This window comes from Monodelphis domestica, chromosome 2 (genome assembly GCF_027887165.1).
Source record: "Monodelphis domestica isolate mMonDom1 chromosome 2, mMonDom1.pri, whole genome shotgun sequence".
Classification (NCBI taxonomy): domain Eukaryota; kingdom Metazoa; phylum Chordata; class Mammalia; order Didelphimorphia; family Didelphidae; genus Monodelphis; species Monodelphis domestica.
Window position 1 is genome coordinate 326,592,316 of NC_077228.1, and position 284,828 is coordinate 326,877,143.

At 36.1% G+C, this 284,828-nt stretch overlaps 2 protein-coding genes and 1 pseudogene across 6 annotated transcripts; all 3 read right to left on the bottom strand.

Annotated features, from left to right (window-relative positions):
* Positions 1-79,415: 79,415 nt before the first annotated feature.
* COL12A1 (collagen type XII alpha 1 chain) lies at positions 79,416-220,510 on the bottom strand. Of its 5 annotated transcripts, none has more exons than XM_007484206.3 (66): positions 219,751-220,175; positions 216,468-216,576; positions 206,269-206,385; positions 203,686-203,829; positions 202,174-202,233; positions 199,337-199,600; positions 198,519-198,683; positions 197,602-197,775; positions 193,188-193,478; positions 192,081-192,683; positions 189,482-189,754; positions 186,640-186,912; positions 184,766-185,038; positions 164,938-165,210; positions 158,686-158,952; positions 156,885-157,077; positions 155,503-155,624; positions 152,785-152,934; positions 152,585-152,704; positions 152,320-152,484; positions 150,501-150,647; positions 146,615-146,754; positions 145,450-145,579; positions 144,543-144,685; positions 143,882-144,011; positions 141,464-141,603; positions 140,654-140,783; positions 138,085-138,224; positions 137,739-137,871; positions 137,612-137,638; positions 137,105-137,247; positions 134,797-134,926; positions 134,019-134,158; positions 132,831-132,960; positions 131,546-131,688; positions 130,235-130,364; positions 128,124-128,266; positions 127,835-127,964; positions 124,941-125,060; positions 123,669-123,815; positions 122,103-122,219; positions 121,787-121,933; positions 121,010-121,084; positions 119,218-119,357; positions 115,244-115,367; positions 114,901-115,044; positions 112,984-113,148; positions 111,489-111,527; positions 111,073-111,211; positions 109,151-109,293; positions 108,738-108,847; positions 104,436-104,585; positions 102,702-102,779; positions 101,621-101,707; positions 99,444-99,497; positions 97,021-97,116; positions 95,471-95,524; positions 95,086-95,139; positions 91,342-91,395; positions 89,649-89,720; positions 86,714-86,749; positions 86,532-86,598; positions 85,473-85,661; positions 84,426-84,494; positions 82,845-83,015; positions 79,416-81,787 (listed from the first exon to the last, which is right to left on the bottom strand). In XM_007484206.3, exons 2-66 carry the CDS (start codon positions 216,538-216,540, stop codon positions 81,777-81,779), a joined length of 9,201 nt encoding a protein of 3,066 aa, XP_007484268.2. In that variant the 5' UTR covers positions 216,541-216,576; positions 219,751-220,175; the 3' UTR covers positions 79,416-81,776. The 5 variants fall into 5 exon arrangements, with proteins under 5 accessions (XP_007484268.2, XP_007484265.2, XP_056674484.1 ...); XM_007484203.3 differs by having other exon boundaries at positions 79,416-80,533; positions 219,751-220,174; XM_056818506.1 differs by lacking the exons at positions 155,503-155,624; positions 156,885-157,077; positions 158,686-158,952; ... (10 more) ...; positions 203,686-203,829; positions 206,269-206,385 and having other exon boundaries at positions 219,751-220,510.
* Positions 220,511-266,018: 45,508 nt separating this feature from the next.
* On the bottom strand, positions 266,019-273,335 carry LOC100016643 (cytochrome c oxidase subunit 7A2, mitochondrial). The gene is made up of 4 exons (XM_001365747.3): positions 272,803-273,335; positions 270,424-270,513; positions 267,573-267,657; positions 266,019-266,210 (listed from the first exon to the last, which is right to left on the bottom strand). Exons 1-4 carry the CDS (start codon positions 272,818-272,820, stop codon positions 266,152-266,154), a joined length of 252 nt encoding a protein of 83 aa, XP_001365784.1. The 5' UTR covers positions 272,821-273,335; the 3' UTR covers positions 266,019-266,151.
* A 111-nt stretch (positions 273,336-273,446) lies between these two features.
* On the bottom strand, positions 273,447-276,769 carry LOC107651450 (heat shock cognate 71 kDa protein-like; annotated as a pseudogene).
* Between the last annotated feature and the right edge of the window lie 8,059 nt (positions 276,770-284,828).

The following is a 284,828-nucleotide window of genomic DNA, read 5'->3' on the forward strand; positions in this document are numbered from 1 at the left end:
TTCTACTCAGGGAACATGAGATGGGTCAACTGGGCTAAGCCACAAAATCAGCAAATAGAAAGAATTGTCAGCTTTAACCACAAAGGAAATTTCTAAAAATATTCAGTCTCTAAAGAGACATTCAGTTCAACAAATTAATTCAGCAGCTGCTATATGTCGAACACTGTGCTACCTAGTGAAGGAAGAAAATGAGAAGTAAGTTCTGTCTTCAAGAAACTTAAATCTACAAGGCAGATATAATGTGTATATAGATAACTTACCAGGAACTTGATTGTGAAAGAACAATGATAATTATATTTCTTCCACTTTTAGCTGTCAGCAATATATTGGAGTGTGAACAGAGAAAGTAAGGGGAGATTGAAGATTGGTAAAATGGAAATGATGGGAGATAAATTCAAAAGAGAGTTGGATAAAAGCACTATTGAAATCCATTGTTTCTCTACTTCTAAACAAAACAGGTAAAGTAAGGCTGAGGAGCCCATGTATAGAATCTAAAATTAATAGTCTTAAAGTTTACAGATAATCTAATCTAACTGAAAAATGTTTCTTTGAGATGTTGAAGGAGGAGGAAGAAGAGGAAGAGGAAAAGGATAAATAGGAGAAAGAAGAAAGAAGAAGAAGAAGAAGAAGAAGAAGAAGAAGAAGAAGAAGAAGAAGAAGAAGAAGAAGAAGAAGAAGAAGAAGAAGAAGAAGAAGAAGAAGAAGAAGAAGAAGAAGAAGAAGAAGAAGAAGAAGAAGAAGAAGAAGAAGAAGAAGAAGAAGAAGAAGAAGAAGAAGAAGAAGAAGAAGAAGAAGAAGAAGAAGAAGAAGAAGAAGAAGAAGAAGAAGAAGAAGAAGAAGAAGAAGAAGAAGAAGAAGAAGAAGAAGAAGAAGAAGAAGAAGAAAGTAGTAGTAGTAGTAGTAGTAGTAGTAGTAGTAGTAGTAGTAGTAGTAGTAGTAGTAGTAGTAGTAGTAGTAGTGGTGGTGGTGGTGGTAGTAGTACTATTGGTCAGTGAGAGATTAAAGAATTGCTTTAAGGCAGAGATTCTAAAACTGGGATCCATGATTTTTTTCCCAATAAGTATACTTCAATATAATTGGGTATTGACAAGTTAATTAATCATATTTCCAGGAATACACTGGCTGTGAATAAGAACCACATATACATATACATTCAGATACATCTATCATTGCTACCCTTAGCTTCTGGTCATATCATGAATGAGTATTCTGCTAGATTCCTTCTCTTCAAGAAGTTGTGGGAAGCTGAAGGTAGGATGGGACTAGAGGCAGGGAGGGAATGGACCCTGTTAGAGGAAGGGAAAAGAGGGGAATCAAGGAGTTATAGATAGATCTCTGGAGTTAGCATCATGTATGGAAGTGAAATTATGTGATTTCTATTTGCCAAACCCTGTGCTAAGTGCCATGGATCCAATACTCTGGAATCACCAGTGCATGGAGCATTCCCAAATACAAGTTACACTTATAATCTCCTTAAGGATATGTTCTTTGCCATTTGAATTTTTTTAGCCCTCATGCTTAGCATCACACACTGAATGTAAATAATTAATGTTTGTAGAATTAAATTGGTTAATTTTCCCCAAAACTTTATTTTTGGCCTCAATAATTGTTTATAATCAATAATGGACAGTATGGAGTAGGGTAGAGAATTGATCTTAGATTCAGGAGAACCTGGATTCAAGTTCTATCTCTAAATGTGTGACCTTGGGAAAGTCGCTTAAACCTATGAGTGACCCAAGATGACTCTTTAAAATTCCAAGAGAGAAAGTAAGAATTTTCATTAGTAGGGAATTTCTTTACCAGGTACTCCCTACCTGAAATCACCAGTTTAATTACACACACACACACACACACACACACACACACACACACACACACACACAAACACAAACACAACCCGGGCAGAAATCAAGTCTATATATATAACTTCTACCAAAGAGTACTAAGCAAAATACTGTGATACCTGGCACTTTATCAATTGGCAAATCCCAAAAGCTAACAATTCTGATCATAATCAAGGAAAATGTTCAACCTAATAACTAACACATAATATATAATTGGAGCAAAACACAATAGTGCTTAATAAAAAATGAAATCTATCAACTAATAAGACATAGGAGTTGGACTATAGTGGGGTTCCACTGTTGTTGCTACATTATTTGATTTATGGTTTGGGTGAAGGTAGATGGGAAAAATACTAAATCTCTGCCCAGAAAGCTTTTGAAAATGATTATGTCTTACTAAAAGGCAATGTTGTGGTTTAGTATGAGGCTATATATGATTTGTGGAAAGAAGATATGTGGACTCATTCTATTTCTGACACTTTCTGGTTGGTGTGACCCTGAGCAAATCACTTAATATCTTTGAGCCTCAGTTTCCTCATCTGTAAAATGGGGGTAATAATAGCATCTACCTCGCCATGTTATTGTGAAGATCCAAAAAGGGAATGCAGGTAATATGCTTTACAAACTTTTGCTTTTCAATGGATCCCAAGGGGAAAAATTAATTTACAAAGGATAGGGCATGAATTAACTTTTGGTAGCCTTAATTTTAAATTAAGTTAGATTAATGCTGTATATTTTGTATTTAGCAGTATACATTTCCTAACCACTTCCTGGATAACTCAAATTTTACTCCAGAATATTTAGATGTCCTTCAGACAGCCAGCAGAGGTAATGACTATAGAGTTAGAGATATGGCAAGCATGTTACAGCAACATCCATGCCACTAATATGTGCAAAGGGTTGTACTAGGGTTTGGGGGAAGATAAATAATAAAAAAGACATAGAAAATCCCCTAGTAAAGTTTCTAGGTAGATATGATGCCTAGGCAAGTAATCATAAAGACATAAAGAAAAAATATGCATTCTAAAACTATTTACAAAGTACTAGGGGAAAGGTCATTATTAATTGACAGGACAAGAACATCATAGAAGTGAGAACATTTGAGGAGGTTCAGGATTTCAATAATGGGTCACAAGGATTGGATGGAGTTTCAAATATGAGGAATGGAGTGAGCAAAGGAATGAAGCAGAGGAGTTGAAAGGCAGAAAATGAGGCTCTTAATTTGGAATAAAGCTTGTTCATATGGAGTGAAGAATTATGAAAAAAGACTTAAAGGATAGGGTGGTATAAGATTTTGGAGGACCTTGAAGTCGAGGCTAAAACATTTAGACTTTTGTGGGCAATAGGAGAGAACCGGAAAGTATGGAGCAGGCAAGTGGCATGATTGATTAGGCTTTCCATGAGTGGAAAAGTTAGAATGGAGGAAGAAAAGGGTAGGACAGGAACAGGTAGCAAAGGTGGTACTAGGATGGGATGATCAAGGGTATAGAAACATCTTTTATGGCATATATTCGTACTACTCCTGAAGCAAACAAGGATTCTTTATCATCTGGACTTTATACCAAAGTAACTTCCTCATATTAGTCACTTAACAAATGTTAGGAGGATTGGGTTAGAAAAAAGAAGATTTTCCATGAAAATTACTATTTATACTGCTCTGATAGCACTATAATGGTTTGCATAGCACCTTCCCAATTGTTCGAAGTCCCAGATTATGTGTGAGTTGGTGGGGTATAAAACTCATTCCATAAGATTCCAAAAAATTGGAACACATTCATAGCTGTTCAATATTTAAAAAGAAACTTACCAAAAATGGTTTTTAAAAAATCTTAATTAATAAATATTCTTGAATGAGGTGGGCTCAGGGCCCATCTATGGCCATGAAATACCTACCTGTGAGTCATCAATGTTTACATGTTATTTAAGTAGGGCTACTTTGGTTATTTCCTCCCATCTACATTATCTGTTCAATGAAACAAAGATATGAATGTAGGTATCCTGCTATTTTATTGAAAATTCCCAACCCAAATAAGCAGTTAATACTATTCAGTTATCAAGTCCTATCAATTCTCCCTTTGCATCATCCCTTGTATATGCTTCTTATTTCCAATTCCTATTCACTATGCCAAAATGTAGGCCTTCATCTCTCACACCAGGACTATCTGAAATTCTGAACCAGTCTAGTTTCCACTTCTCCACCAACAATCCACATTACAAAAGATCACTAACACTAGATTGCTCAAAATTACAAATGACCATTCTTCTCTATAGGTTGTTCTCAACCTTACCTATTTTCCTTTTCAACTTCCACTCAAAAATTATCTCATTTTCTAATACACAGATTGAACTTCTGCCATAAAGAGTTTTTGACAAAATATAAAACCAATAAATAGAAGCAATAAAATTTTGAGAAAGCTTTAATTATGTCAAGAATACTATAAAAGAAACAATTTGCTTATGAAAATGTGATATAATAATTACAAACATTTTAAATCTCCTCATTAAAACAGGTTTCCAAAATATTTATAGGAACTTCTTGATAGCTTAGTTCATGTTATTATATATAATTGATAATAATCAAACTGATTTTTAAAATTTCTATAGCTCATATTTTAGTTTGTCCTAAGTAGTAACAATCTACTACATGTAGATCTTGATCCCTGCTTTTCTGTTCTTTGGTTATAAAACTAAGGGTTTTTCATTGTGGAGAATGTTATTTGTCAGTAATAATAATGATTTATAATTACCTAATGCTTCAGTTTTTAAAGTGTTGTCCTCACAACAAACATGAAAAACAGAGCAAGTATTCTCTCCCTATTATAGATGAAGAAACTAAGGCTGAGGGGTCACATACTAAATTTTACACAAGACTAGAACTCCAACTAAAGTCTTCAAATTCTAGGGCTCTTTATCAGTACCATCATAAGAATGGTACAATTCAATCTGATATCTCAGATCCAAGAATCCACTGGTTGGTTGTTGTCCTTTGTTCTGGAATACTACTAAAATTACATCACTTTTAACTCACATTATAAATTGAATTTCAGTAAGTCAGATTTGCACAAAGTTGTCAGACTCACTCACTCTTCCAGAGTTATCAAAGTCCAGTGGCAAGAAAAAAGTCAAGATGACTGGTAAGACTTCAGGATGCAGTGGATGGCCATGACTTCAATGATGTCTAGACAAGCTTTAAGTGCTCCATAGCACCTGCTTCAGCCATCTTCCTGAGCATTGGAATAAAATGTTCTTATCTCCCCCTCTTGCTGAGTGAAATCTTAACATACCTGGAATAGACGCCCTGCTAATTCACTAACAAACCTGATATCTATAAATTACCCTCAACTTGGGATAACCCTCCTGCTAAGATGTTTTTTACCTGTCTGTTGCCATTGAACATGCTATAGCTTCTTGGAACTACAGTAGGTGAGAGCTGGGTAGACTAAAAAGGAGAAAAGAAGCCTTTAAAAAGGGCTCAGCAGCCCTCACCAAAGGTACGAGTCTTCCCTGAAAAGTCCATGCACTGCAAGGAAATAGAAAAAAATAATTGAATTTAATTTGTGGATTATGCTCTCTATTCATTCTTCAATGGCACTTTGATTTCCCAAAATAACAGTTCCAGTTCTGTTAGCTGCCAGAATGCTAATAAAATATTTCTAATCAAACTTGGACCTATTCCTCAGTCATCACACAACCACAGATTTTGAATGTCTTAAAAAAAAGTTCCAACACAAGTGGAAAGGTCAGTGCAGGTGTCTTTCAGTTAAAATCTACCTGGTATTAGGTCCTACTTACAAAGCATCTTTTTGTGCAGTTCACTATGGAGCTTAAATACAAACTGGTTAAGTCAAAGGCAATTGGGCACAGATTTTTTTTACCTTCCCTCCACATATCCAGACTTGCTCAGAATGCAAGGCAAAATAGCTTATCTTCATTTTGGGAAAAATGCAAATCATGACAAAATACTTTCTAGAGGTATGGAGAACAAAAGAAGCAACATTTAATGTGACAGAACCCTAATTTCAGTTGGTCAAGTAACAATGAAGCACGAGATAAAGAAAAGAAAGAGGATAATTTCAGTATGTCTCACAGCATATCAAATATATATCCAAGCAAATCTCAAGCCTTTCAAGACTCCAACTATCCGTGATTATATTCAGTTTGGGTTAATAGAACCCTTCCTTGCCATTGGTTTACTGCTGATACATCTACCCAGAAAAGAGCAAAAATTACTGGGCTTCCCCTGTCAAGCTAGGACTCTGCCTCCCAATGCCTTTCAGTCCCTCCTTCCAGCTGGGAAAAACTCCATTTGTTATCACACCTCTTGCCAAATGAAAAGTGTTGGAGAAATGGGCACCTGAAGAGGAATACCAGGTGGAAAGCTGAAAGCAGGATACTGCATACCCCAGATATCACATCCCCTCTAACAATGGTGCTAAAGAAACCCACACATTAGTAAGGGCCTTCTGCTTCCCTGAAGCAATATGTTCCAGATGCAAACAAGTAATGAATTCTGGAGAAGTGCCTTGCCTAGAAGAACTGGAAAGACACCAGGTAAGCCTGTTGTGTCAAGTTCCTTCATTCGCGTAGTTACAAAGCTAAAAATCGTCATTGTGGTAATTATATGCTAATTGGTTTAATTTGAGGTACAGTGTGTTTCAAACTTCATGTTAAAATGAATATATAAACAAACTTTGATAATGCTGGCTCAATTTATCATAACTTCTGCGGTTTGGAGCTCACAGAGAGCTTTTGTAAGGAAATTTCCCTGCCCTCATCCCCAATGAAAATTCTCTCCTACACATTTCCAACTATCCAATTGGTGGGCAGCTTTAATAAGAAGAATGAAAATAATGAAAGATCCTAGATTTCATTTCTCATTTTAAGTGAGTCCTAAAGAAGAATGATTTAACATGGGATTAAGTGAGTGAAAAGATGGCCTCCTGATTATTATCATGGAAGACCTCCAATAAAAGCTAACTGTATTCTCTCACTAACTAGATAATTACAGAGTCACAGAGTAGAGAGGGGGATCCATCTCCATTTAGTCCAACATATTGCTAATTAAGAATCCCTCCTGGAGGGGGCAGCTGGGTGGCTCAGTGGATTGAGAGTCAGACCCAGAGACAGGAGGTTCTGGGTTCAAGTTTGGTCTCAGACACTTCCTAGCTGTGTGGCCCTGGGCAAGTCATTTAATCCCCATTGCCTAACCTTTACTACTCTTTTGCTTTAGAACCAATACATTTAGATTAGCCAATACTTAGAATTGATTCTAAGACAGAAGGTAAGGGTTTTTTTTTAAAAAAAAAAGAATCTCTCTTGCAACATATTTCGTGTGTGGCAATGAAGGCAAACCTACTCTATTTCAAGGAATTTCATTAGATTTTTTTTAAAAATTAAAATTATAAGAACGTTTTCCTGATATAAACTCAAATTTTTATCTTTACAACTTCCATCCACTCCTCCTACTTTTGCCTTCTGTGACCAAATAAAGCAAGTTTCATCTTCCTCCCCTATAAAGCACTCCATACATAAAGATAGCTATTATTTCCAACCACCTATCCCCAAGTTTTGTCTTCTTTAGACTAAAGCATCCCTAATGTCTGGTTCCTTCAACCAGTCTTCAAGTTATGTATTGTAGAGGGCCCTCACCATCCTTGTTGCCCTCCTTTAGATAGTTTCCAATTGATCAATGCTCTTCCTAAAAATGTTATTTCTATAAATGAACACAGTCCTTTTAGATATGTTCTAATAGGAAAGAAGAAAAAATATTCAATGAGCTGCTACTATTTAGTTTCATCATCTGTAAAATGTAGGAATTGAATTAGGTTGCCTCTAAGGTCCTCTCTAACCCTCACACTTTATGGTCCTGTGGGATGAGTTGTCTCATAATGTTTAGTTTCTGTCAGTCATGGTTATAATACCAAGAGAATCCATTTTTAGAAGCAGGAGTGAGATACTGGCGAGCAGATATTATTTTCTTTTTGTTTTTCCTTGCTTTAAATCCCCTGAATTTTCCATATAATGGACCATATCACTAACCAAACTAACAGAACTCACATGATTATCTCAGTAGATGCAGAAAAAGCATTTGACAAAATATAACATACATTCCTATTAAAAACACTAGAAAATATAGGAATAGAAGGGCCCTTCCTCAATATAATAAACAATATATAATAAAACCATCAGCAAGTATCATCTGCAATGGGGATAAGTTAGGAGACTTCCTAATAAGATCAGAAGTTTAGCAAGGATGCCCATTATCACCACTATTATTTAATATTGTACTAGAAACACTAGCTGTAGCAATTAGAGAAGAAAAAGAAATCAAAGGGATTAAAGCAGGCAATGGGGAAACTAAACTATCACTCTTTGCAGATGATATGATGATATACTTGGAGAACTCAAGAAAATAAACTAAAAAGCTAGTGAAAATAATAAATAATTTTAGCAAAGTTGCAGGATACAAGATAAATTCATGTAAATCATCAGCATTTCTATTTATTTCCAATAAATCCCCAGCATTTAGCATATAGTAGGGGCATAATAAGTACTAGATGACTAATTGACTAGTTAATGAACCAATCAATGAGTACTTATTAAGCATCTATTATGTGCCAGGCACTGTGCTAGATTTTGAAGAGAGGAAGACAAAATTGAAACAGTCCTTATCCTTAAGGAGCTCATACTCTATCAGAAGAGACAACATCTGCATATACAAAAAATATAGATCATAAACAAAATAAATAAAAGGTAATTTTGGAAGGAGTACACTAGAAGACAGGGAGATTTGAAACAATTTCCCTGTAGAAAATGGTACTGAGCTGATTGTGTTAGCAGTGAAAAGATGTCAAAAAAGCAAAAAAATGTTGTGGATATAAACACCATGAAATCCGGATATGTAGGATCACTGAAAGTGAGGAGTAGAAGCTAACAAAAAGGTTGCAAAGCTGGACTACTGAAAGAATGGAAACAACATAGACAGGAACAAGGAAGCTCAGAAGCAGGAAGAGTTAAGAAATAAAGATAATGAGTTCTACTTTGGACATACTGAGTTTGAAATAGTTATCAGACACCCAAGCAGCTAGGTAACACAGTGGATAGACTGTTAGGCCTGGAGTCAGGAAGACTCATCTTCCTGAGTTCAAATATGATCTCAGACACATACTAGCAATGTGACCCCAGGGCAAGTCATTTAACCCTATTTGACTCAGTTTCTTTATCTGTAAAATGAACTAGAAACAGAGATGGCAAACCACTCCAGTATCTGCCAAGGAAACTCCAAAAGAGGTCATAAAAGAGACAGACATGACTGAAACAAGTGAACAACAACAAAATCAGATATTCACTTAGACACTCCAAGTGGCAGTTTGCTTCTGAGATGAGATTGGAGCCTAGGGGAGAGACAGAGACAGAGTGAGTTAGAGAGATGGAGAGATGGAGACAAGGAGAGACAAAGAAGAAAGGAGAAGGGGGCAGAGGGGGGAAAGGGGGGGAGAGAGAGAGAGACAGAGAGAGAGAGAGAGAGAGAGAAAGAGAGAGAGAGAGAGAGAGAGAGAAAGTTGGTTATATAGATCACTAACAGAGATGATAATAAAAATCTATAAGAGGTAATGAGGTCATCAAGGAAAGAAGTCATACTCATATGGTACACCTGAGAATTGAATCCAGATCCCCTGACTTCAAATCTGGTATACTTTTCACTGCACCACACTGTCAGGCCCAAAAGATCTTTCAAGTTGATCTCTCTCTGATCTTTTATTTTCTGCCACAGATACTTTTTTGTGGAAAAAGAAACTGAGTTTTAGAAAAGTAAAATGATTTGCCTAGAGCCATTCCACCAGGAAATGTTGGAGTAAGTACTGAAACCCAGGTCTTCTACTTATGAGCAAAGTGATCATTTAGAACACTTCTTTTGAATGGCTGTACTCTACTGTTTCCTGCTTGCTTTTTTTCTAAAAATGAAAGAGAATTGTATCAAAGGGAGCCTTCCATTTCGATTTGGCAATCCGCAAAAGAATGATCCTCCAAACCAAATCAAATATTTGATTCACAACTCAATCACTGAAGCATAGAACTCAGGCCATAAGACAAAAAATAAACTGTATCTCTAAACAGCTATTATTATTGGCCAAATAACATGAAAAACACTTAAATAAGGTTTATGTTTTGTTGATTATAGGCTTAGGAAAGCTCAGTTAAAAAGCTGAATAAAAATAATCAAGACTTGGAGGGCAAGTAAAAAATTTAAACAAAATTTCCTAAGGTGAAATAAAGTAAATACAACCTTTTCAGAAACAGTACAAAGCTCTATAAATAAAAGGAACAATCACTTCAGTGTCAGGCCTGGAATATAGTCATAATCATGGAAGGAAGGAAGGAAGGAAGGAAGGAAGGAAGGAAGGAAGGAAGGAAGGAAGGAAGGAAGGAAGGAAGGAAGGAAGGAAGGAAGGAGGGAGGGAAGGAAGGGACTTATTTTTTCCTGTATAGATGGATATAAGAGCCTTCTAAAGATCCAATTTTTGTTTTAATCACATCAATTTTGCCTCTGAACACCCAAGCAAAGGATTTGATTTTGTACTTCTACCCACATCTAAAGCTTCTTTCAAATTCCACCTACTCTAAAAACCACCCAAAAAAGTTGAACCAAGGGTTATATACTGACTTTGCCCAACCATTAAATTCAGATATCCCTACCTCACAAGAAACCTATGTCAAATTTTAAATCACTAACATACAGAACAGAACTATTATATTTGGCGACTCTTAAAATGCCAGGTTGTCTTTTACTTATTAAATACTACTATCCTCTCAACAGAACCCTATATTTCAGAGACAGAGTGAATGAACAAAGTTAAGGAATCGATGTCTAAGCACTGGAAGTGATCCTACAAAACATCTACAGCAATTTCCTCATATTATAGATGGGAAGAACTGAAATTTGAAACTGAGTGACCTGCCAGAAAATATACCACAGCTCTTCTGTTTTCAAATCTATTCTTCTTTCCATGACATCATGGAACTAACTCTACCAGAGGCTTTCATTTTCTGATATAGTTGATCTCTCATGGGGGAAAAATCCATTTAATAAGAGTAAACAGATTTGTGCTGAAGAAAAGATAATGGTCTCAAGTGCTCTGGTTAGAATCTAGTAGAGGCAAGTGGGAGTCAAATCTACCTTGATCAAGTCACTTACAACAGAGTGTCAAACTCAAACAGAATTGGGAGCCACTAAACAATCAATAAGAATCCTTTTGCAGCATATTGGTTTAGGAAAACATATATTAGCACTATTTATACTCCTCTGTATTTTTTAGTTATTTTTGTTAAATATTCCCCAATTATATTTTAATCTAGATCATCTGCACTCTGTAACATCTTTGATTAAGAGAATCTTAGAGTTGATTTGTTTCTGCCATATTGATTGCCAAAGTTTATTGTTGTTGTTGATGATGATAGTGATGTTGTTTTCATAAGGAGGAAGAGTAAAGTGGGAGATAAAAAAAACAAATAGCTTGATCATTGAAAACAAGCAAATAATAATTAAATACTGCTATGCTATAATAAATTATAAATATTATTAAAACAAAGAAGAATTATTATAAATAAAATAATAATAAATATAAATATTATTAATACAAAGAAAGACTTGTATGGTGTGTTGTACAGTGCAGGAAGCAGAACCAATAAAGCACAATGAATAATATGATCACAAAATATAAAAAAAAACAGAAGTTAGAAAATTACAAATAATAAACATGGCCTCAAGAGAGATTTGAAGATATTTTGACCTCACTCCTTTGCAGATTGGAGATGTTTACAAATATTAAATGTTGCAGATATTTTTAGATGTTTTTCAATGTTTTGATTGGTTTTGCTATCTTTTTTTCTGTTCCTCCTTTTACTTTTAAATTTTTGTTATATTGGATGGTTCTCTGGGACAGAGCAGGAAGAGGAATACTGGAAGAAATTCTAGTGATGTAAAAAACAAGTTATCAATAAAAATTTGAATAAAAGTTGCATTAAAAATTATATCAGATTGAAAGACACTTGAGATATCAATTCAATTTCAAATCAATAGCATTTTAGATATTCCTATTATACTTAAAGAATTGTAATAGGCACTAGGATACCAAAAAGAAATCCTTCCTATGTAGACCATTTTATACAATGGGAAACTGAGAGAGGCCATGATGATCACACCAGATCTCAGTTTCTTGATTTATAAAGAGAGGTTCTAGTCTATGTAATTTCTAAGGTCCTTTCTGACTGTAATGCTATATTTCTAAGGATAAACCATTAATCAGTGAACTGAGTACCAGAAAAAGATCTCTGATCTGTATTTAGCATCCTGGAACAATAATAATCCAAATAACCTTACTTCTTCTTAATCCTCCTTTTCCTAGCACATCATATTCATTTGTTTTCAATCTCCATAAAGACACATTTCCCTTTTAGAGCAAAATATAAATCCTTTATGTTTAATTACAATCGGGTATCCTTACTTTGAGGAGAGAAATTATTGCCAGTCTTGTAGTGAGCTTTCTTCAGGGATTAGTTTTTGCAAAGCCCCTAAGGCTAAACTCCCTACAAAATAGGTCTGCACCCAAGTAGCATTACTAGATGCTAGAAAGGGATAAAAGAATCAGCGGGGCCAATCTTGGGACAGCTTCCTGAACAGGGCTGGGCCTGAAACTCTTTGCTTCTCCCCACACATGGAATTGACTAGACTGAATCTAAGTTTCCACCTAATGGGTAGACCCAGAAATAAATAATGCCTTGCACAGTGCCTAGTCCATACATAGGAGGTGCTTAGTAAATGCTTCTGGTTTTATCAAATTGAGACAACCCTTTTTTTTTTTTTCAAAATTCTCAGCCAAAAAAAAAAAGATAATTAGAAGTTTTAGAAAAAGGGAAACAGGACAAAACAAAAAAAAATCTCTCCATCATTAGGCCCAAATTCCCTTGGGCTGCTCTTTTCCTTCCATAGAACAAACTATAAAGTATTCACTAAGTACTCCAGACACCAGCCTAACTTCAAATTCTCATCTTATAAAGCAACTATTTTAATGAAATGCAGAATCTTCCCCCACCAACTTGAGTTCTCAGAGTTATTTAAAACAACAACAAAAAAGACATTAAAATGGTATTAATAAAGATGCTGACAAACCCATAAGCGCAAAGCCCAGAAAATGAATTTGCAATGAAAGTGAGGGTGGCTGGTGCCCATTGTAATAAACGAGGCACTGTAACTAGGAAGGTCTGTGCTTTTCTCCCATGCTGTTTAAATTAATCTCTAAAATCCTGTGCATGTGCAGTTTGTTCCACATACACACCCCAAAATGAAATGCTAATGCAAACAACAACTTAATTCCATATGTCTGCTAATAGTTAGGAGCCCCGAATCACTGAGGCAAGCAGGCTTCCTACTCCAGACAGAAAAAGGGCTACAAGGTTAAGACAGGGTGTTAAGCAACCATAAAACCATGCAACGAGAAAGGCTTTGTAACATTCAATGCCTTAAGTCTTTGAGCTCAAAAAGTTTCCGTTTCCAATTGCTCAGAAGCTGAAGAAGACAAGAGGCATTCTTTGGAAGGGATGTTATAGCATCAGACAGAAAGATCTTCACAGTGGTACATTTAGTTCTGCCTTTTTTTTCCCTGTCACTTCCCCAAAGCCTACATCCCACAGCAAAAGGTTTCCTAGGGCTTCTGAGGGACACATGAAAGAAGGAATGCAAAGTACAAGAACTACAAAGAAACGAGAAGTTCCAGTTTCTGACAATCAATCAACAAGCATCCACTAAATACCTAAGCATTTATTTATATCCCAATGGGTAGCCAAAGACCCAGAAGTAACAGGGAGATCCAAGGGGGCCCCAGCCCCCATTGGCCATTGCTCATCTAACTATGAAGGGCTGTTCCTGGCCGAATACTAAGCCATCTCACCATCCCTACCCCTACCAGAGATAGCCTAAAGCCCAGCTCCACTCTGACTTTTGAGTCCACTACTTCTTTCCCAACAGTCACAGTACTTGAAGAGAAGGCTACTGCCATCATTTGGATGAGAAGGAAGAAATTACTTACAACTTTCTGATGTGATGGTGAACCACTTGGACTTAACATCTATTCTGCCATAGCTCCTTAATATCCATAAGGTCTTTTCTTCTTTCCAGTCAGTAAACTTCCATGATCCCCATCTGACTTTCAGGCCCACTGAGCTTTGTTATCCTTTCTTCTGACACATCCTAAGGACTTCAGGGTCTTCCCATCTACTCTTTCATTCAATCTTCCTATAATTCTTGCCTTCCCTAATTAGAATATGAGCTTCTTAAGAGCAGATTTTGCATTGGAGAAAAAAGGAACAAGTATTTATTAAGTACCCACTATGTGCCAAGCACTATGTTAAGTATTTTACAAATATTATCTCAGCTAAATAATTCTGAATGCAAATTGAAGAATACTTTTTCACTTTATTGGGATTTTTGCAACATGGCTAACATAGAAATATGTTTTGCATGATTTCATATGTATAATTGATTGTCATATTTTTAAACCCTTACCTTCCGTCTTGGAGTCAATACTGTGTATTGGCTCCAAGGCAGAAGAGTGGTAAGGGCTAGACAATGGGGGTTAAGTGACTTGCCCAGGGTCATACAGCTGGGAAGTGTCTGAGGTTAGCTTTGAACCTAGGACCTCCCATCTCTAGGCCTGGCTCTCAGTCCACTGAGCCACCCAGCTGCCCCCAATTGATTGTCATATTGCATGACTTCTCAATAGGTTGTGGAGGATCTGGAAGGAGAGAGAGAATTTTGGACTCAAAAAAAAAACATAATTAATGTTAAAAATACATAAATAATTAATTTTAGAAAATAATTAAAATATTTAAAAGGAAATATCTCATTTGATCTTTTCTATTTATGTTCATTGGCAAAAAGTAATTCCTTAATAAGTGCTCCACCAATTCAATTCCATTTCACCAAATTATTTGCCACCATTGTGAAGATACAAATACAAAAGTGAGAAAACCCCTACCTTTAAGGAGCTTACATTCTACTGGATGGTGCTTTTTCACAAATAAAAAAAATACAAAATATGTGCAAAATAAATGCAAAATTATGGAGAATGGGGGTGAAATTAAGAACTGGGGAGCCAAGAAAGGTCTGTTAAAGGAAGTGGCACTTAAACTGAGCCTTGAGGAAAACTAGGAGTCTCAAGAGGTCAAGGTCCAAAAGAATAGCATTCTGGGCTTAGGAAAAAACACAGAGGTCGAATATTATATACACAGAGGAGAAAGTAGTTCAGTTTAGTCAAAGAATGTGTTAAAGGTAAATAATATGTAATCAGCATGGAAATATAGGCTAAAGTCAGACTGTGAAAAAGTTTTAAATAACAATTTGAGGAGTTTGTATTTTGTTATAAGCTAACAGGAGCCACTGAAGCTTCTTAAGCAAATGATGACATGGGCCTATCCTGAATTTTGCTTTACATTAATGGCCTAGTAGATATAGAACTAGCCTAAGACACTTGCATTCAGGTACTGCTTCTGTGACTGGACAATTCATTTCTTTTTTCTTTGCTCTAAGCTACTACCTAAAATTATGAATTGCAGATTAAGTGACAACTTGTATTAATAGAGGGAGCTTCCTCTTCAACAAGGACTAGCAGCTCGGGTATGAGGGCTTGCCAAACCCTTTTCAGGGCTGTTTTTTCTTTGTTGTCCATTTGTACCCAGCTCTCACCTGTGACTTCAGGAATGAAGTTAACTGACAGGTCTCAAATCCACCAGCAAGTTAGAGGGTATCTAACCTAGGCATGTGAAGACTTACGCTGGAAGAAGGGGACGGAACAATTTGTTCCAAAGGCTATGGAGGTAATGGAAAGTGATGGACATTGTGGAGCACTTTAGAGCTTGGATAGTCATTGAAGAAGCCAGTCATCTACTGATTCCTGAGCCATGAATCACCAGTCGTCTTGACTTTTTTCTTGTCACTGGACTTGGATGGCTGGAAGAGAAAGAGAATCTGGTGACTTTGTATAGCTCTGTCTCACTTAAGTCAAAAGATATCACCAGTGATGTCATTTTGATCTTCTTCCAGTATGAAGGACAACAGTCAACCATACCAATGAATTCACAAGTCCAGTCCTGACCCTTCTTATTACGCCTATTCCAAATGCTAACATCAACATGACCCGCCATTAAATAGAATCTCTTTGTATCCAGAGAAGTATGAACTAGTCAATAAATGAGAAATATTCCTTTTTTTTACAAATACCAAGCCCTGATTCTCAATATGTAACAATCAAAAAGGAGAAAATCCCGATTTAAAGGATAAGCTTGAAAGAAATGTCTTTACATCCAACTAATATATATCAGAAGTAGGCATTCTACAAGTTGAAGGCAATATACAGATTTCTATGAGAATTGAATGTATCAGTATTTTCCCCCTATAAATACAATTCTTTTCCTGAATGGCTGTTTAATGTGAATGGCTGCAAGATCAGTGGCTCCAATCCTGGCCAATCTCATGAGCTCCAAACCTGTCTTTTCAACAGTCATTGTCAGGAGCCTTCTTATCCTTCTGCAGAAATATCATAGTTACATCTCACATCAAATTATTTTCTAGCTGTTTGGAATTGTGACCATAATAATTTACACTCCCCTCCTTCAACTTCAGCTAGAATCTCTGGTCCTGGACTTCCGGTCAAGATGGCGGCTTAGACAGAGCTAAAGTTCAGATCTCTGAAAACTCTTCCTTACCTATCTCAAACTGTATGCTCCTAGGGCACCGAAATTCAAAACGAACAACAGGATAGACCCCGGGAACCCTCCTTCTGGACCTGGATCAAAAGGTACAACCCCCCAAAAGCCAGAACCCTAGATCACTCAGATCTAAGGGGTAGGCAGAAGGAAGGTCCCAGGACTCATCCCCCCCCCCAACCCAGAGCGCTGAGTCCGAGGCAGCAGCGGGAACCTCAGAGCCGGAAAAAGGACCTCAGGGCTGGCTATTCTGAAGGCCGCATCCTGAAAACAACCGAACCCAATCGCGGGGCACCCAAAACAGACAGCAGGGAAACAGAGAGACAGGGGGGGAGCCTGTAGCCCCCTGGCTGGATCCGTCCCTGCATCATGGCAGACTCAGTCCAACCCAGCTGAAATTAATCCTATCGGGATCCCTCAGAGCTCCGGGAAGCCATGACCCCCCCCCCTCAGAGTGCAGGGTCTTCTGGCTGGCAAAGGCACTGAAATACCTTGTGGACAGTGCCAAGCCAGGCTCAGAGCGTGGAAGTAAGGCAACTGGAGAAGCATCAGGAGGGAACTGAGGAGAGCAGTAACACCCCAAACACCAGCAAATTCCTGGCTTCCCCGGGAAGACAGAACAGCTGCAGAGAATGGACAATTTGCCTGGGGCTAAAGCCTCTGAACACCAGACAGATATAAGAAGAACTAGTCCTTCCCCACTCAGATAGAGATGGCAAACTCCACAGAAGCACAAAAGCCCCAAAATTCCAAGAAAAACAAGAAGAAGGGGTGACTCTGGACACATTTTATGGAGCAAAAATACAAAATACAGAGGAGATAGAAGAGGAAACAAAGCAAATGCTCTGAAACCTTCCAAAGGAAATGGAAACTCTCCACAAACCCATGAAGAATTTGAATCGGAAAGGATCAAAAAGATGGAAGCCCTCTGGGAGAAAAAGTGGGAAATAATGCAAAAGAAATTCACGCATCTACAAAACCAGTTTGACCAAAGTGAAAAGGAAAACCAGGCTTTAAAAGTCAGAATTAGGCAACTCGAAGACAACAAACAAGAATTAATAAAGCAAAGCCAAAAGACCAAGAAATTAGAAGAGAACATAAAATATCTCACTGACAAGGTGACAGACTTGGAAAATAGAGGAAGAAGAGATAATTTAAGAATAATTGGACTTCCAGAAAAGCCAGAAATAAACAGCAAACTCGACATCATAATACAAGATATAATCAAAGAAAATTTCCCAGAGATTCTAGAACAAGAGGGGAAATACAGGCATTGAAAGAGCTCACAGAACACCCTCTACACTAAATCCCCAAAAGACAACTCCCAGGAATGTAATTGCCAAATTCCAAAGCTTTAAGCAAAAGAAAAAAATCTTACAATAAGCCAGAAAAAGACAATTTAGATATAAAGGAATGCCAATCAGGGTCACACAAGACCTTGCAAGTTCCACTCTGAATGACCGTAAGGCATGGAACATGATTTTCAGAAAGGCAAGAGAGCTGGGTCTTCAACCAAGAATCAGCTATTCAGCAAAACTGACTATATACTTCCAAGGGAAAGTATGGACATTCAACAAAATAGAAGATTTCCAAGTTTTTGCAAAGAAAAGACCAGAGCTCTGTGGAAAGTTCGATATTGAAAAACAAAGAGCATGGAATACCTGAAAAGGTAAATATGAAGGAAAGGGAAAAGGAGAAAATTGTTATCTTTTCTTTTATTCAAACTCTCTTCTATAAGGACTACATTTTATGTCTATATATATATATATATATATATATACATATATATATATTAATATGTGGAAAATGTAATGTGTAAATAGGGGGAAAAGAAAGACCAAATAGAATAATATTTCTCACACAAAGATTCACACAGGAAGGGGAGGGGAAGAAAACTCCCATAAGAAGGAGAGGAAGAGAGTTTTTACTTAAACCTTACTCTCAGAGAAATCAACTCTGAGAGGGAAGAACATCCAGATCCATTGGGATCTTGAATTCTATATTACCCAACAAGGGTAGGGAGAAGGGAAAACCAAGGGGGGAAGGGGTGGAGGGAACACAAAAAGGGAGGGAAGGAGAGGGGGGGCGGGGACAAAAAAGGAGGGGCTAGAAAGGTAAACATAGCAAGGGAGGGGACAAGGGGGACTGATTTAAAGTAAATCACTGGATTAAAAGGTTAGAGCTAAAGAAGAAAGGTTAGAATTAGGGAAGGATATCAAAATGCCAGGGAGTCCACAAGTGACAATCATAACTTTGAATGTGAATGGGATGAACTCACCCATAAAACGTAGACGAATAGCAGAATGGATTAGAATCCAAAACCCTACCATATGTTGTCTTCAAGGAACACACATGAGGCGGGTTGACACCCACAAGGTCAGAATTAAAGGATGGAGTAAGACCTTCTGGGCCTCAACTGATAGAAAGAAGGCAGGAGTTGCAATCATCTGATAAAGCCAAAGCAAAAATAGACCTGATTAAAAGGGATAGGGAAGGTAATTATATTTTGTTAAAAGAGACTTTAGATAATGAGGAAACATCACGAATCAACATGTATGCACCAAATAATATAGCACCCAAATTTCTAATGGAGAAACTAGGAGAATTGAAGAAAGAAATAGACAGTAAAACCATATTAGTGGGAGATTTGAACCAACCATTATCAAATTTAGATAAATCAAATCCAAAAATAAATAAGAAAGAGGTAAAAGAAGTGAATGAAATCTCAGAAAAATTAGAGTTAATAGACATATGAAGAAAAATAAATAGGGACAAAAAGGAATACACCTTCTTCTCAGCACCACATGGCACATTCACAAAGATTGACCATACACTAGGTCACAGAAACATGGCATACAAATGCAGAAAAGCAGAAATAACAAATGCAGCCTTTTCAGATCACAAGGCAATAAAAATGGAATCTCTGGTCCCAGAAAGTATCCCCTTTTCCAGTTCTTTCTCCAGGTATCTCAAAAGACATCACAGTCTCAGGCAACTGACACAATACAGCCACTGTATCATCTTCTTCCCAGATTCCCTTTCAGTTAACATACATTCCTTCCCCCTCCCCCTCCTCCACAAGCAGCCTGGAGTATGGTATAAAACTCTTTCAGGGTTTTCCTAATCATAGTCAGTAGGTACCCACAACATGAATAATTCTCAATAAAGATCTTTTCCTAGCAGTAAGCTGTAGTTCCCTAATACCTAGGTAGCCTTAGGGGCTACTTGCCTCATCAATTATATAAGGATTCTGGAATTGAGTGTTCCTGGTTTGTTCTCTAATTTTCCTCTGTAATGAATAATCTGATGGCTGTACCCTAAACCTTAAAAATAACCTAAAACCATACACATATACACATGCACCAATAGATTCTTACTACACTAGTAAAGACATCTGTGACCCAAAATGTAGATCTAGATATGTGTACATACACACTGAAGATTAAATTAACTCCCCCCTGCCCATTTTTTATTTAATCACACCCCACTTACACTTGAGTGGGGGAGGTCTGTGACCCATGTGTGTGATAGTTGGTGACAAATCAGAATTGACTGACTGCCCCCTGGGCAGTCCTAAGCAAAGCTTTAGCTGTAATTTGTACATGTAAAATAGAAGAAAGTCACAGGAAGTGACAAAAAGAAAGGGTCTTCAAAAATGCCAAGGTCTTCCTGTGAGTCTCTCTTCAGTCTTCAACTTGACTTTGTAGGAGCTCAGGATTGAGATCTCAGACTGTATTCTTTTGTACTGGCATGTGGTGGGTGAAAGGGGATGACTCCCTTTCCTTGGATTTTCTGAAAAGACTAGCCTCAGGAGAGATCTACCCTCATGAGAGAGGCTCCCTGCAGACCCAGATCCTCAGCTCAAAGCTGAGGTCCCTCTGGCTAAAGGCTAATCAGCCCTGCCTGGAGTGAGCCAGGGCCAGAGGAAAATACTTAGTGTGTAGGCTAGATATCTTACCCCTTTCCTCTCTCTGATTTTTCTTACTTTGTCTTTCTATATTTTATAAATAAATTGTTAAAATAAATCTCTTTGGAGTTAATTAAATTCCTGGTGACCCTGTTTTTAAATAATCCAGTCCAACCTTTTATAAAAACCCCTCACATTTCTACCCTTACAACACATACACACACATATACATACATACATACATACATATATACATAATGGACTTATCTGGAATTAAGGTAGATGTTTTGGGTTGCAGATGTCATAGATTTAGAGAGAGATGGATGGATGGATGGATAGATAGATAGATAGATAGATAGATAGATAGATAGATAGATAGATAGATAGATAGATAAGACTACAGACTTAATTTGGAAATAAGGCAGAAGTAGAGAGAAGGTGGTCCTACTTTGTGAATTCTTTTTGGATTTGCTTTAAATTGCAGGGACTTTTTGTGGTAATTTATCTATCCTACTTCACTCAAAACTACTCTGAAAATGTCAACCTTCTGATGTTAATTCAGGTTTAGATATTCATTCACTTCCCATTCCAATAGACCTAGGTGGGTTTGGGGTTTTTTAAGTGCTGAAACATGAAATATCTAATTGAGAATGAAATGATGATTAAAGTAACAAAAACCAGTACCAATCACTTTGCTGAATTAGTAATACATTATTCTCTTTCACTCTCAATGTAACTTAGGAAAAGCTATAAAATCTGTGGCTCTGTGAGTAGATGGCATAAGCTTATAGTTGCAGAGAACCCCTGAATGGTCCCAGGCTGAAAGCACTCAGTAAAGAGCTGAGTCCATGACTAGAATCACCTGCTTCCCCTCCTCATCTTCTCCCATGCACATTCTCAAAATATATGTCCCAATTTTGTTTCACTTTATCACCATTAATCTTTTGTTCCCTTCCAACTACTGATCTAGAAATGCTTTGACCTACATAAGTGGCCTAGGGAAATATTACCAATGTAGTTCAGTGTTTGTTATCTTTTCTACATATCCTCCACTGAAATATCATGGCAATTCAATAATTTGATGCCCCACCTTTAGTTTTCAAATGTAGATATTATGAATCTAAGTCCAGTGTTACAAAGTGGAGATTACAGACATAGGCTGGAACCAATGAAAAAAATAGATGCTTTCAATATTACATATGTGCACATGTAAAAACCTTACACATGCATGTTTCCAATTGTTCCAGTATGTTCCTGATTGTTCCAGTATGTTCCTGAAATAAAGAATACAGGACTACAATCAAGAAAGGTGACAGACAAAAAAAGTGGCATGCAGCACAGACAACAAGAGATCAAGACACAGAGTTTCTACAATCAACATCAAAAGAAAGAAGAGCTATGAAAATTTTGGATTTGTGATCATGAGGTTATGTAAGAATGTGACATACATGTTAACATCCCACAAATGCATACACATGCTACACAAAAATATAATGTAGGAAGAAATCTCATGGAATGGGTAAGTATGCAACATGCATAGTGGCAAAACACAAAATTCACACTGATATATGAATTTCTGTGGAAAATTCAAGCAGACAAGAAATTTCTTATCTGCATGAGTTTGCACAAAAATCAAGAACAATGTATTATATTTGTACATATGCAAATCTGTATAGGTACAACTTATGTACATATGTGAATACTAATGTACTAACAAACTAACTATATTAGAATAATTTATTAATGTTCTAATAACTAAGCTGTAGGAACAGTTTAGAAAATTTGTTCAAAGTCTTAGGGAAGTAGGGACAGACATAAAAACTACTTAAGTAAAGAAGTTAGATTACATTATGATTTTAGGTTAGCAATGGTTAATAATAGAAAATGTTACTTAGTTGAATTTATAGACATTAGGAGATAAGACAGTTACATATTCAAAATGCTGTTGAAATTGTTGGAATTGCTTAAAATTGTTTCATGAGTTATTATATTCAAAACTATATTTATGTAAAATCCCTATTATCTAAATAATTTTCCTATACACAAACTTAGCATAGAATTAGATAGAATAGCTAAAATAAGATTAGGATTTGTTATTCTGGGAGGGTAAAGGAATATTTCATATAGTACAGGGTTAAGATTTAGATAGTTAAAAAGTAAGTATCATTAAAAAATGCAGCTTGCATTTTTTTTAAGGCTAAAAGGGAGGACTGTGGAAGAGAGGAATTGGGAAGCATGCAAGAGGCAAAAGAAGTGGCTGAGTAGTGACCTGTTAGTCAAATGAGAGGTTCCATTTTTTGTAATTTTACCAGGAAAACAGTTGGAGGTGAAGGCAACTGCTGGCTGAACTCTGGTTATTCCTGATTGCCTTATATCAGGGAAGGAGGAAGTAGTTTTTTGTCTTTTAACATTGGAGACAGAAAAGAATGGTGGTCTGGTGACTTTGAAGGCAGAAGAAAGGAGGACAATAGTCCAGATATCTCTCTGACTTGCTTTGTTGATGAAAAACATTTCTCTAAATTTGAAATCTATCCCAATATCCTCCAAAGACTCATTGTAGTATACGGGAAATCCCCAACCCTCTTACCTCCATTCTCTATCTTTCCTGTTTTCCCCAAATAAAGCCCTTACTTAAGATAAAAGAAGATAAAGAGTATTTCATTTGAAACATCATTAACTCACCATGAGTGACTTAAAAGAAGAAGAAAGGGGGAGGGAAGCTGAAAAGGCTGAAGAGAGGGAGGAAACGGGAGGAAGGGAGGGATAGAGGGAGGAGGAAAAGACAGAAGAAATAAGATAACTGCCTGATCTGTTAGTTATCAATCACCAATCAAATATAATCCCTCATTATTTACTAAACCTACAACCATTTTTACTTTTAAATCACTGAGTCATGTTTTATGCCCCTCTTCTGAGGAGGGGAAGATCAAAGTTGTCTTTCTAGAGTTTAGCTCTGATGATTTAAAAAATTCATATACAGTAAAGGAAATCCCTCCCTCTCTTCTCCCTCGACTCAATAAAGATCAGGTCCTGGCACCATTGGAAGGCATCTTCCATTGAATCATTATCTTTCTCTACCATTGAAAATAGAACTGAACAATGCATACAGTGGTGACCTCAACATGAAGGCCATCCTCCAGCTGTCACAGATCAGACAACTTCACAAAGAGACAAGAAAAGGAGCCCCTAGAAAAGCAAGGTTGACTTCCAAGCTTGTCTGTCACCACAGGAGGGGGTTCTGGAAAATTGATGCAGAACAGAGATAATCAAGCCAAGAAGTAGTTTGGCATAACATCAGAGAGATCAGTCAGATAAAGAAAAATCCCAAAACAGTTCTTCTCCACATTGCAGATGGCATCCACACAAGTTCCTTACAACAAAATGCCTGTAGTATACTTGCTAGGTCAATGGTTAAAATTTCAGGGAAGTCAGTGCAATGTCTATTCACACAAAGTAAGAAACAGAAATTTCTCCTCTGAATCACAAACTGCAAATACACAGATGCCTTCAATGTTAATGTCAGGGATCAAGGATTCATTCTCTGCTGGGGAATGCAGCCTCTCCTCCTTAAGAACCAAAACCTCATTAATTTTCAACTTGGCCTTCATTCAACTGTTTGGAAGGATCAAATAATCTACAAGCAAAAACATCCACATACTCATTATAAACCTGTAACCACACTTCCTCAACTACTTCCATTTGCGTAGTTGGCCCCTACAACAAACTCCCTTATGAAGGGACAGGGAGTAAAAGAAGAATGTCCTTTAAGATTATGCTAATCTGTTTATACATACTTTAAGCATTACTCTTTCTTCAAGAGGTTGTGGACTAGTTGCCAACAGCAATGCTCTGTAGGTAAAAAGGATTTGTGGTCATCCCCATGTGGCCAAAAAGCTCTTCTCTAGTCTTTTACTTTTACTTTGCTCTCTTTGTCATTGGCAAACTATCAGCAGAAGATCTGGAATCCATTTCCACTTATTGAATCATTTCAGGAGTAACCTGATCTGGTGGTCAAATCCTAAAACTGAATGATAAGGTCATTACAAGATTCGCACATACAGAAAGGTCATTCATTGATGCTGTCTCACGAGTATTCTGTATACCAATATCTCATGTCTTTATAGTAAAAAAATGCCAAAAGCTCTATTATGAATGTCTATTGTATAAGATTTGCCAAACTTTCATTTTTCCATATCTATTTTAATTCCATTCCTTCACTTCTTACCAGTTCACAAAGTGAAAGAATCACTTGACTTTGTGTAAGAAAGGGCCAAGGATACACATTGGAATCCCAGGGATTGTGAGCTAGCCCATATCTGACCCCATCCTCCAAAAAATAAATCTCTATTTGGATATTCAGTTCCTTGGACACAGACAAAGAAAACAATGAAGAAAAAAACTGACTTTATTTTCTATTTCTATCTTTTTCAGGAAATCAGTTTTTGACAGTCATGTAAATCTTGAGGGGGGAAAACAGCCAGGAATAAGTCATTAATTGAATATGCACTGGGAAGAAATTCCTCCTCCTCAATCTAACCTTTATAAATGATTAATATCTTTTTGAATGATGAAGTGTCCATTTCCTTTAATATTTTTATTCCTTCTACATCTAAGGAAAGAAGAATGTCTTAACATCATATACTTTCTCTTTTGTATATGGACATTTAAGTTGATGAAAGTATGAGAAAAAGGACATTGGTGTTGGGGAAATTGGCAAAAGGCAATTTGCAAAGAAAAACAGCCTCTCAGAGAAAATGCTAAAAGAGACACAGACTATTCTGAGGACCAGATAGATAACCATTCCCTCAGATGATAGTACTGATAGGACCTGTTTGAAGCCAGAAAAGTGACTGAGCAAAAAAGGCTACAGAAGGGTATTATGATCCATTATCTCATTTGTATGTGACTGATTTTACAGTTTTAAAATTTATAACATATAAAGTTATAAATCAACTGTTTGGATACAGTGGGAAACATAAGGACTAATGAGTTCAAACTTGGTATTAAGTTGATTTTCTTGATTTTGTCTCATGAGATAAAAATTAGAAACCAATCACTAGGAGCCTCTGGATCTGATTAATTAGACAGAAAAGAAGCAATAGGAAGAAGAAAAAGCAGAACAGAAGAGCAGGAAATAGAAGGCACAAGAATCAGTAAGAAAAACTGCTTAGGGAAAATGGAATATAACAAGTTGGCAGTGTTTGAAGAAGATGAGAGGACTGAATAAAATCTGATAGACTCTTCAGTCTACTAGGGTGCTCAATAGAAGACCAGATAACACCTGTTACTATGTGAATAACTATGTAGACATAAGGCTTCTAGCACCATGTACACAGTTTGAGAGAAAAGACCACTCAGCATTGCCTTTTGTCTCCCTACAGCCCTCTCTGGTTTGAGAGGGGAAAGAAAACAAAGAGGAAAAGAGGTTTTGCATTTACTTCACTGTGACAGGCTGTTTTATTGAAAGCACATGATACAAAACAGAAGTTTTGTTATTAGAAGAGTTGACTAGGGAATGGATATATGGTCCAAATGCTATTTCCAATCTGAGGGGAAGATAGGACTAGCAGATCTAAGGAATTTCACATTATTCTTGCATAAGGGAAGTATTTATTACTGAAAGAGTGTAACACTTTGTCAACATCCTGCCAAGGATAGCTATGTGCTAAAAGAATTATGAGTAGTAAATAAACCATTTTGTCCAGCAGGAGAACTATGAGGAACAGAAATCAGATAGTTTGCCCAGGAGGTGATATGTAATTAAGATTAATTTTTAGACTCCTTTATCCACTGTGCCATACTATTTCTCTCTCCCCACCCCATTTTTTTTAAATCTGGGGAGAAAATCAGATTAAAACAATCATCAAGGACAGCCTCAGAATTAAAAAATAAATAATAAAACATGAAAGTTGAGGGTAAAGGTCTGTAAGGAAAAGGGGATACCCACTTTCCTGGTCTAAAGACATTTTTATCATCATCTTTAATAGCATCAGTATTATAAGATCATTTAAGGTTGTTTATTTTTCGCCATTTACAAAACAAGAAGTTTGGACTTAATGACCTCTAGAATCCTTCCTAATTCTAAGCCTTTTGTCTTATTATATATACATATATGTATATGTATATGTCCCAGATTCTTCCTAGCACTAACCAATGGTTGATTGTTGTTTTTTTTTAATTTGATTGACCTCTGTCAATAGAGCATCTTCATTGGGAAGTTAGCTGGCTTTCAAGTGCTCACTTTGTCAAAGAGAGAAAAATAAAGGACCACTTAATTTCTTATTGTTACCTTTTTTCTTGATTAAGAAACTGAAGGGACAAATTGGATATGGTAGGTAGGGTTGTCCCCTAAAGACCTGAACTCTGGATAATCACAGGGTAACACCTCCCTACCATAGCACAACCCCAACTAAGAATCTACTATCAGACAATATGGCAAATAACAAGTATCTATTAAGCACCAAATAATTATGTTACAAATCTTGCACTAGGTACTGGGGATATAAAGACAAAGAATGAAACATCCTTAAAATGTGCTTGCATTCTTCTATGTGAAAAAAGGTAATACAATTTCCTATCAGAAATGCAAAGCAACATAAGACTGTTCCTGAAAGAATTCAAAATCTGGGCAGACCTAATTATTTCAGTAGAAAGTAAACTCATTGCTGGTTATATACTTATAATCCCTGCTCCTGTGCAGTCTAAGGTTGGTGAATCACCAGAGCAAACTTCAGAAGGGCTAATGCTAATAAGGTGTCCACAGTAACTCCAGTACCAATATGGTGTGAGCTCCCAGGAGTGGAGGGCCAGCAGTTGCCTAAGGGTAAACTGAATCAGTTCCAAAATGGAATGAATCAAATTGTCTTTGATGATCAGAATAGGATCAGACTCTAATATGAGGGGTTGCTGCGCTTCTAGCCTAGAAGGAAGGAAGGAAGGAAGGAAGGAAGGAAGGAAGGAAGGAAGGAAGGAAGGAAGGAAGGAAGGAAGGAGAAGAAGGGAGGGGAGAGGAAGAACTTCTAGATAACAAAACATATTTTTGTGTTTGTATTCCTATGCCCAGGATTTCTTTTTTTTATCTCTTTGGTCAGATCTTTGATTTTATTGATATAGGAAGCCAATGAAGAATTTTCCTTTACTAATGCAAATAAGCATTTGCTCTACAATTTATCATCCTAGAGAGCTGCCTTGAGCACTGAGACTGATCCAGCTCATGCAGCCAATATGGGTCAGTGGCAGGACTAAATTAAGGTCTTCTTGGCTTCAAGACCAGTTCTCTCCTTCCTAACCCTCCTTGTGTTACATACTGTAGACACTTAATAAAGGCTTATTGAATTGAATTGTCAGTTAATCAACAAGCATTTATTAAGATCCTACTATATGCCACATGCTATGCTAAGCATTGGGGTTGAAAAGAAAGGTTAAAAAACAAAAACCCTGCTCTCAAGAAGCTCACAGTATAATGAGAGATGGGGGGGGGGTTGCAAATTATGCAAATGTGTATAAACAAAATAGGCATAAGATAAACTGTAGGTAATCAATAGAGGAAAGGCATTAATATTAAGGGAGATTAACAAAGACTTCTTGTAGAAGGCCAAATTTTATATAGAACTTGAAGCCAAATAAGCCAGTAGATGAAGATAAAGTCTTCAGAACCCATTTTCCCCCAGCAATAACTTGAATTGAAGAGGCAAGGTTTATAGACAGGAGAAAACAAATGAAAACGTCTAACAATATGAGTGTTCTTTCAATAAAATCTTACTCCAATACTTCATAGTGACTTAAAGATGATGTTGGTTTCTCAAAGCCTATGCCAACAGATTAAAAGCTCTGACAGGTCCTACTTAGCTGGAAAGTCTTTGAGTAAGAGGCCAGACTATCTGTCATGACAGGATTAGCCTAGCTGAGTTCTAAGATGTTCATTATCACAAAAAGTTTGGTCACCAGATGAACAATTGCTTTGGCTGTAGAAATTCTTGAAACTGTCAAAACTATGGGTAAGGTGAAGTATGAATGGATGGAGGCAGTACTCACATTGATGAAATCCTAAATCTTTAAAAGTATTAAAATGTGATGTGTCAAATGATTGATACTTGCAAAAAGTGGAATATAAAGTTGGAATATAAAGTTGAGATTACCTTAATATGGAACAGTCAAGAAATCAGAAAGAAGGGGGCAGCTGGGTGGCTCAGTGGATTGAGAGTCAGGCCTAGAGATGGAAGGACCTGGGTTCAAATCTGACCTCAGACACTTCCCAGCTGTGTGAACCTGGGAAAGACACTTGACCCCCATTGCCTAGCCCTTACCACTCTTCTGCCTTGGAGCCAATACACAGTATTGACTCCAAGACGGAAGGTAAGGGTTTAAAAAAAAAGAAATCAGAAAGAATAGAATTGATCTTGATCTTGAAGGATGGATAGAGATTATCTAAATATAAAGGGGGAAAGAGGGTATTCCATGAATGAGGGAATTACATAAGTAAAGGTGCAGAGATAGAATGTAAAAATGTGTTCTTGAATGCACTGAATATACTACTCTGGATGGAGTGAAGGGTTCATTTAGGATAAGGGGGCAATAATATTAGAAAGAGGTTGAAGGCAGATTGCTCTGAAGGTTAATCAACAAACATTTTTAAACCTAAACTATGTGTCAGTTAAATAAAGTATCTCAAATCTCATCCTACAGGCTAAAAATAAACTCTTACAGATTTTTTAAAGAGGTCAATAACATGATCAAGATATCAATCATTAAGAATTTATTAAATGTTTATTGGGTCCTAAGCACTATGTTAAGTCCTGGGGTTACAAAAACAAAGCCAACAGAAATCTTCCTTCCCTGGGGGCAAGCTATCATGAACACATATAAATATACTGTAAATGTATATGAAATGAATGAAAAAAAAACAATAAGGACCTGATATGTGCCAGGCACTACTAAGCATTAGGGACACAAATACAAAAATGAGACAGTCACTCCCCTCAAGAAACTTGCATTCTGATAAAAGGAAACAACATAAAGGGGAATGGTGGCCAGAGAAGAGAGTTTTGCCTAAGAAATCACAAAAATAGTCAGTAGAGAAATAAAAAATGGTTATCGTACCCTTTCCAAAATCAAGATACCTTTTGTGAATGAATGAATGGATGATGAGGTGTGAAGTATACTCTGATATCCACTAGAGATTTTGAAATAGATGGCCTTTCAGGACTGTTTAGTGGAAAAATAAGAAAAATGCTGTTGTAAGTGGAAAAGTGGATACAATGGCAAGGGAGAAAGCAAGATGAACAGATGAATAGATGGGATGTAACAAAATAATACAAAGTTATTTATAGAGAGGAAGCTTTAGTAGCAAGCCTGGAGGGGCAGAGGAGGTGGAGATCAGGAAAGAATTCCCCGACTTCCAGTTAAGATGGCGGCTTAGAGAAAGCTGAAGTTCAGATCTCCGGAAAACCCTTCCCGACCGATCTCAAACTAGAAGCTCCTAAGGCGCCGAAATTCAAAACGATCAACAGCACAGACCCTGGGAACCCTCCTCCTGGACCTGGACCCGGTTCAAAAGGTGCGGCTCCCCTTAAAAGCCAGAACCCGAGATCCCTCGGACCTCAGGGGTAGGAGCGCAGAGTCCAAGGCTCCCCCGCGCCGGGCTCAGAGAGCAGGGTCTGAGGAACAACAACCCTCAGGGTCTTCTACCCAAGTCCCAGTCCGGGTGAAAGTTACTGCCTGGGGCTTCCGCTGCAAAGAGCCGGTCAGTCAAAGAGCCGGTTGGTCCGGGTGAAAGTTACTGCCTGGGGCCTCCGCTGCAGAGAGCTGGTCAAAACAACAGCAACCCTCAGGGCGGGCAAGACAGCCTCAAGGGCTGGATCTTGCTATCCAAGTCTCAGTGAAAGTCTGTGCTCTCGGAGCTTGGGGAAGCGGCAGCCCATCCCCCCGCAGGCCGACGAAACAGCCTCACGGCCAGGGATTCTGAAGGCAACTTCGGGAAATCGAGCCAGGGGGAGAGTGTGGCCTCGTGGTCCGACCCTTCCATTCCAGTTCCAGTGAGGCATATTCAGTTTAACCCAGGGAACGCTCATAGAACCAACATCTGCCCAGGACTAAAGCCTCTGATCACCAGACAAAGACAAGAAAAGCCAATCCTCCACGTTCAGAGATGACAAACTCCACAGAAGCACAGAAGCCCCAAAATACCAAGAAAAATAAGAAGAAAGGGGCGACTCTGGACACATTCTATGGAGCCAAAATACAAAATACAGAGCAGATAGAAGAAGATATACAAGAAAATTCTCCAAAATCTTCCAAAGGAAATAGAAACTCTCCACAAACCCATGAAGAATTTGAATCAGAAAGGACCAAAAAGATGGAAGCCCTCTGGGAGGAAAAGTGGGAAATGATGCAAAAGAAATTCACGCATCTACAAAACCAGTTTGACCAAACTGTAAAAGAAAACCAGGCTTTAAAGCAAGAACTAATAAAGCAAAGCCAAAACACCAAGAAATTAGAAGAGAACATAAAATATCTCACCGACAAGGTGATAGATCTGGAAAACAGGGGGAGAAGAGAAAATTTAAGAATAATTGGACTCCCAGAAAAGCCAGAAATAAACACCAAACTGGACATGGTGATACAAGATATAATCAAAGAAAATTGCCCAGAGATTCTAGAACAAGGGGGCAACACAGCCACTGACAGAGCTCACAGAACACCTTCTACACTAAACCCCCAAAAGACAACTCCCAGGAATGTAATTGCCAAATTCCAAAGCTATCAAACAAAAGAAAAAATCCTACAGGAAGCCAGAAAAAGACAATTTAGATATAAAGGAATGCCAATCAGGGTCACACAAGACCTTGCAAGTTCTACGCTGAATGATTGTAAGGCATGGAACATGATCTTCAGAAAGGCAAGAGAGCTGGGTCTCCAACCAAGAATCAGCTACCCAGCAAAACTGACTATATACTTCCAAGGGAAAGTATGGGCATTCAACAAAATAGAAGACTTCCAACTTTTTGCAAAGAAAAGACCAGAGCTCTGTGGAAAGTTTGATACCGAAAATCAAAGAGCAAGGAATACCTGAAAAGGTAAATATTAAGGAAAGGGGAAAAATGTTATCTTCTTTTACTCAAATTCTCTTCTATAAGGACTACATTTATATCAACCTATGTATACTAATATGTGGGGAAAATGTAATGTATAAATAGGGGGTAAAGAAAGACCAAATAGAATAATGGTTCTCACACAAAGATTCACAGGGGAAGGGGAGGGGAAGAAAACTCCTATAAGAAGGAGAGGAAGAGGGGGGGGGGGGTTTACTTAAACCTCAATCTCAGGGAAATCAACTCTGAGAGGGAAAAACATCCAGATCCATTGGGATCTTGAATTCTATCTTACCCAACAAGGGTAAGGAGAAGGGAAAACCAAGAGGGGGAGGGGGAGAGGGAGAACAAAAAGGGAGGGAAAGAGAGGGGGGAGGGGGAGGGAACAAAAAGGGAGGGACTAAAAAGGGAAACATCAAGGGAGGGGACAAGGGGGACTGATTCAAAGTAAATCACTGGACTAAAAGGTAGAGCCGAAGAAGAAAAGGTTAGAATTAGGGAAGGCAATCAAAATGCCAGGGAGTCCACAAATGACAATCATAACTTTGAACGTGAATGGGATGAACTCACCCATAAAACGTAGACGAATAGCTGAATGGATTAGAATCCAAAACCCTACCATATGTTGTCTTCAAGAAACACACATGAGGCGGGTTGACACCCACAAGGTCAGAATTAAAGGATGGAGTAAGACCTTCTGGGCCTCAACTGATAGAAAGAAGGCAGGAGTGGTAATCATGATATCTGATAAAGCCAATGCAAAAATAGACCTGATCAAAAGGGATAGGGAAGGTAATTATATTTTGTTAAAAGGGACTCTAGACAATGAGGAAATATCATTAATCAACATGTATGCACCAAATAATATAGCACCCAAATTTCTAATGGAGAAACTAGGAGAATTGAAGGAAGAAATAGACAATAAAACCATACTAGTGGGAGACTTAAACCAACCATTATCAAATTTAGATAAATCAAATCAAAAAATAAATAAGAAAGAGGTAAAAGAAGTGAATGAAATCTTAGAAAAATTAGAATTAATAGACATATGGAGAAAAATAAATAGGGATAAAAAGGAATACACCTTCTTCTCAGCACCACATGGCACATTCACAAAAATTGACCATACATTAGGTCACAGAAACATAGCACACAAATGCAAAAAAGCAGAAATAATGAATGCAGCCTTCTCAGATCACAAGGCAATAAAAATAATGATTAGTAATGGTACATGGAAAACCAAATCTAAAACCAATTGGAAATTAAACAATATGATACTCCAAAACCGTTTAGCTAAAGAAGAAATCATAGAAACAATTAATAATTTCATCAAGGAAAATGACAATGGCGAAACATCCTTTCAAACCTTTTGGGATGCAGCCAAAGCGGTAATCAGAGGCAAATTCATATCCCTGAAAGCTCATATTAACAAACAAGGGAGAGCAGAGATCAATCAATTGGAAATGCAATTGAAAAAACTCGAAAGCGATCAAATTAAAAACCCCCAGCAGAAAACCAAATTAGAAATCCTAAAAATTAAGGGAGAAATTAATAAAATCGAAAGTGATAGAACTATTGATTTAATAAATAAGACAAGAAGCTGGTACTTTGAAAAAACAAACAAAATAGACAAAGTACTGGTCAATCTAATTAAAAAAAGGAAGGAAGAAAAGCAAATTCACAGCATTAAAGATGAAAAGGGGGACAGCACCTCCAATGAGGAGGAAATTAAGGCAATCATTAGAAATTACTTTGCCCAATTATATGGCAATAAATACACCAATTTAGGAGAAATGGATGAATATATACAAAAATACAAACTGCCTAGACTAACAGAAGAGGAAATAGAATTCTTAAATAATCCCATATCAGAAATTGAAATCCATCAAGCCATCAAAGAACTTCCTAAGAAAAAATCCCCAGGGCCTGATGGATTCACCTGTGAATTCTATCAAACATTCAGAGAACAGTTAACCCCAATACTATACAAACTATTTGACATAATAAGCAAAGAGGGAGTTCTACCAAACTCCTTTTACGACACAAACATGGTACTGATTCCAAAACCAGGCAGGTCAAAAACAGAGAAAGAAAACTATAGACCAATCTCCCTAATGAATATAGATGCAAAAATTTTAAATAGGATACTAGCAAAAAGACTCCAGCAAGTGATCAGAAGGATCATTCACCATGATCAAGTAGGATTCATACCAGGGATGCAGGGCTGGTTCAACATTAGGAAAACCATCCACATAATTGACCACATCAACAAGCAAACTAGCAAGAACCACATGATTATTTCAATAGATGCAGAAAAAGCCTTTGATAAAATACAACACCCATTCCTATTAAAAACACTAGAAAGCATAGGAATAGAAGGGTCATTCCTAAAAATAATAAACAGTATATATCTAAAACCAACAGCTAATATCATCTGCAATGGGGATAAACTAGATGCATTCCCAATAAGATCAGGAGTGAAACAAGGATGCCCATTATCACCTCTACTATTTGACATTGTACTAGAAACACTAGCAGTAGCAATTAGAGAAGATAAAGAAATTGAAGGCATCAGAATAGGCAAGGAGGAGACCAAGTTATCACTCTTTGCGGATGACATGATGGTCTACTTAAAGAATCCTAGAGATTCAACCAAAAAGCTAATTGAAATAATCAACAACTTTAGCAAAGTTGCAGGATACAAAATAAACCCACATAAATCATCAGCTTTTCTATATATCTCCAACACAGCTCAGCAGCAAGAACTAGAAAGAGAAATCCCATTCAAAATCACCTTAGACAAAATAAAATACCTAGGAATCTATCTCCCAAGACAAACACAGGAACTATATGAACACAACTACAAAACACTCGCCACACAACTAAAACTAGACTTGAACAATTGGAAAAACATTAACTGCTCATGGATAGGATGAGCCAATATAATAAAAATGACCATCCTACCCAAACTTATTTATCTATTTAGTGCCATACCCATTGAACTACCAAAATACTTCTTCACTGATTTAGAAAAAACCATAACAAAGTTCATTTGGAAGAACAAAAGATCAAGGATATCCAGGGAAATAATGGAAAAAAACACATATGATGGGGGCCTTGCAGTCCCAGACCTCAAACTATATTACAAAGCAGCAGTCATCAAAACAATTTGGTACTGGCTAAGAAACAGAAAGGAAGATCAGTGGAATAGACTGGGGGAAAACGACCTCAGCAAGACAGTATACGATAAACCCAAAGATCCCAGCTTTTGGGACAAAAATCCACTATTCGATAAAAACTGCTGGGAAAATTGGAAGACAGTGTGGGAGAGACTAGGAATAGATCAACACCTCACACCCTACACCAAGATAAATTCAAAATGGGTGAGTGACTTAAACATAAAGAAGGAAACCATAAGTAAATTGGGTAAACACAGAATAGTATACATGTCAGACCTTTGGGAGGGGAAAGGCTTTAAAACCAAGCAAGATATAGAAAGAATCACAAAATGTAAAATAAATAATTTTGACTACATCAAACTAAAAAGCTTTTGTACAAACAAAACCAATATAACTAAAATCAGAAGGGAAACAACAAATTGGGAAAAAATCTTCATAGAAACCTCTGACAAAGGTTTAATTACTCATATTTATAATGAGCTAAATCAATTGTACAAAAAATCAAGCCATTCTCCAATTGATAAATGGGCAAGGGAAATGGATAGGCAGTTCTCAGATAAAGAAATCAAAACTATTAACAAGCACATGAAGAAGTGTTCTACATCTCTTATAATCAGAGAGATGCAAATCAAAACAACTCTGAGGTATCACCTCACACCTAGCAGATTGGCTAACATAACAGCAAAGGAAAGTAATGAATGCTGGAGGGGATGTGGCAAAGTAGGGACATTAATTCATTGCTGGTGGAGTTGTGAACTGATCCAACCATTCTGGAGGGCAATTTGGAACTATGCCCAAAGGGCGACAAAAGAATATCTACCCTTTGACCCAGCCATAGCACTGCTGGGTCTGTACCCCAAAGAGATAATGGACACAAAGACTTGTACAAAAATATTCATAGCTGCGCTCTTTGTGGTGGCCCAAAACTGGAAAACGAGGGGATGCCCATCAATTGGGGAATGGCTGAACAAACTGTGGTATATGTTGGTGATGGAATACTATTGTGCTCAAAGGAATAATAAAGTGGAGAAGTTCCATGGAGACTGGAACAACCTCCAGGAAGTGATGCAGAGCGAGAGGAGCAGAACCAGGAGAACATTGTACACAGAGACTAATACACTGTGGTATAATCGAACGTAATGGACTTCTACATTAGGGGCGGTGTAATGTCCCTGAACAACTTTCAGGGATCCAGGAGAAAAAAAACACCATTCATAAGCAAAGGATAAACTATGGGAGTGGAAACACCGAGAAAAAGCAACTGCCTGAATACAGAGGTTGAGGGGACATGACAGAGGATAGACTTTAAATGAACACTCTAATGCAAATACTATCAACAAAGCAATGGGTTCAAATCAAGAAAACATCTAATGCCCAGTGGACTTACGCGTCGGCTATGGGGGGTGGGGGGGAGGAAAAGAAAATGATCTATGTCTTTAACGAATAATGCTTGGAAATGATCAAATAAAATATATTTAAAAAAAAAAAAGAATTCCCATAGGATATAGTGCTTGACTAAACTTTGAAAGAAACTGGGAATCCTTTGAAGAAGAAATGAGGATGGAGTACCTTCTAGGTATGAGTGATACCCTGTACAGACACAGGAGATTGATTTTCATATGAGATTAAAAATTGAGAAAGTTGTTTTTGCTGTACTGAAGAGTATATGAAATGGAGTGATATATATTGAGGCTAGAAAAGGTAAATTAGAGCAAAGTTGTGAAGATAGTTTAATCCCAATCAGAGAATTTTTATCTTAGAGGTAATGGAAGGAATTTATTAAGCAATGTAATCACAATCATACCAAAGCTTTAGGAATGTCATTTTGGCAGCTGGGTGGAGGATGGATTATGGAGCAAAGAGAGGCAGAAAGAATAGATTAGAAGGCTATTAACCATAATCCAGTTACCAGATAATGATGCTCTTTATAGGATAATGGGTCATGTGAGCTAGTGACAAGAGAAGCATAGATGGATTAGATGTTGTGAAGATAAAACTGACAAGAATTGACTACCAGTTATATGTGTGTGGTAAGGGCAGAAACTGTCTTTTGCATTTTTTGGCTCCCAACACTTAGCATAATACTTGACAATTAATAAATGTTAATTTATTGATTTTATGTATTAAAGGAAAGTGAAAATTTAAAGATGATAATAATAGTTAACACTACTTTTAAGTTTAAAAAGCAATATAAGTATGTTATCTTACTGTATGCTCACAATATTGCTGTTAGGAAGATTCCTTTTCCTCTTCTTAAATTCAGATCTGGTCTCAGACATTTATTTGCTGTATGATTTGGGGCAAATCATTTAGCAATGTTTGCCTCAGTTCCTCAGCTTGTAAAATGGTCTAGAGAAGGAAATGGCAAACCAATCCAGTATCTTTGCCATGAAAACCTTAAATGGGGTCTAAAAGAGTCAGACACAACTGAAAAATGACTAAACAACATTAAGATATTATTGCCCCCATCTTGCCTATGAAAAAATTAAGACTAAGAGAGGTCAAATCATTTGCTATCATCTAGCTAGTAAATACCCAAAAAGGGGATTTGAACTGGTCTTCCAGACTCTACATGCACTGCTTTTAACTACTTTGCCACTTACCTGACCCTATAGATGAATTCTTTAATATTGCACCAAATGTAATATTCACTTATTCATTCTTCTAGGATCTTTAAATAAATTATGTAACAGTGCTTATATAGTGCCTTGAGGTTTTCAAGGCACATTACTTAGGTCATCTTATTTTTATACATGAAAATATATTATGCTAAACCCTAAGAAAAATACAAAGATATTGAAGACATGCTCCCTGCTTTCATAGAAATTTCAGTTGAACATATGCATTAATTTAAAATCATCCTAGAAGAATTCCCACACTAGTACCCAAATAAAACCATTACTGTTAAATGTCACTAATATACTTTAAAATTTTATAAAACTTTATATTTTGTCTAATGAACACCTAGAAATAATTTTATTATTAGATTCAAAAAAACTACTGTGGTTTAAAACAAATAGAACTTGAGAGAATGGTCAAGATGGTGGATGAGGTATATAAAACCACCTGATCTCTACCAAATTACCCTCCAAAAACTTATGACCTCACAATGAATTCTGCAGCAGTATGACCCAGAAAAAGATGAGGTAAAATAATTTTTCAGCCCAAAACAACTTAGAAAGCCAGCAAGGAAGATCTATTACACCAGCATGGAAGTGGAGGGCAAAGCAACTCACTAGGGCAGGTGCAACCACAGCAACAGGCCTGGGGGGCTAGCTGAATCAGCAGCAAAGGCTTCCTGAGCAATCAGTTACAGACCATAAGAGGGAGATAACAATTGCTCAGAAGAATAATATAGAGTTCCCTTTGCTGGCTCTGAGGGCAAGTCTTTTCCCATTGCCCATATACAGATATATGTTAGGGTCCTGAGTTTCACACCATCAGTTGCCACTATAGGGAAACAGGGAATTCTGGTCACAATTTCAGAGTGGGAAATAATGCTTGTGATTACTCACAGACCAGGGCACAGGCCAGGAAAGTATTCAATACACCTCTCCTTACATCAAAGCACCTTGGAAGAACTTAAAACTTATGGAGTCCTAGCACCAGCTCTGAAGGCAGCTGCACAAAGAACTTGAAGCCTAGAAGAGTGCTCCCTTCACCCAGTCACAGAGCCCAACTTTAGGATTTTTTAAGTTAAAAGAAATGAAGGGGGTAGCTGGTTAGCTCAGTGGATTGAGGGTCAGGCCTAGAGATGGGAGGTCATAGGCTCAAATCTGGCTTCAGACATTTCCCAACTGTGTGACCCTGGGCAAGTCACCTAACCCCCATTTCCTAGCCCTTGTAAATGTTAAAAACTGTAAAATCCCAAACTGTAAAGGTTTTGGCCAAAACTGTAAGAATAATTTTTAATGTTTTGACTTAAAAATCTAAAATAAGTGGTCGCCATGGGAAATTCCCAAATATGAAAATACCCAAGTCAGCTTGGATTTATGGAGATTTTAATTAATATAAATGAAGAAATTAAGGGAAGGAGAGAGAGGGGGGAGGAAGGAGAGAGAGAGAGAGAGAGAGAGAGAGAGAGAGAGAGAGAGAGAGGAAAGAGAGGAAGGAGAGAGAGAGAGAGAGAGAGAGAGAGAGAGAGAGAGAGAGAGAGAGAGAGAGAGAGAGAGAGAGAGAGAGAGAGGCCATAATGGCCTAGGCCTGAACCTAAGGGAGAGCGAATCAGTCTTTATCACTCATCACAAGATCGTCTCCAAGCACGCTCCAGTCCTCCACTGAATCTCCTGAACTGAGTTCAGAGTCTAACTCCACACTGAATTCAATTGCGAACTCCATTCAAAATGTCCTCACTTCAACTCCAAACTCGAACTCCGAACTTCAACTAACTAAATTACCTTTTTACCCCTTCCTTTTAAAGAAATTTTATCTTATGTCACCTCCCCTAAAATTTAACGTCTACCAATCACAGTAGACACTTTTTTCCAGGACTGTCCATTCTTAGTTCTCATCTTCTTTTGTTCTCAACTTCTCTGGTTAGATAAAATCTACTGAGTATTTCATACCTCTTTTATTAAGCTTGCCTTTTGTAAGTTGCTTGACCTTTTAATCATTAATTTAACCTTTATAGGTATTTAGCACCTTTTTGTATTAGATCTAAAAATAGACCACCTAGATTAAGGTTTTGGCTTTTACTATAAGATATTAGTTAGGGACTTTTCAGTGTTCAATCAGGAGTTTGCAACTTTATCTTCCCCTAAGGCACTGTCTGAGTAGGGTGGAGTAATTTTAAAAGTTCCCAATACATTCCTGATCAAGTACCTCCATTGTTAAAAATGGGGAATAGCTTAATCAAACCTTCTAAAGTAGAGTCTGAGTAGTTTTAAGATTCACACCCTTACCACTTGTCTGTCTTAGAACCAATGCACAGTCTTGATTCCAAGACAAAAGGGAAAGGTTTAAAAAAAAGAAATGAAAAATTGGGAAATTCCCAAACAACAACAAAAAAGGCAACCTCAACATAGAAAGTTATTTTGGTGACAGAGGAGATCAAAACCCAAACACAGAAGAATTTTTTTAAAGTCAGCCAAAGCCTCCAAAAAAATTAATTTCAAGATAAAAAACAAGTATTAGAGAAACTCAAAAAGGATTTTAAAAATCAAGAAAGTTAGAAAAGAAATTGAAAAAAGGAATGAGGGCAATACAGGAAATCATAAAAAAAAGTCTACAGTTTAGTAAAGACAAAAAATACTAAAGAAATTAATTCTTTAAAAAACAGAATAAACAAATTTATAAAAGAAGCACAAAAAATTCACTGAAGAAGAGAACTTCTTAGAAAGCAGAATTGGCCACATGGAAAAAGAAGAGTAAAATTCACTGAGGAAAAGAACTTTTTAAAAAGCATAGTTAGCCAAATGGAATATGAGGTACAAAAACTCATTCAAGGATGTTATGTCTTAAAAATGAGAATTGGGTGAGCAGAAGCTTCTGACTTCATCAGACATCAAGTACAGTCAAGTAAAGTTAAAATAATTTTTAAAAATAGATAAAAAAGTGCAATAGCTCATTGGAATTACAACTCACCTGGAAAGTAAATCCAGAATACATAATCTAAGAATTATTGGACTACCTAAAATCTATGATCAAGAGAGAGAGAGAGAGAGAGAGAGAGAGAGAGAGAGAGAACTTAGACATTATCTTTCAAGAAATTATCAAGCAAAACTGCCTTGATATTATAGAATCAGACAGTAAAACATGAATTGCAAAAATTCACTTATCACCTCCTAAAAGAGATCCCAAAAGGATAACTCCCAGAAATATTAAAGCTAAATTCCAGAAATCTCAAATCAAGGGGAAAATATCACAACAACCAAAAAATAAAGCCAAAGTCAACATAACACAAGATTTAGTAGCTCCTACATTAAAGGATTGGAAGGACTGAAATATGATATTCCAGAAGACAAAGGAGCTAGGACTTCAAGCAAAAATCACCTACCCAGCAAAACTGAGCATAATTCCTCAGAGGAAAAGAATAGGTATTTGGTGAAATAAAGGACATTCCAATACATCTAGAAAAAAGACCAGAGTTGAATGGAAAATTTGCCTCTCAAGTATGTGATATGGAAATCACTTTAAAAGACTGATATATATTAATTTAAGGTTGCCAAGGAATTCAATGTAATTCCTAAATGAAAACTCAAGTCAGCAGTCAACCTTTTTATGGTGTTTTAATTACAAACAGGAGGAAGAAAAGTATTAGAGGGAGGGGGGGAAAGGGAGAGGAGGAAATAGGGCTTAAATACCCACTCTGCTTAGGCCGAGCCAAAGGCCCAAGGCCCTGGATAGCCGAGGCAAAGAAAAGAGATCAGTCCCTATCACTCACGTGACCAAAATGGAGAAACAGTCTGTAGGCTCCTCCACTCCAAGCACCAGGCTCCAACAACCTTTTTCCCTCCACACAGGAAGTCCCCAGAACTCCTGAGCTGTCCTCTACCTCACTTCCTGTCTCTCACATGTGCCAATGGTGGCTCTAGCTTGACCTAGGACTGTCCAGAGGTCTGTCCTTTTTGCACATATCTATTGGAGGCCATATTCTCAAATAATTAAATCTTGAGTTTTGCTGCAGCCCTTCCTGATCTTGTTACCCTGAGTCGGGTGGAGATTATAGTTTCCAAGACCTGATTCTGTTATTCCAAGTATCTCTATTGTTATTGATCAGGAAATAGCTAAATCCCATCTTCTAAAGAATGGTCTGAATAGGGTTGAGTAGTTTTGAAATTCACAAGTATAATACTCAAGAGAAACATAAAAAAGTAAATAAGAAAGAGAAATCAAAAGACATTCCATAAAGCTAAACTATTTACATACCTACATGGGAAGATGATTCTTATAACTCCTAAGAATTTTATAATTATTAGGGCAGTTAAAATAGCATACAAAGACAGAGGGCAAGGGTATATGAATTGAATATGATGGCATGATATCTAAAAATAAAATAAAATTAAGATTGAGAAAGAGGGATGTATTGGAAGGAGGAGAGGAAAAATAGAATGGGGTAAATTCTCTCACATAAAAGAGATATGACAGAGCTTTTAAAATGGAGAGGAAGATGGAATAGGTAAAGAGAAAAGGAAATAAACCTTTTTCTCATCAGAATTGGCTCAGTGAGGGAAGAACATACACAATCAATTGAGTATAGAAATCTATCATACCCTACAGTAAAGTAGGAAGGAAGGGGGTAAGGGAAAAGAGGAGAGAATAATAAAAAAGGCAGAAAATTAGGAGAAGATATAGTAGTTAAAAACTGGGGCAGAAATAACATGGAGAGTAATACACAGAAATGATAATGATGCTAAAATTTTATAATTCTCTCTAATAAAGGCCTCTTTTCTCAAATACATAGAGAAATTAGTCAAATGTATGAAAATGTCATTTACCAATTGATAAATGATCAAACAATACATGCAAAATGATGTTCTAAATCATTATCAATTATAGAAATGCAAATTAAAGCAACTCTGAGGTACCATCCCACACCTATCTGATTGGCTATTATGACTTAAAAGGGAAATAACAAAACTAGGAGGGAAGTGCAAAAAAATAAGATACTAACTCACTGTTGAGGAAGTTGTGAACTGACTGATTCAACCATTCTTGAGAGTAATTTGGACCTATGTCCTAAGGGCTATAAAAGAGTAAATACTCATTGATTCAGCGATACTATACTAGATTTGGATCCCAAAGAGATTTTTAAAAGTGAGACAGGGAGGACGACCTGTATGTACAAAAATATCGAAAGCAATTCTTTTTGTAGGGGCAAAGAATTGGAAAGTGAGGGGATCCATCAATTAAGGAATGGCTGAGTGAGTTATATTATATGATCCTAATTGAATATTGTTGTACTATAAAAAATGATGAGCAAAAAAAGGTAAAAAAAACTTTAAGTGCCTACACAAACTGAAACAGAGTGAAGTAAGCAGAATTAAAACAATGTACAGAGTTATAGCAATACTGTGAATCTGATGAACTGTGAATAATGTATCTATTCTCAGAAATACAACAATCTAAAATAATCCCAAAGAACTTGATAAAAAATTCAATATGCTTCTAGAGAAAAGACTGATGGAGTCTGAATCCAGACCAAAGAAAATTTTTTTCACTTTCATTCTTAATTTCTTTTATTTGAGTCTCCTACAAAAAGATTAATATGGAAAAATGCTTTATATGATTGCACATATAAAATCTGTCTCAGATTCCTTTCCCTTTCAGGGATGGGGGAAAGAAAGGATAGAGGGAGAGAATTCTAAACTCAAAATTCTTTACAAAATGTTAGAAACTTTTTATATGTAATTGGGGAAAAATTAAATTAAATTAAATTTTAAAAATCAAACAAAGCTGTTCATTCTGTCTGACCGTGGTCTGAAAAGATCACAATATGACCTTTATCTATAGAATTATAGTAGGAGAAACTGACTTGATCAAAGTGGCCACCAGACTGATCCAGGCCAATTAGCTTTCTTGCTCTTCTTCAAACATGGTATTCCTTCTCTCATCTCAGTGCCTTTATTAAAAAAAAAAAGTGCTTCTTTATCTCTTAGAATGCCTATGTGCTTCAAAGTTGGTTCATGTACCACTTCCAATGAGAAGCCTTTCCTCATCTCTGAAGCTACTAGTATCTTCCCACTCAAATTACCTGGTACATATACCACATATTTTTATGTATATATGTGGCAAGTCACTCCATATCTCTCCAGTTTATTCATAAAAAGAGGGGAAGTCAAGAAGAGAAAGGTCCAAGACACATCAAAATAGTAGTACTAATGTGTTTTGCAGAAGGAGAGAACTAAAAACAGTGAGTATTTGCCAGATGAGGGATGACTAAACAAATGCTATACATAAATGAAATGGAACATTATTGTGAAAAAAGAAATAATGAATATGATGAATTTAGAGAAAAAATTTTAAATGATGTATGAGATCAGAACTAGATGACTCAGGCACTTCCTAGCTGGGTCACTTAAACTCCAATTGCCTAGCCCTTACTGCTCTTCTGCCTTGGAACTAATACTTAATATTGATTCTAAGATAGCAGACAAGGATTTTTTTAAATGTATGAACTGATACAGAATATAACATGATGAAAACCAGACTAAGATACACTGTTACTACAATGTTGAGGAAAAGATCATGAGAAGGAAGACTAATTTTGAAATTTAAAATTATTGAGCAAATAAATAATAAAATTATAATAAATAATAAAAGAATAATACTTACATACCTGGGGGGAAACAATTAAAGACCCAGAGAAAAGACAAAAAGATGCCCCTACCTTGAAGGAGTTAGAAAACTATAAAAGGGAATAAGACATCAATTACCTCTGAGAATAAAAATTCCAAACATTTCACTTTTCTATTAGTTTACCAAATGTAGCCCAAAACTATAATGGCTTTCCCAATCTGAATTCCATGTAAACAAAGAATTTATCCTTTCCTCTTCACAGACCTAACCAACAACAACAACCAACCACAGTGTGGTGTGTAAAAGAAGATTGTGTGAGAAACCTCCAAAGAGGACTCATTCATATTTGTGCAATAACACTTCCTTTCTTTCTTCATCATTCCCAAGGTCAAAGGATCAAGCACTTTCACTAGACTTCAAATTCTTCTTTAGACTTCAGTAAGAAAGGGATATTGTCCACAGTGAGGAAAGTGGTGGTTCCACTAAGCTATGCCCCAATCAGTCCATATATGAAATATATTTATGTCTGGTCATAAGAAAGTCATTGACAACACAAAGAAGGCCAGGATAGTGTGAGAATTAGAGATGATGCCATATGGATATTGGCTCAAGGAAATGGGGATAAAAGAAAACTTACAAGAGAGTATAATACCTTTCTTCAAGTATTTGAAAAATTATTGTACAGACAAAAATTCTGTACAAACATTATTGTACAGACAAACATTTTGTTCGTCCCCAGAGGCCAGAACTGGGAACAAAGGGTGGACATTCAAAAAAGAATTATCCAAAGATAAATAGATTATATCAAAATATTATGGCTTTCCTCTTCCCAGAACCCTTCAAACCGCGACTCAGTGACTACTTGTCAAAATAGTAAAGATTCTTCTTCAGATATGTGTTGGACTAGATAACTTCTGAAGTTCTTTCAAAAGGAGCAAAAATTAAGTTTATGCTTTTTTATATTTACTCCTCTACTCCTATCCTTGTGCCTTCACCTAACAAGATTTCAATAACTATTTAACAGAACCACTGGCTTTAGACCCCTGAGTTGCCTTTAGAGATCATATAGTTTAATTCCAACATTTTACAGATGAAGAAACTGAGTAGAAACAGGTAAAATAACAATACAAAGCAGATTAATAGACCTAGGATTCAAACCCAGGTCTTATGACTCCAAATCTAATTTTTTCCCACTATATTCCCTATTTAGTGAATGAATGGATATTATGTCAAAAGCAAAACATAATTTTACTTCCATAATTTAAAAGATTTCTGATGTCACTAGTAGAGGAACTCTCTACAACAGTGGAAATCACAATCTATCCACACCTTCTTGTCCTCATTCAATTTTTGACCATATTCTCCCATGAATCAAGGCAGTCAAGGAAGCTGGACTTGAATTCAGAAAAGCTAGATTCCAATATTGACTCTGCTACGTATATCTACATATTTTTCAGTAAGTTATTTAACTCAGTTTCCTCATCTATAAAATGAAGAAGTCAGACATAGTGGCTTAAAGATGATGTTGATTTTTCAAGGTCTATACCAACAGATCACAGTCTCTTACAGGCCCTACTTAGTTGGAAGTAAGTAGGTGCTCAGACTATCTGTCATGACAGAATCAGTCTAGTTGAGTTCTGAGGTGTACATTATCAGAAGGAAGGTTAACCACCAGATGAAGACTTGTATTGGAGGTAGAAATTCTTGAAACTGTCAAAGATATGGTTCAAGAGATATATGAATGGATGGAGACAATACTCACATTGATGAAATCTTGAACCCTTAAAATTATCAAAATGTGATAAGTGTTAAATGATTGATGCAGGCAAAAAGTGGTACAGGAATATGAAGAAAGTTGAGACTACCTTAATATGGTACAATCAGGAAGTCAGAAAGAATAGAATTGATCTTGATCTTGAAGAATGGATAGAGATTAAATAGATATAAAGTAGAGGGCATTGATGAAGGAATTTCATAGTTAAAGGTTCAGAGGCAGAAATGTAAAAGTGTTTTCTTGAATGCATTAGATATACTTCTCTGGCTGGAGAGAAGGGTTTATTAGAGGAGCAAGGAGAGATAATGTTGGAAAGAGATTAGAGGCAGATTACTGAGGTCTTTAAATGTCAGTCAGTCAGTCAACAAACTTTATTCAGCATTTATTATGTTCCCTTCCAATTCTAAGTCCATAGTATTCCACAAGGGTGCACTCCAAATTCTAAGAGACTTCCCCTAGAACTTTTGACATTATATTAGTATTAATAGAGCATGTTGACCATCCATTGGTGGTTATTCCTTGCCCTCTCTTCAGGAACAACCCTCCTCCCTTCCTGGTTATTCATCTTTCAACTTACATATCCTTTTCATATCTTCTACTGATCAGTCCTTCACTGATAATATGACCAAAGACTTTAATTCTTTGAAAATGCTTATTAAATATTCTCAAGTCATACAATATAATTGGAAGAATAATGATACTTTTTAATAGTCTTTTGTTTCAAGATCATGAAAATCACTATTTCCCAAAAACTGTTCAAAGTCTACTCCTCTTTTTTAAATGTTGGGATGAGTTCATTGTGTCTGTCCAACATATATGTACTAATATGCTAGTTTTATGAATTGTCCATACAACCAACGACATATTGTAACCTTGGCATCCTCCAGTCACTTTGGAAAAACCATGTGTTTGGTTGGTCTAAATTATTTTGAATGTTTTTGGGGGGATCTCATTAATAAGATTATGATGAAATTATCACTTCATCTGCAAAAAGCAGAATCTGGAGGACTTCACCATTTATGTAAAACACTTCATCAATCTGAACTCTGTTCAGTATTTCTCACAAATAGTGACAGATACCTTTAGCATAATGATTCTTGATTTATGATAAATGTTAATAGAGGATCAACAAAAATGTTATGTGTGTTATATGATTTGAGGAATTTTATCATTTTTGAAAGAAATACGTGGGACAACCTTGTTGTAGGAAAGTCTTTCAGGAATTATTTTCATTTGATTGAAATGAATACTTTTTTTAAAAATCAGCAAACAAATAAATAAATAAAAAAGCAAAAAAAGTAAGATCTTATTTTCTCCATACCATTTAGGCAACAGATATAGCTTATAATGTTGTTTGTGGAAACCTGCCTGCTTCATTGGTTAAGGAGCTGGGGAGTCATGTTTGGGGAGAAATGGAAGATATAAAGGCAGCAATTTGGAGGAATTAGCATATGGAGAGTCTTGACTATGAGAATAAAGAATTTGGACATTAAAGTATAGCTTTTGAGAGGCACTCAAATAATATTGGTCAGAGAAAAGATAATCAAGTAACATTTTTTGAATTCATTTATTTAGTCAATTTAGAACATTATTCCTTGGTTGCAAAAAATCACATTATTTCCTTCCCTCCCCTGTCCCACCCTTCCCGCAGCCATCACACAATTTCATTAGGTATCACATGTATCCTTAATCAGAATCCATTTCCATGTTGTTGGTGTTAGCATTAAGATGTTCATTTAGAGTCTACATCTCCAGCCATATCCCCTTCACCCATGTATTCAAGCAGTTGTTTTTCTTCTATGTTTCTACTCCCACAGTTTTTCCTCTGAATGTGGATAATGTTTTTCTCCTAGATTCCTCCAAGTTGTCCAGGATCACTGCATTGCCACTAATGGAGAAGTCCATTACATTCAATTGTATCAGAGTATCAGTCTCTCTGTAAAATGTTCTCCTGGTTCTGCTCCTTTCGCTATGCATGAATTCCTGGAGGTGATTCCAGTTCCCATGGAATTCCTCCACTTCATTATTCCTTTGAGCACAATAGTATTCCATTATCAACATATACCACAATGTGTTCATCCATTCCCCAATTGAAGGGCATCCCCTCATTTTCCAATTTTTTGCCACTACAAAGAGCGCAGCTATGAATATTTTGTTACAGGTCTTTTTCCTTATTATCTCTTTGGGGTACAAACACAGCAGTGTTATGGCTGGGTCAAAGGGCAGACAGTCTTTTAGCACCCTTTGGACATAGTTCCAAATTGCCCTCCAGAATGGTTGGATCAATTCACAACTCCACCAGCAATGCATTAATGTCCCAACTTTGCCACATCCCCTCCAACATTCATTACTTTCCTTGGCTGTCATGTTAGCCAATCTGCTAGGTGTGAGGTGATCCCTCAGAGTTGTTTTCATTTGCATTTCTCTGATTATAAGAGATTTAGAGCACTTTTTCATGTGCTTATTAATACTTTTGATTTCTTTGACTGAAAATTGCCTATTCATGTCCCTTGCCCATCTATCAATTGGAGAATGGTTTGATTTTTTTGTACAATTGGTTTAGCTCTTTATAAATTTGAGGAATTAGACCTTTGTCAGAGGTTTTTGTTTTGAAGATTGTTTCCCAATTTGTTGCTTCCCTTCTAATTTTGTTTGCATTATTTTTGTTTGTACAAAACTTTTTTAATTTAATGTATTCAAAATTATTAATTTTACATTTTGTGATTTTTTTCTAGCTCTTGCTTGGTTTTAAAGTCTTTCCTTTCCCAAAGATATGACATGTATACTATTCTGTGTTCATCTAATTTACTTATAGTTTCCTTCTTTATATTCAGGTCATTCACCCATTCTGAGTTTATCTTGGTGTAGGGTGTGAGATGTTTATCCAAACCTAATCTCTCCCATACTGTCTTCCAATTTTACCAGAAGTTTTTATCAAAAAGTGGGTTTTGGTCCCAAGAGCTGGGATCTTTGGGCTTGTCATAGACTGTCTTGTTGAGGTCTCTTACACAAAGTCTGTTCCACTGATCCTCCTTTATGTCTCTTAGCCAGTACCAAATTGTTTTGATGACCATTGCTTTATAGTATCATTTGGGATATTGGACTACAAGGCCTCCTTCCTTCACATTTTTTTCATGATTTCCCTGGATATTCTTGATCTTTTCTTCTTCCAAATGAACTTTGTTATGTATTTTTCTAATTCAGTAAAAAAGTTTTTTGGTAGTTCAATGGGTATGGCACTAAATAAGTAAATTAATTTAGGTAGGATTGTTATTTTTATTATGTTAACTCATCCTACTCATGAGCAATCGCTGTTTTTTGAATTGTTTAGATAAAGTTTTAATTGTGTGAAGGGTGTTTTGTAGTTGTGTTCATATAGTTCCTGTGTTTGTCTCAGCAGATAGATTCCTTAGTATTTTATATTGTCTAGGGTGATTTTAAATGGAATTTCTCTTTCTAATTCTTGCTGCTGAAATGGGTTGGAGATATATAGAAATGTTGATGACTCATATGGGTTTATTTTTTATACTGCAACTTTGCTAAAGTTGTTGGTTATTTTTACTAGCTTTTTGTTTGATTCTCTGGGGTTCTTTAAGGAGACCATCATATAATCTCCAAAGAGTGATAGCTTGGTCTCCTCATTGCCTATTTTAATACCTTCATTTTCTTTTTCTTCTCTAATTGCTATTGTTAGTGTTTCTAGTACAATGTTAAATAAAGAGGTGATAATGGACATCCTTGTTTCACTCCTGACCTTATTGAGGATGCATCTAGTTTATCCCCATTGCAGATGATGTTGGCTAATGGTTTTAGATAAATACTGTTTATTATTTTTAGGAAAGACCCTTCTGTTCCTATACTTTGTAGTGTTTTCAATAGGAATGAGTGTTGTATTTCATCAAAGACTTTTTCTGCATCTATTGAGAAAATCATGTGATTTTTGTTGATTTGCTTGTTAATATGGTCAATTATGTGGATGATTTTCCTAATATTGAACCATCCTTGCATTCCTGTTATAAATCCCACCCACCTGATCATAGTGAATAACCCTCATGATGCCTTGCTAGAATATTTTTGCTAGTATCCTATTTAAGATTTTTGCATCTCTGTTCATTAAGATCAGTCTGTAGTTTTCAGTCTCTGTTTTTGACCTGCCTGGCTTTGGAATAAGTACCATATTTGTGTCATAAAAGGAATTTGATAGAACTCCCTCTTTGCTTATTATGTCAAATAGTTTGTATAGTATTTGAATTAGCTGTTCTTTGAATGTTTGATAGAATTCACTTGTGAATCCATCAGGCCCTGGGGATTTTTTCTTAGGAAGTTCTTTGATGGCTTGTTCAATTTCTTTTTCTGATATGGCATTATTTGAGAATTCTAATTCTTCTTCTATTAATCTAAGCAATTTGTATTTTTGTAAATATTCATCCATATCACCTAGATTGGCATATTTATTGCCATATGATTGGGCAAAATAGTTATTAATGATTGCCTTAATTTCATCTTCATTGGGGATGAGGTCTCCCTTTTCATCTATGACACTATTAATTTGGTTTTCTTCTTTCCTTTTTTATTAGATTGAGCAGTACTTTGTCTATTTTGTTTATTTGTTTTTCAAAATACCAGCTTCTAGTCTTATTCATTAGTTCAATGGTTCATTCATGTTTGATTTTATTAATTTCTCCCCTAATTTTTAGGATCTCTAAGTTTTCATCTGGGGATTTTTAATTTGTTTGCTTTCAAGTTTTTTAATTTGCATATCCAATTCATTGAACTCTGCCCTCTCTAATTTGTTAATATATGAACTCAAGGATATAAATTTCCCCCTGAGTACTGCTTTGGCTGCACCCCTTAGACATTGAAAGGATGTCTCATCATTGTCATTTTCTTCAATGAAATTATTAATTGTTTCTATGATTTGTTCTCTAACCAATTTTGGAGAATCGTATTATTTAATTTCCAATTAATATTTGATTTGGCTCTCCATGTACCCTTACTATTAATTTTATTGCATTATGATCTGAAAAGGTTGATAGTTTTTTATAGTATCCTATTTAAGATTTTTGCATCTATGTTCATTAAGGAGATCAGTCTATAGTTTTCTCTCTCTCTTTTTGACCTGCCTAGCTTTGGAATCAGTACCATATTTGTGTCATAAAATGAATTTGGTAGAACTCCTTCTTTGCTTATTCTGTCAAATAGTTTGTATAATATTGGCATTAGTTGTTCTTTGAATGTTTGATAGAATGCATTTGTTAATCCATCTGGACCTGGGGATTTTTTCTTAGGGAGTTCTTTGATGGTTTGTTCAATTTCTTTTTCTGATATAGGGTTGTTTAGGTAGTCTATTTCTTCTTCTGTTCATCTAGGCAATTTATATTTTTGTAAATATTCACCCATATCACCTAGATTACCATATTTGTTGCCATATAATTGGGCATAATAATTTTTAATGATTGCCTTAAATTCCTCTTCATTAGAGGTAATCAAGTAACATTTTAAGAGTTTTGCAATGGTTTTCAAGCACTGTATACCTAGGCAGGAACACTAATCTTGAAACTATCAATAGTTCAGGTGTGAGGTGATTTCCTCATTTAACATTAGGAATATGAAAGAATAAAGAAATATGAGACATTAAAAAATAATGGACTGAGTGTGTTGGAATAGAGAGAATTTGTATATAATATCTCACAGACAATAGCTGAGGGCAACTACTATTTGTGTTAGGGCAGTATCCATAACATGCCAATTGGAAAACAACAAAGCCTACACAAATGGCAAAGTCTAACACAAGAGGTTGAAACTTGTGTGATTCTAACACACAGCAAGCAAGGAGTTTTCTGGGTTAATTAACTATAAGGCTTTCACAAGAGAAAGAAGGACCTAAATTTCAATAAGCACAGAGAGCAAGGAGAATGTTCCAAAGATCTGAAGAAAATGTTGCAATGACCTGCAGAGATTACACTGTTTGTGTTTCTGCCAACCCGACATGATAAATATATGTGCACAAAAGACAAGTTTTTATCCCTACTATAGAGAAGGTAAAATGACTAGAGGAATCTTTCTCTACTTTCTGGCTTATCACAGAGAACAAAGTGTTACTTGAACAAATTCAAGAACTTCATGGGAAAATAAAGAGGAAAAAGAATTTGAGAGATTGCTGGAAATCCTATCATATCAATATAATAAATAGTGAGAAAGCACAATACATAGTAGAAGAGACCATGAAACTTTGACATTATAATAGGCTTAAGATGATGAAGCAGAAAAACAAAGAGGAAGAACAAAACCAGGAAATGATAATAAGAGTCCACAAGTACAGCCAGGATCCTCTAGTGCTATTGAGTACAGGTCAGACCAAGAACAAATGAGTCATGATGATTAATACTTCTTGCTGTGAAAGACACAGCTGTATGTTAATCTAACATGAATAGAGAGGTGTACTGTTTTCTTGGGTTGTGTGTCTGGAACACTGTGAATAGTCTCCTGAGATTTGTCAAACCCCACAACCACTACACAGTTATGGTGACTCACATGAGGATGAATACCTTCAGAAGGAACCTGGAGACAGTGGCAGAAATTATGAAATCTTAGTAGACAGTGAACTTTCTACTATTAAATAATGAAACCTCAAGAAAGACAGATTTGGAAAGTGATCAGAGGTGTTCAGAACACTATAGGCATATACTCTAAGAAAATAAAAAAATAGAAAGGTGCCATATACACCAAATATTCATGGAAGCACTTTTTGTAATACCAAAAAATTGAAAGAAAGGCAGATGCCCATTGATTAGTGAATTAACTAACTGACTAATGGTATAAGAATAAAAAGGGATATTAATCTATGGTAAGTAATGATGAATATGTAGAGTTCAAGAAGAATAGAAAGACATGTGAACTGACACAAAAGTGAAAAAAAGAGAACCATGAAAAAATAAACATAATGATACAATGTCATAAAGGAGGGGAAAGAAATCAAAACAACATAGGGTAATTTTGTGGGATCTGACTGGAATGCTTTCCCTCCTCATCTCCTCTGGTTTTCTTCAATTTTATCTCATTATAAAAAAAAATATTCCCCAATTTTATTTTCTTTCTAATCTTGATTGCATTGGATTTTTTGTGTGAAAGTTTTTAACTTAATTTAAACCAAGTCATATATTTGGCATCTTCTAATGTTCTCTATGTTTTGTAACAAATTCTTCCTTTATCCATAGCTCTGACACAAAATAGTTTGTGTTTCCCTAATTTGTTCACACTATCACCCTTTATTTCTAAATCATATATGTATTTTGACTTTATCTCAGAATATGGCATGAGATATTGGTCTATGCCTAGTTTCTGCCTACTTTTTCCAGGAGTTTTGTTGAATAGCAAGCTCTCCCAAAAGGCTGAATTTTGAGTTCGTCAAACAATAGATTACTATGGTGATTTACTACTAAATGGTGAGTGTAGATATTCATCTCAAAGTCTTCATTCTTCAGAATAACCTCAGTGCTTTCCCCACTCTACCCCATTCTAAACACTACTGTCTGCTTCCTGAGATTTATCTCTATAAAGATATTTATCTTTATATATATGTATATATATATATATATATATACAGCACATAGCTTTTGCATAGTCACTCCCATTAGACTGTGAGCTCCTTAAGAAAAGAAACTATTTTTTTCATTTCTTTGTATCTCTAGTACTTAGCACAGAACTTGGCACATAATGTGTAATATGTACTACTTGACTCTCTGACACAAATTCCAATGAACACTGAAGAAATGATTACAAAAATGGAAATAATATATCTAGGGAGGAAACAATCATTACAATTTAGAGCCTGTACCAATACAAATGGGAACATAAAGCATAATCTGGTGTCAATTGTAGATTTGAAGAATTTATATTTCTGAGTTTAGAAGAAAAAAATTTAAGATTCCATGGCCTCCATACACATCAAACTACCAAAAAACTTCTTTATATAATTAGAAAAAAATTATGAAAAAGTTCATCTGGAAGAACAAAAAATAAAAAATATCAAAGGAAATAATTTTTAAAAATATGAATAATGGAGGCCTAGCAGTACCAGATCTCAAGTTGTACTATAAAGCAGTGGTTATCAAAACAGTATGGTACCAGCTAAGATACAGAAGGGGAGATGAATGGAATAGATCAGGGTAAATGACTTCAGCAAGTTAGTGTTGGATAAACCCAAAGACCCCAGCTTTCAGGACAAAAACTCACTATCTGACAAAAATTGCTGGGAAAATTGGAAAACAGTATGGGAAAAAATTAAGTTTAGATCAACAATCTTACACTCTATACTGTAAGGATGATATTAGAAAATAAGTATTGTTTTATTAGTTTAGAGATAAGAGTGGCTGGCTTGAGAAAAGAACTGGAGTTTGAAGCAGAGCTGAGAGAGCATGTAAATTTCAGATGTGATAGATATAACCATTTTTCTATGTCAAGTACTCTCTCTGGCAGTTGGCAGAGACACACTCTCAGAGACTCTCTCTCAGAGCTGGACGAGGTAACATTTTTGTCTCTCTCTCTGTCTGAGGGAACGATCTGAAGGAGCTCAGTGTTTTCCTTTCCCAACTTGGGAAACACTATCTGTTGTGGTTTTTATAGATTGTTTAACTCTGAGAAGACCAAAGAAAAACCTGATCTTTGGTTTGGACTCTGAGTCTATTAAGAGTCTTAATAGACTCAGGACTCAGAGTCCTAACTGGATTCTTGTTGAGACTCAACCAGCTAGCTTTTGCTATTTTATAATTTGAAGGTGAGAAGATTTATAAGAATAATAATGATAGTTTTTATTTAGATAGTATAAATTTGGGTTAGACAGATCAGGGAGGAGTAGTGTAGCCTGTGGAACACAAGAGAAGCAGTTGCTTGCAGAAGCAGGGAGTTTATTTGGGTGGATTTAAAATCCCTTAAAATTAGAAATCCTTCTTTATCATTATGCATTTCAATAAATATTTAATTTTTATAAGAAGAGTCTCTTTAGCATTCTTGTGCCTGGCCCTGAAGGGAAGTTCACATTTGAACTTCACTTCCTCACTAAGGACAATTTTGTTTACCTCTGTCAAAAGTATCTGAACAGTTTTGAACTTATATTGAACAGTTTTTCTATCTATATTTTGTGTTGCGCACCATTAATATGTTTTTATTTTTATGATACCAAGATAAATTCAATATGGGCATATGACTTAAATATAAAACGTGAAATTATAAATAAAGTAGATGAACATAGAATAGTATACCTGTCAGATCTGTGTGGAAGGAAGGAATTTAAGACCAAGAAAGAGATAGAGAACATTACAAAATGTAAAATAAATGACTTTGATTACATCAAATTAAAAGATTTTGTACAGACAATACCAATGCTACCAAAATTAGAAGGAAAGCAACAAACCAGGGGAATATTTTTATAACAAAACTTTCTGCCAAAAGGTTTAATTTCCCAAAAATATAAGGAACTAAGTCAAATTTACAAAAATATTAAGCAATTCCCCAATTGACAAATGGGCAAGGGATATGAATAGGTAGTTTTCAGAAAAAGAAATGAAAATTATCAAAAATCACATGAAAAAGTGTTCTAAATCCCTCCTGATTAGAGAAATGCAAATGAAAACAACTCTGAGGTGCCACCTTACATCCAGCAGACTGATCAATATGGCAGCAAAGTAAAATGATAAATGTTGGAGGGAATGTGGAAAAATTGGGATGGTAATGCATTGCTGGTAGAGTTATGAATTGATTCAACCATTCTGGAAGGCAATTTTGGATTTAGCAGAATGCCTGCCTTTTGGTACAGCCATATCACTGCTCGGTTTGTATCCCAAAGAGATAATAAGGAAAAATACTTGTACAAAAATATTAATTTTATATTTCCTACAGTTCTGACAGGCATACTATTCTATGTTCACCTAATTTATTTATGATTTCACTCTTTATATTTAAGTCATATGCCCATTTTGAATTTATCTTGGTAGAGAGTGTAAGATGTTGATCTAAACCTAATTTTTCCCAAACTGTTTTCCAATTTTCCCAGCAGTTTCTGTCAAATAGTGAGTTCCTGTCCCAAAAGCTGGGGTCTTTGGGTATATCGAACACTACCTTGCTGAGGTCATTTACCCCTTGTCTTTTCTATTGATCTACCCTTCTGTCTCTTAGCCAGTATCATACTGTTTTGATAACCACTGCTTTATAATACAGTTTAAGACCTGGTACTGCTAGACCTCCATCCTTCATATTTTTTAATTATTTCCCTTGATCTTTTGTTCCTCCAGATGAACTTTGTTATATTTTCTTTCCAATTCTATTTTTTAAAGTTTCTTGGTAGTTTGATAGGTATGACACTGAATAAGTAAATTAATTCAGGTAGGATTGTCATTTTTATTATATTAGCTCATCTTACCCAAGAGCAATTAATGTTTTTCCAATTATTTAGATCTAGTTTTAATTGTGTGAAAAGTATTTTATAGTTGTGTTCATATAGCTCCTATCTATATTTATTATAAATCTATAAATCCAGATAGATTCCTAAATATTTTATATTGTCTAGAGTGACTTTAAATGGCGTTTCTCTTTCTAACTCTTGTTGCTGAGTGTTGCTGGAAATATATAGAAAGGCTGATGATTTATATGGGTTTGTTTTGTACCCTGCAACTTTGCTAAAGTTGTTAAGTATTTCCACTAGCCTTTTAGTTGATTTTCTAGGATTCTTTAAGTAAACCATCATATCATTTGCATAGAATGATAGTTTAGTTTCCTCATTGCCTACTTTAATCCCTTAAATTTCTTTTTCTTCTCTAATTACTACCACTAGCATTTCTAGTACAATATTAAATAATAGAGGTGATAATAGGCATCCTTGCTTCACTCCTGATCTTATAGGGAAGGCTTCTAACTTGTCCCCATTGCAAATGACACTTGCTGATGGTTTCAAATATATATTGCTTGTTATTTTGAGGAAAGGTTCCTCTATTCCTACACTTTCTGGCTTTTTCTGCATCTATTGAGATAATCATGTGATTTCTGTTGCTTTGGTTATTGATAAGGTCAATTATGTGAATGATTTTCCTAATATTAAACCATCTTTGCATTACTCATATGAATCCCACCTGGACATAGTGGATAATCTTTATAACTTGTTGTAGTCTTTTTGATAGCATTTTATTTAAGATTTTTGCATCTATGTTCATTAAGGAGATTGGTCTATTGTTTTCTTTCTCTGTTTCTGGTTTGCCTGGCTTTGTAATCAGTACCATATCTGTGTCATAAAAAAGAATTTGATAAGACTCTTTCTTTGCTTATCTTGTCAAATAGTTTGGGTAGTATTGGGATTAGTCATTCTTTAAATGTTTGATAGAATTCACTTATGAATCCATCTAGCCCTGGGGATTTTTTTTTTTATTATAAAGTTCCTTGATAGCTTGTTCAATTTGTTTTTCTGAGAGTTCTGATTTTTTAAGTATTCTATGTCCCCTTTTCTTAATCTAGGCAATTTATATTTTTTGTGAATATTCACCCATTTCACCTAAATTGTCATATTTATTGCCATATGTTTGGGCAAAATAGTTCTTAATAATTACTTTAATTTCCTCTTCATTAGAGGTAAAATCACCCTTTTCATCTTTGAAATTGTTCATTTGATTCTCTTCTTTCTTTTTTTGATTAGATTAACCAGAATTTTATTTTATTTGTTTTTTTAAAGTACCAGCCTTTAGTCTTATTTATTAGTTAAAAAGGTCTTTTACTTTCAATTTTACTCATTTCACCTTTGATTTTTATGATTTCCAATTTAGTTTTTATTTGGTGATTTTTAATTTGTTCTCTTCCTATTTTTTTTAAGTTGCATGCCCAATTCATTGATCTCCTACCTCTCTATTTTGCTGATATAGTCACTTAGGGATATAAATTTTCCCTTGAGAACTGCTTTGGCTATATCCCATAGATTTTGATATATTTATTGTTTCTCATTGTCATTCTCTTCAATGAAATCAGTAATTGTTTCTATGATTTGTTCCTTGACCCACCAGTTTTGAAGAATTCAATTATTAGATTTCCAAACAATTTTAATTTACCTCTCCATAAGCCCTTATTAATTATGATTTTTATAGCATTGTGATCTGAAAAAATTACATTTATTATTTCTGCTTTTCTACATTTGTTTGCAATGTTTTTAGTCAATCTTTGTATATGTACTCTGTGCTGCCAAAAAGAAGGTATATTCCTTCTTATCCCTATTCAATTTTTCCAGATATCTACTAGCTCTAATTTTTCTAATATTTCATTCACTTCCCTTACTTTTTTCTTGTTTATTTTTTGGTCAGATTTAGCTAGCTCTGATAGAAGAAGGTTGAGGTGCCCCACTAAAATGGTCTCACTATTTTCTCCATAAGCTTCTTTTGTTTCTCCTTTAAAAATCTGGATGCTATACAAGTTGGTGAATATATATTAAGTAGTGCTATTTCTTCATTATTCGTATTACCTTTCATCAAGACGTAATTACCTTCCTTATCTTTTTTAAACAGTTCTACTTTTGCTTTGTCTGAGATCATTATTCCTACTCCTGCCTTCTGTGTTTCAGTTGCAGCTCAGTAAATTCTACTCCATCTTCTTACCTTTACCTCGTGTATGTCTACCTGCCTCACGTGTGTTTCTTGTAGACAACAGATTCTGGTTTTTAATCCATTCTGTTATTCACTTCCATTTTATGGGTGAGTTCATCCCATTCACATTCACAGTTATAACCACCATCCATGTATTCCCCTTCTTTTTTACTACCTCCTTTAATCCTAACCTTTCTCCTTTCCCTCTTACCCTCCCCTCCAGTGTTTCACTTTTAGTCAGTCTCCCCCCTTTCCCCTCCCTTATATTACTCCCCTTCCCACCACCTCCCTTCTTATTCTCCTTTTTCTAGAGGACCTTTTGAACACCCCCTAATCTCTCCCTCACTTATATTACTCCCCTACCACTACCCTGTTTCTTATTACCTTTATCCTTCTCTTTAGGGCAAGAGACAATTCTGTACCCCCAAAAGACTGACTATTCTTCCCTCTTTGAGCCAATTCCAATGAGAGTAACGTAAGGTTTATGTATTACCTGTTACCAACCTCTTCCTCCCTTCTATTGTATTGGTCTTCTCCCTTCACCCTCACCCCCTGCTTCTTTATGTGATATATTTTATCCCCATTTTACCTCATTTCCCATTTCTATTAATATTGTCCTCTTTTTTCACCCCTTGGTTTTGTTTTTGGGGGTTTTTTTGTATTTTTGAGAAACACTGTGCCTACCTTTCAAGTTTTTTTCAGTAGGAGAGCATCATGACTCCTTCTTGTTGGATTTGGATTTCTTTTTTTTTGGAATTGCTATATAAATATTGGTTTGAAATGACTGTTGGAAAAGTTTGAGCTTTAGGTGCTCCTAAGGCACCATCTTGACTCCACCTCCTATAAAGAATTTCTTGACCAACCTAGATCTTAAGAAGATTTTTAAAAGTTTAAGCTGACTGTGGGTAAGTCACTTACTCTCATTCTGCCTTCATTTCCTAATCTATAAATTGGGAATAATAATGGTACCTACCAGCCAGCATTGTGAGGATAAAAAGATAATATTTGAAAAGTGTTTTCTTGACCTTAAAGTGATATATAAATGCTACCTATTATCATTATTATTATTTCTCCTGTACTATCCTGGCTCTCCAAAAGAGGCTATGAATGGAACAAGATGACTATCTTCAGATAAATATTGGAAGGAATGTGGAAAATTTGGGACACTAATGAACTTTTGGAGTTGTGAACTGGCCCAACCAGTCTGGAGAGTAATTTGAAATTATGCCCAAAGAACTTTAAAAACCATACATACCCCTTTATCCACCAATATCACTACTAGGTGTATATCCCAAAGAAAGTTTTAAAAAAGAGAAAAGCACATATTTGTACAATCATATTAGTAGCAGCTTTTTTTGTTCAAAAAATTGGAAAGTGAGAGGATACCCATCAGTTGAGGAATGACTGAACAAGTTGTGGCATATGATTATAATGGAATACTATTGTGTTATAAAATGGTGAACAGGATTATTTTAGAGAAATTTAGAAAAACCCAAGTTAACTGATGCAAAGTGAAGTGAGCAGAACCAGGAGAACATTACACATAGCAACAGCAACACTATACAATGATCAACTGTGAATGACTTATATGTTCTCAATAAATCAATGATCTAAGAGAATCCCAAAGGACTCATGTTGAAAAATTCCTTTTCTTTCCAGGAAAAGAACTGATAGATTCTGAATAGACTGAAGCATGCTATATTTCACTTTCTTTCTTCACTTTTGGGGGGTATTTTGGTTTGATTTTTTTCACAAAAAGACTAATATGGAATTACTTAATTTTACATGTAAAATCTACATCACATTGTTTACCATTTTGTGGGGGTGAAGGGAGAGAATTTGGAACTCAACATTTTTCAAAAGAATGTTAAAATTTGTTTTTATATATAATTGGGAAAAGATAAATTATTTTTTGAAGATAACTATATTCAAATATTTGGAGGAGTATTGTGAAAAAGAGATTAGATTTGTCTTGGCCATGGATAGAAGAAGAAGAAACAATGGTAGAAGGTGTTAAAATGCATATTTTAGGTTTACTATAAAGGGAAATTTTCTAATAATTTCAGTTGTTCAAAATGAAGTGAGTTGTCTTGAAAGGAAATGAGTTCCCCATTACTGGAAGTCTTCATTATTGGAAGTCAGTAACTGGCCACTTCTTAGTAATACTTTAGGGAGGATATATATCCAGCCACAGGTTGGATTAGATGTACTCTAAGTTCCCTTTCAGCTCTTAAATTCCATAATCCTGTGATTCTGAGAGAATACAAGAATAATGATGTCATTGATAGAGATAAGGAAGTTCAGAGTGTAAACTGGTTTTGATGAAAGCATGATGAGTATTGTTTTAAACATGTTCAATTTGACATGAAAAAAAATATGCATAAAGTTATAAGAAACAGAAATGAAACCCATGGATGAAGTCAGGGATAAAGACATATTTATGTTAATTTATGTTATTTTTTAATTTTAGATATTAATTGTATATTGGCAAAAGCAGAAACAATGTAAGGATGTGAACTCTCTGAAAGAAAAAAATAGAGATTGAGATGGCCAAAGGGCCAAAAATTAAGCTTTGAATCATAACCACATTAAAAACTCAGAGATGGATCTGGATATAGCAAATGACACATAGAGAGAGATGTCAGTGTGACAGAAGAATTCAGATAATGTGTTATCACAGAGAAAAAAGCTCTAGAAAGAAAAAAACTGGTTAGCAGTATTGAATGCTGCGTATTGGTTTTAAAGAAAAAAAGATTGAGAAAATGATACTTTATTTGGCTGTTCATTAATGACTTTGGAGAGAATAGTTTCCACAAAGTGGTGAGGCAGAAGTCAGATTCCAAAGGATTAAGGAGTCGTGAGAAAATGGAAGCATTAAGAATAGACTACTTTTCCAAGTAATTTGGTGAGGAAAAAAATAGTCCACTGGAATAGTTGAGAGGACTGATTTTTTTTGTTTCTTTTTCAAAGGAACTAGAGTATGTGTTTGAAAGCAGAAGGTCAGGAGACAATAACTTGTACCATAAATTTGAGTGAAAAAATCTAGTTAATTGTTCAGTTAAAGAATTAAGATAATGAATTAAATGCTATTTGAGTCATATTTGTTTAGATCTTGCTACATATAGCTCTGTAATCCATATGTTCATATTTGGTTACAAACAATATTTTTACCAAAGGAAAATCTAAAAGCCTTTTTTGTGTCAAACTTTAAACTGATCTCTACCCTTTAATTTCTTACCCCTTTGTCCCTTTGCCATTCATTCATTTTAAATCTCATGTTTATATCTGTCATCTTACTTCTCTGCTCTTTCTTGCTTACTATTAAATGTCACCAGAAGTCACACAATCATACAGATTCAATTCACTATAAATACATGTTACCTAATCTTAGGTAGTTCTTCACTGCTGTTTGGGAATCTTTTCATTCTTCTCTAGTTGATTACCTAGTATTCCCCACATTGTCTAGCCCGATCCTTTTCTCCTCAAACAACTTTCCTTACTCACTGCCTCATCTCTCTTTGGCATAGGATTCATTTTATAATTTAACAAGAAAATTGAGGCCATCTGTCAGGAACACCCTCTTTTCCCCAATCCTTTATCTCAAATTCCTTCACATGCATTATCTCTCCATCTAGTTCTACTTTCATTTATTCCAATTTTTTTTAAATGAAGTGTGTTTTTACCTTGTCAGAGTATCTATCTAGGATCTTAGACCTAGACTGGGAAGGGGCCATAGAGACCTTCTATTCCAACCTTGTTATTTTATAAATAAGATAACTGAAGTTGACAGGCAAAATGAATTCCCAAGATCACACAAGCAGTCACTATCAGAGATATTGGACTTTTTGCTCTGTTATGCCACACTTATTCACTTGGTTCTATCCTCTCCCTTCTAGCTGCTCTGCCATATAGTAGATATTTAATGGATTTTAGCAGAGTTCTTTCACTAGTGTCTGAATTCTCTTTGATTTCAGATTTCACCAATAAAGCTAAGAGTGCTAATTAGAGACTAAATCTTTGAACAACCAACAAAGCTAATGAATGATAAAAAAAATTTTAAACTCCCTGGAAATGGAAATAAGTATATACCACCTACATGAAAGGACATATAGTAGGTAAAGAGCTGGTCTTGAAGCCTGAAAGACTTGACTTAAACAGTCAAAACCTGCCCCTGACATACTAGCTGTGTGATCATAAGCTAAGCACTAAGTTTCTCAGAGTAATTCTCTGACACTGTAAGTCACAGAGAAAATGTCAACCTGTATTAGTAGAAGGAGATTCCTCATGTGGCAATATATGCTACCAATGAAATTAGAGATCTAATCCTTGTCTCTACTCTTGATGTCAAACTCACATAGAAATAGGGGACACTAGGCCCCATACATAAGGATCTCCACATGATGACTTGGAAAGCCACATTTCAACATTAACTGTGTTCCATGATATTTTCATTCATTTTGTTCAATTTCCCAATTACATTTTATTCTGATTTGGACTCTACTAAGGAAGCTGCAGCACATCTGACACCTCTGCCCTATACAATGTACATATGACCTTAGACTATTAAAATTGGAATTTTAGAGTTTTAAAGGATCTTAAAAATCTCAAATATCAAAGGACAATGACATTATTCTACAAATCAAGAAATAGGGGCCTAACCAAAAGATATAATTAAATTTCCATCAAAAAATCCTTACATCTTAAATCAGTAGCAATGTATTTATGTCAGAAAGCATAACTTGAACTTCCAGAAAACATGTTTATGATCAGAGAGAATGAAGATCTTCCAACAACTAGATCCCAAACTTTACCCCCTCCCTTCAGACAAAATATCATGCTTTCATAGCATGGTCTGCCAGGACAAACCACTGGGAAAATATTAAACTCTTCTGAAGGGATGGTACATTCTTAAGTAATAACAAGTTGTGCCTGGGACTGGGACAATATCATATTCTATTGTCTCTTGAGTGATTCCCATTTGGGTATGACTTGTTGAACACCTTCTGAATAACAAGCATATGTAAATGATCAAATGTGCACTGCTGATTATCTATCAACAAAATTCTGAGAGGGGAAAGTGAAGAAGTACTACTACTAATAATAATAATAAGCTAGTGAACACCTCCATTGGGATTTGTCCAGTCTATTAGTTTCCATTTAGTCAGAGTTGGCTTGAAAAACTGAATACGGCTCAAATCCTGCAAAGGGCAAGGAAACAGATGCAAACTCCGGAAAGGAAAAAAAAAAGTGATTCTTACTACTTGTCTGCTAACTCCATAAACCCCAAAAATGTTGACAAGTCAGCAAATTGAAATTTCCTAAGTAGGCCTCATCTTGCCTTTGTATGCTCATGCATGAAATACTGTGTGAATGGCTAGAATGGGGAAGGTCCATGTCACATAACCAGTCTAGGTTTGGTACTTCAGTGGAGCCATCCTTTGCTTATTTACCAATGGAAGAACATCACATGGATTTTATGCAGGCTCCATCTTCCTCTTCCCTTCCACACATTTAGGTCCTAGAAATACTTCAGCCATTGATACCACCCCTTATCATTCTTGATCATCCTATTCTGAATGGAAAGTGTCCCCAAATACATTTTAGTGGCTTTATGATAGATAGCCTTCCATCATCACTTAAAAAACAGATGTATATGTTCTATTTATTCATGACCATTTTTATAGTAATTAATTTTTGATGCAATTCAATTTTACACATACACATGGACATATACAGAGAGATACACACACACACACACATATATATATACACATATACATGTATATTGCTATATATTCATGTAAGGAGAGTGAATTGCTTATTAGAACTAGAAAAGAATACATGAATCATTTAGTCCAACCCCACTCAATTTTTAGGCAAGAAAATTAAGGCCCTGTAAAATGGAGGAACTTCCAAAATAACACAGCTAATAGTGGCAGACCTGGGACTCAAATCTAGATCCTCTAATTGCTAACCTAGTCCTCTTTCCCTATACTATGCTGCCATTGGAGTTTTTCTTCTGAAATAATGCCTAATTAAGATTATTCTGAAAATTCTAACATTGCTTTTACCCAGTTCCTTTCCATGGAAAAGTACCCATTGAAAGTTTTCTTTAAAATAATTTTGATGATATCTTTCTTTTTACACAGCCTCAATTTTCTCCTGTGTCCTTTCTTCCTACCCCTCCTAGAGAGTCATTTTTTGTTCTTGTTGTTCTGTTGTTATAAATAACTTACCCAAGGTCACATAGTAAGTATCACATCCTAAAGTCACATTTTAAGCCAAGGTATTCCTGGTTCCAAATCCAATATTTTATCCATTATACCACGGTGCCCTTTTGATCTATGATGTAATTTGGGCCATTGGTGGAACAAAGTTAACTGAATTCACCGGATTCATTCACATTTGACATATATCAGTGTCTCATTTTGGTTCACTTAAAGCTATTCAGAGGAATAGCACTATGTCTCAAAGATAACCCAGCTTTCAGAAGGGAAGAAATATTCAAAATAATCCTACAATAACATTTTGCCTCCAAGAAAATAATGCATTTCCAGCTTATGATGTCCTGCCTCCAAATGAACGACAATTGGATTCACATTGGCTATGTAAGGGTGAAAAAAGCTTTGACTAAATGTGTACATTATAAAAGGTTGTTGTGGTCACCATTTATAAAAATTAAAGTTAAACTATGAGTCAGTAGGCTGTTTAGTAACTTTATTTACAGCAAGGTAGAGATATTAAAATGGGAAATATAGGAAGGAAATAGAAAATATCACCTAGCTAAAAATACCCTAAGTCCTAATCCTAGTGCCTCCAGACCATGAATGTGAATCTCACTGGTCCACAAGAGTGTCTCCAGTTGGGTTTTCCAACAATGAAAAACTGACACCAACACCGAAGAGGCTGAGCTGCAAAGGGCATTCTCTCATGCCAAGGAGGCAAGAGTCTCACCTCAGTAAGCATCCCTCTTCAGTCCAAGTCTCCAATTCAGGAAGCCAAATCTTCACCAGAATCCAAAGTCCAGATCAGGAAGTTGAAATCCAAAGAGCTAAAAGTTCCTGAAAATTGCCTAGAACCTTCAGCACACACGAGGCCAAGACTACCAAGAATCCTACCAGATCTCATGCTCCCAAGGCTAAGAACCACCAAGAATGAAGCAGAGAAATCTCTCTCAGGCTTCTGCTTATATACAATTTTCACCCCCCATCAGCTCTCCTCCTCACATCTCAGGAATCAATCACAGCCTTTCAATATGCCTAGCACTGCCCATGGGGGATATATTGTGCTTGTGGCCTTTTAGGGTGTGAACTTTCTTCATTAGTGACTTACTAAGTGTTGAATAGGGATGCTTTAAGTTTTTGATTGATTAACCTAAAATAGACAAAGGGAATAAAAATTCCTTTTCACAGTTATCATCAGAATAGCAGAAATGGTTATATCTCTCAAGATCAACTGATGTGTCTAACTCTATGAACTTTATAGCCTTTGGTTTAATTTGACTATTTATTCCTAACATATTGTCCCTAGCCTGATATACAGGAATATAAACTCTGGCCATTATAAAATGGTGACAAATCACACCAGGATTGAATTAATATCTTGGTGCTATTCTTGAATAATTCAGTCAGCCACTTAGCAGCAGACTCTACTACTAAAAATTATGACCATTCTTTCTTTTCCTCCCCCAAATTTCTATGAACTCATTGAAAAAAGGATGTGAAATATGGATAAGGCAACATGGAAAATAGAAATGACCACAGAGCAAAGTACTGTGGATAGCAATGGTACCCATGCCAAGGGACTGCATACTAATGGGATGAGACACTCAGGCTCTCGGTTCATTGTGCCAAAGCCAAATTGATTCAAGCTGCCTTGGAAATGTGGATCTTTTGGAGCCTTATTATACAAACGGTGCTTCCTGGAAAAAAATGCCTCAAAGAAAATCACTCATAAATGATAAAAGCTGATAGAACTTTAGATTGAGGGAAAAGAAGCCACTGAGTTTTAGTGCTAATGTTTGCAGCCAGTGGATTGTTGCATCTAAGATGACTCCTACTTTGTGTAAGTGTTCATCTTCACACAAATAAATGACATCTTGACAGCTACACAAAACTGAGAGAAAATATAAGTACACTCTTGTATTACTGCTATGGTTATGGTTTATTCCTAGTAAGAGACTCTGACTACAAAGGGCAAAAAACAGCCTTTGTAGAAGTTCTTACCCTGGTGTTAGTGAATTTGTTCTTGTTTTAAAACCCTTTTTAATCTGGAATTTTACTATCTGCATTTAAAAACATTATTCTGAGAAGGGGTCAATAGGTTTTGCCAGACTACCAAATGAATCCATTACATCCATCTTATTAACCTCTAATGTAGGACTAAGACGATATGTTGTCCATGGCTTCTGTTTGACCTCAGAGAACAAAATAGAGAACAACGGGTGCACTCTGAAATGAAGTAGATTTAGACTTGTTGTCTTAAAAAAAAACTTTCTCTCAATTAGAATTAGCCAAATGTAAAATGGCCTGACTTAAGAGGTAGCAAATTCCCCTATTTGGGAGGTTTTTCAAGAGGATGGATGACCTCTTTTTAAATATGGGATACAAGAGTTTCTCATAAAGTATGGGTTTGTAATTGATAACCTCTGACATACCATCCTACTTAGAGTTTGTGGTTCTGGGGTGGCTGCATTCAAATGACTAAAGTTCCTCTGACAAGTATAACTACAGACACAATTTGCAGGCTTTTTGGCATCCAACAAACTATTAAACTGGGAGAGTTGGGTTGCCTTCTCTCATTAGATTGTAAACGCCTTGAGGGACTGCCTTTCTTTTTTCCTATTTGTATCCCCACACTTAGTATAGTGCCTGACACATAATAGGTTCTTAATAAATGCTTACTCAATTGTATCAAATTAAACATGTTCATCTAAACTGTTCAGGGTTGTCACAGAAGCCATCCTGTTGAGCAGGACTTTAAGAGTCCATAAAATAATAATTCTTTTTTGGTAGGAAAGTCCTCCAAGAATTTGTTTTAATAGAACTGTACTAATTTCATGGAAACTTTGAACCATTCCAGGTTTCCTCAATTAAATACAAGGCACTGCAAAAGAGATCAATCCAGCCATTCACACTGAATTTAATTCACACTGAAAAAGGATTCAAAAATCATATTGATGAGATGATGAAGATGGATGATAATCCATGAACATATATCTTTATGTTTTAGATCTAATCATTAAAAATACTGTATCTTTATGTGTGTGTGTGTGTGTGTGTGTGTGTGTATATATATATATATATAAATATATATATATATATACGCACATATTGTTGTTCAGTCATGTCCAACTTCTTTAAGGACCAGTAGAACATTGTACATAGTAACAGCAATGTTGTAACTATGATCAACTGTGAAAGATTTAGCTACTCTGGTCCAAGGCAATTCCAAAGGACCCATAATGGAAAATGCTATCAACCTCCAGAGAGAAAAGTGGTTAACTCTGCAGATTGAAAGCATACTATTTTACTTCCTTAAAAAAATGAAGTGGGGGCAGCTAGGCAGCTGGGCAGCTCAGTAGATTGAGAGCCAGGCCTAGAGATGGGAGGTCCTAGGTTCAAATCTGACCTCAGACACTTCCTAGCTATGTGACCCTGGGCAAGTGACTTAACCCCCATTGCCCAGCCCTTACCACTCTTCTGCCTTGGAACCAATACATGGTATTAATTCTAAGACAGAAGATGAGGGTTTAAAAAAATGAAGTGATTATGGGAGAAAATCAAGAGGTCAAAATTGGGCCTAACTCCCTTCCATTAGGATTTTCCTCTAGAATTTAACCTTCTTCTGGTGACTCATCTAGACTAAAAACCTATCCTTGGCAGAAGTAATTTTTTGAGTGTGGGGTGGCTCTGGTCTGGCACCATTTTCCTTCAACTCAGGGGTGATCTAAACATCTCTTAGAGAGCTGAGATATTGATTGAACCTTTCTACTATGCAGAGGTACTAACACATTCATATTACATAATGACTTTCAGTAAAACATTAGTCTTATGTTTGTTGAGGAGGAATTTTGGGCTATACCTTCCCTGAGCAACATTTCTTTCTGATTGACATAACATTTTTAATCACTATATTGTATGGCTTCATGAGTCATTTATCTTTACTTTTCCATGGAGTCCCTGCCAACATGACCCAGGAAGTCCCTTTCATGGACCACACAGATTCTCCTAGTAATATCCAGGTCCCATATCTGACTTTGGAAAATGTGAAACTGTACTCATGGACCTCCCTAAAGGGAAAGACTTGGTTGGTTACAATAAAATAGGTCTTTTGAGTTCTGTCAGTTTTTAAGTATCTGAGGTTTCATTTGCCCTTTAGAAATTGGGTTAAAAATGTATCCACTTTCAAGTTATGTTTTAAACAGACTCTTATTTTTTCTTAGTTTGGAATGACTCCCTAACCATGGAGAAACATACTAGTGGAAATTATACAATTATAAATATGTTCCTTTTCTCAGAGAAGTAGCCAAATTAGTTGACAAAATTGGGCCAAAAGAGGTTTTTTTGTAGATCTGGATTCTAGTTCCACCTTTGCTATATGACTTAAGTTCTTTGAGCCTTAGTTCATTAATAGAAATAAAATGTGTTGGGCTAGATGTTATACAAGTTCTTCTCTAGTTCTAATTCTATATTACAATTAAATATGGAATTTGTCATTGAGTCATTTTTAAGTCATGTCTAACTCTTCATGACCTCATTTGGGGTTTTCTTATCAAAGATACTGGAGTGAGGCAAACAGGTTTAAGTCATTTGCCCAGAGACAGGTAGATTAAGGCTGGATTTAAATGCAGGTCTACCTGACCCCATACCCATTCACTGAGTCACCTAACATAACACTGAGTCCCCAAACATAGACTATGACTTAAATTTGTTTTAAAGCATTGCCATTGAAAGATAGAGGTAACAAATAAGGTTTCCTTTTTTTATTGTACGTACAATTTGAAATGGAAATCTTTTTGACCCATGATAAAATTTAAGTTTTTTACTAAAAAAATACATACCAAAGTGAAACTAGGTGTCATAGCATTTGAATTCTGAATTATAGACAAAACTCAAGAAATTAAGTAAGGGATATGGAGAAAAGTCAAAAAGTAGACAGGCTTATGGAGGTAGAGGAATTAATATCTTAGATATCGGGTTGTACTTGAAGGGAATCATGTATGATGCCATGTTGTCAATCTAGAATCTTTAACTCATCTCTATAAATGATCATTCCAACATTTTGTGTCTGTGTGTGCACATGTGAATGCAAGAAAATTATAAATTATAAAAACTCAATTAATGTGTTGGTAAAAGGAGCACCAAAATATCAAAGAAAATAACTCCATAAAAATAAGTACAGACCAAACAGTAAAAGGGATACAAAAACCTCCCTACAAAAATAGCTTCATTAAAATTAGAATTGGACAAATGGAAGCTAATGAATCCATGAGTCATCAAGAAATAATAAAATAAAGTAAAAAGCACAAATAAATAGAAGTAAATCTATCCACTATGTTATGCTAACTCTATTTTATGACAAAATGAAAAATTATTATAAACCCAATGACTAACAATAAAAACAAATAATCAAAAACATATCAAATAAAGCATGCAAACACAAAACTCTTAAGCTACTCTACTGAATATTTTAACTAAATAGAGCCAAACTAAAAAAGACAAGAACAAAAAAAAAACTATTAATTTAGACTTTCTAAGTCTGGCTAAAGTTCCATCATATTTTACCTTCTTTTCCTTTTGGAGTATTGTTAGATACAATATTTATACCATTCTTCTGATATGAATTTCCACTTATCTCATTTTTAATCACTCCATTCATAGAAAAATAGAATAGAAAGTAACATACACATTTCCAAGCAGTGCATACTACCTATACAAAAATGGATTGTATTGTATCAGCTCAAAGCAAATACAGACAACCTTTACTGACCAAATGCAAGAAACTGTACTTAATAAAGGGTTTTTTGCAAAAAGTTAAAGACTATATAACTTAACCCTAAAGAATTTCTGTGACTGAGAAAAAATAGAAAAAATAAAATATTTTGCCAAAGAAAATGGTAATAATGATATAAAAAAATGAAAACTTTTGAGATACAATCAGATGAGTTCTGAAGGGAAAAATTATATCTCTAAAAACTTCTACCAACAACAAGAAAAAGAAAGAATAGATCAATGAACTAAGCATGAAAGTAAAGAAACTAGAAAAAAGAACTAGTCACTACAATACACTCTGAAAATTAAAAATGATACTAATAATGATGAAAATGTGACATATCAACCAAAATAGCCATAGGAAAAAGGATAAATAAAACTAGAAGTTACTTTTAAATTAGATAATCTTTTGCTGCTCTGATTTTAAAAAGAATAAAACCTAGTTGCCTGTATCAAATGTGAAAAGTCAAAAAAATGAAGAAACCACAGAAATTATTAGAAACTATTTTGTCAAATTATGTACCAATGAGTCTGAAAATTTTAGTGAAATATATTAATATATTTTAAATACCCATATTAATAGAATAAGAGATAAAGACTCAGGAAAAGAAATATAACCAGAGATGAATTTTGAAAGGAAAAAAAGATTCAAGAATAAGATAGATTTGTGACCATGGAAGCTACTCTTATTATTAGTTTACAAATGAAGAAACTTAGGTAGATAGGGTTTAAGTGCCTTAATTATAGTCAAAAAGCTTGTAAATGTCTGAGGAGTTTTTTGAATTCAGATCTTCTTGAGTCCAAGCCCTACCATCTATCCACACTTCCACTTGGCTTTTTGGCATCATGGATAAAGGATTAGTCCTAGAATTAGGAAGATGTAGGTTTGAGTCTTCCCTCTACTACATACTGGCTATATAATCTTATCAATACCACAGGTAACTCTAGGACTCTAAGTTATAAGAATAGCTGTAAAACTTCATTGATGAAAGAAGTTTCCTCACTGGAAGTTCCCTGGACAATCAAATCATTAGTCTTGTCCATTTTGATCTTTTCTAAAATACCATCATTCTGAACAAATATGGGGGAGAGGTTGTCTAAATAACTTTATAAAGAAACTTTGGAAAGGTCATGATTATATTTCACAAAGAAGATTCAAGTTCATTTTGCCTCTTTTGGGGGCATCCAGGTGTTGTAGAATATAGAGCTCTGGTCCTGAAGTCAGAAAGACCCAAGGTCAAATCCAGTTTTGGAAATTTACTTGTAGTGTGATCCTGGACAAATCATTTAATGTTTTCCTTTTCTTCCTCAAATATAAAAGGGAATTATTGACCTCCCGGTATTATTGTGAGGCTCAAAAGAAGTAACATTTTTATAATGCCTGGCACATAGTAGGTGATGAACAAATGCTTGTATACTTCCTCTTCCACTATAAAAGGGAAAACAATTTGATTTCTTTTTGAGTTGATTGATCTGGCTTCTGTGCTAGATGGCAAGACTCGACTGAAGAGCTAATATGTAAATATCAGTGACCACAGATTCAGTGGAGACATGACCCTGGTTTCAAAAGCATTTCCTCCCTTTCCACAAGTTCCAGGAAGAGACTTCTGATTTCACATGGAAAGTACATGAAACTCAGTGGTTATGGTTGGCTACCCATATGAACCAAAACCCCAAACAAGGCTCATTTGAAACTCCTATATCTTAGGACAGCTGAGTCCCCAGTAGCCATACTCCACAATATTTCAAAGGGTGTTTTGACTCCTAGTTGATGTTTGTTATTATTTCTCATTCATTCAAATCTTTTAGTCAAGAATGGAATGTTTTCAGTGGTCAGAGTGATTGCCAGATTGCATTCGTTTTGGTCATAAGTTGCTTCTTGAGTCCTAAATGAACTGAAGTGATTTTTTTAGACCATAGTTTTACTTGTTTATTAGAAGATCTGGAATACTTACACATTATATGAGCAGAAAGTTCAAGTCTAATTTAATCAATAGAATCTATAGAAACTTAATGGTCCAATATGGGAAATCCATCAAGTTGTATTATGTCTTTGAAAAATAAGTATTTTGTAGGAGGAAAGATAATTATCAGAAAAATATTATCTATATATAATGAATAATTATCATTAAAGTACTCTCTATGGAAGACATATGCCATAGTTAGAAAGTATAGCCATAGCCAGTAAATAAGATGACCTGAGGGATAAATTGAAATGAATAAGAAGAAGAACTAGCATTTATATAGCACTTTATGGTTTAGGAAACACTTACATTTTATCATGACAAGAAGCCTGGAAGTTTATTGCAATTACTACACCCATTTTATAGATAAGGAAAAAATAGAGGTATACGAAAAGTTAAATAACTTGCCTAGGGTCACACAGGTAAGTGTCTGAAATATAATTTGAACTCAGGTCTTCCTAACTCCAGAATTAGCAGTCTAGTTGCTACACCACATAGCTACCTACCAATTAAGATGTACATAATAGTATTTTTTTAGGAAAAGGAAGCTTTCTTATATTATTATCATCATCATCATGCAATTTGTTTGCACAATACCTCTTACTGTAATATTATCATGGAGCTAGAGCTGGAGAGCACCTTAGAAACTATCAATCCAAACCTTTGGATGAGGAAACTATAATACAGGGAGGTAAAGTCTTTTGACCAGGGTTACAAAGCCACTATCTGATGTAGGATTAGAATTTAAGCAATCTTGATTCTAAATCCAATTCCCTTCTACTATGCCATCTAATTGTCTCAGTTACTCCCTGAGACAATGTGGTATAGTGGGGAACCATATTAATTGAATTACCTAGTTGTCACCCAGCTGCATTCTTTTGGACATCTCTATCATGTCCACAAGATCTGCTTCATCCTGCAAGATTACATCAGCAGGACTATTATCCTCTGCCCTGGGAACCCATTTAATAGCAGAGTAAAAAGAAAGTTTCTTCAAGAACTTCCATTTAAGTAGGTCACTCAGGCCAGCCATCTCTTCATTTCTCCTTTGGATTTCTCCATAATGTCCCAGTACCAGTACCCTGTCTTCTCCCATTCCCTTTTTCAACTCATGAAATTAAATTGTAGGCTCCTTGAGGGTAGAGATTATTGTTTCCTTATTTGTATCTGTAGCATTTAGCACAGGGCCTGGAACATAATAGCTGAAAGGACTTTGAAGATCTTAAAGCACTATATAAATGTGCTTCTGATGAATACTAATTATGTGACCCTGAACAAGTCATTACTCAGGGTTCTTCTAGGCAATTCTTCTAAGACAAAAAATAACTGAAGAAAAGATGCAACGTTGCATTAATAAATGAAGTTTGCTTGTCTAGGTGTTCTTTGAACCAATGAAATCACAGATCCAGTTCCTATCCTTATCCTGATTGATTTTATGAATATTCACTATCCACTGTAAAAAAGAAACTCCCCAAATCAATTGAATAATAAGCATTAACTAATATTTATTAGGCAGCATGGTGGGTCAGTGGATAAAACACTAGACTTAGAGTCAGATGCAACCCAAGTTCAAATCTAGCCTCAGACACTTACTAGTTGTGTGACCCTGGGCAAGTCACTTAATCTTTATCTGTCTCAATTTCCTTATCTGTAAAATGAAGGCAATAATAGCACTTACCTGCAAGATTGTTATGAGGACAAAATGTGATATGTGTGAAATGTTTTGTAAGCCCTAAAGCCCTATTTAAATACTAGTTATGATAGTGTTTGTGATATTAATATCATCATTAATAGATGTCTCTGGGCATGGTACTAGGCACTGGAATTAAAAGATGAAAATGAAACTCAGGGGAAACAACATCTACAGAATGGAGAATAAACATAAAAAAAAAATCCAAGGAAATTTGGAGAGCAATGGCACCAGTAACTGGAGGAAAAACAGATCAGAAAAGGCTCCACGTAAAAGACAGAGCTTGAGCTAAGTCTAAAACTTGTAGAAGTAGGTATAGCAATCTTGGAGCTTCTGAAACTCAGTAAAGAGCATAACATTCAATAGACACTTTGAGGATGTGATTTTTTCTTTTTAATGGAGTCCTTTAACATGACCTCAAGAAAGAGAGTAATTGAAAACAACCTGAGAATTCACAAGATGGAAAGATCTGCAACCCCTTTAAAAAAAACCATTTAGTTTCTGTCTTAGTAACAACTCTAAGACACAAGGGCAAGGGCTAAGCAAACAAGGTTAAGTGACTTGTCCAGGGTCACCCAGCTAGGAAGTATCTGAGGCTACATTTGAAACCAAGTCCTCCCTATCCACTTAGCTACCTCACTGCCCCAATAACTCATTCTGCTAACAGACTATGCCCAAATTCTAAGCTCTAGTCTCTTCTTTAGATTTAGTTGGGGTCCCATTGACAACAAATCTTTTTCCCTCAGCTCCACATTTCTCTCATGCAAAGCAAAGAAACAATTTATGACTGATCTTTCTAAGGCAGAAAGCAAGTGCTTTCTTCTTTCCCTCCAGAGAACTATAGACTTAGAGCTAGATTTGGTGGGGATCTTAAAAGTCACCAAGTTCAACCCTTCTGTTTTACAGAGGAGGGAATCAAGTCATAGGGAAGTTAAGTGACTTATCCAAAGTCACATAGATATTGTCCAAAGCAGAATTTGGACTCAGCGACCTCTGTCTCCAGAGCCATAATTCTTCCCATTGTCCCACAACTCCTCTTGGGACTGGAGAATGAGCTAATTCCTACCCCTAAACCCAGTCAATTAGAATACAGTTGTATTAATCCTTGTGCATTGGCAGCTAGATGGCTCAGTGGACAGAGATCCAACCCAGGCTCAGAGATGGGAAGTCTTGGATTTAAATCTGGCCTCAGACTTTCCTAACTGTGTGTCCTTGGGCAAGTCACTGAATGCCAAAGACTTAGCCCTTATCACTCTTCTGCCTTAGAATAATACTTAATATCAATTCTAAGACAGAAGGTAAGGGTTAAAAAAAGAATTGTGCATTAATGTTTTCAGGTTCTTATTTCATCAATTCAAGGAACACTTTAATGGAACATAGCTGGCAGCATAAAAGGAAAATAAGAGGTTGGGTTGTAGGATCTAAGATAGTTAAGCCAGAAATATAAGCTAAGACTATAACAGGGAGCACTGGGGGATAGGGTCAAACAAGGGGCTCATGCCAGTGTGGCTGCTACCTTCCTTGTCTCTTTTTTATGGTGTAGGAAAGGCATTAGAATTGAAGGTACAGGATTCTAACCTACCTTTCTAGGCTCGTTACACATTACTATGCTTCATGAACTCTATGGTCCAGTCAAATTGATTTTCTTGCTGTTTGTCACACAGAACATTTCATCTTTGCCCAAGTTGTGTCCCACCTCTCCCCCACCCCCATGCCTAGAATCCATTCCTTCCTTACATCTCCTCTTGGAATTCCTACTTTCCTTCAAAACTCAGAAACAAGTACCATATTCCTACATAGGAATTTTTTAATCCTCTCCCCTAACTGTTAATACCTACCCACATACCAGAATTACCTTACATTTATTTTCTATATTTCCTACCCACTTACAAACATACTTGTTTCTCCTAATAGAACTGTAAAGTCCTTGAGGGTAGAGACTGTCTTAATGTTGTCTTTGTATGTATTCCCAGGGCCAAGCTTAGTACCTGACACAAAGTGGGTGTTTAATCAATTCTGGTTGAGTAATTGATTGGCTTGAAATCTCCTGTCAGATACTTAGTAGTTCAATTCACTGAACCTTTAATCTATCATAATAACTCTTACCTTGCAGGATTTCTAGATTGTTCAAATAAGAGTATGTATAGAGAAGAGTTTTATAAACCTTCAAATGCTCCATAGATGGTAGTTTTTGCTCTTGTATTATTATTATTATAAGGTTTCATTTTCAGTGAATTTTAGAAATGGTACCTATCAATTATACAGGATGGAGAACAATATTAAAATTGGCGCAAGAAACTTGAATCTTCTGCATAGGATTGATGTCATCACAATGCCATTCAAGATTTGGTCATCTTCTACAAAAATAGTTTCCCAAATATCCAAATCTATTATTTACAGTTCATCAAGTTAGAGAGATAGAAAGGACCTAATGAGACTTATCTAGTATTCCCCTAATTTCCAAGCAGAATTGCATTGAAATAATGACAAATAGAAAGAGGTATTACCCTAGTCTCTCAGTATTTACCATGAGACTTAAAGTCTCCAGAAATTGTTTCTAATATCTACCTTATATTGTTTTACCCCAACTGATGGTTTCCTACTTTTTGCATAGTGGAAAAGATTTGAGAAATATTGAAACTAGAGTAAAGAAGAATGGCTAGAGAAATTAGAAGGAAGCAAGTGATGATCATGGTGAAAAATAAATTAAAATGTATAAATGCAAAAAAAATAAATAAATGTAAAAAAATAATGTGTGAAAAAAATGACAAATTACATTTATAGTCAGAATTTAAAGGTTCCACTCCTACATGGAGTTACTTCATAACTGGCCATTTGAGGAATGAAGAAACTGTCCAGGGATAGTTATAATATGGGGAATATATGTGTATATGTGTGCATGCATGTATAAATACATTATGTGACAATAGAGAGAGATTCAGAGCCAAAGACAGAGGCTGAGAGAGGAACATAGAGTGACAGAGAGAGAAAGAGAGGAAAAGGCAGAGAGAAAGACAGAAATATGACTAATGTAGTCTGAGCTTGTGATTTCATTGGTGTCAGAAATTTTCAATGAACAAACTTCCTTTATTAATAAAGATCAATACCTACTATGCAACTTATAAGTTACAAAAGTTTCCTGGGATTCCTAGAGGGACAATGACTTGTCCTGGTTCATATAGCCAATATGAGAGGGACTTGAACCCAAGATACTCCATGCTGCCTCTACAGGGATGTGACCATGTACGTGTTTTAGAAAGCTAACTTTTAAAAACATCTTACATCTGGTTTGCTTTATAGCTGTGGGTAGCATTCTGATGGCAGCTATTTACCAGTTGACATATTTTGTTTATTCTAGTTGAGAAAACTTTTGGTACGTTCAATGAAAGAGTTTTGCTCTGATGACAGGCAACAATTTCCATCACCACCTCTCTCAGCAAAACATTAGTCTTGCAAAGAAGTCAATGGTGTCAACTTGAAATCTGGAGATCCCAAGGTTGGCCCTGCCTCTTGAGAGTTCTCCTGTTTGGGACTGTACTATAGGTCTTAAAGTGTTTGGGCACCCCAGTTTGGGTGGGATTAGTAGACATTGTCAAATGTCCAGTACCTTTATTTGTTTTAGAAGCTTCTCCCATTGTATTAAAGTCCTCTCTCTGGAAGCCCAGCTCTTGGTTTGACCCTTTCCTTTTGTATTTATTATGGTTGATCACTCCCTGATATACCAGCTGTTGGCTGCAACCTCTTCTGCAGCCTGCTTGCAGCTTGTCTATGCATGTTTGCTGTACCAAGTTCCTCAGAGGGTATAAAAGACCCCCAAGTTCTGTTGCTCTTCAGAGAAAGCATCTAGCACAGTGTCTTCTCCCAGGGATACATCCCCAGAGTCCCCTGTGTAGTTCTTGGCACTGGGCTCTATGTAGCGGCTGATTACTGGACCCATCCCTTTCCTGATTAAAGACTTGGTTTTTCTAACTTCTTTGGTAGTTCTGTGTTATTACCAAGTTAATAATGGTTACCCCTGACAATCATAGACCAAGTCATTCTGCCAGATCTTTGCTCTCCTGGGACTCTGACCAAGAACTTGATTTAATGTTAATAAACAGTATTAATAATAATAATAATAATAAAGTTTCTTTTAGGGCATTTCCTAAACAACTGAAGCTTCTATCTACTTTTATTAGTCATCATGGCTTAATGAATAATGAGGATCAGGAAGACCTAGGTTCAAATCTCCCCTTGAACATTTACTAGCTATGGGGCCATCTGACATTTGCTACTTAACCTCCTCGAGCTTTGGTTTCCCCTTCTGTAAAATGGAGATAAGAATAGCATTTATCTCACAAGGTTGTTAAGGATCAGAGCTAAATATGTACATATAGAGAGGTAGTAGCAAGGTGCAGCAGAAGATATGCTGGATTTGGAGACAAGAGTACCTGAGTTCAACTCCCACTTCTATTATAGCATAAGAAACATCTGTATTATGTTGTCACTGAGGTGTACAAAGTCCTAAAGCAAGAGGAAAAATGGAGTACTCTTTTAGGCTAACAAGAGAAACCATTTATTGGTAATGTACATCTTGAAACTAGATATACATTATTTTTTTATTTAGTCACTGATTTAGATTTTTCATGCTGTTATCCTCCTTTTCCATTAGAACAGACAGTTCATGACTGACTATAGCAAAGTTAGAGAATCAATCCACTGATGATGTAAAGGTGGATATCTAGTCAATGACTAGTTAATGAAAATATTTTTTTGTACCATGACCCCACCCTGCCCTGGGATCCTTCTGGGCCAATCTAAGAGAGCCCTGACCATCTTTCTCAGCCTTCCTGATGAAGGAACCAAACATCAGGGTGCCCTGATAATCAGAAACTAATTTAAAACCATTCTGGGTTCTGGAATGCAAAGAAGGTAGGTCAATCCAAAAAACCAAGATTGACCACCATTAAGTTCAAAGGATAGGTCTAAAATCTGCACCAAGAATATGAAATGTTTTATTCACCACATGTCATAAGGCAGTAATTACATAATTACAATTAGGGGAGTTGTTTGAGAATACCTACTTGTTTAGGTGTAACCTAGGCTACCTAGTTGTTTTTTTGAACCAGCCCACACTTTATTTACATTCCTAATAAAGCCTTTGGAATCTGGGGTGGGGGTTGTTTGATTTTGTATTATTTGACTTTCAAATCACTCCTTTTCTTGGGCTGAGCTATAGGACAAAGACTCAAAAATATTTAACATAATTTAAAATATAAGAGGAGAAAGAGGATTTTGTAGCTGTATTCAAGGACTGTAATCTATTTGTGGTAGTAATATTATGAAGAGTCAAGAAGATCTCATCCAAGAATTAACAGACCATGTCAGATTTTCAGTAGTTTTATTGAAAAATGCCTCTTTTGTTTCAGAAATAAATAATATAAGGCAATGAAATTCACAATTTGCAGTTAAAATATAAAAGCAGCAATTCTATTTCCATAGTCTTGCAAACATTTTCCAACTGCTTTTGATAACTAGGAAACATTATATTCTGAAAAAAAATCCATACTAAATATACAACACAAACATGCAATTCCATCTCTGCAGGATTGTCTGCAATTTGGCATAAATGTTAATGTGTCTAAATCAAGGAGATTGAAGGCATTATAAAACTGCACCCAGTTGATACAATGGTTTCAGCTACATTACTTAAGGTTTGTGGTTGGTAAAGGAGATGTATAAGAGCAGTATATGCCCTAAAATATAACTGAAGATAGAAAAATAAGATAAATAATGGCAATGGAGTTGCTTTTTGTTTTTGTTTTTTATTAGGGCAGTAACATGAATTGTGAAATGACTAAATTGTAAATAAGCATTTGATAGGGGAAATAGTCCTAGGAAAATGACTACTTCTAAAAATCAAGGCTGCCACCCCCCGAAAACCAAAACTACATAGCAGCTACAAGCTTGGAGACTTAATTTTTTTCTTCATTTTCATGCTGCACTGGGCTAGCTGGACATCAAATTCAAACCAGTATCTGCAAAGCAAAGTATTTTACAAGCTTTTCGAAAGTAAACCTATTTCTATAGATCCCATCCCGCCTGTGACACAACCTGCCGAAGCATGGTGCCAGACAGTCAGGGGGTGTTTCATCATCTGGAAATGCTGAGAAGGAAATATCACAGAACAAAAAGGGGGACATATTCTGTCAGCCCTGCAAATGTGAACACAATCCAAATGAAAACTCCACTTTCTCTCCCCACCCATTTCCAGGCCACCCCACCCCATCCTTGCATCAAGAAAAGAAAGATGGATTTCATGATCTTATTTTCCTCGGTTTCCTCGATAACGATCTTTTCTGGCGCATCTGGGGAGGGTATCCTTCTGATGGCATATCAGCTCCATAGTCCTCATACTCATCTGCTGTCGTTTCTGGCTCCATTGGTACTATGAAGGGCTCACGCTCAGGGAGATAGGGTCCACTTTCAGGCACATAAGGCTCTGGTTGAAAATAGTTGTCCGATTCAACATTATCGTTAAGTCACGAATTGGAAGTCACATGCACAGCAACAGGTCTATAGCCTCCCCACGCCATGTTAATCCAGTCTTAATTTCAAAACCATAAATATATAAGTTAACAGTTTTCTGATTACTTCCATTTTCACACAGAATTTGGGGGAGATAAAAAAATGAAAAGGCTTTAACAAGAAACCTTTTTTGTTGATGTTGTTTTTATGATCCAGCAGATTATAATACAATCATTGCACAAAACACCTGGAGAGGGCCATGGCCCGGGGCCCAATGCATTGTAAACGTAATATAATACCTGGATAGGTATTTCAGTAAGTACTAAAATAGCTATTCATGGTATTTGAAACCATCAGTTCAAAGAACAACTTGGTCATGTTAGGGGAAGTTTGATTGGCATCTAAACACTGAACTCTTGAGGTCAAAAACAACTGTACAAGTTAGCTATCACCAGGGATTAATATACAGTACACATCATTTTCAGGTGCTGTTCCTCATATCAGATTGAGTTACAGCTGGTGATCAAGGTACACCAATGACTACAGCAAAACAGAAAAGAAGTAGTTATTTTAAAAAGAAAAAAAAAGCCTTTGGTATGGAAGATGGCAATTAAAAGACCCAAACAAGATTACATATACAAAAGAAGGCACATGCCCTGACTCAGATACGTTGCTAACAAGCAAGAGACTAAAAGTTTTCCTACAGTGTTATTCTGGCAGACAGCAAGCAGCAGGCTTTGGTTGCAGAAGCTTTTTTGTAGAAATGGTAAGTGATTTTAGTGACAGGATCCCATACAAATCATTTACAAGCCACAATTAGTTTATTATTTACAGAACACTCTTCTCTTTGACCAGGTTAAATAGGTATTTTTTTTTCCCCTTGAAATGGCATTATGTCCACTGGTTAGTAGTTTTACGTGCCTCCTTGAGAAACGAGGCTTGGGTTGATTGTGTTTGTCTGAACTACCATCTGTGGTTGTTGTCTACGTTATGACTGAAATGCAACAGTAATAAGTGGACACCACTGTCCTTTGTTCTCATTCAAGAGTTAGTATATAGAGTCTCCCCTTTTTATGATGCCAACGCGGTTCATTAACCATATCTGTGATGACATTTCCATACAGACTCATTTCCTAATAAGCACGTGCGCAAACATCTCAGAAACAGGATTTTCATGTATTCAAACTGTAAGCAGCACTGGCGACTTAGAAAATTTGTTAGCCGGAACCTGAAACAGGTCAGAGATGATAGTTTTTAAAAGTTGAATTGCTGTGCAAAAAAAAATTAACATATCTACTTTCATTCATCTAAATACACAATGGTTAAGGTATATCTATATATCTATATATATTTTTAGAATTGCTCTTTGGCAAGAATAATGATGCATGTAGAATATTAATTTTTCTCATTTGTATAAACTAGAACTTTGTGCTGTGTAAAAAATGCATTTTCAAGCTATATCACTATTGGGAGTTGGATGCATATACATATTACATAGATATATAGATATTCATCTACTCATGCACTATTTGGTAGTGGCAAACCATATCCAACAGCTGTATCCCTTTTACGACTTGTGAGATGCTTTCAGGGCAAACAAGTGAAAAGGCTCACGATCCCACACTTGGCCTTTAATGTCTTTTGAGTCAAGTTCTCCTGCTCAACCCAGCATGATTATCTTCTCTGGTTAGTAATCAATGGTAATTCTCCTATCCTCAAACCCCTCCCCTCACACATGTAGCTTTTTAAAAAATAATAGCTTCAAGCCGTAGAATATAATTGGTTTCCACTCCAAGGATAATGTGGGATGGTGAATTACTTTCAGTTGTCTGCTTCAGGTTATAAGATACTTTTACTAACAATTCTGAATTCACGAACTAATTTTGTATAAATAATCCTGATATTTCTATAAATGGAGCTGACAAGCATGCCCCCTCCTCCTACCAACAGAAAAGGAAGAATAAGGAAAAGGAAAAGAAAACTTCTCAGCTGTGATGTTTTCACCCTTGAGCTGTGAAAGGCTACAGCATCATTGGTGATCAGGGGATGATGGGTGGGGGGCTATGGGGAGAATTAGAAAATGGTCTCAAATCCTCACAGTAAAATAAATCCCTACACCTTCAGGAACTTAAAGAAAATATTTTGCTTTCTCATGAAAAAAGTTACATGGCTAATAGAATCAGTCCTCGTGTTATCTTCAAATTAAGCTATCTTGCCCTTCTAGTATTTCTATGACAGCTACCTCATTAAATTGACTGCAAACTCCTAAAATAGCAACAACATACCTGGGTATCCTTGACCATTGTAAGGGATGCTGGCACACTGGGATGAATCACAGTATCCAGGTGGACCGATTGGACCCCGAATACCTGAATTTCCAGGACGACCAGGTGGACCAGGAGGACCTCTTGAGCCTGTAGATCCTGGTGGACCCATTCTGGATTCTCCTTGGGGCCCTAGTTTGAGATTTAAATGAATATACATATGTCTGTGTGCATATGTGTTTGTGTGTGTGTCTGTCTTTCTGTCTGGCTGTCTCTCTATTTCTCTGTCTGTCTGTCTGTCTGTCTGTCTGTCTGTCTGTCTCTCTCTCTCTCTCTCTCTCTCTCTCTCTCTCTCTCTCTCTTTCTCAACACTGAGGTAGCCTAATGATAATGTAGCTGGCACTTTTACTGTCTAGACGATACACTAGTATATGGCAAGAAAATATTTCCATAAGAAACCACTAGAGTGAACCAAAAATGTGATGGAGTCTCCTTGCCAGTGACTCATCCACAGTTGCTTCCCAGAACATGGTCATTTTAAGGGCTTTATTCACAGAAAACTGATTTGGCCAGATTAGGGCCAAACTACAGACATCAATGAATGTTCTAGTTTGTTCCTTTTCTCTTGATGATATGAGTATCTCAAGGGAAACAACTCTATCAGACAACCACATTGGATTGTAATTAAAACTACTCAGGAGTACACTATTCTCCTTTTCAACAGCTCCAAGATGGATGAGGTAATGTTGTTTTTAAACCACATTGTACTACGGTGAACAGGAACGTAAATGAGCCTCCAATTTGTTTCAAGCTTCTCATGGATATTATAATTTTAAAACCATGTTTAACTCAGCCAATTGAAGGCAGGAACATTGGGACAACTAATCGGTCCAGCCAAGATGTTGGTGAAGAATCAGTGAATGAAATGATGTGGCAGGTAGGGCATGCATTTGAGAGAGAATAACTTCTCCAGTAATACTGGATTATATAAATATGTATCCAAGTCTGGAGACAGAGAATCTGAATTCAAATCGCAGCTTGACCTCCTAAGTAATCTTGATCAAATTTCTTTACCTCTCTTGGCATTAATTTCCTCATGTATAAAATAAGGGGTATAACATCTGGTATAACATACCAGATGATCACTGAAGTCCCTTCTACCTATAAAGTTTTGAGTCCTATTGACATAATTCTGGCCACGATGCTAAAAAATGAATATGATTTGCCTAAAAATGGAAAAGGCAATCCTTCATATCACAAAGTATCATCACTTCACTACTAAAATTAAATAGTGATTCATCACAGTGACTTGTACATATTAGCTTCTTAATAGACCTTTGTTCCTTTGATTTCATAAAATCTAATTAAATTTCCCTTAAGATTGCTCTTTGTCTCTGTACACACACACACACACACACACACACACACATACACACACTAAAGCACTGACTTTAGCCACATAAATTGTTCTTCAAGCAAAATGTGATAAAATGTGTATTGTCCAAAGCTAAAGGTACTGAATGACTTGTATGACTTCTGAGAAAGAACAATGTGACAACTTCTACTGTTAATTTCTACATGACTGAGAAGAAGCAAACCTACCTGGTGGTCCAGGTAAACCTCGGGGTCCTTGTGATCCAATGCCTCTTTCTCCTTTTTCCCCTGGTAATCCTAAAAGATGAAAGAGATTAAAAATGGGATGGAGGAGGGGGAAATAAGGAAAATGATATTTTCCACCTTAACTGATAATATTTGGTCCAAATATCCATTTCCTTTGTGAAAAAAAACTTTAATCTTTCACAGAAGTTCAATGCTCAGGCCAAATTCTTTCTGGGCCATTTGCATGTTATCCCAGACCCACATCCAAAGACCAAATCTGGCTGTAAGTCAGGGAAAATGTTTTGAATGAAGCAAATATGTCAAATGTATGAAACAGGAATTGAAATTTGTATACAGTGTTCCTTTCATGAAAAGATTAAAATTTACTACCAAATCACCACTGCAACCCCCTTTTAAAAGATTGAGAATGTTCATGTATCAATACAATGCCAAAATAACTAGCTACACAAAAACCTAACTTTTACGTAGGAAGATAACTGTCATCTTAACAAAATGAAAATAGGTACCCAGTATCCATGTAATCACTCTGAGATCTCTGGATGTTTCCTTTTTTTAAATTATATTAATCTACCATTAAATCCAATTTAAACAACAATGCAAGTACACCACCAGGTCCTAAGTTGGAAGAACTTGGACTTGAAACTAAAATGCTGCCTGAGGTCACTTGAGCTACTCATGGTCACACATCAATTAAGAAGGTCATGGTTCTTAGACAAATTTGCCAAGAAAGAGTTGCCCTGTAAAAAAAGAATTCTTTTCAGAAAAGAGCTTGCCTTCCACTGAGCTAACCTGAAAATGGTTTCCTGTTGTCTAAGATATATAACTGTGTGACCTGAGGACTTGCCTTAAGACACAGGATTATCAGCAAAAGCTGCTTTGCTAGGAATTCCAGAACATCCTGTTTTAAAGAAAGTCATGTAGTTTATAACTTTCCAATCTTCTGCAAGCTATTCTTAACTGGCTCTTTGCATTCTTCCTTTACCCTGGTTAATCCACAGAAATGCATTAGTCTATTATAGCATCACTCACCTCGATCTCCAGGTGGTCCCTGCAACCCTGGAGTGCCTGGGAACCCTGGTCTTCCCCCAGGTCCAGGTTCTCCTCTTGCTCCTGCACTTCCTGGTGGACCTGGTGGACCAGGGGGTCCAGGCTGGTTGCGATTTGAATGATAATCATTTGGAATCTGGTTCAGCATTTGATTGAATCTGTTCATTTGACCTTTAATATAAAGGAGATAGTACCATTTTTTTTAATCATGAGAGTTTGTTCCTCCAAGGGAGAAAAGACAAGGAAGATTGTTTTTTATTCTTTTCTGTCCTTCCCACCCACCAAACCCTCCCACTTAGATTGTTCTAAGAAAAAGATGACTTGAAAGTGTTCTAAGTAAGAAGCCTGGAAATAAAAGGACTCCAGTCATTCAGTATAAAATTATCCCTAAAAAACAACTGTTCCCATAAAAGAGTCTCAATAATTAAAAATTACAGGGACCAGGACTAGGCATATTAAGAGAGTTCCAGACATCAAAAATGACTCAAGAAGAAAATACTGTGTTAACTCACTTGCCAACTAAACAAAGAGATACAGACAAAATCGCATGTCATTAAATGGAAACCAGTTCCTTTACTGAAGCAATTAATACGTTTTCTCTTAGAATGCACCCAAATTCCACTAAAGCAGTAAGAGTCTTCAAGCATCAAGTCACTTGGTGGATGTCATGAGTGTTAGAGGACATTTTGTCTAAAAGTCATGAGAAAGGAAATGCTTAGTACCAAGCTTCTGCTCGGTCTCCAGTTAAAGGGGTTATCACTCAATCTAGAACCTTAAGAAGGTATTATAAAATGCCATTTTGGATTCATTTCAATATAAGGATCCTGGAATATGATTTCCCATTGCTTGGTCTCTTCATGATCAGTTGCAGAAACAGTAAGACATCACTGAATCAAACATGTACATAGATAAAAATAGCAACTGTATGAAGCAATTGATTTTTAAAAAGGGTTTCATGATTCATAACAAATTCATTCAATTTTGTTCATTCATTCAATTTCTTTGAGCAAAAAAGCAGAGGGAAGAGAAATGAAGATTTACCACTGATCAGTTGTTCACAGACTTGTCTTGCAACTGCTCGCATCATGTTCTGGGAAGCAATGTCTCCCTTAATAAGGAAATCAGTGAGATCATTAGTATGGGGGGTATTTTATTTTATGCTTTCAGACCACTAAGGTTTAACATATTAATTAAATGTAAATAAAACTTTGAATTGTACTTACTCTATCACCTTTCTCTCCTTTTAGTCCTGATGGTCCCTAAAGAAAATAATTTTTATTTTAATTTTATTTTAATAAAAATCACTCACATTTTTATATCACTTTTATTTTTATATAAGACTTGTGGCAGTCAGTTGGCACAGTGGTAAGAGAGCAGTCTTTGAATGGAATCAGGAAGACTTGAACTCATAATTCTGCCTCAAAAATTCAAATGTGACCTTTGGCAAGTCCCTTAACTTCTCCCAGCCTCAATTTCCTCACCTTTAAGATGGAGGTGATAATATCACCTCCCTCATCTAGTAGCTGACAGAGGATTGTGTAACCGCCTAAGTAGCTCTGGCTCTGTCCTTGAGGAGTTTTTCTCCAGGGCGCCAACAACTATTACTAGAAGTTTGGGTATCAGAAAATGAGAGTTGGGGATGGCACAGAGCTGGTGCCTAGGCTCTCTACCTGAAGGCAGGGGCTACTCAAAATTAAGCATGGAATTACAGAGAGAAATCCTACTAATTGATTGTTACAAGGCTGCTAGGGCTTAGAGACCCCATGGTTCCTTTTTCTGGGAATGTAGTGCTAAGGAAGCACACTCCAGTTGTCCAATTGGGTTTAATGAAAACATAGATCATTATGTCAAAGTCCTTCCTTCAGAAGAAAATATCCTGACCAGCCAGGAAGAGGGAAAAGTATTCCTGCTCAGCCATGCTATGCTATGATGACTCTAAATTGAATATCATCATTTTTAGAAAGAAGAAACTCTTTGTTAAATGCTCACATATACCTCTGGTCCAATCCTGATTCTATTTCTGAGTCACTTGACCATGCTCATTACCTCCTTCACTTCAATGTGTGGAACCAAGAATTTTTTCTTCTTGGTAATTATCAATGAAAAATGGGTACCTAGGGCTGATCCCAGGAATGATGCCAAGAAAGGAAAGGTAAACAATCCTTTAAGTTAAATAAATGTACATAAATTCTATTTAGGACATCCTTCCTTTGCCATAGCCAAATGTCTTGCACTTTCAGAAATCTCCAATGATTTGGCACTAAGCTGGGATTTGGTTCATTGAGAATGGCAGGGACCACTGGAAATGCTGGATGGGAGTGGTAAAGGAGAGATGAAAGAAACAAGAATCAATTCCTCCTAACTCCCTCTCTTCTATGATGCTTTAAAACTTGTAAAGATGGGAAAGAAAAAAATGAGAAATAGTATATGATCTCTGTAAAGGAAAGGTTCTGCTCCATAGACCTAGAAAGCTGCTCTTCCTTGCCCACCACTACCACCCTGCCTCCTCTAAGACATTAAACTTTTATGAAACCATTAACCTTTACATAGCACAAAGCTGCATGCAGAGTAGAAAGAACACTGGCTTGTGTTCAAATCCTACCTTGACCTATGGGAAGTCATTTTGCCTAAATTTCTTTTTTTGCAAAGTGAGGGAGTTGGACTAGATTAGCACCAAGAAATTCTCTAATTCTTGATTTATTGTTCTATGAAGAATCTGTGATTGGGGTCACTGCCAAACATTTTAAATTTAAATTTTTAAAAAAATCTGTTTTATGCTCACAAGACTCATTTGGTCTAAGAGAAGCAACAAATGTTCCTCTTAATGTTCTAGCTTTAGTCACAGAATTGCATAAAAATATTCTTTCTAGCTCATAGTAAAAGTGAACAAAATTGTTCATTAAGTAGAAAGAACTAATGAGCTTTTGGTTATAATGATTAATGTCTTGCTAAGATCTGTTGTCAAAAACTGTTGACAAGTTTAAATATTGACTGCAAAGTTACTCAGAAATATTTCCATTATTACTAGGCTTGCTTAATCCTATATAAACATGGGGAAATGTCAAACATAACCTCATCATGATTATAAAGTCACATACTTTAAAGTTAGTCTAATGCTGAGAACTGATGTCCAATCCGGACAGTAAGTAACCTTAGAAAATGTGGAGGGAAGCATCATTTTCTCTTTCTGAAACTGGTGTAATCCCATATATATTTTTGGACTTTATCTATGAATTCATAATGAGTATCTGGTTTAATCAATTAATAAATTGGCAGAATGAGTAATAAGATCCCTGATTCTTTGGTGTAGATATTGTAACTTTTGGCTCTATGACTTTGTATCCTTTAAAGACACCATATTTACTGAGTTGCTGATGATGTTGATCAATCTGGTGGGGAGAAGAATTGGACCTATTACATACATTACTAAACTTGGCAGTTCCCATGTGAACCTTAGGATCAAGCCTTAGAGAACTTTATTCTAAAACATAGAGGGAAATGTCCAGCTGGTCAGTTAAAGTAAATCTCTAGCCAGGAAGAAGAAATTAGGTAGAGGCTAGGAAAATGCAATTTATCCCATGGAAGACACTGTATAAAAATGAATTAATAGATGAAAGTAAGTAAATTCTTTTACTCTTGGCAGTAGACTTCCAAAGTATTTCTGAAATAGGGAAACAAATTCCAACCTAATCATAAACAGCACTGACTATATATTTAGACTTTGGAGTGACTTAAACTTATAACTTTAAAATGCCACTGTCAGTGACTTCAAATTTGCAAACAAAGATTGGTGCGTCCTTTCTCACCATTCAGGCTTTTAGTGTCTTCAGCAGCATACTATCTTAAATAGAAAGAGCTGACCTAGCTCTTGGTGTTTATACAGTGGAGAAATATGTGTCTTGGCACCCGCACACACACACACAAAAACCTACTCTACTTTTAATGAAAACCAATGACCACAATTTCCATCTGAGAATATTTTCAACCACTCACAGAGATACTTTAGAAATGAAACTGGTGCAAATTAAGTCTGTGGGTTTAAACATGTGTTTCGTACAATGAAGCAGAGATAGAATAACTATTTCAAAGCATGGCCAATAATCCTTATTATCTGAATTCATAATGGATTGATTCTGGAAATGTGAGCCATTATCTTACTGGTCTCCCATGGTCTCCGGGTTTTCCTGGTTTTCCACTTGGACCTGTGACTCCTGGAGATCCTGGGCTGCCCTAAAATAGAAGAAAAAATGTAATGTTATGATGAACAAATACCAATCCCACTTAAAGTAAACTAATAGAGTATGAGTCACTTTAAAAACTTTCAAAATACACATATAGAGTAGGAATAAAACAATTCGGTAAGAAAAAAGCAAAAGCACAAAGCTTTCTGTTCTGGATCATCCTATTTTGAAATGAAATTGCTTTAGATAGCTACATTTTCCCCTCAGTTTATAGAATAGGGTGTTTCTAGCCAATTTGGCCACAAAATAAATTTCTCTAAATTAAGTTCTTTTTTGCCCACTGATTTCCATTGAAAAATATCTGTTCTGAGTTTTAAAAAAGGAACTCCTAATGCATAGAGTTGAAAATTTTAGTAAGAAAAGGACTGAAAAAAAGGTCAGCCTCAAAATACATTGAGTACCATGATGGGCTTCAGTGCTAAGCCACTTAAGAGTTAGGGACAATACCTACCTCAAAAGCTCATGCTTTTCCCTTTGCCTTGCTTTCCTAATTCCAAAGCTTACAATACACATAAATCATTCTTCACCCTATCTAGATCCTGGGGATTTTTCCTATGCCTGATAATACACAGACTTAATACTCACACAAACTAGAAATTTCCTTTCCTTTTGAATTTGGGTCAACTAGGTCTATTAGAAATGGTTTGCAATTTTGCTCAGTACTAATAAGTATAGTTTTGTAAAACAGATACTTCAGCCTTCTGTTTCTCTATATTATGGGTTTTAAGTTACACAAAGCAAATAAATGTCTTTCTTCATTATTTGCAAATTAGAGTTTATGAAGAATGGAGGATCACTATATATTTTAAATCTCTTCAATAGATGATATTACAGATGGCCTCTTAGGTACCTTCAAGCTCTAAATTTATGACACTAGGATCCTAGAAATTAAAATTCATATGACACAACTTTTAACATTTTCATATTTTCTAGAACCAGCACATGAATATGTTTTCCATCTTTCCTTCTCTGGAAAGGTTCTTCTCAGGCCAGGTTGACTTAATTGTGGTTTACCCTACATAGAAAAAAATAAACTATAGAATTTCTTAAGCAAAAGTTTGATGTATTTTTTCTAAAATTTATAGTTGATTTTTACTGAATTAAATTGCTGAAAATATTTGTAGGAAGTAAAACACCTCAAAATATATATCATTTGCATAGAAGAACATACTTTACAAAGTCAAATAAGGACATTTAAAAGTCATTATTCTAGTAAAATGTTAGATACATCTAATTTGCTCAAGGTCATTTCATATGAATTGTGTACATTAAAAGAACATTAATCAAAGTTTTGGGTTCTGTTTCATTCCCAAATCCCAAACCTGGAGATTAGATATTATACAACCACAACAACAAAAATCCAAATATCTATTTTCCTTAAAGTTAAAAGTTTCTATGGATATTTTAAAAGTATTAATCATCTATTGAATCTGAAATTAATGTTATTTTAATAGACCATTTTGAAAGGCATTTTTTTTAAAAACTAAGTTTTACTTTTTTTTTTTAAGTAACCTAGTTTTGGTTGTGCATACTATATGGGAGAAACAGATTTTACTGGATGAGATTCTCAAAGCATTGCACAGTCACTTTAGGTCTGATTTCCCACTTACCGGTGGTCCAGGGGGGCCCCTGGGTCCCATTGCACCATCTTTTCCAGTAAATCCCTATTTGAGAAATTAACATAAATACAGGTTAATGCCATCTGGAAAATGAGGAAAAAAGAAAGTTGATGCCAACAGCAGACATAGAAATGGTTTTAGAATCAGGTGCTGGCTGCATTTGCCCTTTAATAATGATGAAGAGACACAAAGACATGTTTCCCAAAGTCATTTGTATCTGTTATAAAAAAGTAAATGTATTATCTGTTTGTGCTCACTCAGAAATATTTTTTAATAATAAACATGCCTTAAAAGTTCTAATCGCATTACAACAAACAATGAGGGTATTTCTTTCTGAAGATAATTCATTTATTTCCTTCCTATAGTGGTCTGACACAGCCAGGAATACCCTTTTCAACAAAGGAATATCAATATTGGCTGGTACTGTAGACTGGGCCTGACTAAAATCAGTCCTCTGGTAGTTTAACTTTGATATTGGAACCATACGAGGTACTCTTGGTCATTCAACAGTTAAAAATAAATTTAATTAGCCATGGATGAAGGATATTCAACAGAGACATAGAGAATACCTGGAATAGATTCAGCTATGCAAAGCCTCTTTACCTTCATTACCTGCTGTGACCCACCAGCCAAAAGAAATTTGGGGGCCCTCCAAAAGAGATGTATCTATGCAGAGACACAGCCTGGCTCTTTGAGAGAAAACCTTTCCTGTTCCGCCTCCCCTAGGTTCTCTCACTTCTTTTGTACTCAGGTGATGAGAAAGTTAATATCAATGGTCTGAGTCCTCTGGCCCATCCATGTTTTAAGGAATATCTCAGTGCACTTTAAGGAAAACATGGACCAACTCACAAATGGGGATGGAATTAAGATCTGACAACTCTTATGTCAACTAGTAATATAAGGGAGATGGGGTCAAAGGGATTTGGGGAGGAATAAGCATCAAGAAATTATAACAAAAGAATAGAGAAAGACATCATCATCATCATCAGAGCTGATAACTTGAGGGGAAAGTATTTTCCCTATTTTGCCCTAACTACAGGACAATGTAGGAACAAGAACTGTTTTCTTCACTCATGTTGATTTTTATCTACAAAGGCAGTGGGGTGGGAAAACTAGTGAATTGCCCTTCCCCCACCAAGAGAGGAGATCCCCATAATAAGTAGTTCCTTTTTTATTGGTCTATCTCTCCTAATCTGACTTTCATGTCATAAACTATCATATCAATGGGTTGACTCAAAAAATAAAGAATCAAGTATGAGTGCCAGGTCATGTCTCTGCACAGTCTCTTCTATTCTTGAGTGGCCCCAGATTCCTTTTTTCTCTTTATAGTGCCAGATGACCTTGGCCTGGAATGAGTCATCCTGCTGCACAGTTACCAACTACTCCCAACTATGGTCCCCTGAAATCTGGCTGAGTAGTTCTGAGTCAGATCATTTTTATTCTAAGGGTTTACATATTTTACCAAAGGAGATTTCCTTCTCAATTTCTGTAGAGAATTAGGGATAACTTTAACCATACTTTTAGAATTTAGCAATGATCTGGATTCTTTGGACCCACCAACCCAAGGATCCAGGTTTCTTATCAGCCTGTGGATTTTATAATTGGATATTAATTAATTTAAAATAACATCCTGTCTTTTTTTAAATAGACTTAAAAACTAATCCTCAAGTAATCATCTACTTTGGGGAAACATTTAATCTATTTACAAAGCACTGATTTTGCTGAAAGGTTGTCTTATAACACACACAAAACCATACTGCATTCTAGAAGCATTGGATATAATATAAATACTGTTTCTGGGATTCCTCTGAGAAAGCTAAATGTGATCATGGAGTTTGGAGCTTGAACAGATCTGGTCATAGTATCTTTTATTTTATTCTCTTCTGCTACCAGCTAGAACATTATATTGTAAGATTACTGCCATTATTTTTTCCTCCTGACATATTATCTTCAGTTTGATATCTGTGAACTGCTTTGTGGAACCATTTTCCATCACAAGAAGAGTGGAACTGGTTGTGAAGGGTATGTTTTTTTTTATGTCTATGGAAGGGCTACAGATTGCATCATAACCATCTTTTGTTTCCAAAATGCTCTTACGAACGGCACTGGGTGTGTGTGTGTGTGTGTAGTACTGGTGTATGGATGTGAATGTATAGAATGAATATGGCATGACCATCAATCATCTCTACATACTGTGGACACAGAAGAAGAGTTTGTGGCTCTACTTCTGATTTACAGAGCCCCTCAGAACATTGGATTTTCTTTAATTAACCATGTAAAGTATTTAGATTTCTAGTCAGAAAGAACTAGATTTAAATCCCACTTTTCACATGTACTATTTGTGTTACTTAGTCAAGTTGTTTAACCTCTCCAAGTCTCAGTCTGCTCATCTATAAAATGAGGACGTTGAACTAGATGGCTTATGGGATTCCTTCCAGTTAATTCTAAATCTGTGATTCTACAATCCTGCAATCAATCTATCTTCTCCAATCAATTTTGCCTCTAGTTAAAAGCATAGTCACTTTCTTTAGGAACATGTGCATTGCACATTTTTTTCATTGTCCAGTCTTCATTTCTCTACTATAAGAAACTCAAAAGATGCCGTGAACATAAGCAAAGACCATGGACATAATTTTGACCACTTTGAATTATCTGTCCTAATGATGTGCTTCATTGGGAAGAAGCTGAGTATTCTGTCCAATAGAATCATGAAAATGATTGGTTTAAATGCATTTATGCATACTTTCTGACACATTTAGTAACATGCTTCACAATTTTGAAACATTTTTGCCTCAATATTGTTACCATTACACAGTACTCTCCTTCTTCTACCAGATGGTAAAGTCAAAGCTTTTCTTATTCACAATTCTGTAATTCTTTTGTTTTCAATCATGTCTGACTCTTCATAACCCCATTTGAGGTTTTCTTGGCAAAGATATTGGAGTGGTTTGGGCATTTTTCTTCTCCAGCTCACTTTATAAGTGAGGAAACTGAGGCAAACAGGTTTAAGTAGCTTGCCCAGGGTCACACAGAGAGAAAATGTCTGAGGACAGATTTGAACTCAGGAAGATGAGTCTCCTTGATTCCAGGTCAGTCACTATCCACTAAGCCACCTGTTAGCTGCCCTACAACACTCAATTTCTCATTTCTTTGCCTTTGCACTGGCCATTCTCTATTCTAGGAATACATTCTCTTCTTACTACTGCTGCATAAAATCCTCTCTTTAAAGACAAAGCAAATACTGCCTTCTACAGGAAACCTTTGCCAATCCCTTCCCCACAACTGCCACTGCCCTCCCTCACTAGCTACTTTGTTTGAATACACTAATATTCAAACAAGTTGTCTTCCCACAAAACTGTAACCTGCGTAGAAACCAGTTCATGTTTTGTCTTTAAAAGCCCAGCACCTAGCAGAATATTTAATGCATCGTATTATTCTTAACAAAAAAGATTCTTCTACTGGTCAGTTTAAAACAACTTACCCAGATCCCCTTTATTCCTCCATAATACACAGATCAAATCAAGCTAAAAATCGTAATGGCTCCCATCCAATCTTAACCAACCAGAGACCTTGGGATGCTCCAAAACTGGATATTCCCCAATTATGCTGGGCATTAAATTTACTAAATAATGAAGCAGTTCTTCTTTTACTTTTTGAGAAAGTAAAATTACAGTATATTGATTGATTAATAAATTCCTCTTTTAGAGTAGTATAATAGCACAAAAGGAAACTTACTCTATCTCCTGGGGGTCCCATGGGGCCTGGTGGGCCAGGTAAACCTGGTGAGCCCTAAAAAATGAACAATATAAGTTAAATATGGAAAGTTTCCCCAACTTGGAGGAAAGCATTCTTGCATTTTTCATTGCTGATGGAGTCTTGTTAAAATTTAAAATATTTCTTAGAAAGTAGGAAGGGAGACCTCTGGTAAGAAATGAGAAACCAGAATCTAGCACAGTGCTGAATATACATCAGTTAATCCACAAATTCTTGTTGACTAAACAGAGCAGGGGAAAGAAATGATGAGAGGCAGAGAGCCAAACTTTAGTCTTTTAATGACCCAGTTAAATGTTGAAATATTTCTTGACAGGAAAAGGAAAGGAAATTATAACAATGAACTTACTGATCTGCCAGGAAGTCCGGGTTCTCCTGTATCACCTTTGACCCCTTGTCGACCCTATAACAATCAATGAGATAGCAGTTCTTAGCCAATCTTAAGAGATCAAGTGAAATAAGAAAACAGGATGAAATCCCTGCTCCTTCACAAATCAGCTCTAGTCATAATGAGATATCTGTGGACAATTTTGAGAATAATGAATTAAAAGTATAAACCATTTTTAGTGGATGATATTTTTCCACTGATGTTGACATTACTAAAGTAGATAAATACAACCTTTTCATATTGCAATAATATTGTAGCAAGTCTTTTCATGGAGTAAGAACTGTAAAAAAAATAATTCAACATAAATCATTTTTATAGAAATGAAATTTGTAGGAAAAATCCATTTTTATTTGTTTTATTATCTCTCATTTGATGCTATGGTAGAGTAATATATCTAGAAGAATAATGGATTTAAAATATTTGATTTGATAATGAAGACTGTAAGTTCCATATTTTTCTGGGCCTATATAGTTGAAGATAGCTGTATCAGCTAACCAATCTTATTAATATGAAGTAATTGAATTTCCTTCAATGACAAAGAAAAAATAGAAGCCTCTCAGAAACAGCTATGGCTTCAAATTTGATTTTTATTTTATAAATCTTATATATGCTTTTTATGTGTTATATTTTATATCTCTATATTCCAACCTAATAGGCCTAGGGATGATGCATAATGACTTCACAACTAAACTCCCAAATATTTTGGGGGGGGGGGTTGTTTTTATTTTTTCATTTGTTTATTTATTTTTGAGTGGAGGAAGGGGAGAATCTCCAAGGGAAAAATCTTTTGAAACAATTCTACAATTCTGTAACTTCTAGTCTTAGGGAATTGACTGAAGCACTACTAAGAGTTTGTTGTTACAATGTCATTATATATTGGAGACAGGATTTGGCCCTACTTCTTTGTGATTCCAAAGTTGGCCTTTTATTCTCTGTGTCTACACTGCCTGAGTCTCAGCCATGATATGAACTTTATGCTTAGATATTTCCAATGAGAACCAAAAATCTAAAGTTTACAGTATTTTTAGACTGGATCCTTTTTTTGTCAGTTAAGGAGAATAAAAATTATCTATGGAATAAAAATGAGTCATAGAATATAGAAGCTCTTTCTAATTCTAGTTTTGCCTTTTATAGAAGTATATTTTATAATTGTACATTCATCCAAGAAACAAAGATTATAGATAAATTGATTTGAGCCCCTCACAGAGTTGAAAGAGATTCCATATCTAAGGCAGGTTGTAAAATTCATGTCATTGAGGGATGTGTGCATCACATAGATTGATATCAAATATGTGGCAATAATTGTACTTAAGTGGAATTCTTTTAAAATATAACCACATTCTATTTATAAGTCTATTTATAACTGTTAGCCGTATTGTAAAGTCAATTCACAAACTAAATTTGTTATGCTCTTAGGGGGAAAATTGAGTATTAGAAGTATCATGGAAAATGTTTTAGCTAAATTCAATGTTAAATGCACCAGACTCACAAAATACAATAAATTTACTCACTTGTTCCCCTGGAATTGAGAGTCCATTAGGTCCCTGAGGACCTGGAGGACCCTGAGGGCCTGGGGGACCTGAATCACCACGAGGACCTGGGGGTCCCTTAAATAAACAAGGCAAAAAAAAAGTTAGTGGCTTTGTTATCTAGCTCACTCTCTTCAAAGCTTGCATTTGTCAGAAACTTTTTTTTATTAAAAAGACATTGATCAAATCTAAATTGAAAGAAGACCTCAGAAGTTCACATTGACTCATTCCTCTCCTCATCATTTATGCTTCCTTTTCCTGTTCCCTTGATCACAAAAAAATATAGAGAGTTGAAACTACAGTAAATGCATTGTTTCCATAATGAATTTAATAGAAGAAAAATGAGTAAGAGAAATAAGGCATGTCAAATATCAGGTATAAATATGGAATTATAAAATATAATCTCAGACTGGGAAGGGTTTATTTCCTTGAGGTTGATTCTGATTTCTCCTTGGAAGTACTGAACAAACAATAAACCATTAAATATTCATTGAATACTTATTCTCCATAGGACAATAGTATGCAGAAAAGTTAATTTCAAGGATACAGGTCTTCTCACCCATGCATTGATTGGCCTGACCTACTAATTAGTTCGGAAGAATTGATGACCTGACAAATATAGTCTAAGGCTACTATGGATTGGTCGAAAGATTTTAGAATCATAGATTTAGAACTGTAAAAGACCTCTGGGTTAATCTATGACAACTCTTCATAGAAGGTAAAGGAGAAAATTAAGTGACTTGATAGCCATACAAGAAATACAGAAGCAGAGATGGGATTGGAACTTAGACCCACTAAAACCAAATTCAGCATTATCTTGTTATTCATGATTTTTTGAAATAATCATTTTATTATTATAGAACTTTCTCTGGCATTTGCAGAAAACATTTCTTGAAGGAATTTAAATTCCCTTATTAAAATTCATCTTTAGGAAGGAAAAAAAAAAGGAAGATGATTCTATGGTTGGATCAGACTCTATAAGTTCTTTTGATAGAAATCTGATGTTGTTTGGTCAAAATAAAAATAATTCATCTTTGTGTGTATGTTGATTCTTCTAATAAAACCTATTAGACATTATGAACAATGACTCCTTAGCATTGTGGATCAATATTTAATGTCCAAGATTGTCATATTTCCTTCTTCTTGAACCTCCACCATAAAAATGATGAGAACCAATCATTACTTGGGCTTCCTTATTTACTATTGTTATTGTTGAGTCAGTTCAGGTATGTCCAACTCTTTAGGAACCCATTTGAGGTTTTCCTGGCAAAGATATTGGAGTGTTTTTCCATTTCCTTCTCCAAATCATTTTATAGATGAAAATACTGAGGCAAACAGGATTAAGTGACTTGCCCAGGGTCACATATCTAGTTAAGTGTCTGAGGCCAGATTTGAACTCAGGATATTGAATCTTCCTGACTCTAGGCTGGACTCTTTATCCCCTGTACCACTTAGCTGTCCTGCCTTCTTAGTTAAATTATTGAAACTATTTGGCATTACTTCTTCCCCATTCCAGTCCCAGTTTTGCTGCTGCCATACTTCCATTCTCATCCTATCACCTTAAATGCATTCATTCCATACCCTTTTCTTATCGGGGTCAAGTCTCTGCCTTCCAAGATGACATATGCTCAACTCTGAGGACTAGCTGACTAGCTAATGGGTAAAGATTAAACTAAGAGCTGCTTATGCTTCTCTCCAATTTCTATATTGTACTTGTATCTATAAACCTTCTGAAGACAATAATTAGTTCTGGCCTTTTCTGTATTTTGATTGGCATGAATTAAATTAAATTATTTTTAATTTGTAAAAAGCATTCAAGATGAGGCCCCTGAGAACCTCTCCCATCAAACATGTATGCCACATAAGCCATATTTTCAAAAATATTCCAAACATATTTCTTAGTCACTCTTTCCCATTAAAATGTTAACAATTCTTGTCCTAATCGAATGCTTCAGGTTGAACTTTAACTCCCTTCTGTCTCTAATTCCATCCAATAATTTCTACACTTAGTGGACAAAATTAACAACAGGTTGGTTGGAAAGTGGCTTTTACTGAAGTAAAGTCCACATCATGTTTGTGAGCTCTTTCCAACCAATCTCCATCCCTCAGCATTCATTCCCAACAATGTGGGTTCCCCTCCCTCCCCCTCATCATCATTTCTGGTGGAATAAATAGCAACTAAGATGAACTTCTAAGGGCCTAGTGTTGAGTTTTGTACTTTTAAAAACATTTTCAAGAATCGTCTAAGTCACCATTACACCATACTGATAAGAAAAATAATAAATGGCAATTTTGCTGTGGCAACTTTTCCAAAGTCGTACATCACAGGAATAGCATTTTAAACCCTGAACTCAAGTTTAAAAGATAGATTAAAAATTTTAAATAGAATTTAGAGAGATACTTACAATTGCTCCATTAATTCCTCTCTCTCCTCTGGGGCCTTTAGCACCAGGGCCACCCTAAATATACATATTATGAATTAAGTGTTATTCTTTTCTATGTCTACATAAATGAAAACATAATACTTAAATGAAAAAAACAAAGAAATTGTCACTTCAGGAGAGTCTGCAACTTTGCCACCCTGGCCAAAAGGTCCCAAAGTAAACATTTCAAACACAGAAATCAAGCACATAAATATGTCCCTAAGGTGTACATCTTAGTTTTACTTTTGCCATTCATATACTATCTACAGTTTCAAAACTAATTTTTAAAAAAAATTTTTAAGTGAATATTACCCAGAGGCAGGAAAACAGAATGCACTGTTTTGAAACCCAATAATAATTAGTCAATTAATCTTTTCAGAAAGATTAACCTGATCTTAATCTCTAAGTAACACAAAATAGGGGCAGCTGCAGCAGTTAGTATCTGTAGATCTCCAAAAAGTAGAAAGAATGAAAACAAAGGCCCATCATACCCAGTTATCTCCTTATAGACTAAAGAACTAAAAAACAATCAATGATAATCTCCAATACTTTAACAGACATGGTTATCTCAATGATTTGGGTATTTCTTCCAATAATGTAGATCATGACACATACATATCTACTCATTCTAGGGTAATTCTGGGCCATATCTGTTTTTTTTTTTACCCTCAATGAGCAAATATTCTATTGGGGGAGAGTGTAACATGGGAGGGTACAATGTGGGAGGGTGCAACATAAACAGATAAGAATATATAAAATATAGTCCAACTCTAACCTTCCCAACACTGTTCCTAAATCTGTTCTCTGGGACCAAGCTAATAATCCTTCAAATACTTGAAGCTGTCTATTATTCCCCAACCTCAGACTTTTCTCTAGATGAAATGTTCCCAATTTCTTCCACTAGTTTCCATGGGTCAAGGTCTCTAATGTTCTCATCACCCTGATTGCCTTCCTCTGCATGTTCTACTGTTTGTCAATGTCCTCTCTAAGAGATGGCACACAGAGCTCAACATCATATTTCAGATGTGGTCTGTCCAGAGGAGGAGACAATGAGACCTTCACATCCCACATTCTGGAGATCACACCTCTCAATGCTGCCTAAGTCCACAAAACTTGTGGCTTCCTTGCATTATTTTTGATTCAATATTGAGATTGCTAAACCAAACCACCACATGAACTGTTATCTTGCCCTAACTCCCCCACATTTTACTTGTGAAAGTGATTCCTAGGCCATATCTTCTCATGAGACTAAAGAACAAAATCCATATTACCCAGAAAGATCTATTGCACTGATCATATGAGTGTAGGATTAAAAAAGGGAAATAAATAACCCTTTCTAAAAAGAAGGGGAAAAAGAAATTTCTAAGATTTAAGATATCAGACTTCCAAAGGGAGACGTGGGAACCTCCTAGTCTATAGAGGGATTTGATCCATAAATAGCAAATGTTCTAGGTTTAAAGTGATCTGGACATGACTCAGCCTCCTACTGTGGCCTTAGAGGACCTGTCCAGAAAGTTTCTAGGAACATCCTAAAGCATCTTTTAAGACATTGTAATGACCAGAGGAAAAGCAACTTTACATTTTTTAAAGTCTAAGCATTTAAATATGTTCTAAACTGAGTGAAAAGTGACTAAGGAGAGGAATTCATACTCCAGAACCAAAGTTGTTTTGATATGGATGTCCTCTGATGCACATGTCTGAATCTAGCACTGAAGGACATATGCTATTGAGCTGGCCCTCTTGAAAGACTTAACTCTAATCACCACAAGGACCAACCCTGGCTCCAGAAGATCAGGGATGAAGAATACGACCCACCTCCTGGCAGAAAGGTAAAGGATTAAACATATGGATTTAGACCCACATTTTTGGACTTGGTCAACCTGGGAATCTGATTTGCTTCACCATATATTTTTTGTAAAACATTTGTTTATTTTTTCGCTTGGGGGACAGGGAAGACAGGGAGAAGAGAGATAGAAAGTAGTAGAAAGAAAAAACTAATATTTGGGGAAATGCTAATTATAAAAAAGAAAGCAGGAGGATAGCCTGTGTTTTAGTGACCCCAGTTTTTAAAAAAGTCTAAAGAATGTCCCCCAAAAAAATCACATCTACAATTTTTAAAAAAGAAAACATTATGTAAATGCATATTTATATATCCTTACCGCTGGTCCAGGTGGTCCAGGAGGTCCAACACTGTCCTGGGAACATGTGCAAGCATTTGGAAAAGCTGGACATTTTGCTTCATCTCTCTGGATTTTTGAGAATAATAATCAGCCATTATGAAAAAATAAACTGCATTTCCCCTTCCTTGACTTATACAAACAAGGGAGTTTGTTTCCCAACTTTAAATAACAAAGATCCAATTATCATAATAAATGTTAATGAGAACTCATGTCTGACTCTCAAATGAAATTTATTTCCATAGTTATATTATTTTCTTTAAGAACCCTTAAAAGATAAAATGGAACTTATAAAAGGGTATTTGGAGCCACTAGTAATTTAGTTCAATTTTCTCTGACCCAGTGTTCTGTGCCTAATTCAGACAAAAAACATCCTGTGATTTTATACTCTACTTTGCATTCCCAGAGATCAAAATACATCATAGAGTGATATATTTTAAGTTGAAAGGGGCCTTAGAAGCCACCTACTTCAACACCACCCCATTCTGCAGATGAGGAAACTGAGGCCAGAGAAGTTAATTAACTTGCCACGTCAAGAGGTAGTAAACATCAAAGGCAGAATTTGAAACCAGGTCCTCTGGCTCCAGAGTCAGTGCTCTTTTCTGCTTGACTATGCCAAGACTATAACCATTATAACAATCACAAAACATTAATTCTTTCTTCAGATTCTTCAAATGTGGTCATTTTTGTTCTTTAGAACTAGCAGAAATCTAGTGAGAAGGTAATTTATTCAACAAATGTGTGCCAGCATTTTACAAGCAGAAGGAATGCTTAGTATGAGTGGAAATCTGTGGGCTTGGGTGAGGTTTTTTAAGTTAATCCTCTGAGATGCTTCTTGAGAATTTCCAAATATGGGCTTATGCATTCTCAGTTGGAAAGGGAGGGGTCACATCAAACACTGGCATGAACTATGATAACTGATAAAAGGCACAAGCCTTTGCATATTCCTGGTTTCCTATTTGCTGATAACAGCTGCTGAGTGTTACTTTCCCAATTCAACTTCTCCCTGTCAGCAGGATTTACTGAGAAGATTTTTGACAGCATCCAGTTCAGGTCTACTTACCCTAGAAGGGATGTCACAGCATCTATCTCTACTGGTCCACACTGGACTGCATACTATGTCAAAATTCTGGATTTGGAACTGCAAAACAACCATATCCACTAAGTATTTATTTTTAAAATTCACTAGGGACTGCAAACATTTCAGATTTCAATGTCTCCTCAGAGCCAAAATTGAGACTTTGCCAGCTTCCTGCACAAATGCTTACAAGTGTTCTACTTCATAAGTAATGTGCTCCTATTTTCTCAGGGGTGGGAAGAAGAGGAAATTCCCTCCAGTTTCTTAAAATAAATAAACACCCATACTTCAGAAGAAGGAAAAAGTCAAGCCAAATGCTCCTGATGAACTCCGGCTCCTGATTATGGTTTGTGGCCAAAGAGAAATGTTTCTCAAGAAGTGAAAAAAGAGCTTTAGTAGCTAGTGGATTCCAATTTCTCTAACTGTGCAAACAGAATTACAAGGTTCTTTCTTAGGGAAGATTGTGATCTCTCCATTGATATTGATTCTAGCTACTAAAAAGATCATGTATTCTTTTAAGAGTTTTTCCCAAAATTCTCTTTAAATAAAAATATAGGTTTGATGTGACATGTTCTCATTTTTAAAAGGTTCATGTTTTATTTTTAACACTAGGATTTAGAATTTAAACAATTCCAAGATAAGGCAAAACTTGAGCTATGATTTAATTTTATAAGGAACTTCCAGATGAGATAATTCCCTTTACAAACAAAGATCAGAACCTTCTAGGCAATTTAGAATGTTAAAGTGTTGCACAGAACACACTGGGAGCTTCAATGACTTGTCCAGGGACATACAGCCAATCTGTGTCAAAGGCAGGATTTAAACCCAGTCCAATTTTGACTTTGAGACAGCTCTCTTATCCACCGCAACATGCTGCCTTGCAGGTCAAGGCATAATTACAAAATTCTACACTACTCAATTCTTAAAACAGAGAGCATATTCTCTGTGTCATTGTAATTCAGAGAAACCAATTGCATCCAAGGTAAATTTATTTTTCAAGCAATATACATGTTCTTTTAAATTTATTATAAATTTAATATAGTATGCTTCAAGAACCTGAGGTCATTTTATCATTTTAATGATAAAAATATAATATTAAAACAGACTTAAAAGAAAAAGCCACAATCCACATGAAAAATAATAATTCTTGTCTTGGGAACTCAACAAAGCCTCCTCCTTTTCCCTGGTAGTAATGTCAGTAAAAAATTACCAATTGCCCACCCCTTACAACTCTTCTGCCTTGAAACTAAAATTTAGTATCAGTTCTAAGACAGAAGGTAAGGGGTTTTTTTTAATGATCACTCTTCAAAGATAGCTTCTTGTGAAGCTACATTAGAGCTTAATAAAAATCTAAAAATGATTCTCCATAATATTAAAGACACACTTACATAAAATGAAAAAATAGCCATGTAGCTTTTATTAGCTAGGATTATCTTTTGGAGTCAAGGCAATGGTAAAGCTTAATTTCAATTAATTGGGGAATTTTTGCAATAAGTCATGGCACAACCTAACTTGGGAATGTTTGGAGATTTTGCCTTGCTGTGCTACCTAATGATCTGAGGTAGTATGCTACAATTAAAGAGAGTTCACTGCTTTATCCACAGCACATTTTCCCCACTGAAAATTCTTCCAAATGTGTATTCACTGAGTGACAATGAAAAGCAATTTCCACATTAAAATGTACCAAGGCACCACATGAAATGGAGACATGCTACTTACCGCAGCTGATTTCCTTTCACCTTTAATAAGCTTTCCAAGAATTTCATAACCATCAGTTGTGATGTTCCCAGCTTCCTTGATGTCTTTCTCTATTATTTCATAGCAGTCTATATAAAGCTTAACACTTTTTGAAGTAACCACAATATGAACCTAAAGAGAAAGATGCATTTAATGATTACATGACTGTTTTGTCATATTATCTGTTTTACTGAAAAACTATGTGCTCTACTAAGATTCAGAAAATGTTAGAGGGTAAGAGTTCTGAAGCATCATTGGTTTGATTGCTTGCTCTTTCTTTACAAATGAGATAACCAAAGCCCAGAGAAGGGTAGTGACTTTCTTAGTGGCATAACTAGTGGAAGAACTAGGTGTTGGTTATGGTTATTGTTCAATTGTTTATAGGCATATCCAACTCATCATGACCCCATTTGGGGTTTTCTGGGCAAAGAATCGGGAGTGGTTTGATTTCATCCATTTCATTTACACATAAGGAAACTGAGGCAAAGAGGTTTAAATGACTTGCCAGAAGTCACATAGCTAATAAGTGTATGAGGTTAGATTTGAACTCATGAAGAGGAATCATTTTAACTCTAGATCTGGCACTCTATTCATTGTGCCATCTACTTGCCCCTGGAAGAACTAGAACTAGAACACAAATCTCCAAAGGTCTTTCTTCCATGAATCTGACTAGCTCTCAAATAGATCAAAAGGACACGAGTGATATTTAAACTCTGTAATATCCCACATCAAATCTATTCTATGGCACACTGGAAAGAACACTGAGCTGTCAAAAGTTCAGAATTCAAATACTACCACTGTGTGAACTTGAGCAACTCAGTGAACCCCTGTGGGTTTTGGTTTCCTCATCATAAAATAAGGAGAGAGAACCAAATGGCCTGAGATGTGACTGTAGTCAAAACAGATCATGAAGAACAAAGCCAAGTCTAGCACTACATCCATAATTTTATTCATTAAAAATGCAATTCAAAGAATATCCAATGAATTATACCCTCAATGTCTAAGCATAAAAGTGGAGGACTACGGGGATAAATCATTGCCTACATTGTCAGGTCACTATATAAGTTGTTTTTGGTTAACTGCTTTTCTTTGATAAAAGAAATAAAATCCATTCTCGTGGCTGAGTAAGAAGGGAGTCTATATCCAAGAATAACTGCAGTGTAAAGATGAAAATCAACAAAAACAACATTAAAAATAAAAGAAGCTCAAAACAAAGTAATTTCATTTGATTTCTCATTGATTTCCCTTTACTCTGCTTTGTTCCTTACTTTCTCATTCCTAAGCATTGCTTTTAGCCCCCGCCCCCATTCAATGAAGAAATAATACCCAACCTCTCATAGTTCTTTAGCTGAAGAATCAATCTTAGTACTCAATCTTTTTTAAAAATCAAGTATGCTAATACTGCTGGTCAACTTTAGTGAGGCAAACTATTAAACGACATTAGAAAGGTATGAGTGTGGTTATAATTCTTGGAGCCTATAGTTATGTTCAATATTTCCACCTGTTATAACACAAATAAGCACTTGATGACTACTTTTAAATTCTAGCACTAAATTGAAAGATACAAAAATTCTTTTAAATGTTCTGAGTCAGTAAGTAGAAGGGTAATCTCCAGAAAATTTTAAATTCTTATTTAAACAGTAAATACTTTTTTCATATGAATTTGTCATCAGGGCATTAATTTAGCCTGATAAAGATTATAAATGTATGCTTTTCCTATGGCTAGTACTTATTTCAATAATAAGATTAATTAATTTAAGATATTTCAAAAAAGGAAATTATTTGAAATTCAAGTATTTTGAAGTTTTTATAAATTCTCATGATCTAAAGGACTTTGATTAGAACCATTTATCTACCAGATCTGTTATTTGGGCAAGTCTTCTTCAACTTCTCTAGGCCTCAGTTTCCTCATCTATAAAATGAGATTGTTGAATGAAATTACCTCTTTGGTCCCTTCTAGGTATAAAGTCATGGTGCAAAAGCAAAAGTAGTAACAAATACTTGCAATATGTTTAGATACTCATATTATGTATACTCACTTCTTATCAGAAAATAAATTACATTTTAATATGATCTATTAGTAAGCCTTCCATAAAAAACAAGTTTTGTTAAGTTCAATGGTAATATTTTAAAACCGATATTTAATTATCAGCAAGAAATTTGCCTTTCTAGGGCCTACCATCAACAAAACTATCTTACTACCTGTTCACTCAAGCACTAACATATTTGAAAAATCTGAACTTGCTTATTATATTATCTCTAAAAAAACTTGGATAATTCATGATTTATTCCTTACATTTATTCCTTTCACTGGACTGAATGATTTTGTCAAATAGTAATTTCTTATATACTTATGTGATATAAATTCTCTTTTACATACACAAAATTAAGTTAAACTATGAGAAAAGTGACTAATAGAAGCATTGAGTGTCAAGTTCAAAGTGGTGCTATCTGGTCAATTATCCTAATGATTTTTGTATTTCATATGCCTCTGATAATAATAATTCACATTTTAAAAGCCTTTCATGGTTTACAAAGAACTTTTCACACAAAAACCCTATGAAATAGGTAGCATCCAGGTTGTCACAGGTATACAAAGTTTTCTTAAACAAATGTTCAGAAGAAATGTTTCTATCTTTCTAATAAACAATTGATAGCACTATAATTGTATATTCAGTCATATTTCTATACTTTTGTTTATCATTTACAACTCATTTTATGACCTTTTTATAATTTTGGAACAAAAATTATGCCAAAAAAATGCCAACTAAGTTTTATGCCCTGCCAATACAGAAAATAGTAAAAAATAACTTTTGTTTCTGTCACCTTAGAGCTCTCTGAATTAATATTAATATTGTCTTTGTGATCTAGAATAAATAAAACATGGGTATGTAACATAAAAAGAGCTATTCCATAAAAACCACAAAGTTAAGCAATAACCCCACTTCTAAATACTCAGTAGTCAATTATGAGAAGATTGCAATCTCATCAAATGTCTAGAATAAGTGTGGTTAGAAAAACATTCTTTTTAAAAGTCCATCTCAGCAAGATACACAAATATAAGTTTAATGGACAAATCCAAATACCAAATGGCTTCTTATGAAATTTGCCAGGTTCAACATCATTCACCAAGGAGTGCTGTGCTAACGCCAATAGCAAAAGCCAAATAAAATGTACTTCCCTGGTGAGGCATTAGCAGGAACAGGCTTTATTATAAGTGCCAGGAAATTGCTGAATACATAGAAAAGCAGAAAGACCCAGTATAGATATTTATATTCATAGATTTCTCCCTTTATTTTACTCTGGGACCCTTGTTAATGAGGGGTCCTAATTGTACACAGAAGATTATTCAAATATCACTAAAGAAAATTTGAGAATCTCATTCATGAGTGTTCAAGAAAGATATATAGACAGACAGACAGACAGATAGATAGAGACATGGTTATAGATATATTCACTCTGATAAAACAAGATATCTTCTTGGCAATAGAGGAGTAAGAAGTATCCAAAGCACTAGAGGAAGGTGCTTCAATTTTCACTTTGGAATCACATTTGACTAGAAATAGCAAATATTTTATGGTTGGGATCATTCTGTACACCATACTTAAGGAATTTTACACAGCTAGTGAAACAGGAGGTATTCTCATTTATTTTAGAGTGTGGATAGGGATCATAAAAATGACAGATTCCTTATTCATTTTTATTTTCATTTTAAAATATTTCCAAATTCCATTTCTTTCACTTTTGACTAATCTTTTGTCTATACCACACAAACCTAACAAATCTTTCTCTCTTTGCTCTGTGCTTACATACTGAAAGACTTTAGATTGTTAATTCTGACAACCAGACAGACAAGAAATATGCATCCTCAGAACTTTAGACAAAATATTTCTGTGTGGTTATCAGCTCTGCTGCCATATAAACTGAGCATTGACGCAGCTGGAAGAATAATTGTGTTTGTGGGGGGAAATCACAATTCTTTTTTAAAACTTTTAAAGTTCCTTTTGTATTTATTAATATTTCCTTGAATTAACCAGAAAATGTCTGAACTACTCTTCAGACATTCACCACCCTTCCGTAAATGGGAAAGAAGCAGACTAATATGCTTTTTAAAAAAGATTAAAAGTCAATAGTCCCAGAAAAAGAAATGCCAGTTCTAGATTTAGACATAGCTACAACTGCCAACCCATTATGAGCATCCATGAAATTCCAAAGAGAAATGAGGTACATTTTAAGTCACATTCTCTTCTGAAAAATAACACTTATGTAACTGTATATGTTTACCTTGTGAAAACTTCCATAAAACAGTGACTTCACTTCATCTGTGTCAAAAGTTACTGTCTGAACCTCGCCCCTCATATCTTTGTTAAAGAATGACAATGTCTTGCTGGAAGCTGTAGTCAACACAAAATTAGTCGGATTATTAAAAAAGTCTGTTATCCATCATGAAATCAATTAAGCACATGAATAAGAATTTTTGTTATTGAGATTTAGCAAAATCATAATTGTTGGCAACAGTTCAAAACACTGCAATGGTTGGAAATGATGTTTAAATGCTGCTGATATACTCTAGATTTTCAAAACTTTAGATTTGAAATCATGCACCAAATGAAATTGGTTAGAGAAAAAAGAAAATTATCATAAACAACTTAAAATCTCTATTCATGAGTTTTATCATTAAGTAAAATCCTCCTTACGATCAGCAACCACTCCAACTTGAGGCTTGTAGTCTCTATCTGTTATTTGCCAAATTGCAAATGGATCACTGGGGCTTTCTGGAAGAAGTCGGAATAACAGGATAATCGTGTAAGATGGTGGTAAGCCGTCAGGATGTAGGTCTCTGTTAAATGAACCACAAAGCACCTCTTATCAAGCATAATTTTTAAGACTTGGAATTAGGATTTCATGAAGGGAAGGGAAGGGAAAGCAAGGCAAGGGAAGGCAAGGCAAAGGAAGGCAAGGGAAGGGAAGGCAAGGCAAGGCAAGGGAAGGCAAGGGAAGGGAAGGCAAGGCAAGGCAAGGGAAGGGAAGGCAAGGCAAGGCAAAGGAAGGCAAGGGAAGGGAAAGAAAGGCAAGGCAAGGCAAGGCAAGGCAAGGCAAGGGAAGGGAAGGCAAGGGAAGGGAAAGGAAGGCAAGGCAAGGGAAAGCAAGGCAAGGGAAAGGAAGGCAAGGCAAGGGAAGGCAAGGCAAGGCAAGGCAAGGCAAGGGAAAGCAAGGCAAGGGAAAGGAAGGCAAGGCAAGGGAAGGCAAGGCAAGGCAAGGGAAGGGAAGGCAAGGGAAGGGAAGAATGAAATAGTAAGAGGAGGAAGAGTTCCTTTAATAACTGAACTAATTTGGCTGATACTCAGGACAAACAACCTTACACAAATGCTTTTCTACAAAAAATAGCATTAAATAAAGTATCAGCATAATTGTTGTTTTTGAGGTCATTTTGTAGAGTATTCAATGTAGTATAGTGGATAGAAGTGTGCACTTGGAATCTTGACTGAGACATTCAATAACTATGTGACCCTGGACAAATGACCTTGGACTTCAAAAACTATTAAACCAATCCTTTCATTTTAAAGATGAATAAATTAAGGTCTGAATAAGAAAAGTGACTTTCCTTTGACTTTGGACACAGTCTAGAAAGTTAAGCCAGACAGTTCTATGATAAAAGAGGAATGTGGAGGTGCTAAAGCATAATAATGCTGTTACCACTTTCTTTAAGAAAATTAGCTCATTTTAATGTGTTTGTCATCAGCATTCCTAGTGCATTTTAAATTTCATCTTTCATTTTCCACCTAGGTCCCAAAATTCAAAAAGTTATGTTTCTACTTGTTCTGCCTTCTCTTGGAGATACCAAGCAAGCAATTTTCCAACATGAAAACTTTTCATTTTAATAAACAGGAAACCTATTTCTGGTGGCCATGTTAGCCAGGTGCAAACTTTCACCAAGTGAAATAACAAAATCTAGGGCTAACCAACAAATTGTTTCAATTGTGTCCAATAGAAATTAACCACAGACTGTCAGCCCATGGAAGACCTAGATTATCACAGCCCCTATTCCTTTAGCAAGCTAAAATACTAAAAAGAAAGAATAGCCTCATGTTAGACTGGAAAAAATTAATCAAGTCTAGTATGCCATGGCAATGATAAAAACTACTTTTTCCTGGTATAACTGTTGCTCTTCATCTAAACTATTCAGCCTGAATAAAGAAAGGATGACCCTCATGCTAGTCTTGAATTTTACAGTAACCAACCAAGTGGCACCAAAGAGGGCTTTAATTTTGGGGTGAGCTAAAACTTCAGGGTAGAGATGCTCATTCTTGATGCCAAAACCACAAGCACAGTAATCAAAATGGAAAAGACCCTCCAGCAAATTCTCAGTGGTGACATAAGGTCACCATGTCTACACAGGAAGAGGATAAACCATAACAAACTTGTACAAGTTGTCTGCAACAACCAAAGTTTGTCAGACTCAAGTAAGCCACAGGTCAGGGTTCTGTAGGCTTCAGGAAGGAGTGAAGGCTTTTCATTTTGAACTGTAGCTTCCAAGAAACATGAAGAAACCCTTCCTTCATTTGACCCTCCCACCCTTCATCCTGCAGGGGAAAAAATCCCTCGCTGGTAAACTTACACTGTAGGCTGATTCACGAAGGCATTCTTTTGGAGCCTATAAGCTGTATAGCTGGGAAAAGATCCTGACTCCAGGGACACTCCTGGTACAGTAGCAAAGTTCTTCTCTGTTAAATTATAGGCTTCCAGCATCTTGAAACCTTTGCAATAGACCAAAAGACAATTACTAAAATAAATAGAAATGTACTTTCCATTCTTATGGCTAAATCCCTAAACACTGAAACGACAAAGGAAGGTCACTAGATATTTGGGTAGAATTTTTATAAACTATGGACAAAAATCCCACCAGGAATCGAAACCATGGAGGTATATAGCATCAATGGAAGGAATTTACCTACTTTCCCAGATCTTCAATTTCATCTATATAAATTCCTAAATAATTAGCCCAAGCCAGAAAATGTCAATATAAGTTTTTACCTGGTGAAGTATATCCATCCAAATAAATGAGAGGGCAGCCTGAAATGAATTAGAATATCTCTAATTATTATTAGACATGCATTTTGTCTATAGCAAAATATGTACATGTTCACATGTAACATCAATGTCTAGTAAGGTTATACGTGAGACACGACATATACTTGTCAAAATGGTAATTAGATGTCAGCAATTTGACCTATTCATATCTTATGAATCTTGTTACCCTTGCAGAGGAATTCTAATTGAAAATGTTTTCATAAAGTCTTATTTTATAGTCATCTTAATGTATTCTTAAGTATCACAGAGCAGAAAAGACTAGTTAGCAGAAACTTCTCAGGCCATCTAGTCAGGACTTCTCATCTTGCAGATTAGGAAATTGAGACCCAGAAAAAAATGTGACTTGTCAAGGTCAAATATATAGCATTGAAGAGTTCTGGTATATGACCCAGGGCTCAAAAAAGACTACATCATGTTTAGATCTTGCCTCCAGAAGGTTTTTTTTTTAACTGAAGTAAATAACAACTCTTCCAGGAAAGTTGTTTTAGGTCCATGGAATGTAGATGAGAAGTGAGATTTTCCTTCCTTCATTCCTTTCCTGAAAATAATCTCCTTTCAGCAGTTTTAAAGGGATTCTAGAGAGCTGTGCGTGAGAATGTGGATTCTAGAGTACTTTGGATACTGTGACCTCCACAGTTCTCTTCAAGTTCATTTCCTACTGCCAAGGCTGTGACGGCCCCATCCACAGTCAGTTTTTTCTGGATTGTAAAAGAAATGTTTTTCTACTGTATCTGATGGAGAAACAAATCTAAAAACCAGGAGAGATTGATGAGCTCTGTTTCTTCAGGCTCTAAAAACAAAAGATCCAATGATGATAGGTAAGGGCTTAATCTTAGAACCAAATACTATGGAAATAATTTTGAAACAAGTAGGTCTTTGGTTCTTGAGGATGTCATAAACTTCCAGAGGTTTTCATATCTCAATTCATAAAAAGCAAGTATCAATTTCATTGTTCTTGGATTCATGAGTGAGGTTGTATATCAATCACTCCCTCTTGAAACAAAAGTAAAACTATATGTTGGCATAGACAAGAACCAATATATATTTACCTTTAATGGGAAAACCATTCTTTCTTCTCACAGAAGTATTTTTTGTATATAGACTGTACTAGGCCACAGATAAAATATTCAAAGATCATAGGATGTCAGAATGGTGGGAAAAGAATATAGAAAAGAGCTCTTTTTTCCATAAAAGAATGAATCATCTCCAAAGCTAAAAAACTACTTTTTGACAAACATATTTAGAATGATCTCAATTTAAAAACAAATGATTCATTAGAAGTAGGGAAAACATATTTATCTAAAATCTACTTATTCACTTGGGGATTGCATATATTACCAGGACTTCTTTGTAAAATTGTCCTGTATTCTGAATTGCACTGTACTACTGAAAAATATTATTGGCCTTGAAATACATTAGCCATATCATTATTACTTACTTGAAGTGGCAGTTTCACAAACAAAAGTTATTAGGTTATCTTCAATCTTCTCAAAAGACTCAAAGTCATCCACAATGAAAACATGGCGTTCACTTGGTTTGCTGGCAATATTTGCAAGTTCATTATAATCCACATCAGCTACACCAACTACAAAGACACTGAAACCTGCAGAAGGAATAAGGTCTTTCCATTAGGACTTAGATGATTTAACAATTATAATTAGAAAATTTACTGAGGAAAAATATCATATTTACTGTATATGAGTCATTAAATTTGAAGTTAACTTTTTTAAAATTCATGTGCCTTTTTTCAAATATTCCTCTCATCTGTTTCTCAATATTACATTCATTAGATTTCCTAATCCTAAAAACTAACAATTAACTTGAGTTTTTATTAGTAAAAATGTTTCATATAACATGGGTTTTTCATCTGTAAATATAATTGCTGGATACATGCAGGGTTTCGCAACCACCTTAAAAGTAATGTGTTTTTTATATAAAATCTAGAGCATACTATGACTCAGAAACTAAGAATCAGTTCTTTCTAAGCCTTAGATTATATGAAATGAATTTTCCCAATTCTTGCTTTTCCTCAGGCTCAAGAATAGGACTTGGCTACCTTTGGAATGGAATGGAATGGAATGGGATGGGATGGAATGGAATGATTCCACTTGTTGTAAATTTTCATTTACTTAGGCTAATGTGAAAAAAAAAAACTAGAGATGACTGACTTCCATTCCAAAAACAGAAAAGAAAAGAATGAATTTCCCATCAGGAAACAGTCTCATGTGAAAGAGCCAACCAAATAAGTTGTGGAATAATTTATGACCAACAATAAAATGACATTCATCTGAAAGAAATAAAAATGTTTTTGAGGGGTAGTCACTAGCTTCAGTAAATATTAAAAGATGATCAGATGAGGAATCTCACTAATGAAAAAAGTTCATATTTGCATTCTTTGGATAAGCTAGGTAATACCTGATCCTAAAGCAAATTTGGCAGAAGTTGTTAATGTGTATAGATGTTAAATTTTAGATGATAAGTCACTTTTCAGATTTGCCACATTAGTGCTATGCTACACAAAAAGTCCATTTCACCACAGTATTCAGTGCAAAGTAGATCTATTAAAGGTCTTCCCTATTTTTTTAGTGAAAGTTCTTGAACATTTACAATAAATCATGCAGCACGGAGCTTGAAAGTATCATGATAGGAATGCTCAAGAGTATACCTCTGGTTGAACAGTCTGTCCCAGTGTTATCTTCCTTGAAACCCCACTATTATTTCTTGATTCTTGATACTTGATTCATGAACTTGTTTGTTTTAACATTTTGAAAACCGCATTTTAATATCATTTTCCTTTGTGATCCAATGTATTTAATGTATTTTAAAATATTCTGAGATGAATCCAAAGGCTTCATCTCAATACCCAAAGGATTGTGGGAATAAAAAGGGTTATGAACTCCTGTTCTAAAGCTCGAATATACAGCCTGGAGGGTCAAGTGGGAGGTTAATCGCACTCTTTATGAAGAGTACCCCAAAGGAAATTGTTTTATCTTTTCTTTCAATTATTTAAAATTATTATTCCAAGTAAGGGTAGAAAGGCTTCACTAGATTGTCAGAAGGATCCATGAAACAAGCAAAAAAAGGTAAGAACTCCAATCTTAGGGAGTTTCCTAGGACAGTTAAGTGAATGTTCTGTGGTTTTATATATGTAGCCAATCTATATACAATCTGATTTCTTTTAATTCCAGAGTAGGTCTTCTACTCAATATGCCACATTGCCTCTCAACATAAAAAATTCAATGAAATATAGACATTTTAAGTCTTTTTCTATAATTATATGCACTTAAGTGACTCAAATGTTTAAGAAAAGCATAAAAAGAGAGAAAATGTACCAGAGATGATCGCATTTGCTTACCAGATTGTTGAATGACTAAAGCAGCTTTCTTGACCTCATCCTGTGACCGACCATCTGTGACCACCACAAGTACCTTAGGAACAGCTTTTCTCATGCCACTTTCCCAAGTCAAAACCTTCTCCTTGATAAATGTCAAGGCCTTCCCTGCAATTTTTAATATAAAATAAATTTCAGTAATCAGAACTTCTCTCCACTCCTCCTCTCAATACAAAAATTTACTATGTAATTATTAAAAGTGACTATACAATGAGACAACTATTGAAGTAAATGCAAAAAAAAAAAAGAATGAATTTGCCAGTTTGAGTGCATCATCATTAAAAAACAATGTGGATCAGCTAGTTACCTGTTCTTGTATTTCCACCTCTGTACCGAATATTTTGAAGAGCCCCAAGTGCCTGAGCCTTGTCAGCATAGGTATTCAATTTGAATTCTGATTTTACTTCATCACTGTACTGAACAAATGAAACCTGGAAGAAAGTATGATTTCACCACAAGTCCCTTTAATTTTTGTATCTTTAAACAATCCTAGTAATAACTTTAAAAGAGTCAGCATATTCTACCTGACATTACACGATAAACAAAATGTCATTTTGTTATTCATGCTTTCTAGATGATATTACTTCTTAAGTCAGGATTGCACAGAGGGAAAGAGCACTGGATTTAGAGTCAAAAGATCTGGGTTCAAATCTCAGCTCTACCACTATATGACCTTACGCAAATCACTCAACTCTCTGGGCCTCATTTTCTTCTTTTGTAAAAGATTCAAAGCAATGAATCCTAGACCACCCCACTTCCATCTCATAGATCCTGCAAATTCTAAGATTCCATCCAACTTTAAACCTATGATCCTATTCTATTCTTTATTAAGTTCTTCTTTTCTGTCCAGGCTATACTGCTAACTCTCCACAGAGCTTTCCCTTCCATGCAATAGATATTTCTTCACCCTGAAAGTTCATTTTATCCCTGCAACACTTCTCACATTGGAGGTTCCCTCCAACCCTACAATCTCTCCTTCTAATTATCTCGGTCCTCCCAGTACCTCTATTTTAAGAAGGAAGTCCAGGGGCAGTGAGGTGGCTCAGTGGACAGAAAGCCACATCTGGAAATGGGAAGTCCTGGGTTCAAATATGGCCTCAGACACTTCTTAGCTGTGTGACCCTGGGTGAGTCACTTAATACCCATTGCATGATTCTTACTTGCTCTTCTGCCTTGGAATCAATGCTTAGTATCAATTCTAAAAAAAAGTCATGGGGAAAAAGAAAGAAGAAAGAAGGAAGAAGAAGAAGAAGAAAGAAGAAGAAGAAGAAGAAGAAGAAGAAGAAGAAGAAGAAGAAGAAGAAGAAGAAGAAGAAGAAGAAGAAGAAGAAGAAGAAGAAGAAGAAGAAGAAGAAGAAGAAGAAGAAGAAGAAGAAGAAGAAGAAGAAGAAGAAGAAGAAGAAGAAGAAGAAGAAGAAGAAGAAGAAGAAGAAGAAGAAGAAGAAGAAGAAGAAGAAGAAGAAGAAGAAGAAGAAGAAGAAGAAGAAGAAGAAGAAGAAGAAGGAGGAGGAGGAGGAGGAGGAGGAGGAGGAGGAGGAGGAGGAGGAGGAGGAGGAGGAGGAGGAGGAGGAGGAGGAGGAGGAGGAGGAGGAGGAGGAGGAGGGGGAGGAGGAGGAGGAGGGGGATGGGGGAAAATTGTCTTTTGTCTTTACCCATTCAAAATATAAAATACTTGAGTACAGGAACTATATTTCTGCTTGCATTTGTATTCCTAGAACTTAGTATAATATCTGGCACATAGTAAGCATTTAATAAAGTCTTTTGGACTTGTTGGATAGTAATAATAATGTTACTAATTCTTATGATGATATTTTGTTTCCTCACAATACCTTTCAGTGACCATTCATAAGTAGATATGTATAAATACACACTATGTATGTTCCCTCTTGTTAAGTCCATGATACATGTAAATACTTTATCAATTATCATCCACTTTCTTTTGCATATGCACATCTTTATATACACAATGCACATATGTGTGTAAAACACAAATACATATATAAATATATTCCCTATTTTAAGTCCATGTACATAAAAAGATTTTAAGTATTGTCCCATTCTCTATGAAGATGAGAAACACTAAGTTCCTTTGATATCAAAGGATTTTCTCAAAGTCATAACTTAGAAATGAGAAAGCTGATTGGAATTCAAACAGCCTGACTCCCAATTCCAGTGTCCTGTTTGTTCAAGTATGTTCCTCCATCACAACGATATAAAATTGTAATTCTGAGTGTGATCATACTGACCATTCATTGATTTTTTTTTACTTACAAGCAAGTATTTTATGCCACCTTTATGAAGTTTTATTGTGAAAAAGTTGAACAAATCTAGCCTACAATTAGCTCCCAAGCTATTATTACAACTATTAGCTTTTCCACTTAAATATATTTGGTAACAGTTGAAGATGAGACTAAGACATGTGTATGTTGGATCAAATTATCCCAATATTCTTAGACAGGAGAGCTACTAGCATATTTATTTCTTTATTAATTCTTGATCAGGTGGGAAAAAAGTTACCTATGGGATTAAGTAATAACAAGGGCAGAATGCCCAAAACCCACTATGCTATCCTGAGGCTTTCTGGTTGTCTAAGAGTAAGTATGGGACTGGAAGACTTCTAATGAGCCCAATACAGATATTCCAAGAGGGTAAATTCCAAAATCTGTCATTTCTCATGGAAATGTTCTGAAGGTAAGGCCAACATTTTTGTCTGGGGCCACTATGGAGATGAATAATGTTAATGTATCACTTCCAGTTTGGAGATATCATAGGTCATACTAGGACAAGGATACATTAGTTAAATATGAGGTTAGAAATCTTTGGTATTGGTCTAAGAATAAACAGATGTTTTTATACATACTTTTAAATATCTTGACCTGTTCTAATATTTTTGATTTGTGAAAATCTTTTTTCACTTATAAATCTAAGAAAACACATTCACATGGTTTCAAATATGTGAAGTTAGGAGGCAAGAATCAAAGAAGAAGCAGACAGGATATTGGGCAATTACAGAGGCAGCAACAAGTGAAGAAGGATAGCTAATTAGGGACCAGGTATCATGTATTACTGAACTAAAGGAACTAAGCTAGCTCAGGAACCAAAAGGGCTCAGAAGCCTCATAAGGTAGAATGAAAGTTCAAAGGTCAGGAAAGTTTAGAAGAATATCCAAAGTAAATAGCCTTGGTTCCAATGACAAAGTCCCCTGGATCTAACATTGGAGGAGGAGCCAATGCCCTAGAAAGTTGATTCAAGAAAGACTCTTGGCCAAGGGCTAGACCCTTAACATTTTGTCCTCTAAAAAATAAACTTGGTCACAAATTTGTTTATGAAAATATTTGTGGCTTGTGTCAGATGTCTCCATTTTTATAATGACCCTTAGTAACCAAAAGTAAGAAAAACAGATTGCCAAAATATGAAAGGCAATGAATAGGGGGTGGGGAGGTAGGGAGGAAGGAATGGAGAAAAACAATGAATTCTTTAAAATCTTTCTTGTTATATAGAAAAGGAGCTCCTTCTTTCAATTCCAAAGGATATAAGAAATGTATACATTTTTATACAATTACCCTAATATAACTATGAAATAATTTAATTCATGCCTAGCATAGTAAGTGATTGAATTAAAGACTTATCAAAGCAATGAGAAATTTTCAATTCAACAAACAAAAAAAATCCTTCAAGAAAACATTAACTGAAATGAACTCTTGAATCAATTATGACCAAGGATATTAATAGGGTTCCAGAAACTCAATCCTTAAAGTAAATGGTAGAGTACTAATACTTATGGAAAACCTATTTCATTATCTCAAAAATGGTATGACATGTTACAGTTAGGCATTTTAAATAGGAAATTGAAACTAGGAATCTCACTAGTTCTCCAATACATCACTAGCAAAGTAGAATCATTCAAATTCCATGTGTGAAAGTGGGCCATTGCAGACAATAAAATCAAAGCATAATATATCTTGGAAAGTTATTTACTTAAAAGTAGAATATACATTTTTAAACCCTTACCTTCTATCTTAGAAATAATACTATGTATTGGTTCTAAGGCAGAAGAGTGGTAAGGGCTAGGCAATGGGGGTCAAGTGACTTGCCCAGGGTCACACAGCTAGGAAGTGTCTGAGGCCAGATTTGAACCTAGAACTTCCCATCTCTAGGCCTGGCTCCCAATCCACTGAGTCACCTACCTGCCTGTTACACATTTTTTAAAAGATGGTTATGGCATATTAAGGAATCAGAGCTCATTAAAATGAAATCACAAAATTCTGTAGAATTACTTACCTGAATTCCAGCAGGACTAATCAGATCAAAGGCTCCCACAGTATTGAAAATAAATTTCACAACTTTGTTGAAATTATCATCACCAATACTCCAAGAGGCATCAGTCAAGAATACAATATCTGCCTTGGCACCTTTACATACTAAAAAAGAAAAGCAACCTCAGATCTAGTGTTTTTCATGCAAATAGGATAATATAATGAAAAAACAAATAGTTCATCTTGATTATCTACCTGCTATCATTCACATGCTCTCAGGCATTTTCCTGAAATTAATAAATGCATTTGTGTACATGTGTACATATATACTCACATATGTATGTGCATGTTATAATAATATTAATAATATAAAAATATAAAAATAAGCTCTCCTTCCTCATAAAAGTTCTAAGGCACAAGCTAGGATTAAGATAAGAGAGAGAAATCAAACAAAGTGAGGTTAGTGCCTTAAAGCTCAGGCCAATTACACCCAAAGCATCTATAAAATCAAGAGTTTTTCAAATACTGATTTGAAATTGTTTCTCTCTTGATTATGCAATTGGATCTAAAGGTGGAAAAATGTGTTTATTTTTGAATCTCTAGATTTAGGTAATATACAAATTCTTATAAAACACATAACCAAAAGATTTGAAAATACATAAAATTAAATAATATCTTAAAACAAGTGTATATAGTGAAAGAATCTGGTTCATCTTAAAAAAGAAAATCTAAAAATTCCACTGATTCTTAGACAACATAATCCAAAGCTTTGACCAAACCTTTAACCCTATACTATTTTTTTAAACAATACTCCTATAGCTATTCTTCTCCCAGTAAAATCTTACAACAATGTTTCATTGTGAAGGTGAGTTCAGAGTGTCAAAGACTGTGCCAGAGAAATATGAGTCCTGGTCAGTCTTGCCAAATTGGATAAGTTTCAAGAAGAGGCCCAGTGATAGACTTGTCTTGTCAAGTTTAGAAAGGTGCGATACCAAATTGTGGCCCACCAAGTATTGGAATGTTTCAGACCCCAAAATTCACATAGCCATCTACTAAAGCAGGGAGAGAGCCTCTCCTCCAATGGAAGGAATCCCCACATGGAGGAAAGCATATATCTCTGAAGTATGGCTGTCTTCCATTGCTATAATGCTGCAGGTCCATCTAAGCTGAATTTACAGACCAATCTCCATGAAATGTTTCCTTTCTACAAAATAAAGCATCATGGAAAATGGGTCTATCAGAATGTAGTTTAGTGGCCAATTCATTTAAACCTAACTTGATCAAGAACTTGAGCAGCTATCTAAGCAGAAAACTGCTTGGAATATTCAATGATTTATTTTCCAATTTCAATGAAAGTGACAATTGTGCTTCAGTGTCTGATGAATGGAAATGATTTTAAGCTTCGTGAAAGTGGACTGAATCCAGAATATTTCTCAGATCTAAAGCCAGGGAATTCCAGTTGCCAAAGGTTTGGGGATTCAGGTTGCAGTTTCAGCCAAATAAGTTTATGATGCCCATTCATTCCAACACGGTATTGGAACAATATACATCAATGTATCTAAATGAAGGGGAGGGTTGAGATATTTGAAAATCACCAGTACAGGGTTAGCTATTGTATCTAAAGCTTAATAAAATAGTCTATGGTTTTTGGCATTTATTCCCTGAATTCAGAGGACCATAAACATGAAATTAATAAAATCTTATCCTTTGACACAGAAATTATCACAGCTTAAGAAAGAAAGTGAATTACTGATCATATTTTTTAAATTAAAGTTATTTGGCAGATGGAGGGAATTAAGGAAATGCATTCTACTTACCATCCCGGGCTGGTGGGATTGTAGGAGGAGGAGGAGGTGTTGGAGGCTCTGTTGGGGCTTCTGTTGGCTTAACCGCTATGATAATAATAATAATAATAATTAGGGTATTATTACCTATGTGATCTGTTTCATTTCATTAACAAGAAACTCTTGGAGACATGTTAAGATTGCTAACTGACAAATTAGTTAATAGAAGACAAATGTCCAGTATCAATGAAAAACTTTAGGAATTTGTTTGATTTGTCCCAGTCTCTAGGGACATTATTTCACAGATGTATGTGGGATTTCTTGCAAACCAAATTCAGTACTTGTGTTCTTCTCTTTTTCCCCTTAGCAGTCCCTCCCCAATTCCCTTAAATACACTGACCATCACTCAGAATGAGTAGAGATAGAAATGCACATTGCTTCATCACTCCAAACAAGAGATGCAGTGCAGTGATAAAGGATCATATATTCTCTATATTAATAACATTGTATTAGGTAACCCTGGAACCAGTGAGTAAATATCCAAAGAATGAATATAGGGCCATCTTAAGTTGGATTTACACAATCTCATGTTTTTCTATTTTCAGCAGCTTTTCCCAAGCCTCCTCCTCAGTTTCAATTCATCATCCATAAAATTATGGCATTGACCCAGATGATTTCCAAAATCCCTTCTTCATCTAGGTTCAATGATGTTTTAAATTGTAAGAGGTTTTTGGTCAGGAAAATATCCAACATGGTCTGACATCCTCATATATTCTTTGCAGCCACTTTCTTAAGGGTTAATATGCTTACCTGTGTGTTCTTTAACAGAAACTCCAGGTCCCTCAAGATTTGGTGTTTGAACAAAGACAGTGACTCCATAATCAGTGTCTGGTGAAAGGTCCTTGAAACAGTGGCTTGTTTCTGATCCACGGACTGTGATTTCTTGCCCTCTTGTTCCTATGTAGGACAACAATGGAAAACCACTAATGTCTTCAGTAGCTAAATTTCAATGAAAGTGCTTTTTGTATACTTCATGTCACAAAATATCACACTTAACAGAGATTGAGGCTGCAGCTACTATATGAACTTGTCCACCATCAAGCTAAAAAACAAAATCCACTCTTACCATCTGATGGATTTAACTTCAGTCTGTAAGAGGTGGCAGCCCTGTGAGCAGTCCATTTAACACAGAAGGTATTCCATCCCACTTGGTAAGTTGTCAGATCGGTCACATTCAAGTATACTAAGAAAATTGGGAAGAAATAGACTTATTTATGAAAAAGAAAACAAAAGCCACAAATTTGATTGTGGCAGAATAAAATTTTTCTCATGATCAATTAACTGTGAAAGTTTCTTCAAGTTGACTGGCATTAATTAAAAACTTTACTTGGTGTCAAGGAATAAAAGACAAAAGAAAAGTACTCTTTGCCTTCAAAAAGTTTACATTCTGTTGGAAAGGTGATCAATTATACTTCCTTATCATGCATACATGAACGAACCAAATTCCCTCTTCTATTCTACTTCCTAGTATGATCAGCTCTATGGTCCTCTTCCACTACTGATTATCTCAACAAAAGCACCTGAGAAACTATTTGTTCAATTCTGTCCATCATGTACAACTTTCTATATCCCCATTTTAGAATCTTCTTAGCAAAGATACTGAAATGTTTTGCCATTTCCTTCTCCAACTCATTTTACAGATGAGGAACTGGGGCCAACAGAGTTAGGTGACTTGCCCAGGGTCACACAGCTAGTGACTGAGATTGAATTTGAACTCATGAAGATGAGTCTTCCTGATTCCAAGCCAAGATCTATCCACTAAGCCACCTAGCTGCCCCCTAATAAATGAAGACACCAATAATTTTTCAGAATGCTAATGTTTTCATAATGACTAGCTATTAGTATCATACAGCAAATACTTGAGTCTGTTACACCAACATCTACCATCACAAAGGAATTCTATGAAAAATTATTAAAATCAGTAATGTGAGCCCAATCTGAATAAGAATGATAAGAAATTGATCCAATAATCTGACTGAACTACAGATGTCCATTCTTGAAATAACCATTTTTAACACTTCACTATAAAAATTCAAATAATAGCATTAATTGGAAGATAAAAAAGAGCAAAATATTTCTTAGTCTTCCATAATTCTTACATTTAAATATCTATAGTTAGCTTGATCACATGGTTTGATGGGGATATGATTGGGAATATAGATTCTAAATGATCACTCTACTGCAAATACTAATAATATAGAAATAGGTCTGGATCAATGACACATGTAAAACCCAGTAGGATTGCTCATTGGCTATGGGAGGGGGTTGGGAAGAGGAGGGGAAAGAACATAATTCATGTAACCATGAAAAAATATTCTAAATTAATTAAATAACTATAAATTTAATTTATAGTTCTTTAATTTGTTAAATAGCTATAGTTACACATAGACATAAAGGGTGTCCCAAAAGTCTTAGTGCTTTTTAAACTTCAAATGGCACTAAAACTTTTGGGACATCCTGTATCTGCTTAACTCCATTCAAAACATCTGTGGACACAGAATGGTTGCCTAGGAAAACAAATGGGGGAGGGTAAGAGAGAATGAATAAAAGAGAACAAGAAATTAGAACAGGTTGGCTCCATATGGTTTAAATATATTTTTCCCTTACCACCATAAAAATATCTTTGACTCACATGTGGTGCCTTGATCAGTCAGTGGTACGCTGAGCCCAGAATCATACTGAGCATAAACATTCACATCATACGTGGTACTAGGGTTCAGATTGTGCAGTGTGTATGATGTCACTTCCCCAACAAATACTTCCATGGGCTCATTAGAACCTTGAAGGAGGATCACAAAAGATCATCAGCAGCATCCAAGTTTTTCTTGGCTTTAATAAAGTCTTTCATCTATAACTGAATACTTTATAAGACTATCTTCAAACAATCATTTACACTACTTATTAATGATACATAATGATTCTTATACATAATGATATTTGATGGAGAACAGAATTTAATATAAAGCAATCCTATTGTCTATAAAGCAAGCCAAATTGTCTAGTTATTTTTTAAAAAACTCTCTCTCTTATCCCCCTTAACTCTCTGCTCTATTTCTGGGACCCATCATCACTAGGGCAGTGGTACTAAGCAATTTGATGGAAAGTGCTCCCCTTTTAACTTTGCCCAGCTACAACATACATGCATCCTCAAAAGATCTGCAATTTTTGTGATTCAATGTAAGTCCTAGAAAGTATCCATAGGCATCTAGCAGTTGTAACTTGACCAAGTTCCCACAGCTAATAAACGTCAGAGGAAGTTTAGCATAATGCCTGGCATGTAGTAAGTGCTTAGCAAAGGTCTGTCAATGAAATCCTAGCTCCATGAGCAAATATACTCTCCACTATACCACATTAAGTCAATACATTTTACATTCTCATAAAAATATATAAAAGCATAATAATAAGTTTCTATAATATATAATAAACTTCCATAAATCACTTAAAGTGGTAATATAAGCAGAATGATGTAACCCTGCCTCTGATACTTACTACCTGTGTGACCATAGATCAGTCACATAACCTTCCTTCTTTGCAAAATGAAGAGTTTGGATTAGATGGACTCTGAGTTCTCTTCTAACTCTAGACTTTTGATCTTATGAATGTGTTATGTCAGTCGAATAGTAGATATGATTTTAATGAAATTTCTATCATCACAATTCTGTATTTATACAAACCGAATTTAATACTTGTGCAAAACGAGCCATATTTTCCTCTTAATATATTTAGATGAAAAGAATATCATCTGTACTTGATTACAAAAGATAAGGCCTTGGTCTGAAAAAGCTCTCTCTAACAGCCTGAACTTGTAAGTTACTGAAGAAAAGGGTCTGCCTGACTCCCTCTGCATAACTCTTATGTAAACAGACATGATGTATTCTTTTTTATTATTCTAATATTTCCTTACCTACTGGTTTATAGATAATTTTGTAACCAAGAACAGGAGAGGGTGAAGGATCCCAGGAAACCCTGAACCTTGTATACCATTCATCAGTGATATGTATGTTCTGAGGAGGGAGTAGTCCAACTGAAAAAAAAATAACATATTTTATAATTTATTACAGTATTATTGGCATTTCATTAGCAAAAGGTAGTAAAAAGCATTGTCCATCTTTCACACACATTAGAAGAAGTTAGTATCATCCCCTTTTTCACATTTAGCACATTAGGGGGAAAGTACAGAATAGAGGAACAATTAATTATTCAAAGTCACAAAAAAGTCAGGTGGATACTGATTTTCAGAGATTGCTCTCACAATTAGGCAAAATTCTCAACTGGAGTCTCATAGTCATGATCAAATCCTTTTATCCTTCCCTAATTGACTATTGCATTCATGGCAGAGGAAGCCCCAAATAGTCTCTTTTCTCCTCAGGCCTCCCAAACTATAATCTCTCTACCTTCCTCTCAGAAAAGAATATCTTTACACTTTACTATGAAAACAGAAGCCATTCTCCTTCAGCTGCCTTTTATAATCCTTCACATGATTCTCTATTCTTTTCTCTTCCTTTAGTCTGGTATGAAGAGGTACCTTTCTCACCAAATGCAGGCCCTCTTATTGTACCCTTGATAAAATTGCCTTCTTATCTTCTATCTCTCCTCCTATTTACTAGCTCCTTCCCTGTTGCCTACAACCATTCTCAGGTCTTCCCCAGACTTAAAAAAAAAAAAGATAATTTTTAAAGCCTTTACTTTATTCTATTATCTCCCCAAGTAATCATCTTATATGTCTCTCTCTCTTCCACTGAGACTACTCTGAAACCCTTTGATATCTGGCTTCTAATTTCAGATAGTTCCAGCTTGAAGGCACATCCAAGTATGCCATCAAAGAACACCATCTCTCTGAACCTCAACTCCAAACAAAAATGATAACTAAGTTCTCTTCAGCCTCCACATTTAATGGAAAATGGTACTTGCATTAAGGTTTTTTCTTAAGACAACATTTAGCCTTCATTAACTGGCTACTCTGCTCCTATTTTGGTAATCAAAACCTAGCCATCCTTCAAGTATTGCCTCCTAAATGAAGATTTCTCCGGTAATCTCAATCAACAGTGACCTCTCTTTCCTCTAAAATTGTTTCACACTTACCATCTTTATAATTTACTAGAGATTTATCACACCCTCATTTATATTGTTAGAGTTACCTTTAATGTCCATTTGCCTTATCTCTTCAATTATATTAGAATCTTCTTTAGAGCTTAAACTATATCTTAGTCATATGTATATCCTCCTTGGGACTATGCATGGTTTATGACACATAATAGACAAAGATTTGATAAAAAGTACTGATTTTAAAACTAGCCCATCCTTTCCTCACCACCACAGTCTATACTCCAGAGAGAGGCAAAAAAATATTCACAAAGTTAAATGATATATATTCATATATATCACATGTTATTTTCTAAAGATCAGATTTATAATTTTGATAGTGATGTGTATTTTTCCCTTGTGACAAGCCACTAATCCCCCTCATGTTACACATGACAAACCTGAAGCACAGAGGCATTATGACCCAACCAAGGTCACAATGTTAAAAAGTTTCCTTATTCTGTGTTCATTTCACTACATACACTATTATATCACTAATCTGCCCATATGTCTAAAGAAGATCTACCTCGAAATTAATGTACCATTTTGGCATTTCATCTTATAACATTGGGTTACTATTCCTGTTTAAGATATTGAAAAAAATAAAGGGTTGAATTATAGGCATAATTTTTCCCAAGAAAAGTGAATCAAATGAATTAGCTTCTTAGTTTAAAGAACCTAATTCATTGATGGTTTTGTTTGTATTGGGGGAAAGTCAAAGCTCTGAAGCCCATTTTCCCTAAGGAGTAATGTGCAAACACTAAAACATCCTAAAAACCAAAGATGCCAAAAGAAATGTAAAAATTTTTTTAAATTTTCCCCTATATAGAATAATGTGTAATTCTCACTTTTATTTTCACTATACCTTGTAGATATACTTACACATTTACCTATTTCTGTAATTACTGGAATGGATGGCATTTTTTATTTAGCCCTTTCTCTTCAAAACAGACAAGTTTTACTCTTCCAAGAACAAGAACTTATTAAGTCCCTTTTTTTTTTGTGCCAAGCACAGTGCAAACAAAAGGAATACAATGACAAAAACAGAAATAGTACCTATCCTCAATGTGCTTATATTCTATTAGAGTCTGCATTCTGCTTCACTTCAATCAAGGGAAATCCGACTCTTTGCCATTATCATTTAGAAAAATAAATGGGTTTGAGATAAGTACAAAGAGCAGGTCATTGAAGCCATACCACTTTACCTGTTCTGACAGAATAAAACAGAATCCAAAACATATAAACTTCTAGCTAAGTTGAATCCCAACCCTTTAAGGTTTTGGACTTGATGGTAGTTGTACTGAAGAAAGATAGAATTATGAGCCAAAGGACAATTATTATTCATTTCTATATGTCTGAATATTTGATATTAAATTGATAAGTGGCTAACTAAATTAACTGAACTAATCAATGAATTAGATAATGGAACAATGATGTCACAAAAACAAAATTCAGAGCAAGTTAATTTCTCTTCTATGCAAGAAATGAAACCAACAAAAGCAAGGTAAAACAATGCAAATTTCTATAGCTTTTCATGAAGATTATTGAGAAATACTTTTATCTCTCAGGAGATGAACAATCGGACTTTTTTAAATCAAATAAGGCCAACACCTTCTTTCTAATCAGAGGGCCTCATTTTGTATCAATAAAAAGCAATTTGTGTTATTAATCAAAGCATATCATAACTCAAAAAATGAAAAGTTCAAGTAAATTTACCAGTTCTTCCATTTCCCACTAAATGTCCACCATCCCCATCTTCATAAACAGCAACAATAGTAATTTTATATGGAGTATCTGTCTGCAGGGGCTGTAATATTGCATTATTTCTTCTTCCAGGTACTGTGGTCTACAAGACAAATGCAATAGATTTTTTTAATATATACTGTATTTTGCCCTGGGAAAAGAAATGTTTTCCCTGAACTATTAAATGTTTGTTGAAAAATAACTGAATTGAAATGAAATAGGGGATTTTTTACATAATTGACAAAATAGCAAGAAAACTTACATATTCATCAATCGGGTCACCAACAGTAGGAGAATAAATGATCCTGTAGTGTTGAACAGGTCCATCAGCATGATCCCAGGAAATAGAAAGGCTATTGGTTGTCTCTCCAAAGACTTTCATGTTTCTTGGCCCACCTCGTGGTACTAAATAATCAAAATTTAAGAAAATTAGCTCCAGTTCATCATTTAAAATATTTTAAGCTTGGAAATCCCTCAAGAATGAGTGATTGGCTACACCAAGATATTTATCTCATGTTTAGTTTTATTAGCATATTTAACATAATAAGCTTGGAAATCCCTCAAGAATGAGTGATTGGCTACACCAAGATATTTATCTCGTGTTTAGTTTTATTAGCATATTTAACATAATAAGACTTTTAAAGTATAGAAAATGCTATTTTTGTCTCCACTTCCTCTTGCTTCCTCTTATCTCACTCATTTCTCAGGCTTTTGCTAGATGACTGCTCACCTCATTATTCAACTATAATTACTCTCTCCAAAGTATGAATACTTTTATTTGCCGTCTCTTAGACTTCATCCTTAAGCCCTCTAATGTATTGGACACTGTTAATTATCATATCCTATTAGTCAATCAATAGATGAGTATTTTTAAGCACCTACTATGTACCTTGAGTTCTTCTAGTCCTAAATTTTCATTTTAGAGATGAAAAACCTGAGGCTCAGAAGAGTTAAGTGACTTGTCCAAAGTGGGCTCAGTAAGGAGTAAATCCAGGGATGAAACTTGGGTCTTTTGACTCATCATTTCTTCCACTGCATAATGCTAATGTAATATCTATGCTTCAGAGGGATGTATATATATCATCAATAATCAGGAAGACCAATGAGAGTTAATGCAATAGTATAAATGAGAGGTGATGAAGCCCTAAACTGGGATAGTAGCCATATGACTCAAGATGTGAGAGATATTACAAAGACAGAAATGAACAGATTTGATAGCTGATTGGGTAAGGTGGAGAATGAGTGAGAGTGAGGAGATGAGGGTGACAATGAGGCTGTGAATCTGATGGACTAGTAGTATCTCTAAGGTAAATAGGGACATTCAGAATATAGAACATTTTTTTTGAGAAATGATTTAATGAATTCTATTTTGGACATGTTGAATTTTAGATGCTTATTAGAAATCCAGTTGAAATACCTACTAGGCAGTTAGTGATCCAAGACTGGAGCTCAGGAAGAGCTTATAAACTCTTATAACTTATAAGAAGGGTCTTTTCTATGAAAACTTCTCCAGTCTTATTATAAATTGATAAAAGTTATAAACCATTACATAGCTAAGACTGGGGTTAATATTAATGTAGAGAATATTTTATCACCATGGACTCACTAAAATTTATGCCCTAGGAAAGAAAGAGATCTTACATTTTTATAGAGCTTTGGGACTTACCATACACTTTCCTCATCAACAAAGCTATGAGGGTGACAGTGTAAGTATAATATTACCCCAGGACAATATAATTATAATTAACAATGTTAATATTTAATAATATACACACCCAATAATAATGACATTTTATACAATATCACATTATACATAATAATATAATTAATATATTATGCTTTATCCTATAATTATTATATTACTATGTCGTATGTGTATATGTGTAGTAATAATGAATCCCTGAAGCCCATGAAAGCTAACAAAGTTTGTAAATATTAGAGCTGTAACCTGAACCAAGTTTTCTGACTCCAAGGCTGGTGACCATCACCACCTGTTCCGGAGATCAATAAAACTCAAAATGTTTAGACTTTTTTAAAAGGCTCTTATTTACAAAGAAGAATCACAGTTGTGTATAGGAGGAAAAGAGAGGAAGGACTGGGAAATGGACAATCAGAAAGTGAAAAGGGGAAACTTCCTCAAAGAGAGGAACTTCTAGTTTTATGACCCAAGTGGTAGTAAAGACCAGGAGAAAATATATCAGGGAGATGTATATTCAGCACAGAGATCCGCCACTGAAAACAATTTCAGACTGAAATACAAATAAAAGCATAACTAGTGTACACTATAGATGCCTGGAAAAACTATCACTTCCTCCCTCTAAGAAATTCTACATTTAGGGACATGGAAATTGAAATAAAAAAACTTTTTCTCACATGTTTGGCCCTGAGAAGGGCTGGGGTTTCCCTCTCCATCTGAGTACACAGCCACGATGTTCACAGAATAGGGCGTATCTGGAGTCAAGCGCTCCAAGTGCACTGTGCGGGTATTTCCTGGTACTGTGATCTGTAGGAGAAACAATGCCAGCAGTTAATCTGATGACAACCCAAGTGCTTACCAAGTCATGTTTCTCAACTCACCATAATACCTATAACAAAGAACTTTAGTCCAGAGCGGTCAAGTGCTAACTGCACTTTCTGTTATTGGCCTGCCTATTTCATACTATTACTTTCAATTTGTTCTTGGAAACACCCCCTTCCAAAAAATATTAAGTACACACTTGCCACTGCCTAAGTAGCTTCAATTGCATCTCATCATATATTAGTCATCAAGACTTTTAAATTATCTTGTGATTAGAGAGTTAATTTTGTTGTTTGTTTTTTGGGGTTTTACCCCAAGTTTAACAAATATATGAGAATGTGCACATTCTGGGAAGAAATTCTTGTATATTTTGGCATAGAGCCAAATCAGGACTCTGCCTCTGGTAAGGGCAGGAGCTGTCCATAGGATGTCTACAACACAGAATGACTTATAAAAAGCAGGGAATCTCTTTTACTCTTCCTACATTGCATAAATGCCATTCATGATGGCCTGATTTGTCATAACTCATCAACTAAGTTATATTTTTCCAACTTGACTTTCAGTTAAGTGTCTGAGTCCCATATGAACACGAAGTTGTAATTTATATGCCTTCTAAATGAACATATTCATCAAAGGAAAACTGAAAAGTTCATTGACTATAAAAACTAAATTGAAACCATTTTTCAATCAAGAGAAAGGTTGTCAGCTTCTGACTGTATATTTTTAGTTATATAAATAATAAAGGACACCTAAAGAATGAATAGTTGATTCACATGTCATGCCCATATTGACCTGCTTCATCAATGTTTCAAATGGTCCAATTAAGCTCCTTAAATCACATCAGATTTGCATTTGATAACTAACTCACATTTTCCAATGAGTGCCTTTTCCTTAGAATTCCATACATTGATTACACCTGACCAATTCATTAAAAATGCAACAAAAGCTCCCTCCATGTACAAGTTAGCATGCTTGTGGTCTGCTCGCTCTGAGTCTAGTAAACATTCTACTGCCACATGACTACACTCATCTGGAAATGATGTTTCCACTGCAGGCAGTGCCATGCACACAATTGGTTTATTGTTACTGGCCAGTCTTCATGGCAGGAGGTGCAACGTGGTCCACAGAAATCTCTTGCTGAGTTTTCAGAAGACAAAATTACTTACAGATTCCGAAGGCCTGGTGCCAGTCTGAGGAGAATACACAATACGGTACTGCTGGACAGGTCCGGGTGCAGGTTCCCAGCGAACATCAAGGGTATTTGGCGTGGGATTGTATACTTGGACATTTCTTGCCAGGCCTCTTACCACTAAGCAAAGGAAAATGGAAGCATATTTCTTAATTCTGTTTACACACGACAAGTCTGCATTAGTAGACTGCCAGAGTTCACAAACCACAATAGGATAAAATATTGCTCTCCTTCAGTTTCAGAGTTCCTAAGTCCTGAATCAAGTCTAAAACTCCTTAGATCCAAGTTTTCCCTCAAGTGAGCCAACCTAACTCATTTGTTTGAGAGTACTGTGTCAAAGTGGAACAAGGCAACGACTATGGGCAAGAGGTGATTTTTTTTTCTTAACAGTAAAATTAGAATTCTCTAGCAAATTACCCTGGTTGTTTGTTAAGAAGAAAGTAGGAGGGAGAAGCAGTAGAATTCAAATGCATCATTTGTACCTGTGAGTATATCCCCATACTTAATAAAAAGACTACAAGAAGAATTCTATTAACTTTTAATTTCTTAGCAACATTTACTATTAACTACCAGACATACCTATTTCAGACAGCTAGTTCCCATCATTCACAAATTCACTCAGCAAAAATAAATTGATAACCTACTATGTGTGACACACTGTGGAGAGGAAGACTCAGAGAGAGGAAGTCAAGAGAGAATCAAGAAATGGTTGATTTTTAATTAACTCCACTAACTGCAGCTACTAAAAAATAGAGACAGTTCCTATTGAAAGAGGATCCCCAAAGTGAAGTTATTACTTGTTAACTTCAAAGTTCTCTCCATGAATCTTTTTTATCAAAGAATACTAACCATTTCTAAGTATGTGTTTCATTTTTACTGACAAAAGAGGAGAAATATAGGCATACAAAGATATACAACAGTCAATTTAAAATACTACTGGCAGTAAAAATATAATAAACTGGTTTCCTTTGATGAAAAAGAGAAGCAAATGGTAGTTTGATGCCAAGAAAAGTTTATCAGCAAACCAGAGCCCTGTGAGATCAAATGACAGAATAGACAGATTTGAACCATTCACATATTGCATGGGTGTCAATTACAAAACACTCTTTAGCACATATTTATAAGACAAAAAGCAAAACACCAATGGGCCAAATTGCCAGGGAACTTTCTGAAAGTACCTATCAGTGCTCAAATTTTTATTCCAAGAGGGTGAATACTGCCTTTTAAAAGGGGCTATTTCAGTACATTTTTTAAAAACTTACATGTTTTTCCAGTGTCTGCAGTGCGTCCCCCATCCCCTTCAGTATAAACTGGAACTACTGTTACTGTATAAAGTGTGTCAGGTTGCAGATTCCTCAGAATAACATAATTGGTGTTCCCTGGAGTTGTTACCTAATAATTTCAAAAAAAACAAGGCATTTGATTCATGAATAGGGAAATCTATATATTCCTGTCTATGAAGAATTTAACTTGAAAATCTTATTGGATGAATTAAGCTTCAACTCAACCTGGACACAAATCTTGCCTATTCTATTTATTGTCTATGGAACCACTTAACTCTCTGGGTATCCGTCTGTTCATTTTTTTTAAATGAAAGGATTGGATTAAATATTGGATTAAATTAAAAAAAACTCTAAGGTCACTTTTAGCTCTAAATCAATGATTCTATGTAAAATACACATATGTGCACACACACACATACATACACAAGAAGGAACTAAACTAAATTAAACCAAAACAGACAATGTACCTGACACTTCGTGCACAGGTTAATCTAATATCAGAGAAGAGCTGAAAAATATCCTTAACATCATAAAGAAGAGGAAAGGTGGAACTAGAGATAATAATAATTATAATAATAATGATGGTGAACATTTATATAGCACTTACCATATGCCATACATTATGCTTAATGTTTTTAAATTATCTCATTTGATCCATTTGACAACAAAGTCTAAGAACCTGAACTCAAATCTTGGCCTGCTACTTAGTATCCATGGAACAGGGGAAATAATTTCATCTCTCTGGTACTTGGTTTCCTCCTCAGTAAAATGATATGATTAGACTCACTAGAAATTTGCCTCTAGTTCTAAATTCTATGACCTAGATAATAATGTTGAAAGGGTGGAATATATCCTTTTCTCTGATTACTAAGAACCAAGAAATCTACCACCACTACACCATATGAGAGTGTCAGGACACTTTGAGAGGCACATATCTGAGAGTCTTGCTTTTTCCTGGAGACCAGAAGCAGGAGACCATAACTGCCTTCAACCTAAATCCGTGCTTTTCTCCTCTCTCCTACCAACTTATTTCCTTGACAAAACTGATTAAGTGAGCTAGGATCCATCCATTCTTTATAACTTAACAAATTGAGTAACTTTTTAGCTTAGTTTTCAGTAATTCCTATGAGGTTCCAATGAACTAATAAGATTTAATAGAATCATTACCATCTCCTCCGGACCACCAGCAGTTGGTGCATAGAAAACTTTATATTGGCGGGGATTGCCCTCAGCATGATCCCATCGAACATTCAGAGTACTGGTGGAAGGATCATACACCCTCAGGTTCTTCACAGTATTGAGAGGTTCTGAAAAGTTCATAAGTCACAATGATTACATTTCCTTTTTGTTCCACAGCATTACAATTACAAGCCTTTAGCAACTTAGATTCAGTAATTCTTTCCCATACTGCCATGAGATGCCATTTCCCTCAACAAAGTACTTTTAACTCCAGAGTTTGGGGAAGGAGAAGGAATTGTTTTCATTTCTTTTTTATTAATAAGAGAGGCAGCATGGTGAAGTGGATAGAGGGCCAGACTCTAAGTTAGGAGGAACTGATTTCAAATACTGCCTCTGATACACAACAGTGGTATGACCCTGGGCAGCCTGTTCACCATCCCAGTTCCCCGAGTTCTCTAAAACTATAAGTGAAAGAAGTTTGCTGATCTGCATTGGTGGACAGAATTTCCACAGTAGGAGTTCCTCACACTAATAAAACCACAGGTCCAGATCAGACCAATCAATGAAAGAAAATCTTATTCAATTCTGTAATATTTCTTTTTAATAAGTATGAGCTTGCATTAAAATTTTAAAATAGAGAGATCATCCCTCATTGAGCATGTAGTCAGTGCAAAAGGGTTTAAGTCAGATAAGCATTATCTTTGATATATAGATGTGACTACAAAGAAAAATCAGAAGAAACTACAAGAAAGGTAAGCTCACTTACTGGTCTTGCCCCGGCCAGTCATCCTTCCTCCTTCACCATCAGAATACAGAGATGAAACAGTAATTGAGTATGGTGTGTCTGGTTTCAGTTTCTGTAGAACCACACTGTTCTGCCTTCCTCCTATGGTGGTCTTGGATCAAACAAGGGCAGGAAGTTAGAGTCTTGTTCTTTTTTGTTCTTACTAATCTGTCCGAATCACTACTAAAAAGGTATATTGTGTGAATTCTTGCCTTGTTTTGGTAGCAAATCTAACAGGAATCATTTAAATTATATTTTTACTCTAAAATTTAAATACACAATCTATATGTCAAAATACCTTGAAACTATGACCTGAAAAAGGAGTCTCAACTTCTCAAATGCAAAACAAAACTTATTTCAGAACTGACTTAACAGAAAGTTACTTGTAATTCAGCTGCCATCAAATTACCTTAATTGTTTTCATTTTTAAATAACAAATTTTTCATATTAATTTATCCCACCCCAAATTTTCCAGTGTGAAATTTAAGTCCCTCAATACATATATTCATAATTTGAACTTCCACCAAATTTTAAGATTCCTGTGAATGGCAAGATCTTAGAGACTTCACACCATTGAATACTGGACTCATTCTTACATATGTTTTGTCTTTTTTAATGTGATTCAGAACCACACCAAAATGATTCAGCAAAAAAAGCTAAAATTCCTTAGTGCTTGAAAAAAAAAATACCAGCAGCCTTTACCAAGTAAACTAAGTTACTAACACTTGCCAGGCCACATCTAGGAAAAGGTTCACAGTAAATTTCATGATACTAGTCTTGTGGTATGAAGTCTTTCAATTTCCTCAAATTATGGAGGTTAGTTTTTTATTCATTGCTCAGGGCCATCTAGTTATCTTGCTGTTGAAAGAAAATTTGTCCATTTTGTTAACAGTCTACTGAATTCATGTTTATGCCATGCTAATTAAAATCTCATGAAAATGGAGAGCTGCCCAAAATGAGTAAGCATTTGGACATCTGGATTCTTTATTTCCAGTCCAGATGTTTTTAACTTAGTATTCATCCACTGAAGTAGTCTAAATTTCAGATTCATCTCTTAATGAAACATTATAACCATCTTTAATAGGAAAGGAATTAAAATGAGCCACATGTTTTAATCAATAGCATTTTTGAGATTATTAGAGAAATTTGTCATTGTAATTGCATGACACATTTACAAATGCATAATTCCTATGCCCAAGGGGCTATAAAACTATGCATACCCTGTGATCCAATAATGCCACTAATAGGTCTGTATACCAAAGAGATCCAAAAATGGGGAAAGTACCTGATTGTATAAAAATATCTATAGCTGCTCTTTTTGTGATAAAGATTTGGAAATTGAGGGGATATCCACAAATTGGGAAATGGCTGAATAAATTCTGGTATATGATGGTTACAAAATACTACTGTGCTATAAGGAATGATAAAGAAGATTATTTCAGAAAAAAAACTGGAAAAACTTACATGAACTGATTCAGAGAGAGATGAGCAGAACCAAGAGAACATCATACACAGTAACAGCAATATTATACAATAATCAACTGTGAAAGCCTTAACTACTCTCAGCAATACAGTGATCCAAGACAATTCTGAGGGACTTATGACAAGGAATTCTATCCACCTCCAGAGGAAAAAAACTGTTGAAGTCAGGATGCAGATTAAAGAAAATTATTTTTAACTCAGAGGAATGAAATTATGAATCTTAAAATACTGTATTGATTCATAAGGTGATCCCAGGCTTGTTTACCATATTTTAGAATACAATGATGAAAATACAACTTTTGAAATGTCAGATAAAAAAATTGGGATAAATAAAATGAACTATACTTCACATAGGGATCAATAAGCTTGTAGACCTTGATAATTTATGGAGAGTACAGACTAAAAACATAAAAACAAACTGGATTGTATCTCTTGAGCTAGAAAAAAACCTCAGAAACCATAGGGCTAACTCCTTTGTTTTACTAACAAAACAGTTTCAAAAGGATTAAATACATTCAGAATTATTTAAATAAAATCATAGGTAATGCCTCTAAAATAGATTACCAGGGAGAATTTGGATATATTGACATTTGCCCCCTAAATTCTAGCTGACAACATGTAAAGAAGCTATAATCCATCATGAAAACATTCAGTGATTACATTAAACAAGACAGTTTACTAGCTGCATAGTTCATACATCTGGCCCAGGATTGTGATTCTTATATTTTTTAATGCAAAGAATGGTTTACTAAACATGGGATGTGGAAGGAAATAGAAGAGCCCTAATGTTAGTCCTCAAGTTAATTACCGTTTGTTCAGGGCCATCCCCGGTGGAAGGCTGATAAGTGATCCTGTATTTCTGTACACGCCCACTTGCAGGATCCCACTTAACAGTCAAGCTTTTGGATGTTGCATTATATACCTGTAGATTTCGTGGACCACTTTTTGGAGCTGAAAACAAGGCAATTGATACCTAGATTAAGTAGATTTTTCAAAAACACAAGCCATTCTTCCCATAAAAATACATGCATACCTTTACCCCACCCTCTGCATGCACAGAGAAAAAGAGATAGACAAATCAGTGGGAGATTCTGCACTCGATTTAAATTTGGCCTGGTTTCCTATCAACAAGTAATCATAATTAGTGAGTTCCAAGTAATTTACCAGTAAACTTCACCAAAGAAAATCTTTCCAAGAAGAATCTCCATTCAAAGCCAAACTATATTAAAATGAGGAAGGATTGATCTAAATAAATGATTTTGTTGTCATTTTGATTTTTGAAAATAATGGAAGTTAGAGAAATTCTGATTCTTACCTAGAGTAGTTACAGGTATTTCAGGCACTAGAAAGAAAACAAGTATTTGGAAAATATTACTTATGCATCTTGAATTCCAACAATGAAGAACATGAAACCAAATCCCACTTGAGAAACTTAAACTTACATGTTCGCTCACTACTAGTGAGGTCATCACTTTCTGATTCATCAGGATAAATGGCAGTAACCGAAACTTCATAGAGTGTGTTTGGGTTCAGATTTTCAAAAACCAAAGTATTTTCATCACCATTTAAGATAGTCTTAGGAGAAAAGAAAAACCAGGAACAAAAATTCAGCCATAATTTTAAAACTAGTAAACAGTGACCATTTCTGAAAAATAACTAGCCACATTCATCTCTCTCATGAAATGGGCTTCAATCTCATGGTTTGGAAAGACATTAATATGGAAACAGTTATTATATTACCTTTCAGACATGGCAAAATGTGATCATAAAAATGCCAGTCAGTCCTACCTCCATTTTTTCCATGGCTCCATAAGGTGACCATGTCACTCTGTAGAGAGATACATCTGAAGCTCCATGGTCCCATGTTCCTCTGAAACTATCTGGTGTGACTTCAGTAAGTCTCAGATTAATTGGTGCAGGCACAGGACCTGTTGGGAGAAAAGACCAAAGTATTTTTAATATGGCCCTCAGATTAAGAGACAATTTTGTCTAGTAACTAGAGAGCTGACCTCAAAGTCAGAAAAGGCTAAGTACAAGTTTTACCTCTTCATATATTTGGTTTTGTGACCCTGGGCAAGTCACTTCAACTATTAGGGCAACTATTAGGCAACTCTCAAAATTATAAATTTCAAAGAGGTGCCAACATGCAGTGGTAGAGGGAGTTTCCTCATCTAGGAATCCCCTGTCAATGAAAACACAGTCCCAATTCCTATTCCTCAGACTAAACACAATATAATTGGATTTTTTATTTTTATTTACAAAGGACAACACCAAATGATCTTTAAGTTGAAAACTGAGCAAAATCTATATCCATCAAAGAAACCCAAACACAAATAATTTATACATATACTTATGCGTGTATCTGTCCATATCTATGTCATGAATTATGACAATTTTAATGTAACTATTTAATGAAGTTTTTCTAAACCAAATCTTGATTTAGAATGATCAAATCTGATCATGTATTTTAATATCCTATGGTATGTTCTTATTTTACTGAATGAATACACATGAACACATTCAGGTTTTTAAGATTATTAGCATAAAGGAGTCCATTTGCTTTCAACCTTCAGAAATCGCAATTCCAATTCCAAAATGTAAACAAGTATTATTCCATTACTTTAAAAAGAAGACAACATAGCAGTGAGGCCTAATTGCATAGTGAATAGAGGGCTGGATTTGGAGTCATAAAGGACCTAAGCTAGAACTCTGCCTGTGACATTTATTAGCATGTGTCACTGGCAAATTATTTCAATTCTCTGAGACTAAATTTTTCCATCTGAAAAACATGTACCTACCTAAGAAAACTACTGTGAAACTCAATAGTATGTAATGTTTTTTTCAAACAAATTATAGAAATGGCAACTATTATAATGAATGCCAATTAATAACCACAGAATGTTGCTTTTAGAAAAAGGCTGAACTCATTCAATTTTATCTACCAATCAGTAGATTGTTATACCATTCCCACCACCACAAAGTTAATACATTTAAATACAGAACTTGCATAGGGGAAAGATACTATAGAAAAAAAAACAGTTCCATGGAAAAGCCCAATTAATTTTTTTCAAATTGATGCATAACTTTAAGCAAAAAGGTAAAAAAGGAATATACTGCATTTAAACAAGGCTACAGGTAACAAAGCTAGGAAGTATGATAGCTGAGATCTCAACCAACAGCAGCTAGGGAATGGTTTACTCAGGGAAAGAGAAAATGAATAAGTATGAAAATAAATATTTCAAAATAGAAAATACCAGGTGAAGTCATGAGAAAATGGATGGGCAAGTGTAACTGAGGAAATATTTAAATAAAATTGGATGGAAAGGTAAGAAAACCCATTGATGAGAGATTGCTACAAACTGAGAAGGAAAAGACGCTAAATAATTGACTGGGTTATGAATGTGTACCATCAACTAATTTCAAGCTCGGTCTGTATCTTTCCTACAAGACTGACCACTGCAGTAGCCATAGATGGCCTCTAAAATATATCTGTAAATCAGATCAATAGAAATTCATTAGATACTTCATAATAAACACAAAGATGATACATGTGATCCATTATTAAGAGAATTTGAACTCATGAGTCATTTTTCCATCAATGGCAATTAATTATTGCAGACTCATGGATATACTCTTTTGCCATATATACAACAGAACAAATCTACAAGGTACCAGGTTGAGATGAGATATATAGTCTATGGACATGGAACAAAAGAACTAGTCAGACCAATGGCGACCACATCAATGACCAATGTTATTTCTCACCAGTGTTCTGTTCTAACCAACTGAGCCATTGATCATATTAGTTAATTATGAATTGTTTTGTCAGTCATTTCAGTCATGTCTAACTTTTCATGATCCTATTTGGGGTTTTCTTGGGGAAGATATTGGAGTAGTTTGCCATTTCCTTCTCCATTTCATTTGACAGATGAGGAAACAGAGACAAACAGGGTTAAGTGACTTGCCCAGCCAGGGTCATACAGCCAGTAAGTGTCCCAGGCCAGATTTGAATTCAAGAAAATGAATTTTCCTGATTCAAGGTACAGAACTCTATCTGCTGCACCACCTAGTTGTCCTTAGTTACTAAGTACTAAACTAATAATTAATGAACTCTGGATTAGTAATATTTAATTATTAAACACAAATTATCCAATCAATATTCACTGTCTTATATCGAAGTTTCCAGGTTTAAAAAAAAGTTTCAAATAACTAAGGTAAAAGTTGTTACATGTAGTACTTGTATCTCATATATTGTTTTCCAATGTATATAATCTATTTTCATATACATGTATTTATGGGAATTATTGATATACTCCTTTCCCAATTGTCTATAAGGAAATGAAATATCTCATCTTACGTGTAGTTTCTTGAGCAGTCACTGGAGGAGATTCCCCTTCGTCATACACTGCTACAACATTGACAGTATAGAGAGTTTGTGAAATCAAATCACCAAGAGAGGTCTTTGTCCTTGATCTATCTACTTCCACCTATAATAGAAACAGGAGTGGATTTTATTTAAAGAATTTTGGTTCTAGCAATATTATTATTGTTAATTGTCCCAGAACAACAAAAATGTCAGAATTGTGATATTAGAAAAGATCAACCCTTCAAATGCTTAAACCTTAATTCTCCACCACTTTCTCTGGGATCTAGTGACTGGCCTCCTTGCGATTTCTCATGCAATATAGTCCATCTCCCCCACCCTAAGCATTACTATTGACTATCTCCCATACTTAAAATCGCTTCCTCTTTGCCTCTGCCTCCAGTCTTTCCTTCAAATATCAGCTAAAATCCCACTTTTTATAAGAATTTCATAGTCCTTTAAACTTAGTGTCTTCCCTCTGAAGTTATCTCCTATATATCTGGTGAATATCATGTTTGCATATCCTGGAATCCCTTCCACATCATGGCAGTTAGGGGCACAGTGCTCCCACAATCTGGATAATCCACATGAAATTGTTGACCATCCCTTCATAACAAAGAAGTCTGAATTTTTTTTCTTTTTCTTTTATGGAGTGTTTATAGTACCTTATATGCATTCATGAGTTACTAATGATGGATGGCAAGTGTCCAAAAGCTGCTTTAACAACATTATCTATCCGAAATGTTTAATCACTGCTAGAAAAAAAAGTAATAGTTTCCAAAACCTTATAAATTTCTAACCTACCTGTTTTACATCATCATCTTCTTCTGTTTTATAGCTAACAATATATTTTCGTACTTTGCCAGGCGCAGGATCCCAGATGACATTCATACTGCTATGGGTAACATCTGTGAGTTTCAAACCTCTAGGGCGAGGTAAGGGTACTGTAGAAATACAAAAGCATTAAGTTCAGATATAATCATGGTGGTTTTTTTTGGAATGCTGATATATAATGCGAATAGAGACAGTGATGTGACAACTGGATTTAGAGCCAAAGCCTCTGATGCTTAACAGATCTTTCACTCTGGAGAAGTCCCTTAACTTGTCTAAGTCTAAGTTTCCCCATCTATTAAATGAGGATAATAACACGTGTGGTGGCTATCTCACTTTGTGTGTGTGAGAGTCAAAAGAAGTGATCTTTGTATAGTGCTTTCCACACTTTAAAACAGTAAAAAGACCAGTTATTGCTAAATCTTCTTTCATCAAATATTTTAAAGAAATCTTGAAAAGAATATACATAGACACATATACATATCCATATATATTGCCAAGTAGCTCTGATTATGAGCCAAATGAGCATATGATTCTCCCATCTGAGAGGACTGAATTTACCAAAATAAATCAGTTCCTTCTCTGAAATTTATAGGAAGGATAAGAGTAAGTGTATTCAGGTTCAGGGGTAGCTAGGTTGCCCAGTGGATAGTATGCCAGGCTGAAAGTCAGGAAGACACATTTTTCTGAGTTCAAAACTGGTTTTAGCTACTTACTAGCTATCTGACCCTGGGCAAGGCACTTAAACTTATTTGCTTCAAACAGTCCAGTATCTTTGCCAAAAACAAAAAAGGGCCCTAAAGAGTTGGACATATCTAAAAATGACTCAACAACTACAGCCCAGAATTATCACAATATCTAGAGAAAAAATAGCTTTGAAATCAAACAGAATTACCAGACTATACTGCCTGTGGATCCTCTTGCTTATGTCACCTTAAAGTATTGTCTAAATTATTGCAATTGTTGCTGCCTCCACTTTTCATTTATTTTCAGCTTTTCTCCATTCACTTTGGCTATGTTATTTAAATAGGAAACTTTTTATCAACATTTAACCATCTCTCTTCTTTTTATAGTTAGAGTTCATATTCCTTTATCAGATACTGAAAACTATTCCAGTAGAAATGAAAACACTCCTGATCCCTTAAGAATGATGTTTTTCTACTGGCTGTTAAGAGAATGTAGAGTGAGAATGGGTCAAAATCTTAAGCACCCAGTAAGCATCTGAAGAAAGCCACAGCAACCAGCATGGAAAAACAAATCATAAAATTAGTCTTAGGATAGTATAGGCAAAGTATACTGAACCTATACTTTGAGAATGCCAAGGGAGTTAAGAAAAATCATTATCCAAAAAGGCATATTTTATCCTCTACAATACAAAACATATCCTTCCCCTCTTATTTCCAAATACCTCTGCCTCCCTTGTTTATCTTTTTGTCTCCTTGTCCTTCTTCCAGAGTTTCTCCCTCTGCCTCTCTGCCCCTTCCCCCTACACTTCTCTGTGGTTATTTTTCCAGAACCTCCCAGTTTTGTATCTGCCTGCTTCCTCCATTCTAGCAGTCTTCAACCTCAACCAATTCTATTATATAGTTCATGCCACATTTGTCTTCAAGGACATTCTTCTCTACTGTTCCTTTGTTTTAATGTCATGTGTATACAACCCTGACTTTCTTAAAATAGCTCACTTAATAACCTTTCTATAGACCACATCTCTATCCACACATATCCCAGGATCATCTCTGTCGAGATTTATAAGCCAGTCCTACTCATTCTCCTGCATGTCCCAATCCTGTTTATGAGTCTTCCTCCTCGGGCTCATTTTCCCCTTGTTTAGGCTGTGTACACAGAGAATTTCCCATTCATCTCGAGTTCACTTTTGCTTAACTGACAAGTTAAATGCTAAAGAGAAGAGTTTATATTTGATTCTAGAAGCAATAGGAAGTCACTGAAGTTTTATTGAGGAAAGAGGTCACATGGCCAGTTCCATGGCTAAGGAAAATAACTCTGGCAGTAGAATGAAAGATGGACTAAAGCAGAGAGAACTGAAGCAGGGTGACAAACAAAGGAGACTGCTACAATAATCTAAGCAAGAGGTAATGAGGGCCTGAGCTAAGGTGATAGCTTTGTGAGTAAAGAGAACAGATGTTATGGAGATTTTAAAAAGAAAACATTCATATTTAGCAACCAGTGGATTAAGTGGGGCAACAGAGATTGAGGAGTTGAGTATAATACCAAGGTTAAGGAGCTGTGAGCTAGAAAGAATAATGGTGACAATTTGCTTTGATAGAATGAGGTTATAACAGAATCATCAAGCAAAGCCTGAAATTTTTGACACTTCATTTAAAATTGATATTTTAAATAGGGATTATTAAGAAGGGGGAGAGTAACACCTACAAGTTACTTCCCGGGCAGTGGCTGGATCACTGGTGAGGTCGTACAATGCTGCCTGGACAGTTACAGTGTATTCAGTATTGGGAATGAGGTCAACCAGCTGCATATCTGTCACTGATGATCCAACACGCATCTATATTGATAGAGACATAAATATAAATACATATATAGATCAGGGGCAGATGTAGATATAGAAACGGATACAGACATAGATATAATATGCACATGGATATAGCTATAGAATGTATATCTGGAGTCTAAACACAAAGTTAAAAGAAGAATGCATCCAAAGTTTAAAAAAGAATGTATCCAAACAAAAACTGGTTAATTTATTTCTGAAATTCATATCACCTTCATTCATAACCACCTGATGGATGTCATTGAGTTTGTTCATTTAATTTCACAATGTATTTCACAATGCACGCTAGTATTTTAAAACATACTATGGACAGGCTGAAAGGATGATATATATGTTTTAAATTGTAATCTTTCTGATTAAAAAAAATGTATATATCTTTCTTATTTCTATTTATCAGTTCTTTCTCTCCCAAGGAAGGGAGGAAGTTAACTGCATATTTTAATGTAACAAAAAAACAAATGAATACATTTAATTTTTTTAATTGTAATCATTTTGTGAATTTAACAAGGAAACCATGTCTCCTACCTCTTTGGGAGTTGTAGGTACTGTAGCATTGACTGCCTTATAGGACAACAAGTAACCAGTAGCTCCACCAATTGACTGCCATTGCACTCGCATATTAGTCGGTCCAACATCAAAAATATTCAGGGAAACAACAGGGACTGGCACTACCAAAACATAAAATCATTTATCAAGTAAGTTACTTTCTTTATGTTTTACTTACTTTCATATTTTAACTTTTGTTTCTTAATATATTTCTTATCTCCATATATCTACTTCAGCTATATTTTGTAAACTTCTTGGAACCTGTATTGAGCATGAAACTGGGGGTACAGCTAGGTGGTTCAGTAGATAGAGAACCAGGCCTAAAGACAGGAGGTTCTGGGTTCAAATGCGACCTCAGACATGTCCTAGCTATGTGATTCCAGGCAAGTCACTTCACCCCCATTGGCTAGTCCTTACAGTTCTTTTGCCTTAGAACCAATACACAATATTTATTCTAAGAAGGAGGGTAAGGTATTTTTTAAAAGTATGAACCCATATGAGAAATCACATCAATTACATTATATCAACAGCATAATATTGCAAAAAGAAATATGAACTGAAAGTCAAGAGATCTGGATTTTACTCCCGGCTCTGTGTCACCTGCACCGTATAATCTGTGTAGCCTCGCCTAAAAGTTTCCAGGAACTGATGAAATAACTCTCTGGGGTGAGGGAGTTGGTGATAGAATTGGAGATTATAAAATCTTGCTATTGGGTGAAGTTTGGAGTCACCAAGTTTGGGGTATTGGGGTGTATAGCAGGGTGTGGAGGGAGAAATGAGAACAAAGATTATTTTAGGGAGATCAAAAGAGATCAGATATCCACCACAAGCAGATAAAGTACAATGAGCACAGTGCAAGCAAAAGATACAAGTACATCTCACTTACAGGTTGTTTCAGTGCCTTTCAAAGGTTCACTATTTTCGTCTTCAACTACAGAATACACATTAACAACATACTCTGTTTCAGGTTTTAGATCCTTGAGCACTGTACTAGTTTCCAGGCGGCTCACATAAAACTAGGAGGAAAGGGCAAAATGAGGTAAAAGTCAAATAGTATATTCCCAGATTTTCTTTCTGCTACACTTAAAATAGATTGGTTGCAACAGATTTCAGTTTAACAAGATTTTGTTAAGTGCCTGCTAAGCAAAATGCAATATGTCAGGTGCTGGAGATAATGTAGACAAAAATAAAATCATACCTGCCCTCAAGGAGTTTATATTCCATTGATAAGCTTGGAATTGTAATAAATGTAGATGGGATTATCGGAAGACCCAACCCCTGCTTAATTTGATGAGTCTCCCCTATCCCCTGAGCAAGCCACTTGATGATGATATACACCTTTGTCAGAGAAACAGTGTTCCCCTTGTCAGAGAAGCAGTGTTCCCCTTGGAGCCAGATATACTATTATTCTTCAGGGACTGGCATCTGTCTGTTTATTGAGTAAATGGACTGGGAGGAGGAAGGGGAGAATGAGAGACAGACTCTTGTTTAAGGAATTTCCTTCCTGTGTGGTCTATAAAAGCAAGCAAAGAACCTTGGGATTCCTTTGGGCTTCCTTTCTCCTAGAATTTCAGACTGGAAAACAGCAAGGGGAGTAGAGAGGAGACATTCATCAAATTTAGCACGAGTTCACCTAATCACCCTGCTATATAGGCTTGGAATTTATTTTAAATTTTTGAAGGTTTTTTGTTGTTTCAGAAAACATTAGGTCAGCAAGGAAGCAGAGAATAATGGCAAGAATAAACATGCCAGCTATTGAGAAAGTAGCAATGTTATTCCACTGCCAACCCACAGATTTTAAAGACCATAGGAGTCTAATAAATCTTTTTCACCTTTAATGACAACCACGAGCAAGAGTATAATTAGGCAGATGCAAGCAGAGCAGGCACACTATATGCAGTAACAGAAGGACCATGGAACTGCTCTTGACTTGGTCTCAGCTTCTCATTATGAATGCTGACAACTCATTTGACATTCTACCAAAAGCCTCTATTGGGAGACTTATGAAAGAAGGAAAAAGTAGGAGGGGGAAAGGGACATTATTTACTCACTTCTTGGCGTTTCCCTCCTGAAACTGGATAATATTCCACCTTGTATCTGTCCACGCTGTCCGATGGGGGTGTCCAGCTCACTCTGAAGGAACGATGGGTTACCTCGGATATAACAAGATTAGAAGGTGCTTCCAAGTCACCTATGAAAGGAAAACAAATTTGGAATGAAAAATCCTAATGTCCATTTGGGAATGTGTCAGAATGACAAAAGCACTAGGTTCAAATTCAGAAAGCTCAAGTTCAAGTTCTTTAACTATGCCTTATTAATTGAAAAACCTTAGTTAAGTCCCTTAATGGAGCATGTAGGTGGCCCAGCAGTGTTTAGAATCAGGAAGACCTCTGTTCAAATCTGGCCTCAGACACTTACTAGGTGTGTGACTGTAGGCAAGTCACTCAATCCTGCTTGCCTCAGCTTCCTCATCTGTAAAATGAGCTGGAGAAGGAAATACCAAACTACTCCATTATCTTTGCCAAGAAAACCTCACAAGATGCCATAAAGAATCATACACAACTGAAAACAACTAGACAATATGGTTACTTAAGTTCTCTGGGACTGATTTTCATCACCCACATAATAGCTATAATAATACCATACTACAGACATATCAAATTTGACAATGAAATCTAAAGCATCTCAACCCTAAATATTATGTAAACATAACCTTTTATTAATAAAAGCATTCTAAGCTACTCCCTTTGTATACTAAGTAGTCTTCACTATGAAAATAAATTAGAATGATTCACTTAGTGATACTTTTTTCCAAAAGCATTCAATGAAATCAGGAATTTTTTGAATGTTTCTGAATTTGATTTGAACTTTTGTAACTAAAATCCTTTGCATATATCTCTATAGATATAGTTAATATTTTAAAGTTATACTATTGAGAGTAACTGTCACCCACATGGAAGCAAGCAGTCACCTGTATAGAATAATTTGAACCAGTCCTTTTCTATAACATGAAATCCATTTTTAAATGGCAATAATAAGATGGTGAAGATGACAAAAATGCCACAAGTTAAAGCTTGAAAACTAATTAATTAATCTAGTAAAACCAAAGTATAACACAACCATTCTCCTTTGAGTTCCTCACAAGTCAAAAATGTATAAAAAAAATTTTTCCCATTTTTAGTCCTCTAACCTTTATTATACTTGGGTTATAATCAAGTCTACAAAATTATCAAGCAGTTTTATAGTCTGGGAAACTGGCATGGGTACAATGATCACATGGATGATAAAACAGAAAGGAAAATAGATAAAAAATGCTTTCATCTATTCTAAGTTCTCTCCAGTGAAATAAAACCACAACTTTCTAAACTAATAGTGAGACTTATAAACCTACAAATGCTGGCTACACAGGTGGCCTATTTCTCCAGAGAAAAGTACAATCTGTTGGCCAAATCCCAAAAGAAAATTGACAAAGGTTTGGTCAGAAACTCAACGAATAAAAATTCACATAAATATATTGCTGAAACCCAGAATACCTGAATCATGTCCACTGGTGTCCTTGTTGACCTCTCATTCCAATGGTCACATGACTAGTGTAAATGCACAAAGGATAATCCCTAGCATTGCCTATAATAACTCAAAAATGAATTATTCCAAGCTACAGAATAATCATTATATTTGGTCTTTTATTAATTGATTCCACTAAAGTCTTATTCTTATGTCCTAGCATGAAACAAATGTAACCCTGCGTTCTCAAAGGCTTGGCCAGCAAGGCACATCCTCTGTTAGGTTCTTCCAAGCTAGAAAGACTACAAGTTTGGTCCTAGCAATGAAATGCATTATATTGTCCAAAGGCCAGCCTAGAAACTTATCACCTAGTTGACTACAGGGTGATATTTTTTGTCCATAGAAATTCTCCAGGTAGAAATTTCTAATTGGCTAAATTATAGAATTGACTAAATAAAACATATAAATTACAGAATTCAGTAAATTATAGAAGGGTAGCAATCTGAGGCAGTTGAAAGTGTCAGTTTCAAGTGACGTTACATATTTCTGAAGTGCTGAAACCATTACTGACAGTATTCAGTTGCAGAGAATGGTTTATTTTATTGGCTGCAGGGATGAGGGTGATGAGAAGGAAGTGAAAGATATTTGGCTATTCATGTATGTCTATGACTTTTTTGATTGCAAGAATGTCACAGCTTTAGACTCTAACCCAGGAAAGAGGCTCAAATCTTGGGAGCAGGAGTAATAAAAGGCAATATACCCTGAGCCAGAGAAAAGAATCAGGGTAAAGTATACTAAGGATATCCAAACAGAAAGAATGAAAGAGAAAAATAGCAGCCAGAGTCATCAGCTCCAAGACTCTAGCAGACAAATAGAACATGTTTTAGAAAACTGATATGCCAAATCCTGAACAGGTCAAGACCATATCAAAAGGAATGAGTTATATCTATATACCAAGACATAGTAGGAGGTTAGGTCATATATAATTGGTGTTATGGTTGAAAATTAAACTATGATTTTTCACTAATTTAAGAATTATACTGATAGATTGATAATATTATAACTAATAGATTACAACTAATATAACATTATAATCATGGCATATTATTATATTCCATAACAAGATAATAAAAGAGATAAAAAGAAGGCAGATATTATTAAAAGAGCATGCTAAAAATTGAATGCTTCTAAAAACAAAAAATAACATATTTCTGGACAGTGAAAATGTCATGATTGACAAAACTGTGATTTTTTTAAAAGACCTTACCTTCTGTCTTAGAATCAATATTGTGCATTGGTTCTAAGGCAGACAACAATAAGGGCTAGGTAATGGGGGATAAATGACTTGCCTAGGATCACACAACTAGGAAGTATCTGAGGCCAGATTTGAACTCAGAATCTTTTGTTTGTAGCCTTGGCTCACAATACACTGAGCCACCTACATTTCCCCTAAACTATTAATATTTTATATATTTTATTACCACTCAACTCCACAGTGAGTTTCCCCTGTAGAACTTTTCATTAAATCTCCTCTCCAAGCAATGAATATTTTGATGTGTGATCATTACAGACTGAAATTTTAGCCAGCTCCCTTTGAAAGGCCTTTGAAGTAATTGACCCTGAAAAGGTATGGAAAGAGCTATGGAAAGATGTTTTCATCATTACAAACTCTGAGTAGAGTGTCAGCAGCTAGCTACATCCTAGGCTGGTGGGAAAATTTTTAAAAAAGAGTATCCTAAGAGGGAACTGGCCCAAGATTCTTTTCCAGTCTCAGGTTATCTGGCATTATGCCATGTTTCATATTATAATAGAGAGGGGAAATAAGCATCTTTGATCTCTATCAATACAATTCTTAAATCATCCCTATGCCAATCCAATTTAGGACAACTTCTTTATATCATCTTCTGTCCAAATGTTACTTCACCAATGGTGCCCAACATTTAGTCTCAGTTTCCTTATTTTTAAAAAGGGGAGGACAAGAGAAAGGAGCTGGGACAAGTCATCTCTTCAGCCTTATCTAGATTTTTAATTCTAGTATTTCTTTCTATTAAAGAATAATCTAGAAAATTAACTTCAAAAATAATCTATGGTTGATTATGATCATTAGGATCTGAGAGAGCCCTAATCCAAACCTCTCACTTTCATATTCACAACCACTGCTTTCCAAAGGATAACAAAGGTATGGACTTTCTCCCTCTAATGGATTTTCTCCCTCTAATTTCCTCAACATAGCAAATAGTCATGAATTGGCAATAGCCAAGTGTTCTGAAGGGGGACCCATGTTCAACAGGAAATAAATCCTTCATTAGGTATTAAAGGAACCCACAGAAATTTTGAGGAAGGATAACACTGAGGAAAATTGTAATTAAAATTGTCCTCAATTAAGCTAGAGAAAGGAATACTGACAAAATGGTAAATAAGGTGGTAGCATACCTGGACCTTTGACACTATTGCACAAGTTAACAGTTAGGTCATCCACAATCCTTGAAAGTGAGTCAAAGTCAGCCACATTGTATGCATGAGTGTCATCTGGATCTGTTGCAATCATCTTTAACTCAGACTCATCTGCATTTTTAATACCTTTTAAAAAAAGATTTATAAATTAGCAACGCTGATCAGGAAAAACTTTTAACAAAATTTAACAAGTAATTTAACAAAAATACTATAATCAATATTCTGATTTTCCAATATATTTCAACAGTTATATATGTGAGTTTTCATAAATAAGAAAGATTAATAACCACATCATATACCATAAAGAGGCATCAAAAGAGATTTAAAAAAGGAAATTATTCTAAAAATTGAGTGATTCTAAGAACAAAAAAAAATAATGTCTTGTTAATCTTTCTGGAGTGTACATTAATAGCTAGGTAAAGCTATAACTAACCAAAGTAATAAATGAATGAATAAACAATGAATGATGAATTAATTAAGCAGCATTTAGTAAATGCTTTGCATGCACCAGGAACTGTGCTAAGTATTGCAGATACAAATACAAAAAGCAAAAGAGTTCCAGCCCTCAGAGCTTACATTTTAATGGAAAAGACCACATATGTCATGGATAAGAGTTGATAACCAGGGACAGGTATTTTGGTCTGGAAAGTCACAGGAATTTTTTAAACTGAGCCATAAGATAACTAGTTGATTTGGGGTTTTCCCCTCTCCATAAATCATAGTGGTGGTAGAATTATTGGGATTGGGGAAGAATGGGGAAAGAAATGAGAAAATAAATCTAAACAGGAAATTTCCTAAATCTTAAAAATAGTAAATGTCTAATGTCTATCCTACTGTTTTCCTCTTTAATAACCTATTAATGGTTTTATTTCAATAGGAGGTAAATAAGACAAACTAAAAATTCTAAATTGGTCAGTAAAAGGGCTGATTGTATACATTCAAAGATCTAAAATCATTTTCTCCCTCATGGAAACCAATCAATCACTCAATATTTATGAAATGCATATGTCAGGCATTCAATAAGATAAATCCTGGAGATACAAAGACAAAAGTAAAATGGAATAGAATGTCAGTCAAAGAGGTTCCATTCTAAGAGGGGAGATTAATACATTAGATTATGCTAAATGCTATCAACCCTTTTTTTTAAAAGCCAGAAAATCCTTATGTTTCCATTTATATCATTTCTTTCAAAAAAAGGTCTACTCCAATGAGTAAAGGCAGCTATGAGATGCAACGCAGTGTGCCTGGAGTCAGGAAGATATGACTGAAACTGGCCTCAGATACTTATTAACTGTGTGTCTCAGGGCAATACATGTAACCTCTATTTGCCTCAGTTTCTTCAATTGAAAATAGGGAAAATATCTCTACCTCACAAGATTGTTTTGAATATCAAATAAAAATAATATTTGCAAAGCATTTAGGATAGACACATTGTAAGCACCACATAAAAATGATTTTTCCTTTCCCTTTTCTACTTCTCCCAATATTTCAATGGGGCATGAAGGCTATGCCAATAGAGAAGAGTCTCTCCAAATTATAAGGGTCTTTCCAAATTATAAGGATGTCAAATACAAGTTCAAGATGGACCAGCCTAGCTAAGCTCAGAGGAGTTCCTCACCAGAAAATTATCCCCAGGTCATCAATCTTTTGGACCACAATGACCTGCAAAGACTATCTAGTCAGACATAAAGGGGCTCCCCAATGTCATGGGATGGACTATTCATGCTCACAAAATCACAAACCCTTGAGATCTAAAAAGCACTACCATTGGGTTGCTGCCATTATTTGTGGTACTCACCAATAGCAAACAGTTCCACTCCATCATCCTTTAGTTTCTTTGAAGGAGCTTCTACATCATCCTGTGATTTTCCATCAGTGATGAGAACACCAATTTTGCGAGCTCGGGGTCTCATGCCAGCCTGTGGCCTAAAGTTGTTTTGGCGAATAAAATTCAAAGCCATTCCTGGTGTGATTTTTAAAAGACAGATATGATCATTGCTCCATAAATAAATCATTTTTTAAAAAAAATAGGACTTAAAGACCAACAAGAAGTTAGCATTTACCTGTCAGTGTATTGCCTCCCTTGTATGGTAGATTAGCCACTGAATCCAACAGGCTTCTTCTGTCCTTATGAGCATTCAGCTGCCACTCTGTTCTGGGATCCCCACTGTACTGAGCAAGGGCTTAAATAAAGCAACTGTCATTAGTTTATGAGGAGCATCAAAAGAAGTATACAAAAGTTTTCAATATTAGCAAGGCCTACCGATTTGCACTCTTTTGGGGCCAATTTCAAAGACTTCAACAATACGTGAAATGAAACTCCTGATGGTTTTAAAATTAGCCCGACCAATACTCCAAGAGCCATCGACCAGTAGTACAATGTCAGCTTCAGCTCTGGTGAAACACTCCATTCCTGATGTAGCAATAATCACAAGGCACACATGAGCATGAAAGACATTAAATGATGTCTAGATTTCCTTTATTCCTGAATCTCCTCCCTCAGCTAATACTTGGATGCTCACATGGCCTCCATGCCTCAACCATGATTCTATTACCAAATCACAGCCATCACAGGAAATATATCCAGAAAACATAAATCACCATCCCATTCATGAACTTCAAGTTGTATCAGTAAGAAAAGGTCTTTCCAGCAATTAATATTTCAAAGGATATCCCTCCATTGGGCATTTTTGTATTTATTGAACTTACTCATGTTAGTCTCAATTATAGAAATTAAGTCTTCTGGTGTTTGATTTATCAAATTAACAAGGAAAATGAGCACACGTTCAATTTTTTTTAAATAGACTTATTTTCAAGATACCTCACTATGGGGAGTTAGAAATTTTAATAGAATTTTCAAATATGACCTAAAACATTAGGATTGTATTTTTTTTGGAATAACATCTGGTTACTGGCAGCAGTCATATTACCACAAAAATGTTAAAAAGTGGGGGAAGTTAGGTGTCTCCGTGGTTTGAGAGGCAGAGCCAGAAACAGGAGGTCCTAGGCTCAGATCTGGTCTCAGACATTTTCTAGATGTGTGACTCTGGGCAAGTCACTTAACCCCATTGCCTACCTCTTAATGCTCTTTTGCCTTGGAACCAATACACAGTATTGATTCTAAGACAGACAGGGTTTTTTTTTTTTAATGTCAAAGTATGGATGGGGTGGACTGATGAAAATGTATGGGCTAGAAATTGCTTCACCTATTTTTAAAATTTTGCTATACCAAATATGAGAGGTAACTATTAACAAGATTGCTTAAATTCAAACCCATTCAGCAAGAAATAACCCACTTTTAATGTCCTATGCCAATGTTTCATCTTATTTATCATGCAAACGTTTTCATAATTACCAGTTTTGTAAATACTGTTCTTTACTTTATAATGCAATTGGACAAATACAGATGGCAGAGGAGTGTGCACATTTAAAAATGAGAAAAAAGGAACATAATTTAGGACGAGGTATGCAAACAAACACACAAGTGAGGAGATGTAGAAACACAAGTACAAACATTTATACAAGGCTGGGATGCTATGAAAAAGAATCATTTCAGATCTCCTCAGTTCACAAGCTAGGGAACAAAAATATGAGTCAGTTAATATCATCATAAGTTAAATAATAGAACATTTCTATAAAACAGACTTAATTCTTTAAAGTTATTATTACTCATCTAAAAACTATCCTCTATTTTCCTAGAAGTTGTTACCAGTTGTTTATTTTCTGGCTTCTTGCTATGACAACTTCTAATCTTTATAAGGAAGAAATTCCATTGAGAAAAACTATCACATTCATCATACTTAAAAGCTATTATGATTCCATTAATGTTCCATATAACCAATCTAGTACTTTAATTATTCTAAGTATCTGGTGGTTAAAAATCATGATGGTTTAAATATAATCCTGTCCCCCTAAAGAAATTAAAATTGGTTTCAAATATGCTCTGGGTATTAGAGGAAGAGGATAAGGAAGTCAATGATATGGGGAGTTCTCAGTGTAAAAATTCCTTTCAGCAACTCATCTTTAACTTTAAGTTAGAGGGTTGCCAGGAGCACTTGAGAAGTTAAAAGTCAGAAAGCTAGAATGGATCAAGAAGCAAAATTTTAATCCAGAGCTTCCATTCTTCAAGGTCTATCCTATATTCATTGAGCTATGTTTTATCATTTAACATATAATACTGGATGGCATGAGGCTAATAATTACAAATATATATATATTTTTTTTAATATTTCTATGCAACAACTTGGCTGACAAAATTCTCACTTTCCATCTTCTTAACTGGCCCAATATTGCTGATTACTCTTATTCAGGGTGACAAACACATTAAGTAAATCTCTACAGATCCTGAGACCTGAAATCCTGAGAGTCTTCATTTAAATTGCATTTTTTTTCCTGTAGCATCTGCTATGTTGGCATTTTCCATGCATTTTCTTTAACAAAAGCATATTTCAGATATTGGGGGAGGGGTTAAGTTGCATTAACTGCATCAATTTAATAAAAAGTATCAAGACTAGATAATGATGTACTAAGAGTCATCTATTATATACTAATATATCATCACATATGATAAAAATAATAATAATAAGCAAAATAATATATAATGAAATGTCTCAATAGCAAAAAAGTAATCCTAGGTTTCAACGGTGTGAATGCCAGTTAGACCTTGGACAATATAGTAATATCTGACATTTATATGATGCACTAGAGTTTGAGAAACACTACCTACATGATAATAGATGATATTTATGTAACACTTAAAAACTTTCAAAGCACTTAATATTAGTTCTTTTTTAACAGATGACTAATTATGTGGACTAGTAGAAATGTTATAAATTAACATAGTACACCTATAATTCTTTCAGCTTTTAGTTTAAAATGTCAACATTTATTTTTAAAACTATTTTGGAAGTTTTTTATATAACAATTAAACTATCTAAATTTAAAGCATCCACATTAATTGAAATTCTCAAAAGCTGCTTACCTTTGGATAAAAATGGCATAACAGTTGTATCTGAAAGAGTTGTCATTTCTTGTCCAATCAGTGGTGAACTTTCTCCTCCATCAAACATTCCAAAAACATTTACTTTATAGGTTGTGCCTGCCCTGAAATATTTTTAAATGGTCATGTATATATATATATGAATATATATCTATATATAGGCTAGTTAAGGAGTTGGTTTAACTAATCAAATAAAGAATTTTATTCTTTCTTTTTTTCACATTATTAGAAGGCAGTCAAGGTAGATGGCACAGTGGATAGAGAACCTGGCCCAGGGACAGGTGCCCTGTGTTCAAATCTTGCTTCAGCTGGTCCTAGATGTGTAACTCTGGGCAAATCATTTAACCCCATTTATCTAGCCTTTACTGCTCTTCTGCTTTGGAACCAATACACAGTAACAATTCTAAAACGGAAAGCATGAGGTTGTTTTTTTTTATTAAATATAAGTATTTATTCTAATTTCCATATTATTGTATAAGTGAATAAACTTCTAATTGACTTTTTAATAAATAAAACAAATGAGTCCCAAGTATGGAGTTTCTTTTTCTATCAATGCTGATCTCTAACAATTCCATAACTTATCTCAGGGCACCAAGAGATGAAGTGATTTGTCTCTGGTCACATAACTAGTAGGTGTCAGAGGCAAAAACTGAACCTAGGTCTTCCTGTCATAAAGGCCAGCTTCTCTCCCCTGTACCAGGAGAGGCAGTGTGGGCTTGTAGCAGATCAAGAATATAGTTATCAAGAGCACAGTAGCTCATTATTCTTATTATAATGAATGGTCACCCTCCATTCATTCTTAAACTTCCTTGTTTTCCATTGCAGAGCCTGGAGCAAGGACTTTAATAACCCACCCTTCCCCTCTTCAGCCCCACTGGCACAAAACACAAAGTCTTGATTGGAAGAAGACACACTCAGGATTTCAGAATGAGTCATCTGAGCATTTGCAGAGGGAACAGTAACCTCCACATTTGGAGAGGGTTTTCTACTACATAATGGCAACACCCTGAGTGTGGACTACTCTTGGCAAAATGTAAGAGACTGGAAACTTTTTTTTCTTTAAAGCAGGGTATTGCTGCTGAAAGAAGCCATCCTACTAAGTTGTCAAAATGTGACAAAGTATTATGGAAAGTCACTTATGCTTGATAATTTCCAAAACCACAGTTTGGGTTGTTCACAGCAACAGAAACTAAAGGCACAGCAAGCCTCAGAAAAGTAGCTTTCATATCAATCAGCTAGCAGTTTTATAAATCCTTTCCCTGGAGAGTAAGGTGAAAATCAAACATTTTTTCCAATTTAGGCTTTGCTAATTTCAATAAATTGTGTAAATTAGAAATGAAAAAAAAAATAAACTTATCTCATACCTAAGTTCCTCCAAAACAACAGTATTGTCATAGGGACCAACAACTAATTCCCCAAGCCTCTGATCATCTCCTGTAGGATGGAAAGTGACTTTGTAGCCTTTTACTTCCCCAGGGGCTGGTTCCCAAGTGACTCTAAAGCTTGACATGGTTGAGTCAGATGTTTTGAGGTTCCTGGGCATTTTGAATTTGGATACTGAAAAGAAAAAAAAATGATTGTTATTATTTTTGTTATATATGAAATATGACATCTTTTCATGGATATATTAGACTTTCATCAACAGTTCTAGCACTAAACTTAACTCATTTGAATTCAGTAAATATGCATTATGTACCTGTTAAGGAAAAGTGAACTATGTTAAGCAGTAGGACCAGGGACTGGACCTGGGATTTCATTGCCATAGGGAAATCCCAAGAGAAGAAATTCTCTCTACCAGTGCATATAAGCTCCTCCTCTATAACTTGGAGTCTTAGAGAGTAGTCTATAGCACTCAAAGATTAAGTGACTTGACCAGAGTCATACTGCCAATAGGTGGGATTTGAACACAAATCTTCCTGGGATAGAAGTCAGTTCTTTATCCACCATGCCATAATGACTTACTGCATGGGGAAAAATCAATTGATAAGCATTTATTAAGCACCCTCTATGGGCCTGCTACTGTGCTCAGTGCTATGAACCCAAAAATATAAACGAAATAGTCCTTTCCTTCAAAGGACTCAATCTGTATCTCTTCAATTCCATTCAATTTAATATGCATTTACTATGTTCTAGGCACTTTACAAGGCACTAATGATACACAGATGAAAGCATCCCTGCTTTCAAGCATATAGGGATAGATATCTAATAAGTAAGAAATTTGGAAATGGAATTCCGTGAAACAACTGAAGTTGGAGATGTAAATTTGAATGATATGAATAGAAGCAATAACCGAATCCAGGCAATAATGTAAGATCACAGTGGGAAAGCGTGTAGACATAGAAAGAAAAAGATGCCTACTCTGAGGAGAAAGAAGGAGAAAAGAAGACAGTAGAGCAAAGAATTAGGATAAGAGATAAGAGAATCATAGTCAGCTTTTCTTAAATGCTCATATACCAAGTTAAATTCCATTCTCTTTCCTTGCCATTTTCAATAAACTGTAAGTTCAACATGAATCAACAGTGGGATGTAGCAGCCAAAAACAAATAATGAAATCTTAGGCTACTTCATGACAGGCAGCGTGCCCAGGACTAGTAAGGCAAGAGTCCCATTATATGATGTGCTGGCTGGATGGAGTATGGCCATTTGGGAACGAGAACAGAATGATGTGCAGTATCCAGAGAAGGGCAGCCAGCATGATAAAGGACTTTGGATTATTCCATGTGAACATTGTTGGAAGAAATTGTCAGTATGTAGTCGGGAGGAAGGAAATCTTTTTGGAAAGGAAACAGGATGGAGGAGGAAGGTACCTTAATAGCCTTCAAGTATTTGAAAGGTTGTCATGTGGAGGAAAGAAATTTTTTCTTCCTGACCTCAAAAGGCAGAACCCAGAGCAAGGAGTAGGAATTACAGAGAAGCAGACTTAGAATTGATGTTTAAGGGAAAACTTCCTAATGATTGGTTATCCAAAAATGAAAGAACTCTGGGACAGAGTTGATTCTGCAACACTGTAGGTTCTTAAGCAAAGGCTAGATGACCATGAACTATATGTAATGTAGATGACATTTTAATTCAATTTTGGGTTAAACTAGTAAGTCTCTTAGGAGCTCAAACTCTGAGGTTCTAGGATTTTGAGAGCTTTAAAAGCATCTTTAAAAATATACATACGTGTGGTTCCTGATCCTTGCCTGTGCTTTCCTTCCCCTGTCTTGTAAATTGGAAGCACTGTGATGTCATATGTAGTTTGAGGCTGAAGTCGTTTCAACACAGTTGATGTGACTGTGGGTGGCACTTTGGCCACCATCTGTCTTCCTCCTCCTCGAGGCCTGTACACAACACGATAGTTCACAACTTTACCAGGTGCTGGTTGCCACGTGACCCTCATTGTTGTTTCAGTCTCATCATCAACTCTCAGAGTCCTTGCTTTTTGAGATACTGTGGGATGCAAAGTCAAATTAAAATATGTGTTAATAAAAACAAAATACGTTGTACAGTAATAAAGCATTATTTAAGCAAAGAAGAATGATCTGTTCTTTGATATTCAAGTACTAATATAGGGAAGGCAGAATAGCCTAGTGGATAGAATTATAGAACAGAATTTATAAAACTTGAATTTGAATTCTGCCCCCTAATATTTGCTAACTGACTACTGACAAGTCACAAATTTTCTGAACCTTAACTTTCCCATGCATAAAATAGAAATAACAACAATAATACCATTACTATCCACCTCACACAGTTCTTGTGAGGCTCCAATAAGACAATGTTTATAAAATGTTCTCCAAATTTTAAAGCTCTATATGAATGTCAGGGATCATAGTATTTCATAGTTCAGCATTGTAATCTGTCAAAAACTGAGAATAATAGGATATCCTAAGAGATCTTTCTTGCCTACTCCACAAAACTATGGGTCTGAATTTTATGGATTTCCTAGTTGAGTGCTAGGGAATTTAGAAAAGAAAACATCCTTTTCCTGGGACAAGCTTTTAGAAATTTTATCCTACTTCCATCTGTAAAGAATTTCTCCTAAAACCAAATGCCTTGCAGAATTTTACAGCTGTTAGTTCTACAAAGGAATTTTGCAGGGGCAGTTGCATGGAGTACAAGAGTGACCCACAAAATGACTTTAGCCAGAATAAAAGTTTTTAATGAAATATCTTGTGTTTTCTACAAGAAAATGTAAAGAAGAAGAATATGAAGTGTCATAATATAATATCTCCACAGTTTTAATATCAGGTTTGTAAAAACTAAATCTGATAGGAATCTTTCATGTGGAAAGTGTTTGCTCGAGGCATAATAAACATCATGAGCAAAAATAGCCTGTCTCTCATATTTAGGGGAACTTTTATTTAGTGGAAGAGTAATTAATTTCTGGGAGAGATCAAATAACTTCTGTTCTTTACTTTATAGACAGTCAATACTGTTAACATTTGTATTTTACTTTGTTCAGGGATTAGATACTTAAAAAGGTTAGAATAATTTTTATAGGAATAGGTTGTAAGCTCTTAAGAAAAGTGATTGAGAATTTCCCTTCACTATTTGAGAGAGAGAAGGCAGGGAGAAGGAAGGGAGAAAGAGGTGGAGAAGGAGGAGGAAGGGGGTAAGGAACGAGGAGGTAAGGAAAGAAGACAAGGGAAAGCAAAAGAAGGCAAAGGAAGGCAAAGGGAAGAGAGAAGAAGGGAGGGAAAAGAGGAGAAAAGCAAAGAGGAAAAGGGTGAGGAGAAAGGAGGGAGAGAGAGTGAGAGGGAAAGGAAGAGAAGGAAAGAGAAAGAAGGCAAAGGAAGATGAGGAGAAAAGGAAAGAGGAAAGTTAAAAGAGAAAAGCATAATGAGAACAGAGAGGCAGCAAGATGTAGGTTTTAGATAAGCCTCTGCCTTAGGAAAATGAAAGTCAAGACCCCCTCCCTGACACTTAACCTTATGTCAGAGACCAAGGCAACTCTCAAAGACTCTAAGTTGCAGATATATATTGATGAGGAAAATTTCCTGAGAGCTCCCAATGGCAGATAGATAGATACATAGGTACACAGATACATAGATAGATCTTGAAAAAATAACAATAGATAGTAATAAACTTTTAAGATACATTAGTTATTCATTTTTATCCAAGTGGAAAATTCTTAAGTAAAATATCAACCAAAGGTGAATTTGTATAGAAAGATTCTGCCAGAGATATTCCCTTCTTTCCTAATTTGAATTGGTAACATCTGACTTGGCCTGATGCCAAGTATAAACTGCTATACTAATAAAAATAGCCGTTTCCTGCTCTTGATCCCTTATGGGCAGTGGTAAGGAAAGGTAAAATTGCCAATAATGAGCTAGATGAATACACCAAGAAACTACAAGAAAAGAAAAACTAAGCAGTTTTCCACTACAATAACCAAGAACACAGCCTTTTTTGTGTCATGGACAACTTTGATAATCTAGTGAAACTGATGGACTCCTCAAAATAATATTTCTAAATGTGTGAGATAAAATATGTAGAATTTTAAAATAAGCTAATTATTATGATATACTATGATCAAAATTGTTTTTAAGCAAGTTCACAGATAAAAGTCAGGAACTTTTGCAGCACAGGATTATGAAGGGTCAAAAAACTGAATACTTTGCCACAAAACATTAATTTTTAAAAAAAGCAAATACAAAATCTTGAGTGCTCAGTGGAGCTGTACTCCCATTATGTCTAGTGATAGTAGATGTGAGTAGAAGAGCAGAAGTGAATAAATTGAAACTACACATAAAGAATTGAAGATACATTTATCTACAATGTATTTAGAATAGCTTAGTGCACAATTTTCTATTATTATAAACTATTAGATGATGATGAGCCAGTTTGATTGAAAAGAAACTTAAAACTTTTTCCATTAGAAAGAAAAAACTATAATGTTTTTCTTGCTTGGGGCCTTGAGAAAAGATGATGTCAAAATTCATTAAGGTGACCACTGGGTCAAGATTCTGATTCTAATCAACTACTACAAATGTGGGTTAAGATGTGTTCCTAGGCCAGTTCTAGGAAAGGCTTAAAGTCATATACATAGAGCAAGAATTCCTCAAAGAGCCCCTTTGGTAGTCTGGTGAAATCTAAAGACCCCTCAGAAGAATTCTGATGGGTTTTTTGTTTTGTTTTTTAATTCATAATGGCAGGAAATGCCAAATTTCAAGTAGAGTTAGTGAAAATAAAGATGTCTTTCTTTCTTATGCGAGTTCAAAGATCCCCTGAAGTCTATATATTGATACCTTGTAGGTCTATGGACACATGATTAAAAACCCCTGATTTAGACCCTCAAAGAACTTCCAAAGCTATCTAGTACAACCCCTTCATTTTACAAAAGAAAAAAGAAGTCCCAGAATGGTTAAATGATTTGTCCAAGTTCACATACGTAGTAATTAGTAGAAATGGATTTGAACCCAGGTCTCCTAACTCCAAATTGAGCATATTATTTACCATTCCATCATGACTGACTCTCATGTGAAATGAGCTCTTGGCCATTATATTCATAGAACTAGTTTATACTTTAATACTAAAAAAAAAAAAAAAATCAAACCTTTTCAGAATAAGTATCAAATCTCTTCTTCTTCTTACACAATATGCCCAGTCTAATTTCACTGATCTTCAAAGTTCAGAAGAATGTAATATGATCATACAAAAAAATCCATGGGTGCTGTTATGAATAGCAACTTGTGCTCCAAAAATCTGTTACCACTCCCCTGACACTAGTGCTAAGATTCCCAGACTGTGCAAATGCTTAAAAACCTAAATATGTTTAAACCAGACTTTTGAATTTCATGCTTTGGATTGTGATATCTTGCAGGCTTCTTGGTTATGCTCTTTCTTTGTAATAAACTACAGTAAATAACAGAAGGAAACCAGCAAATTTCTGCACATCTCATGCTGAATATTAACTGATCCTCAGACTTTTGGAAAAGCCATTAGATTGGCTTATGAGAAATAGGTGGCATTGACAAGTTGTGGTCTGAAATTCTATGGGCCCCTCTCCTTCTTCTCCCATCCACCTCATGTTGCTGAGTTCTCCTCTACTCTACAGGATGCCTCCAAGTAGAGGTAGCAAAACCACTGAACTCACTCTCCCAAACGAAGAAAACATAATACACACATACATATATATAGCATGCATGTATACATAAATTAGCTCCTAATTTACTGGCATCTCAGCCACAGCTCCAATTCAAAATTCTAAAAGAATCCCACCATATTCCTAGGCTTTTCAGTATTTCCAGAGCTATTTAGCTGAAAGTTAAATCCCTCAACAAAATGTTCCCTACTAAAAGCAAAGAAGAAAGCATGAAATTTTCTATACTTTTAAAGTCAAATGGTCTTGTAAGTTCCAGCTAGGCTCCAAATCTATTTATGTAATGGCCTAGACACATTGGCCCTTTAACTATCACAACTTGTCAATATTTTCTTAATCGTTTTATCTTCCACAGCAGAAGTTCAAAAAGGAAAAAGTTCAAAGATGGCTGGTGGAACAAAATAATTTCTTTCCCCCTTTAACTAGTACCCTAACCTCAACTTTTGAAGCAGTTGACTCTCAATCAACAATGGAATTCAACATTACTCAACAAGGTCCAGACGGAGCCTTTAAATTCACAAACAAAATCAATCAGTCAACAAATGATTATTGAGAAAGCACCATGACTCACCTATAGAGAGGCAAAAGGCAATTTCATATTTCTGCTATCCCACAAATTTTTTGTTACTAGCACATTTATATTCAAGAACTTATTAGTTTATACCTTCAAGAAGACATAGGATTTTTAAAGTAAGATTTTTAGGAAATGCTAATATTTGTCAATCTTTAAACACCTACTTTTTTAAACTTCCAAAACAAAGTGATGAGCTGCTTTTAAAGATCAAAGAAATTAAATGTAAGTTTCACTCAAATTATTTTAATTTGCTACACATTACTTATCTTTACATCAACTGAACTTCTGCCAAAATCCAATCAGAATACACATCCTTAAACAACAGCCAATACATTCCAGATATAATATTAAAGTTACTGTAGAAACCAACTATATCAATATTCTACAAAATTTAATTTTCTGCTAAATTATGTAGAACTATAGAAAATCTGGTTATTTTTGACACAAGCCAAAACCAGATTTCTTTCTCTGAGAATGTTCATTTACACTAACTCAATTGTTAAGCAAACAAATTGGAGGGAAGAAAAATCAGTGATGTCAATCTCTGCATACCTCCACCCTTTCTGGAAGAATGGCCTGACCAATTCATCCTCTTCTTTTTAATAAAGCACCATAAAGATGCATGCCCTCTTATCAACACTTTGTTCATTCTGCTTCACTAAAGCCTTACAGAGGGTAAACTCGGAAATCCCAGGCTAAAAACAATGACAGTAGCTTAAGGCACATGACCAATCTATTACTAGGAATATACCTAATTAATTATCCTTGATAATTCCTAAATAATCATTCAACATCTTGTTATTTCATTTGATTCTCTCTGACTCAGCTCTAGAGAGAATATGAAGTCTCAGAAAAATAGGCAATAGTGAGTCTTGCAATTGGGTTGAAGAAGCAGCTTTCTAATGTTAAAAGGTTAGACCTTCTTATTTCAAAACATTTCCCTTCTGTCCCCAACACTTCCACTGGCCCTTAGATGTGGCATTACACTTGCAAGAAAAAATGTATAATCTTTACTTCCAACATTTAAGGGATCTTTAAGGGCAAGCTATGAAAGCTAACTTGAAGAAAATTACACATCACCTAACTAGACTGAAGTAAGTAATGGGGAGAGGTTTTCTGAGTTTTTTTCCCTTTCTGGGAAAGTGATGGAGCATTGCTCCTTGGTTCTTTGATCCTTTCTCACATTTTTTTCCTTTTTCTCAATACTTGTAGGTACTAAACTTACTTAAACTAAACATTGTAGTTTAGCATATAGAGGCCTGGACTTGGAGTCAGTTGAACTTGCTTTAAAAATCCTGCCTTAGACATTTATTAGTTGTTTGACTGTGAACAAGTCATTTGACATCTTCAGGCCTTATTTTTCTTATGCAAAATCAAAGAGAAGGTTAGATACAGTGGCCTCTAAAGTATCTTATAGCTCCAATTATGTGATCCTTTTTATGTTTCCTGTTACTGAGTCATGTTTTAATAAGTGTAGACTGGAGAACCAACTATACAAATTCACACTGTGAACATCTATTAATACATGTTGGTCAATGGCAATGGGTTCGAATCAAGAACACATGTGATACCCAGTGGAATCACGTGTCGGCTACGGGGGGTGGGAGGGAGGAAAAGAAAATGATCTTTGTCTTTAATGAATAATGCATGGAAATGATCAAATAAAATACTATAAAATTTTTAAAAAAGGATAAAAAAATACATGTTGGTCAAAATCCAAAGGATAATAAATGCTGGCAATGTAAATTCTACTTACAATCGGTCGTAGCTTCTCCAATCAGAGGATTCCCTTCTCCACTGCTGTAGGTGGCAAATATTGAAATCTTATATTTCGTCTCCGGCTGTAGATTTTCTATCACAGTGTGAATTGCATCTCCAGGAACATTCTTTTCTCCAGTTTCAACATCATCATAAAGGGATCTCCATGTGACTCTGTAACCACGAACCATCCCTGGAGCTGATGTCCAATATGCTCCAATGGAAGTATCAGTAATGTCTTTAGTAATCAAGTCCCGAGCAGAACCTCGTTCTACAAAAGAGAAATAGAAAAGGAATCAGTGCAGGAATATGCATTTATTTTATATTATATATAAATATCTAACCCAAATATGCTCCCTTTTTCTCTAAAATTTGTAGTCAGTTTATACAGGAGAGATTGTTGGACTTGACCTTAGAAAGACCTGAGTTCAAATTCAAATTCCCTCACACACTAATGTGTGACTCCTAAATAACTCTCTATATGCCTCAAGCAACTCCCTAGGAATTAATCTATTAAGTCATAGACACGTTCATCTGAATTGATAGAGTGAGTTCCCATACTGAGAGTTCCCAATCCTAATGATCACCATTTACCATATTTATGCTTATCATCCAAAGAATTCCTTTTGGTAGCTCAAAATCTACCTAAAATTGAAAGCATCTTCTACCAACAATGAACTCCCCCTGCTAACTTTTTTCTATTTTTCTATTTTTACCAAAAGCACACTTATTCTCAGTCTGCCAGATTTGAAACTTTGACATCATCTTTTTTTATTCGTTCCTCTTTCTTGTTCCCCAGAACTGAGAAACAATGTTTCTCACCTACATCCCTTCTTAGTAATCCCCATTGCAATCACTCCAATTAAAGTTCTTCTTACATTATGCCTATCTTATTGCAAAGAAATCTCTGTTCCTCCAAAAATTTTCCCCTTCCTTTCTATCCTGCAAACGACATAATTAATCTTCAGCTAATGAGCCTCTTTGCTATTCCTCACATAAAACACACCATCTCCCAACTCCATGAATTTTCACTGACTTCCTCATTTCTAGAATTCTCTCCTTCTTCATTTCTGACTTCTAGATTCCCTGGGTTCCTTCAGGTCCCATCTCAAATTCCAACTTCAGATCAAGATGGCAACTTAGAGACAGCAGCACTTCAAACCTCTGTAAACCCTTCCTTACCCAATCAAAAACACAATGCTTCGAGGGAACAGAAAACCAAATCTAACAATAGGACGGAGCTAGGGAACCCTCCTCCTGGACACAACTTAAAAGGTATATCCCAAAAAATCCTGAATTCTAGAACACACAGTTTTAAAGGGAAGGAAGAAGTAAGGTCCCAGGACCCCTTCCCCACCTACAGCACTGAGCCTCCAACAGTGGCTGAAATCTCTGGGAGGGCAAGAGTGCTAGTCCAGAGGGAATAACTTGCTGGCAAAGCTGGGCCAGGCTCAAGGCATAGAACACAAGTGGCATAGAGGTAGCTGGAGGATAAGTACAAAACAGGCAGCATAAGGTTAATACTAAGAGAAATGAGAAAAGAAACAAAATGGGGTAAATTTATATGTCATAAAGAAGCACATGACAGGAGTGGGGGAGAACATCAATACACTGGAAGGGTAAAGAGGTTGGAGACAGGAAATACTTAATTCTCATGTGCATTGAAATTGACTCAAAGAGGGAAGAACAATCCAATCCATCGGAGCAGAGAATTGATTCATGCCCTATAGAGAAGTAGAAGGGTAAGAAACATACTGTTGGGGAGGGAAGCACTACAAGGGAGTGAGAGGGTCTGGGGGTAGTTTAAAAAGATCATAAAGATAATGAGAGGGGAATAAGAAGGGGGGTGTAATAGGAAGTAAAATAAGGGTGGGAATTAGGCAGACTGATTAAAAACAAAATACTGGTGTAGAAGGAAATAGTGAAAGAAGAAAGGGCAGGACTAGGAGTGGAAACCAAAATGCTGGGAAATACACAGCTGGTAATCATAACTCTGAATATGAATGGAATGAATTCACCCATCAAATGCAAGCAAATAGCAGAATGTATTAGAAACCAAAATCCTACCATATGTTGTCTACAAGAAACACACATCAGGAAGGTAAGACAGGATAGGGTAAAGGTAAGTGGATGGAGCAAAATCTATTGGGCATCAACTGAGAAAAAGAAGGCAGGAGTTGTAATCATGATATCTGACGAAGCCAAAGTAAAAATAGATCTAGTTAAAAGAGATAGGGGAGGTAATTACATCTTGATAAAAAGCAGCAGAGACAATGAGGAAATATCAGTACTCAACATGAATGCACCAAATGGCATATGATCCAAATTTCTAAAGGAGAAATTAGTGGAGCTCAAGGATGAAATAGAAAAACTATACTAATGGGAGACCTGTACCTTCCTCTATCAGAACTAGATAAATCAAACAAAAAAATAAATAAGATAGAGGCAAGAGGAGTGAATGAAATCTTAGAAAAATTAGAGTTGGTAGATATATGAAGAAAAATAAATAGGGAAAAAAGGAATACACCTTCTTTTCAGCAGCACATGGTACATTCACAAAGATTGACCATGTACTACTAGGGCATAAAAACATTGCAAACAAGTACAAAAGAGCAGAAATAATAAATGCAACCTTTTCAGATCACAATGCAATCAAAATAATAATTAGCAAGGGTACATTGAGAGGCAAATCAAAAATTAATTGGAAATAAAATAATACAACTCTCCAAAATTGGTTAGTTAAAAAACAACTCTTAGAGGCAATTAATAATTTCATTGAATAAAATTAAAATTATGGGACATCTGTTCAAAATCTATGTGATGCAGCGAAAGCAGTACTCAGGGGAAATTTTATATCCTTGAGTTCATATATTAACAAATGAAGGAAGGGAGAGGTCAATGATTTGGGCATGCAAATTAAAAAACCAGAAAGTGAACAAATTAAAAATCCTCAGATGAAAACTAAATTAGAGATCCTAAAAATTAAATTGATTTAACTATTGATTTAATAAATAAGATTAGAAGCTGGTATTTTTCAAAAAGAAATAAAATAGACAAAGTACTAGTCAATTTAATTTAAAAAAAGGAAAGAAGAAAACCAAATTAACAGTATCAGAAATGAAAAGGGAGATCTCACCTCTAATGAAAAGGAAATTAAGGAAATCATTAAAAACTATCATGCCCAGTTATATGGCAATAAATATGGCAATCTAGGTGATTTGGATAAATATTTACAAAAATATAAATTGCCTAGATTAACAGAGGAAGAAATAGAATACCTAAATAAACTCATATCAGAAAAAGAAATGGAACAAGCCATCAAAGAACTCCCTAAGAAAAAAGCCCCATGACCAGATGGATTCACAAATGAATTCTATCAAAAATTCAAAGAACAACTAATCCCAATATTATACAAACTATTTGACAGAATAAGCAAAGAAGGAATTCTACCAAATTCCTTTTATGACACAAATATGGTACTGATTCCAAAGCCAGGCAGGTCAAAAACAGAGAAAGAAAACTAAAGACCAATCTCCTTAATGAACACAGATGCAAAAATCTTACATAGAATTCTAGCAAAAAGATACCAGCGAGTGATTATGAGGGTAATCCACTATGACCAGGTAGGATTCATACCAGGAATGCAAGGATGCTTCAATATTAGGAAAACCATCCACATAACTGACCATATCAACAAGCAAACCAATAAAAGTCACATGATTATCTCAATAGATGCACAAAAAACCTTTGACAAAATACACTACTCATTCCTATTGAAAACACTAGAAAGTATAGGAATAGAAGGGCCTTTCCTAAAAATAATAAACAGTGTATATCTAAAACCATCAGCAAACATCATCTGCAATAGGGATAAAGTAGAAGCCTTCCCAATAAGATCAGAAGTGAAACAAGGATGCCCAATATCACCTCTATTATTTAACATACTAGCAACACTAGCAGTAGCAATTAGAGAAGAAAAAGAAATTGAAGGTATTAAAATCTGCAATGAGGAGACCAAGCTATCACTCTTTGCAGATGATATGATGGTCTACTTAAAGAATCCTAGAGAATCATCTAAAAACTAGTAGAAATAATCAACAACTTTAGCAAAGTTGCAGGATACAAAATAAACCCACATAAGTCATCAGCATTCCTATATATCTCCAACCCATTTCAGCAGCAAGAATTAGAAAGAGAAATTCCATTTAAAATCACCCTAGACAATATAAAATACTTGGGAATCTATCTGCCAAAACAAACACAGGAACTATATGAACACAACTACAAAACACTTTCCACACAATTCAAACTAGATCTAAATAATTGGAAAAACATTAATTGCTCATGGATAGGATGAGCTAACATAATAAATAAAAATGACAATCCTACCCAAACTTATTTACTTATTTAGTGCCATACCCATTGAACTACAAAAAGAACTTTTTTACTGAATTAGAAAAAACATAACAAAGTTCATTTGGAAGAACAAAAGATCAAGGATATCCAGGGAAATCATGAAAAAATGCAAAGGATAGTGGACTAGCAGTACCAGATCTCAAACTAAAAGCAGTGGTCATCAAAACAATATGGTACTGGCTAAGAGACAGAAAGGAGGATCAGTGGAATAGACTTAGGGTAATTGACCTCAGCAAGACAGTTTATGATAAACCCAAAGATCCCAGCTTTGGGGACAAAAATCCACTATTTGATAAAAAAATATTGGGAATATTGGAATCCAATATGGGAGAGATTGGGTCTGGATCAACATCTCACACCATACACCAGATAAACTCAGAATGGATGAATGACTTTAATATAAAGAAGGAAAGTATAAGTAAATTAGTTGAACACAGAATAGTATACATGTCAGATCTTTGGGAAAGGAAAGATTTTAAGACCAAGCAAGAGTTAGAAAAAATCACAAAATGTAAAATAAATAATTTTGATTACATTAAATTAAAAAGGGTTTGTACAAACAAAACCAATGCAACCAAAATTAGAAAGGGAAGCAAGAAATTGGGGAAAATCTTCATAACAAAAACTTCTGACAAAGGTCTAATTACTCCAATTTATAAAGAGTTAAATCAATTGTACAAAAAAAAATCAAGCCATTCCCCAATTGATAAATGGGCAAGAGATATGAATAGACAATTTTCAGTTAAAAGAAATCAAAACTACTAATAAGCACATGAAAAAGTGTTCTAAATCTCTTATAATCAGAGAGATGCAAATCAAATTCCACCTTCATCAAAAAGCCTTTCCCAATCTCCAATTAATGCTAATTTTTTCCTCTGAGGTTATTTTCAAATTATTTTTATCATAGTTTTCTTTCCCTTATTAAATGATGACATCCTTAAGAGTAGTGACTGTTTTTCCCCTTTCCTTGTATGCCCAGCTCTTAGCATCAAATTTGGCTCAGAGGAGTCACTTAATGAATACTTGTTGACATGATTTGACTTCAGATAAAGTATCATTTTGGCTAGGTACACAGGGACCTCCACAATCTGTCCTCAATCTGTCTTTCTAATTTTTTCCTCCCATGTAGCTCACCTATACTCAATTTCCTCATCTATAAAGTGAGGGAAGTAGCCTAGATTAACTTTTTCTTTCAACTCTAAATATTTGCAACTTACTACTTCATATGATCTCAGATTAGTCACTTAGACTATCTAGTCCTAAATTTCCTTATTTGTAAAATAAGGGAGCTGAACCAGATGACCTCAAAGATCTCTTCCAAACCTAAACTGATGATTCTTTGTCTTTATTTCTAGTTCCATTGCCTAGCACTGTGTAAGGTATTTCATAAATGTTCATTGAATGACCTGAATGGAATTGTGTGGCTCAATTTCTTTTTTATTTACTCAAATGCCATTATGATCTCTTTCTTCTAATACTTCTCTAACCTACATTCTTAACATATATCTTTAGAATTTTCCCAGAGATCTCATGCCTTTTTGTGCCTCAGTTACCTTGGGGTATGGATCACTGTCCACAAAGGCTCTTTTTCTGCAATCCTATATTTTTTTAAATGTAGATGTTTAAATTGACAAACAACCATCTAGATCACCTAATCCACCCTTCCTCTTTTGAGACGCTAGGGAAGTTCACAGTAAATTTGTTGAACATCTCATGAGTGGCAGGAAGTTCTGGGAATGGATTCCAGGTGTCTCCTCATTCATACAAAGCCCAGAACTTTTTCCACTGCTTTGTGCATTTCTCCCAGTCTAATTTAAACAAATCCCCAGCTCTAACGTGTGGTTCACTAAAATTCTAAAACATGACCTCATTCCAATGGCAAAACTAGTTCCAAAGATCCATTCCTTGTTGTTAGTTTTTATGGAGTTATAAATGTGAAAGGGTAACCTTTCAATGAAACTAAAAAAACACTCATTCTTCTAGAAAACTAAAAAATTATTAGTTACTAAAATAAAGGGGGTAATACCCTAGAGTTGTGCAGGGGGGCTGACCGAAATTTTCTACTCCCAAGCCTTTTCATTCAATAAAAAAACATGAATATAATCCAAATGGAAAAATAAGAAAACCCAAACTTAATAGGAGACACAGCTTTCTCCCAATAAAACAGCTACTCTTTCCATATTTTAATGTAATATAAATATACAAGTCACTTTATATTGGCTACTTCAAATAGGACGTCTGCCACAATATGACATCAATAGAAAACTATCTGCTTTCCCAGCATAATTTTTAGCAAGTAATTGCCGGGTGTTCAAGCAAGTGATACAAAAAGCCACTGTAAGAATTCTGAAGATCATTATTGTTTCAACTCTCATTGCCATACATAGGAGAAAGTACATGTGCCTTGCAATTGTGTGCAATAAACCTCTAGAGCCGGAACTGAAAAGGTAACATTAGAGAAGTTGCATTGAACAAAAAACATATGCAGTTCAATGAGAAGGGGGGGAAAAAGACTGGGATTTTTTCTTAAACCTCAAGACCAAGTGGAAAGTTCTAACATTACAAATTATTTCAGTGGCTAATAGAACATCTTATCTCTGGAGAAAAATTCGACATGCATTCACTGCAATCATAAAAGCATTTCAAAATCACCGTAATTTATTTTCTTCCAAAGTTTGTGACTGTTTCGTGTAAAATGAGGAGGGGGTAGCTATTTGTGTTTTAAACTCTGAAAATGACCACAAGTCATGTATTTTCCCTACATGTAACAAAATGTGAGTACAGTTTTATAAGGACACCTTTGCACTAAATGTTATTCAGGCAATATGACTAAATCTGACATGTGCAGTAGATGGATACAGAATCAAAGAAGTGCAGAATCTGAGGGTCAACAGGGCACTCCATAATCATGTAGTTCAACTTGTATCTGTACAAGGAATCTCCTCAACATCATCTGCCATAAGTGGTGATCCCTTCTCTACCTAAAGACTAGAAGTGAGGGTCAGGCCATTGCCTCCTGAAGCAATCCATTCTACTCTGATGCCCCCATCTTTCCACTCTTCCTCTCCCAACCCCTGTTCCCATTCAGCTGGTAAATTGCTGTTTTCCCTAAAGTGATTCAACATTTTAAGATTCCAAACCACCCATAAAGTCAAGAATTTCAATTTGTGTTAAATGTAGACTTTGGACAAATTTCATCCCAGAGAACTGGTAGATGGAATTACTAAACCACTGTCTGAGATCTGAGATTTTTGAGGAATGGAGAATGGGAGGGGTGTCAGGATTTGTGCTAAAGTTGTTAAAATTCAGTGTGACTCAATTCAGTTCAATTCAATTCAACAAACACCATGCTAGATGTTCAATATCCTTAGACAAAAATAAAATGGTCCTTACTTAGGAAAAACAATGTTAAACACATATAGGTAAATAATGCCTATGTATCTCACTTTTTCACACTTTCATAATCCCTTTTACCTAAGAGTTACTTCTGCTCCAGAAAATTCTCCTTCCATTTTTGCCTAATTAATGTCTTCTGGCCATAAGTTTCAGTAAAGGATTATTCCCAAAGATGTTAGTTTTTTGGCCTCACTCTTTTTGTTCCCCCCTTTCCTCTACTAAAAATCAACCCAGTGAAGCACTAGTGAAAAACAATAACCATGACTGAAACTAAAGTTGGCTCCAATGTTGGGTTGTTTGGGGTTTTTTTCCACATTTAATGGTATAGTTGGGAGGGATAGGAACAAAAGACATCAACATTTCCAACTTTTACTTGTTTTCTTTCAAGGATTTGCCGCTTAGCCTGTTTTTATTCCTACTTGCTATAACACTGAGTTTGTGGCATTATACTCATTCCCATGACAACAGACTTGAGTGTCACTAACACAGCCTAATTATTTCATTTCAAGAATGAGTAGGTGGAGGGTGGGGAAATTATAAGGAAAATATAAACTTAAACCTACTTCCGAACTCACTGAAAAATGGGCTTAGAAGTTTACTTGCCAAATTAGAGAATTTCTCTAGGGAATTTTCCATCTACTATTCTCATTCCTCAGGTCTTTGAGTTAAAAAGACCTGGGTTTAAATCTAACATCTACCACATTCTAGCTATGTAATCCTGGACAAGTAACTTAACTCCTCACTTCTCAAAGGCAATTCCTAAGACTAAGTCACAGAGAATGTGCTATCCTCAGTTGATGAAGAAAATTCTACCCCAGTAATTCCCTACACAGATAAAAGAGGTTGTATCCAAAAAAACTAATAGTTATTTATAAAAGGGGAAAATACATTTGTGATAATCGCTAGTTTTAAGAAGAAAAGATTTTTAAGTTCTTTTTGAAATATAAAACCTTCAACTTTTCTTTTAAGAAGGAATAGATTAGAACATGAAAAAATGTATTACAACTTCTAGTTTATTATTTATTATTTTTATTTAATAAGCCAGTACTTATGGATATGAATAGGATAAAATATAGATAATTCAGTTTAAGGATTTTTCTCAATATTTCTCCATATTTTAAAAAAAGTGGACTAAAGGAAAAGTTGGCTAAATTACCAGGAACCTCATCCAGGGCCTGTGGTTGAAAAAAGCAAACAAGCAGCAGAATTTAATGACTTCTAAACTCTTAGGAGTAAGTCATTTAATCAAATACATTTATAGGTACTGAGCACCTACTGTTTGCAAAGCAATTCTCACTTGCTGATTCTTTGCCACCTTTCCAGATGCTATTTCAATTTAATCTTTCCAATCATTGCATGCTGGTATATGATCCTACCAGTATACTCATTACAAGAAAATCTAGCACCAGCTAAAGCACTAAAATTCCCCATGCAGGTCAATGTTTCCTACTTTTACAACCAAAATTAAGCATTATCTGAAAAAAATAAATATGAAGAAATGGAAAGTCATGCTATTTAAAGGCCAATGACCATGCTCTTACTAACTAGCTATATGAATGCAGGAAGTCACCACCAATCTAGATACCCACTGTCATGTGGAGAATGAAATGTCTCTTCTCAATCTTCATTATTCTTGACCACTCTTGCAACATTTGACACTATTAACTATTTCTTCTCCTCCTACCTGCCTGATCACTCCTTTTCAGTGTCCTTTGCCAGACCTTGAATTGAGGCACTTGCTATTTGTGGAATGTACCTCAAGGTTGTGTCTTGTGCTTTCATCTCTTTTCTCTCTGTACCCTCTAACTTGATAATCTAATCAGCTTCCATCTTTATGCTTTGATTCCCAAATATACATGTCCAGCCTTAGGTCCAGAGTGCCAGTTCTTCTTCACCACATGCATTTAAATATATATCCCAAATGCATGTCAAATGCAATATGTCCAAAACAAAACTCATCTTCCCCTCAAATCCACTTCTTTTACTATTCCTGTCAAGGGTACCATGATCTTTCCAAGATTCCTTCTCACCTCCTCACTTTTACCCTCCCTGAATATTCAGTCACCTATGAAATCTTATTTCTTTCTCCATAACTTTCATGTAAAAAAATCTACCCATTTACAAAGTTAACTTTTTAATACAAGCCTTCATCATCTGCAGAGTCTGTATCTACTCAATGACATCACTGGTCCTCTTTAAAAACAAAGGACAAACAACAACATCTACTTAATGTTGGCGAAAACTATGAAGAACACCCTCCATTAACATGAAGGAACAAAACTCTTCTAAAATCTAACCTGTATAACCAAGTCACCATATTAAAATCTTCAATAATTAAAAACTTCAATGGATCAGTTACTGCACTGTACTCATTCCGACAGTACATTTTGTTGTTGGGTCAATAGGTTTTCTTGACAAAGATACTGAAATAGTTTGTCATTTTCTTCCTCAGTTCATTTTCACAGATGAGGAAACTGAGGCAAATAGGATTAAGTGACTTGCTCAGAGTGACACAGCTAGGTAATGTCTGAGGCTATATTTGGACTCAGAAAGAGGAATCTTCCATATTACAGAGCTGGTACTCTATCCATTGTGCCACTGAGCTGCCCCAACATTGCATATCACAACCTATTTATGCCTTCTTGCCCTTTGCAACTATTTTTACTAGCCACCTATAAATTTTCTGCAGAGGGCCTACTTGATGTGTCCATTTTGGTTTTTTCATATTATCTGAAGACTTGATTACCTGAGACGCCTTCCAACTCAGAGAATCTGTGAATTACAACAGAATGCCTATTTACACTGCTGCAGGATAGAGATGAGAAATAAAGAATAATGACCTAGCTCTCTCATTATTTCATACTTGCCAAAGTCTGATATATCTTTAGAAATGTTGATGCTGGAAAATTTTACCTGATTTTCCAATGTGGATAAAATATCATCAAAAACTATTTATTAAGTACATATATCACTGTGCTGGGTACTCCACAGGGTAATTTAGACAGGTGGTTTTTTTATTACTCTCAACATCTTCAAGTGTTTAATTTCTTCATCATTTTTTTCCACATACCAAGCCAAACAATTAATATCTCATTTATGTAATTTTCCTATATATCATAACCCTTTCCGTTACACTGTCTAAAAACCAAATTATTGTAGAGTGCACAGCTATAACCAGAAGTCCAGGCAGGCAGAGCAAAGTTGGCAGGTTAAATGCAGAAGAGAAGAGTAAGTGGCCATGAATCTACCAAAGTAAAAAGAAATAAAATTGTGCTAAGCAACCCCTGAAAGGAGGTGAAGAAGAGAAAGGCACAGAGGAAAGCCCCTCTGATTGGTTCTAGTCACACTAAACAAACCTCCAGGACGAAGAAATAGGTGGAAAGGGTTATGACCAGTATAGGGAACTGGGGAAGGTTCTTTATTATGCAGCCATGCCAGACAACCCTTAGGAAGAATTAACAGGCAGGAAGCAATAAACATGGTGCTCCAAGAGAGGGGTCGGACCCTTGTGGTGCCCTGCCATGCAGGATCCACAGCTGTCAAACATATCCCCAAACAACAAGTGTGACCATATCACCCCCTCTTCTATTTTATAAGTTCCAGTGGATCTCTATTACCTCTAAGACCAAGTATAAAAGCCTCCATTTGGCTTTTAAAAGCCCTTTATAACCTGGCCCCATCCTACCTTTCCAGTCTTCTTACTACATTTTACCCCCCTTTGCATATTCTATGATCCAGTGACATTGGCCTCTTTGCCATTCCTCACACACAAAAATTCCATCTCCTGCCTGAGGATTTTCATTGGCTTTCCTCCATGCCTGGAACTCTTTCCTCCTCATCTCCATCTCCTGGCTTCCATCAAGTCTCAGCTAAAGGCCCACCTTCTGTATAAGCTTTTCCAAATCCTGCTTAATATTAATGCCTTCCCTCTGAAACTACTCCCAATCCATCAGCTGGATATATAAATATATTCGCTATATATCTTATTTGTACATAGCTGTGAATATTGTCTTCCCCATTAGACAGTGAACCCCTTAAGAGCAGAGATTGGTTTTTGCCTTTCTCTGTATGGCCAGAGCTTAGCATGGTATCTAGCAAATAGTAGGTGCTTAATAAATGCTAATTAACTACAAGAGGAAATTGCTAAGAAAAGTTAAGCACTCAGAGGATGGTACCTTGGGCCCAAGGCTCCTTTGTCCTTAATAGTGCAATTCTCAATACATTCGGGTTTAACTCATGATGGCAACTTAAATATTAATCAGTTAATTGAATAAATGTTTTATTTTCTCCCCTTCCACTAAAGTCCTACTGTGATACTTCATCATGACATGGAAGTGCTTCTAGGTTCTAAAAGGTAGAGCATAATCTGTGCCAAATTCTACCAAGCTAGAAAGATCTGAGTCTGTCCTCCAAGGACTAGCTTAGCTAGGAGTATTCAAATCCTGACTTGGCCAGATACTACCTGTGTGACATTATGACCCTTCTTTTTCCTCATCATTAATTGGGGGGAAGGGTCATTTATAGCTCTTAAATTTTATGATCTCATGATCCAAGGTTGGCTGGAATATTTTGGCCACAGAAATTGGTCTAAGGCTATTCTCATCTGTTCCATAGTAGGGAATATCCACACCAACAAAATCACAGGTAGCTAAAGCTTATGATATCTTAATATATAATTCCAACTAGCTTTCATTGCATTTCAAGTACCACTTTCACCAAGAGATGTTAAAGCAAGCCCTCTCCAAAACTAATTTGTTCTTTCTGCTAGAATGCAGCTCTCAAAGCCTCCAACTTTCCACTTCAGAAGTAACTGAAGACCTATTCCTGGAGAAAGCTTATGTTGGAGTGGAATTGATTTATAACTGCTGAATTGAAATCTGTTTCAAAGATTAAACTCTGGTGTTACTCATATTAAACATACAGGCAAATAAATATACTACAGATAAGACAGAGGGTATGGGGGGGGGGGGGAGAGAATGTCCATGGCCATTAAACAAATTGGTAACTAGGAATTTGGAAGCCTGAAGGAAAAGAGAGCAAAATGTGGAGGCTACACAGGAGGAGCATAGTTTGGGTGCAGCAGCTGTGGGGAAGAAATGCAACCTAAGACAATCTGACTGGCACCCTCTAAATGTTGGCACCCAGGAGCACCTAATCCTAATCCTAATCACCCTGCCCTGGTTAAAATTCTGATGTTAAATTTATCATTTATTGCTCAAGAGAGGAGAATTTGGTTTAAAGTTTCTCCCGTGGAAATTATCTTTTCTCACTTGATTCTTATTCCTGTATGAGGTTAGCCCATAGAAAGGGAATCATTTGATGATTATCAGAAGTTCCTTAGAAATGTCAGAGTTGTAATATTAGAAATATATAACTTTGAAAATGTATGAGACAGCACTAACTCTCTTAAAAGAGTCCTTGTTGTAGTCCATCTGGGAGAAGCACTATGTCATTCAACATGATGCAGAGTTCCTGTGATATGCTAAAAACTTCATTGTAACAAAATGTCAATTGAATTAGCTCAATTTGGTCTGTAGGAGGCCATTCATTTCTAGAACATTTTTATGTTGCTCTGGCAACCAAAGGGTGGGGAAGAAATTATGCAAAGGCTACTTCTTTCCCTGGTGAAAATCAGCACTCCTTAAAATATACATATGTCTATGTTAGCCCAAATTTGAAGTTTCGTGAAATTGGATTAATTTCTTGGAACAAAAAAGTGGTTATTGTTTATTTAAATGTAAAAGTAGGTTCCCCTCAGCTTAAGCATCAACAATAGTGACAGCTCTAGGATTTGGGAAGATTTATAATGCATTTCAATGTGCAACAGTGTTTTGTTCATTAGAATAGGCTGTTCCACTTTTTAAAATCTATGTCTGCAAAACCAATACTAATGTGCTTTGTGGTTAAATTCCTCTAGAGTTAGTATCTGAAATGGTAATGAACTCTGCTTTTGTCATTCTAATACACTGGAGCCAGCAATGTGAGGGCTAATAAATCCTTGGTTAGAGCTACAAGGCAATTACCTGATATATGTTCACATTTCAGAAAATAAAAAGCCCTAGAAAAAAGATTATACCCTCTATAGCAAAGAATGGAAGCTTCATTTTTCTCTGGAATTAAAAACGTTTCTGAAGTTAAGCTAATCTATAAAACTCCCAATGCCTATTATATTCTTGCCATCTGATTTTATGCCTCTGAGTCAAAGCAAGATTCTTGCCAGCTCTGTTCTTACCACCTCCTCTCCCAAGAGAAAACAGATTAGAAAAACAGTAGCTCTCAGAAATAGCTCACTTTCTCTTTCTGCAGGCTTTCCACTTGCTGTGTTTACCATCATATCCTATTCCTCGTATATGGTATGCGAATTTGGCTAAATGAACATAATAAAATTAAATGGAATAAACAGAAGTTTAGAAAAATTTCACTTTTTAATTTAATTATAAGTAGGTTTTCACATATTTGTCAAGTTTCACCATACATAACGCAAGGGGATAAGTATGTTAATAAAAAGATGTTGGCAAGAGTGTATCTGCTATTCCTTATAGCAGATAGGGATCTTTAAATGAGTGAAATTATTTTTTCCCAAGTCTTGAGAGTTCAAAATTTAATTTGGCTAAATTTAGTTATTAATTCAATTCAGCAGACATTTACTAATGTGTTCCCTCTCCTGTACAAAAGACATTGTGAACTGAACATATTCCTCACAGTTTCAAGTGCAAATATTTATTATTCCTTAGTCACTCTGCAAATGGTTCCTTCTGCCCAGGGCATGATGAACATAAAAAGTTAAATTCTCCTTTCATTTGTTTTGTTGTCTAAGTCCTTCGCTAAAGTATTTTTATAATGGACATGTGTAAATATACATTCACATACATACATATACATACTCTGACTACTGACTTCTCTACCTTGCTTTAAGAATCAAATATGAAAATAAAGAAGACTCAAGTACAATCCCACCTTCTGCAGAGAGCCTTCCCCAGTGTTTTCCCTCTGTTAATTATTTCCTATTTATCCTGCATGTAGCTTCCTTTGCATATAGCTATTTGCATGTCGTCTCCTCCATTAGATTGTAAGTTCTCTCAGGGCAGGAACTAATTTTTGCTTCTTTTTGTATTCCTAGAACTTCACACAGTGCCTGGCACATAGTAGACCCTTAATAAATGTTTATTGATTGACTGATAACCTGAAAAGATAACTTGTCTTGGAGTCGGAGGATCTGAATTCAATCCCAGTTCTACTAATTACTATTTTTGTGATTTTAGGAAAATCCCTAGGTCTTGGTTCCTCCTATTAAGATGTGAGGAAGAGGTTTGGTTCAGTGAGAAAATGCTGGATTTGGTTTCAGAGGACTTGGGGTTGAATTTGACTTGTAACATTTTACTATTACAGGGGCAAGTGACTGAGTCACCCTGAGCCTCCATCTCTCTTCCTAAAAATGGAGTTGGACTGGATTTTCTTTAAGGTGCCTACCTACAAGATCTAGATCTATGCTCCCATGTGGGATGGAGGAGGTGATGTCCAACTATATGTCCTCTATGTTCCCTTTCCTTCCTATGGTGTAAGGAATTGTATTTATGCCAAAAATGTATGGATAGAGTTGTTATAATTTCATGATTGGAGAGAATAGCCACATTCATGTGATTGGGAATCTTCTGAAATAAGGAAAGAAGAAGCCATTTATTTAGGTATCTAAGACTAGATTCAATGAGTCAGAGCTGTTGTAAAAAGTGTTCACTCATGGGTAGCTAGGTGGGTACAGTGCATAGAGCACCATGTCTAGAGACAGAAGGACCTGGGTTTGAATTTGAGCTCAATCACTTCCTGGATATATGACCCTGGGAAAATCACTTAACCCCAATTGTTAGAGTTGCTACTAAGACAGAAAGTAAAGAGGGTTTTTATGTGTTTGCTCTTAAACTAGAACACAGTTGAACTATGCAAAAAGTGTGCTCTGACATCATGCACCATTTTTTGAAAGACATCTGATGAAGAAAAAAGCCATTTTTTTCAGCTAAGGGGAAAGGGGGTGTTTTAAAAGTACAAGTTTTTGTTTTTAAGACATTGTGGAGGTTATATGTTTGCAACTCTAAATGAAGTTCATAATCATTCTAAAAGGAATAAAGGTTAAAAGTGTATGTATGCCCTGCACACTGTAGCCAGTGAGTAAATACACAGGAAGTCAGTGGGAAGTATGGGAACAAAGGAAAATGCAATAAAAAAGGAAAAAGGCAAGTCTCCATAAAATACCATATGTTATTACAGGTGTAGAGTCTGTATGCTTTTGCTGTTCTGACTAGATCACATTGGCCTGGGGCAATTTTAATTCATACACCTTAAAGATTTTTCAACCTTTTAAAATATGCATTCTAAAATCAAAAAGACACTCTTAAGCCTTCTTAGGCATGTGGCTATAACCTTCGGAAGACAGTTTTAGGGTCTATAATTCATTTCTCCTCTAAGTATGACTTCTTGTTAAGAGTCAGCATTTTAACCATTATTTTTGAAATGCTAAATATTATAGTCCAATACTTTATATGCTCCTTGAGGGCAGGGATTGTTTCATTTCTGCCTTTGCACCTCCAGTACAGGGCCTGGCACATATAAAAAGGAAGTTTCATTGAATTGAATGTAATAAGAAAACATCTCCACAATCATGAAAATCGAATTTTAAATTGGCTTAAGCTATTCCCATCCACCCAAAATGGGATTCTGTATTAACACACTTTGCTTCAGATCTGGATTACTTTGGGAATGGGGATAAACAACTTCATCCCTTGTCTTTCATTAGAATTTTCCAACTACTGTTGGATATTTAATTTTAACTGATTCCATTCCATCTGTGATAATATCTTCAAGTTCATGAAGCTATTTGTTTTTCAAGATATTTTCTCTGCTATTACTTCCCACCACAAAAGTAAAATCTTAGTTTCAATTTAGACCATTTCTCCTTTTAGAATAAAAAAGGAAGGAAGTCTAGACCTGTGATTTCATCAGGGTGGGGAACTCCTAGTGCAAAAATTCCTCCACTGACAGATCCTGGGCAGTCTTGGATGTACTGAGAGATAACTGACTTGCCCATGGTCATATCACTAATGTACATCAGAGACAGGCCTTGAACCCACAGTAACCCTCACTACCTCTACAAAATGCCATCAAACATAGGAAGATAAAAGAAGTGATCTTCTAAGTCTCTATTTTATGCCCAGTATTGGGAGTGTGTGAATGGGTTTAGTGTCAACAAAATGTCGTTAAAATGTTCAATTCAGTCTTTGCTAACCACTCTCTTATAGATGAATTGAACATGTATTGAATTCCAACATATCTTGTACTGGGTATTTAGTTTGTAGGCCCATGAAGCTAGATGTAGAAGGTGATTCAGAGGTCATCTATTCCAACTCCCTCATTTTACAAATAAGGAAACCAAGACCTCAAGAGGTAAGGCAATTTATACAGATTATTAAGGCAAGACTATTTGTGAGATGTTATGCACTAAACAATCTTTGCTTGCCAAAATATAAAATAATTTGTATAAATATCCTTGACAATTCTCTAGGGCAGTGGTGCCCAAACTTTCTTGACCACATATCCCTATTAGTAAAAAAAAAAAATTTGAGCCTGCAGTCCCAATATCTGTTGATAGATAGATAGATTATATATATATATACTAATATGTGCATTTCAAAATTTAAACATAAATAAAAAGTAAAAAAAGAATAAGATAAAGATGAAATATTTTGATCCTAGGATCAATAGGAAGCCATTGGAGTTTACTGAGAGAGGTAACATAGTTAGACCTTTGCTTAGGGAAAATCCCTTCCATGTCTGTGGAGAAGATGGATTGGAGTAGGGATACTTGAGCCTGGGAGACAAATTGGAAGGCCATGTCATGGCAGGTAGGTGACTCAATGGATAAAAGGCCAGGTCTAGAGATGGGAGGTTCTGGCTTCAAATCTGGTATCAGATACTCCTAGTTATATGACCTTGTGCAAATCATTTAACCCCCATTGCCTGATCTTTGCCACTCTTCTGCCTTGGAACTGATACTTAGTAGCAATTCCAAGACAGAAGATAAGAAGTTTTGAGTTTTTTATAAGATATTTCATAGTCTAGGTGAGAGATAATGAAAGAGTTGTTTTTGTGAATGGGTAAACAGATATGGCTATAAGACACAGTGTCAGACAAGATTTGGCAACCAGTTAGATACTGGAGATAAGTAAAAGTGCAGAATCAAGAACACTGAGGTTGGAAACGTGATCAAAAGGATCATAGTGCCCTCATCAGAAACAGAGAAGATTGGGAAAGGGTTTTGTTTGGGGAGAAAAATAATGCAATCACAACCCATTCATAATAACTCATCCGATTCTTCTCCTCATTTTTCTTACTGACTAAAAAATGTGTAGGAGCTTAAATACAAGCTGTTATCCCAGAGCACAGACCTGCCATTGAGGGATGCCTGCTGTAGCAATAAGAAGATGATAATGAGAAGTAAGAGGATGCTAGGAGTGGGGAGAATGCCTAGGGGAATTGTGTATTTTCTTGTTATTCTGGGGGTCAAGGTTGATTTATATTATAAAACCAGTCCTACACAGCCCTAAGAAGATAGGCACAGGCAGGGCACAGAAGTATTCAAAGGGGTGGTGTGGTTGTATTGGAGAAAAGCCTACCTAACCGGCTATATTGGAGAAAAGGTAAATTAAACTCTATCTTCTGACCTTCCTACTAAAGTTGATCACACATTATTTGGAAGTAAAACCACAGCCTTCACTGTGGAAACCAAGTCTAGACTACTGTAAAAATTTTCCAGACTCATAACTGATCACATCAATCAAAGTATTTTGATTACTACTTGCAAAGAATTGAGCTTTAGGGGCACCTGCTTAGAACTATTGCTTAAAGAAGAAATAAACCAGAAACTCTAACTTAGATCCTCAATCACACTGTAAATACCATCAAAAGAATATGGTAACAGGTTTAACTACTTACTTTGGGGCTAAGATACCCTCTCTCAGAACTGACACTTTTAGCACCCATCAAATTGACTTTTCCCAAAGAATTAGTTCAATAATAGACTCTGACCACATATTCCAAAAAAGTTTAAACAATTTACAAATTATAAATTATTATCTGTTATAATAATTATAAATAATAAAATGTAACAATGATTTCAAAAGCTATTGTGACTGTTGTTTGCATGGGATAATGAGAAAAATCACTGTACTAGAAATCTGTAGACTCAGCTGTAAGTCCCAACATTCAATTGGTTTAATTCATCTGATTGCAGTAAGCATGTATCAATTACCTACTATTTGCCACATTGTCTAGGGTAGGCACTGGCAATAGATACTAAGAATGAAAAAATATCCACAGGCAAGGAGCTAGCTAGTTTTGTGTGCTTAAAGAAGTCACTTAACCTCTTAGACGAGTTCTTTCACCTGTGGTAGCTAAATTTTCTTCAAGCTCTTAATTTCTTATTACTTTAACAAGTTACTTTAACACTTGACTTCAGTCAATACATTTCTCTTCTCACATTTCTCATCATTAAAAAATTATTCCCAAATACATTTGCCTTTTCTGATTAATCTTGCTTTTAAAATTGACTTGCAGTTGATGTCTCAAATAGTACAGTGAACAGAGCACCAAACCTGGAGTGACAAAGACCTAAGTTCAAATCCAATCTCAGTCACTTAATAACTGTGTGACCCTAGGCAGAACACTTAACTTCTCTCTCTCTGCCTCAGTTTCCTCATCTGTACAATGAGAATAATAATAATAGCACCTATCTCCCAAATGTTGCAAATAAGATAGTAATTATAATTAGCACAGTGTCTAGAACATAGAAATACTAATTATTATTGCTATCTCTGACTAAGATGCATACCTGAATATAAAGAGTTGCTTTTCAATATAAATTTCTTGATGAGGAGGTATACAAATACCTGGAAACTTAAATCTTCTGAACCCAGAGTCACAAACATGTAAAATGCTTCACATGATGGGAGGAAAAAAAGAATTACCTTCCAGTGTTGTTCCTTCTCCAGAAAGGGCATCACCAGCTCCAGAGGCATACAGGGCAGTCACTGACAAGGAGTATTTTGTGCCTTGGTCCAAGCCCTTCAGTTGGGTGCTGGTTGTCTCACCCTTCACAGTTACCTCTCGGGTTTCACCTCCTGCCACTGGAGTATAAGTTACAAGGTACTGTTTGACTTTTCCAGGAGCTGCACTCCAAGATAACTTCATTGATGATGTCGTAGGGTCAGAAACTCTCAGATCTCTTGGATTTCCTCGAACTTTATGAAATTTAAGAAGTAAAAAAAGAAAATACATTTCTGAGGAGACATGGCTCAGGAAAGAACTGTTAATTTAACATATTTCTTTAGTTTAGTCAAGTCTGCATACATGGTTTAGACATATTTGCATACTTAGTTGGACCTATGACAAATACAGCAAATGGTGCCAATTAGTCAAAAGTGTCATACATACATGTACATAGAGGTCAAGGTTAATATGTATCAGTAAAAGTGATGAGCTCCTTTTCCTGCATTTATACATGTGGAAGCCTGTTGTTTGAAAGCACAATGAATTGCCAAAAATTAGATTAAAGATATATGAAAAGTGCAAGCTGATTAAATCCTGCCAACTTGGAATTTGATTTTTCCACAGAAGTAACTATGAAAAAAGTTCACTATTGCTATGAATATTGAAGGATAAAGACCACAGATGAATTGGTCTATACTCATTATGTAGCATTATGCTATACCCATAATAATAATAACATTTTTATGTGCCAACTATTGTGCTAAGTGCTTCAGAAATATTACTTCAGTTGGTCCTCACAATAACTCTGCAAGGTAAGTGCTATTATTAGTTTCATCATCCCCATTTTACAGATGAGGGAACTGAGGCAAATGGAGTTTTTTTTAAGTGCCACTGAAGTTTATATATACCCATTAGCTCATAATTTTCTGATAGAGTAGACATTAACCCCTCAGAGACCTCTGTGGAAATTCAACACTTTGGCACACATAGAAAGACATAAAAGCATCCCAGGCAATTTCATTCCAAATAAAGGAAGAATGAAAAAAAAAAACATTGGAATGATTATTTAGGTAGGACTAATCTATGATGAGCCACTACTTCATTACTGCCACCTTAGGCATCAATTTATAATACTCCTATGGCTCAGATGTCTGTGAGGCCAGCACAGTTAAAAGACTGCTAGAATTGTAACCCAACAACTGTTTTGCTCCCAAAGTTCCACACAGAGTTCAGGTTCTCATCCTTGTTCCTTCCTATGTACACAAAACATTATATCTCACAACACTAGAATCCCTTCTTTAAGTAGCCCTTAAAAATAAATCCTCTCTTGAAAGTACATAACCCATCAGACAGAAACTATTTCAAGTGCATCATACAGCTTACTATAAAAAAAATAATCTTGAATAATCTTCCTTCACCATTTTCTCATGTTAAGATACAAGAACGTTTGATCACAGAAATTAGTAAAGGAACACCTGGACTTGATGATTCAAGTTGAGCAAACATGTGAAAGGTAAAGTCGAAAAGTGGGCCAGTTTTGTTTAAAAAGGTATAATCAGGGCAAATGTGCTATTTCTTTTTCTTTTTAATAGAAGTGGGATATAAAATTACTTGAATGTTAACCTCAACACTTTGTTTCATTTCATACAAGTAGTTGCCATCTGAATTTTTTAAACCCTTATTTTCTGTTTTAATAACAATTCTAAGTCTAAAGGGCAAGGACTGAACAAACGGGGTTAAGAGATGTAACCCAGGTCACACAGTTAGAAACAACCCAGCGCCTCTTGACTCCAGGCCTGGCTCTTTATCTATTGTGCCACCTAGCTGGCTTTGCCATCTGAATTTAACCTACCTTCTTCAGTAGCTGCATTGCCAGTCAGTGGGCTTCCAGGACCAGAAAAGTACTCAGGTATAACAGACACTTCGTATTTTGTATCTGGTGTCAAGTTTTCAAGTGTCTTTCTTCTTTCATTTGCTGGAACTGTGACTTCTTGTCTTGGTCCACCAGGAACTGACCTATATACAATCCGGTATCTTAGGACTTTCCCTGGGGCTTGAGTCCAGGCAATTTTAAAGCTATCTGTGGTTTCATCTGTCACCTTTAAGTTTCGAGGAGCACCTTTCACTGAAAGAAAGAAGATATTCTAAAATCTTTCCTCAGGAAAAAAAAATCAGCTTATGATCAGAACTGGAACAGAGAAATCATACCATTTGCTCATTAGATAATTAAGTGAGAAGTGATAATGGGCTATAAATACTAGCTACCATGTGTACCAATTATAGCATTCCCCATATCTTTTCCTCAATTTCATCATCTGTAAAACAAGCAGATTGAACTAGATGAGCTTCAAGATCCCTTCCAGCTCAAAAATCATGTGATCTCTTTGCTCCTTAACTTAAATTCTCCTGAGTGCCCTTCTATTTGAAAAACATTTGACAGTAAATATAAGGTAAGGAGTACAGTCCTCTCTGCCTTTTCAGACTGTTTTAAAATAAACCACTAATAACACATGGTCACTGGGCACTTAATAAATTTTAAGTAATGGTTAGAAGCTATTTAAATATATAATACACCACTGTGTAATTGTTCCTTGGAGGAAGGGGAAATGAGACTGAAAAAATCTTTTGTTGTAGTTTGTACTCACTTGGCTACTTTTTCTGATTTTGATCTAGTAGCTGAGAGAAATGAATTATTCAGGAGGAGGGGTCAGAGAATCAAAATGTTATGTATTTGAGTGATAGTTGGAGTAAGAGTGGAGCTTAAATTCTAGGCTCCATTATAGCCACATAATTAAAAATAAAATTTTACCATTTTGCTTGTTTGTCTCTTATGTACAAGGAAAAGACTTTGCTTCACTGTAAAGCTCACTATATGAGAAGCAATGTAGCATCAAGGGGAGAGAGGCCACTCAAGAGTCAAGAAAATGGCAGTTCAAATCAAGGAAGTTATGTAACTGTGGGCAAGTCACTTAACTTCTCGGTGACTCCAGACCATTCTCTCAGATTATAATTTATAGAGTGGTTGCCAGTATGTATCAAGGAAGAGAATTCCCATCAACTGGGAGATCCCTATACTTACAAAGCATCATAATTATGAAGAATAATAATAAACTACGTTATAGTATACTGTGCCATACCAAACCATTCCATGCCATGCATGCCATTCCATATCATCCCATCCCATACCATACTATACTATTCTTACACAATACTAAAATTACTACTCAGGACATGCTTTCCATTTACATGCCAAAGAAGAGCAATCAAAGCTTTGGGTTTATCTAGGCATAAATAGAGATCACAACCTTAGAAGAAAGCAGCATTTCATATAATTGAAGCCCATGCTCCATCTTTCATATACCCCAAATAAAAAGTGGAAACCAAGGATATATATCTAATTATTGATATGAAAGATTAAAAGAAATCTTTAAATCACAATCATAAAATCCTAGGCCAGGAACAGACCAAATTCCCTAGAGGATTCCCCCATAATTTGGCAAAACTATCTAAACCATATCAACAGACACAAATGAACCTTATTTTAAAGCTGTTCAGAGAAAAAGATTCCACTTCTAGCATCTAAAAACACTTAGCAAATTCTTCTCTGCACAAACTCTAAATTCTTTATTACTCTTGTCTTAGCCTTTCCTCTTCTATCCTTCAGAGGAAATAGAGAACATTTGTTACATTCACTATGACTCCCCATATATTTGCAAATTCCTTGGATGTCTTAGAATCATAGAATTTCCAGGTTGGAAAGTACCTCAATGGCCATCTAGTCTAACTCGTACTGTTCCTAGAATTAACCATTTACCTCCTCTTCTTAAGGTTAAATGCAGGTCTGATGCAACAAAATATGTCAATAGGTGACACCACAGCTTTCTTTTCTTACAGAGGACAATTCAATACTTGGAGAAGAGTTACCTTTATATAAGGATAGCTATCTATATATCATTATATATATGTATATATCCTTATAAATATCCGTATACATTCTTCAAGGTCTTTTCCCTAACTCCTACAACTTTTCCTTTTCCATCTGTGCAGATAGTTATAAAATCAAGGGCATCTGAACCTGGTCAGTCTTCTCATTCCCAAAGTGTGCAGAAGACTAGCTTCAAGCTTACCAAGTAGGAATTGAGCTATCTAGGAATTTCCACTCCAAACTTCTAGCTTCCTATTATTCTTAACCCTACTTCATCTTAAAACTTTGGTGGCTATAATAAAATGTATTGAAGGTCTAGATTCTTGTGCAAATACTCAAATAACATCTACACTAAGAGAGCTCAAGATGCATGCTTTGTAACATATCTGTCACTGGAGTGATTTTTAAAAGTTAAAGCAGCTTCAAAGGTACCAAAATGTTGCCATTATTGAAATATAGTGCAGAAAAATCTTTAGAATGCAGCATTTCATCAGTTAATTTAATAATTATTTACCATGTTGACAAACCAGAGATCTAAGTAAATCTGATTTTATGGGGGTTTTTATTTTTCCCTCTCCTAACTATGAAACATATATTCATGTATTTTAAGACATTGAAACTTCAATATTGCTAAGATTCACAGAAAGTGATTACACATACAAAATTCTGGAAGAGGTAGCAGATGATCTCTTTACTACATACCTTCAGGGTAAAACAATACCATAAGCTGTATTTATTAAAAAAAAAAAAAAGCAAAACTACAATATACCTTCCAAAGTTGTTTCTTCTCCAGTTAAGGGATCACTGAAACCATCCTCATACTCTGCTGTCACATTGACCAAGTACAATGTTTCAGGCTTTAAGTGATCCAGAACAACACTAGTACTGGAAGCAGGCTCTACAACAGTGTGCGCTTCACCATCAGGAGCTTCCTTGTATGTGATATGATAGGTAAAAACATGCTCTCCAGCTGGAGACCAGTTGACTTTGAAACTGTATGAAGTCTCATCAGAAAAGTTCAGATTTCTTGGTGGTACATAAGCTATATAAAAAAAAGGAAGGAAGAAACTATTTTCAATGAACAGAACCTAATAAAATGCAGATATATTGGAATGCCCAAAATTCTCCATATTTCTTAAGTATCTTGGGTACAACTGAGGAATAGTTGCCACCATATCTCATTCAATAGTTCCCAAATAATCAATGAATCAAGAGACAGCGTGATATGATGGAGAGAGCATTGGATTGGGAAGCAGGAAGACCTGAGTTCAAATCCCACCTCAAATACTATAGAACCCTAGAAAAGTCATTTAATCTTTTTGGGCCTCAGTTTCTTCACCTATAAAATGAAAGTCTTATACATGACAACCTTTAAGATTTAAATTTATGGTCCAGAAGAGTCCATAGAGCCTAGCTCCTCTTAGCTAAGAATGTACTTATTTTAGAATTCTTCAACAAGAATTTATTAAATGCTCATTGTAGATCAGGCAACTGTGACAGGTACTGAGGTTACAAAGAATGAGGATAAAAATACAAGGCAAAAAACAGTTGGTGCCCTCAAAAAGATTACAATCTAATGGAGGAGACAATGTACAAAAACAAACAAACACAAAAACTAAGTACAAACAAGATATATACACTGGAGGTATCCTGAGATGAATTAAGTGGGATCAAGAATGCTTCTAGAAAAAAAAAGGGGGGGGGATTTTAGCTGAGACTTGAAGGAAGCCAGAGAAGCAGAAGAGGAAAAAAAAAGATATGGGAGTCTAGCTGAAATTATGGCTCAGGTAGCAAGAATGTAAGATTATGATCTTCTAATACTGAGTTAAAATTGAATTTACTATGACTTTGGGGCCACTTAACACAGAGTAGTTAAAAGTAGGGGTGAGTACATTACTAGAAAATATAAATCCTGATAAGTAAAGCAAGTTTAGAAGAACTTGAAAAACATTTTCTATTTTATCTTCATGTATTTGATAATGTTAGATAATGTTTACCTGAGGCAGGGGGATTCATTTCAATTCAATGAACATTTATCTTTATCAAAGTATTAACCAAGGAACTATTTCTGAGGCAAAAAAAAATATATCCAGCAATATGGAAGACACAAACCAAAATTAAAAAAAAAAAGAAGATACAGGTCCTACCCCAAAAAAGTTCATAATCTTGTTGGAGAGAGGAGAAATAGAGGGAGAGGGGTTGGGGAAGCGAGAAACAGAGAGAGAGAGAGAATAAGAGAGAGAGAGAGAGAGAGAGAGAGAGAGAGAGAGAGAGAGAGAGAGAGAGAGAGAGAGAGAGAGAGAAACATGACAAAACAGGGCAATATATATTAAATGCCATGGAAATTTCCAAAAGAATATAATCATAGTCAGCTGTCATGATCACAGAAGACATGGTGGAGAAGGAAGGGCTTGAGATGCCTCTTGAAAGATATGTAAAATTTGAAAAGGTAGAGGAAAAAGAGGAAAAGAATTCAACATGGAAGAAACAAGTATGAGCAAGGTGCAGAAACAAAAATGCAAAGGGAACAAGCAATAAGATCAGAAAGGAGAATTCATTAGAGAATGATAGAAGATAAAGCTAGGAAGGTTGGTTGGGACCAGATTTTTGGATGCAATATTGAAGAGTCTAAATTTTATTTAGAAGACAAAAGGATACCAATGAAGGGTTCTAAGCAGGAAAAGTTACAAGAGCCTTTGGCTAAAAGCAACAAAATACTTAGATGAACCAGGATTTGATATAATGAAATCATTGTTCTAACAAAATTAATATGGACTCAAATATCACCAGGGATGGTCATGGTCTTAAATAATCAATAAGTAAACAATCTTAACATTGAAGTTTTTGTGTTAGAAGAAACCTTAGAAGCCAAGAAACCCAACATCATTTAAATGTGAGGAACTGAAGCTGATAAAGTATAAATGATTTTAGGATAAAGTGCTTGTCTTGGGCAGGATGCAAATTTAGGTCTTCCTTCCTCTAGGCCTAGAATTCTATGCGCTGCACCACCTAGCTACTTATTAAGTGACTTGCCTAAGGTCTTGCAGGCAGTACATGACAAGGTTAGGGCTTAAACTCAGGTCTTCTGATTCAAAAGTTCCTGATTTGTCAACTACATTTCTCTAGAAACACCAAAGTGTCTCTCTTAGGTAGACAAATTTCTAATAGATAAAAATTCCATATTCATAAGGCAGTCAGAAATCATAATTAAGTGATGGAATTATTCAATATGCTTTTCAGAAATGTAAAGGAGTCTCTTTTTCCTCTGCACTAAAGAAGCCCAAAATACTATATAACTTTTATTGTGTGGAAACACCAAAAGAACTATACAGAACAACATTTTTTTCTATATCACAAGAATGGCTTACATTTCTTCTTTATAACTTTCAATTCTTGTTCAATTCTAAGGCAGATAGACTGAGTGAGTTCAAATGATATTCTCTGGAAAGCATCAAAATCTTCCACTGTAAACACATGAGTTTCAGGAGGGGGAGAGGCAATAGCTTCCAATTCAGAACGAACTGCATCCTTGACACCAACTGCAAAGATTTCAACATCCGAATTCCTCAGTTTTATAGCAGGGTCTCTAAAGGCATCTGATGATTTGCCATCAGTAATAAGAATCATAACCTTTGGTACATTGCTTCGTGATCCTTTGCTAGCCACAAATATTTTCTCTCTCACATAGGTCATGGCTTTGCCCGTATTTGTGGATCCACCTCGGTAGGGGAATGTGTTAATAGCTTCAATGATGTCTTCAACTCTGGTAAATTTTTTCAAAGTAAACTCAGTATGGGGGTCCCGACTGTATTGCACAAGGCTGATCTGTACCCTGTTCGGTGAAATCTCAAAGCTTTTCACAAGGACCTCCAAAAAGGCTCTAACTTTAACAAAATTGGCAATTCCGATGCTGTAAGAGCCATCAACTAAAAACACAATATCGGCTTTTATATCTACACCGCGGGAGCATTCTGCCAAGAGAAAATAAATTCCAATTAAAGTTCAGTAATTTCAACTCTACAATGATTCTTTTCTACTGGTTACCAATGTGGTTCTAAAAATCTACTCCTCTTTTACTAGGTAAAACCAATTTGTGGATGAGTACAACTAATGTAAAAGGGGAAAAATCAACAACAATAGTTATGCTTAGCTTTGAGGAATAAAAGAGAAAATGTACTTAATTTCTTTGCAGGGGTAAGTAATTATGAGCATAGAACATTGCAGAGACTGTCAAATTTAGTTGATGTGTTGATTAGCTTTTATAAACTGTTTTTCTTTTTTTAATTCTTTTCACAAAGGATGGTTTCCTAGGGAATAGAGGAGGGATACATTTGGAAGTAAAGGGTATATAAAGATAAGAGATCAATAAAACATCTCAAAAAAAAAACTAACTTGTGAGTAATTAAGGCAAAATACTTGACTTTCATGCAGTCCAAATCAAATTACTTTCCTACAATTCAGATCAAATTACTTACCCACTTGAACTTTCATTGGCTGGGTCTTTTCCATTATTGAAATGGGTTCACTGGATGTCAGTCCTTTCATAGAATAGACACTGATCTGGTATTCCGTATCTGCAGAAAGGTCTCTTACATTTAAAGAGGTAGTCTGAGGACCCACACTTAAAGCTTGTTGCTTACTTCCTGGTATCATTGGTGTGAGAAGGACTTTATAGCCTGTTATGGGACTGGGTGATGGATCCCAACTGAGCTTAACATATTTTGATGATATATCAGTGGCAATCAGATTTGAAGGAGGTTCTACAACTGAAAATTTAAGGCAAAACAAGGTTAAAAACAATGAGATATAATTATTCCAGCAAGTTTTATTATATTCTGTAACAAATCTTTTGACTCTGGTCTTCAATAAGCATTGATTAAACTACTATCATGTATAAGGGCTTTTGGTAGCAGTAACAAATACTAAAATAAGCCTTTGGGGGGCTCTTGGTCAAAGACTACTGGAATGTTTCCTTTTTCTCAAATAACGGGCACTCAACTAGGAGAGATAAGGCATGTATACAAATAACTATAAATTGGGATATCAAAAAAAAAGATGCTCAAAGTGCTTTTGTCCATATCAAATTAGTCATTATTGCTTCAAGAAAAGTTAGTCTAAAAATCTTCCTAACTAAATCAAAAGACCCAATACTGGTGAGAGGAATTGAATGATAGAAAAGTAGATTTACTTTGGGGAAAAAATTAGTATGGCACACCTAATAATATCCTAATCCTCCCAAAGCCAATCCATCAATTTCAGAGTGTTCCATATAATATATTTTCAGTGTTCCATTAGATCTACTTTTCAGTCTTTCAAGGAATAATGTTTCTGCAGAAAGTATGTGTTCATGCCTTCCAAAGTATTTAAGAAAACTTTTCTAGTAAACAGTGAGCTCTATAATTATATTCCATTTTTATCAGGTGACACTAATTTAGAATATAAAACCAGAAGCCAGGATTCATAATATGAAAATAAAAACAAAGGACAAAGTCATTATATTCATCTCCAAGATTTTAACAAGAGCATTTGAAATCATCCACACATTAAGAAAAATTCATGCCAGATTTTCAAATGGGAGGTAAGTATTATGAATACTTCACTTTTCTATACAGAATTACAAGACTAGAAATCACCAGTTCTATTAAAAGGCTTTGGAAGAAAACCATTTCTGTTTAAACTCTTACAGTTCTGTATATAATTACTAAAGCATAAGATGAATCTTCAAATCAATAAACATTTATTAAGCACAAGGTATGTGCCAGAAACTGTGCTAAATACTGGGGATAGAAAGAAAGGAAAAAATAGTCCTTTTCCTCAAAAGAGCTTTTTTTCTAATGGAAGAGACAACTTGTATATAAAGAGATTCATACAAGATGCTTCCAGAAGCAACAGAAGGTAGCTAAGGTAGGTAGTCCTTTTTTACATATTAAATTAAAACATGATAAATAACTTCATTTTTGGTTTAATGATTATTATTAATGTAAGAACTCAATGCTAAAGACAAGGAACTCCCAAGAAAAGAACCAAATATTCTAACCTTTAATCTAATAGAAATTTTTACTAGTTCTGTTCCTTGGATGGACCAGGAGAGATCTAAACACAGCCTATGCGGTTTGAACTGTGAGAACAACAGACTTTGACTATTTTAATTTTTGAAAATAAAACTTCATAAAAAGAAGTTTACCTCTTTTAATAGTATGGTAAAAAATAATATACATGGCCTCAAAAGGTCCTCAGGTTTTTTAATCTATTTATTCTGAGTTGAAATGAAATTTTCTTCCAAATATAAATAATTTCAACTCCACTAACTTCAAATTGAAGAAAATGAGATGAAATGTCCATAAAGTCAAAATGTGTTCAATAAAGTTTAAAATCTACATATCTTTGAAAAAGTATTGATAGTTTTTTAACCCAGAAATTCAAACTCCACAGAATATAGTTTGTTACCTGTATTCCATGGATAATAGTAACTATTTTGTGGTACTTCAAGATTAACCCACTGTTTTCTGCTTTTCAATCTAACCAAACTTAAGAAGAAAAGCTAATAGTGTTTCATCCTGGTCCTGTAAGGCAAGCTACAGGAAATCTAAGAACATTATCTACCTTCTCTTCAATTTGTCACTAAAATGAAGTTAATACAGCAAGTTATATAGTATAAGAACTGAAAAGCATGAGAAATATTTTTAAAAGGAAGGAGGAACATAGCATATTCTAAGACTGTGTCTTACAATTATAGTTGAGAAGTGATAGTAAAAGTGTGTAGGATGGAGCCAAAAAAAAGACAGAAAAGTCTGAAAGGAAAAACTTGAAACTATGGGAAAATTTAAAAAAAAAAAATAAAGCTAGTGACCTGAGGGGAAAGGATGAAGCTGTATTCAAGAGAACTGACTTTTAAGTCTCTGGGAAAACTAAGCATAAATAGCCAAATCAGGTCAATAAAGATAAGGAGGAACATGAAAGAATAAGAATTAAGAGATTAAGGGGTAGAGGAGGAAGAGAAAAGGAAGAAAGGAGTGAATAGGAAGGAGGACAGAGCAGGGTTAGAAGGGAAAGAGGGAGAGAGGGTATGTAAAGGAAAGAGGGTGATGGGAGGGAAGAGAGGTTAAGAAAAAGGAGAGAATGTGAGAGGGGTAGACTGGAAGTATAGGGAAAAGGATAAAAATAAGAGTAGAGAAGAAGAGAAGAGAGAGAGGGATGGACAGTGGGAATTAATAAGGGGACTGGACCAAATAATCACTAAGGTTTTTCCTTCCCCAAAAATTTAATTATTTTATTATTATAAGAGAAGGGGTTGGAAATTAGAAGTAGAGTGATTAGACAATGAAACTAAGACAAGTTCTAAGTGACAGTGCTAAAGCTCATAGCAAAAAGAGAGCCAAAAATTACAGATAGTAAAAGATTTGTGAGATTAATATTCATCTAGTTAGAGTGTGTTTTAGTCCCATTTGAAAGCTGAGGATGAGAAAATAACTTTTAGGGAAAATGATAAAGGCTTTGTGCACAAGACTGACTATCAAATATTTTTACATCCTTTGAAGTTTCTCTTTTTCTTCCATGAATTGAAAGACATAAACTAAAAGGAATTTTTAATGAGAAAATGTCCTAGATATTTGAATAAGTGAAATTGGGTTTTTTTTTTCCTCTTGGGCACTCTAAAATCTTCTAATATTTGGAAAAACCCTTAGGAGGTATTAACTGGAAGTAGTTTTCTTTGAAGTTCAATAAAAAATAAAGAATGCTCATATGTCTATATGTACCTATATGACACTATTCGCCTGGGAGAAACATGATAGTGTCCTGGAAACAACTTCAGATTTTATTTTGAAACTATAAATACTTTAGGAAAGTTAGCTAGCCTCTCTGAACCTCAATCTCTCCATTTGTATAATGATAATAATAATGCTTATAATACCTACCTCAGAGGATTCCTGTGAGTATCAAAAGAGATAATATATATGAAATACTATATAAGTTATGGCTATTAAGAAAAGAATAAAATGTTCTCTATAAAATATAGTACAAAAGATGTCATGTTATTTAAATTATTGTGTTGTCTTTTACATCTAAATATGTATTGGGTTTAGATAATTTAGGAGAATTTTAGTGTAAAATAGAAGTATTATAGCATCTACCATTGGAAAAATGTAAATTTGGTGGCACCTTATACTGGAAGATATGTTTTAGCCAGGATATCAACTGCTTCTATGAAAGACAGAATGGAACAATATTTTTGAAGAACAACTGTGAATGACTTCATTATTCTCAGCAATGCAGTGATCCAAGACAATCCCAGAGACTCATGATGAAGAATATCATCTGTCTCTGAGAAAAAATTGATGGAGTCTGAATGAAGACTGAAACATAATATATTTCATTTTCTTTCTACTTCTTTTATTTAAGATCTCTTCCACAGAATGACGAATATGGACAAATTTTTTTGTGATTACACATGTAAAATATGTATCAGATTGCTTTCAGGGCATGAAAAGGAGGAAGGGGTGTAGAGAATGTGGAACTCAAAACTTTTTTTTTAATGAAAATTTATTTTTAAAAAAGAAAGACAATATAACATTCAAAACAGGGCTGATTTGGGAGGCAGGAAAGGGGAGAAAATGGCATCGGATAGGTCTAAATATAAGTTCTGCCTTTTAACACAAGGACACAAGGATTTGGTGTCCTTGGAAAATTCCCTTAACCTCCTGGTGATCTAGGCAATTCTCAATAACTATATCACAAATGTGATGCCAGATTGTGTTGGTGGAAGAAGTTTCCAATAGAGTGTTTAGACTCTCACCTCACCACCCCCAACAAAACTACTCTTACACAGTGTTAGCTTTGTTCATATTTTTCAATTAAAATGCTTTCACAAAATTACCATCATCAACTCACCTTCTTCTCCACTGACCAATTCACCCAGCTGTTCATCAACCCCTGAGCACACCTGAGAAATGATTTCATTCTGAATATCTACAATTGCATCAAAGTTAGCCACATTGAAAACATGCTTGAGTGAAGGAGGGGAGGCAATTTGTCTGAGTTCTTTTGCATCTGCAGCCTTGATACCTTAAAGAAAGAAAGAAATAGAAATGAAGAGAGGAGCCCATAAAAATGCAAAATGAGTTAATTGCAGTACAAGACCTAACAATGACCCATGTTCCCTTATTGTTCATATCTTAAATAGAAAAAATTCTGTTTCAAAATAAATGTACAAGTATTCATATCAAAATGCATTTTATAGCTCCTTTGGGACATGGACCATGGCATTCTCAGTTCCTTCCAAAATGTGTTATAGAGATGAGCATCTTTTCTGAACAAAATATTTGTTGATGGACCAAAAAAGTTTCATTGTATTCCATAATAAATTCAGTCAGTGACAAAAAAGAATATAGATTAAGTAGGCTGAGCTTTTATCCCAATTATTCCACCATTTTTACATGCTATTTGTAAAGATAATATTACCTCCTTCCATGACATTGGGGTGTGAATACAATATTATTAAGGGTAATTAATTGTAGATTTTTTTCTGTTGCCTCATATATAATACTTCACAATTTTACTAATATTGTTGGCCATTCAAAAGTCAAAGTATGTCATTGAAGATGGACACTAAGTCCTAATTGTGGTGTGTATGGATGAAGTTATAGGGGGAGAGTGGGCAAGTTCAATTTCTGTTTTAAGACACTGTTCAATAAAAGAAAATTCACTCTACTCTTTGAATAGCAATCATTCATGTAAAAAATTCTGAATTTTCATATGTATTACACTAACATACTAACAAAATGATATTAAGGAACTCAACCTCTTACCCAAGGAAAAAACTTCAACACCAATATTCCGAAGTTCTCTTGCTGGAATTTCCACTTCATCCTGAGATTTGCCATCCGTGATAATAATTGCCACTTTAGGGAAGCCAACCCTTGCTCCAGCTGATTCCGTAAAAGTATTCTTAATTAAATAATCAATAGCATCCCCTAAAGTGGGAAAAAATACATATGATGATGCATCTGAGGAAAATTCTCAGGTCAAAGGTGTGATTGTGAATTTAACCCCTTTGTTGTATAAGTAAATGATCAATATTTTAGTATTTTTTATAATATCAAAGACTAAGTAACAAGGTACATGATTATCTAGTCCAACTCCTGTTCAAATCCCTTTTCCAACCTCTCCCAAAGATAATTGCCTAGCTACTGCCACAAGAACTCTAGATTCTAGACACTTTTTACCACCCAAAAGGCAAACCAATCCATTTTGGGACAATTCTTGTTGTAAGGAAATGTTTTCCCACATTAAGCCCAAAACTGTTTCCCTATTACTTCCACTCATTTGCACATACTTCTCACTCACAGGGATAAAGCAGAATAAAACCTGATCTACCCTTCCCATATTAGTCTTTTAAATACTTAGTTAGCTCCTGTGTTACCCTTAAGTCATCTCTTCTAAATTTGAAACCTCCCCATTGACATCAACCAATTCTCAGAGGACATGGATTTGCATCCTTTCACCACTTAAGTCATTTTCTCCTGGATATATACTGTTCTCCCTCTCATCTCTAAAAAAAAATAAATAAATAAAAAGCCCCAGAATTAAAAAAAAAACTAAAATTAACATAAATTCTTAATCATACCTGTCATTGTATTGCCACCTTTGTATGGTATTTTTTTAATCGCAGCAAGAAGATCTTTCCTTTGGTAATACTGATTTAAGTTAAATTCAGTCCTGGTATCAGAGCTGTACTGGACAACACCAACTCTGGTCTTTCCTTCCCCAACATCAAAAGCAGACACAAGGGCAGCAATGAAGTCTAAGATGTACTTGAAATTGTTTCTTCCCACACTCCAAGAGCCATCCACTAGGAAAACTAAATCTGTCCAGGCACTGAGAGAGCATTCTGGAATACATATAAGACATTTTTTAATGCCTTTGTAAATCCAACTACCAGTAGAACACAAATTCTAACACTGGTCAGTTTAAAAAGTTATTTGCTTAAATATGGAAATAGAATGCATAAATCACATAAGGAACATATCCATATACTGCTATATTCCCACAAAAGTCGTATATAACATAAATTCCTCAGGAATAAAGTATTTTTGGCACCAAAATGAAAATTGACAAGGAAAGGCAAGGGAAGAGAAGGCAAGGGAAGGCAAGGGAAGACTAGGGAAGGCAAGGAAAGGGAAGGCAAGGGAAGGGAAGGCAAGAGAAGGGAATACAAGGCAAGGGAAGACAAGGCAAGGGAAGACAAGGCAAGGGAAGGCAAGGGAAGGCAAGGGTAAGGAAGGCAAGGCAAGGCAAGGGAAAGGAAAGGAATGAAAGAGAAATATTTTTTTTTTGCCGGTAGGATTTTCTAATTCAAGAGTTTATGTGAAATGTCAACCAATTCAAGTTTCTTGACAATATCCTAATTTTCTCTTTTAAGTAGATAATAGACAAACCCTCTGCATCATTGTCAGGAAGCTGGAAATAAAAAGATATTAAAAGCAATCAACAAAAAACATTCATTGAGTGCCTGCTGTGACATGTGTCAAGTAACAAGCTACCATTTTCATTCCTTGATATTCATTTTAAAATGAATGCAAACTAAGCTTTGGTCATTTAAACAAATTACATTTAATATTTTCCTATGTTTTGTAATGATTCTCATTTTTACACTAAAGTTAGTGGCAAAATTCAAATTTTCTTGAGAGCACAGACCATCTTAGTTATCTTAACACCTCCTTCAGTGTTTGTTAAGCACAAGGCTATGAAAAATAAGTACTTTATATATTTATTCAGTTTGATTAAATTACACCAATATATCAAGGATCCCATTATCTCAATTTTCAGTTCACATATCCTAGATAACTTATATTTGCTTAGAATGAATTTCTAGTACTGGATATTGACAAAGTACCAAAGAAGGATTATTAATTTAAAAGTGTGAATAGTCAAATTTTTTCCTTAGGTTATTGTTAAAAAGCAATAAAATCATCCTAAAAATCATTCTTTGACAGCTCTCAAGTCAGGGTTATAGAAAATTGGACAACAAACTTATCAAAAATAATTCACTGAGTATCAAAGAAATAGACTATCATTTTTCCTTAAACAATTTTGTTTGGTCTTCATGGGAATTGGTGTTTGTGAAAAAGTGCAATATATTTCTTCAGATGCTTTTGTGCTTTTAGCCCATTGGGATAAGGGACAGGAAATGGAGTTTATAGCTAAGAAAAGAAGGTAAAGGGTCCTAGAAAGTTTCAAAGATCAAATTGATGTCTAGACTTGGGGAGGGGTTTGTGGTGGGTATTTTTCTTTCCAAAAGATTTGACAGATTAATTTAAACCTATGAGAAATACAGTGATTAATGCAATGCTTTGATTTAGAATAAATATTGACTTGGGGAAAATATTACTATAGTAACCGCATCCCCCATAAACTTCACTTCAGATTAATGGGCCTCAGAAAGAATGATAAACAGCGATCTGTAAGGAGAAAATCACCAGATAAAGAAACCTTTGTTTTATGGACTTTTTATTAACATCTTAGTTCATAGATTCAACTTTTACAAGGTGACAGAATTAGAAGTCCAAGAACCCTCTCTCCTTTTTTTTGGAGAGGGGGTAGGCTTACCCAATAAGTCACAGAGCACGATAAGACACAAAGTGGCTTATGATGCCAAAGATTGAACTGAAATAAAATTGTTTTCATTTGATAACAAATGCACCAACTTCAGAGAAACATCTTACAAAGAGACTGGCATAAGCCAAATCTGCAGTACAGAAGGGCTTTAAAACAGTAATGCTGGAAAAGTCAGAAGAGTTTGATCCATGCATATATTTGAAAGGAAAGACATTTTGCTTTAATCTAAAAGGCAAAAGCTGCTCCACCTTCTAAAGAGTAGCATCCCCATGCTATATTCTCTTTCCTAGTCCTTGCAAACTCATTTCTTCATAAATAGATCTTAATTTTAAGTTTAAAAACTCTCCAGAATTTTACATGAGTTTTTTCAAGTTGCCTTATCTTTGAGAAAACAATCAGGTTCATCTAAGGATTTTAGTTTTTCATGTACTATTACCATCCAAAAGATGAATTTAATATATAATGCCAAGTATACTCTGAATTGTACAGTGGCATTTCACTACCACTAGTGAACACAGCTTAAAATCTGTCTGCTGATATTAAAAGAACTAATGCTGATATAAGATAATTCAGTATCAAAGCAAGCCACATATGGAGGGGGAGCTTTATTATTCAAATAGGGGTAAAAAAAGAAGGAAGGGAGAGAAAAAGTGAGAACTCAAATGCAGTAATGGGTTGATTAAAGGTTCTTAACTAATGATACCAAGTTATTTCATGCTAATTGAATGTTTTAGATTATGGAAAAGATGCACAATACTAAATGTATTAGAAGAAATGGGAAACGTCCAGACAACCTTGTTTTATTATTGATACAAAGTCAAGCAAAAGGATAAGGCAACAACTCACTTTGTATCTCAGTTTGTCCAGGTTTCTTCTCCTTTGGATCTACTGGACCACCTGTTTGAACTGAAGCAGAGTATACCAAGAAAAGCACAATTACCAAAAGGGCAACAGACTCAAGTTAACAAAGACTTCATGTAGCTACTGGTTATGAAACATCAGAGAATAATCTCCAATTTAAGGTCTCTGTCTAGATAATAAGTACTAAGTGGACTAAACTTTTAAATAATAATGGTAGTTTTATCATGCATTCTGAATATAAATTATGAATTAATCATTTATACATACACATGTGTTTATATCCCTAATATGTTGAAACATACCAGCACTGAGCTATCTAACTACCTGGGTATACTGTACACTAGAGATCAAATTCAGGGCTCCTTGCCACCACAAAACTCCTGAATGTGGAACAAGATTAAAGTGTAACTGGGAAATGTTTAACAAGATGAATCAAAATGTAATACAAAATAAATAATGTTAATTTGTAGTTTTCTAAGTCAATGTGTGATTGTAAGGATCTTCTTTGAGTTTGAAACCACTATACTATACTACCTAACCAAGCAGTCCCTTTAGAGCATGGAGAGACCAAGACAGTTCAAAATTAACCAGGTTTTTTACTTACCATATGGGATTTTATAGAATGTTATTCAAAACTTTTAAAGACCCAACATAACACTGGAAGCACATGTATTTCCATTCAACATTTAAAGCTTATAGAAGATAACCAAAGCTCAGTTTGTTAAGTATTAATTCCTCATGGAGTTCTAGACTGAATGTGAAATTACAAAGACAACAGAGAGCAGGCATGGTCATACAAGGAAATCAGTCCTTGTGGGCTGCTTCCTTTTACAGTCCTCATGTAAACCATTACTTCCCAAATATATTCTGAATTGTACAGATACTGAAGAATTTTAATAAAGGAGGCCCTTTCTAAAATTTCCACTTGGGAACCTAGAACTTCTAACTCTGCTACTGACTAAGAAACATAGTCTTTATTTCTTGATTCATTCTATTAATTATTGTTCTCTGTTTAGTGGTGTATCTCTCTACCCCCAAAGTCCCATGTCCAAATGGCTACCATTTTGGGGAACTTGTCCAACCACAAACTCAAGGAAAAATACCTATCATTTTTCTTTCTCTGTGTAATTTTGTCCAAGCAATCTGTGAAATAAACATAGTTCTCATGCTGTATACTCACTAGAAGATTCATATTTGATTGCTAAAGGGAATTTTTCTTATTGGTTACTATTGTTGTAACATGAAATTTATAACCCTGGCATATTCATGAACCTAAATTGCTATAGATGAGAGATAATTAGCTACTCTAAAAGGTCTTCATGCTGAAAGAAAAAAAATTCCCTATTCATTAATGCAGTAGGGAAAAGGTAACACTGATTGCCATTAATTCTTTCATCACTGTAATTATAAGAAGAAAAATAAAAAGCTAGATAGTTCTATCAGGAAAAAAAAGAGAAAAAATACAGGAAAAAAAACAATGTTATTACAAGTACTTACTTGTCAGTTGGCCTATAACTGGTACACTTTCTTCAACTTCATCATATGAAGTTATTGTCACAACATACTCTATCTCAGGTATAAGATCTGACAACAAAGTTTCGGTGTTACTAGCAGAAAGGGTAAATTCTTTTGTAGGCCCATCTGGAAAAAAAAATTCCAACATCCAAAGTATTAACAGAAAAATAAAATCTTTTGTTAAATGCAAACAAAAGATGAAATGTATAATTGAAAAATATTTCAGGCATCCAACATGTCTTCTGTTTGTCCTTCAAAATGAAAACTTCTAATCACATGAAGACATCCAATATAGTTACTTATTTTTGGTATATTCATATTCAACACATAGAAACTTGTGCATTACAATATAATAAAAGGTCCGGTTGGAGCAACATACCTCTCCTTTGTAGGAGAAGAGGAAGAAAGAGAGAGTGATGAGAAACAACAAGGCATTGTAGATAGAAAATTGGACTTGGAATCAATAAGACCTGGGTTCAGTTCCTTTATTAAACACTTACTATGTCACATAGCCTTTCTGTGCTTCATCTGTCAAATGAGAGTTGAACAAGACAATATCTAATATCTCATCCAGGTATAAATTTATGGTCCTATAATTTTATTAATATAAGGAGTTTGCAATGAAGAAACACTCTCTACAAATGCAGATAGGCAATATCTATGCAACTTATAATTTTTTGATAACTACCTAGAGCATTAAGGGATTACACAAATGACTTACCCTGGATCACATAGCCAATATATGTCAGAGGCGGGATTCAATCCCAGGTTATCCTGCCTCTATGGCCAGATCTCCACTATATCACAAATCTTTTGGCATTTAAAACCACTTTTAAACATTGGTGTTTACAAAATAATTTTTACGTTAGGTATCAGATCAAGCGGAAAGAACTAATTTCAAAATTGAGTGATATAACAAAGGAAAATAAGGAAAATGAAAAACACAGGCCACATTCAGCCTTCAAAAGGCAAAATTCTTCCATAAAAAGCAATTGATTCTCCTCATCTCTAAGTGTTGATATAAAATCTCTCCTTTACATATGCTTGTGAGTTCCTTGTAGTTTGTTTGGTAAACTTCAGTATAATATCAAAGTATCAAAAGATCCATTTTAAAGTACTTTATTGCATTATATCAACTATTTCACTTCATGTTTTCTCTAAGGAACAGAGAAAACTAAGGTTCCAAGAACCTACCATCTAGAGCCAGAATATGTCAGCACACTATGTCAACTGTTTCCAACATCCTCTGGAAACCAAAACATCCCCTGACCAATGAAAGCTATGATTGGGTATGAATGAAATGGAAAACTATATCTGCAGTTTTGTGATTGGGTTTCTGAGAGGGGATGAGGAAAGAATCTGATATAGAATAGAAGTAAAACAAAAAGGACAGAAAAGATACTTCACTTCCTTTAAAGTTCATAGATCTGATAAGAAGAAATGCTTTCTAAATTCCCTAATAAAATATTATTTTAAGCTCTTGGAATTTCCAAGACCACAAAAATATACAAACACAGTTTATGTGATAAGTTCTTTTTGATCCCACTGTTTACCACACTCAGTCAAGTCATCAACATCCCTACCAGTCAGTCAATATCAATGGAAGCACACGTTTTTCCAATTGCATTCTTTTCTCCCAACTGCATTTTGGATTAAAAAAAACTGAACAACTAAGAATGATTTCTGTACTTGAGTGGTGCAATTAACCCAAAAACAATTTTTTAAAAATAACCAAGAAAAAAGGGCATTTTTTTTCAAAGAATCACAGTATAGCACACATCATGGCCATTGCATTGCCTCCAATCATGGATACACCTAAATCACCCTAAAGAGACAACTCATTCCTCTGTTTTTATACCTTATTAGTAAATGTAAACATTACCTAATTATGTTTCCTAGATGCTAGAGGCACAGGGTATTGCAACTCAAGTTTCTTTTTTTCTTAGCAAAACTTTCGGTTTTAAAAAGCACTTTACATGGGTTGTCTCATTTAATCTTCATGCCAACTGTGTTATTATTATCCCCATTTTACAGATGAAGAAAGCAAGTCAATTTAAGGTACTTCCTTAGGGACCTAGGGTTAAGTGTCTGAACCAGGACTCAAACCTAGCCCTTTCTGATTCCAAGTCCAGTATTCTATCCATTGTACCATTGCCTCTACAACTCAAATTTCATTGCTTTAGCCTTTAAACTGTTAAAGGTTTAGGTAATAATGTCCAAAAGTTTGCATATTTAAAAAGTCATTAAAGGCTACTTTCACTGCTCCAATATGATAGCATCAACATTTACAAAGTCATTTTCCAGTAGGGCAAGCTTTAGATAGGCTGTGTTAAAAAAAAAATTAAGACTACAAGGTCATTGAATGTTAGAACTCCAAATACTGAAAGAGAAATAAGAACTGAGTGTTAGCTATTTCTAGTTCTACCATTTAACCAATTTACTTAGCTTTTCTGAACTTTAGTTTCTAAATCTGAAAAAGATAATGTGATAGTTGGGTTAGATGATCTCTAAAGTCCTTTGTACTCTGAGATTTTATGATCTATTTTTATTATCCATGCAACTTACCAGTTGTAGGATCCACTGTTACTCTGTAACCCACTATGGGATCAATCGGTTTTGCCCATGACATGTGAACAGTATTTTCATCTATAATTTTAAAATTCAAGTCTGAAGGTGGTTCAACTGGAAAAGAAATTGGGTATTAGTTACTTTTGAATGCAAGAAAATTGGGATTTTAATGAAAATTAAGATGAGCAAAGCTTACTAAGATTGTCTTTGCATAAATTTGTTTCCAACAAATATAAACATATTGTTGGAAAAGAATAAAATAAAAGCTGACAAAATATGACAAAACATCAGAGAGTATACATATCACAGAAGACAGCACAGAACATGTGTTTCTTGAGTTGCTAAGTCATTCAAGAATGACCAGCAAGTTCAAGCATGATGGAAAACGTAATTGGATACATGTACAATGAAGTCACAGATAATAACCACATAGGCAAACATTTCACATAACAATTAAGGGACTTTTGATACATGCTGGGTGCAATTGGAACAAGCATGCCAAATCACAACCTGCTTACAATCCTAGAAGATAATTTAAAATACTAACACAATACTCTCCTTCTGAAGGGCATAAAGTAATTGATTATCTTTTTAAATTGCTTCTCTGCATTATGATGTTCTTATTGTTTGTGTTTCAAGAAATTCGAAACTATGGCAGAGATAAAGGAATTAATTTTGTTAATACAGAAGAATCTTGGGAATTACCAAATATCTGTTCAGTAATGCTACATTTCATATGGAAATATGTATTTGAAATGTATAGGAATGCTCATTTCTTTGCATAGTTTGTGATTCCAAAATAAAGGATTTCCAATTTTATCATAATTTATAATCATGTCAACATTATGATACAAACATTCATAACACAAATATTCTACCAGTTTACACCAACTTTCAGTATGATTTCCAAGGTGTAAACTAACACTATTATTTCCACTTTGCAGCAGGTGTACCCCATACTAGAAGTGGCATTTTAGCTTAAAATGCCAGTATGGACCTTTACAAAACATTGGTTAATCATGAAAAGACAACATCAATGTATATTTATGGACATTTATTTACAGAATTTAAAGAAAACAGTAAAGAAGTCATCAGTGATCTGAACAAATGATTGCAAATTAAAAAAGAAAAAAACTTGTAGGAGTTGATGACAGAAATAATCAAAAAGTACAGAAAAGTACATACATCATTTTGCAGCATCATGCATGTGTAAATGAAATGTTGACTTGTTTTTAGTGTCCTACAATGAACAAAAGCCTCCATGTACAATGGTCATTAGACAAAGACGTTCCAGAAATATTTTATAATGATATTCTCTCTAAAATGTTCATGCCTCATCATGCAGCATTTTACTGACTCACTGTCAGTGCATGGTAAGTATATTAAATCTGACTCTTTGAACATGTCCTCAAAGTAAAGTGGATTGCAGCCATACTCTCCTGCAATGCTCCAGTCTGACTGAAAGCCTCACATTCCTTGTGAGTGAAATTTTGTTTTTATCTGTTTCATGGAAGATGATCATCTTTTTAGATGTATATAGAGGTCAATTGAAATACAGTAGTAGTTTTAAGACATGTCATATAATTTAATTGTTGTTAGGTTTTATGCAATATTAATAACATGGCTTAATGAAATAGAACGAATTAAGCAGACACTTGCTTTAATGAATTCTCACTTCCAACTCCAGGATAATATGACTTTTATATTGATTTGGATATACTAATGCTGGAATGAATGTTATTTTTCCTACTATCCATACACAGGCAGTGAGATTAGACTATTAATCTACATGCAAAGTTTAATAATTCAACCTTAAATTTATTGTAATGAAATTGCTAAAAACAAAATAGCAGGTCATCATTTAGTTTTTGTGCATGCAACAGATGTTAATAATAAAGTATACACACATTAAGAATATCATTATAAAATATTGTTCCAATAGCAATGGCTCAGGACAAATTTAATGCAAAGGCAGACACAACTGGCCTGAGCATGCTTTGAAAAAAATCAGTACATGGAAAAACAGTACCACCAACCTTGGAAGAAAATTGACCTGATGCAGCAGAGACATTAGGGTAAAAGTGCTGAAGGGCAGCAGCCCAACTTGATATCCAAATGGCCGGATTCCAGATCAACTTGAAAAAAAAAATGACTGCAGGGAAAAGTCTTTAACATTTCAAAGGTTTAAGATGTTCCTAAAAACTCAGATGTGGTAGTCCACAATTAAAAGTCTGAGACAAGACTGATGGACACAGTGAATCCATTTTTCTGCCAAGACCTCTTTATGAATTAACAATCATCTAGACCTGAGATTGGTTAGATATTGTCATCACCTTATGTTTCAGGTTTAAAAAATGGCATGTGAGCATGACAAGTGAACTTGAGGAAGAATAAAAGTTTTCATTTTACATTATGAAACTCTCTAGTGATGCACCATAAGAACATAAGAATATGATTGCTACCATTTCATCTTCTCTAAAAGAGTAATTGGTATAGGGACTAGACTCAATAGATAGAGAGCACTCTGCCAGTGCAACTTGGCACTTTTTCTGCCATTTATGGGCTTAGAGTGTTGCCTAGACCACTGAAAAGATTAAAGGATTTGCTCAAGATTATGCAGGCAACCTAAATCTTTTGGTTTCCCATTCCTATTCCCTATCTACTATACCACACTGACTTTCACAAGAAGACAGAAAAACTTTGTCAAGGCTAGAACAATTCCAAGAAATATTGACTATCTAATCTACAAGGCCCCTTTAATTCTCTCTATATACTACTTTACATTAAAAGATTCAGAGTTATAGAATGAAAGGGGAGGACCACAGGAAATTGACAGAAACTGGATATAGGCTTAGTGATTTAGATAAGAATTAATGAACATAAATTCTAAAATATCATTTTAAAACTACTAGATATTTCTCTCAGTGATTAATTATTCTACTATAGAACACATTCTGACATAATATTGATATAAGACTCTATACAATAATTATCTAAAGTACCTGAGATTTCTTGGATATGTGTATGTGTAATGTGAATTCAGAGCTTTACACTATTATTAACAGCAAATTAAGTAGCCAAAAGATTTTAAAACAATTGAACTAGTTGTGACTTTGTTGATTAATTATTAGGGAGTTGCATAGCGGTTAGTGGTTTGCTCAGGTTTAAACAACCAGTTAGTTGTGTCAGAGACTGGATTCAAAGTCACACATTTCCAATTCTCAGCCCAAAATCTTATCCACAAAGGCACACTGACTTTGTTCAAAAATACTTTATTCAAAATTGTGGTATATAGTGGTGATGGAATACTATTGTGCTGTAAGTAATGATGAATTGGAGGATTTCTACATGAAGTGGAAGAACCTCCATGAACTGATGCAGAGTGAAATGAGCAGAACCAAGAGAACATTGTACACAGAAGGTGAACTGTTGTAGAATGATCCAATGTAACAGACTTTACTACTAGCAGCAATGCAATGATCCAGGACAATCCCAAGGGATTTATGAGAAAGAATGCTATCTACATCAAGAGAAAGAACTGTGGGAGTAGAAACACAGAATAAAAACATATGACTTATCACTTGTTTATGTGGATATATGATTTGGGGTTTGGGTTTTAAAAGATTTCTCTATTGCAAAAATGAATAAGATGGAAATAGGTATCAAGTTTGTATAATCCAATGGAATTGCTTGTCAGTTCTGGAAGGAGTGAGGGAAGAGGGGAGGGTAATTAATCATGTAAACATGGAGGAATATTTTTAAAATTTAAAATTAAAAAATACTTTATTCAAATAACTTTAAAATCAACATTTTTCATAGTTATACATATTATTGTTTTAAAATATTAAAACATGTTTTCAGTCATGTTATGTGTTGCTTCAGGAAATGCAAATATGAGTTTCTATTTGAATTTGCATTTCTTATATAACCAACTCAAGAAATCAGAATAGAAATATTTAGCCAAAAGAAAAAAAGCATAAATATTTCTTCCATCTTGGCCATCATAAAAATCAAAGGAATCTAAAATCTATAGGAAGGGGGCAGCTAGGTGACTCAGTGGATTAAGACCCAGGTCTACAGACTAGAAGTCCTGGGTATGGCCTCAGACACTTCCTACCTTTGTGACCCTGAGCAAGTCACTTAACCTCCATGTCTTAGCCTTTACCATTCTTCTGCCTTGGAACCAATACACAATATTGATTCTAAGATAGAAGATAAAGGGGTTTTTTAATGTAGAAAAAGATGTCCAACATACCAGTTGTACACAAGATCAATCAAGACATTAAAGGAGGAAAAAGAGAATTCCTAATTTAATGCTAGAAACATTATGGTTATGTTAACAAACTAAAAAGAGGGTGAAGGGTTGAGAAATGCTGAAATACTGCTTTAATATTACTATTGTATGAGAAATCTTTTTGTCATTCATTTCTTTGGAAACTTGTTTTCATTTCCATGGTAACAAAACTGAAAGGGGCATTATCTTAACAATAAAAATCTTTCCAGTCCATTATTCACACTAAGGGGAAATCCTTATTTTCATTGCAGCATGTTCCTGAAGATATAGAACATGTATAAGTATTTTCAATTATTAAACTGTAAGAATTATATCAAATAGATACTAATTTAATGTATAAGTCCTATTTTCCATTCAAGTCTATGAAAGATTTAACTAATAAATATATTGAGACTAGGAACATAAGGCAGCAAAATAATTAATTGAAAATTGAAAACATTCTGCCAACAAACCAGTTTCTTATATGATATAAATCAGTATAACTTTTTTTTCACTTCATTGTTAAATAGACCATATTTCAAATTTAATCTAGAAGGTTGCATCATGTGACAAAAAGAACAATAGATTGTAGGACAAGACACCTATGATCTGATACTACTGGTTCTTCCAAGCACTAGCTTGTATGACTTTGGGCCAATTTCTTAGCCTGAGTCTTGGTGTTCTAATATGTAAAATGTATGTAAAAAAATAAAAAATATATGTAAAATAAAGATGTTCTCTGAGATATCTTCCAACTCTAAATTTTGATATTTGAGACTAAATAGGCAATGGCTTAAATAAAATTTGTATCAGCTTTGGTTTTCCTAAATAATTGATCATTAAACATGGACATTAAGAAGCTATTTCATCTAGATATTTCCTCAATAAATCTTTCAATAAACATATACTGGGTTCCAATTATGTGCCAGACATTATGCTAGGTTCTGAGGCTACAAAGATAAGAATGAAATGTCTTTGTACTAAAGGAGTTTACACTATATGGAGAAGGGGTGAGGGGAGGAAATAATATAATTATAACATGCACATGGAAGTATTATAAAATGTATAAAAATTAAATTCAAAGTCATAGTGGTGGAAGAGATGAAGCACTATCAGCTAGAGGATATCAGGACAGACACATGAAATAAGAGTGACTTTGAGTTGTTCATTAAAGGAAAGGATGGATTTCACAAGGTAAAAATGAGGTAAGGAAGAAGTCCAGACATGGCTGAGAATTTGAATAAAAGATGGTGACATCATATGAAATTTCATATGTGAGGAACAGAAAGGAGGCTAGTTTGGTTGAATTGTAGTTTACAGGAAAGGATAATCTATTAGAAGGCAAGAAAGGTGGGTTGGAGCCAGGTTGTAAGTAGCTTTAAATGCCATACAGAGGTATATGTATTTGATCTAAGGAGCAAGAAAGAACCACTTTAGTTTGGTGAGCAGGAGAATGGTTCAGTCCACCCTGTACTGTAAGAGAGAAATGCCTTCTACTTTGTTCAGGCATATATTAGAAGATATTGGCAAGAGTCACACAAAACAGACAGTCATAAATTGAAATCTGTATTATTGGATGGAATGTTGACAAGAACAAAGTAAATGAATTATCTAAGAAGAATATTATAAACTAGGAATTATTAAGATAACATTCCTTACAATGATATTTAGTTGATCTTAACTTCTACTTCAATTTAGTTCTTCTGGAGGCATCAATCAGCTAGGAAATAATATCCTCAGAAAAGATTGACTAATGGTCTTTCAAAATTTCTATCTAAATAGGAAAACATTTACTATAAAAGGCAAAAGTTATTCTGTCTGGTTTAGAGACAAAATTGTCATAAAGTTAACATGATAATGTGCATGAAGCAACTGAGATGCAAGTAGTCAATTAAAATTAAAAGTAATAAACCACCCCAAATTTTCATTTCTGTAAGATGCTAGAAATTTAAAATGTCTCCGAGAAGACTGTGGGAGGAAAGGAGAAACAACTACAGAAATGAGAAAATGGAGCAGATAAGAAAAGATAAATTATGAACTATGACAAAGGTAAAAAAAAGGTAAAAAATTATTATGAAACTAAAGCATACCCATAGAGTAGACATGGATGGGATAGATGGAGAACGGATAGAAGCAAGTATGACTGAATGTAATAAGAGGATAAGACTCACTATAGATATTTTAGTCCCAAGATTATGGTAGCATAGTAGAATATGTGAGTAAATATACATCTAAAATTTAAGTCCATCAGTCATTAAGGACTTACTGTATGCCAGACCCTCTGCTAAGATTTATGATACAAAGTAAAAGCAAAAAAAAAAAAGTACCTGGTTATATGAGCTTCTGTTCTAATGGAAAGCTGTCAGTTAAAACATTATGAAAGATGCCAGTCCTCTCCACTGTCTGAGAAATGTTCCTGGCCAAGAACCTTGGAGCATCCTATTACTTTTGAGCTATCTAAGGGTACAACTATGATTGTTGTTATTGTTCAGGCATATCTGACTCTTCGTGATCTTATTTGTTTTTTGGTTGTTGTTTTTTAGCAAAGATAGTTGAGTGCTTTGCCATTTCCTTCTCAGGCTTATTTTACAAATGAAGAAACTAATACAAACAGGGTTTTAAATGACTTGCCCAAGGTCATACAACTAATAAGTGTCTGAAGCCAGATTTCAACTCAGGAAGATGAGCCTTCCTGATTCCACACCCAGCACTATCCACTTCTCTTCCTAGCTGCCCCTTACAGCTATTATAGAAGGCCCCAAAATGAAGAATGACAATGCATATAAACTCTTTCACTATTAGAGACAGTTCATATGAAGAGAATTTTGAATAAAATTAGTGGATAAGAGAATATCATTTTCAGTTGCTCTTTACAGATTATCCATCTTCTAATCCAATTCTCATTATGCTGTTTACATCATGCCTCATCTATTATCCTAAGAATTCTCAAAAATATTTTTAATACTCAAAGAACACTTATTGGACTGATCGATTAGTTACTTTAATGAACTATGTAAAAATATTTTAAGAGGGATTCCAAGAACAAGGAGTGAACCCCACTGCAAGTTTTCTCTCATTCTATTCATTCATACTTGCTTTCATCTATTCCTTACCGTTCTTTCTGTTGTCATGACAACTTCAATTAAAGACTTATTCAAAAAGACTACTGTGCAAATTTTGACAGTCATCTGAATTCACTAAAATATTCACAAAATATGATCTAATGGATTTACATGACTTTTCTGAAAACTTTTTAAAAGTTAGAAAAAATAAATCAGATTTCACAATTGTTTCTTTTGTATACAAGACTTTGAAATAGGAAACATTAAAGACTAATAAAGATTTTCAGAACCACATAACTGTCATGGAGATCTAAAGTGCACTAAAGAGTTTTAATTTGCCATAAACTCTAACCTAAGAAAATTCTAACAGACACCCCAGTACTGTTCCAATATCTAACAGGGGTCCTCTTCATTATGGAAAAATATTTTCTTAAAGAAAAAAAACACAGATTTATCTTAGAGGTATGTAGAAAATCATCTATTCTATTGCTTCACAGATGAATGGGAAACTGAGGCCTAGATAGATCGTTTCTTACCCAAAGGCCTGTAAGTAGTAAATGGAAGAATGTCCAGTTGATCCTAGATCAGGTGGATGATCTAAGTTCATTAAGTTCTTCTCTACACTTTCAGAATACTTTCCAAGTAAGGGAATCATAAATTGCTCAAATATCATTTGGCTCTGAACTATGCAGAATTCTATTAAACAATACTTACCTAAGTTGCAAAGGTGTTGCAAGCCCTTGCCTTTGGCTATTATAAAACAATGCTATGTGCTATTAGTTGGCTTTCCCTTTTATTTGTTTAGCTTGAGAATTTTAGGTAGGTAGCAAAAACAATAAACTTTCATTCAGTACTTTCTAAAACAACTTGTTTTAACCCCTCTTCTCTGTTACTTTCAAGTCACAAAATCAGAAATAAAGTTTCTCCTTAATTCATAAAACAATTCCCTATAGATACAACAATAACGTCAAATGTATATTCCTTATGTTGAATCCACCATTTCCTTTGCATTACCTAGGTGGTCTATACAGAAAAGTAGACATAAAATCATAGACCTGGAAGAGACCCAAGGGATTATCTAATCTGACCAAGTCCCCTCATTTTATAGCCCTAGTGAAATTCCAGTTTTACAATGAGGGGAGCACAGAGGATTGGAGAAGAGAGAATTAGATTGGACAATCAACCAAATAGAGATTTCTTTTTCTCTGAGTTAGTTGAATATTCTTTAGCCATGCTTTCTTGTGTAGGCATTGATTTTGCAGGTAGAAACACAAAATCAATGCAATTAAAAATGAGATCTAGATGATACCTTAAGGTCTCTTTTCAGTCTAAAATTCAAATAGCCTAGTTCTTCTGATAAACTCATTAAAGAAGGGAGAGGTTTTCACAGGACAAGACATCTTGACAAGTTCTTTCAGGCAGCAAGAAGTTACACCCCCCCCCCCCCAGATACCTCCTTTCTTGTGGTATCCAAAGACTGGAATTTACTCTTCAAGGTTGATCAAGTCCCTTTTACTTTTCCAAGAATTCAGGGAGAATGGGCAACCCCGAAGAGTAAATTTCGTGCGTGATCAAAACTTGTGTTTTGAGAATACTAGTGACTTCTCCGGCTCTTCCCTTCTCCGCTTGTCTTCCTCCTCACTCCACCCAACGAAGTTGGCTTCCAGGTGCAAATTTAGACACGGGGTGTACATGAAATTGAAGTAGAAAACCTGACGGGGGGAAAGAACTTGGGTTCTCATAGAGGGCAAGAACAGAAAGGGCTGCTTTTCCGAGAGCCAGTGCACCGTGGTTAATCAAATCAACCTGACAGCAGTCTTCTCCTCTCCCTTCAAGTAAAAAATGCCTGCATTCCCCATTGGAGAGATGGAGGAGAGAAATAGTAAGCTCTACTCCTTCATCTCTCTTTGGTTCAGAACCAATACAAGAGCCATCCCCTCGCGCTGAGACTGCAGCTGGAGGCGGATACTGACGTAAAGTGCCTGGTGCCCAGTGGCGGGCGGCTCTCTGCCTGGGCTAGAGAGAGGCTGGGCTATCCCAGAGCGCCCCAGGCTCCTCCCCCAGGCTGAGACTCAAGTGCTTCAAAGACAGGGAAGCCCTCGGGCACCACGGCTAGAGCGCTTCTCTGTAGGAATGGCTTCGAAAGACAACAGAGAGAACCCCAAGCTTGGCACTCCAATCCCTTCCACCCCCAATTTCCCCTGTGGTCTTTGCATCGGTGACTCACTCTCCTGGCCTGGCCAGTGAAGCCACTCAACTCTTAGCAAACACACAGACGCGCGGAGCCAGACTCTGTTGGAGTACTTTATTGTGTAATGTGACTGAGTTCGCTGCACTCAGCCAGGTAATTAACAGCCGCTCAAGAGCGGGTGCCAACGCTCTGGGACGCCGGGTTATTAATCTGAAACTTCGTGTTTGCACAGGCGCCTTCTCCTTGAGAGTTAGTTGGGAAGTCTGTCTGAGAAGCCAAGGGAAGGATACCAGCTTCAGTTGGGCTCCAGTGCAATGGATCCATTCCTTCTGAGGAGGCTGCAGTGGAAAGGTGGTGTGGACAGCACACCAGAAAGACACGAGCGAGCGAGAAACCCACAAAGGAGGATGCAAAGTGAAACAAGCAAGACAAAAGAAGTGTCTGGTCCTGGGCAGCAGAGAAATCGACAGACCTTAAGAAAGGAAAGGCATTTTCTCTTAAGGACAGAAGTCACAGTAGAAAAAGCAAACACACCGAAAACGGAGAGCAAGCAAAAAAAAAAAAAAGACTAGAACTGAGACCATTCTTTTTTTTTTTTCACCTTTTTTTCAAATTCTGCATCATCAGTTCAAGGGAAAAGGGGAAGACGCGCAACAAAGGGGTTCATTACCTTCCGCCTCTATCGAAGATAAGAGGAACGCTGCACATACAGCAGCAAATGCTGAATGTAGCCGAATCTTCATGATGGACTCTCTCCAATCACAACCACATGAATGGATCTGTGTTAAAGAAAGTGCAATGAGAAATGTCAATTCAGATGACCCCCAGTCCCCTTGGTTTGCTCCAGTGCTAAACACCTCTGTCTGCCCCCACTTTGCTCCTCACGGAGTCAGGTTAAAATTGCCGGACTTGGAAGTCAATTTAACACAAAAACAGGACTATTTGCCTGCATCAATCTAGCACTGTGATCTAATCCAGCAAATAAAGAATGCACTCATTGTGACCTAAGCAGTGGAAATCGAGTTCATCAGACAAGCGGTTAATCTTGCTACTGAGGGGATAGATAGTTCAAGTTAAAGCCCGTCCTGTTTTCCTGAAGATTCATTCTACTTATTAGCCCCGGGTTAAAGACCTTGGAAGATTGTGCATGACTTCATCCTGCAATGTGACGGCAAATTGAGAGGTCATTTTATCCCTCCGTCAACTAAATGTATCTTCCAGCTGGAATTCTATTCAGCTTCTATTTCCTAGTTTCTGAACTCCTTATTTAACTGTATTTTAGTGGTCTCAAGGTAGTTTGCAAAATGTAACTTTTAAAAAACTTCTCCCCATCCCCTTTGTTGTTGTGCTTGCAAAAATGCGGTTCTTTAAGGCCTGAAATAGATTATACAGAAGTATGTAAGGCAAAGTTTGAAACTTGACACATCCCTCCAGCCATGTTGTTTTCACATCTGATCATTCGTTTATACAAGCTGAGAGGAAAATAGCTCTAAAAAGAAGACAAAGCAATTGAAGAGGCAGTAATTCCCCTTGCCTGTTTTCAAGATATCTTTCCAAAATAAAATTTCTGTAATTCTATTTATCAACAGCAACTGGTTATGGTTAAGTCTTCATTTATAGTGAATGGATCCTTAACTAGCTATGGTCAAATTGGGGAAGTGCATACTCTAATTTGCCCCATCTTGGGAGGACAACTACACTGATTTTTAAGGGACATAAAATGAGGTCTACTTCAAATAAAAAATTCTCCAGAAATAGATTGGAATAGAAAAGTTCTGATAAAAATATAAAAACAGAGAAGACCATACAGTACATAAATTATTGAAAGGCCTAAAAGATAGTCCACATAGATAACTCAAGGGAACTCCAGCCCAGGAAATACTCAAGGGGGACCCTCTGAGTGTTTCCTACGGGAACAATGATTTTAGGGAACTCTAGTTTTGAATCCAAAAAGGGATCCAAAGATCAACCTATCTTTAATTAAGAAAATAAACTGATAAGATCTAACAATACCTTTTCAACTTATTGAAACATCCCATAAGAATGGCTCATTCTTTGGGAGGATTTTGTGGGTTGGTTTGTTGTAGAAGAGGAAGGCCAGGGTATCCTCCGCCCTCGATATAAATAGTGTTTTAAATACCTAACAAATAGACCAGATTCCCCGGGGCACCTTTTTTTTAAAAAACCAAGAAAGTAATAAAATATTTATCTTATTTAATGATACTGTCGTTTCCCATCTACCTCAGTATATGGAAAACCACAAAAAACAAACCAACCTAGCCTTTACTTCTCTTTCCACCTTCTCCCTCCACCCCACCCCCAATAATGTGGTTTTCAGTTGTTATAGTGCTCTTCAACTTACTTGGTTTCTGGGCTCGGAGCAAAACAACCAGCCGACAAGTGGGACTCCTAAAAACCATTATTCAGTTTGTAAAGTCTACAATTTTTGGAACCCTTGAAAATGTGACCATCGAATCTTTTTTCTTGGCCTATGTTGCCCCCTATTGGCCACTTTCTTCGAAGCACTCAATCATCCTGCCTGCGACATTTGAAGGCGCGTGCACACAATATATAGTCTGTAGTCCCTGCCCTCCTGACATTCAGTATACGTCTTTCCAAAAATAAAAACTTTCTTTTTATTTTAGCCAAAACATTTATTTGGCTGCCTAGCAACCCTTCATTCAGCATTTTTAAATAAAACGTCTCGAGTCGTCTAAACGAGATGGTCAACGTCTCAGCTTCGCTTTCATGAATGAAAATGGTTAGGAGTGGAGTCTGTTGGGGGACGGAAGAAGTGAGAGAGGGGGAAACAGAGGGAGGGAGATCTCTTTCCCGTCTTCCTTCCCTTCCCCCCCCCCCCCAAAAAAAAAAAAGTCAGGCAGCAAATTCTTTAACTCTGGCGTCAACTCGAATAACAGATCCAACTCCTTCAATGAGGAGATTCCCTCAAGCACATATACACTGCCTCACCTGCCCTTTTCTCCAGCAGATCCCAACTTGGAGCCTAGGGGAAGGGCTGGCTCCCAGAAAGATCTTATCTCCTTTCTCTTTCTGCCATCTCTAACTTCTGTTTCATCTATACTCAGAATAGCTGGCAGAAAGACTGAAGTGGAAGTCTCTTTAAAAGAGAGCTCATAGAACTGTGAGGTCCGCTCCTAAGAAAAAGCTAAGAAGGCACCAAAGACACATACCTTACACACTTTTCTCCAAAGCAACAGACATAGGAAAAAAGAGGAAATTCCTTCCTCCATACAATATGGAAAACAGAGATCCCTCTCCAGCTGAATACGTACCCTACGGTTGTACTGAATCCACAATCTAACTTTCTTTGGAAAATCAGATGGGGTTCATTCCTTAGTGATCTCCACACCATTTCTTGACCTGGAGCGATAAGCTGCAAATAACAGAGCTGCATCTCCAACGAATCCCTCTACTTTTAAAAACGATTTTCTCTCCACCACTGCCTTTTTCCAACCACACACAGGAATTCTCGGACCAGTTTCATAGCATAGTGATAAAATTAAATTTTTAAAAGACTGAGTTACAAATGCCAGAGCCGGACTCAGTCCACTCACCATTCTTAATTAGTCTGGAAAATCTTTCTCTCTGGATCTCTTTTTAATTAATTTAAAATGTGGTGGATAGTGATTAACACCCCTCCCCCCCAATCAAGCACACACTCACAAACACGACCAGAGTTCAGTTCTTGCAAAACCACCTATTGTCCTTTCCCTCATAAATTAGACAAAATTCCAATTCAATTCCTCGTACAGGAAGACATCCCCACAAATTCCTATAGGAGGTACCACACTCTCACCCTGAAGTTCAAAGGGGTGCGCTCCCTCTGGCCGTTTGTTTCACTCAGGAAATTGCACTAGAAGCGGGAACCGCGAATGGGAGAAGAAAATGGGGCTGGTGGGGAAAGGGCAAGAGAGGAGTGGAGACAAACAGACCTGTGTTGGTAGTAGTAAGAGTAGCAGAGTCTTCTACGCTGATGCACAGGAGGTGCTCTAGCTGGTGAGGGCTCTGTGAATAGCCCTGGCGCTTGAATGTGTGGAGAGCAGGCAGAAGCGGGAGACTGAGCTCCGGTGGCACCTGGTGGTGGAGCAGCTCCCCGCAGATACAGCAGTAGCGGAGACTGCGGAGCAAAAAGGAGGAGGCGGAGGAGTGTGAGGAGGAGGAGCGGCAGCCGCAGCTGGGAGGAGAAGGGACCGCTGCCCCGCGGTTTTTGGAGCTTCCAGAATGAGGGTCCGTCTGGGACGGCTTGCCGGCTCCAAGTGGGAAAAACCTCTCCCTGGTCTGCTACTTAATAGAGGGCTGTTCCCAACTCTCAGTTTACTCGGTTACGAAACGCCTGAGAAGGTGGACGGCTGCCACGGGCTGATATATGCTCCTCCAGCAGTGAAGGAGGTCTCCTTTTGGAAACTTGCGCATACTTTTCAACATTCCTTCGGCATGAGGTGGCGATCGCCGTAGTAGCAGTGCCCCGGCTGAGGGGAAGGGGGGGGGGGGGGGGCGGGTAGGGGGAGAAGGGGGACAGCAGCAGCCCGACGGGCCTGCCAAGGGGAGCTGTGCAATTCCTCCGCTTCCAGGGCCAGGCTGGGGAGCGGTGAGATCAGGTTTCCCTGGCCAAGAGGGTTTGTTTTATTTTTTTTTTTATCAAGAACAATGGAAAAACTCAATCAAACCCTATTTTCAAAACAGCAAGTATTCACCAAAAGAGTCTTGAATGTGTAGGACCCCCCCCCTTCACTTCCAGCCCCCTTTTTGTACTCCCCCTCTTTCTACTTAATCCCTCCCCCCTGTCCTGGGTGCATTTTAAGCCGATTTATAAGGTTTCCATTAACTAACTGTCTGTGCACGCAGAATGCCTTGTGTCTTTTTCAATCCCCCATCGGCAACTGGAAACCCTTCTCACCGCCACTGAGCGCGCAAGACTGAGAGTCTCGATAGCTTTCCCAGTCTTCTGTCGCCCTCTCACAAGCATTTTCACAAAGGTGGTTTGGTTCTGTACCAGGAAATTTGATTTGGAGAAAGAGGAAAACGAGGAGTTAGGGGAACCAAGAACAGGGGAATTCGCTGAGTAGGGGTCGCTTGTACACTACATTCTACGACTGCAAATAGAGGTCAAGTCTGAGTATAAACTTGAGTTCCATTTAAATATATCCTAGAGCTTCTTGCAAGGGAAAAAGGAACCAGATAGAAATTTCTTACACTGGAGAGGGCAGTGGAAAAGGCTGACACGTCTTCGACTCTTTCATTGTAGAGGGTCACTAGAAGAAACATGAACTACCCGCTAGGAAGGTAAGAAACAGAGTCCCTCAGAACATATGTTAGGACTATTTACTCATCTCTGAGTGAGGCTGGGACTCTACTTTTCAGCACCTCTTCCAAATCCCCTTTAGATATCCTTCCATCACAGTCACTTTTCTGGGTACCACGCGCATCTTAGAATTCGATTAGAATCCCATATGATTTAGAGACTCTAGACTGTATTTAATTTCATATTAATTTCACTTATCCCCAAGTTGTCTTGGATCTTGGAGCGGGTTCCACTAGAAGACTTAACTAACTTTGTCAGGTTTTCTCTTGACTTACAGAAAGAACTGTTTTAGTGTCAGAACGTTCCGGTGAGAATGACAAGCACTTCCAGCCATACACACGCGCAAGCACGCCCAGCCCATTGGAGGGGGGGGGGGGGGAAGGGAGGGAAGAGAGGAGGGAGGAGAAAAAAATGTGAATCTCCACCTCTGCACATTCCTGGAGCACCCACAGGCCATACAAAGTTGAGCCCAGATCATCGCACAAAGAGCCCCCACGCACACATTGCACAGCACTTCCCCCTCAACCTACACAAACTCCATTACTGTCACAAAACAAGAACTATCCTCGTTCCTCTACAACTTGATGCATACCAAAAGAGAACTCCCATCTTCTCCGGAACCCTTGCACGCTTACCAATAACACCTTAATCCTCCAAGTTTGGGCAGCTTCATTGCCACACTACACACACAGACAAACACACCACATCACATCACATCGCTGTTCCATTCCCCCCAGAAACATATGTTCTCTGATGAGGACCCTCTTCTTCCTCCACCCATTCCCCCTACTCCTCTCCACGTCTCCATAGCGGTTCACAGTAAATGACTGGTTATTCCCAAGCATGCAAGTGCGCATGAGAATGCCAGGACTCTCCACTGGAGCTCACTCCCGCAGCCTAAGCAGCCTCTTGCCGCCCCCGCACTCAGCAGAGCTGCTCCACTTGCAGCCAGTAGACGTCCTGGCTCACACCTCTGTTCCCTAACCGCTGCCTGGAAAGCAAGAGGAAGCCCCTCTGGGCACTGACACCACCTGTCTAGAAAGGGAAGACTGTTGCCAGGCAGGAGCAAACTGGCATTGTGTTTCACAACTTTGTCGTTGGCTTGCGGGGGTGGGGTGGGAGGTAGAGCTTTTCGGTTTTGCATTTTTTTTCTTTTTTTCTTTTAAACTTTCTACAGTTTGGCTGAAGAAAAGAAGTTCACACGTCTGTTTCAGGAGTCACACCCACGGCAAACCTGGGGAGCAACCACCCTCAGTAGCGAGCTAAGGGCACAAGGAAACCATCAACCAATTCTCCAAAGGAGACACACTCAGCTTCTTCTGGTGGCTGCAATTTTTCACTGGCGAAAGACAGCGCAAAGAACGTGTTCCAGAGACGCATTCCTTTCATCATATGCCTACGTAGGGCCAAGACAAGCATTAAAGGCACAAGCAAATACTTTCACCCTTGCGCGAAGCCTGCAGAAGGCCATCAGGAGAAACCAGAGATCAATGCCTTTGAAAAATATTGCTCTTCTGAAGCACTGTTGTTTCCACGGAGAAAACTCACTTTAAAACAGCCTTTAATGTCAAAGCAAAAGTCCAGGATTATCCAGTGTTCCCTAGAAAAACTAGGGTGCAATCTGTTTCCAAGGGCACACAGATATGAGTATTTGGGAATATGGGTGTATACAGGTCCAAGATATCAGATTCATGAATCCTGTCCATAGGAATACACATACACAAATTCTCATTTATCCTTAGGAGATTCCAGTGAGGGAATCGGTGGGCACAGTGTTTCATTGCCTTCCAATTTCCTTAAACTTTTGAAAATGTCCAAAACACAAATATCTGTTCCTGAATAACAAAGAGTACACACTGCTTACCCCCCCCCCAAAAAAAGGCGGCAATCCTACTACTTGCCGAGGGCTCACTCCTCATTTGGCTACCTCATTAGGTTTTTTTGCACTTAGAATCTACTTTCCTAAAATTTTAAACCTTTATCGATCACTTTGATCAGGCGATGGATTTTTCTTGCTCTTGTTTGGATCAGTCAGAAGAAGAAGGAAGGAAGGAAAGAAGGAAGGAAGGAAGGAAGGAAGGAAGGAAGGAAGGAAGGAAGGAAGGAAGGAAGGAAGGAAGGAAGGAAGGAAGGAAGGAAGGAAGGAAGGAAGGAAGGAAGGAAGGAAGGAAGGAAGGAAGGAAGGAAGGAAGGAGACGAGGGAGAGATATCTAGAGGCACGGGAAGCTGACATCAGACGACTAGATTTCTTGTACAATAGTTGTCATTTCGGATCGCTGGACTTCTTGCTCTCTCTCCTCCTGGTAGTAAATGGCTCTCAACGGAGTCTGTGTGCAAGTCATTCATTGTCCAACAGCACTACCTAGTGGTCAATGCAAACCAAAAGAGAGGGGAATTCCACTCTTACGGAGTTCACAGCCACGGAGAGGCGGAGTTAAGAGAACTAGCGAAGGTGTGGAGAGCGTTGACAAATAGCTGGGTGGGCTTGAAAAGAATTCGTTCACCACCCCCCATATTCGCCTAAATGGCAAAGGGGGCAGGACGTAAAAGCTAGCCGCGGAAAAGGGCCACAAGTTTCCTTTCCATCTCAGTTGGCTGTAATTTAGGGAGTACTGAGTGCCTGGAGTTCTGCACCGCTCCGCTCGATTTCCTTTGAAAAGGAAAAAAAAGGAAGCGAGGCTGGGGCCGACCTGTACGGCTTCTGGAGTTGCCCACTCGGCTGTTTGGCATTTCCTATTCTGGTTTCCTATTTGGCGACTCGACTTGTTAAAAGTTCCTAAATAACGTTGTCTCTACAAAGCTGAGGTGCAGATTTAAAGGGGAGTGGGAGTGGTGGCTTGCAAGGTCCGTTTCTTTGTTTCGGAGGGGTACCTGGACGTTCCTGCTTTTCTTTCACGTCGGCTGCAGTTATATGAGCCAGATAGGGACCTTGGGAAATTTTCCGCCTCCTAATAGGTGGCAAGGCTCGGTGATGGCTCCCAATGAATCTTCCCTCTGCAGGTACTACACCTTCTATTCCTTGGGCTAGACTGCTCTGAAGACCTTTGCGCCGCCGAAGGAACTTTATATCCCCCAACCCGCACAGAATCCAAGAGGAATGGTCAAACCCACTAAAACTCTCCCAAGCCCCGGCCCAGCCTGGCCTTTAGTTTGCCTTCAGGAGAAGCCGACCACTCTTTTTCCTGCGTGGAGGTCATGAGGAAGTACCAGCCAGTGGTCTGAACCAACTAAAGCCCTTTCGGAAACTCCTTCAGGGTCAGGGCACCCAGGAAATCCTTGGTCATTTTCGGGCTAATAAGCATAACTATTGGGATACTGCTTTTCTAGTCCAGGAATTCCTGACTATTTTAGAGCATCTGGGCTGAAATGTATTGGACCCTTTCTTTTTCCCTTTAAATTATAGATTCCTTAGCCATAATACAAAGTCCTCCATAAAACCTTGTGGGTGTGTGGGTGTGTGTACATGGGAGAGGGAGGAAGACATAAAGTCTAGAGAGTTGGCCTCTAACTAGGAAGATCAGAATTCAAGTTTAAATACCTAGTCTGAGTCTGATACTTGCTGATCATGTGACCCTAGAAAAGTCAATTAACCTTTGATTGTTCTAGGCAACGCTCCAAAACGAAAACGCTATGGTCCTATATGGGTAGAGGGAGTTTCCTCACCCCAAGTTGAGAAAATCACCAATTCACTTATTCCTTTAACACCAAAGGATAAACAGTTACAAATTTAGGGATGCAGAAACTGGCAGGTGTCCCCAAACCCTTTTTACATATTCAAAGTTATTTACAGGGCATTTTCAGATAAACTGTTTTATAGCATTATAGATTTAGAAGGAATTTTAGAAATCATCTAATCTAATCTCTCTTTTTTCAAATGAGGAAACTGAGTCCAGTAAGGTAAGGTTAAGTAACTTGTTCTTAGTCACAAAGGAAGTTAATGATGGGAGATAGGACCAGACCAAATATAGCATAAAGTATTTCAGTTACCTATAAGATTAATACAATAGTAATTGATAAGAGTGCTGGATCAGGACTCAGACCTGAGTTTCAAGTTTTTCTCTGTGTCTTGTATTATGATCATAGGTTTATTCACTTAACTCCTCTGATCCTCCCTTTCCTTAGATACTGAGGAATGGAGAAAATAATAACTTCTGGTACTTATATCACAAAGAAATGAAGGTCAAATGAAGTTAATTATGTAAAGTACTTTGCATACCTTAAAGACTCCTACCTAAATATTATTATTTATGACAATGCCTTCTATATTCGCCAATGATCCATAATAATTATGGAGTTTGAGAAAGTGTCAAAGGTAATGAAATGAAAACTTACTTACTATAAGACAGGGGTTCTCAACCTGGTATCTGTGAATATTTTTTTAAAAAATATTTTGAAAACTGTATTTTCATGTAATTGGTTTTCTTTGTGATTTCAGTGTGTTTGATTTTATCATTTTAAATGTGTAATTTTAAGAAGAGGTTCATAGGTTTCACCAGACTGACAAAGGGGTCCATGACATGAAATGTTTTAAAAAATAAACACATCTAAGAGGTACTTCTGCACAAACTATTTCCTTTTTCTGTCAATAAAAACTGGTACTCCTTAAATATTACTTATACAGTAGGACCTCATTTTACCCGTACATTCCAAGACCCTTTACATAAATTGAAAATCATGTCTAATGATGGATCCCTTTATTTAATAAGTATTTCTTATAGGAACATACCTGGGCTGTTTATGATGTTTCTTAGGCTTATCAGAGAACTGTTGTAGCTGGTAATCTCAAGCGTGTACCACTGGGGAAAAACTTTTTGTTTCTCAATTCTAAAAGCCTTCAGACTCCTATTTTATCCCTTTTTTATTCTTAATTGCATTTGTTTTATATCAGATTCACTTCCTAACAGGTCTCTCTAGGCCTCACCTATGCAGGAAGTTTAAATAAAAACAGGTTTTATATAAATATAAATGTATGCATTTGTATGCATATATACATATATATATGCAATTGTAACACTCCCTTTCAGATACCACCCTAACTCATATGTTTGAGGTGACATCCCCAGGGAGATCTACTGATTCCAAGTTTTAGGTTACTCTGAGTGCCTACACTCCTAAAAATGGATACATGCAAAAGACAGGCAGAATTGATGAACCATGGAATTTGAATATTAATGCAAGGCAGCAGAATGCAAGGCAATAGAAGTTCAAATAACAAAATAGCCAAGAAAATCAGAACTGAATTCGTAGAGGAGAGCGATCACACTAATTTTTCAAAGTAACTTCCGGACAATAGGATTTGAGTCATTCCTTTTCCAAGTAAGTACAACCATGAGAGCAAAGGCAAAGATATGAGAATGAGCATCATTGTTCCAGTAAGACATTGAGCATCCAAGTCTGGCTACAGAAAAATATAGGTGAAAGGGTAGGAGATATGATTGGAAAGATAGGTTGGAACCAAATTGTAGCAAGTTTTGAATTAACCAAGTAGACTAGATTTAATCATATACATAATCAGGAGCCATTCGACATTTTCAAGCCAGGTAGAGACATGACAACAGTATGGTGGATGGATTGAAGGGGAAAGAAATTGGAGTTAGATGACTAAATGAGGAAGAAGAAGAGGAGGAGAAACAGGAGGACCAATCAAGTCAACAAGCATTTAAATGATTACTACATATCCAGGCACTACATGGGAGGAGGAAGAAGAGGAGATGGATAACTCATTAGAATACCAATTTTAGAATAACAGCATTTCCTCACAAATAGAAGGTAAGCTGAATATTATATTATATTGCAATATAATATAATGTAATATAACAATATAATGTAATACGGTATGTTATTGCCCATTTTACATATGAAAAAACAGCATCTGAAAGCTGAAGTGCCATGTCCAGGACCACACATCATTGTTGGAGACATGGATGAAATATGAGTTTCAAAGTCCAGGGACACATCCCTGGTAGCATCTGTAGGACTAGATAGGAAAGGACAAACAACAAAGATTATTAAAAATCAATAACTGGTGACTGGTTAGATATAAGTAAGAAGAAAGAATCAAAGATAGTTGAGATGTTAAACCTGAGAGAGTAGAGAAATGAAGATACTAATAACAGACCTAAAGAAGTTAAAAGAGGAAATTATGGAGAGATGAGTAGATAGAAGTACCACATTGTGTTTATATAACAATTTAGAATGTTTAAGTGTTTTCCCACTTATTTTATTGAATAGCTATTTGAAGTAGCTAGAGCATGTATTATTATGCCTTTTTTACAGATAAGGAAATTGAGACCAAGGGGATGGATGTATAAGTTGTGATCTAGGACCATTCAGAGGCTCTGGGATTTAAAAAAGGGGGGGAAAAAGGTCAATTCTTAGAGGCTAATCCTAAAGAATCTATTTTTTGCTTTAGTTTATTGACCTCATCCCTTAGCTCTTCACTCAGTCCATGAAAACAGTCCAAGTGGGTTTTCCCCCTCATGCCCAAAATACAGAATTTTTTCACTAAATGTTCACTTACTTGTTTATTACCATTTCAAGAAGCAGCAAGGTGAATTGTTAAAGGGGTCAGACTTAAAATCAATAAAACCTAGGTGCACGTTCTATTGTTCTGCATCAAATATTACTGATGAAATCATTTGCCTCAAACCCCACCACTGGCCCTCTACCAAAAACAAATCAATTAAGAAAAATGGCAAGAGTCTATTTGAAAACAATGGAAACAGCACTAGATTTAGAATCAGAGTCAAGGAGCAAATCTTAGCTCTTCCCCTTTATACCTGGGTGACATTGGACAAAAACATTTGCCTTTTCTTTCAGTTCCCTTATCTTTAAAATAATATGATTGGAGCAGATTAGATGACCCCTCAGGTCTTTTCCAGCTCTAAATCTATATTTGTATGGTCTTATTTTGTGCAAGACTCTAGATAGCTGATATTTATATTGTTTTTAAGGTTCACAAAGTACTTTTCTCATAATATACCCATGAGGTAGGTAGCATAAGTATAACTAGCTCCATTTTACAAAAGATGAAAGTAAAATTCAGAGAAGTAAGCACATAGCTAGCAAATGTCAGAGCCAAGATTTGAACATAGGTCTCATAACTCCAAATTTAATCCTTTCTCCATGACAGAACACTGCCAGATGCTATGAGATTAATATGGGGTCCTTGCCCTCAAAAGGCTCAAAAAAATAGTCTAATAGAAGAGATCAAATAGGTGTTGTTGATGCTGCTAGTCCTTCACTTTTGAAGAGGACCAATGGCATCATGGGCTATGTCTCAACTTGTACATGAATTTGGATTTAAGTAAGGCATAATCATTGAAGTCCAGGGGCAAAACAAATAGGGACTCAAATAATAATAGCTAGTATCTTGAGGTTTCCAAAGCACTTCATAAATGTTATCTCATTTGATACTCACAAAACCAATTTTCAAAACTTTATAAAAAGAAATGCAGTTCTAGTCATTCCAAGTCTATATAATCAAAACTAAAATCATGTTGTTTAGTAGAGATCCTATAGGTCAGTGCTGGCAAAGTATTGGCATACTTGCTGCCCCTGGCATGGGGGGCTGCTCTGCTCCCCCTCTTCCCAGCGCCAAAGGGCATTTTTGCATGCCCCGCCTCTCTGTCCAGCTACCCAAAGCAAGGACTTCCTCCAGCAACTATCTCTGTAACTTGGGGAGGGGGGGAGAGCAGGAAGGTTCAAAGATAGCTTAAATTTGCCTTATGGGAACTCAAACTAGAAAACCTTTGCCAATGCTGCTAAGAGGGAACAACAACCTTGGGAAGTGGAAAGTATTTCCATTTTACAGATGAGGAACGAGAAAATATGTTAAATGACTAGCTCAGGGGTTACACTGCTTGTGTCCAAGGCCTAGTTTGAATTGAGGTGTTCTGACCTCCAGGTCCAATAAAGCACTTAACTGCATTAAATGACCATTCTACAAATTAGAAGAGAAGTGTATAGGAGAAATTGAAATTAAGTATCTTGACAGATTTTTTAAAAAGAACTTTCCTCTTGGGGAAGTAGAGTCAGGGAAGGTTTCATAAAAGATTTTGAAGGAAAGAAATCGATGGCAGTCGTGAATTGGAAAGTATTCCAAAAATAAGATCAGGAATTTCCATTTGTTCTTGGGGGAAGAAGTATTCCAGATATAGGGAGCAAAATAGACAAAGGCACAGAAACAGGAAAAGACAGGATGAATTTGGGGGAATAATAAGTACTCCAGTTTGCATGGTATATATAAGGAGAGTGAAAGGTGACTTAAGTTAGGACTATAAAGATAGAAAGGTACCAGGTTAGGTGAAGACCTCCAAAACCACTGGCAGTTTAAATTTTATTCTATTAGCTATGGGAAGTCCATAAAAAGTTTGAAGCAAGAGGAAGATGTAATAAGGGCTGTAGATTATTAGAAAGGTTACTCTTGCTGCTGTAGCCATATATAGGTTGAACTGGAGGGAAAAGAGGCTGGAAGCAGGGAGATGATTTTAAAGGTTCTGCTAATAACTTCACAGTACTATCCAAGATTCTGTTTCACAGAGCTTTTTTGGTCTGATGTATCCACATTTTTACTGCATAGTTTTGAAACTTGGGGGGGGGGGGGAAGTTATAAAAACCCATGATCAAAATACATGCCATTAAATGCAGTCAGCCCTTGTTAGTCAAAGAAGAAATGTTACCATTGTTTTTCATCCAATCTCTTAGCAAGCTTATTCCTGAGTGTCTGAGTAAATAACACTGCATGTGATACAAACAGTTTCTGGGAAACAGTTCAACAATCTCATCCTCCCCCGTCTACCTTCTGAACAAATGTTAGACAGATCATTTGGGAGCCAAAAACACTCTTCATTTTCCAGATTTAGAGAATTATTTTAAATCTTGAAGCGAAGTCTAGTTTTTCAAATATAAAATCAGGATGTTACTTACCGATATAAGGTTAATGGCTTTCCTTTGTTTTCATTTTTTAAAAATAAAATTAATCACAGAAAAGGTCAGTCTGATTTAATGAAACGCTCCATTGATGATACTGTAAGGCATTTTCTGCCTTAAGACATGTCCATATGGGTTGTCTAAATAGATAGATGAGTGGCATGGATATTTCTGGAATATTGCCCTTCCTTCTCCAAGGGTCCCTCTGATACCTACCTTTAGAAGAGTAAGAGAAGGGGCCATGAGGTTGACTGCTCTATTCTCTGAGAGAGAAAGAGAAAGGTAACAGGCTCGAATTGTATCTATTCTGTCCCTAAATGGTCTAGAGGCATGATAGTTTAGAACAAAACTATTTGCTTCTTTAGACACTATTTCTTAAGAGGCAAGGTTCCTTATGTTTACATTCATTGGCTTGGCCCCTTCCCACCAAAAGCTAGGTACACAAAAACTATCACAAATAGTGAATGGTGAGTAAACCTATTTATCCACAAACAAAGATCAAAAATGAAATGAAGAAGTTGTATAAGTTAGAATACGACTGAAAATACATGAATGAATGAGGTTTCCTTCTTAGAAAAAGATATCTCAGCTCAACCAAGAAAAAGGCCCTGACTTCACCAAAGTTTCTAGGCAGGCAAGCTAAAAAATCAGAAACTCACTGAGGAGTCAACTTCCCCCTGCATGTCTACTGTAAGACAGTCTTTCTCATTCTCCTCCCTGAAGAAAGTCTGGAACTACATGTGTTTTTTCTCAAAGAAGAAAAGATCCTCTCCAAAACTCTTATGCCAACATCATCCCTTACACAGGCATGCATTATTGGGTCAGTATTCTTTTCATTGGTTAGGAGAGTATCAATCAAAACGATCTAGATTTGACTGGAAAACCAGTTTACAAAATTCATATAAAGAAATAGTGTTCTGGTCATTCCAAGTCTATATAATCGAAACTAAAATGATGTGTAGTAGAGATCCTCTAGGGAATTGATGCAAATGATTTATAATTAATTAAGCAAAATAACTGCTTAGATTTGCTGGTCAAATGGCCTTATGAATGTGCTTTAATACTATGCTTTCTCTTTTTAAAACTGCCAATTTTCACTATCCATTTGCTCAGAAAATACTTTTTTCATAGATAGAATAAAAAGGCCATTTTCCTAGTAATAAGAAAAATTCCAAATTAGTGAAATCCAAATTAAGGAGGTTTCAAACTTAACTATCCTTTCCTCTTGGTGTGGAGAACCAGCTGCAAGGCAGAAGCTAAGTACAGTCCCCTTCTAGTCATCATCAGCAATGTTTTAACTACTGGGTCTCACATTTGGCATATTTTTTGAAACTGGCTTCATTTAAAAGCCAAGGCCTCAAGAGAGCCAGACAACATATGGCAATAGAATGTCCCCAGAGAGCAATGGTGCAATGGAATCTTTGCTCGGGATGCAGTCCTGCATGGACATGTGTTTTCCTTAGAGACTCATACTCTTTTTAAAAGAAAAAAAAAACACCCTGATTTTTCCTATCACAGAAGGCTTTGTGATAGGATAAAAAGTGAATGGATAAAATGACACACTCTTTAAACAAAATTGTGTTGGCAAATTTAAGAAGAAAAGCAAATGTTGTTATAAATAGAAAAAAAGAATAAGCTTCCAGAAATGTGCTGTGGAAACAAAAGGTTTTTTTAATTAAGTTTATTTAATTAATTAATTTAGAATATTTTCCCACGGTTACATGATTCATGTTCTTTCCCTCCCCTCCTCCCACCTCCCTCCAATAGCCAACAAGCAATTCCCCTGGGTTTTACATGTGTCATTGATCAAGACCTAGTTCCATAGTATTAATATTTGCACTAGAGTGATTTAGAGTCTGCATCCTGTGAATCTTAAAAATTCTCAGACCCTACTTCATGAGATTTGGTTAAGACCATTCCCCATTTTAAACAATGAAGGAACTTAGATCAGGAATGTGAGACCTCTACTCCACCCCTACTTAAGCATGCTTTAGGGGAAGAAACTCCTTGCTGAACAATGAAAAATACTTAAACCCAAACTTATAGTAAGGCAAAAGTTCTTCAGCTGTGTCTATTTTTAGATCTAATACAAAAGGGTGCTAAGTACCTATAAAGGTCAGGCAACTTGGGAATTTACAAGGAGCAAAGAGGTTTTTTCAGCTGTGAACTTAATCAAAAGTTTAAGTCTACTCAGGTGTGAATTAAGAATGGTCTGTCCTTTGGAAAAACGTCTACTGTGATTGGTAGATGTGAGAACTTAGGGGAGGTGACATAGGAGAAAATTCCCTTTAAAAGGAGGTCAAAAAGGAGGTCTCGGGAGATTCAGCTGGGAAAAGCTGAATTGGAGGAGGCAACTGGTGTCTCTCTGAACACTTAGAATCTTGCTTGGACAAATCTTGTGGTGAGTGGATAAAAGACTGACTAATCTCTCTCTTAGGGTTTTCAACCTCGGCTGGCTCATGCTGGCCTAGGCTGGTCTAGCCCTTTTTCTCATTATTTCCTTTCTCTCTCTCTCTCTCTCTCTCTCTCTCTCTCTCTCTCTCTCTCTCTCTCTCTCTCTCTCTCTCTCTCTCTCTCTCTCTCTCTCTTTCATTAAGTCCTCACTTGTATTAATTAAAATCTCTATAAAATCCAGCTGATTTGGGTATATTTAATATTTGGGAATTTTTCCCTGGCGACCACCTTATATTTGATTTAAAACAAGACACTGTCTTGAAACCATATTTTCTGTGGTCACAATTTAAGCCAAACACTCTTTTAACTGCCACAGTTTATTCCTCCCACTATTTTAATTGTTACAATCCCCAATCATATCCCCATCAAACCATGTGATCAAGTAGTTCAGTGCGGAATTCTCCCTCACTATGGGAGATCCCAGAGGTGTGATCAAAGGAATCTAGATGGATGATGATACTGGGGAGGGGAAGGAACCTTAAAGGAGTCTAGAGGTGAAATTTTTGAACCTTTTCAGACCCATTGTTTTATGGAAGTCTCTCTATCAGAATTGGAAGAAAGGACTCTTGAATTCAGTGCCTGTACCTCGTAACATATATCATATTTTTTGATTGCTTGTTTTAAGATTTTATTTTGTTTGTTAAATTCACATATTGGTTCCAATCTAATATATTATGTTACTCTATTACACTTTAAGTTACTGTGTTTTGACAATTAGCTATATATGCTGTTACATTGTCTTTATTTGTACCTCCCCATATGACTAGACTGGAGAAGATACCATTATAAAAGTACCTTGGAGCTGTTTGTAACAAAAGATAAGGGTTCATGTAGTAGCTTAAATGAAGTTCTATAGCACTATTCCCCACCTCCACATTTATAAAAATGTAATGGATGAGACATATAAAGACATGACTTTTGTAGCTGTTACAGTCTCATACCAGAGGAGCTGGGAAGATTTTCTTAGGGAGCATTCTTGGATGGCTACCAAGAGGGAGCATTTCCCATGAAGCTTAGTAGCTTCTGGATGGTTTTTAGGGTTCAGAAGACCCAGGATGAACCATGGAGTATAATTGATTGAACTGTGGGACGTTGTAACACATTTATACTGTATGTATACTCTTGTGTCAAAGGGGACTGCCCCCTAATTGGCTTTTTGTCATTGCACCTAGCAATCATTAGTTTTGTTCTCTTTCCTTTTTAATCTCAAATTATTGTAATTTATAAATTGGTTGTGTTTATATAATCCATTGGGGAAACTAGTCTCCCAAAGGATTCCAGGGGAAATTGTGTAATTTGAATCTGTTACCCTAAAAACTATGATCCCCAGCAAAACTACAATTCCCAGCACCCTACTCACTTCCTGTTGTTACATGCTGACATAGACAGGATATAAATTTGGTATAGCCCCGCTGCTTGCTCTCTTTCCTTTGTGTCATGGCTTTGGTGGAGCGGGGATTTTGAGCAGGTAGAAAAACTTAGTCACGTGGTTCTGTTTTGTCAGATTCTAAACTTTATTAAAAAACACTTGAAGTATTGGACATTAATTTAAATCTTACATAAATTAGGGGCTACTATTCTCTCTGTTCTACAAAATGAGAAAGCTAAGGATCAAATAAATTAAATTACTTGCCCAGTAACACACAGTAAGTCTCACTCCAATTCTAGCACCTACATCCACTACAGAAGTGCCACACTTAAGACCCACAAAACTCCTGAAAACAGCAGATCTAGACTAATATGTAATTGGGAGATTTTTTTTTTTAAATACAGTACAATGATAACCCAGTGGAACTGTTTGTCAGCTCTGGGAGGGGGGGAGCAAAAAGCAGTGTGTGGTATGGGAATCATGGAGCATGGAAAAATATTCTAAATTTTTAAAAAAGGGAAAAAATTATAATACAATGTAAATAATGTTAATTTTTAGTATGCTTCTACATGAATCTATTTCTATTTAAATTGGACACCTGAGTCATTGCACTGCACTACATACTGCATGACAAGGCCAACCCATTTCATTTATGAATACCTTTTATTATTATGAAGCATTTCCATATATTTAGCTAAAATTAACTACGTATCTCTACAACTTTGACTCAGTGGCCCTTGTTCTCTCCTACAAGACCAAATAAAAATGTTTGAATGCTCTTATATATGGCAGTCCTCCAAATACCTAAAAACAACTACTTTGTTCTCCTTTTCCCCCAGGGCTTTTTTTTTTCTCCAGTTTTAACACTACCAGTTATTTCATTTAATCTTCATAACACATGGCATCAGGTCCCCTTACTGCTCCCACAGAGTTGCTCTGGCTGGTAAAGTCCTTCCTAAAACATGACACCTAAAAATGAAATCTAGTACAGGCCTACCCAGGGCAGAAGAGTTAAATTCTCAGCAACACAACAATGTTATCATTCCCATCAGCATCTTTGTCTTGTTTCAACTCCATATGCTGTCATGGCCCCTGCCTCTGGTGCCCCTTGGTGACCACCTTGTGCTCTTTATCTTCCTTGAGGATTGTCTTTCCCCATTATGTTGTAAGCTCCTTGAGGGCACAAACTGTCTATTTTTATTTGTATTTTCTTCTTAGCATAGTGCCTGACACAGTGCTTAATAATTCAATTAATATTTAATCAATTATAATTTATTTTATAATAAAAAGTATAATTAACTTTTCCAATTTATTTCAAGTGACCACTGCCTGGATTTGATAGCTTTTATTTAATTAGCTTTTCATTAATTTATATTTTATCATACATGAGGTATTTTATTTAAGAAGGAAGACTTCCGAGAAGTTCTCTGAGCGCTATGTAAAAAACATCATGACCAATTAGTTTAATCCATTCTGTGCTGTTCCAGGGAAATCCATTTAAAGAAATGCCATTCTGTTAAATTCAGGGGGCTAAAGGAAAGAGTTCTAGAAGAGAGGAACTAGGCCTGTGATTTCATGAGTTTACAGAACTCCTTCTACCATTGCATGTCTTCAATTTAAAAATCTTAAATGAACACAGAGCAAGGCCTAGAGTCTGGAGGACCTGTCCTCAGATACTTCCTAGTCATGTGACCCTGGGCAAGTCACTTAACCCCAGTTGCCAAGCTCTTCCCTGACTTCTGCCTTAAAATAATACTTAGGAGGCAGCTGGATTCAGTGGATTAAGGGTCAGGCCTAGAGATGGGAGGTCCTTGGTTCAAATCTGGCCTCAGACACTTCCTAGCTGTGTGACCCTGGGCAAGTCACTTAACCCTCATTGCCTAGCCCTTACCTCTCTTCTGCCTTGGAACCAGTACATACATAGTATTGATTCTAAGACAGAAGGTAAAGGTTTTAAAAAATAACAATAATATGTAGTATCAATTCTAAGACAGAAAGTAAGGGTTTTTTAAAAGTGTTAAAGCTGCCTTTGATATTAAAAAGGTTAAATGACTTATCCAAGAGTCAAACAACAAGGATATGTCAAAGGCTTTAACCTAAGGTCTCTAGCCATCTTCATTTCATGCTATATCACCTGCTACTTAGCTCTCTAGCTCCCCAATAGGGCCTTCCTTGCTTGTGATTAGCCTCAGTTTTCTAAAACAAGCCCTACCCAAACCCTCAGGCCATTTTTCTGCTAAGCCTTCTTACCTAAAACCCAGTTTTCCAGCTCCTGATAGTTAAGAATTCCCTATAACTAATCTAGCCATATTTCACACACATTTTTGTTTTTGTTCAGTTATGTCCTACTCTTTATGATCCCATTTGGGGTTTTCTTGGCAAAGATGCTGGAGTGGTTTGCCATTTCCTTCTCCAACTCATTTTACAGATGAGGAAACTGAGGCAAACAGGATTATGTGACCTGCCCAGAATCACACAGCTTATAAATGTCTGAGGCTGGATTTGAACTCGTGAACATGAGTCTTCCTGATTCCAAGGCCAGTGCTCCTTCCACTGTGCAACCCACATACATATACAGAAACAAACTGTCTGCTGCTCTAAGACCATCTTCATGCCATGTTGCCACTCACATATAGCTCTCCCCTACTTGCCACCACCCCTTTTTACTTATAAATGTTAGAAAAATAATTAAATCAATACTAGCATTTTGGGAAAAGGCAGGTAACTCAGTTACTTATGATTCCATTTGCTACCCTGTGACTTATCAGTCCAGAACACCCCTCCCTGGCCATTGCTCCTTTATACATGTTGTCTTCCTAAGTCCTTTGATGGATGGGACTGTTTTTCTTTTTATACTTGTTTGTACAGCATGTAGCACAGTGCCTGGCACATAGGAAACATTTAATAAATGCTTTTCATTCATGCATTCCAAGGTTTCTCTCTCTGCTCTGCTATGCTTGCCACTCAGTTCAATTGGAGTATTGATATCTGGCAAATATGATGCTATTGGTCAAATATTTGCAAGATGGTGCTGAGTAAACCCAGATAAGCTGGTTGGTTTATTTTCTAAAAAGCATCCTGGGAAATTTTCCACTATGACCAAAAAGATGAAGGTGGGAAGTAATCTTAACTACTTATTTCCATTCCAATTCTATTGTGTTCCATCAGGGGGAAAAAAACATTTAAAAGGACATTTCCATTCGATCTTTTTTCCCTTGGAAATTAAAATAGAACACTGCAATGAAATTGACCTAAGAACAAATTATTTTTGTAACTGAATTTAGCATTAGACCAAAAACATCAATAATCATTTGTATTCATGTTAAAAGAAATCAGATTCACTCCAAAAGAGTGTCCGAAGATTGGTTGAACAATGGAAAGAGTGACCTCAGTGCAAAACTAACCAAAATTATTGGAAAGGACCTCCTTAGCTTTCTTTTGTTATAAATCAATCAATATGCAGTTTCCCTATTAAGAACAGGTTTATATGAATAACTGGACTTCAAAAAACTGAAAAGCAGGCTATAAATTAAGATGTTACTATTATTTGTAGAGAAGTGCTTTATAAAGAAGCACTAACGATATCTATAGACACTCTTAAAAATCCCCATTTTTTTTTCACAAGAGATAAGGTAGACGGACTGTTATTAGAGTCCTATTGCTGTGACTTTCAGATGTTAGTCCCTTCTACTCTGTATTTTGAAGGGCCAGATTAGGTGGCAAATACAGAGAGAGGAATGTAACCCTTGTCTCAAAGACCACTGGTATGGAACTCTCACTTTATTAGTGGAGATGAAGGTCCTGTACTACTACATCTTGGGGGTAGAGTTGTCAAAAGATAGAGTTTCATTTCTCAGGGATTCCTTTGAATTTCCCTTGTGGGACTCATCAAGCTCAGAGTCTTCACTTTGGGACTAGTCAAGCTTCAATTTTTCTTCAAATGTCAAGTTGGCTTCCAGCTTTAAGAAAGATGACAGAAGAGGACAGTCCCTCTTTGGGTTGCTGCTAGAAAAGACTCCAGGAAGACATGTGAGGAGCAGGCAGTGTCCATCATGTCCCTACTAACAGCTTGCTACTCCAGAAGGTCCTAGATCTCACCCAGGGGTAAATTCCCTGAAACATCTAGAGTCACCCAAGAAGAACATCCTTACCATACATGAAGTCTTACCACCCACCGCTCCCACTTTTTATAGATACATAGATGAGAAAGACAGAGAGACAGGAGACAGAGAAAGCATTTATTAAGTTCTTGATATATGGCAAGCACTATGCTAAATGCTGAGAAGACCCAAAAAAAGGAAAAAGAAAGACAGACCCTACTCTCTTTTTAAAAAAATTATTTGTTCTTGGTTACATCAAAATTTCTAAGTATCTCCCTCCTCCCTTTCCTCCTTGTGCTAGAGGAGGTATCAGTTCACAATATGTATATGTGTGTGTGTGTGTGTGTGTAAACTATGCCTTTCATATTTCTATTTATTAATTCTTTTTATGGAGGTGGACATTCTCAAGTTAGTCTTCAAATAATAATTCTGTAGCAATAGACAATGTTCTCTTGGTTTTACTTTGTTTTTCATAATTTCATATAGGTCTTTCTATATTCTTTTAAACTCATCTGCTTATCATTTCTTATTGTGTAATAGTACTCCATCACAATTATATGCCACAATTTGTTCAACCATTCCCCACTTGATGAACATTCCCTCAATTTCCAGTTCTTTACCAACACAAAGAAAGCTGTTAAAAATATTTTAGAACATACAGGTTCTTTTCCTCTTTTCCTTATCATCTTTGGATGGTATTGCTAGGATCTAAGAATTTTATACCTCTCTGGGCATAATTCCAGATTGCAATCCAAAATGTTGGATCAGTTCACAGTTCCACCAACAGTGTATTAGTATCTCTATTTTTCCATATAATCAGTCCCTACTCTCAACAAACTCACATTCTAATTAGAGAAAATAACACATAAAAAGAAAAACCCTGAAAGGAAGCAGGGGAGGGAGGAGAGATTATCCATGGAGGGACAAGGTAGAAAAGTTTAATGCATCAGAAGTAGAGCCAGAAGAAAAAAAAAGCTATAACTATATCATTTCTTCAAATAGAGGTCCCAGACAAAAACTCATCCAAGGCAATATGCCCACATTGTGGCTTTAAATATGCTTGCGGGGGCAGGGGGGGGGGGGGTAGCTGGGTGGCTCAGTGGATTGAGAGCCAGGCCTAGAGATGGGAGGTCCTAGGTTCAAATCTGGCCTCAGACACTTCCCAGCTGTGTGACCCTGGGCAAGTCACTTGACCCCCACTGTCTAGCCCTTACTGCTCTTCTGCTTTGGAGCCAATACACAGTATTGACTCCAAGACGGAAGGTAAGAATTTTTAAAAAATAAATTAAATAAATAAATATGCTTATGGTCACTTGACTAAAGAAAAGCTTTCACTCCTAAAGGTCACCTTTCTTGTCCAGAGCTTGTAAGGAATATGAAAATAAATAAAATATGTTCTCTGTCCCCAATCCAGTAAGAAAAGAGTTTAGATATATACATATAGCTCTAATATAAGATAGCAAAGAAATTGATTGGTTCTAGTTCTTGGGAACATAGATTTTTCAAAGATTTAATCCAACTCCATCATTTTGAAAATAAGGAAATTGAGATCTAATTCCAAGTCTAGGTTTCTCATTACCACAAACTGCCTCTAAGCAAAATGCTTAGAAGTTTACTTTCAAAACAGAAATATATTAGAAAAACACATGATCAAACACATAGTTCAATAGGGATGTGATTAGAGTTTTGATGTTAAAGGATCACTCTATTGCAAATATGAATAACATGGAAATAGTTTTTGAACAAGGATACACGTATAACCCAGTGGAACTGTTTGTCGGCTTTGGGAGTAGGGAGGAAGGGGGTGAGGGGGAGGATCATGAATCATGTAGCCATAGAAAAATATTCTAAATTTTGAAAAAGGAAAAAAAATTAAAAAGAAGTTTACTTCCAGCCTTTGTAATCAGTGATCAATAATCTATGACATTTTAAGTGGACATTCAATCAAATGATTCTGGTGTTATTATGTTATGTCATGGTAACAAAGTAGATGTGTAGAATTTTCTTCTTTTCTTCCCTTTTCCTTTCCACCACCCCCACCTAGTGGTGAATCTTCTCCTCTCAGCTCCCCCCCCCCCCTTTTTTAAGACTAGAAGGACCATAGAATATTAGGAGTAGAAGGACCATAAAGATTATGCAGTCTGAACTCCTCATTTTACAAATTTTACAAAGAGGTAGAAACTTTCAGAATCAAAAATTAGTCTCCCAGGCTTTTCTTATGCTGATCTCATCTCTCCCATGACACATGCAGGCATACATCATTATATTGTCCTTCACTTTATTGCACTTCCCAGATATTACCCTTTTGGAGGATTTTGTTTTTCAGGGTTGTTTTTTACAAATTGAAGGTTTGTGGAGCCCTTTGTCAAGCAAGTCTTCCCAATAGCATTTCCCGAACATGCAACTCTGTGTCACATTCTGGTCATTCTCAAAATCTTTCAAACTTTTTCAAATTTGTTATATCTGTCATGATGATCTGCGGTCAATGATCTTTGATGTTACTATTGTAATTGTTTTGAGGTGTCATGAAACACACAATAGAGGATGGCAAACTCAATGGATAAATGTGTGCTCCACCAACCTCTCACTCTCCTTAGGCCTCCTTATTCTCTGAAACATAACAATATTAAAGAATAGTACATGGTTAGTTGACAAAGCAGCAACAGGTTTTGAGAGGATCGACTCCTTTTTTTGAAGAAGTTCTACTGTGGCATCACACACATGCTGTCCTTTACATGCTAGTGAGAAATCTTTCATGAAAGGAAGAATCAGTCCATAAGGCAAACTTTGTTGTTGTCTTATTTTTTTAAAAAACCCTTACCTTCTGTCTTAGAATCAATACTGTGTATTGGTTCTAGGGCAGAAGAACATTAAGGGCTAGGCAATGGGGGTCAAGTGACTTGTCCAGAGTCACACAATTAGAAAGTATTGTCTTATTTTAAGAAATTGCCACAACCACCTCAGCCTTCAACAATGACCACCTGGATCAATCAGTAACCATCAATTTGAGGCAGGACCCTCCACCAGCAAAAAGATTATGACTCACTGAAGGCTCAGATGATGGTTTGTATTTTTGTTTAACAATAAGTTATTTTTAATTAAGGTAGATATATTTTTAGACATAATACTATTACACATTTAATAGACTACCATATAGAGTAAACATAACTTTTTTATGTACTGGGAAATAAAAAAAAAATTGTGTGAACTTGATTTTTTAAAAATATTTACTTTACTGCAGTGATCTGGTACCAAATCTACAATATCTCTGAGATATGTCAAAGCATGTACACACACATACACACTCCTTTTCACCAGTGTAGCCATCACAGGTAGCACATTTCATTAGGGTGTCTATCTAAATTTATTTTTTAAAGGTGAATATTTTTTGAATATTCAATCAGACAAATGAATCATGAAAGGGCCTTAATCATGGAAACTCAGATTCAAGTCTCCCTCCTGACATAAATTAGCTATGTGACTGAGAAAGTCTTTTAGTCCTCCAGTGAGCTAAGTAAGGCGCTAGGCACTGCACTAAGCAGTAGGGGTACAAATATGAAAAAGAAAGATAGTCCTTGCCTTAAGGAGCTTACAGTCTAGCAGGAGAAGACAATGAAGGGGTATGTGGGTGGGGAGAGAAGGTTTCCAGTGTAAAAGTGTGATGGAGAAGTTCAAAAGAAAACAACTGTTCCCTCTGGGCACTCTCCTTAAATAGATGCTGTGGAAAGAGCTCTCTGCACCTCCATTCAGTCAGAAGGGCCTCCGGAAAGCATATTGCCAAGATGTGAGTTCCAGAATCCTTTGCTGTAATAATACAGAGTGAAGAGATCTCTGGGTGAGGCAGGTGGAAATATCTACTAGGTGCAACCAGGTGGCAAATATCTATATGCACCTTTGTAGAATGAAAGTACTCCTCATGGGAATGCTGCGGTATTATCTATGTAAAAGTCCTAAATCAATTTCCCTTCTGATGGGAGTCCAAACTTCAGTGTGATGGTATTCATGTATAGGACGTTAGAGACTTGGGAGAGAAATTGGACTTACCAGAGAGAGAAGGGAACTACATTTACCACTGAGAACTTATGTATTTTCTGCATTGCTTATGGATTTTTGTGAAACCTTTGTGTTTGCTGCATCTTCTGTATGATAGAATAAACTTAGCCCACTAAATATATTTGTTAGCTTGAGTGTTTATGCAGGATGTGGAGTATGCCTGTTGGAGTAGTGTTCAAGTTTATAACCAATCCGTGTAATCCCAGAGCATGGATCATAGGATCATTGACTTAGAACGAGTAGGGGATTTATAGAACGTCAAGTCCAACCCCTTCATTTTACAAATAAGGAAACTGAGGCATAGAGCAGTTAAATGACTTATCTATAGTCACACAGTATCAAAGGTGGGATTTGAACCGGATGTTCCTCACTTCAAGAGTAGTGTCCTATCCATTACTATGTCAGGTTACATTTTTCCCCCTGTCAGGAATGCTTTACTTTTTTCCCACTTACATGTAAAAACAATTTTTGGTGTTCATTTTCTAACATTCTGAGTATCGGTTTTACATGTATTCTCATACAAAACCCATTTCCATATCGATCACATTGTAGAAGTTGACACATTAAAAAAAATGAAGAAAGTGAGAGAAGAATGGTTGGCTTCAATACACATTCAGACTCCCTGAGTTCTTTCTCTGGAGGTGGAAAGTATTTTTTCATTATAAATCCTTTGGCTCATTATACTACTGCGAATAGCTAGGTCATTCACAGCTGCTCAGCAGACAGTATCGCTGTTGCTACATATAATGTTCTTTTGGTTCTGCTCACTTCACTCTCCATCAGTTCATAGAGTTCTTTGCAGGTTTTTTTCTGAAATTCTGCTCATCTTGTCTCATAGCATAATAATATTCCATTACAATCACATATACCACAACTTATTCAGTTACATTTCTATAGTACTTTAATATAGTTTTTTACTCTAATGGGGGAAATAAGAAGGGGATAAGCTTTTATATAATGCCTACAAGCATTATGAGGTCCTGTTCTAAGCACTTTACAAATCTCATCTCTTTTGATCCTCACAACAACACTACAAGGTAGGTGCTATTATTATCCCCACTTAACAGTTGAATAAATTGAGACAAAAAGAGGTTAAGTGATTTGTCCAGGGTCACACAGCTGGTATCTGGGACTGAATTTGAATTCAGAGCTTTCTGCCTGCAGACCCATCAGTCATCACTCTATATCTCCTGTGCCACCTAGCTGCCAATTCTAATGCCTTTGGGGCATTCATGTTACATTTATAAAGCACTTTAAATATACAAAGTATTCCTTGAAATGATGCTTGGAGATAAGAAGGATACTTCATATTGTCCCTAGCATTCTTTTTTTATAACCTTTGGTAAAAATGAGTCTCTGAGAGAGTAGGTGACTTTCCCTGGATAATAAGCATGAAACCTACTGATTCTATATTTATGTGTAATAATACTCTGATCCCAACATCTGATCTTTCCACTACATCAGATAGCTGAAAACTGAAGGTAGAAATCCAAGAACTGCACCTAGCTGGCCAAGATGACAAATTTACCCATTTCTCCTTCAACTTTATTCCATTTACTATCAAACAAACACATTACTCAGCTATCCCTGGCTCTGCCTTTCACAAATAGCATCAGCTATCAGGCATTCATATTAAGTTTTCTTCCTTGCTAGACAGTTCGTGTCACCCTTGTTCTCAGACCAATTTTTAATCAGTTTTCCAGAAAAAAAATCACTTGATCTTTCTCAGACTGTTGTAAGATTTGCCGGGTGGGGGTGGGGATGCAGGGAATGAATAGGGGGAAGACTTTCCCATCCTGACCAAAGTCCATTTTCAATGTTTCTCTCTCCAAATCCTTTTACCAGCTTGATGGACATATAACTTTCCAAGACCATTAAAAATCAAAGGATCCTGGCATAACTCCCACATTCCAAGATATAAAATGCAATTTGATTGTTTTTTGGCAAATAATCCAACACTCAGGATGCTACTAGGCTTGGCTCAAATCTTCTTTAGTCAGGTTAGCATCCTCAACAAGAGGGATTATGGTATAAAGGAGAGCATGCTGGGCTTGGAATCATAAAGCACAGGGTTCAAATCTTGCCTCAAATACTTGTGAAAAACAAATTGCAATAGTTTTAAGTTCTGCTTCCTTCCTTTGTGACCTCAGGAAAATCACCTAACTGCTTACAGACACTGTTTTCTTATCAAAGGATATTGTTATGAAAGGGGCAGGTAGGTGTCACAGTGGATAGAGCACAGAATCTAGAATAAGGAAGACATGTTTATGAGTTCAAATTTAATGTTAGACATTTATTAGCTGTGTGAGCCTGGACAAGTCACTTAATCCAATTTGCCTCCATTCCTCATCCATAAAATGAACTGGAGAAGGAAATGGCAAACCACTCCAGCATCTTTGCCAAGAATATCCCAAATGGGGTCACAAAGAATCAGACATGACTGAAATGACTGAACAACAATGAATGGTTATGAGAATTGAATGAGATAATATATATAAAGTATTTGATGTATGAAACCATTGTTGTGATTGAGTCAATAGTTAATAAGCATTTATTAAGCACCTACTATGTTACAAGAGCTATGCCAAGAGCTGGGGAAACAAGAAAAAGAAAGATAGGGACCCTGCCCTCATAATCTAACTTGTGAAGACAATGTTTGGTCTCCTTTCTCACAAAACCAATGACATCCAAAGGGTGATGTCAACTCATGAGGCAGAATTGCATAAAATCATCAGTCTCATTCTCTCTTTCAGTCATCCAAATCCAGTGGTGTTACAAAAGCCAGGATGATGGACACTTGGATAACCTTGGCATCTTCCATGTCTGGTCAAACTCTAAGTGTCCCACAGAATCTGCTTTCGTGGCTGTTGGAACATATTGTTCCTGTCCACCCAGGAAGATGTCTTCACATGCTTGGGTAAACATTCCCCTAACTGACCAATAGAACTAAAGCCTAAGAGTTACCATCACCTCAGTTTAGCCCTTCTGTAAAAATGGTCTTACCAGGCTGTGGTGGCTATGCATGTCCTCTCTGAACATAAAATACACAAAAGGAAATGGATCCCCATACCCTCCTGATCCAAGGGATGGTGACAGAGGCTGTCTGGTTCATGGTGGAAACCAAGCAGAGTAGCTAGTGGGAAATGATTGGAAATTCCGAGGCCCCCCATAAAGGGAAGCTTTGGGATGAGTTTTCTACTCTGTTCTCCCTCCCTCCCATCAGAAGTGAGAGGAGATGTTGAGTACCAAAGCTAAAACAATCTCTATGATGATGATATTTCTGGTGATGAGCTTATTCCAAAGGAAATCATAACATGTTCAAACCAAGCAGAGAAGCTGATGGCAAAGCTTGTCATTTTTTAAAAAGGGATTCATTTATTGTTTGGTCATTTTTCAGTCATGCCCAACTCTTCAAAACTCCATTTGAAGTTTTCTTGGCAAAGATGCTGGAGTGGTTTGTTCTTTCCTTCTTCAGCTCATTTTACGGATGAGGACCTGAGGCAAAGAGAGTTAAGTGACTTGCCCAGGACCACACATCTAGGAAGTATCTGAAACCAGATTTGAACTCAGGAGGATGAGTTTTCTTGACTCCGGGTCCAGGACTCTATATACTGCTCTACCTAGCTTCCCAGAAATATCATTTTGCTAGATCCTTTTAGCTTTGTTATTCATATCTCGGTACCCTCTGCTCCTTTTATGTGGAAGGTGGAGCCACAAATTCCTCCATTTAAGTAGAGGGTTCAGAAAAGCCATCTTCTCACTTTCTGCCCAGTTGCACTCATTTTGGTCTTCTTTGATTTCTCGACCATGTACTTTCCTCCCTCCCTAAACATTTTAAAATCTTTTTTGTATTACCTTGGGTTTTAGTGGGATCTCCCTCACTGAAAGTCTTTCAGCAAAGGTTATTATATTTTGTGGTAGATGGGATTTGTGTTCAGGTATAGTTTGAACTATATAACCACTGATGGCTTGTCTAACTGAAATTCTATAATTGTTAAAAACTTGTACTCTTCTCTTCTCCAAGGAAAGAATGAAGATAATTTTAGCTCTTATAGAACTAGGTATTATATACTATGTACTATGGGTTTGGCTCCTCAGAGTAACACATGAACTTATCAAAAAATAAATATCTTGTTGCCTCAGGGAGCAAAGTATAATATCATCATAGAATCTTGGAATTGGAAAGGTTATATAGGTCCCCTAATCTAAGCCATACTTGAAGTAGAATCCTTTCTATATACAGTATTCTTTTTTCTTTAAATATTTTCTGTTTTAGAATCAATAAAAGTATCTATTTTATTTATTTCTTAAACCCTTGTCTTCCAGCTTAGAATGAATTCTGTATATTGGCTGTATGGCAGAAGAGTGGTAAGGGCTAGGCAATGGGGGTCAAGTGATTTTCCAGGGTCACACAGCTAAGAAGTGTCTGAGGTCAGATTGGAACCCAGGACCTCCCATCTCTGGGCCTGGCTCTCAATCCACTGAGACACCTACCTGCCCCAAAAATATCTATTTTAAGCCAGAAGAAGAAGAATGGTAAGGGCTAGGTGATTGGGGTTAAGTGGCTTGCCCATAGTCACATGGCTAGGAAGAATCTGAGTCTAAATTTGAATCCAGATCCTCCTGACCCCAGGCCTGTGTTTTATCCACTGCGCTACCTAACTTCTCTTTCTACAATATTCTGCATAATTGATCATAATGAGCCTCCACCTGGAGAATTCCAATGATGTGCAGCACACTACTTGATAAATCATTCTATTCTACTTCTAAACAGTTGTTAAAAAGATTTTTAAAAAGATTTTCTTTGATTCCCCAATTGACAAAGGTCAAAGGATATGAACAAGTAGTTTTCAGATGAAGAATTCAAAGTTATCAAGAACATAGGAAAAAGTGTTCTAAATCCCTCTTGATTAGAGAAATATAAATTAAAACAATGGTGAGGTACAGATTGGCCAATGTGGCAGTAAAGGAAAATGATAAATGTTGGGGGGATGTAGCAAAATTGGGACACTAATGCATGGTTGGTGGAGTTGTGAACTGATCCAACCAGTCTGTAGGGCAATTTGGAACTATGCCCAAAGGGTTATAAAAATGTGCATACCCTTTGATCCAGTAATACTATTCTAGTTCTGTTTACCAAAGCAATCCAAAAAAGGGGGAAAGGATCTACTTGTACACAAATATTTATAGCATCTCCTTTTGAGGTGGCAAAGAATTAGAAACCAAAAGGATGTCCCTCAATTGGAGAATGGCTGAACAAATTGTGGAATATGATGGAATACTACTGTGCTGTAAGAGTGGTGAACAGGAAGATTTCCCAAAAAGCTGGAAAGATCTACATGAACTGACCCAGTGAAATAAACAGAACCAAGAGAACAATAACAGCAATACTGTGGAATGATCAACTGTGAAAGACTTAGATACTCTCAGCAATACAATGATCCAGGACAATTCTGAGGGACCCTATGACAAAGAATGCCATTCACCTCCAAAGAAAGGACTGTTTGAGTCAGAATACAGATCAAAGCATATGACTTTTCATTTTAGTTTATTTTTATTTTGGGGTTTTGGTTTTATATGAATATTCTTTTATAAAAATAAACAATGTGGAAATGTGGTTTGCATGATAATACATGTATAACCCAGAACAAATTGCTTTCCAGCTCTGGGAAAGAGGAAAGGAGGAAGACAGGGAGTCAATTTGGATAATATAACTTCAAAAAGCTTATGTGGAAAATTATTACAGGTAACTGGTAAAATAAATTACCTTTATTTTTTTTAAAAAGGTTTTCTTTGTAGGGAGCTGAAGTGTGCTTTTCCGCCATGTCCAAAACGATAAAAAATAATTGATTAATCACCTACTATTAGAAACATCTACATTTCACTTATATTCTGCCCTTTGTGGCCATCAGAACAAGTCTAATCCTTCTTTTCTCTAAGTCTTTGAAGGTACCAATTGTTCCTCCCTTTCAACTCTTCTTTTTCTCAAGCTAGCCATTCTTATTTTCTTCAGTGGATCTTTATGTAGCATAATTTTAAGTTCCATGACCATATTAGTCATCTTCCTTTGGTCAAAGTCCAGTTTATTGATGTCCTTTCTAAAATGTGACACCCAACACTGACCACAAAAAGGTTACAAATTTTCAGGTCTGGAAGAATCGTCTTTAGAACACTCTGGGCAAATAGTCAGGCTTTGATTGAAATACTCTACTAAAATCCACTATCCTTCAAGACAACCCGTATAAGAATTATCATGACAGCCCACAGTCCTCTTTTCTACATTAAATCTTCACATTTCCTTCAACTAACCCTCAGTTGGCATTATTTCAGGGCCATCACTCCAAATATAGTTGAATGAAGGTAGAATATTAAAAAGACTATTACCTTCTTTGTTCTGAACACAATACCCCTATTACTACCTCCACAAAGCATGTGAGTTTTAATGTTAGATTATTGAATCATACTGAGTCTGCCAAACCTTTAAGATGTCAAGCAGTTTGCCTAGCTATACCTCCCCAATCCCATTCTTAACACCACTATAGGACTTCATGCTATTCATGTATGTGATGGAATACTACTCTGTTGTAAAAAATAATTGAAGGGAAGAAGGGAATAGGTGGCTCAGTGAATCAAAGAGCCAGAGCTAGAGTCAAGAGGACATAGATTCAAATCTGGTCTCAGACACTTCCTAGCTATGTGACTCTGGGCAAGTCACTCAATCCTGATTCCCTACTCCTTACCACTCTTCTGCCTTGAAACCAATACATAGAATTGGTTCCAAGACAGATGGTAAGGTTTAAAAAATAAAAGAAAATATAAGTTAGAGTCAAATATGAAAAGATAAAATTTTATACAACCTCTAATTTTTACTATATTGATTCTATTCTGTAATCGACACTATTTCCCCATTTTGTCAAGCCATATTTTTTAGTTCTAGAGTTAAGCTCAGTGTTAGTGTTAGTCTAGAGTAAGCTCAGTTAGTTAGTTAATGACCTCCAAGATTCCTTTCAGCTCTAAATTTATGATCCTATAAAATAGAAAATGTTATTCTTCCTCTCTGAATAGAGATTATTGGTTATCATTCTATTATCTATTAATATTAATCATTCTTATAACTGCATACGTATTTTACTTAAGATTAATGGTCTTGACCAGTGTTTCTCTACATGTGATCATAAACATATTTGTGTTTCTAGTTATCTGAGCTACATCCTAGGAAATTAATTTACTTAGTAATTCCAAATATACTACAAGTTAGGGAATATACAGGGAATAGGGTGTCTTTCTCAGAGTCAGGATGACTTAGATTCAAGTTTTACCTATGATACATATTGCCTGTTTGACCCTGTGAAAGCCACTTAATTTCTTAGTGCCCAAGGCAACTTGCTAAGATTAAAGTTGCAATGAAGTTTAAATCTGCACTGATCAAATGAACACATGAATAAGTATTTATTAATGGTCATATCATGTACCAAGCACTGTACTAAGCTCAGGATCCAAAGACAAAAGCAAAGATGGTTCTTTCCCTCAATTCTAATATGAAAGATGATCCACATAGGGACAGGAAGGAATATTTTGATCAGGAAGCTACAGGAATGGTGAATAGGGTTATAAAGGAATAGTTTGACACATCCCATCCAGGAACAATGGCAGAGTTGATTTGGCCATAGTTCCTGGTAACATACCTGGAGGAGAAAGGGAATAAATGCAGTTCCTGCACTGTCGCAAGGTAGTTGATGTGGTGGAAGAAAAGACCAGAGATTGAGGAGTGAAATGAAGAATGACAGCTAAGGCTTTCACAAAACAATGTAAGGAGAGGCAGTTCATGACTTGGGGATGAAGGGGAGGAGGAGGGAAAGTCAGGGCAAAAGTTCTTCTAAGGCAGGCAGGATATTGTCAAGTCTGCAGAAAAGAATATATTTGTAGCTGACCGAGATAAAGAAGTTTTTTCAAAAGGGATCTCCCTATACTGGTGAAATCACAGATCCAGACTCACCCCATTCAAGCCCTCCCCAAAATTACGCAACCAAAAACTTTAAAGATCTTTTTATTTTTAATAATTGGCCAGACTGGAAGGGAGGAGTGGCCAAAACAGCCAAGAAACCATAATGAAAAAGTAGCCAGTAGGCTTGCCCACTGCAGAAATAGTCAATTGCAAATCCCATAGTTTTAAGAAAAGCCAACCTGTAAATAGCATACTGGCATTCATGTCTATGAAATGTTTCAGTACAAAAGATGATCTCAAATAAAAATGGATTGGAAAGAGATTCAAGCCTGCCAAATGAGTACATCAGCCCACACATGGGATTCAAAGCACAAGACAAACAATCTACTTAATTGCCTAAAAATAGTTTTAGAGCCCTGACCCCACCCCAGGAAAGATGACAACATGCCTCCCACAACAGGTCAGCAGTATCTGACATAATCTCAGAATTCCAAAAAGAGTTCACCTTTTATAGGGCTGGATGGGATACACAGTTAAGTTTTGTCTTTTTCCAAATGACAAAACACATTTGTCTTCTGCAATAACCCTCATATCTACAGCCAATTTTCAGAAAACCATTCCAAAAACTAAACGTTGGACAGCCTTTGTGGAATAATGTCTACATTTCTAGAGTTACCCCTCCTTTAGTCTTAACAGTACATTTGGTATGTGTTATAAGTCCCTTTCTCATTTACAATTTAATCTTTCTCTGGTTTGATTTACTACAACAGTCCAGTTTTCTGTGTTCTTGAGTTGCTTTGTTTCACTTTTACTTCACTCTGGGAAAATCTTCCTGCTTTGAAATTATTTTCCTTATTTGCTAAGTAGGTCATTCAAAGTCCTCTTGGAGGAAATTTCCCTTTAATAAATGTACATCTCCAAAAAGATCTCACAAAAGAAACGGGATGCCACAGCTGACACGTGGCCAGCTCTAGTGGTGGTGAGGAGAAATAAAGAAGTAGTGATGACTCCACTACACTATAGGTAATGCAGGTTTTGACTATGGATGTGATAGCCAGCAGTTACAAAAAGGTTATAAAGATGGAGTAGTTGGGGGAGTAGACTGATAAAGAACATCTGCTATTGATCAGATTATTCCTCCTTCCCCACATGGAAATTTTCCACTATGAGGTCATTAAGATGTGCTCTGGCTAGAATTACAACAGTAAGAAGAATTCTCCTTGGGATAAAGTTCAAAGTTCCACTAAAATAGATTTGAATAGCTATAGAAGGGAGTCAGAGCCAACTTTCTGCACCAAAAACAATTTGACCACAGATGAGCTAACAAGACCATACCTCTTTACCGTGGATAGCCCAGAGTCCAGATCTAAGCATACTATGGCTTTACAGTACAACATTTGACCTACATAATTCTGCACCCTTCTATTATAACTGAGGGCTTGGGAACTAGATTTAGAAGTTTCAGTCTAATACAACTGCCTACTGAATGAAGGCATTACCTACTCTACCACTTTCCTGGTCTATATGAGTAAGGTAAAGCCTTCTATCACTACTGAGCAAAGTCTAGGGCAAGTACTAGGGCAAGGTGACTAGGGATTTAAACAAGAGCATAAATTTAAAGGTGCCATTAATATCACTTGTGGTTCACTAAGGAATTATATTTGATCTTTAGTTATGTGTGAAAAGCTTAGAAGACAAATCAAGAGCTAGGTCAGCTGACTTTGCCTTCTCAATTAATTGTAATGTCCGAAGACTTGAAACAAAGACTTTTAGAAGCAGAGGGAAGCTTGGAAATCTCCCACATGGCCTTGGTATGTTGCTGAATTAAAACAAAACAAAGGCTTGTAAGTGTGTAGAGTTTTTGTTTCCATGCTAGAGAGTACTGCTCTTTTTATTATATATGAACACTGTAGGTAAGTGAAATTGATCACCCCAATAACTTTCATGAAAGCAAAATATAGTTCCTGCTTCCTACTGTGAACTTTAGATTACTCCACCCTACTTAGTCTAACAAAAACAGGATGTCTACACCCATACTTAAGGATTAAGTACTTAGGAGGATGGACTATGACAGACATGTGCTAGAAAATAACAAATCAGAAACAACTGACAGACCCCTGGGCTGTCCTAAGTCAAGCTTAAGCTACCATTGGTACATGTGAGACGCAGGAAAGTGATATAAAAACTGTCTACATATTTCACGTCACTTCCTCTCTCCAGTCTCTCTCTTTGGAGAGGTGGCTCTGGTGGCAGCTTGCTGAGCGTTTCGGCATCTTGGCATGGTGGCAGCTATTGTCTGGTTTTGACAGTGAGTTTTCCTTGATACTATACTGGGAGAAGCTTAGTAGCCTAGTTCAGGTGAGGCATCTTCACTGAGCTCTCTCAGAGTTTAGGCTGATTCTTTTCTCCTTTACCTTCCAAACACTATCCACTTAGAAAAGACCTTGTGGCAGAGGTCTTTGAACTCCTCCTGGCACAGGCCAGGCGGGAGAAATCCTATACCCTCTTTTCTCTCTCTTCTTAATTCCTTCCCTCTATATTAATTAAAATCACCATAGATTTCCAAACTGACTTGGGTATTTTATTTGGGATTTTCTCTGGTGACCAAATTAATTTAGATTAGGTCACAACCCTAAAATTATCCTTACACTACCTCTCACCAAATCCAAATAGAGGTTCCAAGCTTGTATAGCAGTGAACTGTGCCATTAGTTAGAAATAATCAAGAGGGCAGGTAGGTAGTTCAGTGGATTGAGAGGTCTTAGGTTTGAATTTGGACTCAGACACTTCCCAGCTGTGTGATCCTGGATAAGTCACTTAACCTCCTTTGTCTAGCCCTAGCTAAGGGTTTTAATAAGATAATTTTTTAAAAATAAAGAATCAAATAAGTTGCTGTCAGAAAAAAGATGGTAAAGGATAAAAAGTGCTGTTTGATCTAGGATATGAGAAGGATGAACTGAGAAAACTTTGCTGGCAGAGCCCACCCTATCTACAACCCCCAGAAAAGATCACAAGAACTAGGAAATGAGGACAACATAGTTGCTGTCAGCTATAAAGACTTTACCCTAGAAATGTGAATACAAAGTTTACCACTAAATAGTTGCCCTTATTAATCAGACTCAAAAAGCAGCAAATCTGGGTGGATAATCATTAACCCTGCCCTTTGCTATATAAGAACCTGATAGACCCTGGAAGAAAATGGGGAATCTTCTAGATTTGAGGCTAATGCTAATCCTTCTCAGATTGTCCAGAATAGATCTAAACAGTGTACCACTGAGTAAACTTTCTTTTTGTCTTCATAATCTCAGAGTACAATGCAATGTCCTGCATGGAATAGATTGTTGTTATCAAAACAAGAATTTGATAAATTCTTGTTGAATTGAACTGAATAAGGGGATGTGGTGTTGACTAAGATCAAGAGGTCTCCTAAAATTTGTGAAAATTGGATTTAGCTATTTCCTGATTGTAACAATGAAGATACTTAGTTTAACAAAATCAGGAATGTCTTGGGAACTTTAAAATTACTCTACCCTACTTAGACCATACTTTAAGGTATGCTCTGTAACAAGGGAGATTTTGAACCCTAGACTTCAATCCCCAGAAGTCCATGGTATTTCCCAGAATCCCCTATAATCTCACCTGAGTCTCCACGTTGGCAAGATCACAATTGGTATTTAACTGGCAGTAATGCCTCCCACACTCTCTTCTCTTCCATTGCAATGATGTAGTAAGTTTAGTGGTAAACTAAGCTTGGGGATTTTGAATGGGCTAATCAGCCATGGGCACATGGTTTTTATTTTGTATCCTTGATTTCTAATAATCCTTAATAAACCTCATGAAATATATTTTATTATTAGAGATATAATTTAATTTTTACAGCTCCAAAAATATTCAAAGTCTCCTGACCATTGCCTACTGAATAAACTTTGAATGCCCCCATATCCTTTGAGATGCTACATAAACACCTCAGCTTTCCAGTCTTGCTACTGTTCCACTCCACATGCTCTCTGCTCTAGTCCAACTAGACGATCCTCTTTCCATCAGTCATGAACTGTGTGTTCTCCAAAATCTTTGAATATGCTCATGTGGTCCTTAATACCTTCCTCTCCTCTTTCCCAATACTTTCAAATACAACTTAAAGCTTCTCCACAAAGCCTTCCTTCAATCCACATCAGACATTTCTTTTCAGATCTCACCTTGTATTGTTTCCCAAGTCTCTAAAGCACTTAACTATAATACATGTATATTATTATTATAATATCAGTGCAGATCACTTTTGTGACTTCTTAAATATATCCTCTTTTCTGTTCTACAATGTCACCATTCCCTAGTGTAGACCCTCATCATGTCAATCTTGGATTATGGTCAATAGCCTGCCAGTGAGTTTGCCTGCCTCATTTCTCTCCTTGCTCCAGTCTATTCTCTATTCGGTCACTAACCTGATTTTCCTACAACACAGGTCTGATGTTATCCTTTCTACTCAATAAATTCCAGTGGCTTCCTATTGCCTTCAGAAACAAATAGGGACGCAGAGTCAAGATGGCGGCGTAGAAGCAGCAAAAGTTCAGAACTCTGTGAAAGGAGCAGAACCAGCAAAACATTGTACACAGAGACTGATACACTGTGGTACAATCGAACATAATGGACTTCCCCATTAGTGTCAATGCAATGTCCCTGGAAAACCTGCAGGGATCTGTGAGAAAAAAACACTATCCAAAAGCAGAGGACAAACGGTGGGAACAAAAACACCTAAGAAAGGCAACTGCTTAACTACAGGGGTCGAGGGGATATGATTGGGGATGTAGACTCTAAATGAACATCCTAGCACAAATACCAACAAAATGGAAATGGGTTTGGATCAAGGACACATGTGATACCCAGTGGAATCGTGCATCAGCTATGGGAGGGGTGATGGGAGGGGAGGGAGGAAAAGAAAATGATTTTTGTATTCAATGAATAATGTTTGAAATTGACCAAATAAAAATAATGTTTAAAATTTTTTTAAAAAGTTCATACCTCTGAAAACCCTTCCTTACTGATCACAAACTAAATGCTCCTAGGGGACTGAAAATCAAACCTAACAACAAGACAGAGCCAAGGAACCCTCCTGCTGAACTCAATTCAAAAGGTACGCCCCCAAAAGCCAGAATTCGAGAACACTCGGGTATAAGGAGAAGGCAGAAGGAAAGTCCCAGGACCCCTCCCCCCCCACACCTAGAGCACTTAGTCTCCATCGACAGTGGGAACCTCTGGGCGGGCAAAGGTGCTTTTCTGGAGGGTGTACCTTACAGGCAGGGCTGTGCCAGGCTCAGAGCATTTAACACAGGCATCAGGGAAGGAGGTAGAGAGGGAGCATAGAGCAAGCAGCCTGGTCAGAGATGGGGAGACCCTCCATATTGCTCTAGCCTTCCAGGAGGTTTTGGCCTCAGGGCACATCCAGCCCAACCCAGCTGAACTTAATCCCATCAAAAGTCTTCACAGGTCAGGGAAGCTCAAACTCCAACACCCCTCCCCCACAGACTGCACAGAGAGATCTTCTGTCAAAGCTCCAAGAGGGGAGACTGACAGAAATTCCCAAAACCAAAAAATTGAGAGGAGCAAGAGCACAGATACAGGGAGTAAATATGGGGTAAATTTGAGCAAACAACAGAAAAAGAAGAAAGAAATTACAATAGACAACTTCTATACAGGCAAAGAACAAAGAGCAAACAGAACAAAGGAGGAGGGATCACCAAACAATGAATCAGCAATCCCAGCGAATTGGATACAGGCTTTGGAAGAACTCAAAATGCACATCAAAACACAATTAAGAGAGGCTGAAGACAATTGGGAAAAGAACTTAAAAACTAAGATAAGTCATCTGGAAACAGAAAATAGTTTCTTGAAAGCCAAAATCAACCAGCTTGAAAATGAGGCAAAGGAGATGAAAGATGAGGCAAAGAAGATGAAAGATGAGGCAAAGGAGATGAGAGATGAGGTAAAGAGGATAAAAGATGACCTCCAAAGAAAATCAGACCAGAAGGAGAAGGATGACCAAAAATCCAGTCTTTAAGAACCAGAATACAACAACTAGAATTGACCTCACAAGGCAGCAGGACACTATAAAACAAAATCAAAAGAATGAAAAAAATTGAGGAAAATATGAAGCATCTCATTCATAAAACAGAAAATTTAGAAAATCGTTCGAGGACAGACAATTTAAGAATCATTGGTCTACCAGAAGACCATGACAAAAGAAAAAGCCTGGACATAATACTACAGGAAATTATTCAAGAAAACTGTCCCAATATTCTAGAACAAGAGGGAAAAGTGGAGATTGAAAGAATCCACAGATCACCTCCTGTACTTAATCCTCAACTGACAACATCCAGGATTGTTATAGCCAAATTCAAGAACTACCAGACCAAAGAAAAGATATTACAAGCTGCCAAGGAGAAGTCATTCAGATACCATGGAATCACAGTGAAGATAACACAGGATCTGGCTGCATCTACACTGAAGGACCAAAAGGCATGGAATATGATATTCAGGAAAGCAGGGGAACTAGGTCTACAACCAAGAATCAACTACCCAGCAAAACTGACTATATTCTTACAGTGTGATAGAGGCTGGCACTAGAGAAAAAGTGCCAGACTGAAGTGTATGAAATTGATCACCTCGATGGGGGAGGGGCCCCAGGAGTAGAATCCTGAGGAAAGAAGATTCTGGTTGGGACAGCAATGAGGGTGTCTCTATCTTGAGTCATCGAAGAGAGAAGGTGGATAAAAAAGACTTTCTCCTGAGGGTTACCCATTTTTCCTGCTGGTGACTGGAAATCTCCCTCCCCCCACCCACAACACTTCCCAAATTGAAAGGACATTCTGAAGAAAAACCTGAGCAGACTTTACCTCAGCTCCTATTGCCCAGGGGTGAGTCAACCTGACTTTCTCTCAGGGGGACTCAGGTTGCCAAGTCCTGAGTTCCCCCAGACTTGAGGAGGGAGGAAAAGGGTTTAGATACAGGCAGGGACCTCCTTTCCCCACTTTCCTTTTCCCATTCCTCCCTGCTCATTATTCCTTTGTATTAACTAATTTAATTAACATTAAAGTTATCTGTTCCCCAAGCTGAGTGTGCGTGAACAGATCAAGGGGAGACCTTTTTAGTCTCGAGTAGTGGAGGGGGGACAAGGACAAGATCAAATTAGGGAGAGCAGCTTTAGCTAAGGAGGGAAGGCAGAAGGGGGAAAATCTGCAAATCCCCTCTCCTCTCTCTGAGCCAACTCATTATATCTGCTGTCTCCCTTGAACCCAGTTTTGTGGAAGGGGGGATTCTCTCTTTCTCTCTCTCATACCTCGGGGGTCCAAGCCTCCCCTTAGGAGTATATCCCTTTTCTTTTTTTTTTTAAACAAGGGGAAAGTATGGTCAATCAACAAAATAGAAGAATTCCAAGAATTTGTAAAGAAAAGACCAGACCTGAACAAAAAATTTGATGTTCAAGCACAGACTCAAGAGAATTATCAAAAGGTAATTAAAACAGAGGGAAAAAAGAAAAACAAAACAAAAAAACTTTTTTTAAGAGACTCAAGTTAAAATGATATGTATCCCTATGAGAAAAAAGGTCATTGGTAACTCTTAAAAACTGTTATTATCACCTGGACAGCTAGAAGAATTACACTTAGAGGGAACAGTGACAAACTGTATAGGATGAAATAACAAGACATAAATAGGTATATAGATATATGTATACATAAATACATATACATGTATATATACATATATATACACATATATGTAACTAGAGCTAAAAAAAGAGGTTAATACTAAAAGAAATGGGAAACAAAAGGGGGGCAAATTTATATGTCACAAAGAAGCTCATGGCAGGAGGGGGCAGAACATCAATACACTGGAAGGGTAAAGAGGTTGGAGATAGGAAACACTCAACTCTTACGTGCATTGAAATTGACCCAAAGAGGGAAGAACAATCCAATCCATTGGGCCAGAGAATAGATGTATGCCCTATTGGGAAGTAGAAGGGTAACAAACGGACTGGTGGGGAGGGAAGCAGTATAAGGAAGGGAGAGGGTGGGGGGTAGTTTTAAAAAGACTGCAAAGAAAATAAGGGGAGCAATAAGAAAGAAGGGGTAGAAAGAGAAGTAAAATAAGGGGGGGAAACCAGGGGGACTGATTAAAAACAAACAATGGTGTAGAAGGAAATAGTGAAAGAAAAAAAAGGCAGGACTAGGAGTAGAAATCAAAATGCTGGGAAATACATGGCTGGTAATCATAACTCTGAATGTGAATGGAATGAACTCACCCATAAAACACAAGTGAATAACAGAGTGGATTAGAATGCAAAACCCTACCATATGCTGTCTACAAGAAACACACATGAAAAAGGTAGATACGCATAGGGTGAAAGTAAGAGGATGGAGCCAAATCTATTGGGCATCAAATGATAAAAAGAAGGCAGGAGTCACAATCATGATATCTTACAAAGCCAAAGTAAAAATAAATCTAGTTAAAAGAGATAGGGAAGGTAATTAAATCCTGATAAAAGGCAGTATAGACAATGAGGAAATATCAGTACTCAACATGTATGCACCAAATGGTATAGCATCCAAATTTCTAAAGGAGAAACTAGTGGAGCTCAAGAATGAAATAGATAGAAAAACTATACTAGTGGGAGACCTGAACCTTCTGAAATAGAAAATGTAAACTGAGGAAACTGTTTCTTCTTGATGTAAATGACTATGCTCTGGCTGGCTGTGACTGGAGAACTTCTAGAGGGGAACCTGAAACTGCTTGGTTGTAATGGAGGTAGGAATGAGAAATACTGGGGAGGGATGCTAGTACAGGGATGCTGCCACACAGGGGAATTGTTTTGGGAAATGCTCTGGGGTTTGCCTACTGATCCCTACTGATGGCTGATGGATCAGTATATCTTTCTAATCTCCTCCCCCTTTCACTCCCTCCCTTCTCCACCCTCTCCTTCCTGCCTCCCTCACGTACCAGTTCTTCTTGAAGTCTTTGGCTTCATCCTTCCCCACCTTGAGTAAACTATAAAGATACTCTTTTCCTTTTTCAAGTCAAGGGGTTTTTTGGGATAACAGGATAGGAAACTGAGGTAAGAGGAATGAGGATGTCCCTAATCTAAAATGAGGGAGAATTTGAGGGTTTGAGAAAGTAGTCCAGTCACAAACTGTGACTCTAAGGCAGTTAGAGAGATGGAGGACAACAGCTGTTTAAAATCTTCTTTCTTCTTCTACACAAAGTCAGCAAGGTCTCTCAGCTTAACCCCAGAGAGAAAACAAAGTCCAAAGTCTCTCAATTTCTCCTGGCCAGCTCAACTCTCAAATAGACAACCAACTCAAAAGCCAAGTTTCTGCTTCTTCTCCTCTCTGTGTCCAGAAACTCCTCAACTGCCATTCCTGGGAACATTCCATTTGGAACCTTCCTCTTGATTGACAGGCAGGTTAGGTCCCCAGCTTGTTTCTTGCATCTTGGCTTACAAGTCCTCTCTCTCTCTCTCTCCATGCCTCTACCAACTTCCTCTATCCAAACTAGATAAATCAAACCAAAAAATAAATAAGAAAGAAGTAAGCGAAGTGAATGAAATCTTAGAAAAGTTAGTTAGTAGATATGTGGAGAAAAATAAATAGGGACAAAAAGGAATACACCTTTTCAGCAGCACATAGTTCATTCACCAAAATTGACCAAGTATTAGGACATAAAAACATTGCAAACAAGTGTAAAAGAGCAGAAATAATAAATGCAAACTTCTCAGATCACAATGCAATGAAAATAATAATTAGTATGGATACATGGAGAGGTAAATCAAAAATTAATTGGAAATTAAATAATACGATTCTCCAAAACGGGTTAGTCAAAGAACAAATCATAGAAACAATTAATAATTTCATTGAAGAAAATGACAATGATGAGACATCCTTTAAAAACCTATAGGATGCAGTCAAAGCAGTATTCAGGGGGAAATTTATATCCTTGAGTTCATATATTAACAAATTAGGGAGGGCAGAGGTCAATGAATTGGGTATGCAAATTAAAAAAACTAGAAAGTGAACAAATTAAAAATCCTCAGAGGAAGACTAAATTAGAGATCCTAAAAATCAAAGGAGAAATCAATAAAATTGAAAGTCAAAGAACTATTAATTTAATAAATAAGACTAGAAGCTGGTACTTTGAAGAAACAAATAAAATAGACAAAGTGCTGGTTAGTCTAATTAAAAAAAGGAAAGAAAACCAAATTGACAGTATCCAAGATGAAAAGGGAGACCTCACCTCTAATGAAGAAGAAATTAAGGCAATTATTAAAAACTATTTATGCCCAATTATATGGCAACAAATATGGCAATCTAGGTAATATGGATGAATACTTATAAAAATATAAATTGCCTAGACTAACAGAGGAAGAAATAGATGACCTAAACAACTCCATATCAGAAAAAGAAATTGAACAAGCCATCAAAGAAATCCTGAAGAAAAAATCCCCAGGGCCTAATGGATTCACAAATGAATTCTATAAAACATTCAAAGAACAGCTAATCCCAATATTATACAAACTATTTGACAGAATTCATTTTACAACACAAATATGGTACTGATCCCAAAGCCAGGCAGGTCAAAAACAGAAAAAAAACTATAGACCAATTTCCTTAATGAATATAGTTGCAAAAATCTTAAATAGGATACTAGCAAAAAGACCCCAGCAAGTCATCACAAGGGTTATTCACAATGACCAGGTAGGATTCATACCAGGAATGCAAGGATGGTTCAATATTAGGAAAACCATCCACATAATTGACCATATTAACAAGCAAATCAACAAAAATCACATGATTATCTCAATAGATGCAGAAAAAGCCTTTGATAAAATACAACACCCATTCCTATTGAAAACACTAGAAAGAATAGGAATAGAAGGGCCTTTCCTAAAAATAATAAACAGTATATATTTAAAACCATCAGCAAACATCATCTGCAATGGGGTTAAACTAGAAGCCTTCCAAATAAGATCAGGAGTGAAACAAGGATGCTCATTATCACCTCTATTATTTAACATTGTACTAGAAACATTAGCAATAGCAATTAGAGATGAAAAAGAAATTGAAGGTATTAAAATTGGCAATGAGAAGACCAAGATATCACTCTTTGCGGATGATATGATGGTCTACTCAAATAATCCTAGAGAATCAATTAAAAAGCTAGTTGAAATAAACAACAACTTTAGCAAAGTTGCAGGATACAAAATAAACCCACATAAGTCATCAGCATTTCTATATATCTCCAACACATTTCAGCAGCAAGAATTAGAAAGAGAAATTCCATTTAAAATCACCCTAGACAATATAAAATACTTAGGAATCTATCTGCCGAGACAATGCCGAGACAGGAACTATATGAACACAACTACAAAACACTCTCTACACAATAAAACTAGATCTAAACAATTGGAAAAACATTGATTGCTCATGGGTAGGATGAGCTAACATAATAAAAATAACAATCCTGCCCAAATTAATTTACTTATTTAGTGCCATACCCATTGAACTACCAAAAACTTTTTTAATGAATTAGAAAAAACCATAACAAAGATCACTTGAAAAAACAAAAGATCAAGGATATCCAGGGAAATCATGGGAAAAAAAAATGCAAAGGAAGGAGGACTTGCAGTTCTAGATCTCAAACTATCCTATAAAGCAGTGGTCATCAAAACAATTTGGTACTGGCTAAGAAACAGAAAGGAGGATCAGTGAAATAGAGTAGGGGTAAATGACATCAGCAAGATAGTCTACGATAAGCCCAAAGATCCCAGTTTTGGGGACCAAAATCCACTATTTGATAAAAACTGCTGGGAAAATTGGAAGACAGTATGGGAGAGATTAGGTTTGGATCAACATCTCACACCCTTCACCAAGATAAACTCAGAATGAGTGAATGACCTGAATATAAAGAAGGAAATTATAAGCAAATTAGGCAAACACAGAATAGTATACTTGTCAGATCTTTGGGAAAGGAAAGACTTTAAAAGCAAGCAAGAGCTAGAAAAAATCACAAAATGTAAAATCAATAATTTTGATTATATCAAATTAAAAAGGTTTTGTACAAACAAAACTAATGCATCTAAAATCAGAAGGGAAGCAACAAATTGGGAAACAATCTTCATTACAGAAACAAATAGAAAAGGGGGAAGCTGTGTAGCTCAGTAGATTGAGAGTCAGGCCTAGAGATGAGAGATCCTGTGTTTAAATCTAGCCTCAGATACTTCCCAGCTGTGTGACCCTGGGCAAGTCACTTAACCCCCACTGCCTAGCCCTTACCACTCTTCTGTCTTGGAACCAATATATAGTATTGATTCTAAAATAGAAGGTAAGAGTTTAAAAAAAAAACAAATAGAAAACTGTTTGGCATTCAGTCTTTATAACCTACCCCCACACACACACACCTTCCAATCTTCTTACATCTATTTCCTTAACACACTATTCAATTAACATCTCTCAACTTTGGGTATCCCCCATGCCAGAACATTCTCCTTCCTCCACTCAGACTACTTACCTCCCTGGCTTCCTTTAAGTCCCAACTAAAATCTATACAAATCCTTCCCTAATCCCTTAATTCCAGTTTCTGCCCCTTTTATGTTCTATTTGTTCTGCATATGGTTTGTTTTGTATAAATTTGTTTGCATTCTGTCTCCATTAGATGGTGAGCTCTTTGAAGGGCAGGGACCCTTTTTTGTCTTTTTGTATACACACTTGCCACAGTGCCTGGCACATAGTAGGTACTTAATGTTTATTGAATGAATGAAAGAACATAATCTGGACAATGACCATTCTTGATCTGATTGTTCTTGGAGTATATGGTTAAACAAAACCTTTAAAGTAGTTATGGATCTCATTTAAGAGGGGCAACACTATTTTGGGACTTGATGAAATATGTACAATGTCATCCGCAAACATTAATACTTAGAAAACCTCACTTTTTTAGAGTTCTTAACTTTTTTTTGTGTCACAGACCCAGGAAACCATTTATATTAAAATATAGCTTTAAAAAAAATTTAAGTTCACAAACCCCAGATTAAGAGCTTTCTCCAAAACAATGATAAAATCTACCTTTATAGAAATATACCTTCCTATTTCATGTCTTGCTTAATAGTTATTGAAGTAATTGAACAAAGTTAAATCTATTATCCTCTCAAAGAATCTTGTCTAATTTTGATATACATTGAAAACACCTGTATTTTGCCTTACCAAATCAAATGTTTTATTCAACATTTTACCCTAGTGGCCCATTACTTCTAGTCAGACAAAAAGCTTATGTCTCATTTCAGTGGAACCATTAATATTTCTAGCACTCTAGAGTTTGGCTTGTTCATCTTTTCTTTTACATCAATGTGGTCATTGTGTATGATGTTCTGTTGATCCTCTATTCTACTGCACAAGGGAGTTCTGTATGGTCTTACAATAGTATATCACTTGCAAAGGCTACCTTCAATAAATGTGTATTTTCATGTTTGCATAAATGCAAAAGTAAGCACAGGCAAAAGTGTGCTGGCATGTAATTTGCATTAATATTTTCTCCCTCAGTTTAAGTCCAATCAACAAAATTAATCAAGCAATATGTTTGTTGATTTTTGATGTGTAAAATGCTCACCTTGAAAATTTAACAATCAGGAGTAAGTATGAGCAGACCCCATCTGAAGAGGTCAGTAGTTGTTCTCTGAGTCATTTATTTTGGAGGTGGGGAGTTGGGGAGAGGTAACAAAATCTTGGTTTTGTCCCCCATGCTTTTGATATCTTCTCCCTCAAATACTTTGAAAGGTCCTAAATGCCCCCAAATTTATGTTGCTTTCACCATAGATGTCCTATTTATTTGGTCTAGTCTAGCTACTCTTATTTTTCTTCTCTCTACGGCCATTTCCACTTTCTCCATAAGCACATACTCAACAATGATAGAGTCCAAATGTGATGTTTAAACCTTTGCAACACTTTTCTTCCTTTTGTCTTTGTTGTCTTTACATTCTCATCCCTAAATACCCTTATGATTTTCTTTAGTTGGGTCTTTTGCTAAGTTTTCTTTAAACTTTCTTCCCCATCCAAGACTTCTCATTGTTTTGTAAGGCAAGCCATAACTTGTTCTTTTTAAGTTTTTTCAAAAACAAGTTTTACTAAAAATATTTTTACATGATAGATGTCTGGAAACATCTCTCACCTTAAGCTTGCACTATTACCAAAGGGAAACAACTGAGAAGAAGCAACTAAGAACCACATGTGGCTACATATATATTTTGTCCTATTATCTCTCAATTCTATAGGACCATTAGTGGTATTTCTGATACTCAGACTTGCCTTTAATATTTTCATTTACACTACTGTAATCATTGTGTAAATTGTTCTGTTGGTTCTATTTCACTGTGCGGATTCATAAATTCCTCATTTCTCTTAATTCTTCATCTTTATTTCTTAATGAAAAATATTCTATTATCTTTATACACCAAGTGGATCTTTTTTTTTGTCATTCTCCTAGCAATGTTTTCAATTTTTGCTACCTACCATAAAATACTATTATGAATATTTTGGTTTATCATCTATCTTTATTTCCATATATAACATCCTAGGAGTATATAAGTCTAGTGTGATGATTATTGTCAAAGGGTGAGAAATAATTTTTCTTGCACAATTGTAAATTGATATCCATAATGGTTAGAGGAACTCATAGCTTCACCAAGTGTATTTCTATATCTTTTTTTCCATAGACCTTTCAATATTGACTTTTAAAAAACATGTATCTTTACTATTTGGCAAGTTCTGAGGTAAAATCTGTTGTTTTAATTTGCATTTCTCTATTAGCAGCCTTTTATAGATATTTGTAACTTACAATTCTTTTCATAACTATTTTTACATTCTGACTATTAATATATTGGGAAATAACCTTTGGTCTTATGCATTTGTGACAATTCCCTATTAATGTTAAATAGCAAACTTAAATTAATATTTGATGGAAATCTCTTTTCTGACTGAGTTTGTATTAAATTTGTTCAAAGTTTTAATTCTGTGAATTGATAATCTCTCTTGCTCTTCTCTATCTTTTGGTTAATAATTCTTCTGAGAAATTATTCAGGGGACTGCAAGGTGGCTCAGTGGATTGATATAGCCAGGCCTAGAGACAAGAGGTTCTGGGTTTAAATCTGGCCTCAGACACTTCTATGTGACTCTAAACAAGTTACTTAATCGTCATTGTCCACCCATTACAATTCTTCTGCCTCAGAACCAATACACAGTATTGATTATGACAGGTAAAGGTTTGGGGGAAAAAAGATATTAGTGCACTTTTTCCCAACTATAGGTTGAAAGTTTTGCAAAAAAATTGTTCTAAGGGATCTCACCTGGGGCAACAAAGAGGGAAGAACTATGATTTCTTGAAGAGACAGCAAGATTAAAAAAAAATTGTTCCCTGGCCTCTCACCCTAGAATGGAGTAGGTGAAGAGTTGAAAAAGAAGGAACTAAAAATGAGGAAACAGCTCTCTGGAATTGATGGAATCAGGGAAACAAAAAAAATAAGGTTAAGTTTAGACAAAAGAAAGCCTCTCAGACTGAGTGGATATACAAAAGGATAAGTGCCATTTTAACAAAATGTTGCCTCTTTCCATGATGCAGCATTAAAGATATATAGGAAATATGATTAGCTCAAGAAGTTGTATATATAAAATTTTGAAGTACATTAAGAGTTCTAACACTAGGGGAAAAAATTTTTAGAACTAAAAATGTGTCCATTAAATATGTAAAAACAAAAATTTCATCAGTTATTACTGAAAATGCAAACCTATATACCTTTACCACTGTAAGTATTTATAACCATAGAAAATTAAGTGCTTTGCTTAGAATCACATAGCAAGTGCATGTCAGAACCTGGACTTGAAGTTAGGTCTCTAGATAATAGAACAAAACAAATCTCCAATAGCTCTTTGAAATATTGAAAAGAAAGCTATTGTTAAAAAAAAAAAGGAGGGGGGCTAGATACTCCCCATCCCCAAATTAAAGAATTAAGCAGAGGAAGGTAAAACTGCTTTATTGATTGCAGTTAGTACAGTTCAATAAATATTGATCCCCAAAATGAACTCAGCTATTGTTCCCTGGAAAGCTGCATGAAGTTGAATCAACTTATTCCCATGGAGGCAAACTTGAATCAATTCTGTTTCTTGGGAAATGAAGCCATGCCCAGTTGATAAAGGGCATAAAGTGTTCCTGAAATGGGGACAAATAAAAAAAGACAAAGTTAGAGAAATGTTCCAGAATTGAAACCTAAAAGTTCAGTTATATATCAAAATTGTTTTCAATAATTAAGAAAAATGTCAATGATATGAACATAAGTCACAGAATAAATAGTATTATCATAATTATTTTTCTGAAATTCTCTATTAATGCTACAGAAGGCTGAAGTAAACTTGGTAACTGCTGATAGCAGGATGGAAAAGCAGGATTCTGATAAGAGCAATCCCTGAAATATACTGCAGGAAGGGAGGGAGGGAGGGAGGGAGGGAGGGAGGGAGGGAGGGAGGGAGGGAGGGAGGGAGGGAGGGAGGGAGGGAGGGAGGGAGGGAGGGAGGGAGGGAGGGAGGGAGGGAGGGAGGGAGGGAGGGAGGGAGGGAGGGAGGGAGGGAGGGAGGGAGGAAGGAAGGAAGGAAGGAAGGAAGGAAGGAAGGAAGGAAGGAAGGAAGGAAGGAAGGAAGGAAGGAAGGAAGGAAGGAAGGAAGGAAGGAAGGAAGGAAGGAAGGAAGGAAGGAAGGAAGGAAGGAAGGAAGGAAGGAAGGAAGGAAGGAAGGAAGGAAGGAAGGAAGGAAGGAAGGAAGGAAACACAGGACAGCAATTTAAAAGCAACTTATATTAATTTGAGGGGGTTTTAGGGGAGAGAGAATGTTGTACCTGTGATTCCATTAGAGTAGACATTGTCCAATGAGGAAACTTTCTCTACTAATGCAGTTCAGTGATTATTCAACAACCTAAAATCTTAGGCAATTGCCAAAGGGATTGAGAGATTAAGTGAGCTGCCCAGGATCATAAAGCAGCTTATCAAAGGTGGGACTAAAACCTAGGTCTTTCTACTCCAGAGCAGACTCTATCCACTACGGCATGTTAAATTAAAAACTATAAAAAGTTATCAAGTTACTAGCTATTATCAACCTAGGTCTCAAATAAGATGGGACTGCATTGTATCTTCAAACTTGGCCAAGGTTTGGAAAAGTAACAATCCAAAGACAAACAGAAAAAAAAACAAGGCATACTGATGGTAAAGTAAATCACCTATTCTTTATCTCTCCAATGTCTACAGTATATACCAATCTATAGCAGACAATCAATAATGTTGCCCAATGTCAGAGTCAGTGTCATCCCACTCTATAAACTACAAAAATGGAGATAGGTTGAGATGGTGTGACAATGTAAGCTGCTTGGGTTCAAAACACTCAGGGTGTTGAAAATAGCAGAAAAAAGAAAAGCATCTGACAAATACAGATCAGATTTTGGTGGATCTCTGTCATTCAGATAGCAGGCACTAATTAAATTCTAATAACCTTTTGTGAACATGTCTAAGTCATCAAAATTTCTTACCAGCAACTGAAAACAACATGGTGGCTCTATACAGTAGGGCATCTCCTACCCCACCTTTTAGATGCACTGGAATGCTATCATCCTCCTAGGTTAAAAAAAAATGGCATTAGCAATTTAATAAATAAAACTTGGTAATTTTCAAAAGACTAAATCAGCAACATACAATCCAATAAAGTTGATTCCTAAGCCAAATAAATATTTTCACTACCAATAATGTCATAAATGTATCTAACATTTTTCTCAGACCTGGAATTATTCTTGAATGAGGTGTCTATATTCAAAACAAGCTAAATGCTCAAAATTTAACAAGTTTTTCTGAAATCAATTTGGAAGGTAATAAAACACAGTATGTATGGTATCATTAACTATTTAAGTCTAATATTTGATATAGCCATTGGAACAATTTTTAGAGCTTACATAATAATGTTAAAACAGATGATTTTACAATTAATTTTGTTAACAATATCACAAAATTATGTAATAAAATATTAGAACAACTCAGAAATATATTATCCTTTACAGTTATTAAGCACTGGACTACATATATTTTTTTATTTGATCTTCATAGGTAAATTACAACTCAGAAAGCTTAAAAGAATTGCCTTTGGGCAAACAATAAGTGATGAAGCTAATTTTTGATGGCAGGGTATCTCTCCCTATTCATTCTTTCTCTTCATTAACCACATTTAACAGAACGGGATACTTTTTCATTCATGTAGGAGGGAACCATCTCCAATTCAATAAAGATCACAGTTATCTGAGAGAGCTATTTTGACATTTAAATACCATCAAGAACAAAAATCAAATTGCTCTGGTAATTTTTGCTGTTAGAAAAATTTTCTACTACTACCAATCTCCCCTGACCCTCCCCCACCCTGAGGGGAATATTTCTAGGGCCAGAGACTGTGACAGCTTTGTTATTATACCTATGGTTCTTTACTTTTCCTGTGCTAGACTTCCCACACAGCACACAACATACTACAGATTATGCTATGTACAATTTCAGAAAGTAAAATCTACTTTATACTAGAGTATAAAGGTCATGGGTAAATATGGGTACTTGCTTTAACTTTAGAGGTTAATAATAAAGTTTTTATGCTCTATTCAATTCCTATTTTCACTTTCCAGTTTTACCTTAAAATTCATCCCTTAACATTTATGAAGCTCTCTCTCAATTCCTTTATTAAACACTAAGTTCTTACTAATAGTAGAGAACCTGTTTCAGATATTCTGGACACTGACAAAGCAAGGTTTTCTCTAATCTGGTTTCTCTAATCTACTTCAAATTCAAACCAGATCAAAATATTGGCATTATTATTAACAATTCACATTTCTATGGTACACTTAGTACCTTCTGCTCTCTCCAGAGTAAATGAAACCCTAATGAGCATAGTCCATTCAGAGAAAATGCAACAAACTTCTTGGTTCTGTTCTGGATTGCCTTCTTAGCTACAAAATTCTGTTTGGTGTACAAAGTCTTTCATAACCTATCTACATCCTTATCCCCATTGTTCCAGTATTCTTCCTATCCTTACTCTTCAATCCAGTGATACTGGTCTCTTTGCTCTTCAAGACGTCTCTAAGCTATAGGCATTTTTTCTGGCTGTCTACTGGAAGACTCTCCTCACTTTGGTCTCTTTGATTCCCAAGTAAGTCAAGTCCCAAACAAAATTTCATCTTCCACAGGAAGCCTTTCTTAACCATGCTTAACTGTAATGCCTTTCCTCTACTAATTATTCTCTTTTTATCCTGGAGAGTTTTTAAAAAAACATAATTGTTTGCCTGTTGTCTTCCTCTGGATTATGAAGACTAGAACTATTTTCTGCCTTTTTTGTTTCCCTGGCATGTAGCACAGAGTCTAGCACATAGAGGTACTTAATAAATGTTCACTGACTGACTAGTTTCTCTTAAGATATAGCACAGTGTATAAGAAACCTTCTAAGACAGAAAAAAACCTACTTCTTTCCTGTTCCCTGACACTTTTCCATCCAATATCTCTATCAAGCTTATTTCAACCACTTCTTTTTAAAAAAGGCTATTCCTCATATATGGCATTTTATTTTATGTCACCCCTTGCCTTTGCACTGGCCCTCCTCCATTCCTTGAAAGAAATTTACTTCCCTAGCTCAGACTCAATTAATCTCTATTATCCTTCAAGGCTTAAGAGTCACTTTCTACATAAGGCCTTTCTTGATCATCCTAGAAATTAGTGCATTCCAACCACCTCACAACTTTTATCTACTTTGTATATGCTTACGTATGTACATGAGAGTCTCTCTCAATAATGGTTTCTCAGAGACAGGGACTGTTTCATTTTTGTATTTTCATTCCCACTAACACATAGTAAGTTATTAATTCTTGACTAACTGATTCACCCCTCTCAGGTGGTTATAAACACCAGGCACTTTACTTCCTAAATTATATAAAACTCTATTATATTGATTTTTCTAGCCCCTCCCCTATAAGTTAAAATAATTACAATTAAGCATCTCATGTTAGATTTCAATCATATTAGAAATTTTAAATTTTAAAATACATCAATCTTCATTGTTTTACTATTCATTGATTGGGAAAAATGAGTATTTATGCTTTTTAATTTCCAAATTATTTCTCAATTTAGTCTGAATAAAACTACTGAAATTAACTGTTCTTTTTATAATTGCCAGAAATTACTGAATCAACATTCTTTTTTAAAAAACTAGATTTTAACTGAAAAAGGGGGAACAATATATGGGAAGTGACTAATAAATTTTAAAGCATCATGCTTTAAATGCCAAGTTATTATTGCTATGCAAATTAACTATTATCACCATTACATTAAACATTCTCTCTAATACAATGAAGGAAATACCTGGAATAGCTTTTGTTTTTCTGGAACCTTGTTTTTAAACTGCCTGACAGGGGCAACATTTGTAGTCCTCTGGGAAATCTGGCGAAGAGCCTGAAAAAAAAAGAAAGCATATTAATAAAATGTTCTAGAACCAAACAGCACAAAGCTGAAAATTTCCTCAGAAATCATCCAGTCTAATGCCATCATTTCTATTCAGACAAAGAAACTGAGTCCCAGAGGGGAGTAATTTGTCCAAACAAGACCACAAAACTAAATTATTGGCAGTGCCAGAATTTGAACATCAGTCCAGTTAACTCCACTACATTAAAAGAATGAAGGCTGAATTTGTAACTCTATTAGTAAAGGGAATCTTCTCTAATGAAAGATGTTTTTCCTGGAAACTTATAGTATTAAAGATTTACCCAGAGTAATGAGAGGTTAAAGTAATTTGCCCAGGGTTACAAAAACAATTATTGTCAGAGTGAGATTTGAAGTCAGGTGCATCTTACACCATGACTTTATCAGGTGCATCTTACACCATATACTTATGACCTTTCCCTGTCATTATATTAAGCAGCCTCTCAAACTGACTAAATTTAGACAGTCAGAAGCAAAAGAAAATACATGATGTAGGGAAGAGAATAAGGCAAAAGAATTATCAAAACTACATTAACCTGGGGGCAGCTGGATGGCTCAGTGGATTGAGAGCCAGGTGCAGAGATGGAGGCCCTTGGTTCAAATTTGACCTCAGTCATTTCTCCTCTTTCTACCTTTCTTCAAAAACCTCTGCAGAGGGGCAGTTGGATGACTCAGTGGATTGAGAGTCAGGCCTAAGAGGTCCTGGGTTCAAATCTGACCTCAGACATTTTCTAGCTGTATGACCCTGGGCAAGTCCTTAATTCCGCTTGCCTAGCCCTTACCACTCTTCTGTCTTAGAACCAAAACCCAGTATTGGTTCTAAGACAGAAGGTAAGGGTTTTCAAAAAATTACACTAAACTATAACTTTTTATTTCTGGATTTGATGCATTATAAATACAAATTATTCAACTGTAATACAAAGAATTAGGACAATCCCTACTTAGGTAAAATGCTTTTCCCTACTAAATTTATTTACCACTTTATAATAGGTTGAAATTGACTTTCAACAAGTTTACTGAACAGAAAAATTACCAAACCAGTGCTTCTTTTTAAAAGTAAACTAAAAGACATGTATAAACCAGTGGAATTGCTTGTCAGTTCCAACAGGAGAGGAAGGGGGGAGGGTGAAAACATGAAAACAGTAACCATGAAAAAATATTCTGAAAAATTAAAAATTAGAAAAATAAAAGCAAATAAATTAAAACAAGTAAAATAGGGGGGAAATATTATTACAAAAAATATCCTTTCATTAAAAATATAAAAACAAAAACCACAGAGCTCCTTTTCTAGTCTAAATTAATACAGATGAAACACTAGAAAGTGTGTTGGAACCAAAATTGTCCTTTCATTTTAAGAATAAAAGCAAAGCCCACCAAGCAAAGCTAAATAGTACTGAAAAGAATTGCATAATCCTTAAAAGGAGCCAAAATCAGTTGACTAGACCTGGCAAACTGATGACTGCTAAATTATCAGGCTCTGGCTTTCCAAGGCAATTATAAAACCTGAAAAGGGCTCTTTAGCTTTGCAGTCACTGGTCCCGAGTCCATATCTTACTACTTATTTGTTTGACCTTGGAGGAGTCATTTAATCTGTCTAGGCCTCATTTGCAAAAGGATGGGCTTGAATTAACTTTAAAACTCGATTGTTCCAAATCCCTCTATATATTTCTTTTTAAGTAGTTAAATGACTCAAAAACTCCTCCAAATTTGGCAATCCTTTCAAAGATCTAAGAATCTGAAAGGCCCTGAGGGATCTTTCAAGTCCATCTTCATCATTCTATAAATGAGGATCAGAGTTTAAATGGCTTACCCAAGGTCACAAAGTTAAGTAAATGGTAAAGACCTGTGCCCAGGCAGGCTAAATTTCTACAGATTTTTTCCTAGGATTAGGATGCTAACTTCAACAGATGATGTCTGCAGCGTATGACACAGGAAACCAGTGAATGGGAAAAGATGAGGAAGACGTTTTGGGGCCCGCGTTTGGGGTTGGCAATCTGCCTCAAGTCCGCAAAGCCTGGGTTCCCGCCGACCTCCAGTGGGGCAGTCTGTGGTCTCCCTCTAGGTCGGCCTTTCCACTCCCCTTGAGGGAAAGCATCAGTCCAGGGGCAGCGAGGAGTAAGTTTAGTCCCCGCCGCAGGAGTCAGGACAAGGCCCCAGCGGCCGGACGCCCAACATGAGGAGGTAACTTCGGCTCCTCCGAGGGCTGGTGGGCACCTGCCTCCCGCCCCAGCGTGAACAGAGCCCCAAGGGGCCTTTCCTCACCAGAAAGTTCCGTAGCATTTTGACAGCTTCAGCTCTCCACCAACTGCAACAACCGAACTCTAATCAAGGACAAGTGCCGCAGCGGAACCGGAACCGGAACTTTCCTCGGCGAATCCCCACGCAGGCGTCGCCCGCCTTCTCTCCCCTAGTCTTCCTCTGCGCAAGCGTCACCCATCCTAGGTTCTCAAGCCTCCTCTGCGCAGGCGTCATCTCTTCCTGGCATCTGGCTTGGGTGTTGGAGGAAGTAACTTGTCTAAACCCTCGACTTAACTGTTAAGATATTGTTTTCTCAGGCTTTGCTGTATGAAGGTATAACAGGGGGAAAGGTGAGGGTGTTTACGAGCCCTAAAGAATTGTAATTTGGATTCTAATCAGAACAAGCTTCCAAACATTCCATAGCCACTTTTGTTGCAAAATGCTGCAGGAAAAGCATAGATGAGAAACCAAATTCAAAAACCTTACTGTTAGAAAAAATTATATTTTAACGCCTTAAATTATTACATCTCCTTCCTTTCCCAGTGTCTCTCTCAAAGCTACTGTATATTTAAAAGAGGGTGGAGTAGAGCTCAGCAAAACTGTTCAATGAAAATGTCTGATACACTCACTGTTCCAGAGATGTGGTCCCCCACCTCAGTGAAAAGGAGGGAGAAATGCCCTCTTTGGAGGTTATTGCAAATTATTTTGGAAGGGATGGGAGAATAACACTAAGAATTATTAATACATGTTAGAATTTCCAAAACTCTAAAAAGGAGGAAATCTTTTAGCCCTTTCTGTCTTAGAATCAGTGCCATGTATTAGTTCCAAGACAGAAGAGTGGTAAGGGCTAAGCAATGAGGGTTAAGTGACTTGCCCAATGTCACACCTCAGTCCTCTATCCCAACCTCCATCCAATGAACCACCTAGCTGTCCTCAGAACCACAAAATCTTAAAAATTGGAAGGCCCCTTGAGTTATCCAACACAATCAACCTTTTCCTGGGCTAAAACATCCCTTCTCCTGACAAGTAGCCATGCAGCCTCTACTCAGAGATTGTCCAGTGGTGGAAAGATAACCTGTATGCAATACCTTGCAGTCAAGAAAGGGCTTGGAGGGTGGCAGTGAACATTAATTCAACTAATGGGGAACAAAGTGTGCAAATGCAGAGACTTAGAAGAGGCAGAATGAGACTGAGGGCAGCAAGTAGGCCAACTTGGCTAAAACCTAAAAGTAAATGGAAATACCATGAAATAAGACTGAAAAGGTAGGTTGAAATCAGTCAAGTCTGACCTTGTGTGAGGAATGAGCTATGTTTTGCCCTCAGAATATGTTCTCCAAAAGCCCCCTGGCCAAGCAATGTGCTAGTTTCAAATATGCTGATAGTATCATTCCTGGAAAGTTCTAACTGCCACCCATCCCTGCTTCTGTTAAGCTGTGCCCCTGAGTATGTTCCAATATACTACATGGATCAAATTGTGGTTATGCTATTTTCTACCTGGGTCAAAAGCTTCTGTGCCAAGCTATAGGTGTTAAAACTGTGTTTTTCCCATTTTCTGGGGTAAAACTTCAGCCTGTAAGTTTTGGCTCCCCAATTTCTAGGGGGCAGACAAGAGGTGGAGGGAGGTGGAGAAATGGGGGACTTGTGGTTAAAGTCATTAAAAGGCTAGGTTCAGCCAGAAGAGGGTGCATTTGTCTTATGATTAGGGGCGATGCCCTCTTTCATGAAAAAAAAAAAAAACTCTTTTCTGCTCATAACTTTTCACTCTGAACTTTCATTGTGAAAAGTGGACCTCTGTCAGGGGTGATCTCCACCCCTGTTCCACACACTTGAATAATGGACTAAAGAGTTTTCTTGATCTTCCTAAAATTTAAAGCTGGAAGACAAATTATAGGTCCTCAATTTCTAAACTCTCATGTTGCACATGAAGATAAAAGGCTCTGAGGAGTTGTGTCTCATAGATAAGACAGCCACGATTCAAACTCAAAGTTTCTGATTCTAAATCCAATGCTGTTGTTCATATTTTATTTAATTTAAGCAGTAGAAATTACTGAAAGTTTTTAAAGCAAGACAATAACAGACCAAGCACTTAGGAAGATTACCCTGGCTACATAGTGTGTAATCTATGGAACTGTGAAATCAGAGAGCTGGGAGGCCAGTTAAGTGATTATTACAGTATCCTGCACTAATGGGAGTTGTTTTGTTTTGTTTTGTTTTTTTCTTTTTTGGGGGTGTAGGAAATCAGTAAAAGAAAAAAATCTGACTGTGAGCTTCTACTAATGGAGACTAGCACCTTCTTGGTAATTTAGTTTCAGAGTTGCCTGGAGCTTAGAAGTGTTAAGTGACTGGCTCAAAGACTCACAAAGTTTTGTGAGGATAAATAAATTTATAATTGTTGATGGTAGTAGGTCCTTTTATTTGGACTGTTTAAAAGGTAGGCTCTGTAACTGTGTGACCCTGAGCAAGTAACTTAACCTCATTTGCTTAGTCCTTGCCCTACTGTCTTAAGTTGTTACTAAGGCAGAAAGTGAGGGTTTAAGAACAAAAAAAAAAATAGAAACAGCTATTTTAGGGGCAGCTAGGCTCATTGGAACGAGAACCACACCTAAAAACTGGAGGTCCTACATTCAAATCAAATTCAAACCTTTATCATTGGTGATGTGCTTTCGCTTGAACTTGGCAATGAAATGCAGCTGTCAAAGTCCTCAACATCCTAGTGGGTGTCCCCAGCTGGGGACTTGAATTCAGACACTATCCTCAGTGGTAAGGATGAAGACATCGAAAGTGCTACCTCCAAGGTCAAAGATTAACACATTTCTCTTGGCACCAACTTTTTTGTCCAAGCCATAAGCAATAGCAACAGCAGTTGGCTCGTTGATGATTCAGAGCATATTGAGAACAGTGATGGTTCCAGCATCTTTGGTGGCCTGTCATTGGGAATAGTTGAAATAAGCCTGTACTGTGAAAACAGCATTTATGACAGTCTTTCCAATGTAAGCTTTAGCAATTTCTTTCATCTTGGTCAAGACCATAGATACTTCTTCTGGAGAGAAACTTTTGGTCTCCCCTTTGTACTCCACTTGGACCTTAGGCCTGCCAGCTTCATTCACCACCATGAAAGGTCAATGCTTCATGTCTGACTGTACAACTGCATCATCAAATCTGCGACCAATCAGACATTTGGAATCAAAGATTGTGTTGATAGGGTTCATTTCAACTTGATTCTTTGCAGCATCACTGATTAAATGTTCTGTGTCCGTGAAGGAGACATAGCTGGGGATGGTCCTGTTTCCTTGGTCATTAGCAATGATCTCCACTTTCCCATGTTGGAAGACTCCTACACAAGAGTAAGTGGTGCCAAGATCAATGCCAAATGCAGGTTCCTTCAACATATTTGCTGGGGTGTCAGAGGTTGTAGATGACCACTGTAGAAAGAGAAGGGCTGCTACTGTGCTGAGTAGCCCAAATCAGTATTGATTAGAGAAATGCAAATTAAAGCAACTCTGAGGTACTACTACCTTATACTTCTCTGATTGGCTAATATGACAGAAAATGAAAATGACAAATATTGGAAGGGATGTGGAAAAATTGGGACACTAATACACTCCTGGTGGAATTGTGAACTAATCTAACCATGCTGGAGAGCAATTTAGAATTATGCCCAAAAGGCTATAAAACTGCATATTTTTTGAACCAACAATGCTACTTTTAGGTTTAAATCCCAAAGGGATTTAAAAAGGGGGGGGGGAAGGGCAGGAAAGACTAATAAGTACAAAAATATTTATAGCGGCATTTTGTAGTGGAAAAAAATTGGAAATGAGGTCATGTCCATCAATTGAAGAATGAACAAATTGTAATATATCAGTGATGGTGAACCGATGGCACAAGTGTCAAAGGTGGCATGCAGAGCATTCTCTGTGGGCATGTGGAACCCATCCCAACCCCCGCCAAAAAAAAAATTATTACTAGAAAGGCCGAGGGACCCAGGCGAAGCTGCTCCCCTCCCCCTTTCCACCCAGCCTAATGACATTTTTTCAAATCCCCCACCCCTCTGCCCAACAGCCCAATGAGAACACACAGAGGGTAAAGTGGGCAGCTCACAGGTGGTAGAGCTGGAAGGGAGGGGAGCACTCATACCACTTCCCCCTTCCCCTCTCTACACTCACTGAGGATATACCTCACACTTCACTTGATTCTCTGCCCAGCAGCCCAATGGGAGTACTTTCTCCCTCCTTTGTGGTGTAAGGGGATGGGGGGTGGGGGCAGGCAGAGCGACATCCAGCCTACAGGGGTGAGGACGGGTCCTGGCACTCTATCTCATTAAATGGTTTGCCATCACTGTAATATATGATTGTGATGGAATACTGTTATGCCATAAGGAATTATGACCAGAATAGTTTCTGGAAAACCTGGAAAGAAAGAACTGATACAAAGGGACGTGGCCAGAAAGAAGTGAGAACATTGTATGTAGTAACAACAATATTGTATGATGATCAACTGCGAATGCCTAAGCTGTTCTCAGCAATACAATAATCCAAGACAATTTTGAAGGACTTCTGATGAAAAATGCTATCCACCTCCTGAGAAAGGACTGATAAGAGTATGAATGTAGATCAAAGCATACTTTTTTTTTACTTTATTCTTCCTATTTTTTGGTCTGTGTGTTCTTTCACAAATGGCTAATATGGAAATGTGCTTTGCATGACTGTACATGTGTAATCTATATGGAAGTACTTGACCTCTCAAGGAAGGGGAGAAGGGATAGAGAATTTGCAAATCAAAATTAAAAAAAAATAAATGTCAAAAATTATTTTTACTTATATTGGAAAAAATTTTAAATTAAAAATATTTTATATTAAATATGACAGATCTATGGGGAATATTGAATAAAGGCTAGTATACCTACTTCTTGGCTGTGCATAGCACCTTCACAAAAAACTGACTATGAGCCATGCTCTTTGTGGTAGCAAAAAACTGGAAAATGAGGGGGTGTCCATCAAATGGGGAATTGCTGAACAAATTGTGGTATCTGATGGTGCTGGAATATTATTGTGCTGAAAGGAAAAATGAACTGGAGGAATTCCATGTGAACTGGAAAGACCTGTTAAGATTAAAATCGCCAAACTGTGGCATGTAAAAATTAGTTTTGCTTTGCTAGAAGTCTTATATTTTTAGAGGTTTATTTAAGATTAAGAAATAAAGAAAATACAAAAGAAAGCACGTGTCTAGGCCCAGAGAGCCTATTCACAACCACTCACATCTTGCCTGCTAGGTAGAGAGCTGTGTGTGCTCAGAAGCAGAAGTAGGAAGAGCAGCCCAGTAGGTGGAGAGCTCCTTTAAATAACAATTTGTGATCTCACACTCAGGGAGATTAAAGAGGATTCTGGGAGCTAGCAAGGACTTCTAGGGATTGAAGTCTGGGGTTCAAATCACCATTTTTACATTTCCTCCTGTGATCATTTGGAAAGAAGAACTTCCCCAAAGGATTCTGAAAACATAATCAATTTAAAGATTACAATAACTTGAGGATAAGAGGGAAAAAAAAACCAATAATTGCTGGACGCATTGACAAAAAGCCAGTTAGGGGGCAGTCCCCTTTGGCATGAAAGTATACATACAAATCAATCAATCACACCCAAAGTTCATTCTTGATCTTCTTGTGCAGCTTGTGGTCTGTAGGCTTCTTCATGGTGTGTTCTCCAAACAGTTCAGTTTCTGGATTCAGAGATGTAGCATCTTTCTTTACCTAAAATTTTTCTTAAAATGAATTTAAACTTTGCAATTTAAAATAATATTTTTTACATTTCCCCATCTTGAGGGTGATTGAAGAACACAGGGATCACTTAGGGATGCATGGCTGAGTTATGAGGTATATGAATCAATTGGCAAGAGAAATTAAAAAGACATCAGAAAAATCCAAATTAAAAAAAATACTGGATGAAAATATAGACTATCAAAGTCTTATGTGTAAAAATTCTAAGTAAAGGAAAAATAAATCTATAACAGGTCCTGAATCAGGGCCCAATTAAATGATCTAAGCAATGATGCATTTACCTGGTCAGTAGCCAGGACTACAGAAAGTTTCCACTCTATGAAAGACAGAAAAGGGACCAGATTATAGGAGCCAGGTAGGAGCCAAGGTTTGGGATACTCGTCTGTAAGTATTTTCACGAAGAGTGTGGATACACAAGGAAGGCCTATGTCATAACAAATATTAAACATAGCAACCTTGAGTCTTCACACTAGGTTCAAGACCTTTGTATTGGCTTGGAAGTGCATCAATCCGTCCTGGATTGGCTTATCTTTGGCCCTATTCAATGGCTCTTTTGTGTATATCTTGTCCTGGAATCAGAGAGAATTATTAAGCAAAGTTCCATAATTTTTTAAACAATTAATGGCATCAAGCTTTTGGGGCATGCATTGACATTATAGCAAATGTATCTTGTACTGAGGCTAGAAGTGTTATATTTTTAGAGGTTTATTTAAGATTAAGAAATAAAGAAAATACAAAATAAGAGAGCATGTGTCTAGACCCAGAGAGCCCATTCACAACCACTCACATCTTGCCTGCTAGGTAGACAGCTGCGTGTGCTTAGAAGCAGAAGTAGGAAGAGCAGCCCAGTAGGCAGAGAGCTCCTTTAAATAATAATTTGTGATCTAGCACTCAGGGAGATTAGAGAGAATTCTGGGAGCTAGCAAGGACTTCTGGGGATTGAAGTCTGGGGTTCAAATCTTCATTTTTACACCTCCAAAAATTGATGCAGAGTGAAAGGAGCAGAACCAGAACTCTGTACACCAAGACTGATACATTATGGCACAGTTTAATGTAATAGACTTTTCTACTAGCAGCAATGCAATGACCCAGGACAATCCAGAGGAATTTATGAAAAAAAACACTATCCACATGAGAGAAAGAACTGTGGGAGTAGAAACTCAGAAGAAAAACACATGATTGAGCACATGGTTCAATGGGTATATAATTGGGGATGTTGACTTTAAATGATCACCCTATTACAAATATTAATAATATGGAAATAGATTTTGAACAATGATACATGTAAAACCCAGTGGAATTGCTTGTTAGCTCCAGGATGGGGGGAGGGAAAGAACATGAATCATATAAACATGGGAAAATATTCTAAATTAATTAAAAAATTCAAAATAAAAAAATAAAATAAAAAACTATGTATTCGGGCATAAAACTTCATCAATGAATAAAAACAGAAATATTAAATACATCATTTATGGATCACAATATATTCAATAAAAGACCACTGAAGAAATTATTAAAATTAATTTGATATTAAATAACTAGTAAATAATGAGTGAGTCAAAGAACAAATCCCAGAACTAATAAAGATAAGCCAAGACTTTGAAAATCTTAGGAACTCTGTTCAACATAACCACCTATTTGAGGACTCATGGCAAAACATGTTCTTTACTCCTAACATATAATGGTCAACCACCATTTGAGAACTCAAGATGAAACATACTAGTCATCTCCTAATCAGTAATGACTGAGGCATTAAGGGGCTGTAGGTGCTGGGTAACATAGCCAAATTGGTTTGTACATGGTTATACATTTGTAATGTTTTTTTTCTTTCTTTTGCAAGGGGGGGTTGAAGATGGAAAGGAAGGGAAAATTTTTGCTGATTGTAAAAAAGTGTTATATTATCATTATCTTTTAAGGTTTGATAAAAATTTTCTAGTAAATACAGTGGGCTTCTTCCTTATGCATGTTTCTTAAATATATTATATAAGATATAAGATAAATATCTTACTTTTGGAACTTATTGAAGGCAGAATATAACATTCTGGAATTCAATGGAATAAACATAGTGCTATGCACAAACAGAAACATTTAAAGAATTTTTGTATTTTTCGTATTTGTATCCTGTACTTTGTATAGGACATCCTATGAGACACCAATATGCACCTTTGACAAATGCATCTCTGATTTATCCTTCTGTGTTGATAGAGGAACACTGATCATAAGCATCTCCTACTGTTTTCATATTTTCATCAATGATAATCTAGAAGTATCTACAGATCATAAGTGTTTCATAGAAAATTGGTATATGAATTGGCAAGAAAGCTAACGTCTCTCATCTCCTTGAGGTCATTCTGATAGCTTCCATTTATAAAAAAGATCTTTCCTTGAAATCTTAAAAATTTATCTTTCTATACCTATACAAATGTTATCTCTGGCATGGATTTCTTCTGTATGCATTTGGTTAGACACAATCATGTCTCCAATTACATCTATCCCAGTACCACTGTCTCTTCCTCACAGACTAGATTGGGTAATGAGGTCATGAAGGTCAAGTACAATATTCCTCTCTAATCACTGAGCAGAACAGATTGTCCGATCTTTAATGTTTTTTTAATTTTGTGATCTGACTATACAATCTGAAATCTCACTTCTGTAAACTAGTACTTTCCTGTCTGTTAAGATATAATTGGTTTCATTTTGTGGGTCCAGTGTTATTTTTGTGTTTATCTTGTATAGCATATTCCGAATCTTTTTCTTTTTAACCCTTACTTTCTAAGATAGAAGGTCGATTAGACAAAAGGGTTAAATGACTTGTCCAAGATCACGCAGCTAGGAATTATGTGAAGCTAGATTTGAACCCAGGTCCTTCTGACTCCAGGCCTGGTGCTCTACCTACTGTGCCACCCAGCTACCCCATAATTCTTTTTCTAGGATAAATTTTATGAAGCTTCATTTTTACATTGCCCCAATTCCACCTGTATCCCTCCCTTCCTTCCTTCCAGACAGCCATCTTTTATAGCAAAGAATTATTTAAAAAGAGAAAAAGAACAAAGCCTATCAAACATATCAAAAAAGTTACAGTATGCAAGATTCCACACGTGGAGAGGTGACATCTTATATCTCTCCTTTAAAGTCAAGCTTATTTTTTGTAATTTTGCAATATTCATTTTCAAATATTCTGTGGCTATTCTTTCCATTTAACAGTCATTGTATATAGTGCCTTCTTGGCTCATCCTACATATATAGATTCATTATGACATTCTCCACTTCTCTATTCATTCCATCCATCATTTCTTTTAAGATAACAATAGATCATAATATTCATGTACCACAATTTTTAGGCAATTCTTTAATAAACGTGTTTATTTCTAGTTCTTTGCTACCACAAAGGAACTGCTACAAATATTTTGGTTTCTATGGGGCCTTTTTGGGGGGAGAGGGACAATGATCTCCTTAGGGAATAGTTTTAGCAGTAGAATCCCTGGCTTAAAAGGTATGGCCAATTCCTCATTAACATAATTCCAAACTGCCTTTCAGAAAGGTCGTACCAATTCACAGCTCCATCAACAATATATTATAATTATTCTTACCTTTCCATAACCTCTTTAATATTGTCTATTTGTACCTTTTGTCTTCTTTGCCAATTTGCTGAACATGTAAATCTCAACAGTTGAATTTCAGTTTTTAAAATGTACATTTCTCTAATACTATTAGGTTGAAGCTTTCTTTCATTATTAATAGTTTACAACTATTTCGAAAACTGTATACTCATATCTTTTGCCCACTTGAAGAATTGCTTTTGGTCTTATATACAGTATTTGTTTGATGTCTCTCTTGGATATTCTAAAGCCTTATCATGAAATTGTGCTAACTGGGTCACTATAAACTTGTTACATAATTTCAAGAGCTGACTGAGGTAACATAATCATTTTAGACCTCATGAATTAATTTGCCATCCCACACACTCTGGTGACTTTTCCATACCTTTTGCTCTCTCCTCAAATCTCCCCCTTAGCTGATAATATTCCCTAATATTTCACTGAAAAAAAATTGGGGCCATATTCAGTTCCCTTTTCTCTCCATCTCATATCTCCCATGAAGAGATGGTCCTTCTTACCAATGTAAATCCTCCATATGTACAAGTGATCCCATTATATTCAGTCTTCTCCAGTAAATTGTCTCCATTTCCCACCTTCTCACTAATGTTCGGTATATATAGGCTTTTTTCCTGTTGCCTACAAACATGCCCATGTCTCCCATCTACCCACCACTGCCCCATCCTCAATAAGACCACATAGCTGCGCTATCATCCTATATCTTTCTTCCCTTTGGTAGCTAAATTCCTTGAGAAAATGGACTACAATCAATGCCTCTACTTCCTTTCACTCTTCTCTGTAGCCTGGCTTCCAACCTTACCATTGAAGAAAAATTGCTTTCTCCAGTTACCATTGACTTATTTGCCATATCTAATGGCCTTTTCTCAATCCTCAACCTTATTGACCTCTCTGCAGTCAGGAACAATCAGCCTCCTCTTTTTGATACTCTCTTCTCTATTGGTTTTCCCGGCATTACTCTCTCCTGGTTCTCCTGTCTGCTCTTTCTTTGCAGAATCTTCTTCCAACTCACAACTGCTAATTGTGGATGTTTCCCAGGGTTCATCCCCCAGTGCTCTTCTCTTCTCCACCATGAATTATCATCTCTTTGCTAATGATTCTCAGACCTTCTTAAACAGTTCTAACTTCTGAACTAGAATTTCTTACTCTTTATTGGGCATCTCAAACTGGATGTTCTGTATATTAAACTCAAAAGTTTAAAACTGAACTCATCTTTCTCCCAACTCCCCTTCCAAAGTTCCCCATTAAGGACAAGAACACCACCATCCTCTCAGTGATCCAATCTCACAACATAGGTATCAATCTCAAATCCTCAATGATACCCCTCCCAAGATCCAATCTATTGCTAAGTCCAGTCAATTATACTTTTGCCACATCTCTCATGCCCTCTTTTCTCTTATGACACTGATATTATGCTGGTGTAGGTCTTCATTACTTCATGCCGAGGCTCTTTTAATACCCTGCTAGTTGGGTTCTTCCTCAAGCCTCTTCCCACTGCCGTCCATATTGCACTCAGCTATTAAAGTAATCTTTGGTTAAGAATTCATTTCTTAATCAGGAAATGAAGGTCAAGATATATTTCTCTTCTAATTTTTTAAAGTGGTATAATTTTTGATATACAGATCCTATTTCCATTTTTAATTTATGTACAATATGGTATATGATATCAATATAAACTTAATTTATGCCAAACTTCTTTCCAGTGCTCCCAGAAATTCTCATAGTGTGTTCAAGTAACTGTTTTGGAATTTAGCAAACTAAATTATAAAATTTTATTATTTATGATTCTCCCTTTCCTAGTCTGTTCTATTAATACACTTTATTTTTAACCAATGCCAAATGTTTTGAATAATTGATGCTTTAAAATATATTTTGTACTATTGAAGTAGATCTAATCCTTTTGTAAAGTATTCAAGATATGAATGTGTAGTTTTTTGAAGTTTTCTCTCTTAATTCTTATCCATTTTCCAAATATTATTCTCCCCTCTAACCAACTTGGCTTTGAAGTCAATGAGTAATTTTTGCTTCATTTTCTGCATTAGAGATAATGACACATAAGCCAGAAATATGTTTGTGAAAGTCTATTTGCTAATGTTCAATGTGTGCAAAGTAAAATGAGATGTTCAGGTGTTCCACAAAATGTTTTATTTATATTTTAAATTATATTTGGATGTACAATAAAACTAAAATGGACTTTTCAGTATGTATTTCCTCTAGTAGTTTTGCCAACTCAATAGTTAAAATAATGTTGTAGCCAGTCTAAGAAGTATGCAATTCTTTGCAGGCTTTGTACCTCCTTATGCAATTTTACTACTGCCTCTGAAATGTATAGAATTAGGGTCTCTTTTGAATTTTTATCAGTTTCATGCGTAGCCAGGGTTAAACCTAAGGATAAATTGAGTTTGTTCTCCCTTGGCAGAGTCTGAGATAATAACCCATAATCATCTTCACACAAAGGTAGGGCACTGGACTAGGAATTGGTGGAGAGAAAAAAAATGATCATGACTTCAAAAAACTCAGTAACCTACATTTATGGCTACTTAATGACCAATATGGCCATTATATGATAATGCTAAAGCAGTATTCCCAAAATGGATATTAAAAAAATCCAGGAGACCACAAAAACATAAGGACACTTCTCAATCCCAAATAATCTTTCCTATATG

Excerpts from the sequence above, each read along its gene's own strand:
- LOC100016643 (XM_001365747.3), bottom strand. Across the intron at positions 267,658-270,423 it reads AAAAACAAAAGCTATTCCAG|GAGGATGATAGCATTCCAGT; the intron begins GTATTTCCTTCA and ends TTTTTAACCTAG. Across the intron at positions 266,211-267,572 it reads CATGTTGTTTTCAGTTGCTG|GAACACTTTATGCCCTTTAT; the intron begins GTAAGAAATTTT and ends TCCCCATTTCAG.
- COL12A1 (XM_007484203.3), bottom strand. The coding sequence starts at position 216,540 with ATGAAGATTCGGCTACATTCAGCATTTGCTGCTGTATGTGCAGCGTTC. Across the intron at positions 131,689-132,830 it reads TGCAGACACTGGAAAAACAT|TGGTAAGAGGCCTGGCAAGA; the intron begins GTAAGTTTTTAA and ends TCCTTTGCTTAG. Across the intron at positions 97,117-99,443 it reads GAGGAATTAATGGAGCAATT|GGACCCCCAGGTCCTCGTGG; the intron begins GTAAGTATCTCT and ends TGTTTATTTAAG.